General features: G+C 38.8%; 3 protein-coding genes and 1 long non-coding RNA gene across 23 annotated transcripts; 2 read left to right on the top strand and 2 right to left on the bottom strand.

The window, feature by feature from the left end:
• Window positions 1-3896: 3896 nt before the first annotated feature.
• FRRS1 (ferric chelate reductase 1) lies at window positions 3897-25424 on the top strand. 18 transcript variants are annotated; one of them, XM_054211266.1, is made up of 20 exons: window positions 3898-4082; window positions 4883-4963; window positions 5114-5134; window positions 5315-5374; window positions 9949-9990; window positions 11677-11872; window positions 12099-12235; window positions 13476-13570; window positions 14179-14329; window positions 15177-15356; window positions 16284-16382; window positions 16942-17089; window positions 17630-17746; window positions 18540-18655; window positions 18946-19032; window positions 19988-20085; window positions 20265-20323; window positions 21039-21182; window positions 22248-22399; window positions 22505-25424. In XM_054211266.1, the coding sequence occupies exons 6-20, from the start codon at window positions 11677-11679 to the stop codon at window positions 22595-22597; spliced, it is 1872 nt and encodes a 623-aa protein (XP_054067241.1). In that variant the 5' UTR covers window positions 3898-4082; window positions 4883-4963; window positions 5114-5134; window positions 5315-5374; window positions 9949-9990; the 3' UTR covers window positions 22598-25424. The 18 variants fall into 18 exon arrangements, with proteins under 18 accessions (XP_054067231.1, XP_054067234.1, XP_054067230.1 ...); XM_054211268.1 differs by having other exon boundaries at window positions 4886-4963; XM_054211256.1 differs by lacking the exon at window positions 5315-5374 and having other exon boundaries at window positions 3897-4082; window positions 5114-5273.
• A 3288-nt stretch (window positions 25425-28712) lies between these two features.
• PALMD (palmdelphin) lies at window positions 28713-84420 on the bottom strand. The gene is made up of 9 exons (XM_054211275.1): window positions 84179-84420; window positions 56976-57021; window positions 51483-51563; window positions 45948-46078; window positions 37044-37158; window positions 36139-36172; window positions 35936-36046; window positions 34097-35191; window positions 28713-29836 (listed from the first exon to the last, which is right to left on the bottom strand). Exons 1-9 carry the CDS (start codon window positions 84220-84222, stop codon window positions 29793-29795), a joined length of 1701 nt encoding a protein of 566 aa, XP_054067250.1. The 5' UTR covers window positions 84223-84420; the 3' UTR covers window positions 28713-29792.
• A 16288-nt stretch (window positions 84421-100708) lies between these two features.
• On the top strand, window positions 100709-236231 carry LOC128913535 (uncharacterized). Its single transcript, XR_008467998.1, has 7 exons — window positions 100709-100998; window positions 102042-102203; window positions 103557-103703; window positions 144116-144308; window positions 167294-167433; window positions 177619-177709; window positions 236176-236231. It is a non-coding gene; the product is annotated as an uncharacterized LOC128913535 (long non-coding RNA).
• On the bottom strand, window positions 156502-191624 carry PLPPR4 (phospholipid phosphatase related 4). Of its 3 annotated transcripts, none has more exons than XM_054211252.1 (7): window positions 191471-191624; window positions 176504-176689; window positions 171590-171719; window positions 169668-169863; window positions 164731-164788; window positions 163272-163445; window positions 156502-161252 (listed from the first exon to the last, which is right to left on the bottom strand). In XM_054211252.1, the coding sequence occupies exons 1-7, from the start codon at window positions 191546-191548 to the stop codon at window positions 159915-159917; spliced, it is 2160 nt and encodes a 719-aa protein (XP_054067227.1). In that variant the 5' UTR covers window positions 191549-191624; the 3' UTR covers window positions 156502-159914. The 3 variants fall into 3 exon arrangements, with proteins under 3 accessions (XP_054067227.1, XP_054067229.1, XP_054067228.1); XM_054211254.1 differs by lacking the exon at window positions 191471-191624 and adding an exon at window positions 190841-190932; XM_054211253.1 differs by lacking the exon at window positions 163272-163445.
• Window positions 236232-254310: the final 18079 nt, after the last annotated feature.

Consider the following 254310-nt stretch of genomic DNA (forward strand, 5'->3'; position numbering starts at 1 on the left):
TGCCAGCAAGCTCTTTGCTCCCCATGAAATGGAATAATAGGATCTCATCACATCTCGCTGATATAATAAAATTAATAATTAAAAAAAGCACCACAGAAATGGTGAAAATATAGAAAACTCAAAGTTAATAATTTAGTACTATTATCAGATAGGACTTCAATAATGCACACTCAGAGTGTGCATCAGATCAAGCGATGGCCCACATCCCTTGAAGTGGGTAAAATGCTTTTACTGCAGTCCTTTATCCATTCATTTAATTGTGCTGTGCAATCAATTAAGTGGAGACTCTTTCAGAAAAGTGGCAGGTTGTCATTGTATCATAGCACCTGTACAGACCTGGCTCAACTTGGTATCAGGGAACCAAGCTTAATTCTTTCATTTCAGATAAGCAAGGAAGTATTTTTTTGAAAAAAATCTCTTCAAGTCAAAGTCGATACACATTTTGGTAGAAAGCTACGGTGTGCCTACTTCAGCTGTTGATGTGCCAGAGATAAAAAAAGTAGGTTTCTCTGTAGTCAAGAGTGAAAAACCTTATTTTACTTAGTGGCTAATGCCACCTGGTGGCTAGTTAGTGTAATTGACTGAAAGCCGTAAAATGCGTTTTGCGTTTACCTCTAGGTAAACAAGTATTTCCGTAGAAGTACGTTTGCAAGTGAGAATGTTTATGTCTGACATAAAAAAATTTAAAAATAGTGAAAGTAGAAAGGGCTTATTAGTAGAAAGGAATAAAGACCACAGAGAAGCATACATTAAAAAGATATTTCTGGAGGTCAGTGGGATACCTTTATCTAGTTAGGTTAACAGTCCAGTTGACCTATCTAGTAGGTTAACAGTAAGTCAGTGGATAAAACAGATAAATATGAAACAGTGCCAAAGCTCAACGGAAATTAATTAATTAATTATGGAGAAAAATATGTCATCCTACATTGTGACTTTTATCATCATTTATTTCCTTTTAGATAGTCATGATTGTTTCAATGACTCAACATTCCCATCTCTTTGGAGAAAAAAAAAAACCCAAACATGCAAATTACTTTGGTAGGAAAAATTCTTCCTATCTAAGATTATATTACTGTTATTATTTCCCTAATACATATTTAGCTAAGACGATAACCCTGAAAGCTTGAAAAATGCTGAAGCCTAGTCTTGTAAGTGTAGGAGGTGAATAAATACAAGTGTCAAAACTGTTACCTTAAAAGACCAGTCTCCTGCATGTCTTCAGCAAGATCTAAATGCACTTTTTGAAACGTATGTCAATATATCAAAATAGAAAACAGTACTAGCAAAACCTTCTTAGATCCAAGTTATCCATCATCAAAACAATCTGATAGGGGTGCAGCCTTTTTGCACATCACTTGATTTGAAGTCAAGCGATGTTTTACCATGATAATCTTGCCAGTAACATAGAGAAACCATTTGCCTAGTGCACGCATATATGAAACTTGAGCAAGGGTTGACCTTGTAAAATACCACAGTTTTGCTGTATAGTTAGCTTAATACTTAAGAGGAAAATTGATTACAAGGAACCACATAATAACATAGGTTCTTTTCAGACCTAGCTTCAATGGCTTATTGTTTTCCGTATTACTTTGGGTTTAAAAAATAGCATAGCTATCAGTATATGCCTTGGACTGCACTATATTTAATTTCCAAAATTATATATATTTTACTTAATTGTTCCCTCAGTTCTTAAGCAACAGAAATTCCCCTTTATATACTCAAAATGCAGTCTCCTTTATGAAATTGCTGTTGCTTTTAAAACTATAAGCTTTCACTTACTTCCTTGAGGTCCTGTAACAAACTACACTAAAAAAGGCATCAGCTTCTTTTCACGTTAGATTTCATTGTTCATTTGCCACTTGATGTCATCATCCTTTGACATAGTTCAATTGTAGATTACATGACTATCTCTCTTCAGGCTTGAAGTAAGATTAAAAACCAACCCCCAGCCCTCTATGTCTCTAACTGATCTTTTGGTTAAGCTAGAAACCTCTGCTTTGTAATAAATACAGAATTATTATGAACACACTAACAGAACTATAATTGCAATACACTTTACTTTTTATAGTTCATATATCCAAATGCATTTATTTCCTTGATTCAACCTGGATATTGACACTTAACAACTCAGCATGTAGTACTGTTTCATGGAAATATTTTTATTAAGGCTGTAGAACCGTGTTTTTTGTTTTTTTTTTAAGGAGACTAGTATGTTTAAAAAGAATCCTTCCAGACAGATCTATGATTGCCTGTGCAGAGGAAGTATGGGTACTTGTACTCACTAGTTAGAGAGTAACTGTTTTTTCCTGGTTCTCTCGTTTTTTTCCTGGTTTTCTTGCTTTATGGCTCTTTAGCAATAGCTAACACCTTCTGAAATTAAAAGAAGCTGTAAAATGAGAAGCAAAACAGTGTTCCCTCCCTTGCCCACTTTACCTTTCACAGATAAATGATTTTATTTTCTTAAACTCTGATTACAGTTTCCAACAGGATTCCAACACGATACAGATTCCAACAGAATGAGGAAATTACTTCCATATATTCTTATATTTATAACAATGTTCCAGAAGTATAGACTCCATTCTGTCAGTGGGCCAAGACCCTAAAATAAGATCTTAAAAAATATTTGTATATTAATTCATACTATAATCTGTGTAAGTTAGGAACCTAAATATTGTCAAAAGTATTGGTCAGTGTGATCACCAGAGTTTTCATACTGTAAATGTATTTATGTTAGTATTTGTCATACTAATAATGTATCTGCAAAGAAGGCTGTTTTTCTTCAGCGGAAATTAATTAGAAACACACAAGCACTTAGTAAAGCACGTACGTACTTGGGCTTACAATTTTATTAAACTCTTTCATATTTTGGTGACTTTATGAATGGCTGTTGCAAACTGTATGTTTTGGGTTTTTTTCCCCAGCTAGGGGGAAATATCCATATTTAATTTTAAGCTATTGATTATGTGTTATGTTTCTTCAGTTGCGGTACACTTAGTGAGATCTCAGCTTCCCAAAGACTTCCATGAGCAAGATGATACAAGTGTAACAGTAAAAGCATTCGTCTGATTAGGCAAAGTGGTTCATCATTGTTTTTCACATTAAATATATCTTACAATATGCTATTACAGAGTACCTCTAAGGTTAATGCTGCTTTTATAGAAACCGTGAAAACAGTAAAACACAAACAGAGCATTTGCAAGCCTGCTATATTTAGTAGATAGTACTTCTTATGAAATGATGACTAAATTAATAGTACTGAGATCACTAGAACTGTTGAGACCTACTAATAAGCAACTGAATTACCAGAGCCCTCCAGTCAAGCTGCTTGTTAACAAAAACACAGTATTTCTACTCTGTGTAAAATTCCCATTGGATTTTTATTAAATGATTGTCTTTTTGTGCTGCTTTGATTTGTGAGCAATTGAGGACTTGGAATAAAATGCAGAAAAACAGCGCTTGGAGAAGCCTGTGTAAGTAACTGCAGTTTCTACCAGCAAACTCCCAGTTACAGCCGGTACTTATTTGCTTTCTTGATAAGAAAAACCCGATTTTGCAAGCCCCTATATATGAACACCTTTAGGCATACGAGTAGCCCCGCAGATGACCTCTGCAAGCTTTTACAAGGACAATCTCTCCGTAAAACCCACGGGGCAAGACCCAAGCGCGCAACCAGGACGCTCGTCAACACCTCCAGCCTTTGGAGGCGGCAGAGAAATTACGTGCCCTTAACGCGTTCCGCAGGACCCCGGTTCTTCTGGGGGTTCACGCCGGGCAGCGACTTATCCCAGAGCACAGCGCGCCTCTCCGCGCACGCTGGCCCGTCCCGGCACTGGGCCAGCCCGGCTCCCGGCAGCGGCCCCTGGCCCTACGGCTCCGCTCGCCGCCGGCCCCGCCTTCCCCCTGCGCCTCCTCGGCGGGAGAGCGCGTCGGGGCCGCCCCCCGCAGCCGGAAAAGCGACCGGTGCCGCGGGGAGAGCATCGAGCAGGGGGAGGGGGCGGACTGGCCCCCGCCTGCCGCTTTCCCGCCGCCGCCCTTTGCTGCAGGAGTGGTGCCGGGGAGGAGAGGCGAGCCCGGGACTGCCGGTGAGCGGCGGCGCGGCGGGCAAGGCTGCCCCGGAGAGGCTGCTGTGGCTCCACAGCGCTTTGGCTAAACTGACGGCAGTGAGTGCTCGAAGTGTGGATGCTGCGAGCTTTTTGAGAACTATATGTGCTTAATAGAATACGGCAGCTGTGAAGCAGACTAAAACTTGATGAAGTACCTTGTAGCTGCTGCTTTTCATGCAAGTATTTCTGAATTGCTGTAGGGAAAACTCTTAAGCCTGCTTGCCTTAATGAGTAAAGGTAAACTGGCTTATTTTGTCTGGAAGCCACACCAGCCATGTTCCTCTTGCCTCTTGATTGCTTCTTAATGTTACCCGAATATTACTTTATTCTTTCTTCATTAAAATGCATAGGCGATGGCTGTGTGGTTACTGTTATAATAAATGTGCTGATCTGTAGCTGTATTTGTTTGTTAACAAACTATGTTGGTTTTAGGTCAGCCTGCAACTTTGGGTTCTTCATATAGATAAAAGTTTGCAAGGTTGGGGCCTTAAAGATTATCTACAGAGCAGCTGCACAACAGAAAGTTAAATAATCAAAGTAAACAACAGGGCAAAATCCTTGCCTCTTGTTCGTTCTTGGTGGGATATATGGAAAAAAAGGCAAACTTATCATATTCCTTTATAAGATTGCTTATCCCTGTCCCTTTGTTAGGGAGTAAATGCTTTAAAATCATACTGCAAGTTTGTACCAACTTGTGCTTTGAAGAAGAAGGTATCAAAAAGTTGTGGTTTGTTTGATTTTTGGGTTGCTGCCTCCCCCTGCTCCCCCAACTGCACCAGAAGATAATTAAAATAATTACTGAATATGAAGCTCTGAGGCCTGTGGAAGTGGATGTCTGATACAGCAAGGGAAGCTGCAAGGTCAGTGCTTCATCACAACTTCACGCGCTTCAGCTGAAGTGTAGGGTCTTATGGGCTTAGCTTGGGAAGCAGCATGAAATGTGTGCCTTGAAGTAAAGAATGATCTTATAAATGTTTCTTTTTTTGTGTGTGTACTGTTTCTTCTTTCAGACGAACTTCCTCTGATCCCGGGTACGATAAAGGTTAATACTGTTAGATGCAAGGCAAACAGAAGAGGTTACAATGTAGTATAAGTTGCCTTGCTGTAAGGAGAAAGGCAATGATGATTTTACTCAGACTTGATTGCTGTAACACAAGGACTGGCTGTAAGGTAAGTACCTATGCTTAAACTGTTATAAAAATTCATTTCAGATGCAAAAGCCTTGAAGTTCTCTTTGGATATTTCCTGAGTAGAAAGACCAAGAAGTTGAGGTGTGTATGTTTTGTCATATTGTGTGTGTGTTTGTATTTAAAAGTAATGAATTATTGTGAATGTGAACACTGCTTGTTTTCTGCCCTTGCTCAGTCCAGCTATTGTGATATGACCACATTTAAATGAGCAGGATAAGTTAACCCCAGCTCTTCCACTAAACTCAGAGGGAAGGTGACTCTTGGACAGCAGGGCTGTCTACTTTTGCTTTGTAAAAAATATATTTCTGAAGAGACATGGCATAAACACTTTCTGTCAATACAGCTTCTGCTAAAAAGCTTTTGACAGCTTTTTCCTTCTTTGCTTGCCCTCATGTCTGGTGGTTCTCAGGAGAAAAGTTCTGGCTATGATAGTTTTTGTACCTTTGAATTGGCAATATGTTTGCATTGCCCCTCCTTTCATCTCCTCTTCCTTTCTGAAACTAGTTTTAGATCTTATACTCTGCAGCTAATGAAGTTCTGTTAAACAGCTGAAAAGATAGTTTCTGTGAAGAGAGCCCAAGTTTGTGTGTGAAAATTGTGCTCTTGCGGAAAGCTACCAGGGCTTTCTTTGCTCATACCTGCAGGGACTGAGGAGTTTTTTCAACACAGAAGGGAGTAACTTATTGGTCTCCATTTATCTGAATCCAGTTACTGTAGGATCCTGAGATGTAATCAGGAGAATAAATTCCCATGTATACTAAATATTATGAAAAGATTCATACTAAAATTTGGTACAGTTGGTTCAGGCTTTTAAAGGTTCTGTTCCCAAAATTACAGCACTCATTTTTTTCCAACCATTTCTTATTCTTTCCTCGGCCCTCCTTAGGAGGAGGAGGAGATGACTCCTGAATGAATGGGATGATAAATTCCAAATGTTCAGACAAGCGTAGTTGTATTGCATTGGTACTTTACAAAAGCTGGTAGCTATTATTATAAGCAAACCGTATCTGCCTTGCCAGACAGAATCTCTTGAGGTTAAGCCACAGATAATTACTCTGGCCTTTAACCATTAATGTTTGAGTTATCACAGAGGTGTTCTTGTCTTGTCATGGTCCATCACAGTATGAAGAATGGTAGCTATTTCATCTCCATAATAACTGAAATGGTTGTTTCTAGTTCACTTTTCCAGGAATATCTGTTGTAGGTTGTCAGGTTTTTTGGCTGCCTCATTTAAAATAACTGCTCTGTATCCCACTCCTGTTGGAATAACTGGCCATGCATGGAGTACCTTTAGGATTCCTGTTCTGATTTTTTTTTTTTTTTTCTGCATGACTTTCCTCTGAATCCCTGGTGGGCTGTATGCAATGTGAGTTCCCCCAAAAGGGTACTCTAACAAAAAAGCTCTATTTCTGTTTTGAGTTCTGACCTACCCAACAAACATATAAGACAACTTGTTAGTATGGCTCAAGAAATGCTTGACTGATTACTTTAGAAGTCATCTGTCAGTATTGAGTAATCTCTATATGAAATTGAATTTCACAGTTATAATCAAGTTCCGTATGAAATAAATATTAATGGACGTTCCGATTACTCAGCTTCCTTGGAAAAGCTTAACTTCTTTCTAAAGCATTTTGCCCAAGTTTGGCAAGGGTGATGAGAAGATGACTGTCACTCTGTAATTTTTGGCTTTCTGTTAATTAGAGGGCTGTATTGTAAATGGCTTCAAGTACACAATTCTCTCCCTCCCTCCGTTTGCCCTAAAAGTTACACGATATTTGAAACACTGTTAGAATTGCAGGTAATGATGAAGTTTCTTTGAATAAACTTGTTGTGAAGCTTTCTTTCCTGCCAGGGGATGTGAGTTATGTATTATACTGAGGGAGGGAGGGAATAAGAAATTTGCAGTCATGCTTCAAACTAATGTGTTGAAGTATTTTTTCCATTTTATATAAAGGTATAAAACGTAGTGGTTTGAACAACTGTCTTACACTGTAATGATGTAGTATGTGGTACTACTTTTGATTTAAGGTCCAGTACTAATTTTGATTCAATCTATTTGTAGAGAAAGGACTCCTGGATCTTATTCTATCTTTGGTCGTGTATAACATACTGAAAAGCCCATGCATAGTACAAGGTTAAGTAAAATAAGCAATTGATGTTATGTGATCGTGCTCAGACTAAGGAGCTGGTACGCTCTGCATCACATCCTTGTAACATTGACTGGGGCATTTACTGATGCATGCTACTGCATGGTGTGCACCTGGCACGCAGGCAGGGTAGAGGAAGGAGATTGTACATAATGCATTTATCTTGGAAAACAAGTCACTGGATAGTGCAGAAATCCATAAACTTCCTGTTGGTCTTCTAGACTGTTCAAATGACAGTAAGTTAAAAACACTGGAGGATCACCAGTTGAAAAATGCTGCAAGAATTAGCTTTTTTTTTTTCATACAATTCGAAAGCAAAATCTATCGAGGAGGACAAATCTACAGTTTATAGTAAGTTATAGTGGCAACTGAGAGGAGTATTTTCAAATGCCTGAGGTAACAGCAGACTGTTCCACAGCTTACACACCTCAAAACTTAAGTTAGCATAGCTTCTTATTTTGAATCTAGCTTCAGTGGCAATGCCTGGTGATTTAAGTTTCTGACGCAGTTTATGTTGATCTTATCTAGGAAAAGATGATCTTGCAGAGATCTGCTGATTCATCTTTACTGGAACACAAATTAATGGTGTTTTTTTAATTCAGCCATGTTTTGGGGAGTAGAATAATACAGTGACAGGTCCTGTAAGATGTGATAGCTTTGATCAATCTCTTGGATCCTTCTTGGTACAGGTAGAGAACTGTTCTTATTTTTACTTTATTCTTTAAAAGGCATTTATTCTTTTGTAGCGAGGTGAAGAATAATTCACATATCACACTTCAGCTTTCCTGAACCTAACCTCTCTGTAACAAATCCTTTCCATGGCATTAATCCTAATGTTTTTTGTTCAGGATTTTACTTTTGTATGTAGTTATGAGATTTAATTGTCTTCCTCTGCTTTTTCCTGCAAAGAGGAATGTCAGAAAAAAGTTGCATATTTTACAGTTTATTGTACATTCACTTATTACAAACATTGATTCCTGTACCTCTGTGTGTGATTTAGTTAAACTTTTAGAGCTAGCTCTAATTCTAAATAACTACTCTGCATTGTGGTATATATGACATGCTAAAATCTCTAAAAATGCAGTCATTCCTGACAACATCACTTAGAGGGGAAATAACACTATTGTGGTTGTAGAACTCTAATCAGAGAAAAGAGGAAAGCATGTAATCTTTCAGAAGAAGAGGTATCTGTTTTATATCGGAGTGACTTTTATGTTGGAGTCAGTGTGCTGGTGGCTAACTGTTGTTCTTTGGTTAGGTTTTTTGTTTAGCAAAACAGATGATCTGTTGTGCAGATATTTGGTTGAGTGTGGATATAATTGCTTATTGATCTTCAGCCTGAGTATAAAGATACTTTTTCTTTTCCCTTCTAAGAATTGTTTATGCTGGATGTAGGTATCTTCTTTAGGTGTTTTTTAATATTGTTAATTTTCTGAAATGCTAATGATACATGCTCTCAGCTTTCCAGACTAACTCACTTTTTCCTTCTCTTGGCAAGACTGTCACATTCACGAGGGCATGACATATTGTTTCATGCTCTTGCAACAGGTACTTTTTTAGAGCTAAAGAGGCATCTTAACCTGCCTATATGAGGAAGTTCTGGGCACTTCTTGAATTTCCCCTCTTCCTTCCTGTACGTTCAGATTTTGTGTCCCTGTCTTTCTTGCCCATTATGGTTGGTATAAGACAACTTGTGAACAGGCCTTGGCTGAAGGCTGAGGGTGGGAGCGCATGTTGCAAAAGGGGGTAGGGAGGCACAGCCGAACTGGAGATGGCAAATGAGTGATTGTAAACATCTATTTTTGGCTATTCCAAACTACATTTTAAAATATGAAGTTCTGCTGGTTATACTAAGGGTTTTACTATGTTATTTGATTTAAAGTCCAGAGTTCTTTAATCTGAAATTGAGGAATAATTTCTTAAAGCTTGACTTGTCTAGAATGTTGGCCTATTGTACTGTTTTGCCTACAGTAACACTTTAGGAGATATTTTCCTAAAAATACAAAACGAATCTTTAACCACAGAATGATTAGTGTTATAAGAGTGCTTCCTATCTTCCTTCTGCCTCTTTTACTGTGTAAGTAGAGAATGCAGAGTGTGACAACGTATTTCCAGATTAAACAAGGAGAAGGACTTCTTAAGGTAACTGAATAAGTGTAGTTTGAGGAAGGCTAAATTTTAATATGGAAATTGTTATTCTTTATAGGACCTAGCCCTCATTGTTGAATGTGCATAGAGAAGACCACTCCTTTACAGTTAACCCTCTTTAAAAAATAAAAAAGCTTTCAAAAAAATAGCTTTTCAGTACAAAACTTCTTTCAGTTCATTCAGTTTCATTCTTTTAATCTCTGCTGCTGCTTCTTTCTCTTCTGTAAGCTTTTGAAATGTTTTTTGAGCTTTTTGAGTCTGCCAAAGAATGTTTTTGTTTTGTTTTAAATCCCTACCACATCCTCTGCTACTTAAACTAGACTACTAACCTACTCTTTTTCTTGTCTCTGCGGTATGCAGCCTTATCTCTTCTGGCAGCAACTTGTTTTGAAGACTTCATTGGTACGTATAAAAGCTGCTTTAACGTCACCGTTATACTGAACCTTAGTTTTTAGCTTTCTGTAGGCTTCCTTAACTTATTAATAAAATCACGTTTAGATTTGGGACAGTTTGAAGAAGTATTGGAACTAGAAGGAAAGGCTTACTTTAACTAGAGGTTAAAGTTGTTATCATAATGTTATCTTGAATATTGGTGAGGAGGAGTTGAGTGTTGTTTTTTTTTTCCTAGTTCCTGAAATATAACTGTTTAACCCCCTCTCCCCTCTGATTTTCTTCTGTGTCCCGGTGTAATGTTGCTGAGGAGCTCTTATGTTGAAGTACAAATCTAGCATTGTCCTGGATATTGTGGATTTTTAGCACTGAATGTATGAGAACTTTGGAAAAGTTAATATTGATGTCTCTTGGGGTGTGTAAGACTAACAACAGGCCTTGTCTTCATTTCACTGCTTTTTACGTATTGGAGTTCAGCCTGAAATGGCTCTGTGCCTTCCTTATCTTCATGTCTATGCGTGCAGTCAGGGAACTTCATAACCTGATACTTCTTATCACTTCGTGCAAAATGGGCATGGCTCTTCCAGAAGGCAGACCTACTTGCCTCACATATGTTCCACTAGAGCTGATAACCCTCTTCTTGTGTCTATGGATTGAAAGGAAGTGTCTCTCTCTTCTCCCTGCCTGTTGGACATGCGAACGCTTTTCTTGTTGGCTAAGGCTTTCTGTGAACAAGAATACAACTGTAAACCCTGCATGCTGCTGAGTAACAAAACAATTACCACAGCTTTTCTGAAAGCAGTATAGTGACAGAGCAAAACATCGTATGATGAATGCTGGGATTAGGGCTTCATATAACTGTTTCAGGCTCTTCTCTACTACCTTACATGTTTTTCATGTATACTGTTCCCTTAACAAGAGTGTGACAAGCAGTGATGTTGTTTGACTAATTGTCTGGCAGTCCAATATCCAAAAGGAAGCATTCAAAGGAAAATTCTTGTGCTTGTCTGCAACAAACATACATATTCCTTTGTCTAGATCTTAATACCAAATTCCCACTCTTTTGCATGTATAAAATCTATTTCTGACATTTGGCAACTTTAGTTTCCCTGCAGAAAGAAGAACTTGTTAACCTGGGAATTATTTGTCATATGTGAAGAAATAGACACGAGTTGTGGAAACAAAAGGCAGTCTGTAATGGTGCACAGCTTGGAGCTATGATTAATAGAAAAGTGAGCTCAGTAGTAACTATGTAGTTCCTCAGTACTGTGGACTTTTATAAATCAATGAAAACATGTTCTAAGATCCATCTGTCCTGTGCAGATGTTGAAGGGACTTGCCTTTTTTTTTTTTTTTGAGAGAGAAAATAGGAGAGGTGTAAGCAAAAGAAATTTAAAAAGTGATGTCAGAATGCACTGAGAGAAAAAATCCATCCAGTGGAATGAAGGATTGTCTACTATCTATACTCTTGATAGCCTGAAATATGATATCTGTGAACATTCTTGCAGAGTCTGGCAGTTATCAGAGGCACACATTACTCTTAACTTCTGCAGCTCAGAATCGTGTCTTCTCATGCATGCTTTTGTTTTAAATATGTCTTTAAATTTTGGTATTCAACTTACTCTTCTAAATATGAGCGATGATCTGTAATATAAATGTTTATTGTGTTTAATTGCCTGTAACTCTTACTTTATATAGATGGAGCTGCCTGGCCTTGCTTTTGCTCTTTGGATGTTTATTTGCTTGTATGCACCTGTGGATGGCTATCCCAGTGGAAAAGTAAGAGAAGCCTGCACCACCATGATACCCTGTCATGGTAGCTCTCCACAACCGTCACCTGAGCACACCATTACAGTGAACGGGACTGAATTTAAACCAGGGGACAACATAGAAGGTATTGTGTCAGTTATAGCTGAAGAGTTTAACTTGTTTCTTTGTGTTGTAGCATCTCTGCTCAGTTAGCTCTACTAGATCTATCTGAGCAGTTGAACCTTGTTCAGGTGATCCCTTAAGCGGTCATTCGGTACCTGTAAAATGAGCTTCTGGTCGTCGCTGTTAAAATATTTTGTTCTTCCTCTGGAGAATATTTCAACTTACATTTATTTCCCTTCTTGCTTCAGTTCATCTGTTTGGACCAGATTTTGAAGGATTTTTCATACAAGCCCGGGATGCAGAACACCTGGATAGCCCTGCAGTTGGTTCTTTCGTGTTAGTTGACCGGAGACTTTCTCAGCTTCTGACATGTGGCCGTACCAAGGTATAGTCTAGTGTCTTATAATGGGACATCAGGTGCTGAGGTGTTTGTACTAGACTGGATCTGTAATAGGAGAGAGCTAAGCTATGTAATCTTCTTTCAGCTCAGGAAGTCTCTCAGAAAATTGGTCTAACTTGCAGTATAGAGGCATGGCTCACTGCAACTCTTTCAGATGATTCTTACAAGCTGTTTAAACTATTCTGGTGGTAGAATGCTATTGACTGCTGCAGAAAGATGCAGCATTCGTAACATGATTTTTACTTGTGCACAAAGAATGTGTATTCCTGGTTATTGTACTTAATATTAAAAAGAGGAGGGCATCCTCTATTTGTTTTGAAGCATTTTCCATGCTTGTTAAGGACAGAGAAAAGGTCTTACAGCAAGGAAAGTTTAGATCACTTATTGTGGAAAACAAACACTACAATAGGCTATTATCTTTGGTGTTGCTTTGGTGGTTATTGTTAATGGAGCCTTCTTAGTAGCCTTAGGTTAGATCACAATCTTCAATATCCGTTTTTGATAAATTGATTCTGCCTTGTGTGAGAGAGATGTGAATTCTGACTAGTGCTTCAGCAACCTGCTTGAACTTTATGAACATGTACAGTGTCATCTGAGCTGGTGTGGACAAAGTTCTCAGTCTGCCTAGATGGTTTTTTTTTTTTGGTTTGGTGATTGGTTTTTTTCCCCCCTCTCTACTTCTACCACCTGCCCTCCAGTGGCAGGTGCATTCATCAGTGCTGTGAAGCCATGGGGATGCCTGGGCTGTGCCCTTTGTGCTCTGAGGACTTAGTTCAGTGCTGTGTCTGATCTGTTTATCTTGTGCAAATAATGCTCTGACCCCAAGACTGCTTTTGCATTTTGTCCTCTGAAATACTAGTTCTGTTCTCTCTGTACAGTCATTGCACTATCTCTTCATGCTCTTACTATCAAAAAATGGAAGATTATCACACCATTTCTGCATTAACACTGCAGGAACCTCTGTCTCATCACTGCTGTCTTCTGTATTGAAAGACCTCTAGTTGTTCCTTTTAGCTTTAAAGTTTGTTTGTATGTCTAAGTTTCAGTGGTAGACTTCCTCTGAGTTGATCATGACTGATTGGGAAAAAGCCAGTTGGACTAGGTCTGTGCAGTGTAACAGTGTGGTGTCTGTTTAGGATTTAGCTGTAGCCTGTGACAACTCTGTTAGCTGAAATCTCTGTGATGCATATCCACTGTGTAACTCACGATATGTGTGTGTTTTCAGAATTCAGCTGTCAGTCACACAAGTAAAGCAAAAAAGAAATATGTGAAAGTTTATTGGATTGCTCCTGGAGATGCACCAAAACGTGTGCAGTTTCTGTAAGTAAATCCAGCATTAGTTCTAGTTTATTAAAATGCAAATAAGGTAAACCGGTACCATTGTCTGTGTCAAATATTGGCTGGCAAACGAAAAGTATCCTTGGATTAATAGCCTGAAAAGTCAACACCTCTCACTCGCTGCGGAAGCTACATTAATGCAGACACTTGTTCTTTAGGGAAAGCTTGGAGATGATTAGTTTGAATTTTTTTTTTTTTTTTTTTTGCGGGGAGAGTAGAAGGGGATTTGGAGACTACTTTCTTTAGTATTTTTGGTTAACTGCTCACTTCTCATGCCTGTAATATACAGTATTAAGAATCTCTTTCTTTGCTTGTACCTAACAAAGTGGTATGTATACAATCCTGTTACACTGTTAGCTTTTTGGGAAAGAATGGATAAAATCTATGCAACTCGTCTCTGAGGTTGTAATCCACTGTGATTTCAGGCATTTTCCTACTTCAATCCCTGAAGTCGTAGAGCTCTGGATAAAGATGGGTGTTTTACAAATAAGTTGAACAAACCATAGAAGCTTTTCATTGTTCTCTTTTGAAAGTACCAGTCAGCTGTTGATGTATACAGTAATGACTCTGTGTGTGTGATGTTTTTTAAGAGCCACAGTTGTGAAGAAATACAAGACTTTCTGGGTGAAGATTCCTGGTCCCATTGTTTCTCAGCCTAATGCTTTGTCCCCAACAACACCCTTGCATGCAACATCGGAGGCTATATCAGCTTCACACCCAATTTCCTACTTATCAAAACCAGTAAGTAATTATAAACTTAAATAATGTTATCTTTAATGCTTGTGGTTAATGGAATTTAATGAAATCACATTGATGCATCCTATTGACAGAAAGGGAGAGATGATGGATGAGTAACTCTAGGTACTGGAGACCAAGAACATAGACAGCTACCCTGTTGTGTTAGTTGAGTTGCCTGAATTTGTGTGGGTTAATTGTTGTCACCCCACATGTGGGTCAAAAAGTTGATGGAATATTTAGAACTTAATGGTCAGAAAATATTATGCATACCTGGGACGAGAAAGGGGAAAAGGCTTGCTCTGTTCTTGACTAATAACTTCCTACTTACTAACTGCAGGCTCAGAAACTTCCTTCTGTGAGTTCATCTATGTTACTGACTTCCATTACTGATTCTTGAATGGACTGAGCAAGCATCACTATTCGGTCCAGAATAAGTGTGACTTCTAATCCATGTATTTTCTCATTGCATATCAGCGGAATTGCTACTTTAAAAAGGAAACAAAAAGCTGGTCTTCCCTTCTTTTCTCCCTCATCCTACAGCTGATATTACCTCTCTATAATAGAATAACTTTGAAAAGAAAGTAAAAACTTCAGAGAAACTTCCTGTGGTTAAAATTTTAATGTCTCTAAAGTGAAAATTCAACTTGAGTAAAAGTACAGCTTGGAACTCAGCACCATTTTACCTACTAGTCCTCGGGTAATTGTAGGGATGGGTTAAGAGATCAGTATGTAGACATAGATGGTGTTTCTTTGTTGTTCCTTATATGCTTTCTTGTATATGGGGTAGAAAGGGAGGAAGAAGAGGGAAACTGTCATTGTTTATGACTTGTTTGTTTGCTTAATTGTTTAGTTTAATGCATCAGGTTGTGGAAGTATGAAGTTCTGCATTAGGAACCCTTCCAGCTGTGATCCTGAAAGTGCTTCCTGTTTTTTTCTATCCTTCCAACAAGAGAAGAGCTCAGTATTTATTGAAATGAGTGGTCCAAGTGAAGGGTATCTAGCATTTGCATTGTCCCATGACCAGTGGATGGTGAGTGTGCTATTCTAGTTCTTTAGTTGCTCTTGTGATTTTAGTGAAGTTTGAATGGTACTCTAGCAAAACATGCATATGGAAAACTGAGATGCTGCTAGGTGTCACACAAAGTAACTTCTCTCCCATAGTGCTGAAGCACAGGTTGCCTTTTATAGGTGGATATTCAGTTTTAGCTCAGGAGTGACTATTTGCAGTAGAACTTCCCTGTGGATATCTGTCTTAGCAGAATCCAACCTGTATGATTGTACAGTAGTTGACTGGAATTCTTGATTAGATTAATCTTTCTTTGTTACCTAGCTAAAACCCCTCACCTGTCAGAGGCTGAGCTGCTATACTTTCTGAAAGCCATTTGCATTTCATCATTGTACAGGAGTGACTCTGTTCAATCTTAAAAAGTGTTTAGAGATCTTTTTTCTAATTGGTGTTAAAATGAAGGGATGATGCTGTTGACAAACGCATAATACATAAACTAACAATTGCACAAAGGAGATGCTGTTTATATTCATGTCCCTAATGCGAGAACACTTAGTTTTTACCAATATTTCGTCTTTACAGCTATTAGGAAAACCTTAGCTGTAGACTATGTTTTTAACTAAAGAGGGTTTTTAAATAACACCAGCATCCATCTCTGTCTTGTCTGGTTTATTTAGAAAATTTTAAACAATCAAATAAACTTCTGATAATATGGTTGTTACCCTGGGAAGGGGAGAGTGTAAATCATAATGTGCCTTACTATGTGTCATCTGTTTGACTTAACGTGGTTCCTCTGTAATAGTGAAGTGTTTGAAAGCTGGGAAATAATAGCTTGACAGCTAGAGAAATCTTTCTTGGGTCTTGTTTCATATATTAAATCAAAGAGCTTTTGGAGACTTCCAGTAGTGGTTTTTATTGGGCTATAAATCCTTTTTCTTTTAAATTCTCCAGGGTGGTGATGATGCATATCTGTGTGTTAATGAGAACCACCATGTTCATGTGAGCACTGCCCATCTGAAGGGGCGAAGTCCTCCTGTTTTGGATTCAGAGGTACATTTGAAAACAACTAAGACACTTCCACAAGTGTAGGTTTTAAGTAATGAATGGTATGCTGCTGCTGCTTTGTGCTTTTATTTTGTACAGCAGCTGTAGCTAATAAGGTGGATCCATAATTCTTCAAGGTGAGATTGGCTGGGCTCTTACTTCCTAATAAATGTTACCTTTAGAAGTCTAAATTTAACTTTTAAAAATAAGTCACCGGGTCGGAGCTTTACTCTATCGAGGAATTTTGTGCCTGTTATTACTCTGTCCCTTTGCTAGGGCGGCAGTTGCAATTGATATATCTTGGGTTAAAGTTTGGAAGGAAAGGGGAGATTGTTGTTATAAGCTGGAAAAATTGGTGGTAATACATTCTAACCCTTACGTTGCTGTATTGATTTACTGATAGTTGGTATGCAAGAGACTTTTATTCCCCACACCCCTCCACCTCTGATTGTTGCTGTTCTTTCTTTGTGCACCAGTGACACTCTTGCCTTTTGCGGGGTTACTTTTAAGCCAATTACTCTGCCAGTCTGGAAAGGCTGGGTATTAAATGTCTCCTGTTTCACAGAATGCCCTTGAAGATGTGTCATGGAGGCTTGTGGATGGTGTTCTTCAGTGTTCTTTTAGAAGGAGTATTCGTCTTCCTACTTATAAAGGGAGATTTAATCTGGATTCCAGTTACTATATCTTCCTGGCAGATGGGGAAGCTAGTGAAGGTAAAGGACTTGCATGTGGCTGCTTTTCTTTGAACAGCTCTAATGCGTTAGTAATCCTTATGTAAGATACAGCTTAGATGAGAATTGGTATCTGACCTAAGGTTTCCAAGTTTGAGGCACATAGTCCAGTCATTCTTACTGCCTTTCTGGATCATGGGTTTGATTTTGGAATTTATAGTAAACTTATAAGCGTGTTGTATGCCCACTTTATGCTGGGAACTGTTAGGGTCTTGAGAGCTGGCTACATCTTTTTGAAATGGAGGCTAGCATTAAAGGGAATTATTCTTCGCATCTTATGTGCGCAGGGGTGAGTTGGTTCTTGTACATTAACTATGCAAGACAGCTTAGATGACATCTTAGGTTCTTGCGTGTCATCACACACTTGTGTGTCTGAACACATATTGTGTGTCAGAGACTTAGTTTATATGATTGTGCTCAGTGGTCACAACAGGGCTTGCATTCATAAAGAAGGAGTGGGCACACTTACAAGTGCAGTGGCTTTCATCAGCCATAAATTAACCACTTTATGTCACTGCTTAGGTGGACGAATATACAAACATCATCGCCAGCCTCTGATCACCAATGGAATATACAATGTCACAGGCCTTCCTCAGGATATTGGAGGTTCCCGGTCCCCACGCCTTATCAAGGCTCATGGTAAGTTGCAACTTCTGCTTTTGTCTTCCAGTTCTAGACTTGCTGAGACTGGAGAGCTAAGTTTTCCTCATTATTGCAGAGTAGGTATTTTCTCTTATCTTTCTGGCACTCATGTTATAGATGCTGTTGGCTAGCAAGATTTGAGACTGTGAAAACAGAATAAAGTTATTAATTTTTCATTTCAAGAATAGTGTTACAAGATTCTTTTTACCCAGGAGAATGAACATGCATTTGTCTTTTCTCTTAAATTTATAATTAGAACTTTTTTCTGTTTACCTCTTTCTCTCTGGTTTAATTTATTTTAGTTACATTATTGGTTTAATTCTATTTGAAATGGGAAACCCCTTAACTGACAGTCGGGGAGCCATTGAAGTTAATGAGAGTTTCTTTCTCTCATGGTACTGGGTTTTAAAGTAGGCCCATGAGAGAACTGTCAGTCATTCATTGTCAAACATGTTGTAAGAAATGTTACCTTTCATCCTCTGACATCTAAGTTCGTGATGGAACAGCATCTCTCACCAGTCTGTACTGACTGTACTGGCGTATTAAATGCATAGTAGCCAGAACTGCTCTGTCGTGCTGTGTGTGCATAGTATGATTATCTTTTATGTGGATGTTTCTGCCCTCTAGCAAGATAAGTGCTCTAAAGCTGTAGTCTGAATGAGGCGATTAAAAACTTATCACTGGTAAATTCTGACCACATGCGTATGGACTAAACTATTACAGTCCTTGAAGGTGTATTTGTATGGAGCTAAATTACTTATGTTTACCTTGTATTTTTTTCAATTTTCAGGAGCGCTAATGTTCGTCGCTTGGATCACCACAGTTAGTATTGGTGTTATTGTTGCACGATTCTTCAAACCTGTCTGGTCTCATTCATTCCTGTTTGGAAAGGAGATGTGGTTTCAGGTGGGCAAAATCTCCCCATATCTCCAGCCATATTTTCTAGCTTTATTGTAAGCAGAATTATAAACCTACTACATCCAAGAAATAGGAGATAAAACTTGGTGTGCTTTTTTTATCTTTCTTTAATCTTATAATATGGAACAATTACAAATCAGAAGTTCACCTACTTTACTAGTAAAAGCAAAGTCTAAAGAGGACACTAAGAACATCTTTAACTGTAGATCTGTTAAATGTATTTTAATGGTGTATTAAGAAAGCTGTAGAGTTTCTAAAAGCAAACTTAAATTTTCTAGGTGCATCGTATGCTTATGTTGACCACACTCGTGCTTACAAGTATTTCTTTTGTGCTGCCTTTTATATACCGAGGAGGTTGGAGCAAGGTAAGTGTGTGCTTTTGTTTTGTTTGTTAACTCAAATGTAAAGTTGGACCAAATGAATGAGAAGTCCACTGATGACTAATGTGTTACGGCTATTGACAAGGAAATTGCTGTGAAAGCTGTCCTTAAGTAGGCTGACTTCAAATCTTAGCAAGCTTTAACTGCAATTGAAAAACTTCAGTACTTTCCTTTCTTCCTCTTTCTCCCAAATAAAGTCCTTGCTCATGGTTTCTTTATGTACTAAATCAGTCTTCTCCCCATTTCTTTAAAGAACTTGAATTTGGTAAGGAAGTGAGGATGGGACAACTGTCTTGTTAAAGTGGTAAACCTGCCAGGAATAAGCGTTGTTATGAACTTGGACTTGAGTGACTGTATCCAGTGATTAAGCTTAGTCTGTAACAAACATTAGATAGATAGAGATTGTATACCTGTTGCTGTCACCTGTATAATACTTGGTGCAAGGTGATATCAGAAATCGGAAGATCTAGGCAGTATTTGAATTAAAGGTGTGAGAAGGTATGGTCACAGGTATGAGCTAGGGAAATCAAACAAAATGTTTCAGGGTTAAGATTAGAACAGATAGGGCGAGAGGGGAGACCAGTACTGGGCGGAGTTAAAACATAGGCCTCCCCTGAAGGCAGAGGGTTGAGGATGAAGAGCTTGGAGCGTAGCTTCTACAGTCATATTGCTCTCTGCTCTTCCTAAGGTAGAATTTCTCAATACAGCAAAAAGGTGGGACAAACCTTGGGCAGACTTACTGGTGTCTCATGCTGCCGAGGAGAACAATCTCCATCCAGCTGCAGGGCAGCTTACTGTGGCCTGTCACCTCTGCCAATCAAAACAGTGCTGCTCCACTGTAACTTACTAATACAAGCATAAAGAAAACTATCAGCTCTTTGGTATTTTTTTCTGCATCTTTATATAGATATGATATTAAAGAAAAATGTCCTGTGTTTAGCAAGCAGGTTTTCATCCCTATCTCGGCTGTACCGTGATGGCTCTGACAATCTTTCAACCACTTATGGCAGGTTTCAGACCATCTCGTCATGCACCAAGGTACTCACAACTAACTCATTAAGTTACAGTCACAGTAATTAAATATGCTTGTTTCTTTAAAAAAATCTGTTACATTGAAAAGATATCTTTAAAGTAGGTAACAGTGTTCTTTTAATTTTATTTTCTTTTATTTTTCCCCAAATTACGTAACCAATAAAACGCTTTTCCTTGTTTTGCAGGAGGCAATTGTTTAACTGGTTTCACTGGAGTACTGGTACGACAGCTAGAATACTAGCTGGTGAGTAGGAGCAACAGTTGTAAGTCCCTATTAAGTGATTCAAAGGAACTTTGTTCATTGTCTGGACTATTGCTCATCGGAAACATCTATGGACATCCAGTCCAGGCATCTCTGAAGATTCTTTTTCTTGCCGGCCATCTTCTTTGTAAGTTTTAGGCGTCTGTCAGGTACAGCTTTAGGCAGAAAAAGTGACTATGTAAAACCGAAGAGGTTACAGACAAATCTGAAAGATCTCTGTAATGAGGACCTGTTCTTATCTTGGGTAATTTCTTTTTGTCTTGGAAGACCAGGATGGTGTTCTGACAGTAACATAGTTCAATGTTATTTAGTGGAGGAGGGGAAACTCACTTATGGAACCAGAAGCTGGGCTTAATTCTATTAATAATGCAAGTTTCTACAGGCAGCTTATGCACAAATGTTGCGGTGATTGTGGTCTTGTTGGTAGAGTCGCAAATGCCAGTGATGAGGTGACTGGGATGTGATAGGGCACTGAGGAGAATGAAAACTATCTTGGCCTTCTCCGTTCCTTCCTGCCTTCCCCCTCACACTGCGAAAAAATTAAAGCTTTTAGCTCCATGGACTCCTTTAACCTCATTCCCCAAGCAGTTATAGGCAGTTCATGGGAAATCTATTGCCAAAGGTGCTGAGAACATTTTTTTTAAATTACCCTGATACAGCACTCTTAGAGTATTTTTATCTTGTTTTTACTGACTAGTGGTGACTATGTTCTTGGGAATGGATCTACCAGCACTTGACCTCCCAGACCCATGGGACACCTACACAATGATTGGTTTTGTAGCTTGGCATGTCGGTACTGATCTTCTGCTGGAAATACACAGCTACTGTCTCGTACGTAAAGGTACAAACCCAACAAAACTGTTATTACCTTGCTTGCTGAGGATTGTGCAAAAAATACGTGACAGTGTTGACTGAATTTCAGGAGGTGTTCTTTGGCTTCTAACTTGGAAGCTGAAAGGGAATAACTTTTGAGTCATGGTGTCATATCTTCTGTAAAAACAAATATGGGAGTAAACCAGTTTTCAAGACTAAAGTGTTCTAGAAAAATTGGTTTTGTGCCATTAAATAGTAGCCTTTTATTTTTAAAACCATAGTTCATAGGGGCAGACTGAAATGCGTAAGTATTTTCCAAGAATCTATCACTGTTTGCCATGATTTTTATCCTGGATGGGTAGGTAAAGTTCAGGTTAATTCATGCAGATTTAGTCTGCATTTTGTTGTGACAAATTGCTGGTATGAATGGCTTTTATTGCATGAGCAAAATGATCAGAAACTTGAGCACAAACACTTGCAGTTTTGAATGAACAGGGGAATGAAAGTGAAATCCCGGCTCCCAATATGTCTAGTGTGGAAACTGGTAGTAACTTCATTGGAAATTGTGAGCTTCACTGGCTGGTGTCACTGAGAGGAGGTGACTGTGCACATATAAATCACCAGTATCTATGGCAGAGATACTGCAGAATTGAAGAAGCATGATCAGTTAAGAGGCTGTGTAAGGTGGCACATGAAGAAGTAGTGATTATAAAAGATGTAAACTTAAATTTAACTGAAGTAATTAATTCCTAGAAATAGAGAAATGAACCTGAAATGTTTGGACAATGAATGTTCTTGTTTTGTCTAATGGAAAATACTTCTTAATGAAATCTAGTTTTCTTAAGATGAAAAGGAAAAGGTTTTAGATCAAACAAACGTTCAGTTCAAAACTAAGTGTTTTGATGATTCACTCTAGCAAAAGGGACAAAATGTTTTGCCGCTTCAGTGTCCAGAAGTTACTTTTTGTAGGTCAGCTCCAGAATAATTTTCACTTGTGCTGTGAGCATGATAGTACAGGTCATGAAACCTCAAATGAGACTTCCAAGTGCTTTTCAAATTGGATGCTGTGTAAGACTTAGTTAATTACTCACAGGTTCAAGACTTCTGCGGTGTCAAAGTGGGGAAAAAACCCTTCCTCTTAAGAGAAGACTTAATTGTGGTTTTTTTCCCTTCCCACTAACAGTTGAAGTGATAGAGGATGATAGAGTACAGATACTGCAGTCGCTCACATCTGCAGAAGCAGAGGTAAGTCACAATTTTGTAACTAACTACTGTGAGATGGGATGGTTCTTTATTTAAACCAATAAAAAGACCGACACTGTTATGGCTTTTCTTTCCCTTCTCTTGCAGGGTCGGCTGTTTAAACAGATTGTGTTAACCATCTATGTCTGTGGAAATGCGGTATTCCTCATTGCCTTCCTGGCAGCAATCAACCAAATATGAAATAAGTCATTGAAAATTTTATGATGAAATATTGTGCAGTTGAAAAACCTGCAAGGAATGCTTTCTATTACAGATTTCCCTCCAACATCTCCCTGAAGATGTAATTGAAGAATAATAGCACACATGCATCATACTCGGTGTTAGGGAGAACTTGAATTCACATCTATAGAAGGATGCTGCAGTCTTACAAAAGCTGTCTTCTGATGGGACTTTTAATGGGAGTCTTTGCCTGAGTAAGAAATGAAGTCTCTATTTTTTTTAAGTGTGGTAATTAACTTGATTGAAGCTTATAGGTCAAGAAGACTGAGAAGATGTGCTGAAAATGCTGTTTTGGTAGTCATTTCCCTAAACCTTTTGTGAATGTTACTGGGAAAACTGGAAAGATTGATCAGGAATCTTACCATGTCTGTTCACTCTACTGTGTTCTAATGGCATGTGATGTGACAACTTCCTGCTCATGACAGTTTTGTGCATTAAAAAACCACCACCACACCATAGTGAAAAACTGTCACAAATGCAGATTGATGCATGAGCTAAATGCTGTTGTCTATCTTTGCAGTTAAATGCAAAAAATACTCTCTCTGCTCTAAGAGCAGTACACTTACACAAGCATATAGGTCTGGGAACTTCAGTCCTTTAGTAAAACCACCATTTGCCTCACTCAAAATACTGTTCTGTCCAGTCACCCTCAGTGCTTCTAAACCATAAAGAGAAAACCTGTTTGCAATATAAGTGCATTAAAACTAGTTGTACTTACCCAAAACTCAAGCACGAAGAACCTATCTGTGTGTATGGTTTTCTGTGTTTTGCTGTCTTTGATTGCTTGTGGCTTCCAAATTTTTTTTTTTTCTGTGAATAAGATGGATTTATGCCACTTGATGCTTAAATGGAAGTGAAAATATTTGATCAGGAATGTTTCAGTTTTATTTGTGCTATTGAGCAAAATGTAGATTAGGAGTTGGTCTGACTTCAGGAAAAGCAACTTCCGTTAATGCTAAGCGAGAGTCTTTTGAGTCAGCATATCTAGGAGACAGAACTGTCTTCATAAGAATATGGGAGGGCTTTTTTTTTTTAGTCAACAAAATATTTATCTAAATATATGAACTAGGTACAGGGAATGGAAAGAGACTATATTGTTTAACTTCTTTGGTTTGTGGCTTGCCTGAATATGGAAATGGCATCTTGGAAATGAACCCTTGATATGCCATACAGTACAGTGCTTTGCATTTGTTTTTTGCTGCTCTGAACAGTTTGCTTCCACACTTCTTCATTTTTAATACTGGAAAGTATCGATTTTTAGTTAACGCTTCAAGATATGCCTTCAGCCTAGGGCTACTAAGCTAGCTGTGAATAAAGGTGTTGGGAGTACTGGATAGAATAGTAAATAGTGAGGCCTGGCTTTGTATAGACTGTTAGAGCAACATCTCTGTAATACCTGATGGCCAGCTCTAACATACATAACACATAACACGTGGCTCAGGTAGTCGTTCTCTCCATTTACTAAAGCTGTCTGTTTCTGTCTCTTCCTCTATCTCCCCAAATCCACAGTGCAGCCTGTTGCAGGGACAAGTCATATTCAGAAAGCTACAAGTAGTCGGTGATCTTCATTTTGGCTGCTCAAGTAACTGATTTAGCAATAGCAGCATTTATAGAGCTGGGATTAATCCCTTTGTCAGCGGCAGCAGCAGAGTACAAGTGAGTGTAAGTTGAATCGCCCCCCCTTCCTCCTGGAAGTTGGAAAAGTGATGTGCAGATTGGGAGTGGGGGGCTATGAAGAAATACGGCAAAATCCAGACTGAAGGGCAAGAAGTGTATGTCTAACTGTGTGGATTTGTGGGTTTTTTAGAGAACTCTGATCTTGAAAGCCTGGGAATCAGAGGCCCATCTAGTGCTAAAGTTTTGGGGGACTCTTTCGTATACCATGAGTTTATAGAAGAAAATCTCTCAACCTAGGCACAATTGATGTCTTTTTAAATTAAAGCCAATGCCAAATTCTTTCTGTAATACAATAGCTGTAATGTGTGTTGTTTCATTTTCATGTGACAATGAACACAGGCTTTTTAAAACTTGAATGTAAATATCTTAATAAAAGTTTTTGTCTCTTTTAGTGAGGTGAAAATGCTGTCAAATAGAAACTAGAAAATAATAGTCTTTTTTGCTGCTTTGCCTAGCAGCAAAATGGATTGTCTGCTTTCTTTGTAGATGTTGTTTTATAAATTAAAGCTATCTGAATGCTTCCTGGAGAACCTCCTATTGAAATTGAATGTTAAAATAGTTTCTCTCTGTACTGCAGAGCCTCTCTTCATCAAGAAGATAAAAGATGCTTGTTCCACATCTAATACAGCTTTAAAGTTGGCAAAATTGTCAGTTGCTCTTTGGATAACTTGTTCCTTCCCAGTGCTAGCAATATTGCATAGTTTATGTGAGGCCTTATGTGCAGTATTGTAACTTATTTGATGGAAAGACTTGTTAATTTTGTGCAGTGTTTGTTCACATGTTCCTGAATGACTAGTAAGAGGAAGCAATGTGTCATAGTATCGTAGTGTCTTCTGAAGTTTCTGGTATGCTCCTTTGAAAACAAAGAAGAAAAAGTCTATGGAAGTGTTTGATATCAGCAGGAAAATAGGTGGCAGGTTGGTTCTAGAGAAAATGGTGGCTGATGTGTGTATATATCTCTTTTTATTTTTTTCTTGAATGATAAAATATTGTTGTTGCTTTGTTCATAAAGGAATCCCACTGAAGTAAAGAAAACTTCTTTACAGGAAGAGATCAAGAAGGTTTCAGTGTTCTCTTTTATGCTCAGATTAAACTTGTGATGACAAATCAACATTCACATATTTCTTTTTGGGTTCTTCTAGACAGGCAAACACTCCCAGTCAAGTAGAAACTTGTGATCAGTCTCACAACAAGTAGTTTACTGTTTTGATTAAGTTGTTAGGTGCAGCCTCCAAATACCAGTCATCTGCTCTTGACGCAACTACAAATCATGTTTCTCGTATATGTCTTGAACGAAAACTAACTGATGCAAATAGCTCAAATGCGATGTAATTTACTGCTACTTTGCTTTACTTTATTATTTTTTTTTTCCTTTTGCTAGCTGACATGCAGGCTGCAGAATGACCTAAGAAAAGGTGTGCTTGCTTTTTCTTCCTTACACTGAATGCTACGCTGTTTTCTGTTTTGTCAAAAATCACAAGATGGGGAGACTTCAGTGTAATAATGTGCATATTTTTCCTTTGCTCAGGTTTGGGAAGGCTAGAGAGAGATTGTCTGCCTTTTGTTTTCCGTCATGGTTTGTAACACTACGTGGCGCTCTTGTTCAAATAACGGATTGTTATTTTGCTTGCTTTCTTTAATCTGTCAGTGAGAGGTTGAAATGTGTAAAGGATGTCCAAAACCGGAAGTGTTTCTAGATGAACTAATCAGAAAAATTCTCAAGCTTTATGAAGAAACTCGCTCTTAAATTCAGGCCAGTTCACACAGATAAGACATTATGAAATGGGTGTTTATTTGATGTCTATGCTTAAGCTTTTGTTTGAACAGTTATGGCCTACTTTCTTTTGTCCTGTGTGTAAACTGTGCTCTACATGGATAAGTCCCTTTCCAAACAACTCAAGATGAATGGCAATCATCGAGGAAAAACTGCAGTCTTCTGCATTTCAATGCAGAAGTTAACATCTCAGTGATTTTAGACCTTCAGTGCAGGCGAAAGATCCCAAGTGAATAGAAGAATGGTTAAGAGGGATGATCTGCTAGTAATTCTGAATTCTTTGCTCACATCAGTCTGATCCCATCTTCTCTAAAAGGTGTGTGTGTGTGTGTGTGTGTGAGAAGGGGGGAGCTGTTGCATTCACCTACCTGAGGGAGTGGCACAGCAGAATTGGCACAGGACAAGTGCTTCAGAACACGCTTGGGTACCATCTGGTTTAGCTCATATGTGAGCTAATTCAACCACTGTATAGCTTCTGCTGCTCTTCCTCGCACTGTGCAAAAGTGACTTTACATATTGCAAACCACAAAAGCTGAACATGTGCATCACACTGAACCAGGTATCTGTGGTAGTCATCGTGGACAAATGATACTGCACTGAGAAGGACTGCAGCTTTGGCTTTGTTTCAGAAAGACTTTTGTCTTGCTGGACCCTAGAATTCATTTGGCTTTAATGCTGAATTGGAATTTTGCACGGCATCTCTACTGACATGTGAGGAAGATGATTTGCCTTCTTGTAATTCTGTTCTTGTTGATATGGAATGTGGGCAAGCTCCAGGACTGCAGCACTCAGATGATGAAGATCCCTGCTTCCCAGAAGCACATAACTCTTGAATGCTCTATTTTGTGTCTCTGTGCCTCCAAACTAATGATCTGATATCCATGCTGCTACATAGCTAGTGTATTAGTGTGGGACAGTTCAGATTTATCTGGCACAAAGTGAATAGAGATCTACCGAGCTCAGTATTGTCTCCAGAAGCAGTAGTAATGAGTGCTTAGACCAAGAGATGTGTAACAAGACTGTAGTGATAACTTTTCTCTTCCCAGCCAAGATCTCCTTGCTACTTGCCAGAATCTGTGCAAGGATGTACTAAACTAGAAACTGCAGCTGGACCGTGAACTTTTGCAGTGATTGGATTTTTATCTATGAAGTGTGCAATGAATTATTAAAAAAAAAAGTAATCTATTAATGCTTTTGTAGTTCTTTTGCCCTCCCATTTACTTGGTCATTGTGAGAAAATGCTCCTTGTTTTTTGTTTTAAGCCTGCTTCTTGATATCATTGTTCAATGATCTGTATTTTGGTTTTACCTTCCTGCCTTTATCACAGTTCTCTAGGCCTCTCACGTCTGTGCCTTACTCTTTTTCCATGTATGACTGCTGCTGTATGTAGCCATTTCGCACTTCTGGTAATCTTCATTACCATTCTCTGTTTGTCTCTTGGGGTGACCAAACTCTACTTGAGTTATTAATACGAAGTACTATGCCACAGCTATGTTTTGATTTATTTTCCATGCCTTCCCCGAGTCCTAAAGCTCTCTTGATTTTCCTGGCTTCTGAGCATGGATTTGGTATTTTCACAGGACTGTCTAAAATAATGCCAAGGTGTTCTGCTTCCTAGCCAAGAGGTTTGTAACACCAATTTAACGGCTGCTACTTGTGCTGCGTATGGTTACGGTTATTTTTGGTTTTTTTTACATGACTTTTAATGTATTGGTAGTGAATTTGACCTGTAGATTTACTATGCATTCAGTATTGTGAAGTCTTCCTTCAGTCTCCTTTCTTTTAAACTACTTTGAATAACATTATGTTGGCAGCAGCATGTGTTCCCCCCTTTCCAGATCATTTAATTTTAATAGCACAGATTAAAGGAAGGCAGGGGATGAGTGTCCATAGCAGCCTGCTGCTGTTAGAGAAACTGCTCAGGACTACCTCATGCCACTCTCCTACTCTCTCACTCTTTGGTGTATCCTGTTAAGAACCTTTGAGAATGTTTAAAAAAAAAAAAAAAAAAAAAAAAGGGGGGGGGGTGGTGTGTGTGGCGGGGAAAGGAGTTAAAGGTAATTCCCTCTGCTGCTCTCATAACCAAATAAATAACAGAAGAAACATAAGGGGGGAAAAAACCATTATAAACTATATATTAAAAAAAAAACACAGGATAGACACAGAAAATGTAATATAGTTAAATTTATTTGTTCTTATTTACTATTCCACTCTCCAGGTAACCATCTCTGACAAGTCCAAAAATTTGAGATTATTACCCACTTCAGACTGGAAGCCACCAAGAGTTTAGAGGCTACAAGTCAGCTGATTACTACCATCGTGCCTCAGTATGAGGTAGTAGCTTCAGTTTCCTGCCTTGAAACGAGTAAGACCAGCAAAAAAAATCATGGTTGTATTTTGCTGGAGTATAATTTGAGTCAGCTATACTAGAAAAACACAACCTGAGCTTTATCTGTTTAGTGATTCAAACTAAAGGCTAAGACCTAGCAAAATAAAGCTATCAGACTGATTTGTATAAAAGGATGTAGTGCTACTGCAAGTAGGCACTTTTTCCCTGCAAGAAGTATGTACTGGAAAAATCTGATTCACATGTGATTTTTCTATGTGTAATTGTACTCATGGCTGTTTTAAGGGCCCTTAGCTCCTCCCTCGTGTGGAAAGAAAGAACCTGTTCCTTGGTGGGAGCCTTGGACCTTGCTGGAGAGCTGCGCCCAGCGGTGGCTGCACCTATAACAGACCTTCTGTTGCAGCTGCAGGACAAGCCATTGGCAACTCAGTATTTCTGAATGGAGGCTTGCACTAATTTTAGCTTACCTGGCCAACTGAAACCAGTATGCTAAGCAGCATTTTTAAAATTTATTTATTTATTTCATGGACAGGCACTGCCTGTCTGGCAACCAGTTTCCTGGAAAAGCGGGGCTTTCTGTAGCAAACTAGGAGGCGAAACCACGCTCGGGAGGTGATAGCGTTATGCACAGGATCGGTCTGTGAGGTTATGGGTGGGCAGCATGTATGTGGCACGGGGGAGGGAGCAGGGTCTGAGGATGGCTATACTGTCATACATAAAACAGAAGGGTGGGTGGACTGTGGAGCTCTAGAAGGTGGCTAAATATTTAAAAGCTGACTTTACTATTTTTGGTTTGTTTTGCTGTCACTTAAAAAGGAATGCTTTAAATTTTGGCCAAGGTGATATGCTTGGAAACCAGCTTTTATATTTTAATTTCTTCCTGCTCTTATCTCTCATGTTTAGTTTTTTATTAACCAATGCTTTTACCAGAAAAATGCTGGGATGGCATTTTCAATCAAAATCAGGTAGATGGGCACACTTTGAAGTGAAACAATGTTCTGTGAAGTCCCATGGAGATGAGTGTTTATCTGCTCTGTGTACATAGCAACAACGTATTCCTGATTGTGGGAACAGGAACACACATATCTTCATGCTTGCATATATACTGCATTTATGGTCTTAGGTAACTTTCCACTACTTTCAGCAAAATCCAGGATGTGATTTGTGTGTACGTGGCAGTTGGTCAAATTTATAAGTCTGTTCAAGTCCATTGGATTATGCAGAGGGCAAAATAACCCAGATGCATAAAACAGAGGAGCAAAACAAGCATTGTGATCCAAAAAAAGTGTGTTGAAGAAACTCTTCTCAGCTTTATTCTGCTTTGAGTAGTAAATTTTACTTCCATGTCATTACAGCTGTTAAATCACCTTTTTCCCCAGCTTTGCCATTCTCATCCTCAGAGCTGAAAAAAGAAAACAAACAAAGCCATTGCATTTTAAGACTAGCTTTCTATTTCTGATGCTAAATCTCCTTATTTAGAAAAATGTAGAATATACATACCTCCAGTGGTTAATCCAGCAGAATAAGCATTGGTTTAGTGTTATAGAAAGAAATCAGTAGAAAGCATTAGTTCTGGTAATTTCGCAATAAAAAGCGAGTTTATTAAGAAATTACTCCATTATCACTATATGAAAATTTGCTCAGCTCTCTTCTAACTGTTTTGTTTCTGTTACCTTCACTAAAGCGTTGCAGACAGATGGTATTGTCCTTGACTAGATGCTGACAGATTAGAAGGATGCATGAATAATTAAACAAACTCTTTGTTTAAACTAAACTCCTCAGTGGGAGCTGTAACTGGAAGCCTTTTTCTTTTGTGTTGATGTTCACAGAAAACTTTCCTGTCTTCCTGGTGCAGTGAGTCAGCGTGGGAGTTAGTCATATTCCTGATATAAGTCTGACGGAGTAACTTAGTATCTGTAAAAACATCAGTATGGCTATTGTCTGTAACTGGGTATAATGCGGGTTAGTTTGAAAGTGACAGCGCAGGGCAGATGATTAAATGTTAAGGTTATTTTTAGAACAGCAGTATAATGCTGCTGTTAGATATGTAAGAGCCTTCCCCCCCACCACATCGTTGATCTGAGAATGCAGTGGGAATAATCTCCAGCTCTCTGACCTGTTAGTTTGAAGAGTCGCCCAAAATAGCGTGTCTCGTTCCTTCATCCTGCGTATGTCTCTCTACTGAGAGACGGGGGGTCAAAGCAGCTGTTTACTTGATTTATGCATGTCAGCAAATGTCCAACTTGAGTTATGTTTTGAATGCTGAAGTTGTTGCAAATCAGGAGCATCTGAGTGTAACTTTATATGATAGGGCCACTGACATTAAGCTTAGCTCTTGAAAAGACCAAGGAATTCTGAAGGATTTGAGTCCTGGTTGTGGTTTGAGAGAACAATCAGTCTGATGTTTCACTTACAGCCAATAGTCCATTTTTGTGTCGCTCTATGCGTTACAGAAACAGATGGTATGCATGAATCTTTCTCTATGAAAAAGCTTTGTTGTATGTTAACTTTCTTCAATGCAAATGGAGCTAAGTCTCTGCTGTGTGGTTTGTTTGGTTTTTTTTTTTTGCCACAACTTCCAGTGGTAAGGAAAAAAAATTAGCTTATTGAGACTAGCTACCTGCCAAAAACCTTGGACCTTCATGTGCCGTGAGAGCCTGTTCCACACTGTCAGTAGGTTTTACTGCCTATTCAGCTTCAGTTTTTCCTTTCCTTTCCTTTTTCATTCCACTATGTCTAGCCTTTGTTCCCCCCTCAGGACTTTTAATTTCCCTAATGAGTTTTAAATCTTCAGAACATTTGCACACTAATTCATTGGACTGAAATTTAAAGAAGAAAATAAGCTCTAATAATGCAAAACACTGGTGTCCTAATTATAGCATTGTCATCCTTCTCTCTGTATGGTTTTTCTGAGGGCACACACTTTGAGATATTAGTCTCCCACCAAGCTCATAGGGAAAAGAAAATTGCTCCCATAGGGCAAGAGGTATGTCCTACATTTTTGTCACTTTGGGGGCATGCTGAAAACTAATTTAATCTGGTATTTCTCTATATAGATTGGTACATGGACAATTCCTCTGCCTCCTAGTTGGCCATCAAACTTTTTCAGTAACTGGCCACCATCGCTAACTTTTTCAGTAACTTGCTCTGAAGATTCATTTCTTTCCCAAAGTAACTTTGTTACATTAGGGACCATCTCCTTGGTCTGTCCTGTGCTTCCTTGTTTTCCGTTCTCTTTCAGAGAGCCCTCAGTGCCTGTTTAATGTTCAAATGCTGCAACTGCCTCTCAAAGCTTTCATTTCAGAGAGGATTATTTTTTCTGTTGTATGGCTTGTTGTTTTAGTAATGAGTGATGAGGTACCAAAAATAATTTTGACTCCCCTGTCTTCACTGGTGATGTTTAGGGTGAACCTGCTAAGCTGGGCATCAGTGGCTGCTTTTAAAACAGTTTATTTCCCTAAGAAGCAGCTGTGTGTAATACATTGTTCTATATTTAAGAGGCTTTCCTGGTTTTGTTTCTTTTTTAGAAGTCGCAGTAGGATTACAGGACTGCTTGGGAAAAATTGAGTCACTTCCTGCCTTTTTCCACTGATCAAAATGTCCCAGGGAGTGCCAATAAATAGGTAGAAGGGTAAAGAGGAATATGGCTTAGTTCCAAATTTTCCTGGGCACTGAAGAGGCTCACTTGGAGGCAGTGCTGACTGTTGGGGTGTATTTCTGAGGTGGTTGCCAAACTGCTTTTAATTTAATTGGGATCATTTTTTTCCTAATTGGCTAGAAATAGGAAAATTTTCCCCTTGGTAGAATACTTCTAAGTAAACGGGTAAGACCAAACACAGGTTAACAGAACAGATTCTCAAATGTGTTTGCTAGATTTACACTTATTCCCCTTCTCTGAAAGTCTGTGTTTGTTTTCCACTAACCTCAAAAGAGAGAATTGTTCTGAGAGTGTCTGAGTGACAGGGAAAAATGAAGAAGTTTCAGATGCTTCTTTCAAGAGACAAAACTAAGCAAAGATTGTTACAGATCAAGATGCTTGGCTAACATCTCATGGCCTGTACGAGGCCACCCAAATGGTACTGCTAGCTTGTAGTGATGACTTAGAAATTTCTTTCCCGGGATCTGTTCAGGAGCACCCACGCAGCGGGCTGTTGGATGAATGAATTGTTTCAGTCGCAACCAGCTGGTGGGTGGGTGAGTGTCACTTCTTCATTATATGCCTGTAAGTACGTGATGGGGGAATTAAGGGACTACCACCAAAATATAATGGGCTGGAGCAGTTGCTGGAGTGTTTTATCTTGCCTGTACCAGCTACTTCTGCTCCCAGTTGCTGGCAGCAGCCTTTGGTCCCAGAGGACACAGGAAAGTGCGCAGACAGCAGGATTGGTGCTGGAGAGAAGCAAAGGTCCTCCCAAGTGATAGAAAAGCGCAGTGGCCTCTGATCAGAAAGGCTGTTCAGCACTTCTGGAATATTTCAGACCGTTGTGTGAATGACTGCATGGGGTTGATACTCCTATAAACTAAGAGCATTACTTACTGAACAGCTCTTTCCAAGCAGTGCATGCTGAAGCAAAAATACTCGAAACTCCTTATGTGATCCAATGACCACCCTTTCTCCTGGCTTTACCTGTATTGTAAAGAAATGCTGGGCTGCCAATGCACTTTAGGGAGGGCCCAAACTTACACTTTTGTTGCCAAACTGCATAATTATTCAGAATATAGTCTGGAAGAGGAACAGGGAGAGAACGTGGAATCAGGACCCCTGATCTTCCTATAATTTGACCACAGTGTTCTTTCCTTGAGGTGGAATGTGACTCCTGTCTGAAATCTGCTGCTCTGTAAATATACTTAAATGCTGTTTAATAGTATACATTAAAGTACAGCATAATCGTAAGGAAGAGCTTTCCGTGTTTCTGGAAGATTTTGCTATTGTTCAATCTTCTATTATAAAAAATTATAGTAAGAAATAGATACCTTGAGTATTAATACACTATAAAAAGTATTTCAAAATAACACTATGGACTATATAGGTTAACCATATGTAGTAATGAAGAACTGCTTCATTGTCTTTCAAAGGCTACAAAAATATCTATCTTGGGTTAACAAAAAAAAGGTAGAACTTGCGTAAACATTGTCAAGGCAAGGTTGGCAATGCTGATTCCAGAAAAATGCAAAGCAAGCTGGTTATTAAACAGTTTTTCTGATTTAAGGAGCAATTTGGTTTATCTAGGAAGTAGTGAGAATGTAGATAGGCACGAAAACCTTCCAGTGAGGAGACAGTGTTAAGAAGCAATGCCGTTAGTTACCTAGTAGAAATGAAAACTAATTCTGCTAATCGAGGTAGCGTTAATGGAACTTTTAATTGTCACTTGAAAGAGAAGCACTTTTGATCTCTGAAGGTTACAGAAATGGCTTTTCTGAGATATTTTATTTTCCAAATTTTGATATGGTAACTAGTGCATTGCTAAAGATGAAATAATTCAACAGTACGAAAATGCAGATTGGCGTTTGTTAACAAACAAGAGCAAAGAAATGATTAGTAATTGCATATTAGTCCATGAAAAAATCCAAACGCTAAAGTGAAACAGTTGCTAGCAGATAAGAGTAGTATCAGTTTGCTACATGAGTGAACAGCAGTGACATGATTGTCCTTTTCTGTTACCTGTTAGTGAGGGATCTTCGGTACCATCTCCAGATATCTGGCTCTGAAGTTGTGCACGGTGTGTCGGTGAGCTTAAGCGTTCTTCTTGTTCTCGTAGGGAGATGGAATTTTTGTGGGGTACCTTGTTCAGGCTTGGGCCCAGACTGCTCACGGGGTTCATTTGTGGGACTTCTGTGATTTTCCTGCTTGGTGGCTGATAAACCTGACTGTAGTGGCCTATGGGATGATATGCTGGTTTCTCAGACTTGCTGTCATCTTCATCATCATCATCATCAATGACAACTAATTCTGCACGAATAACCCCATCGTATCGTGACAACTTTTGTTCTGCTTCTTCATCGTCAATGCGCTGATAACCCATGAAAATCATAGTTACTGGTTCAGAATCATCTACGTAACATGGTACAGCTTGGACAACGCTGTATTGAACATCTTCCTCCTCTTGAGGTGCAGGGGATGTTTCATTAAGATGGCAGGGACTTAAAAACCTTGTCTCATTATGTCTTTCTCTTGTATTCTGGTAAGGTTTTAATTCTTCACGTGCAGCTTTTCTTTCTTCGTTATGTACCATCCTGTTCTCAGGATTAGTGTGCACTGTCTTCTCTGAATGGGAAAGAACTGGAGAAGTAGACTTTGGCTGTATTACCTTTGGAAGATCAAGCCCATTCTCTTTACGTTGATGTCTAAAGGGCTCTGTTTTGGGGGAGAAATCTGTCTGATGATTGCTAAATCCATTCATCTCTCTTCTGTGAGTGTCTTCCAGTTTTGATGGAGGGACTAATTTGTCTTTCTGAGGAGTAACTGGCCTGCAAAATTTATTTGCAAACACAGGCTCATGATACTCTGTGGGAGATTGGGAATTTTTTTCAGTTGCCTGCCGTAGCAGGTCCTCCACCTCAACAGGAGCAAGTTCATCCATCCCATTTTGCGTTGTGCTGCCATTTGAGGACACTGCATAGACTGACTTCCTGCCATCATCATAGACTTTAATTCCTGTCTCTTTAAACTCCTTTGAGGGAAGAGGTATTGTTGATAACACTGTGTTTTCTCCTGTCTTCATGTCTTTTTCAACTTTAATTTCCATGGCAAACAATGCTGTTGAAAGAAACAAGTGCTTAAACTGATAATGCAGCAGCTGCAAGAAATATTATGGAAGAGTTCTGACAGTGATAGAGAATGACTGTCAGAATGAATTATGAAATACGTGAAATTATCACATACATAACCAACATATTGGATTCTCATTTTGAATGCACCCTTCCATCCTGTCAAAACTTGACATAGAAAAAAATATTTGTGTTGGTATCTAATTCTATGAGGAAAAATAAGCTGTTGAGGAGCCAGTTTTCATTATGTGATTGACTGAGCCAGATTTAACCTCGGCCCCTGGTGTTTTGCTGGGCAGTAGCAGTTGAAAGAGCTCAATGTGCTGCAAGACTAAAGAGTCTTGGGCACTCAGAAGCATTAGGAGGTTTTGTAGTAGTTGGGAAATAACCAGAATACTGCTGGCTGTCCAGTAGGTGTAAGTGCGGATAACAACTGTGAAATGTATGATATGAAGGGAGGAAATACTTAAACTTAAACCAGGTAGAGGAACAAAGTGCTGAAAAGAAGCATCAGTGTTGAAAATGCTTGATCCTTGTTCTCAATGGCACTCACCTTACACCAGTGTCCCACCTCTCAGCTTTGATCACCTAACTGATAACATAACACAGCTTAAATAAGAACAACATTGTTCCATATCTGTAATGTTTATCCTTCCCTTAAAGTGTATTAAATTCAATTTATAGGAAGTCTTTGCACATATGGACCCCCTTTGGAGTTACTAATAAGCAGTACCTTTTCTCTTTTCTTCATCATCGGTGGCAGCGTGTGCTGTGCTCTTCAGTGCAGAAGGCCTGAAATACTTGGGAAGGTCAGGTATGCTGGTGTATATGTAGTCTGCTGCCTCTGAGTAAAGAAGATCCACAAAACATTTAGTATGTTTTCACTGACTTCTACAGGAATCTTTTTAATTTTTTTTTCTTTTTGACTAAACATACCTTTTTCAACTTCTGCTTTTTCAGTCTTCACAGACTAGGAAAGAGAACCATTAACAATAAATGTGATTAGTCAGTTTTAAGATGTTAACTAGACAGAGGTTTGCTTTACTTGATAGTTTTAACTTTTTGTGTGTGCAGCTTCATACTGAGAAGGGCCTAAAAGCAGAACCCGCTCAGTTGGAACATGGGAAGGGAGAAAGTGAAACTTTCCTGGTCTTTTTTTTTGCCAATATAATTCCAGGTCACACAGGGAAGGACAGGACATTACAAAGTCTTAGTCAGTGGCACAGCCTCACACTGTGGCCAAGCTGGTTGGCTTCAAAGATTTACAAAGGCCCTACTTTGGCTTTCCAGTTGTACTTATCTCCCTTCTTATTTTTAGAGGGAGAGTGTGTGTGTCTCGAAGAACAACTGGAGAACTGAAGTTCAGTTTCATTACTATATTGTTGAGATGATTTAAGGTGATTTTCGAGTATCAAAATGACCTTTAATATTAAGTCATGTTTCACTACAACCTCTCTTAGGGACTTAGGGGAAAGCGTGATGCAGTTTAGCTGGGCACGTCATCTGAAGGAGCATGAATATGTCAGGCTCTGTACCCGCTCTGTACCTGTTACGTCTGTCTCTGGCTGAGATGCAAAGTTGCTGGTTGGTGCCAATAGCAGTTGTATTTTTTTGAGATGTGCTGTAGATGAGTAATGATAGGAATTGCTCCCCCACCCCCATAAACAAGCAAATGGGGATACGTGGGCACTTGAACTACTGTTGATATCTTGACCCCTTTGAACTACTGTCACTTTAGACAAAAGCTTATAACCACTCACAGGATCCAGCTAGTTCCCCTTTCCTTGGTTATCATGATGAATGAGTAATTAATTCTACTTCTGGAGTAATTTGGCACTAACCTTTATTATGTCTTCTGTTGTTTTTTCGACAGACTTAAGTTTCTTTAAAATTGCTTCTTCCTTAGCTGAGACTTCCATTTCCTCTCTTTCCAGAGCCTCAATTTCCTTCTCCAGTCTGCAATCACAATTCCCATTGATTTAATACCAGGCAGAGAACAACACTGCAGATTCAATACATTTTGGATATGGACATTAGTGGGGCTGGTTCTACTTACCCTGACAAATTTTGCTCTAATATGAGATCAGCTTATAATTTCACATGCATCAGAAAATACTGTGAAATGGTATTCTCATCTTCTAAAGGAAAAATATACCTGCAATAGGTTCCTTCTGAGCCTTCTTTGAAAACAGTGGCTGAAATTAACTTATTTTTCAGGAAGGAACAGATAAGGAATAAAGGACCCCACAGCATTTCCTCATCTCTAAGCAATTTTTCTCTCCTACGTTGTCTGAAGAAATGCAATTACTCCCTTGTAATTAAGATGTAGGAATGTAGTATACAGACACCAGGGTTATGATTTTATTTGTTTGTCTCTTAATTTTGTATGTGTACTTATATGCATGATGAAAAGAAGCAAATTCTTTCGTTGTAAGAAAGTCAGAAGAATGTTCTTGTAACTGGTAGTACTTAAAGGGCTAGAGTACATCACCTCATATGCTATATTTTAATAAATGTAACCAAACTGTATTCAGGAGGATCCCCATGGAGGAAAGTTCTTGTCAATCTATAACTAGAAGCTACAATTCCAGAAGTATGACCTCTGTCAATGGAAATCAAATTGCATTTGTATTTCTGAGGGGTAGAACAAGTATCTTTTTTTTTTTTTTATAAAATAATAACGGCATTTGACTGGTGTTATTGTAGCGTTCCTCATAGACTAGAACAGAGCTTGTGTAGCTAGAGTTAAAAATACTAGTGTGTTTTAAGGGCTCCTCTTTGAGGCTTTGTACTAAGGCTTTTACAGGCATATGCGTGTCCTCCTTAGTCACTGGTCGGCATTTTGTGTCCTTAATTCTCTGGGACAAGTGCTGAAGTCTTATTTGTGGAAAGCGTTCCTTTTCATCAGAACAGCAGTCATGTAAGATGCCCTGGGTTCAGTGCACCTAGGACAAGCAGCCGAGAAGGTTAATGTTTGCAGTAGTAACATCCTCACAGTATTACTGATAGATTTGCAAGAGAAAACTGAGTAGTTCACATAGGTGTGATACATGTTGCATCAGGTGCTGATAGCAATGACTTTCTAAGATTGGAATTGAGATTTCTAATGCTAAGAAACAATTTTTAAGGGCCTATTTATTAGGGGAGGAGCCTTGAACGGTACCCAGGTCTAGTTAGTGAGAGCTTTGTTTTACAAGACTACAAGCCTACCTCTTATGAATACCAAAAATACTAATTTTGGATATTATCTAAGACAGCAGGATATTCAGCAATTGACTTATTTCTGTCAGATTTTAGCAGTGCAAACCAGAAATATCTTGCCAATTAAGACTTGGCTGACGGGCTAACTGTTTTCTTAAAACACCTTTATCGTAATGGAAAAAGGAGATTGAAGCTTAGCAGTCAAAATTTCTTTTGGGCTATTGACTTCTGTTGTAGGTTTGTACATTATTTAAAGGGGGTCACAGCTCCTTTTCTCTCCCCTTTTTGTTATATGTTAAATCTATGTTATATGGTTTTTTGCATGTTAAAGCTGACTACAATGTTTAAGGCATATTTTTCCTAATTAGACTTTTTATTTTCTTAGCACTAAGGTGTTTGACAAAACACTTCTAGACAGAAAGGTCCAGGATGAAATATCTAATCTTTGTGTATGTGAGAGAGGGGGGAAAGCACTGCCCGGTTAAAGCACACCTCTAAGGTTAGTATCTCAGTCAAATTCTATTCTCTGGTGACTGAGGTAGTGATTTAAGCAGGTGTCCCATATCCTATTTATTTTTCCTCTTTCTAGTCAAGACTGTTCCTTTCTGCCTAAGTGTATATTTGTTGGGTTTTAGATAGAAATTTGCCTTATTAGCCTAATAGTTGGGAAGTCACTTTTCCATGAAGATCTAGAATCAAGTCCAGACTTAACTCTCAAGCGGGACTTGAACTGGTTCTCTCATGACGTAGGTGAGTGCCGTATAGCTTCACTCTCCTGGTTCATCTACCTTTTCTTTCTGGGTTCGTTTTTGGAAGGATTTCTTTTAAATTCAAGGAAAAAACAAAAGCAAATTTCAAGCCCGTCCATATTTGAGTGAAACATGTCTTCTATTGTGTTTGAATCCATGTCAGAAATGAATGACTGTAGACTTAAGGCAACTGCAACTGATATCACTAGTTGCTGAGTTCAGTCAGAATAGTTACAACTAGGTGATCTGAGCCAAAGTAATAAGTAGACTAATGATGGCCTATAACCCTGATCGAAAAAATTGTTTTATGTTTTGACTTATTCTTTAGTATGTGCTAGGATCCACAATATTACACCAAACTCAACATTAATAATAGAAACCTGTCCTCCCTTTAAAGTAAGCAGACCAGAAAAGTTGAATGCAGGCTGGCAGAGAAGCATTATTTGTCTCCTTCTGTGACACTTTGAGAAGTTTTTGAATAGCGCTGTGGCTCTCGTCCTATTTAAACTCAGATTTGTAGAGCTACAATAATAGGATACTATGTGGACTTTTATCTGTTAGTGAGAATATCCTCTTTTTTGAAACACAAAGGTATCACAGAACTCAAATTGAGATGTGAAGAAAAATGCATTCAGGATGAAAGTAAAAGCTAAAAAAAAATACATTTAAAAGCAGTTAACGCTTTGGACCTGAGCTCTGCAAGATGTCCTTAGGACCCTGCTCAAAGGTACTAATTATAGTGCTAAAATTTAAAAATTTTATAATAAGGGGATGAACATTCTTGGAGGGCTATAAAAGAAACTAATGCTATGAACATGTGCCGTATTTTTGCACTTATTACAGAACAGTATTTGTTTAATATATTGAAATGTTGTATTTTTACATGAGACTTGATTGCAATATTATCATAATGCAAAAATTAATGATTAAAAGCTCACAGAAGCATAATGATCTGAAGAACCATTAACCTTTACTATGGGTTTATTTCAGTCTGGACTCTAAACACTCTTAGACATACAGATGGAAGAAGAGGAGGAAAAATCCTGGAAAGGTATTAAAACTGAAAAAAAAAAAAAAGGTGGTGTGGAGAGAGAAAGAGAAAACACAACCCCAAATAAATCAAAGGTGATATCTGGGAGATCAAGAAAAGTATTATTTAAGTTTATATATGCTCTCACACCCATACCAACACCCACTTCATATAGTAATTAAGAGGACTGATTTCAGTGCTCAGTGGGGTTAGGGAAAAATTCTTATATCCATGTAATGGGAATTGCATCTAGACCTTAAGTATCTCTTTTGCGCACATACTTGCATGTAGACATAGATTTTTATGGTTCATTTTCAGACGATGTTGAGTGTACGCGCTGGAATTTGTTGAAAGGAAACTTAAAAGATGTAATCTGTATAGTTCAAAGAAATCAAAGTCCTTTTGACTTTGTACAGTTGAAAAGTTAGGCCAGAATCTTTCTGGTGTGTTTAAATCTTTAGAAACTTCTAAATCAATTACACTTTTATGAAGTTACATCACAGTTTGTATTTATCATGAAAGGATCTAGCAGCTACACTAGCAATTCTAAGAAACTATCTTTTGACAATGCTGCTGTGTTTTAGAAATATGACATAGCTACTGTATTAAATCAATCCTTTGGATATTTGTCCTTTTCTCCTCAAGAAGTGTTGATTATTTGAGAGAGGAAAATAAGTAGTATGGAGGTGTGGATGAAAGAGGAACCTTAGAAGCTGAGATATTAAATTGGAAGTTTCTCAGCCAAAGTAGTAGCTGAATTAAGAAATTCTACAGAGAACACCTGACTGCTGCTGGCCACCAGATAATCTGCTGGGGTTGGCACCACTGCCGCCCCAGAAGAAAAATAAACGGCTTAAGAATGAAAAGCAGATAGGAGGCTGCCACCCTGGAGAATACCGTACCGAGAGGAAAAGGCAGTTTAGCAAGTCCTCACATGTTTTGAGGTGAGTCAAATGCTTTAGCAGCTCTGGAGTCCATCTAGCCTTAGCCTGCATTCATGTATCATGTTACAAACCATTGAATAGATTTTAGTTAACTGATGTTTGTGCATTTTTAGGTATGTTGTTTAGCAACTAATTCCATCAAGAATGAGTGCTATTTGCTGAAAATTAAATGACAAAATGGGACTCCAAATTCTTCATTCAGCTTGTACCCTGACCAAAGACATGCTCGCTCGGCTCACTGCAACCTCTACGAGGTAAAGAGGGGGAATAGGACAGGTAATGTAAACGCTGGGTTTGTCTGTGACCACAGCATTCAGCCATTTGTCTGCCCAGTGGCTCAGGCTACTCGTTATTCACTGTTTTGTTAGTGATACAAAGAATGGAATTCTCCCTTTTATAAAAAAATGCTCAAATCCAAACTGATTAGCAGACATACTCTAGCTCTATTTGACACCTGAGTAAAAGACATTTCAGAACAGAGGTCCCATTTTGGAGGGTGATGGAAAGGCCCATGCCACTACTGTAAATAATCTGCCCACAATTGCAATTGTCCGTTCAGCAGAAACAAAGACTGGTCTAAGGGTATTCAATAAGTCTTTAAAGTGATTCAGATTTTTTAACTGAAGATAAAACCCATGCAGAATAATCATCCGAGTGGACAGAATCTATCTGAATCAAGTGAAATTTAATAAGCAGATGCCCAGAAGAAAGAATTTTACTGGGCTTCTCAGGAATATATCTTACTGCTGCTGTATGACATGTGTCTTCATGATTGGTTTAGTAATCTTTGATTTATAGGGCAGGTGAAATGTATGACTTCACATATATGTAGTCATGCAAGCTTTTGTTAGCTTGGGTGCTATCTATAGCATAGAAAAAGAACTTGTGCAAGTTCTGTATGGTGCATATTTTGTGCTTTTTAGTGGACATTGTTCATGCTGAACTCTGTATTATTAGGTTTCTGTGTTGCTGCTGGCTGGTTTGAAACTGGGCTGGGTATGTCTGAAGAAAACATAATGATATCTGTAAGGCAGCATGGATGTTTTTCTAGAGGCCTTTGCTAGACAGCTATTGAGGAGTGGTAGGAAGTATAACTTATAGCAAAGATGCTTGATGTGAATAGACCTGCTTAAATTCCTAGTTCAGAGGGAACTTCCCACATGACTCCAGGTATGTTCTTCTGCCTCCATTCTCCATCTGTAAAATCAAATGTCCTTGTCTGAGTCCTCTGTGTATCGTGAAAATAAAAGCTGCCAAATACTCAAAGGTGTGTAGATTGTTTGGTTATAAAAGCAAGTGTATCAGTAATGAAAATATTTCTTTTGATATCAAGGCCTTACAAACCTCTAAACTGTCTTTAAAACTTCAGCAATGGTGAATTAAGTCATCTTAATTCAAGGTGGCTCAGGAATGCAATTAGGAGCATTTCTATACAGATTTTCATTTCTAGGATGCATTACACTTGTGAAGTTGTTTATCATAAGAGTGAAGACAGCGTGTCATTTTGTGTTATACTTTTTGTCAATTAATTTTTTCACTTTATACTGATGTAATTTGTCTGATTCATTTCACTACAAATAAATCTCAAGTATTTCAGATGTACATCAAGAAGTAGGAATCACTTTAAGGAGGAAGCAATTTGGTGGAGCTTTCCAGCAGAAGGTCACGGGCAGGAATAGTTTGTTGGTAACACTGGTAGTAACAACAAATGGCTGTGGAAATGTTTAGTTTGCCATGAAAAAAACAAATTGCCGTAAAAGAGCAGCATATACAAAAATAAGAGGAGCCATTCGCAGGTTCTGTTAGGCAAGTGTAGTAAAACAAATAGCCTTATATTATTGAAAAAGAATATGTGTAATAGCAGGAGAGAGACCAGCAACTACAATCAAACATTTACTGCAGTTTTTTTCCACTGTAGTGCCTACAGTTGCAAGAAAACTTATTTAATTTCATCAGGATTTAAATTGCTTGTTTACGGTCAGAATATCAGCCATGTAGATATACAAACACGACTTGTATTTGTCATTAACTGAATCTAGAACTATGTAGGAAAAGATTTCATACCTAATACATTTCTCTTAAATGTAGGCATATAAATAGAAACTACTAAAAAAACAAAACAAAAACAACAACAAAAAAACCCCAAATCAATCCCAAAACCAACACAAGAAAGCAAACCTGTAATCCCTGCATTCCACCTACATGGGAAAGGAATTCTAAAATGCATTTTTTTTTTTTTGTACGTGCTGAATATTAACTAAGTCTCTGGCAAAAATTCCTTTGGGAAGGTAACAGCACATTCCTATAGTTACGCTGTTACAGGCTCAGGCATACATCAAGTGTACGAGCTGAGCAGCCTCCGCCTTGTTTGGTATAATGTGTGTGCTCTTAGTCATGTAGTGCAGTACTAAATGTGCAGTCTTCCCATTCACCGCGTATCTGCATCTAGTCCTTGTAATTATCAAAAAATAGAGATGGGCTGAGCTGTTACTCCAGGATCCATATTGTGATTTAAGAAAGCAATTAGGGACAAATGATGGGTTTGGCACATTCATTTCTCCTTCCTTAAAGCACAAAGGCATTTAGAAATATTCCTTTAAATGTCTATGGGAATCTTTTAAAAGACCTGGAATTCAGATAAACTTTAAAATTTATATCCCCTCGTCAACAAATACAAACTAGAATTAAAGCAAAGGAATATTCCTCTGTGATGCTCATTTACCTATGTAAATTAAAGGAGTTTTTCAGGTTTGAAGCTCCAGTTGGATTACTGTTTTACAATTTGTAACAGTGATAAATTCTATTCATGCTAAAAAATAAGTTTATATGGCTATAATCAGAGAAATAGAGTTTACCATGTGTGTTCAGTTTTGGTCTCTGAGGAAATCAAAATTAAGGCCATTGGGCCGACAACAAATTCAGGACAATAATTATACAAAAACAGTATCAAAAGACTGTACAACTGTAGTTACAAACCCAGGATTCTGCGAGACATGGCAATGACATTATGTATGTGAATAATCAGCCCTATTTGCTGATATCTCTAGTACTGTAGGAAGACTTTTAAGTCCTAATCCTGCATTCCAAGTCTTCCTGGGGATAGGACAGGAGAGACCCGCTGCCAGTGCTGCTGTGAGATACAATTACAATGATGCAGGTGCAGAGAGCCCTAAAGGTACGTTATGAAGTGACAGACTAGATTTAGATGCTGGAGATACAGTACGCTTCCTGCTAAAATATTTCACTGTTTTTTAATGCAGTCAGTATGTGAGGAGTTCAGTAGCTTTCCCTTTTAGTGGTATAGACGTTCAGACCTCCGCTATAATAACACTGCTTGTTCTTTACTTGGGTGTCATCAAATGAATTGGAAACAGCGTAGATGAAAGCAGTTTTAAAGATCTCCCATTGCCAAATTTCTTAGGGCATAAAGGAGATCTCAGCTAAAGCTCCAGCTCTTACTCAAAGTCAACAAGACTCTGAATATCCAGTCTATCCTCCCAGTGCCTGGAAAAGGGCTGAACTTCCAATGGGCTGGTGGGGAGCTACTTGCTCAGAGCAATTTCTCTGTTGCTCCTGAGCCAGTCCTTCCCCACACGGCTATTTCCTGGAGATCACACTGTTGTAGGGACCCCTTTTCTGTGTCTTCATAATCACAACCTGCTGGGATGTTTTTAGAGCACACTGTCTACCTTCTACTGCTGCAACAGAGAATTCCACAGAGGTGCGTGAAAAGGTGTTCTGTTGAGAAAAGTGCTTTCAAGCAAGAAGTCAGCATAATTATAGGACAAACTAGCACTAGGCTGCTGCCTGTCAGCCAAGAGAATTATTGTTTGTGTCAGAGAGATGGAGTAAGGAAGGAGGGAAGTGGGTGGGAGATAACTGGAGGAGGTAATCTTGGTGACAACTTTGCCAAAAGAGTGTGTGTAGGAGGACAGTGGAGGAAGAGGAGAGTATGGAGGAAGATGCTATTGAACTGAAATAGAGGAAGAAGCCTCAAAAAAGGTTGATGGAACTTTGCAGAATTTAATGAAACAGGAACACTTAATCTCTTCTGTGGGTGCTAATGGGTAGTACCAGTCAGTACCTGGAGCCAGGTCAGGAGCTGATTGTGTACGGAGCCCCGTGGTATTTGGGAAAGGCTAACTGCAGCTAACAAGCACAAAGAATCACATCCATCGTAAATAAAGGAGTACTATGTGAGACTGTCAGTGCAGTTTGATGTTAGCCCTATGTGGTAGGGAGGTACTAGGCAATGAGATTTGTAGGAACATATCTAATAAAAGGGAGAAAAAGGCCTTTTCTGTAACAGGCTTCTGGGAGTAAACTGCAGGCAAAACATCATGGAAGAAACGTGAAAATAAGGCAAGTGATATTAATAATGCTAGGCAGCTTGTACTGTTCTGAAGTGCTGTGTTATGGTAAAAGTCAGGTGTTAAAGGCTGTGCAGGACCTGGGGAAACTGAAAAACTTTTAAATTTATTTACCATTACTTTGAAGTTATGATTCAACAATTGCTATCGGAGCAAAACCCATATACTGTGGCTTACAACTATTGAGTATAGCGTAAAAGGGGTATCTAGAATTAGACAAATACTCTGCAAGATACTTATGGTGCAGTATGATAAACTCACAGTATGGAAGCTTGCATTGTGTAGTCTCTAATTCTAGCTGACTAGAAAATATAACAAAGACTGCTTTACTCTGTGTATCAAACTGCATGTGTTTAGCCCTTGCTGACAGCTTAATCTTTTAGAAAATAAGGTAGGACTTCTAAGAAGGGACCATTTTAACCCAGACAGAAGGGCAGGGCTGCCACCTTACCTGAAAATATCTTGTTCCAGCTCACGAGTCCGTTGTTGGTCCTCCCAGTTCTGCTTTTGCATTTCTTCTTGCTCTTTTGGAGTGAGAGAACTAAGGCCATCCAAGAGCCACTTTTCTCGCAAGGCCTTTTTCTGATGGGGAAGAATACAGACAAGTAAGTGTACTTTAAAAGTTAAGCTATTTAATAATTTACTGTATTTATTTTGATGCCATAGGCATGATCCACATTCTTGTGCTGTATCTAGCATAAGGCAACATAATGTCAGTGAGTGCCACAGAAAGAGAAATACTAAAACACATTTGTGTTTTGAGATTGACTTTAAACCAAGCTCATTAAGAACAATGTCCCATTTTATTAGTCCAGTCAATAAACACAGAGAGGATGTCAGTTGTTACCTGTAACAGATTAGTATTTGTAAGTGGATCCAGTGGTGTGTTCGTCCTCAATAAAACAAAACAGTTGTATCAAAGTGCACATATTACAGACGCGTGCAAAAGGCCCCGGTCAGAAGCGCTATAGTTTTATTTCAATAGCCCTGATTTCTGGGCTCATGGCATTGCATAAATTCTGGGAGGGAGCATAAAAGGGGAAAAGTTCCTGTAAATAAACTTGTATGGGGGAAGAGATTTCTAGGGAGTTAGTGGAGTTTACAAGGAACTTGGGTGATTTTGGTAGTGAACTTGCATTTCATCTGTGGGGATGTGTGGAGTAAGCGTGGGACTGGAAAGGTGGAGCCTGGCTTGCTGCTGTCTGGTCAGTGTTTCAGCAGACCTGCTACGTATTTACAACTACTGGTGTAGGGGCAATCCACGACTTACGTATTTAGGTCCTGACCTGTTTAGTGCCTGTGGAGCGTTCTCTGTACAGTAGTGGCTTATAAATGGGTGTATTGCATGTGTACAGGTGAGTGGATCTCTCAGCTGTGTTTTCAGATTTTGAAAAATATGGCTCAATGCACTAATAGCTTCCTACAGCTGCTTTACAATATGAAAAAAAATAAATTAATGGAGATAAGTTCATATTTGCAGGCTAGATGTTGTAAACCATGCCAACTTTCTTGCACTCTTTTTACTCCCTTCAGTCTAGCTCAGGAATGTAAATCCAGTTGCTGCCTTGGAGAAGAAGTGGGAGTCAGGGCTCCTTACAAAAACAGCTTAACAGGGAAAAAAAAGCAAGCATATAAGGTTTTTTTTAATTAACCATGATTTTTCTGTTTGTAATTTAGATTCCTTGAGCTGTCTGATTTCCATGTTAGTTCCCCCCTCCTCCACCCATATAGTTTCAGTAATTGTAGGGCATAGATGAGACTAAATTGGATTTTGACTGCTGCTGCTCTGAGGCAGAGCTGTGCCCGGCACTGGTGAGAAGGCTGCATTAAGCTCAGTGCTGCTTGCAGCAGCTCCGTCCTGTGCGTTGAGTCACTTAAACTGTTGCTTCCTACAGTTTTCTGTTTACTGTATACTTTACTTGAGGTTATTACTGAGGGCAAACTGATGAAGGAGGATGCAAGTAGGGACCTGATTGCAGTTAAATGCAATTTTCAACTTGCTTGATGTGTGAAATACATGATGTGATAGAAACTGTGGCTAAAACCGGCTTGCTGGGAATTCTGTGGCACTCCACAGTACTGTACTTTTTTTACTTCACCGGAACATAGGAGCAATGTTTACAGTTGCCTTAGCCTTGCGGGACAGTAATCTCTCTCTCAGCACTGGATCCTAGGAAATCTGAAGGAAAGAAGGGCTGCTCAAGACTGATGTTCTGAGCCTTGACTCTGGCTGTAGGGTCATTTGGCAGCACCTCCTGGCAGTTGTGCCCTAGGCTCAAATGAAATGAATGCAGATTTTAATAGAATGGTTTTACCTGATCTGGTAGATGCCACGTAGGTTGGTGTTGGCACAATTCTTACTGACCACAAAATACTGTTTTCTCAAGTGGGAGGGGACACAGTTATCAATTCCCTTTCAATCAAGCTGTTAAGATTTTAATGATAAATAGGGCTTCTAGAAAAGTGAATTTTTAATCCTGGCTGGAACTGAATTAGTCTAGCATTGCTGTCTCCAAAAATAAATCTGTAATTCCTTGTGAGAATTACAGTGAGGCTGGCACTGTAGACCTCAGAAACCGATAACACCCATTGAAATCAACAAAAGCTTCATGTATGTATAGGGTTAGGCCCAAGAAAACAAAGTCCCTAAATACAGGCGTAACACAATAGCATTATTTTTGCCTTTTCCTAGAATAGTTTGCTGCTGCTCCCAACTAAATGCCATGTAATCGTTTTAATTTAATTGGCCACTTTTGAAAGAATGACACGTTGCGTAGTTTTGAAACAGCTTTTGAACAACAGAGAGTTTCAAGGCTGCTCCACTGAGGCATCAGAACAAGCCAGCGCAGGAGCTGCTGCTTTGGGGCTGTCGGGTTCTTTCTGCTGTCTAAGCATTTCCTTCCACTGCAAAGCGCCTCTAGCTCAGTACTAGGTTGTGTATGTGTTATAGCACTTGTATGAAAGCATGTTCATTTTGCATTAGGCTCGGTATGTTAAGGGAAAGGGATACATTGCAATGTGATAGGACCTTGGGAACAGCCAGAGTGCCGGAAAGCAATCGCTTTCTTTTGTAGTTCACGGTCACATCAGCAGTACTGTGACAATATCCTGCAAATTCTGTAAATAATGGCCTACGCATGCTCCATGTATAACTCCACTGTAATCCTTAATGTGGCTAGACTAACATGGCAAGATCCATCCTGAAAGGCACAGATGTTTTGCGTTTGTGGGTCTTGCTCTCCCAGTGGTATGGCAGTTCACCTTATGTTGGGGGGGCGTAAATAATTTTCACAGTTTTCACAGAAGATGTAGTTAAACACCGTTAACGCCTGGAAAAAGCAGGTGTGTGACCAGCACTACAAGGTAGCACTAATGGAGTTCAGGCATGTCAGAAGCCAAAAATTTAATAAGCTAAATCAGAAAAGCGCTTGAAAAGTACATGCAAATCAGTGCTGACTACGCTTTTTGAGCAACTGTGGTCATTTCCCTTGTTGCCTCAGCGAGAAGGATTCCAAGTAGGAGGAAGACTTAGTTGTTAGACGAAATTTCCCTTGTACCCTCACTAGCGGCCCCCATCACCCCTTGCAGTTCTGTGAAGCCCTGACAACACAGATGTCTGTATTTGCTTGTGTGTCCTCTACTTCACGTGATAGAGGTGCACGTGTAGGGAGTAAATATTCCTTCTCCAGTATGGTTGTACCGGATAACTAAGACCTCTTATGACACCTCATATGTCTCTTCCTAGTAAGAAGTTAGCTTGGGGACAGCAAAGAAAGTCATTGGGAAGCTGGAGCAAAGATTCCTATTTACAAAAAGGAAGTTTAAAACAAAACAAACAACCAAAAACAACCAAAAAACCCCCACAAAACAAAGCAACAACCTTTTAATAAACCTGTTGCTAAGGGTTATAAATAGGAATGAAGGACAAAATGAGGAACAGGATAGCGATATCCAGCTACCAGGAACAGCTATATGACAGTGAGATTTACTAACCTGCAATAGTTTCCTAAGGGACAGGTGCGAGTAATGTTGAATAGGTCATGGAGCTCTAGATTTCACCATGCACAACCAGTGGGAGTATAAATGAGTGAAATCAAACTGACTCGCTAGGGAAATGAGCTGTCAATAAAATTTACCAGAGTGCCTAAACATTTCAGAAGTCTAAATCTGGTTTAAAGCGATTCTGCGCTCGATTCTTGTGGTGTTTGATTCCATTGAAATACCTGAATTAGTCTGAAGCATAAACATTTGTGAAAGGACAAGGCTCCTAGGGCATCAAGCAGAGGATGTTCATATAGTAATGTTGCATCTGATATTAGGTGTCTTAGTACTCAGTTGGAAAAAGTAGTCTCTGTTTTGCATGCTCTAAATAGCTAATGATATGTATGTACTTATACACCATACACATCTATAAAATGGATGCTTGATCCCTTTTTCCCAAGTGAATATTTCCTCTACAGGTCCTTGATTTGCCTCACATGCAATATGGCCAATTTTAATTTAATACCTTTTCTGTATGATACCTGTATGATTTTTCATAGAACAGGCAAACAAATGACATCCTTTGTCCTCTTCAAAAGGAAGAGCATTTCAGTAATATTTTTCAAGGAGTGTTTTAGCTTCTGTAAAATTCTGTAAAACACCTTCAGAATAAGTCCAAGGTAGCTTTTTGTTTTCTTAACTTTTTAACTCCATTGTACCTATTAATGTTAGCTGAAGGCATGTACTAAATCTGTAGGGAAACTGCCCTAGGACTCTGCACCCAGCAGTAGTGAGGATTAGCTGGTTGTCTAGACCAGATCAGTTTATCCTTCTTAAAAGAAGGGCAAAAGAGTCATTCTGAATTTATAGGCATGGAAACTTGAAACAAAGTGCAGGACTCCATGTAACTGTGTACTAAGAGGACGACAGTCACATGTTTGCTGCTCATTAGTTACAGGACTTGGAAAAGATATTCCCCTCTCTTTTAGGCAAGACATTACACAATTGGTCAAGCCTGTCCTTATGGTCACTGCCTTCCAATAAATCCTCAGCACAGATGACTCTTGCGTTGGCTTGCATGGCCTGGTGAACTAGTTTATCACAACTTCTCATTTTTTTGGCTTGACACAAAAGAAGAGGGTAGATGAAACCCAGAATCAGGTGTCTATTTTGAAGAAGAGTCTGTTTTAAATATGCTTCTCAAGGAGACACACCATGTTCCTGGTATTGCATTAAACATATCTTTCTGAAACTGTTTACCCACTCACAAAATTAAAAGGGTATGTAAAATACCAAGTCTTGCATATTTCTAGAGGCACAGATTCTGCCTCATCTCCCTACATGACACGTACTGTCAAATTGCAATAGACATGTAAAGAATGGTGATGTTGGGTAGAAATCGCTACAATTTCAAGTGTCTGCAGAGCTGGATACTTTGGTTTCTTAGTAATTTGGATTTTGTAATCCTGAGTTTAGCAAACCACATTTCAGGACAATATTTGCAGCACTTCTGTGTTTGAGTTTTGTTTGTTTTTTAGTATACAAAAAACCAGCATTATTTTACCAAAGAGTCATTAAACAAGCTGACAAAGGCTATAGCCAAATAAAAATCGGCTGCTTTTTTTTCCAGTAAAAAGTGCAATTAGACCTCATGATTGTGCTGCACCCTGTACCAAGTGAGGTTGCTGTAGTGGAATTAAGGAGTGCACACACCCAGTCTGAAATGTGAGGCTTAATTTTCAGCTGTGAGTTATTCCTGGTTATGATCTCATTTTATGCCATGGAAGAGATCAAATAACATTAGCTCCTGAGTGTAATTTTTTTCAAAGGGTGATGCTTATTAAAGTTAAATGGAGTCCTGGCAAGACTCCAAAAAGCAGTGAAAATTTGACAGTAAAAGCATGACTTAAATGCATGAAGATTTGCATTCCAAAATCCCAAACCTTTATTCATGCTGAATGACTTGAGGCTATCTTTAGTTACATAAATCCAGCACTTTACTTACCTTTAAATGTTGGTGTTTCATTTTTTCCTCTTCCACTTTTAGACGTTTCTGCGTAATTTCTTCTTGCAGTTTTCTTTTGTCCTACAAATTAAGAGAACAATAAAACACTTTTTAGAGAAATTACTTGTTGCTAAAAAAAAAAGATGTTTACGTGGCGTTCGGTAGGGTGAAATCAATCTATGCAAATAAAGCCTTATTTTAAAGCTTATATGGTGCTCAGGCAACGCACAATTCTTAGCAGCAACAGCTCCTGTGTCCTATGCAGGTATGGTTGCCATTACTCTTTCTCTGAAGTGCGTTTAAACATGTTAATGACCACAAAGCACGGATGATCCAAATTAAAAGTAATTTACTGTTGGAAAGGGTGGGAGAAGAAAACAGGAAGAAATAACATTTGAGCACAATTGTACATGCAAAATGAGGTGAGAAATGGGCCCTGACCAAAATTCCTAAGCAGCCCACACATCGTTTAGGAGAGGAAAGAGTCTGCATGGCCTGCACTGTGCAGCTGTAATACATCACTCAACGAAACGGGCTGTTCGGTGAATCCGGTAGTGAGCTTATGTATCTTGTAGCTAATAGCTGAAATAAACAGGAATAAACAAAGACTTAGAAATTTATTTAATTAGTTAAATAGTGATAAAGATGAAAACAGAGAAATGACGTAACCTTCATATATGTTGTTGTTACCTCTCAATTAAAAAAAAAATAATTTTTTTTGTCTGTGTAAAGGCTGTTTTCATTGTTGCTGGACTTTAGAAGGAAAAACCTCAAGTAGTACTGACCTATCATAGTGCCACCTTCATCCTTTTTGCTACAGATTATAGAAAAAAGGAAATGGGTGAACAGTCCCTGAATGCTGGCAACACTCAAGTCTCTTGTGTATTTGGACAGCTGCTGTCATGTGGAGTATCCTTGTGGCTGCTCTATATGAGGCCAAACACTGATGTAGTACTTTGTGTCCTCAGCAGCCAGTGGGAAAGAAATCATGCCAAAGGGAACTAACTTTTACAAGCTGTATTAACAGACTATTCTCTTGGTCAGCCTTAATGCTATAAAATCCTGTTATTGGATACGGCAACTTTTGCACTTTTTTCTTGGTATGTTTTAGGAAACTAAATTAAATCACCTGTTGTCCTGTGTAGAAATGTTTGCTGACTGGCAGCCAACCCCTCTTTTCTTTCAATTAGAACAGATTACTGATAGGGTTGTTTTTTGTTTTTGTTTTTTTTTTTAACAGAGTCTGTTTTCAGACAAGGATGGTTTAGGAAGGAGTTACGTTCTTCACAAACACAGGAAGACTTGCCCTTTCAGCCCACTTGAGGAACCAGCTGTGCTTAAGGAGGGCATAAGGCTGGGAGTTGTTCACTGTTTCCCCAGGATCTGGGATTTGGAAACAGGAAGAGCCGTAGTGTTCTTGGCTGAATCATTTCACTGTTACTGGAAATTAGAAATTAGCAGTGGGGCCACAGGCTATAGGGACACTTTGTTGAAGGATGGGAAGTAGAAGAAACCACCTAGTCTTGTGGAGATGGAGGGCAGGACTACAGGCAGGCCAAGCGCAAGTGATGGTGTGCTGGGGTTTAGTAGGTGAACGAGTGTCAGTGATTTCTGTCTTGCAGTAGCCATCTATAACCACCATCTGTACTTTACAGTTTTTCCTTGATGGTGTTAGTCTGCCTTTTTAATACACCAAAGAGAACAGGTAGGGATCTTGCCTCAAGATATGTGCTACCTTCAACTCTGTAGTGCTTTTGATTTGAAATGCTCTTTAATTCAGTTAACAAGGCTACTGATTTAGGATCACTATAACAGGTAACTTTTCTGCAGTGTCCCTTTTAAGAGATTTTATCCAAGAGGTGCTACGCTGGATTTTACTCAGCCAGTGCTGATTTTGAAGACACAGCATCTGGTCTCTGACCTTTGCACCTTTCCCTAATTAGGAAATATTCCTGATCTCATTGTATAAATGGCCTTTGAATAACCCATCATAAGGTGAGCAAAGTGTGACAAGAGCTTGTGTTTACAGACTGTTACAATTCTTAAGGAAACTGCTTTTTCTCTTTAATACAGTTCTGGATAAGTTCTTAGAGAATGAACTTTTACTTGGTTTATACTATTAAAAATATTCTAAGTCAACTTAAATATTTTTTTATACCGCTGGAGATGTGTACTAGGAGTTTGGGCAGTCTGAAATGAGAACTGGTACACAAAAATAGTGTGCAGAAAGAAATCAGAGCGTAAAAGCACAAATGACTGCATTTTAAATTAACTGTGTAATAAGGAACCTGTTCAGTAATGCAGCTTTTGCCTGGTTGTTCTGCTAGAGGTCTATGTTTCTTTTGCATCCCGTATTTTTTCTCTTAAAGTTTTCTACTCATATCCTTTGGTGTTGCAGCATGCTTTAATTTCACTGGTGGTAATAAACATCCATTATACAATTATACAGCCTAAACAGGTTGAAATAGATTGTCTTTTATATAGTTAGTCAAAGAAAGCTGAAGGTCTAATGCCAGAAGCTAAATTCAAGGAAAGTGTATGAGGAACCTTTTTGAACCTTGTGTTGTCAGAATACTTTTTAAAACCTGTTAGGACTCTTCCTGCAGTGTATTCTGCTATGCTTTGCCTGCAAACAGTGTCTTGCTCTACAAAGCTTTGACTATACATGTAATGGAATACATGTTTATTCCTAGATAGCTGAGATCCATGCTTCTACTAAACTTCGTACTCTGCCCCTGTAGATAATCAGGTTGCTGGCAGAAGTCCTCTAATCCTCTCTTACTATGCTCTTGTTAAGGTAGGCAAGACTTGCTTTTTATGAAACAGCACCTTCATCCCTTCCTCTCTGTTGTGCATCAATGCAAGATGAGACTTGAGCCTTTGTCCTAATTTTCAGTCCTGTTGAAACATAGGAATCTTTCCTGACTTTTGAGCATTTAAAATAAATGTGTTCTAAACTGGATCTATCTGAAAGGAAGGGAAATGCATCTGTGGAGCAATATCTTGCTAGGTATCTTGTGTACCAAGTCCATTAGTTTAAGCCAGTGTTCCACAGTGGTCTGCTTGGTCCCATGGCAGATGGCATGTACTGTCAAGGCCAAAGCAGCAGCTAATGTTTTAGCTGATGCATTTTTGTTTTCATATAATTTTCCAGAGGTAAGGCTTGGCTGTTGACGGGTCTTATCTGGAGGTATGGACACTTGAGTCTGACAGCATAAAACTGCAGAAATGTCATAATTCCAATCTTTAATCATAATTCAAATCTTGTATCACTTTTGTTTTCCCATAGAATGGAGGATTTGATGAGAAAGGATTAAGCCTAAGGTTCCTCTTTGACTGTTTTATCTCAATGTTTTCCACAACAAACACTAAAGCTTTTGTATGTTAAGATACAACAGTCTAACAAAATTGGATGCGTTTTATTTTTTACTTGTTGTATTCTATATACAGCAGCAGCAGGTGGAAGCTACATTACAGATGAAGACAGTTCCTTTTCAGAGCTGTGGGAGCATCGAAACCTTAAAATAATAATAATAATAACAGTAGGGGTTTCCTTTTTACTTTGCTACATAGAGAAGATCTGAAAAAGGATTTGAAAACCCCTAGTGGCTGTGTAAGGGCTAGATGCTGTAAAGGAGCCACGTATTTAACAACAGAAACCAATCAAATTTTAGTGCAAGTGTAGTTGTTTGCTGCTTTGAATGCCCCTTGCCATCCTCTGTTAGATCCTTTGCAACATAGATTTTGTAGGTAGCACTTGAAATTTCCAAGTGTGTTGCTTGAGACAAACCTTCCTAAAGCCACTGAGTAACTCGCAATTGTAATCGTAAACGTATTGTTTTCTTAGACAACTTGTATTTCAGATTTTTAAACCTGATAATAACATCATCTTATTTAGGCTCCTTCATTTCTGCAGTGCATTATAACAAATAAACTGAGTGTTTCAATTAAATGCTCTCAATTGATGAAAGTGATGAAAGTAGAGAGCAAATAGTTCCTTTACACAGCAAATGTAGTAAATGAAGTCATGGCCAGAACCCAGGTATGATTTCCCATTTCCTGTAATGCAAGACGCTGCAAGCTGTCACAGTTTCTTAATAAAAATAAGTCTCCAGTATTTGCCTGGGGCAAAGACGCAGGCAGGGGACGCTAACCCTGGTGCGTTCATAGGAGTCCTCATCAGGCAAGCCCCATTCCTCCTGCCAGGTACCAGGAAGCATAAACCATCACAAGGCCTGGGCTTCCCTGGAGCACCGAAACATTTCTTATCGTTTGAGCCCACATGCTAGAGACAAAGTCCAGGTTATGCGACTGGTTGAAACGCCATTACAGTTAAACAAACAATTGTGCTCTAAACCCTCTAAAACATTCCAAATTACCTTATTGTGGGCTTGATCAGGTCTCAAGTAAATATGATTAATGGGTCTGTTGGATTTTATCAAGTGTCATAATTAAAACCCAACCAAATTAAAAACCAACCCATTCAACTCCCATATATTTCCAGTTACGCCTTCTCACATTTATTTTGGTTCCAATAAGGTATTTTTTAACTCTGCTCACCATTTATTTAGTCAGTAGTGTTTGTTTCACAACTAATCTATCACGCTAAGTGTGACAAACACCTTTGTTCCCATTATTTGCTTTTAAAGATTGTCTGTGACAGTGGGTGATCCTTTTGCAGTTTTCCTTTCATCCCAAAGAGCCAAATTTTGTTTCAGTTTAATTCTGTTGTTACTGAATAGGTTTCAGTGGAGATCAAATCAGAGGAGAGTTTGGATTCATCCTTTTTTGTTACATCAGGTTATATTCCTTTAAAAATAACTCGGTAGTTCCTTTAAAACACAATAAATCTTTTGAATCAGATTTCCCTTTAGAAGAGAAACTGAAAATGTTTTCTAACATCTTCAGCATAAACTTCATGGAGTCTTTTTTTTTTTTTTTTTTTCTTTTCCTCTGAAAACCGACAGGTAGGAATTTGCTTAATCCAACCTTGTTCTCTTTCACTTTTCAGACAGCAGTACTTATGATAGATCATCAATAATTCAGAAACTGTATTTAATTCCACAATGCAAACTCCAAAATCTTTTATATCTCAGTTTTGTTGTGAAATGGGAAAATTGATTTGTTCTGGAATTCTCTAGCTGTCTTTTGACCTGCTGTCCTTCAGGCAAACATTCAGCTGTGATGATAGTAATATGTATTTTAGACTGTCCAGTAGTGACTTGCACACATACTTTCATTGCTTTGAATTTAATTTGAAAGTGAAATACCACCCATAATAAAGTCAGTACAGGCAACTTTGCTGTCTTAAAACAATAGCTTATAAACCAGAATTAAAAAGTAACAATTTCAAGCAGACGTAAGTCTCTCTATTTTTTTTGTCCTGGGATAAATAATTCTTCAGAAAATACAGAGTAGTTCATTAACACAATACTGCTTCTAAGCCTTTTTTAGACATATTTTTTTTTTCATAGCGAATTATAAAGCACTTACTGTTATGGCCTGGAATCTTTCTTTCAGCAATTCGGCTTCCTCCATTCTAGAAATCAAACACAGACAAGTAGTGAAGGAAAACAGAATGAAACCATAAGCAAAAAGCCTCCTGGTGGGGCTACAAAAAAAAAAAAAAAAAGCTGAGGTGATTTGATCCAATTCCAGAGCAGAGAGAAGGCAGAGTTTTTGACTTGTCAGGAGAGTCCCCGAACAGATGAGCAGATCACCCCAGCCAGACACATGTAATGAGGGTGTGTAGAGGAGGCAGACGTGGAGGGTGCTGGCATGAGCTGACTGACAAGTTGGAACAGAGGAGCACAAGCCCTTTTCCTTCAGAAGCTGCCAACTCTTTGTTTTAATGTGCTCAGTTAGCGTGCCATTGCTTCTTTAACTGTTAAATGCCCAAACCAAAATCTTCCAGGACCATGGTAGAAGTAAACTTTTAGTGTGTTACTATTTCTCTTTCTTCCCTTTGTGTATGCTTCCGTTGATAATCTGATATGTTGAACTTATTCAATATTCCTGTTTCTTTTGAAATTTATTTCACCTGTGTATTTTGACCTGTTGTAATGTTAGCGCTGTAGATGGCATGTTTTTGGTTTTTTTTTTTTTTTTGAAGATGTCCGTTTAAATTTAGTTTCCTAGATGAAATCTTTAGAGAAGCAGTATTCATAGCTGGAAGAATGTTTTAGAACTGCTAACCTAAAGTAAAATAAACTTTAACGATCAGGTCTGTCATTGAATGCAAGTGTTAATCTGTGCAATTACTGGTCAGCACCTAGGACTCAGGGGAAGCTTTGTCTAAGTAAGGATTTCAGGATCATCATTTCAGTGTTACCAAGATGCGTCTAAAATGTCAGTGGCTCTCACGCTGGATTTCCATTCAGCTGACTTGAAGGGTTTTTTGCTGCGGACTTCTGCTGAAAACAGCATTATGCTCCTTAAGGGATGGCGTACATTTTGACCTTTCCAATTACACGAGCGGGAGTCAGCCTTCCAAAATCAATCTAGGAAACTTGCAAAACAAGTGGAACTGCCTCTTGTAAAATCCACTTATGGAAAAAATTCTAAGCAAGATAAAGCTGAATTCAAACCGTATAAAGATGTAATGTGAATCTAGAATCCCTTTGTTATGCTCAGTACCGTGTAACTTAAGTCTTTGTAAGGACACCAACGTGAGAGTCAGTCAGCATGTTTAGGTTTTTTCCTGTTAATTCATTTAGATGACTAAACTCGGCACGATTTGGTGAGGGGCTTTTACTTCACATGTCAGTACAGTGACCTGAATCTTGGTGGCAAATCAGGCTCATTACTCGCAAACTCTAAGATGTTACAGAATTGAACACCTGATGGTGAAGTTACATCCTCGTAATCCAATATGAATCAATATTTAATTTCAATTTCCACCTTTCTAGTCTATCATCACTCACCCCTGTACCCAAGCAGACTATCCCCTTTCACACTGGGATTAAGGATGCATTAATATTTTGTTTACACTGTGATCCACCCTGAAGTTTTGTTCAAACTTGCAAAGACCCCATGTTTTATTCTCCAGTGAAGATTATTATTTTTTAAAAAAATATTAATATATGCCTCATTTGGTCAACACCTGAAATTAAAAAAAATTACCACATAAAAGCAAATGTGAAGTTCAAAGGGAAGTGTACTGAGGTATATCAAGAGACAGATTACATGGGAATTTAAATGTATTCAGTTTACGGATTTGAGAATAAATTCAATCACCCCACTGAACTAAACATATTCTTGCTGCAGAAGCCAATAGAGAGACAGTCTTTCTGTTTAATCTTGCCTAAATTAGTATAGCCTGCCTTATTTTGAAAAACAAGCCAAACTTATTTCATCTTTGTCTTCTGTGAAGTTCATCTTAAAATTTAAGTGTGTATGCGGACTTCAAAATGTTTAAGAATATTTAAAGCAGTAAATGATTACATCAGAAATAAGGAAGTCTGTTTTGGGTCAGAATCTGTACTCTGCTATAAATAAGACTCCATTCTCAACGGGTGCAGAAATGAGATCAATATTTCAAATTAGAATCAATGGGATTGCATTGCTTTAAATTTTTGTGATCTAAAATATTTTCCTACATTTATGCTCCAAAATTATTTAAATGCTTTTAAAAACCTTACTTGTGGAAGATATAAATTTACAGACCAGAAAAAGTATGTCTTTCCCTAGTCTAAACTCCCAGATTTTGAAGTAACCTGAAGATAGTTTCTAAAATGTTTCTTACCTTTTGATGTGACCATTATTAAGAAAGTATTTAAAGTCCACTTTAAACATTTTAAATTGTTTAAATCATATATATCCTCTTGCTAGGCAGGATTTGTTGTTCAGTCAATAGGTTGTTTTCCAGTTATCTTAATCCTATTCTAAATGGGATTTATGTGCAAGAGAAGAAATGGACCAGCTGTCATTTTGTCTGCCCCTTAAGCCTGCTTCACCAACCGGAGTGTCCACCGTGTTATAGGTTAGAACAGTGAATCTGAACAGCTGTGTCTTCAGTCCACAGGATTCTGGGAACAAGGTTTTTCAGAACTTGCCTGCCAAAAATATATCCAGAGGAAAACTATCTACCTATCCTGCAAGTTTAAGCAAAAAAAAAAAAAAAAAAAAAAAGAGAGAGAGAGATGTGTTAGCCTGTGTTTCTGTAACTGGCAACTGTGTATTTTTCTTCTGGTAGCACAGATTTTCTGAGTTATGCAGAAAATGTTTGTTGTACCACATGATGAGTCATACAGGTTGGGTTTTTTTTTTTTTTGCTTCACTTCTTCCTTTGTTCATTTCCATTTTGCTTTGGGTACCTAATGTAGGAGTAATAATGAGAATTTAAAGCACAAGGTGAAACAGTTGCGTTATGAAGTCTTAAAGAAAAATGGGTGGGAATTTAGACAAATGCAATATCCTGAACCAAAATCTAGAGGAGGGACCACAGAAGCACCTTCACAACTGGAAATGCAAGTTCCCTTGTCCATTTCTTAAGCAACGTTTGAGTACTGGCGTAGAGAAATCCTGTTGCTTCAGAACTTCAGCGACTGTCCCTGGCCACACTCTACAAACAACACTGTCCTCAGTTCTCCTCTTACACGTTGCACTGGAATTTCTTTTGAAACAAATCATTAACCTAAGGTAATACACATACAGTGAGTTATAGATTATTGTAGTAGCAAACAATTGCTTCTAAGAAGAAACATCTCATTAAAGGTAAGGAGCAAGAAGCTTTCACTTTCTGAAAAAGTGAGTTTGATGTGAATGGAGTTGATCAGATTGTTATCAGTTGAAAAGATAGCCTGTGCTTTCTGGAAAGAGCAGTTACTGAGTTCCTGAATCACCATTTGTGCATCTTAACTAGTCTGATTTTTTTTTTTTTTTTTTGCTTCATGATGAGCTGCTTTCTGTAGCTGTGAAATGGGAAAAGGGCGTTTTGGACTTGGTATCAAAATGGATTTTATAGTTTTACAGTGAGTGAACATACTGCCACTATGCATCTGTCTGCATGTAGCCTTGAATCTCTGACAGCAGAGGAACGGAGAGGAGATAAATTTTATTGAAGGTCCCTCATTGAAAACGTCTACTGCAGTGTCCTGTCAATTGACCCAAAGATCTGGTGTCTGGGATGCCTCAGCTGGTTGAGAAATAGTCTCTTCTCCAGCTAGAATAAAGATTTTTGCATTTTAAAGGTGAAAAATAAGCCAACAAGAAATAGAAATTTGAAGATCTAAAAACTTCTATTTATTCCAGATGAAATACATACAGTAGACAACTAAAGCCTTTGGGCAGTTGGTCCCAAATTATTTTTTAGAGAGAATTTCTCTTTAGCTGTATGTTATTTCCCAAAAGAAACAAGGTTTGTTTCTCGCTCAAAGGTTGGTTTTGAAGGCTGTTTCCACCATTAGTCTGCAAAGTACTTCCAGCTGTTTCAGTCAACAGTGCATTAATGGTGCATAATAAGCAGCAAACAGCTTTTGTCTAGGATACATCCAGCTACGCCCCCCTTTCTGGGGGTCATCATGGTACTATTTTTTTTTTTTTGGCTAAGAAGTTTAAGACAGTTACAATTGTCAGTGATGGAAAACTTAGCCCTCAGTAAATAAAAGCCTTGAAGTCCAGAGAAAGAATGCTAGCCACGAGCAGCACCCGTCACATTAAGTTTGTTTTACTTTAACCTGACTTCTTTCATAATATAAATAACATGTTTTTATGTATCCATCAAGACATAAATTCCAAGCTAAACTGGAAGGTGTTTAGTGAAAAATGTGTGTCTTAATAACGAGGAAAAAAGCTTTAAAGTGAGGATAATCTGGAGAGATGAAGTTAAAAACTATTCCCAGAATATAATTTTATATACATTAATGTGTGTAAATAAGTATATATATATTATATTTAAAAAATAATTATTAGTAATTAGTATATATATTACATATCTTTATGGATTCTTGTAGATGTTTAAATATTGCATCTAGGGGTATGTGTAACTACCAGACTAGTTGTGTGTAGTATGTCTATGGAAGACTTTCTCATTGCTTGTTTTCCTTCTGTGGCTCATGCATCTATAGCTTTTTAACCTCTCAGTTTCTGTTGGTCACTAAACATTTAATCTAATGACCTGTTTAGGACATCAGGTCCTAAAGAAGCTCTTGTCTCTTGATCATCTTTGTAGCCCTCCACTGGACTCTCTCCCGTAGTTTCTTGCCTTTTTTGAGCTGGAGCGCCCAGAACTGGACACAGTACTCCAGATGGTGGTCTCACCAGGGCAGAGTAGAGGGGGAGGATGACCTCCCTTGGCTGCTGGCCACACTCTTTTTAATGGACCCCAGGATGCTATTGGCCTTCTTGGCCACAAGGGCACCTTGCTGGCTCATGGCCAACTTGCCCACCAGGACTCCCAGGTCCCTCTCTGCAGAGCTGCTTCCCAGCAGGTCAACCCCTAACCTGTACTGGTGCATGGGGTTATTCCTCCCTAGGTGCAGGACCCTGCACTTGCCCTTGTGGAACTTCATTAGGTTACTCTCTGCCCAGCTCTGCAGCCTGTCCAGGTCTTGCTGAATGGCTGCACAGCCTCCTGGTGTGTCAGCCACTGCCTCCCGGTTTTGTGTCACCAGCAAACTTGCCGAGGGTACACTCTGTCCCCTCATCCAGGTCAGTGATGGATACGTTGAACAAGACCAGACTCAGCACTGACCCCTGGGAAACGCCACTAGCTACAGGCCTCCAACTAGACTCTGTGTCGCTGATCACAACCCTCTGAGCTCTGCTGTTCAGCCAGTTCTCAATCCACCTCACTGGCCACTCATCTAACCCACACTTCCTAAGCTTACTTGTGAGGATGTTATGGGAGACAGTGTCAAAAGCCTTGCTAAAGTTGAGGTAGACAATGTCTACTGCTTTCTTTAATACTTTAGTCAGTATTATCCAGTATGCTTAAAGATGTGTCATAAATTGGGGGGAGGTAGGAGAGAAAAAAAGCCTCATGTCCCTCCATCAAATTATACAGTATTAGAAATTATTAAAAAGTACATACATTTTTAGGATCTTAGAGGAAGTTCATAACAAAACCTCTGCCAGCTCTCAGGAGGGAATAACATTTTACCTTGAAGGCCAGTTTTGGAGAGTTAATTCTCTACTAGGCAGGTCTTTCAAGATAATTAATTTCTTGGGTCCTCTCACTGAAGGAAAACAGTATATGAGTATATTAGTTTTACGAAGCTAAATTCTACCTTCTTAACTTGTTTGAATAGACACACGCCCTGAATCTCTGGGAGGAAAAGCCTGGAACTATTGTGTTTCTGTTGGTACAACTCCCTTCCTGTTGCTATTCATAACTATGAATATATTAAGTCTTTAAACTAAAGAAACAGTTGTTGGTCATTGTCGTCAATTGGTTTTAAAACATTGATTATTTTAATCATATTTTACAATAAATCTGCTTGTCTGATATCTTTCAATATTATAGAGAAGTCTTATAGTACAGCGCAGGCTCCGCCGTCTCTTGCATGGTAGGCGTGTATGTTTTGTGCACAGCGGAGCATAGCTATAAATGCTGTTGTGCTAAATACAGATCACCTTGTCTCTATTTTCTAATATTGCACAGTGACCTTTATCAATGTCTATTGATTGTTTTTTAATCAGTTAAACCTGGTTTTTGTAGCCTCTTTCATGTTCCCATACACTTGTCAATTATTGGCCTTGTGTATTTTGGAAATGTTTTATGAAAGTCTGCACATGAGAAGTTTTCCAAAGCAGCTTTAACAAACCCTGTCTCTCATTTAAAAGTCACGCTTCAATGAATAGTTTTAGTGTAATTACTGTGGTGATATTAAATGTGAGATTCTTAACAGAATATGTTCAGGTGCCTAGATAAGTGATAGGATTTTGTTTTGTTTGGTTTTTTTGATTTATTTTTTTTTTAAAATGTAAACTGAAATAAGTAAAACCACAAAGAGTCTGTAACAATCAGGATGAGAGCCTTAAACACGTTGTGGAATGCATTGCTTGCAACCCAGCATTTTCCAACTGCTGCAGACACACACTTCTAAGAATAGTGCAGAGTTTTAAATTCTCCCCAGCCAACTGCGTGGGGAATTTTTAGCAGTGCTCTGACAACCAGCTTTAGTTGTTGTGTAGTTTGATTATGTTTCATTAAGCGAAACCAAATACCCCATAACCAGGGCCAAATACCCCGGGGAAAGTAACAAAACCCACATGGGGACTGTGCTGTCCATAGTAAGGTAAACTGCATGACATATGCTTCTGACTCTTGTTTTTTGATGCTCTCTCAGAACACAGAGAGAACAATAGTGGTGTTTGGCCTCAGTCTGTTTGTAGAGCAATGTTAGGGCCTTGCAGACATATTCTTGTGAAGTTTTAGTGCCAGGTGGGGTTTCTGTGAGTACAAGTGCTGCTGGTGGAAGCCTTGAAAGTATAGATGATTTGGTCTAGAGGACAGAGCAGAGGTAGGAATTCCTTAGGAGAATTAGAATCTTTCTTCTAGAGCTGGGGGCAGGGGTGCAGAAGAGGCAGGGCCAAGACTGGAGTGATGAAGCCATTTGGCAAGTTCCTCTAATCACCAACCTCTTGTTTACAGGCTGAAGAATGGAAACTGTGTAGGTTACATCAGTTGTTTCCTATCTCCTGAGGCGTGGGCAGAGCCCTCTCCCTGCTCACCTGGGAAGCTGCTTAACTTGCCTGTGCCTATAGCACTGGCTACCCTGAGCGCTGGAGCTCAGGTGTTCTGCAAGATGGGATGAGCCTTATCTGATAGCTCTCAGCAGAGCAAAGAGGAATTACTGCTTTCTCCACCCACGCTTCCAGCCACATTTTCCAGCCACTTTCCTTCCTCTGACTACTCTGTGAACCAGCTGAATTTGCTAACCTGTCAGGAAAGTAATTTAAAAAAAAAACAACCAAGCCCAAAGGAAACCTAAACCCCCAAATCCATGAGTGTTCGCTAAGCCAGCAAGCTGAATGGGCTCAATGGGAGAGGACAGAAGCAGAGTAGTATTAGGGAGTAAGAAGAAGTGGGATTCTGGCTGGGAGATGTGCAGTGAGAGACGATGGAGGAAATGTGACTCTAGATGTTGCTAGATGAACTCAAGCCACCTTGCAGGCCTCAGGCTTACCTTACCAGAGTGGTCCAGGGACCGTCAGAGACCTTACACTGATGTGTATAATAAGCACGTATGCTTAGCTGTTTGTCTGAAACTTGAAACTGTTGTGAAAACATGATGACTTCAGACTCTGGCAATCCTTCCTGTGCTTCCAGATACTTGGTATCCTGCGCTGTGGGTGAGCAAAAAATATCCCACATACTATTTGTTTTGCGTAAGCCTTTCCAAGTATTAATGGAAAAAAAATACACGTGGTAAGATTATGTAAAACTTTATTGTTAGCAGAGCTGATAAGAATATTTATGGCCGATAACACTTGTTGCAAATACAGGCCTATTTTCCTCAGTGAAGACCTATTTTTTTGCTGAGGAGTTTGTTATTTGGAAGCAGTGTCTGAGAAAAACTCTCAACTTGTCAGTCATTCAAACTGTTAACTTCAGCTGTCCCCTGTTCGTTTGCAGTGCCGGGTAGGTCATCTGAATAACATGGGGACTCTGACCGAACGGCTGACGCCTGCTGCATGGAGCGCCGAGCGATGTGGCGCAAGCAGCTGAAGCTGAATAGTCATCCGGATGCCTGCGAGAGTATGTCACCAACTTATGTTTTCCAGCAGATTCAAATATTTCACTTCTGCTTCTCATAGCACCGTATACTTACTTAACCCCTTACCTTAGAGCGGTGATTATTAACTAGGAGAAAAAAAACTTGGTCTAATACGGTTTCCTTTATTTTTCTTGTAAGATTTGTTTTGTCAAGGTTTCAGACCTGTTTCATAGCTACATTTTCTTACTAAAAAGTTAATATTATCTTCCTTCTTTTTGCCTGAATCTGAAGTGGATCCTCTGAGCGTTATTATACTGTTCGCTTGGAATTCACTTAGGGTGAAATTACATGAGAAGCTTGAACTGATGTAATGGCTGTGTGGTGCTGAGAAGAGGCATCCTGCTTCTCTCCCTCTCTCTCCTGGACACTCATTCCCACAGCTTACGTAGCTGGCTGGTCACTGAATCTGCTAGCTAAGCTGGCAGGGAACTAACCCAGCAAAAAGGTGGCTGCTGCTGAGCTAGTGAGTCAAATCATTGCCTGGAGATGTCTGATGAGCGCCAAAGCGTGGTAAAGGAGAGGGCAGAGGGTAGAACTGTGGTTACTGGAAAATGCAAAGGAGGGGGGAAGAGGAGGGAGGAGTAGGAAGAAAAGGGAGTGGTGGTAAACTGTTAGATAAACTGGGCTGTTATATGTAAATTTATCTTTAGAGACTATTTGACGCAATGTGGGGAAACCTTTCATTTATCTATTTATTTGTTTTTCTTCCCCCGAATGCTGAATAGGCCTTTCAAACACTGTTGGCAGGTCAAAGGTTAATATTTTATTAACATCCATGAATAATGCAAAGAATGATCTGGATGCAAGTTGTATGAAAGAATATTTTGGAGAACATAAAAGCTCTTTTCTTGTCATATATTTTCAGCTGTGAACAAGTTCTTTACCTAGTGACATCAGGAAAGCTAAGCTAATCTGCAGCTCGTGGTGTTGCTTAATTTGAGGTAATTTCAGACAAGTGTCTTTGCAAATTTCTCTTCATTCTAGGAAGCAGGATCTTTGGTTGGGTGGAAGATCCATTTTAGTCTTTGTATAGATTTCTCACTGTCCAAATGCACCTGGAGAGTGATGCACAGGCTGGAGTTGGATACTATTTTAATTATCTATTTTAGCAAAACATTTTAACATTTGAAAATATCACTGTTGTATTTAGTCTGTAGGTGAAATGACTTTTTGAAAAGGGTTTTGATGCGTAGTGTTAATCTGGAAAAGGGGTTTGTCAGGTAATTTCTTATTTCACAAAATATTATAATAGCTTCCTGTGAAGGGGATCTAGTTATATTGTTAGGCTTCTAGCTAATGGAGTTAGGAGACTTCAAGAAGCTAGTTCTTGGGGTTTCGATTAGAAACTTCATCCACATTTCTTGCTTGTAATCATGACTGGATTGGACACAATTAATTTCGGTGTTTGAAGGAAAAATGACTGCTGTCATCCATTAATTTAGTTGCTCTCTTGTCTTACTTATTTTGGCTAATGCAGCTCAGGATTCCAATAAAAATTTGTCATTATCTCATGGCTGCTCAGTGCTTGTATGACAAGTTTTATATTGTCAGTTTCCAAGTGGACTGTCAGCAATGGGAGAAGAACCAAGGAATGAGTAGCACACACAGTAATCTGTCCTTTCATGAAGGAACACCACATGTCAATGTCAACATCTTTTCACATAGTCTATGCTTCAAATATCAGTAAAACGTTAATGACTAACTTATTTATACAAGTTTTAGGTTTTTTCTGCTGAGATTCAAGAATGTTCTTTATGTGAATACCCTTTCTCCAATTGTATGAATTATATGTTCATGTAGGTTCACATTAATACTTGATTCTTTTAGGGGACAGACACTTACTTAAGTATTGTTTGGAATTTACACCATAAATCTCAGTAACTGTTTTACTGATTTATTGTTGAGTTATTTCATGTCACAGCTGAGAAAGTAAGATAGATCAAACAACTTCAATAACATCAGTTTGGACCTCCAGCTAGCAGAGGAACACGCTTTTGGGGACCTAATGATCTATCTGAAGGAAATGTTGTCTTAAACACAGCTGAGGGACCTTAGGTCTCTTTAATCCTAAGAATTGTCCTATAGCAAGGTCGTATTATTCTGAACTCATTATTTTTTACCAGTATGGAATTTATTTCATGGTTGACAGCTTCGTTTGATATGTGTTGCTCATATCTAGAGAACTTCATGCCTTTTAATCATATAGGCATATTTATTATATCATCTCCTAGTCCCTCATTAATTTCATAATTCTGTAAATATCTCAGTTGAAAATACTGACGGGCTGTGATTTCAGATTCCTAATTTAAATACTGGTTGTAGCATAGTAGATTAAATAAAATAATTGCATTTTTTAAGAATATCCTGCCACCACCACAAATTGAACAACTTCAGCAATTAAGAGATGTCTTCAGGGTTCCCTATTCTTAACAGAGGGAGAAAATGGCTTTTGTAGTCATCATTTGGCTTCAGAGAACTTCAGAAACAAGTTCCCCTTTTTGGGAGAGCTGATCACTGGGTTTCTGAAGCTAGGTTAAAACAATTTTTTAAGATATGTGCATGAATTCTCAAGAAGTGCAGTATAGATCAGAAAAGGAGCAATTTCAACACTTTATGACCAGAACTCTTAGCTATGTTCAGCTTAGTTTGTCTATGTTCCGATGGTGACACTGGGACCTGTCCTGAAAAGTAGGTGTCAGAGATTTTCAGAGCGGCGTGAATGTCCTGTGCGTGCGCTAACTGGCTTGTCCAGAGCTGAGCTAACAGTTGTGTGCTACCATATGAAAATTACAATTAGAATTGATGGTGCAGGTACTGAAATGGGTTTCTTTAGTTGGTCCTGCTAGGGGGTTAAAAACAACTCTTCTTCTAAGCCCTCATTCCTTTGACTGCAGCCTTTTGTCTTAATTGCTGTATCACTATGACCACTTCAGCAACACCTGAGCTGACGGCTGGTACTTTCTCCAAACGGATAGCGTCTGCTTTCCAAAAAGACTTGCATGAGCCATAGCCTCTTCCACCTTCTCCTCCCACTTCTGCTAGACATTATCCTAATCCTCAGTCTTTCTCCTATCCTATATTAATCCTATAAACCCTAAGCAAATCTGTCTACCTCTGTCAGTGTTTGGTGAGGAAGGTCCTGTTCTCCAGGGTGACAGCTCTCAGTGCACAGTCTGCACTGACAGGCTGCCGTCAAAACTGACCATAGTTTGAATCCTCCGGTTTAATTGTCCGTAACCCAAGCAGTTATGAAACCATCAGAGCAGCTTTAAGTGCTCACAGAACATTCTGAAAATATTCCTTACACACCGGTCCCTTAGGTTGTATTGTGTATAATGCTTGTGGTGTAGGACTGTCTTTGAGTGAGTGAAATTAAATGCCAGTTTTGAAAACAATATGAATAATACAAGAATAGATATATAGGACAGACTTTGAAAGATCATGAGCATGACTGAAGCAATTATGATTTCATTGTGATTACAGAGAGCTTTCAATGAGAAATGTGAATCAACAAAACATCTTGACTCTGGATTCTTCTTGTTCCTCTTCTAGAAAATTACTTTAAACTGTCTAATTAACCTTTCCTTGGAAGTACTGATTCACTTGTCATTTTCTAATTGCTGTAGGTAAAAGCTATCTGTAGTACAGTTTGTCAAAAACATTTGGTGTGAAAGGCCAATATACTAGAGATTGTCACAAATCCTCCTGTGCTAAGTCAATGCTTTCAGATCCACTTTCTGTTCTGTTTTTCCCCTGCCAAAGACTTCTGTCTGCATGATGTGAATGAATCCTACAATTATTAGATTCTACAGTCTATTATCCTAGATTAACCTCTTAGTTGTATTTTTTTTATCTAGTTTTGCCTTTAATTTACTTACTTGACCTTTTAAGTGATTAGTCAACAAGCTTTGGTCTGATTTACAAGAACGCTCCTAGCTGGTGAGACAATGACTAATCTCTCTTACAGTTACCTCTAGTATCTAGACACCCTCATTTTCAGACGTGAAAGTGGGATAAGAATTATTTTAATTCTTTGGTTTGTACATCTTTGATCATTCAGTTATTTTGTCATGTAATCATTCTAAATAATTGGATCCTCCTGAGTAATGAAAAGGTTTACAACAATTCATGAACAAGGTGCCATCTCATTCCATGTAGATGTGGGATGATTAGTAAACAGTTTGAAATCTGTCATGCATTCTCATTTATCTGTAGGCTAAATTAGTAGTCTGCCTGGGTTAATCCCAGCACTTTAGGAGTTTACAGAGGGTCTCTGATGGCATCTGCCTCCAATCTGCTTAATTACAAAACAGGCTTTTGGTTTTTTTTCCTTTCAAACTCTGGCTTGCAAGGCTCATATCAGTAAAAAAGCTTTATTATTCTCCTTTGGATTTCTGCATATAGTGAGAATTCTTCATTAGCAGCATTTCATATTTTTTCTCTGACAGTAATGCCTACATGTGGCAAACAGACCTTTGCAGCAGCCCTTTGCACTTCAGAAATGACAAACCGTTCCATATGTGTTTTGAAGTTCTAAGAAAGTGAATCTTATTCTTTTCTTAAGGCTCACATGTATGAGAGACATAATGTAAATGACAGTACTAGTTTACAATTGTTATAATTCAAACCCAGTACTGCTTAGAGCTAAAACAACAGTACCGTATTCACAGCAGTTGAGATTTGACGTACCATTATACAGGAGGAAGACCACGCTTGTGAAATCAAACTGTAAGTGGCCTTTTGTACTCTTCAGTGTTTTGATCTGTGGCACTTTTTCAAAAAACGGAAACCGATTGAAAGCAACTGAATCTAAACCCATCTGATTGAACTGGTAATGGCTTACTGTTGGGTATCTTGATCAGACAATTCTTGCTTGAGGATTAATATATTGGATAGGAAAATAATTTAATCATTGAAAATTCTTCTTTCTTCCATTAAACAAGATTTTAAAAAGGCTAGCAACTTAGAACTTATCTTCATTGCCATATAAAAACGCTTTGCAAGAGAAACTTGTGATACAGAAGTAGAGAATAAATTGACGTTTTGAAGAGCTGAATGAACAGCAAAATTATTTTTGTGTGTTTTTTCTCCCCCCTCAACACCACGAGGGATCAGAATTAGTGTTCATAGGCCTGCATTAATTGAAAAACGGGTAATGCTACACAGTCAAGAAACAGTTTATACATCTACCACATTACATTAAAGTTTGACAGAGTTTCTAGTGACTTCTAACATACTACATTACTTTCCAACTGAACTGCTGTGATATTTGAAGACAGTAATAGCTGTTTTCACAAAACCTTAGAGCCTTGGCTGTGGTTTCTCTCCTTTGCAGATATCATTTTCTCTTGAATGGAGCAGAATAATTTTTTCTTAGCCATCCTTTAGTACAGTAAGTAGAAGTGTAGTCTTCAACAAAACTTATTGATTTAATCTGTAGCATATACTGCAGTTTAAAATACCTGAGAGAAATGTGCATAGCTATTAAAAGAGGTAGATACTATGACCCAGGTAATTTTTGGGTTGTCAGTCTAACATGATCAGTTCCAGGCAAAATGTTAGGTACACTGCTACAAGATATAACAATGCATTAAAGGAAAGTGATATAGTGAGTACTAATACATGGGAAATAAATTTTGTCTCTCTAATTTGATGTTACTTCTGGGAAAGGTAATGGAGAAGATATATATTTTCATTGATACCTTCATTAGGAACCAAATTTATGTAAAGCCAACTCAAGAACACAGAGATTGTGAGAGGTAAAAAGTGAAGATGACTGCTGACTGGCAGGGGGTGATCTGAACACTAGCAGAATATGTGCTCGTAACCAACGTTCACTTCAATACTGTCAAAAGCAGGGTCATATGTTTAGAAAGGATGAAATGCCTCAGATTAAGGCACTGCCCTGAAACCTCATGATTCTGAGTCATGCTGGATAATCAGATGAATATTAACTCTGATAGCAAACCTGTAGCTAAAATAGCTAATGTTCTAAAGAGATTTAAAGTTCCTCCGTATTTGGGAATGAGTGCAACTCCTGTGGGGAATAGATTGACCAATTTTGCTGGCAGTGTTTCAAGAGGGATGCTATAATCTGACTGGAATGTTATGGGAAGAATGCAAGAAGGATTTAATAGAAACTACATTCTGCAAAAGGAGCTCAATTTATTAAATAGAAAGTTAAGTGACTCTTCAGGAAGAGAGCCCTGAAGACTATAAGAAACAGAAAATTGACAATAAAGCCTCTAACATTAGCAAAAGGATAACAAAATTCAGTGACTAGATGTAGAAATTTGAAATTTCTGCATGCTAGAAGAGATTATTAACAGGTATAGTAAGCAATTAATGCATCAGGGTGTGAGTGCAGTCTCCATTGCTGCAGACTTAAAAAAAACAGATTCCTTTGGTCTTATAATCAATGGTCAATAATGGTGGGGGAGTGGCAAAAGCAAAGTGATGAAAACTATGGCAAAGCCTCAGAAATTTCTTAGCATGCTCAGGACAATTAAAAACATTCCTTATTAATATTTTTTTTTAGTTTTCTTCTGACTTCACATTACTGGAAGAAACTTTTAAGAAATCTCACACATCAGAATTTGCTATTTGTCACAGGTAGCTGGTGGTTTTGGCAGTTAGCTGTCAGTATTATAATAGCATCTACAGTCCTACTGTACTGGTTACAGAACATATTTACAGAATATGTTTGTTGTGACAGTTGCTGAATCCACTTGCTCGCAACCTTCCTTTTGGAACTTTGTACGTTTTAAGCTGTCTCTTATAATCCAGAACCAGTGATTTTCAAATGGGGATTGGATTTGCTGGTTGTTTGGTGGTCTGAGTAATGAAATGTAAGTATAATGTAAGCAATAATGGAATATTGCCAAAATTGTGCTGCCAAAATTGTGCTACCAAAACGCAGGCCAGGCTAGCCCAGAAGAGAACTGAAACAGCTGTGTGGTTCCTGTTGAAAACCCTGGAAGTCATAAGCAAGTGCTCACCATGAAGTATGAGCTGCCTATATTTCAAAGAGTGTTTCGGTTCTATTTTATTTCTATTACAATAGGCTGCTGTGCCTTACTAATCTCCATAACTTTATCTTTTAACGGATTAATTTGGGTGGAGCAGACCCAGAAGCAGGGTAATATACTATAGTCATCATTAGCAAATATGATTTGCCCTTGAACAGTCTCCTCTGCTAATCATTTTATGCTATCGCCATCCTTTTTGAGGAGTAGCTGTATTTGCTAAAAGCAACCTGCCCCTGTCGATTTGCCAAGAGAAGGTCCTGTCATGTGATTTAGTGCCTCTCAAAAAATGTCTCTGTGTGGCTTGGCTGACTTCTCAATTCTTTGCGTGCTGAGACTGCTTGAATATAGCAGGCTGACTATCTTCACAGAGGGCTATAGTTCAGATCTCATCTTGGTGCCCGTTCTAAATCAGCAAGCAAACTGATATTATGCATTAGCAGATGACAGCGCTTGGTTTGGTGATGAAGAGTGGCATTTTTCACCCTGGGAGACTGGAGGCTGAGCCAGGGGCTGCCATTGAATTTCTCCTTAGTCACAGCTTGTGCAGGAGTCCCTGGCTGTTTTGATACTCTGCAGAAAATGCAACCAGTAAGCAGGGCTTCTGGTAAATCCTGTGTGTCCTTGCATTCAGGGTTTCCTCAGGGGTCAGCCTGATGGCATGAAGATGAGCTACCTGGGAGGAATAGTACTACTCCCACTTGGCAGAAGCACCATTTCTGTTACAGTGCAAGTGGTATCACTGCCTTAGTTTAATCTTTGTGACAGCGATGTTTGCTGCAGCAGGCACAAATGCATTACTGGTGTGGCAGGCTCAGCACACTGGGGCGGGTTTTCAAGAGGGCTCAGTCGGCTCTTGTGACGCTTACAGACAGTTTTCTGAAGACCCAGGACACTGACTTCCAAACAGAGAAGAGCTGTAGAAACTCTGCCTCTGTCAGAAGTGCGGGAGGTCTGTTTCTGTGTGCAGCAAACATCTATTTGTGCAAGAAGTGACCACAAGTTCTCATGTTTTCAGAGGGGCTGTTTATTGGCTTTTGAAAGGAAAAATGTGATTTGTCAACAACTGAGCTTCTAGTTGGTATAGAATTCCTTCTGCCTTGATAAGTGATAGTTGTTGGTGATAGATTATTGTGTGGTGTATTAACAGCACAAGCCACAATATTGGGCAGAAGAGGTAATAATGCCCCTCTCTAACTGCCTGCACATAGCAAAGTGTGTATCTATGAATGTAAAAACCACAAATCCAGATATTACTCTTATGCAGGTATTTCTATAAATAACCCCTCCTTCACTCAGAGAACTGACCACTAAAAGAACACAATCTGTGCAGTCTTTTACAACCAATGAAGCATATTGTGCTCCGGTCACACTAGATGTTTTAGAAACACTGTGGCAGGTGATAGTGCCAGTGGTGAGCTTATGAACTAAGAAAATAGAAGGGGCCTTCATAAAAGGCTTGGCTTTGAACTGTGATGCTTTGTACGTGCTACCTTTTCTGATAATATTAGAGACCTTATCTGTACTGGGCAAAGTGCGCTGTTAGAAAACACGTATTTTAACGTACTTTAAATAACATAACATGATTCAATACTTAGTGTGACCAAAGATCATCTAAAGCTAGCTGGACTTACTTAGACTTCTACTCTCTTAACTTTAGCTTTAACTAGATAACTCATTTTTTTTAACTCAGCTGTCTATATTTTTTCTAGACAATAGCCTGTTTTAAGGTATTTATAGTGTTGTTTTTTCTAACAATACCTTCCGATTTGGGAAAGATACAGAACATTTCACTGCCTGAAAGGTTACAAAATTTAATGGGAAAGGTAGGGCATAGTGAGTCATGGTCCGGAACACTCACAATATGCAAATAAACTGATGTTTCTGTTGAGCAGTCATAGGGGATTGGCAGAAAAACACATCTGATAGTGGGAGACTTCTCTGGGCTGTAGTACTGACAATGAGAGAGATGAGGGGAAAATTAACCATAGAAAAGGTATTTAAGACCAGGGGAAAAAAATAATTAGAGAAACATACAGGAAACCCACTACTTTCTTCTGATTACTTTGATTTCATTTTACTTTTGGTGCTTTTTCATGTTAGTGATGAACTTATAGACGTGGTTTAGCACCTCTGGAAACATTCAAATAGATTATGCTTGAACTTCTGGAGGAGATCTTATTATAAAGGTAACCTCAAGAACACATAAAACAGGGAAGAGATCACAAGGATCAGAGATCATCATGAACACTAGGAAAATGTTAACTGATACATGAGAAAGTAAGTTGCTGAAGAGGCAGTATTCATGATCTGTAGTTTGGTCTTTTGTCTGTCCATCAGCAGGTATATAATAACAAAGCTTGAAAGCTCTTTGGTCAGCAGTTCAGTTCCCACAGTAGGAATGAGGCAGGGCTTGCTCAGCTGATACCTCATTCTGACAAATAAATTGAATTACAGGATGGACGTAGAGCAGGAGTCAGTGTGGGATCAGTAAGAACAGTATTAGAGTAAACCTCTACCTACCACTGTTTGCAGAAGTAAGAGCATGGAAAAGTTAACAAACAGCACATCTAGTATTACTTGTTCAGCTGGCATAAAGGAAGCACTTTCAAAAAAGGAAGCGCAGAAACTGGCCTCGCTCCAGGGATGAACTTGCTGGGGCTTGTAGATGTCAGCTGTCTGTACTGGGTAGGAAGGTTCTATACATGTTTCGCCAGATCCTGGCAGGGTCTGCACTGCCTATGAAGAGGGCTGGGTTGTGTTCTGGCAGGTAAATACGGGATGACACAGTAGCTTAAATGTGGAAACAACACAATGACACAGTCATCAGACCACATGAAACTCTGTGAGAGCAGAAAGACACTGCCTGAGCTGGGATTTTAATGTAAGAGAGATTTCGCCCTCTTCTGAGGTCCTGAAGTGATAATGGTTCTTTCTGAGGATACCAGTGATTCCCTCTACAAGTTTTGTACTGGATAAAACTCATGTTGACAAGGAAGTGTCCACAGGTTCTTGTATACCATGGCTCTGAGAGCCATGAGAACTAGCATACACTTCACAGTTACTGATTGTGATCCTTCCAGCCTGCAGCACAGGGTAATTAATGCTAACAACTCAGTGTGGCTAGGACTTAATTATATGGAACCTGAACCTCAATTTATAGAGCCTGATCCTCTATGTCTGTTCACCAGTTCGGATCTAGCTGAAGCGCCCCAAATCTGATATGTTACTTCAGGTTTCTGTCACCAATGCACAGAATCAGGCCTGCTATTCGTGTCAGCTCTGGGCACTGTCGACCAACATCAGGTTCCAAAGAGCTTTAGTCCCCTGAGTAACAGCACAAAGTTTGCTCCTGGAGGTGAGGTTGGGGGGGAAGTAGCTTTAAGTATTTGTGGAGATCAAATTTGTTAAAGAAGGTTCTGGCTGTGCAATGTAATTTCTTTATGGCATTTGTGGGATATTGGAAGCTTGGCCTGAAGGAGAGGCTGGCTAAACAGCTTAGCATCTCATCTGCACTGAGGGAGACAGCCAAAAGAACATTACTCTTGTATGCTTAAAATTGACTGGAAAGCTAGAAGTAATTTTCAGTGGCATGCATAAGGTAGGATTTGGCTCACTCACAGACTCCTGGGGGTAGTTTTATAAAATAGCATTTCTTGTGGGTATCTTTCTAAAGACACACGTACAATCTTTATCCCTCTAGCATCAACTTTGTAAGGAGGATTGAGTATTATTGTCTGTTATTTTGATAGATGTTGTAGAGTTATGCTAGGAATAATAAACAACCTGGATTTATCCTCTACCTGGGAGCCCTTGAAAAGCTCTGTGTAGATGGGAAATATCACTTCTTGCTGTAGTTCAATTCTCACCTCTAAGAAGATCATTTCTATGTACTCTGTGAACCTCTTGGAAGGAACGTGTTTATTTTGAAACAAAAATTCTTCAACTTCAACCAAAAGTCCCACTTAGGAGACAGACTCCGTCCATCTTTATGCTCAGTCTTGCATGGATCACACTGCATGTCCCAAACCAGCAGCCATGCATTATTAGTTTAAGCATTCCTAAAATCTAATTCTTAAGTAAACTAATATGTTTGTAGAAAGATATAGTTTAGTTTTTCTTTCACTATGTAAAAGAACATCTTGAAATATAAGGATTGATTAGAAGAATTTCTCATCTAATTGTAAGGAATTTCTCCTATGGAATTTGCTGACTCTTTTTGGACTCCACTGAGCAATCCAAGCGCATGGTGATCTCTACTATGCAGGCGCAGTGGAAAAGCGCACCTAGAAATGAATTATTTGTAGTTCAAAACATATAATTACAAGCTCTGTCTGGGAAGATTCAAGGTCAAGCTTGTTGCCTCAAGACAGAGAATCTTTATGGGAAATGGCAGCTAAGGATTAAGTCTATAGAGGAATATATTTGCCCTCTGCACAAATACAAGACAAACTGCATTAATGTGCTTTAGTACATTGAATTACTGTGCAGTGCAATTAGGAGTATCTGCCAAGAAGTTTTTTGAAGAAGATAAATCTTTGATTACTAGCAGCATCATGTGGACAAATGACAGTCAAAATACACATTATCCTGGATATTGTGCAGTCAAGTGGGAGCTCTGCGCTTGCTGCATTAGAATTAACCTGGTGTTTCCTGAGTCCTTTAGGTTTCATTTTTGGCTAGTCAGCCATTACCAAAATAAACAGGGCCAAATTCATTCCTTGGGTATCTTTGAAGTCAGAAGAGTTATAGTTGTGCTAAGTCCCAAGCTTCTTAGTGTAAAGGCTGTGCCCAATCTTGCAGGAGAATCCCCTTTTGAGAGCTTTTCTCTAATGGAATGCAGTGATTAGCGTGGCTTTTCATTATTCATCATGAGTCACCTTGCTGCCTGTTCAAAAGCTGCATTTGCAAAGAAGTGGTTTTGCCTTTTCTCAGTTTTCAGTGAAACATGAAAAAGATCTCATGAAAACAAGATTCCTGCTTAGGCCCATCAGTATGCTGTGGGTTAATGAGGAGATGGGTCAACTAGGGTAAAGGTCATTTCAGTGACAATGTTTTGTTTCCATTACTGCATTTAAAGGTCTCTCAATGCCCAAAGGACTTCACAGAGTTCCTTTTGCTGTTACAGTGCTGTCTCTTTGCCTTACCCTCTCTGCTGTGTGTAAAACGTCACGATAGGCCTGGTGTCTTTGCAGTCTTTGATCTAGGTTACAGCCAGGGTCGTTACCAGGGAAAAATGTCTGTTCTCTTTTCCCCACACTCTTAATGTAGGGACTAATTTTATCTATCTCTTAAGCTGATACAAAAACTAGTAGAAGTTGTTTGCACAAATGTTTGCATGATACCATGAGTATAACCCATGTTCAGATTTTTTCCACTGGCTGCTTCATATTCTTTGTGATGGCTCTTTCCTTGAAGAATTAAATTGTTTTTTCTGCAGTTGATAATCTCCATGGTAGATTTTCTCCAATACTCTGACTTTAGCATCACGTTATAATGATTTCAACAGGACTGATTCACATCACTTGCAACCTAGAGCAAATTGCAAATACTTGGCATTCCAGTCTGTGTAGCAGACTTCGAGTACTTGCTTTTGGTAGGCCATCACAATGAAACTCTAACTGATGGACAAACCCAGGCTTGGAGACAAGCGTTTCTTAGTTTTCCCGCTTAATTCTCTTTCACATAACAACTGCTGTATTTTCCAGCTTAGTGTTTCCTCAGCTAGCATTGCCAACATTAGCTGTTTCCAGACTAATGGAAACTTTCTTCTGAATGAAGCAAGTTGCACTGCCATCTATTTGAAGATGGAAAACATTTGTAATCTTTACATACAAAGAAATAAGATCTTATCATAAATATAGAAGCAAAGCACAGTTGCGCCCAGATCTCAAATACGTTTGTGAATGTGAAGGAAGATGAGTGCTCTAAACATCTAATAATGAAATGCAAAAAGTTACTCTTTTATTTTGCTTCTTGAGCTCTTTATTCGCATAGGAAATGGCCTTTTGAAAACGGAAATGTGGCAAGCAGGAAAAGAAGGTATTTAAGGAAGAAGCACAACTGTAGCCTGAATTGTTGGCTTGGCCTTATCACATTCTAGATAGAGGAATGGAAGATGAATGGATTCACACCCAAATTCCACTGCAGTCATCAGCTGAAACTTTAGAACTGGGCTCAGGGGCCACGTGTCCACCTCCATGTGCAGCTGTTAAAGTGCAAGGCTCTCTGAGCCTGTGTCCTGACGTACTTTAAGTTGTTTGATCCTGTTCTATAAATGGGAGTGGTGAGGTATTATGGGTGCAACCACAGTGACAGAGATGTCTGTAACCTACCTAAGAGAGGTCTTGTGTAATTTTTGTGACAGGGATTCATGATTCTACAAATCTGGCCTTTTTTGTTCTCTAGTGAGCATTTTTAGGCCTCCCAAAAGAGCATAACTGCTGTCTTCATTCTTTTTCTGCAATCTGCAGCCAGAGTGTTGCATGGTATTTTGTTTGGGATATAAAATGCTGATCTCCTGAGTAATTTCTCAGATTTATTTAGTGTATGGAATAACTTTACAGCTAAGACAGTTTTGCACATTCAGAAATGCCTCAATTAGAAAATAGAACTGCAGAAATGAAGCTACAAGTAATTGGACTTGTAAAAATATTCCAACTTTCTATAACAAGCTTTAAACAGACTAGATTTCATAGTTAAATATTAAGATATTGTGATCTCTCTGTCCTAAAACCAGATTATGAAATGGATTATCAACTGAATGAACTGATTGTCGTTCTGTTTATGTATATATACCACAGAGGGAGCCATGCTTTTCTGTAACATTCATGTGGCAATTGCCAAAAAAGAGCAAGTAAAGAAACCAGCAAAAAGTACTGGTTTATATAACTTTTTTTTGTGTATTGATATAGACTATGTAATTGCTAGAAATGGTTGCTTTGCAGGAATAGGGTGTGACAAGTCATCCATCACTTGATATCTGGTCCCCCAGCAGGCATTTTGAGAAGTTAAGGAACTCTGCAGTAGCTTCTACGTATTTGTTTTCATAAGAACATTCCCTGGCAGGCCTGTCAAGCGCTTGCTGCGTCAATGATCTCTCCAAAGTCTTTCTTATATTTGATAATTGCCTGAATATTGCTATGGTATGCTCATTTAAGGGATTTTATTACAGGCCAAAGGTAAGTACAGTGTTATAAAGTGAACCATGAAAAAATTCACCTCTTCTCCCATGATTTAATTTGTCCAGGGGTCTATGATGACTTTTTAATTCAATGCATGACTTGTCCAAAGTAGAAAATGATATATGAATTTGAGAATTAAGCTATCAGTATAGCACCACTGAGTTTTAGTTCATTTATACCACAATGAATCCATAATCAAGTATTTTTGAACCTGTTTGCTCTGCTCGATGCTCTTTCAATGTTAGACTATTATTATTACCACCTATTAACCATGAGACCTTCCTATGCTGGGAATATTCCTTATCAGATCTGGGTAATCTTCCTGTTGAAATCTCGGTCAACAGACGGAGTGGGAATCTCCCTAGCTAATGGCTAATAGATAAGTGCTGCTCATCAGAGGTTTCCCTTACATATTAACCGCTTGCCATCTAGCCTTTGGGAAACTTGATTCTTCTAATCTCTTTAGTAAAGGTACTTCAAGGTGTGCAGGAATTAAATAGAGTAAGAGAACTGTGTTGGCTCTAGCATAAGAAAAGGGAACCTTTCCAAAATGATAAGAAGTGAAGGTTTGTTGCTATAGGTAGAAAAAAACCCCTATAACTACACCTTCATAGTGTTTTCTAGGAATCACGTTGTCCACTGTCATGTATGGAAATATACAGTAGTGGAGAATCTGACACTATATTTCCATAGCGGATTGTGAATTCCCCCTGGAATTCCAAAACTTGAAGTGCCTTTGAACAAAGGGAAGCAGCTCTCTTGAGTCTTAAGTTATAAGCACGTTCTGTGAGTAGCAGTTTACTCTGATTCAAATGCCTCTGTACAATTGTTACAGAAAATACCACCTGGAAACAGCTGGATAGGTGTTGAGTTATGATTACTACCACTGAGTTGTTCTATGTAGCACTGCTGGAAATTGTGCGCACTTGATAGACCATAGTCAAACAGGCTGTTATTGCTGTCACTCTGACTCAGTCCAGACTTCCCCTCAACACCCAGCCTTCCTACCCTCCCCTGAACCCTTCCACCTTCAGACTTTCATGACATGACCTATTATGCCTTTTATTTGCTGCTTCTAAGTACTTAAATTAGTGAAATAATACAGGCTCTCGTTGCTCTGTGTGCAGATAAACTTTGCTATCAGTTGCATAGCTGGTTGTGACTGATTTATACAAGTCCCAGCCTGAAGGTGATATGGATAGTGCCAGGCAATCACGGCGCTGCTGTTTGCTATCTGCCTTTTGCTCTATATAGCCGTGTTCTGTGCACTTCTGACACAGTCCCACTAGGAATCTTTTAAAAAACATTTTTCTGATGCAAATTGGAAGAGGGATGGCGCTAGAGCACTGCTGAAAAATTGGAAAACATTTATGTTCATCTAAGTCCTGGATTTCTGAGAGGAATTTACCATGAAACTTCAGGCAAAGGGAACACACAGATACTGGGACGATTTTATACATCCTTTCTTCAGCAAAAAGGCTATAGAAATCAATGGCCGTTTTTTGGACTGAAGCTCCCAGAATTTGATTTCAGCTTTCTCTATGCCTGAGGTTGGATTTATTTTCATTTTTAAAATGAGTAATATTTTTAAAACGAAAGTCAGTGAAAATCTTCACTATGTATTAACCTGCGTCTGCCTATTACCTGTCACAGGAAGTTAGCAGAGCAGTTCTTTGTTGAGATGGACGTCCTGAGATCAAACTAATTATGCAACAATATTGTTTCGAAGTTTGTGGGAGAGCGTCATTCCACCAACTCCATGTACAAGTTTCACTATAAATATAGGATAGACTTTAGATTCTCTCTGCAGTCAGCGGAGATGAGCATCTCCAGAGAACACTTTGGCCATTCCTAAATATACTAAAATAGATGAGTTGCTTTCTGGAAGTGGGTGACTCCCTCTGCTGACTACAGAGCCTCTTTCTGCCGTGCTAGTTTTCCTGTTGACAAAGCAATGTTCTTGATTCTTTGTATGAAAAAACCCAATGCAGGTTAGAACAAATCTAACATGTGGGCAAATGAAAGTCCACAGACTTGGAAAATATATTGAATCCACATTTTAACATGAACAGAAGCATTTATGTTGCATTTTAATGTTAATGTACATTCTGTATCCCCCCTAATATGAGCATTCAGGAGTGTTAAGTCTGTTGGACTGTTGACTGTCGTCAAATCTAGAAAAACTGAAATACCATCCTGGCAAGGGAACCAAGCTTTATCTACGTCTATTATCCCTTTTGCCAACGCTGCACAGCCCAGTACTGACACTTCTAACAAAGACCTACCAGCCTCACAGTAGGCAGATAAGGAATAATCTGCTCTTCCCTCATGGGCCTTACCTGATCTGTAGCAATTAAAGATTGGCTTGAATTTGGAAACATTAAATAATTTTTCTACAAAGCTGATATCCTAATTGTACTTGAAAATTCTGGAAATAACTACTTAATCCCTTTCTTAATATTGAGTCATAGGTTTCAACAGCCTTCTGAGGCAACAGGTTCCCCAGTTTGATTACATAGTGAGCGTAAAAGTACTATTTTAATTTTCTACCTGTTACTTTTATGAAATGCCTTATTATTTTTGAAGAGAGATGCACACAGATTAGGAGTTCTTAATTTTCGTTACTTTGTCTGCTCTTTTCTGCATTGTTTCTAAAATAATATTCTGTTTTTCAGGGAGCAAGGTCTTTTTTTTTTTTTTTCCTTCCCCAAGTCTGTTCTAATTCTCCAAAATCCTTTCCTTAGATGCAGAGATCAGACCGCAAACCAGTACAAATATTCTAGACAAATTTGTGCTAATGATTTATATAAACACATTCTAACGTTCTATTAGTAACAGTTTCAGCCTTTATATATCTTCTTTGCATTTTTGGCTACAGCTGTGTACACAGTTACATCTTCACTTACCTAAAATAATGCTATGTCCATTTCTTGACCAAATATTGCCATGTAAACATACCTACAGCTAATTCAGAGTTCAGCAAAGTGTCCTAGTAATTCACAACACATTTATCAGTTTTGATTTTCCTTTCTCATCTTTGCATCCATTCACGTAGTGTGCTTGGATCCCTTTGTGTAATAATCGCAGTTTTTATTGTGATGTGCATGGTGTGTTGATTAAGATTCTACATTCCTAGGTAGAAATGATAACCCATGGTAATCTGCATGGAAAACTTTAATTTGTAACTAAGCATATATTTTGGGAAAAAAGGGTATATTATGTCATGTGTGTTATTTAAATGAAATAATGAACACTAGCAGCTATGGTTAAATGAGTGAGAAAGAATAGAGCATAGGAGAAATTTCATAATTTCTAAACCAGTTCCTAATTCATCTGCTTATTTCTCTAAAACAGACAAATGTCTCTACCAAAACAAATCCAAAACTATGGATGTCCAGGGTTGTAATTTACCACAAAGCAAGCAACAATGACTGTGGTTATTTTTCTTCTCTGAGAATTCAATCTGAAATGGATATTCTGAGCATCACTATTAAAGCAGGATGTGAGAGGAAGGTAAACAGCCAGGGGAGACTTCTCCTTCATGCAAAAAGAAAGCCCCTTGCATTTAAAAGAAGCTCCATCTATGCAGGCAAATTCTATAGACAAGGTGAGGGCTAGGGAGGGGAGGGGCGAAATGCAACAGCGAAAATTGGAAGAAGAGAGATTGGAATACAAGTGCAATCTGAGGATATAATTTAGAGAAGCAAGAGAGAGAAGATTGAAATTACCTGTTTTCAGCAACTTAAAGAGAAGATTAAGGTGCCAGAATGTTTGAAAGGTGAAATAACCAATTTTGAGAGTGAGAAAAGCTGAACAGGAGTTATAATTTATGGAGGTTAGGGACTGAGAAGTTAGGTCAAACATGAGCTTCATGAGAATGTGATTTCTGGTAATGGAATCATCACATAAGGCGCAGAGTACTCACTGTGGGGGATGCTTAAGGCAATCCCTTGCTGGATGCAGCTCTGATGTCCAAAGAAGATGCACAGAGCAAGGCAAAAGTTGTCTTTGTTTATTCTTGTTTCTCAGTGATGGCTCTCCTCACAATGCTTTTTGCTGCCTTTCCTGACATACGGAATGTTTAAACTATAACTGTCTAATTAGACTCTCTTATTAAAATAAATAGTTCTAGTTCTGACAGTGAAAAGTCGTCGTTTAACTTAAAGCCAAACCACACAATCTGTGTATCTGTGTAAGCTGTCATTATTGCTATGCATGGCTGCTTTGCTGACAGCCAAATCGGCACAGTGACCACAGTATTTCTTCTGTATTCAAAACCACTTTCTAATACAGTTTAATGTCACAGAAGTGGGTTTAGATAGTTGGATTAATTTTAACTGTATTTCAGTATCCCCTTCTGCTTTCTATTTCAGCTGTCTTTCCATCCTCTCTGTTCCTCTTTCTCCCTTGTCCCAAAGGAACAGCTATAGTCACAGTCACACAGATATTCTAAGATTTGCGTAGTTCTAACTTTGAAATAGATACTCATCTATTGTGAATGGGCACAAATGCATTGAAGGTATCCTGTATTAATACAAATAGTTCTATGTCATGTCATCCTGCATTTGAAAGCACAAGAACTCATAATCTAGATACACACCATAATTGTAGTTTCATAAACTAGGAAATATTTTTAGTAAGGAAGAAAAGCAGAATAAAGAGCAAAATATGGAATGTGCAGAATACTATGGAAAAACAGATTTTAAAGTCACATTTCTTAAGAGCTGTATGCAGCCTAAATAGATTTTAAGAAATTGGGATCTTACCTTTTTTGTCTTTGATATTCAGAAACCAAAGCGTCTGACTGCATTTTGATGTCACATTTATCGCTACCACTTTGCAAATGACGACAGGGTAGAGGACTGAAAGAAGTACGGTCTGAGATGATAAATCCTTTTGGTGTTGTGTTATTGTGCTTTATTCATGCATATATCCATCCAGGTGAAGTTTGGCCTTCTTTTGTGGAGTTAAGAAAAACAGATGGAAAAAGATATTTTAGAAATGTCCATTATGGGTCTAAGAAATACTTGTTAAAAGACTTTTCCTCTGACAAATCAGTTATCGTCTAAGGGACCTACTTTTGTTGTTTTCTGGTTATAATCTAGTAAATATTTAACTTGTTAAACAAGAGACTTGGGGCTGCGTGATTTATAAGTGGGTGTAGCCCTTACTTTGGCATTTATTGTGGCCCTTTGTTCTGGACATAGCCTAACTAAATTAGCAGGTGAGGTAAAGATTGTGTTGATTTACCGTAATTTCTGGACAGATAAAAATGCTAGGCAGGTGCTAAAGGTTGCTTTTAACAAAAATTATAAACTTTCATATCATGAACTGTTTTAAATGAAGTGTGTGTGTTGGCAGTCTTCAGCAAAAATCACAGCAAATGTGTTCTAAAATTGAACTTCTGTGACCAGGAATACTAAATTTTCTTAGACACCCAATGAGAGTACTATATTGGATATGGAATTAATACATGTTTTGTTTCACGCAAAATTGCTTTGAAAGCAATAATTTCATGGCACCTATTCGATTCTCCTATGTCAAGTTTCATGACACCGTGATTTATTGATCTGGTGGTGTGTGAAGAATGAAAGGAAACATGGCTCCTTATTTGACAGGATGCCATACTTGCTCTCTAAGCCATGCCTCAGACTGTGCAGGATTCAGGATACATGATGCAGAGGATGTCTGCATCAAATCTGCAAAGGATTTGGCCAAAAGAATATTCAGTCTCCAATATTAAAGTCGTATATTAGACAAATTGAAAAATCCGTAAGAGCCGCTTCTCTAAACAGATATGTCAGAAACAAAGAGTTAAGGAAGTGGGGAGATTGGGAACAGGTCAGAAATGTTAGGAGCCATTGCTACTTGCAGCGGAAGTTTCAGGGGTTGGGGAATCTGGACGTAAATCTCTGAACTATCACAGAAAGACACGGCCTTTTTAGTTCTTTCTATTTTGGTGATGTGGGATCTCTTTGACATGTGGAAATATTCAAAGGCCAGCTGGGATATTGTTCTGTGTTTTGTAATATAACTAAAGGTAGTTTGGCACGGGCATTGGTTAGCACAGAAACACCAGCTGTGTGGCAATCTGGGTCCAAGTCTGTGATACTTGCGCTGGCTGACACAAGCTTTGTTCTGCAAGCAGTGTAGCCCATTTCCCAGAGGTGACTCCTGTTGCATAAGATAACTAGCTATAAATAAGGTCTGCTCTTTGCTGATGGGGAGATCAGCTGACTTAGGAGACTCACTAGTCCCCACATTTTGGCCTCCTACCAGCAGAGCTGAAGGCTGGTGAACTGTGTCATGGTGTGACACCAGCTGAAGGCTGGTGAACTGTGTCACTCTTAGCCTTCCTTCTTAACTCATGGTCCCATCTTTTGGATAGGTAAATGTAAGTGAACTGGAAAATATAATTTTGTAGGTGTCCTTTCTATGGTTGGCCTGGTAAAACTCCTGAAAATCCTGTGCTTTTTTGAGTATATATTGCCCCAGTTATTTGTCTTCAGGAAAACATAAGAAAAATATGTTAAATACTAGTGAGGAAATAATTTTAAAGGAGATGGAAAAAAAAAAATCTTTACGCTGACTTGAATATCAACTCCTTTTTACAAGTTTTCCATCTTTAGATTGCTTAAGAACCCAAATGTTGTAATTTTTAAAATATTTCCTTTAAAAAGAATTGTTTACATTTAATTCTTCCCAGAAACTGGACTAAAAACTCCAGAAATTTTTACATTAAAGATTTTCCAGAAACGTGTGTACTGTATCTGGCTGTACTGTGGATTAGGTCTTGATGAAATAGCTTTGAAGAGTTGCATTTTAAGTATCTCACTCACAAGGTGTGGTGCGATAAAGTCTCCCTCTTACGGGGTCTGTCTGGCGCTGCAGGAACTTGCACAGGTTCTCCGCAGCGTGTAGCCAGGGCTTGCGGGATGGCTCTGCAGTGCTGCAGGGCTGTGGCCACTGTGCCCTTCTCCTCAGCTCACTGCGGAGTGGAAGCCGGCAGGCAAAGGTGGCGAGCTCTGTTTCAGTGGCAGACAAGAAAGAAAAACAGGAGCAATCCTAAATCCCGAATCCTGCTCGTTTTCTTGACACCTCAGAAGGGCAACTACCAGCAGGAACACAGCACTGATTCTCAAGGTTGATTATTAACTGGTTAATGCTGCAGGACACGGTTATTTTTAGAGCAACGTAAGAGTCCTAATTCATTAAAAACTATGCTACTTACTTGGACTGAAACAATATAGCTTATTTCTGAATATTTCTCTTTTGTATTGTTTTTTATCATCTCTGAAAACATACACATGGAATTATTTTTTGTTATAGGCCTATCAGCCTTTTAAAAAGGGGGCCAGAAGCATAATTATGATATTATAAAAACATAATTTATATGCACCCCCTATATACGTTTAATAAAGACTTACTGTGTGCCATGTTCAGGCATTACTCACAAAGGTTTAATTCTGGTCTACTGTGAATGTTTTGATCAAATTCAGGTAAACCAATACCTGAATAGTAACACTAAAAGTAAGATGGGAATGTAACGAACATACACGAATATTAGGAAAAGTCTGGACAAAACAGAGAGGTACCTGCCAGACTGTGACTTGTAAGGAAATCTCCCTTCCTTCATAACATAAAAATTTTCTTGTTTATTCATGAAAGCATTGTCTGGGTCTATGTGATGCAAAAGACAGGAACATGCAGTTAGTGCTCTACTGCTTCTATTTTTGCACATTAAAAAATATGCATGGATGTACATTAAGGGCCACAGACCATGTTGGCTTTACTTCATACTGAGACTTTTGCCTTCATATAGTATAGTAGTGTCTGTAGCTTGAAATTATCTTAATATTATTTGTTGTACTACAGGAACTTTGCTTGTCTGAAGGGATAATTTTGTTCCCAGAACTGCTACACAATGTTATAGATGTGATGAAATTTTCTTGATTACTTCCTTTTGAGTCTTGCTGCTATTGAATTTTAACCCTAAACAGCTGTAAAGCAAAAGAATGCCTTTCCCTCCTCTGTTAAGATGTCATCTTTTTTGCTGTTGCTCACTTTACCCACAACAGAGAAGCAGTAGCATGGTGGGTTGGCAACTAAACAGCTCAGGGCAGGAGGTGGATTTATGTTTCATTATTTTTTGTTCAGCTGGTCAGATATGAGAGGTAGTAGCAAAGTAGTATCCTTAAAATTGGGATATTTTGTAGAGATGTTGAAATGCAAATTTACAACTTAACTTGAAGTCTTTACAGATTTGCAAATATCACCCATGATCGTTAAGAACTGATCCACTGCAATGGGTAAAAATTGTGTTGCATTTGGCATCAGATCACCTTTCAGATTAGTAGTGTTGAAATTAATTTAAATTATATGTTTCATAATATATTGTTCAATTTCGTATTATATGAAAGTGACCCGCCCTTGCCGTGTCATTTCCTACGTGTCATTTTCCTACACGAAGTACTGCCAAACTTTCATCTGAAACACTGAAGCGCCGCCCTGATTTAATTTGATTCCTGACATTAGAAATCTGGGATAACTTAGTTGTCTTCTTCTTAAATGTGTTGTAAGTGTTTCCAAACAAGTATATACAATTGTTAATGTCTTCCAGCTTCCCATAGAGTGCTGAAAATAGATTGCTTTGAAGTTTTGTGACTATATTTAATTTCTGTCTGAATAAAAATAATTTTATTTCTATTTAGGCATGTCAAAATACCTTTGGTTAATTTTGTGTGAGAAAGCCCAGATACAGAAAAGCTGAGCGTGTCAAAGATCTTAAGCCCATAAAAAATCCTGATCTTTTCTCTGTCATTTGAATGTCACTGGAGAAAGATCCAAGATGCTGGAGGAGACACTCCTCTTGTGCTCAGCTCTGTGGCTCATGCTGCATAACTGCTCTCATTCGCTTAAAATGTAAAAGCAAATTTTACTCTTAGAGGGAGTAAAATTACTTTAAGTTGCCTCATTCCATTATCTCTAATTTAAAAAATTGCCTGTCCATCTGTGTGTCTTTCACATAGCATCACCTCACTTTGGAAGATGCATCCCGATTCTACTTTTCAGGCGTGTGTCTCTGAGCATAGCACAGAAAGTATTTTATTCCTCTGTATATTGTGCTGTTAGGGTCTCATACAAAAGAACTTATGGTATGTCTAGATTAGTGGTTTAGTTCAGATCAGGAATGTGCTTTTGAAGCCAATCTACTTGTCCCTGCTAAACGTGCTTTGATTCATATCATGGAGTAGTCTTGGGGTGCTTTATTGGATCTCTTTCAGATGAAGCTGAAAAGGACAATGTGTTCCAAGAGCACATTCAATGCAGCTGCATTCAGCTGCTAACAGGACCTGATCAGTTCTTGTCTGAGGTAAACCCCCATGAAATATACATAGCGAGGGTATCAGGTTGTCATCATGAACTGTTTCATTCCGCAGCTCTGTTTCTAGTGGACCCCAGTCCTTGCTGATATGTACATGGCCTCTGTCTTGTTGGTGTGATTCCTTTTAGCAGAGGTAGTGTCTGTCTCTTTGGCCTCAGAAGTTGTTGTGTAAATGTCTCTTAACAATTATGTTCCTGTGAGACCACCCATCCAATTGCACTTCCTCTATTTTAGGAGAGAAGGAGGAAGGAAATCACTTCTTTCCCAGGGCCAGTGAGGTTTTACTGAATATATGGCAGATTGCTCAGTGCTGGGGTTCTGCTTTGGCTAAACTAGAAAAGCTGGAATCAACTGCTTTTGGGTTCAAATATCCCCAGAGTCAGAGTATTCCCTGCGTACTTTCTGGAGCTTAACTTCAGGCTTGCCCCTTCTACAAAAGTAGGGGACTGGAGAGAGACACAAAGGGACGTTTGCCAGCTAGCAATAGGGAAGTGACAAAATGGAGCATTCTCTACTTACGCCATATAAATAGTCTTCTGGAACACATTTTCTTTCTTGCCTTCCCAAAAAGAAGTGATAGAGGCTGAATGTCAGATGTCACGTTTCTTCATGTGGTATCTTTTTTGAGAAAGCTTGACTCTAGTGAGACTAAAAGGAAAATAAATTTCAGTAATGATGAACTAATGCAGTCCTAATGGAATGCTTCTAGACTGACTGGGATTTAATGGCATGGCAGTGTAGCAAATTTCTGGATTTTAATGAGATAAGCAAAATAACTGCCCTTTACATGATACTATTAATGGGCTGAACTTGATTAAATTAGAACAGAAGCAGTTTGCAGACTGAGGCAGGTATACTGTGGAAACACTGACTTCAACATCAGTGATAGCAAAGATTTTTAGGTATAAATCACAGCCACCAGAACCTAAAAAAATTAAATTTGGAAAGCTGCATGCATTAGCAGATTGGATTGTTGATACTTCTTCAAGATTTTTTTTAAATTTTTTTTTCTGCTCTGTAATAGCTCAGAGCTCTCTATAGGTTGCAATGAACTCTGTAACAGAAAGTGCATAAATGTCAAATCTGAATAGTTTGAGATCAAATATCCTCAGTGAGATGGAAATATTTCACGCCTGTAGGACAGTTCGTAGCAGTTTTGAGGTGATCTTGGTTTTCTGATTTTTTACCATGATTTGGCACTTGTAATTCTATGCTATGGTTGAAGCTGGCATTCATTGATATATCTGAGGTTGGTGTGTCTCTGGCACCTATGAAAAGGAAATGATCTTCTTTAAGATTTTTGGCAATTATTCTGTGGAATTTACGTAATCTATGGTAAAAGTGTCCTCCAGTTAGAAGTTCAGTCCAAGCAAATGGTTTGAGCTGAACTCACAAAATACTTGATGTACTTTTCAGATATGAAACATGCTACTTATTTTTGTTCCTCACTGGGACTCAGCGGCAGGAAATAAACTTCAAAGAGATGTTAGTGTAGCAGTGTGTTATTAACTCCTCTTTGCAGCTGGATGAAGCCTTGAAGAATTTAGGATAAAACTGAGCTGTCTTAGTGAAACAGCATTTTTAAAATTGTATTATGTACCAAGGTAATAGCTGCTTCAAAATTTTGCTTCATTAATGGGGAAGCATTAAAAGCTCAAAACCACTGTGAAGGATGTGTTAATCAAAAATATTAATGAAATGTGCTGACCTCCAGGTATATGTTCTTGTGCACAAAAATGAGGTCTCTGTAATTGAGACCCATTAAGTACTGTGGCTATATTGGCTGAGTTAGCAGCCTCAGGTGCTGGCTGGCATTCAGTATTGCCAATTTTTTGCTCTGTTAGCTGTATAAATGGGAGGAAAAAAGAGAGCCTTAACAGCAGTCCAGTCTTTACTAATAGGAAGGTGCTTAAGATGCAAATGAAAAGCTCTCCTATCCCCTCTTTCAATATATAGCAAGTGTATTCAGTCTGTCTTCACTTTCATCGTGTTAAGAAACTTATTATTTGAGACAGAGCTGTGCAGATTTCTGTGCTGCTCAGTGGTTGTGCTACAATACAAAGATCAGAGATCTCATTCCCATGTAAGGACACCTCTTTCTTCCTGTAGTAGAAACTCATTAATTTTAATACACACCAGTGAAGCAGCTGAGTGGGCTTTGAGGTCTCCTTCATAGCAGCATGTTGTGTTGCTTCTGCACCACTGAATCCATTATTCTTTTATTAAGAAAGCAAGGAGGAATACAGTATGTACAGTCCTAACGCTATCCTGCTCAGCTATCACAGGGCATCAGCACTCTCCAGAAACATAGAGAGCCTGCTTGAAAAATGAAATGAAGCATTCTTTGTTTTGTTTAATCCGTGAGTGAGGAATATGTGGCACATATCTCTACATGATTTGCTTCTTCACTCCTTCCTTCTTACACTAAAGTAACATAGGTCAAGGCTAGGAAAATTGGCTGCATAAGAAATAAATGCCAGTAATGCTTATATAGGGACAATAAAGAACTTGTCTGCGTTTTCTCTGAAAACAATTGTAGGTAAGGTATTTCCTCAAGCCTCCAATATTTAACTGTGCTGATGTGAGTATTTTTACGGAGATACACATTTGCTTTCTGTATTGCTTCTTTAGGATTGAGACTTCTTTCAAGCCTTGGGAGCTCAGTTCCATTTCTGTAGTCCCTAAATGGGTCTGAAAGTCTCAGCCCAGTTCTGCCGTGATGCATGAGGGAGGCATTCATCTAGTATTGAGGTCAGTGAATCTTTTTAGGGGAGGCATGCAGTGGTGCTCAAGACCTGAGTGTACTGATTCAGGTCCAATTCAGATTTGAATTCAGAATGGAGGTTTGATTCAGCTTGTCACATCCTTCAGCCTCTGTCCCACCTCTGTTCTGTCAATACAAAAAAAACCTAGCAAATACAGAATCTGTAAATTTCAGCACACTGTCATTTGAAGTTAGTACTCAGGCAGATTATGTGGTCATTTCTGCATATCCAATATTAGCCATGTTTTTACTTTGTTCATTAAAGAAGTCCCTATTTAATTTCAGTTGTGATTCTGCAGAATTTCTCAGGACTCAGTTGTGGGGATTAAATCCAAGCAGCCATTCTTAAAGTTTCTAAGACTAAGTCTCCCTTCTTCTTTTCTCTTTTTAGGTTTGTCTCTCCTTACTGTCCCTATGTAAATATGCCCTTTTTTTCTGTTTTGCCCCAAGACTTGTTAGTTCTAAGTTATAGACCCAGAAGTCTCCTTTGTATGCAGTAATTCCCATAATCTGAAAAATTTGCAACCCGAGCTCCAGAAAAGCCTTATCCAGCCTACCTCTCCTGGGCAATGGTTCAGGAAAAAGAATGAAGGAAAGCATATTGGAATGTCTCCCAGTAGCCGCATGCTGTTGTCTCCCTATGGTGATTGATTAGTGTTCTGTCAAGAACTACAGGCATTGATTGATGTGCTGTGTGATAGAGAGTATCTGCTGTGTTTGCTTGTTTGCAGTTCACGTACAACAGAAACGTTCTATGTAGTGTCCTTCTGATCTGTACTGGGAACTGGGGTGTGGCTGGATAGCAGAGGCAGGCAACCTTGCTTTCTTTTCCTTGTTACCTACATAACAGGTTGGGTGAATCCTTTGGCAGGAAGACAAAGCACAGCTGAGCATGTTTTTCTAAGTAGACTTTTGTCTGGCATTCACAGAGAGTAGAGGGTTCCTGTGAAGAGCAGAGAGTAGACAAAAAGCCAGGTGTTGGAAATGCTAAAAGAATAGAGGCTCTCCCAAGGACCCAGAGTGGTGTGCTGCAATCTAAAGATGAAGCAAAGTTTATTTTTATGTATCGTTCTCCCCCATGTCTGCATTGGTGTCCGTGCTTTCATGATTCCCTGAGAGTTTTGTCAGCCATCAAAAATACAACTTTTAGACAGATCAACGTTTCTGAATCTTTACATAGTACTCTGGTTGCCAGTGGAATGGGAAGGAGGTGAAGGTTGTGATCTCTTGTAAGCAGTGTGGCCTTGTATCAGTGTAAGCTGATTGGAAAGATTCTCTCACCTTATATCATTGCCCTGTCAGGCAGAAAGTAATATTTGGCTCAGAGTAAGTAAACAACTTGTTTATATTTAAGTTAATCACTGGAGGAGATGGTAACACCCATTTACTGTAGGAGGAAAGGTGTTTTCCATCACAAGATGTCTGCATTCCCTTGTTAGGAGGATGTAGTGAGGACCCTGGTGGCTAGCATGCTAAAAGTAACTGGCTTACTATCAAGAAATCTCTGGTGGATGGTTGAGGACAGTTGGAATCAGAATAGTAGGTCTGAGTATGAAAAGACACATAAATCAACATCTTCCCTCTATCCTGACTGCTCGGTTAGGTGACGGAAGCTGGATGCCTGGCCAAGAGGCTGGGTAAATATTCTGGGAGTTTGGTGGCTGGTGAGAGGGGCTTTCTCCTTGGACAAAGGTGAATCCTTACTGTGAAATATCTTCAGAAAAAGCATTGAAGCTTCCTACCCAGAGGAAGCTCCTACTCAGGCCTGGAGATAATTGAGATTTAGAAAATGTCAGGTTTTATGAAAAGAGCCAGATGATGGCAGCATAGAATGCAACAGAAGACTGAGAAAATTCCTGAGTTAAGTAGCAAGAGACCTGCCCTTGAAAACTGAGTCAGAGTTCAACCTTTCCATCTCATCCCCCACTTCAGCCGTGGCCTTTTGAAATATAGGTTTATGGTTCTGTGAAGAAGAAAAGAAAAAAATGATTTTGTCCTGTGTACATGTGTTGATCTTTCATAAACTATGCAATAAATCAGCTCAGAAATCTCTCTGTGTGGCATCAGAGATAAACAATTCTGCTTCATCCTTTTAGACCCAGAAATCTTGTATTTTTTCCTCAGCACTATAAATTCTTCTAGCAAGTCCTACTCTCTACAAATAATACTTTCTTCATTCTTGTAATCAAAACTTAATCTGTAACTGCTGCAGCCTCCAAGACAGAATTCAGAATATTGCTCTGGATATAATGGAAAATACAAGCCATGCGCATGTTAGTTTTTCAAGAGAAAAGCTTAACAACTGATGTCTGAATCAAAGATGATTGACTTGGGCATCTAAGAAACTAATGTCTTTTTTTGTTGTGTGATAGAGAAGTGCTGTCTCTGTGGCAAAAAAACTGCAGGGGCTGTTTTCTCTAGATCTACTGGTTTTATTGGTCATGAAAGCAGGGAGTTGGGTTTTAATACAACCCTTCAGAATTACTTCTGCTGAGGTAGCCATACAGTCCTGGGGGAAGCAAGCATGCTGCAGACCACTTTCAGGACACGTACCATTATGAGATAGGAAGAGAAGACCGTGAAGCGACACAAGGTCATAGCACATTCACAGCTGCTGTGGATATGCCTTACCTCTATGCTGGTACCATTTGGAAGTGGGATTACGAAGCTGCTCCACTGGTTTTATTTTAATGTTTATTGACAATGTTCCCTTCACAAGCTTATAGAAATAGTTTCCTGGATAAGCAAAACATAAATGGCTGTAATGCACTTGAACATCAAATGTTCTTCTGCCAACAAAGACTATGGAATTAATGCTTGTTACATCTGCAAACTCGTCAGTCTCCTTGGAGTTTAATTTGAAATTTCAAGGACATGGGTACTTTACACTACTGAACACTTACAGAAAGAAGATATGCTGCAAAGAGGAACTGGGACTGTACCAGCTTCTGAGTTTCTGGGTGGGATGAGGGTGCAATACATTTCAAGTTCAACTGTTTTCTGGGATGGCAGACTCATATTGCTGCTGTGACAGGCTCTGGCTCTACAAATCTCAGTTATTGTGCAGTTGGCGCTAGTTTGTAGAGCAGAATCAAATCTTTTGCCTGCACTTCCTACCGCCTAAAAAGCAGCTGGTCTCCCATAGACAGCAGGAAATGTCAAGCTCTGTTTCACTGGGCTACTTTGAAAAAACTAAGGACGATAACTTTTATCCTTGTATTTGTGTAACCATCATCCCTGGGACTGCACTCACCGTGAGTTTCTACCCCAGCACTTGCAAAAGATGAGATTCTGGCTTATTCTGCTTCTATTAGTTGTGACAGTAAATAAGGGCATTGGAGCTAGAAAAAAGGGGAAATTTCCTTGTGAAACCTATCCAGGGCAGCTCACTGTTATGGCAAGACAGCAGGCCTCAGAAGAAAGTTGACCCTTCATTCCTGAGAGATCTTACAAAATTAGTGCAAATATGCAAATTAAAACCATTTAGTAGCACCAGGAGGGGATGTCTGGAATTCCCATGGACAGAGAAGCGAAACCCTCATCTAGCATATGTGCAATAAAACAGGAAGGGGGAAATACCTTAATGCGTGGGGAAGGGGGGGAAGTAAGATGATACCTGCTGCTACTTACTGTTCAATGCAAACTAAAATACTTGCCAATAGGCAAGTAAACAAGTAAAATTGTTTAATATCCATACAACACTTTGAAGATCGAAAGTGCAGTAAGTGCTATTATAATTACATTTACTACAGAAGCTTAGATTGCTCTTCTAAATAGACATATTGGAGTTTTATCTGTAAAATATTGTATTAAAAAAAGGCCTGTGTGAAATTTTTCTGAAAGGGAATGAATGATATGGTACATTTATCAACACAGCAATAAAATTGTTCACAGTTAGGCCCTCCACTTTGTATAGGCTTGGAGGAAAGGAATTTCTGAGTCAGCATGTGGTGCCATTTAGCATATTTAAAAGGTAGTTTAATAATAGTCTTTTCACATCCTTTTAGTGCATATGACTCTTACTTTAAAAATGAAAAAAAAAAAGAAAATTGCTCCTGGGGGTTGAGTGTGCTGCATTCATGCTATTCTGCACCTCTGATTGTTAAGTACTACAATCAGGAGCGTGAACAAAACATGACCTTGAAAATGGGCATCATAATTGTGGAGTGATACTGCTAGTGCACATTTTCTAGGAATGCAAATTAGGTGCATGTCAGGGGTAAGCAGATAGAACCTCAGCACAAGGCTGTGCTGCTCCCCCTCAGAGATCTGCGTTTCTATTCATGAAATCTTTGGTGTCTTTTCTAACCCATAATTTTCAAGACAGCCACGTATTGGTGTGTCTGCTGTACAGTCTCTGCTGTTATTCCTTTGGAGTGAACAGGAATATCCTGACACTGTATCTTGTCACAGTCAATTTTAAGGGTTTGAACAGCTCCAAGAAAACACTTTGCTCCTAATTAGCAGCTAGTTTAATACACAGAAGTTTTGCAGCTGTCACATGGCTATGCTGAAAATGTTGTGCTCTTGGTTACAAAAGGCTGCAACACCGGAAAGAGGGCAAGACCTGCTGGTCATTTGCTACAGAATCAGTAAAATTGACTTTACATCTTTATCTTTTCTGGGACAGGAAGGACCACTGTGGCTAGGTTATGAGGATAAATGTGATACTAAGACTGCTGTGACTTTGTGTGAGCAGGCCTGCATTGCTGTGGGTGGACAGCAATTCTTAGAAAGAGAAAATCAAAAGGTAGGAGCTGGCAACTGAACTCTCTGGGTTCTTTGAAAATCCCACAAATTGTCTCAAAAATCTCCTTAAATAAAAAATACATTTCCAGTTTCATTTTAAGTGCAGTGAATGATTTTGTAGTAAATTCTTCTGGGGGCTTTATAAATATGCACCATAAATTAAATTATGTTGTATGTCTACTTAATATTAATTTGATTTGTTGAGCAGCATTTAGAATTGCCTTCTTATGGCACATAAACGTAACATGAATATATTTACAGGAGATAAGACATATTCTAGGCTGAAACAAAGTGTCAGTCTGGAAGTGATAGAATGGTAACCAAAGGTGGTAACATTTTCAAGTAATAGACCTCACTAAAGCAATTTTATGTTGTTTCATTTGAAAATTAAATACTGTTTTCTTTGCTGACTCTGATGTGTGTTGCACTCTATCATGTGTTCTTTCTCCTGAAGTTTATTTTTCACAAGATGGATAGAAAGAAAATGTTCTTGTATTTGAAACAACTAGTTTTTCTTGATTATTCTAACTTGCATAGTGATATGCTTGACAGTATCAGAAACCGTCCAGAGCCTCCCACACTACCTCCAAAGAACAAACCTCTAATAACAAACTACCTCCTAATAACAAAGTGTAACTTTTTTTGGCCATATTACCTTTGGGATTTTGAGATTAAGATGATGTGTATACATTTGCTGTACATCTATATGCACAGTAAGCCTGCAAAACTAATATAAGTTATCCAGTTGGCCTTGTGTTCTATTTTCAATGTCTATATTTGAAGATCGCTTTAACAGAGTTGCATTTATCCAAGGGAAGAAACTAGTCTTAATAAATTACTGCTTCACATACAGGGTGAAATTGTGCAGATTGCAACTGATTTGTAACTATAATTTGTCTGCCTGTATTCCTCTCATAATTTTGGTTTGCTATGACTTTATTCTTCGGAACTAGTTACAAATTGTTTCATAGCATTACTGTGTGCTATTATGTATTTGCCCAGTTTTACCCCAAAGGTATTTGCATTTGAGTTCTGAGTGAAATTCTTCCTGTACAGTAGGTGATTTGCAAGGTGCTTTGTGATATTTGGTGATAAAAGGCGCTATGTAGATTATCTTTACTACCATATGGCCTCTTTGGTTCCCAGTTCAAATCCATTGGGAGAAATCTTTTGGCAACTTCAACAGAAACTCATCTGGTCCACACACAGCCTGTGACAGAGTATTCTTTTGGTTTGATTAGTCCTTCTATGGAAGTTCAAATATATTAGGCATAAGAAGAAGAAACAAAGCTTCTCAAAAATGGAAACAACTCTACAATGTGTTTGAGATATGCCAAAAGCTGTATTCAGTAGAGACAAACATAACAGATTTTAAATTGGCTTGGTCAGAGTGAAAATCACTTGTAAGGGCACCGCTTTCAAACCATCTGGACTATCAGGTCGGTAGATTGCTGCAGAACTGCTCCAGACCCTGCATATTCAAACACAACATGCTAGATTTTACCAAGTTCTCCTTTTCCCCTCTTGCTGACCACCAGTATGCTGATAGGAAAGTAAATGATGACTGTTGGTGCAGCTATGTTCTGTGTTGTTTTCAGATGAGGGAAACAAGGAGTCTTACCCATGGGATATGCTGATTGTCACGCCTGCAATGCAGGCAGAGTTTCCTTCTACTGCTTACAGAAAAGCATGCCAAATTTGTGTCAGTGATTCTTTCCATTGCAGCCTCTTGCAATCTGAAAACGTTTTCAAAATAAAAATGACAATGCCAGTGAGAATGAACTTTGACAGCAGTATAATGAAATGTGTGGGAGCTAGCACTCAATCTGCAGACTTTGAAAGAAAATCTAATTCCATCTCTAGTCCTGCAAAATGTTGTATTGGACCAAGGACTTTCAGTACGAGTAGCAACAGTCTACAATCTAATTTGTGCATGGTGAGAATAATCCCTTCTGGTGCATCATGCAATATTAATACTCCAGGGTTTTCTCCATCTGTTGTCACGTATGCTTAAAGTGTAACCTCTTTGAGGCAGGAAGTCACTTTATTGTTTCATGTATTTACTGTGCCTACTGCAATCAGACACTGTTAGGGGGATATAATCACTACTGTAGTACAAATAACTTTTTTTTTTTCTCTCTTGGAGAAGTCACAGGAAAGAAGGAATAATAATATCACTCCTAGGTGTATAAACTACTTCCTAAAAATAGATGTATTTTTTTATAATTGAATGTAGGTATATTCAGGTATAAAAATTATCTAATCACTTTACTTTAATGAAGCTCCATGTTTTCACGTAATATAATTTGTGGAAAGCTACTGAAAAATGTACCAAACAGCAGCAGGAGAAGAGACTTTCTGTACTGGTAGGAAGATAAAAAAAATAATCACATTACCTATGGTGAAGCTAGGAAAAGGAAACTGGGCTCCCTGATGGCTCTCGGCTCTGAGGGCACATGCCATCAGCGTGATTTCTAAAGCACGATCTCTCAAAACTGTCACCTCTGCCCAGGCAGAAGCGTACGCTTCTTTGTCCCCAAGCACTAAGACGCTGGACTGCATTTCTACAGCCACGTTAGGAAGAACATTCCTATTTGTAATCCTGCTGCAGTAAAGAATCAGCTTGGGTCTATTTTCAGGTGAAATTTTTTTAAGTCAGACGTGTTAATGACTGGAAGGAATGAGGAAAGGGGTGATGGACTTTCCATTGCTTCAAGTAAAAAATGGGTAGTTGTTGAAGAAATTCTATGGGCTTCTAAATATAAAATTAGAGGATTTAGTGACCCTTTGTGGACCTTATGTGCTAACCATATTAAAAATTTATCAAAGATTAAGAAGTAGGTACACAAAAGGAAGATTCTGTCTCTATATAGCAACTTCTAGAAGAAAATCTGATCTGAGGCTGCCTTTTTTTTGTTGTTTTTTTTTTTTTTCCCTCTTGGTGCCAGGAGTATCCTCAGCAATTAATTCCAAACTGCTGTTTTTTAGCTTATTACTAGGTCATAGAGGAGAAATAGATTAGACTCACGTTTGCATGCTTACTTACTCTCTATGGTCCTGCTAGCAACCTGCACTTTGTGAAGGCAGTGGAGAGCATTTCCCAGCAGCGTGTGCTGAGGAGGCAGAGGAGGGAGGCGGCCATCTTGTCTGCGGCTCTGTTGAAGTGGGGCTTTGTTTGGCTGATCTGAGGGGGAGAATTATGTCTTTGCATCTTTTGGGTGATGCACATGTCTTTCAAATGTCTTTCATAAAACATTCCCTACTGGAAGAGCTTTGTTTAAACTGCTTTTGCAAGGAGAGTCTGCTCGAAGAAGTTAGAAAGGGAGCTGGGAAATGGCATTTTCCTCCAGGAAAACGTTCAAGTGGTTTTTTTTTTCTTTAAAGAATTTTTTTCATCCTGAATTAAGATAAAAAGCCAACAGTTCACAGTGTCTCTTGAGGTAAAAGCGATGTTTTAGGAGAACCAGGTTGGAAATTTCAGTTCACCTTTAGCTGCTAACAGGCAATACAGCTGCCTCTTGGGAACAGCCGTATGTCTCAAAATCTTTTCAGTTCTTTCACGCAAGCTCTTTTTGGCTGATGGTATATTTCTTTCATTGTAATTTTGACCAGCTGAAGTAGTTAGCCAGGCATGGATGTGATTATGGACGTGAATGGAAGATTGCAATGACTCATTTCACTAGGGAGAATTCCATTTCAACTCGTTCGGACCTTAAGGGATCACACAAATTTCAGACAACTGCTAAAAAAGTAGTCCCTTTAGCAAGTGGGGAAAAATGGCACTTTTCATCAAGGGAAAACAACAAACTCTTGTCATTCTCAGAGCGGTGTGAATTTCACTTCATTGGATCCCCAAAAAATGTCCCGAATTTGCTCTTCATTGTGTTTCTCCACACTAGGTGTGTGTGGTGAGGCGCTGGCGGGGGCGGCAGGGGCGGGCTGTGTGAGGGGAGGCCGGGGCGGGACACAGCCGGTCCCAGCCGGTCCCAGCCGCCCCACAGCAGGGCACAGCCGAGCCCCTCAGACAAGCTGGCAGCGCCTCTGTGAAAGCGTGTTTCAGAAAGGGCAAAACGGCACTAAGGTGGCGAGGAGTGAGGGAAAAAGTGTGAGAAGCAGCCCTGCAAACCCCATTTTCGGAGAAGGACAGGGAGGAGGCGGCTCTCCCAGCGCCAAAGCAGAGATCCATCATGGAAATGGGATGAGAGCTCCCTAACACAGGCCAGCAGGTTCCCTTACATCTCTCCAGTGAAGTGATGCAAATGTCTTTCTGGAGTTTGCTGGTTACAAGCCATGGCAAAAAAATATCTGAGGTAGGGGAAAGCACATGTCTTTCTGAGGGACATAATAATGTATATTTTTGCCTTAATCTTTTCATGTGTGTTTGTATTTTAGATCTTCTGAAACAAGAAAGAAGAGTAGTTGATTAGGATACAGAAAATATACAAGTATTAATACTCAGTTCTCTAACTGGGTCATTCACTTTTTGGTCAAAACATTTAAAGCACTTGACTGGAGCCTGAAGAGATGGAAAACCTGACCATCCCCACTAGGCATTGCCACAAAATCTCTGCAGGGATTTTTTCCAGAAGGTGAATTACACTGCCAGTCAGACTGCAGAGAGCAAGAGTCTGGCCACAGACCACAGTCTGCAATGAAAAAGCAAATCAGTGCCCTGTGCTAGAAGCAAGGTAGGTTCCTTAGTTACAGCTCTGGTCACTGGGCCACGTATAGATAGCTCTCTCAGCATCCTCCTATTCTGTTTTCTTTTCCAGAGGCAGTGTGAGATTTAATTAGCTACAGTTTGTTTTTTTTATAGTGAAAACAAATATTTGCAGTATACTTTGTGCAGTACAACATGTTATGTCTGATGCAACCTGACAGAATGTGAGCTCAAGTGGAAGTGTTTTTTTAAAATTTGCACAACTGCAATTTGTCTTATTTTTCTGGACAACTGGTACTCTCTTGCACACACACACAGAGCATATTGATGGTCTCTGCTGTACTTAACACTGCTGGGAAGTGCAGAAATTTTTTTTGGATTTGTGACATGTACTTTTCTGCTTTCCTTTAAGCAGCTTAAAATCTTGTCTGGGAGGTCAGGTAACTTACGCTGGCTGCATCCTGGGCAAAAAGAGCAAGTCCTGTAATGGTCTCACAGTGGGATGACTGGGACTGCCAAGCAGCATGTCTTTCTGGAGAACATGCTCAGACACTTAATGGTTATGTGGAAGCCATTTGCTGGTTATGTAGAAGTAATCTCTTCTATAGATTCCTCACACTTCTTAAAATATCACTGAAATACCTTCCTACTTTAGGCTCACTTCTTTCTTCCCCCATTATGGGTTGAGGGAAAGAGTTTGTGAGGCTATAGAAACTATCCTGCGTGACCTTAGTGAAATGGAACAGATACAAGTTTTGTAAGGAATTTGCTGCATGCTGCTCTAGATGAGGGAGGACCATCATCAGTCCATAGCAAAAACTGGTGAGAGCCAAGACACATGTACCAACCAATCCTGTCTGTTAAGGGAATTATCTGTGTTTTCTAATGCCAGAGGTTTTCTTTTATTCAGATAACTTTAAGAGGCAGAGATGATACCTTATATTAGATGGACCAGTTGGTTGGAAAAAAAAAAGGTTTTGGACACAGAAAAGCCATTAAGGACCAAGTATCTTGAAAACCTGGTGTTTTGTGTTTTTTTTTTTTGTTTTTTTTTTGTTTTTTTTTTGCCAGCTGTATCTTTTGGTTTGATAAAAGAAGTCAGCTCTCCTGGTCAGCAACCCCGAGATGTGAAGCAGCATGCCTGGGAGCAATGTTCGAAGCCTTTGCCACCTCCCTTGGTTGGCTCCAACTCTGTTTGGGCTTTGGGGCAAAAACTTTGGAGCATCACAGCAGGTAAAAGGAGAGCTGTTGCACAAAGAGGTCTTGAAAGCCCCAGAGCTTGCTAGGTGGGAATTTCTTCCATTCTGCAGAGCTTAATACTGAGGGGTCCTTTCTGTGGTGTAGAGGTGGGGCAGACCTGTGCTGTCTCTTCAGGAAGATCGCTCCATCTCACGGGCTGTTTGTGTGTAGGCAGGGTTTGGTTACCTGCCTCTTCCCTGGGCATGTCAAGAAAACTACTTATGGGCTGGATGGCCCAACCAAACAACTTTAAGCACGGTAGTGTTTTATAATCCAAAGTACCACAAAAAATAAGATACTTTCTAACCCTGCAAAGCTTCCTGCTTATTTATTTACTTATTTCCTGTGTGCAGTTAAAATATTAAAATCAGTGTTGTTATTCACCTGAGTATATCCTGTTTGACACAAACAGGGATTGCAGAATCAGGTCCTCATCTGAATTACTTAGAATATAAATTTGTATAAATCAGGGACTAAATCAATTACAGTCACTGGAGATGAACGAGAATCCTTCCTGTGTTTCAATGTAAACAGAGTGAGAGCTCTCTTTTTTAATTAGACTTTATAGCACCTACTTGTACCCTTGGCAATTTAACTGAACTTAACCAAACTGAGATCTCATCAGGTTTTAATTGTGTGGTTAGAGCATTATTACAATAAGCCATCAAATGGCCCTGAAAACACAATCCTGTGTACCTCAGTACCTGGAGTTCATAAAGACATATAATCCCTAAATGCCTGAGCTCAAATTAGTTTGGGTTGGGTGGATAAGTAGAGAAAAGATTGTCCTGTAGTAATACCACAGTCATAAGAAATTGTTCTCTAAACATTCTGGCTTTAGTCTGCAGCTGGCAGTTCATCGTCATCTGCAACCTACCCTTTCTTACCAGGTTTTTGATCAGTCAGGGGCATTGTGTAATTCTGTGTCACACAGCCTGGGGCATTTTCACATGCCTCTGCAAGACAGACCAGTCTGAGTGCAACTTGGAAATTCACAATTTAGGCAAATTGTTATGTAACTGCAATAAGATGTCTAATCTTCCTTTGCCCAAAGCTGTTACACATGGCTGGACTCTTGATGAGTGCAAAGCAGTTAAGGTGAAGGCAGTGGAAATTATGTTGCTCTATACCAGCTGAGAATCCAGGCCACAATATATATATGGAAATCGTAAAGACTCTGCTCTGGTTACTGATATTTTCTGGTATTTTTGTGTTTTGTTCTTACATACGCCTCTACAGTTACTTCTGATTTCTGTTGTTCGGGTGAGAACAGGATCGAGGTTTTGTATCAGGTTGCATATATATATGTATGTATGTATGTTAAAACGTAACTCTTGCTCTCTGCAGCAGGAAGGCAAGGAAAGGAGTAAGAATCCATTTGTTTTCTGGATGGATGATGAAGGCAGATGCATCTGAAGAAAGCGAGGTGGACAGGGCTCAGCCTGCCACTGAGATTTATCAAGAGGCCTGTGGTGGTTCCTGGAGCTTGGGAAGGTGAGCGTACTCCGGCGTCACACCCTGGTTGTGCCATTATTGTTGTGACAGTGAGCCCTTGCAAACACTGTTGCCTCAAAGGCACTGGTGTGTTCAGAGACTGCAGTACTGGTGTTTTCACTGTCAAACCTTCAGTGAACTGAGTGGGGCTATCTGATTTTTACTACCTCCACTACTGCTGTAGTGTAGACGAGAGCAGGATGTGCTGCCTGCAGCTGTTAGAGCCACAGCACCCAGAGTTCAGGGCAAGGGAAAGCTGAAATGCCGGTGGGTGATCTGGCTGCCTGAGGGAGTTCATGGGTGTACAGAAGTGTTTTGAGCTTAAATGAGATAAAGGAATTGAGGTTTCAATATAGACGTGTCAAAAATAATTTAAACATGGCTGAATGTGCTGAAGAGGTTAAAATTAGCATTTATCTGTGCTGGTAGTACTTTATTTTGTAACTCCTAGAGTAAATCATTCAGTGAGAGCAGAACTGTAGCAGTTAAGTGGATGACAAGTGTTAACAGTTTTAAGGCCTTTGATTCTGCTTTTGTCCTTCCTACCTGTCGGATCTAAAGTACCTTTCCAGCTACCAAGCTGTAACCCGCATCAGGTCTGTGCTATCATCTTTATTGATTCTTCTAGAAATAAAAAAGGAGTTTATGTAATCTGTACCTAAACAAACTTTCTCTCATGCTATAGATGATGCTATATCTTGATCTCTTACTAAAACAGCATTGAATAATGAACATTGTATGTTTATGTATATTTTTTTAATATTCATTCTCATTTAATTGTGACTTAAATATCTATCTAGAATAGAAAGGATATTAATCGTAACACGAGAATTCTGCAGGTGCTTTGTTAATTTTTCGATAAATCAACACAAAACCTTTTATTAAATAATAATAATATTTTATTTCCCATAGTATTTCATTAAATCCTAAAAATATGTTAAGTTATACACACTTTTTTTCACAAATAGCTATATAAGAAATGCAGTGTAATTTGGAGTTACATTGTACAAATGTGCCTTCGTGAAACCAACAGACCCGTGGCCTGTGCTCCCACCAGGGGGCAGGACGAGACAAAAATTAAGGAGCACTGAGGGGAAAAAACCAACAGCCCTGCTTTTAATTCCCCCCATCTAGCCCCTTCAGTTTCTGCCAAAGCACAATCTCTGCAGCTGTATGACTAGCTGAGCGAAAGCAAGTCTTCTGGTTTTTGGGGTTTTTGTTTGTTTATTTGTTTGTTGGTTGTTTTTTTTGGGGGGGGAGTTATGTAAACAGTGCTTGGCTTCTGCTTCACTGAATATATATGTATTGCTGCTTCTGAGATACTCTATGTCCTCACAAACAGAAGTCTATTTACAGAAGCCTTTTTAAACTATATAAAGCTATATAATAAATCTGTATGTTTCCCATCTTGTAAAAAACAGTGGTGTTTTAAATCCCCTCTGCAGCTTTTTAGCTGTTATTTTTCTTCAGCACAGTTTGAAGATAATCCTAGACACTACAATTCAAGACTGTAGCACTGTATTGTCCTTTGTAAAAACAACGTTGCAGGAGCCTGAGGCTTATGCCATGCCCAATTACATGAGAACTCAGACGTCTTAAGGGTTTCTTGTGTCTAGGAATAATGCAGAAAGCAGCCTACTTTCTAAGATATTGCAGTGACCCACTTGCGCAATGATGGAAGGGGACCACTGACTGAACCATGTTTACTCCAACCATAAGTCAAATAGCTGTGAGAAGCAAAAACTATTGCAAAAACTAGGTTTATTCATAAAAGCGGATGTGCTCGTAAGGAATGGTGTTCATAATTAATTATAGCCTAATCCCAGATGATTTGAGTACTCATCTCTGAGCAAGAAGATCGTGAAAGACTTTTTAGTAATTACACCACAGAATTTAGTATCTGTGAAAGGAGATGAATCATCTGAGAATAGAAAAGCATCAACTAGTTCCCAGGCCACTCCAAATCTACAGCTGAGGTATGAAGCCTCTAGCTGTTACCTGTGGGTTGCTCACAGCCATGATTTTACATGTATACTACCAAAGGTACAAATCACCAGGCACCAGGTGGTGAGAATAACTGGGTTTTCATTTATCATAGCTTTGTATAGAAAAACTCTGGCAGTGAAAAGGCAACTTGAAATTGACAGTACACTTAGCTTTGCTGAAGGATGTCTTATGCCTAAGGAATGTGTTTCAGCAGTTACCAGCAAAGCAAGGTTCCTCTTGCTTAAGAGAAAGAAGTTCTCTTTATGACCTGTAATTAAAGTCTCTACTAACTTGAGTATCTCTGAAGCTTTTGTTTTTCACTTAAACTTTATGCTTCAGTATTGCATTTGGCTTGGGAGGTAAGTTATTCAGGTGTCAACTATGTCAGACAGGTGGGTAGAATAAATACAAAGGTAGTGGAAGGTCTGAATGCTCAGAGCTCTCTGTAAATAACTGCGTGGAGGAGTGGAGGACTTGCATATACTGTTTGTTACCCATCACTTCTGAACTGAAGCTGTGAATCTCAGCGTGGTCCTGTGCACTGTCAAAGCTTAAACCATCACTTTTGGGTGGTGGTGGAAGTGACCACAGTGCAGGAGTCCAGTAGCAACTCTGTTGCAATGACATGATTGTGATCATCTGCCAGTTCTCTTCCAAAGCAGCCAGAGCAGAGACTTCAAGTATGTTTCTCCTACATCCTTAGGATTTCTTTCTCATTTCAAAAATCAGAATTATAGGGAAAAAATTTAAAAGCCCAGAGTCTGGAATGCTTCAGAATCTATATGTGTAAGAAATTATACTTTTGGCTTTTACACAGACATGTCATAGACTCACAGACTCATGCAGGTTGGATGGGACCCAGGGTCGAGTCCAAACCACTTCTCAGAGGAGGGTCTGCACTGAGTTCGAAGTAGGTTTCTTAGGGTTTTGAAAACCTCCAAGTGTGGAGACTTCTTAGGCTACCTGGGCAACCTGTTTCACTGCTTCTGTGTCCTGTCACTGTCAAAAACTATTTTCCTAATGTCAAGTCAGAACCTCCCGTTTTAGTTCATGCCTGTTATCTCTCATCCTTCTGCCAGGCATCTCTGTAAAAAGCTTTATCTTCTCAAGAACCTTGTTGCAGGTATTGAAAGGCTCTATTGCTGCAAACCTTCTATATAAGTGCTGTGGAGGTGAATGTTTGTGCTCCTGTATTATCACCATGACTACGACGCTTACATAACTGTGACACCATCTTTAGTTATTTTCTATACATTATGTGGAATCCAAAATACTCTTCAAGGTTATGGATCAGATTATGATAACTTCTCCTTAAATAGATGCAAATAGATATGATATTTTAATATAAATATATAATGTATCTATGTGTATAACGTATAGGCATGCATCACTAAGTAATATATACAATGTCTATGTATTTTAAGCAAGATATAAACATAATTTATGTATCTAAAAATTATATATAATTATATATATAATTTTATTTCTAACATCTGTCAAGTGCTTTAAGCAATTTTTATACTACTATGCTAAAACTTCTTCAGAAATCTTGCGTATTTAAGTGCAGAAAAGTAGTAACTTGTATCAAACAGCTCTGGCCTGGTAGGACTAGAATTGAAAATTTTCTGGTCCTGTAAATAGAGTGAAAATTAAATATTTTACTATTGTTACTGTCCTCATTCATTCCAACATCATGACTCAGCCTCGCCAAAAGAGAATAGAAACGTTTATTAAGGTTCTTTTTATTTCCCTTCATTTTTGCTTATAGTTCCACTTGTTTCTTTTTTTAAGCTTTCCTTAGTGGCTACTGGAGTTAAAAACAATTTTCTGCTGCAGCAGCAACTTAAGGGGGCCAAAATGAAGGAGCGGTGGACGAATCTCTGCATACCTTATTTCAAAGGGAATAAGTTGGCAAGGAACAGATGAAGTTCTGTGTAAGGCAAACTGAAAAAAGTACTAAGGGGAAAAATTTCCTCAGGCATGTTAGTATGCACTAACTTCCAGAGGTATAAATATCCACACAGAGTGGAAGCCAGAAACAATGCTTTTACTAATTTTTTTTCCTCAGTAGAACAATTCAGAAAGTGTCTTTGTGTGTGGGAGTTTCACAGTTGGCTGAAACACAAAGTCAGAAAGTTTTCAGCTAAAAACATTTGGCAGAAAACTGAAAATTTTTAAAGCAGCTGCAGAAACAGTTCTGGTTTGCCAGTGGCTTATGTCTCATTTTCCTCCCTTGGGTTGTCCGAGGCTAAACTGCGTGTTGCTCTTGCAGTGGTGGCATGGGGTTCACAGTGGTGCTGCTCAGGAAGCTCAGTGAGCGGTGGAAGCTGCCAGTATGTCTAATTGGTCTGTATTTCCACATCAGATGAGAAGTTAAAACAGGTAGTATATGAACTGATAAGTACTTACATACAGGGCAAATATAGTTCTGTTGTGTGACAGTGAAATATATTAATGTGCCTAAAGCATGCTTAAATAATAAAAGTAAGTCCAAACTCTGAATTATAAAGCTAAAATCAGACACAGGTTAGCGAAATAAATCTATGGGGTTACCCTGGATATAATGGAGGTCAGAACCTGCCTCAGATTCAGTGGTGAATAAAAATCAGTGTGCATGCTATGCACAGGGGTGATTGCAAAAACATGATCTAACCACACCTATGTTGCCCGGATACAGTTGATTAATGTGTGATGGATGCAATTTACATTTTTTCTAAAGCAAATTATAATATGGAATTTCAAATCAGTTAAGGTACTTTGCAGCAAATGGCAACTTGCAGGAAAAAATAAAATAGTGAACTGAAGAGCAGAGAATGTCAGAATAAAAATATAAAATTTCTCCTTGATTTAATTGTGGTTATGACAGTGAATTCAAAGTTTCTTCAAAGCCCTTCATATATGTACTTCTTTTTCATTTGAGAATCTCAGGAGAAACATTAATTAATTAACCTTCTTAATAATTCTATGAAAGGAGATTCATAATTATTATGAAATACTCATTTTAGAGTGGTAAGACAAAGCATGGAGAAAGTTAAGTAACATAGATAATACAATAATAATATACAACTTTGGTAGTATCTGAAGTAGTTACAGTGTGAATTCTGGCAGGGAGAGTTGGGATATGAGAACAATCTAACAAAAATAGCCACCTTCAGAATATTTTAGATTGAGAAAAAGAAATAATTTTCTGATCTTGATACTATTGTTCTTTTAAATATTGGGCCTAAAAACTGTCAAACATTAGTTGAACAGCAATACGGATTTCAGTAGCTATAGGGACAGATGTGAATACAAATATGTCTTATGATGAATTAACTTCTGTTTGATTTTTTCTACACTTCTTTGGATCAAAAAATTCCAAGAAAGTCTTGGCTTCTCAGGTATTTTTCTAACATTTATGGTACATATAGAAGCCTTAAAAGATGAATACAGCTAATAGCTTATGTACTAGTAGGCAATCTTTTCTTAAAGAAGTCTTTGCTTTAGAGCAGTGGCTCAAGGAAGTCTAAGTTTTTATTTTTAATGCTAATGTTGATACTACTATGAATTGTATGAATTCTTCCTGGCGTCAGAGTAATGTTTTGGATCAGAAAAAAAGAGATTAAAATACAGACAAAAATGTAAAAGATGAGGTATAATCTGGTGTTTTAATGAAGAAAAACCTCATGGTCAGCACTCAAATCTTACATGAGGATAAGCAAGATTCTACAGGGAGGGGAAAAGGAGCTCCTAAAAATTCCAGTAATGCAGCTAAGAATAATTATTTAAATTTATTGTTATGTTCAGTGACAACTATTGTTATACTGAAAAAAAAAAAGAGGTGATTTCAGTTATTTCTCCTTAGGTGCTTGTGTTTGATTTCGATCTGATGCTTTGATTCGCTTCCTTTGTCCCCTGTGCTACAGGCAGGTTGTACAAGCCCAGCCAAAGGAGAGAAAAGGCACTCTGTTTCTCCCCAGATTTGTAGACTGATCTTGGAGTAAGGAGACTCATAATTTTGGACTAGTCACCTGCAGCTTCGGTGAATAGTGGAATTAATACCAGCTATACAGTTTGCAGGGAGGTCCTAAAGCCATGCTATTCCTGTGTCCGGGAGGCAAAAGAGGGAGTACTGTACAGCTCCAATATACACGGACTCTTATTAATTGGGAGATCATGAGGGAACTGGGTTTGGTAGATTTCCAGATTATCTTTACTATACCCACACATTGAGCATTATCTTTCCATTGCTGAAAGAGAAGTTAGCTGATTTTCACTGTGCAATAAATTGACATCCAGGCCAGAAAAGCTGCAGATTTGCGCTTGGCTAGGTTGCAGTGCATTCCACTCTGTTCAGTTCCTTCCTTTGTGGTCTGATGAGGCTGTTCCAGAGCCCTTCAGTTTTGATTTCACACGTATCTACTTTTCTTCTCAGCCTCATCAAGGTGTGAATTTGAACACTTTTCATTAAATACCTTATACAGATGATTAGCTGCAGCTCTGATGATTAAGGCAGAATTCTTCCTTGGGTGAGCAAAGCGCAGTGTAGATGCAATGTACTCTTTCCTTGGGGCAAACGGGAATGCAGGGTGTGAAGATAATCTATAGATAGATATACACATATTGTGGAGTGGGAATCTCCTTCATTTTTCCCCCCCCCTATATCTTTCATTTCTTTTATAACTTTAGTTCTGTGTGTAAAGTATTTTATAAAATAAATTTATTTAATGTTGGTTTAACTGAGAAAATGGAGAGGAAAAAATAAAAGACATAAATCTAACAGAAAGGCTATAGATATCTTCTTGGCTTGCAGATATCTTCTTCAGCGCTGTTTCCATGGAAATTATTTATAGTGCCTGGAGGGAGTGAAGCGCAGGTCACAGATCTGCAGAGCTACAGTAGGCTCTCAGCCCAGTTAGGCAGAATCTGACAACAACAAATGAGAATGTCTTTGAATGGAGCTCTTCTGCTTTCAGAGGAAAACGTAATCTCTTATAAAAATGTGGTTTTGAAAGAAAAATATTAATCTCTATGGCAGTTTGGGGTGAAATTGGAATGAAGAGCTGTCGGTTTTCATAATGAAAACAGCTTCAAACTCTCTTCCCTCCATTCCTTCTCCCCATACTGCTTGAAGTCGTTAAGGATCTCATCACATTTATTAAAGCAGAATTCTAAGTACCCTTTTGCATAATCACCGTGTACTCCAGTTTGGCTAATTATTTTACCTCTTGAATGTCTACCTAGGGTATGCTGAAACAGAGCACAAAAGATAAATCTGGCAAATGCTGTGGATATTGCCAATGATCATGAAGCATATTCTGCATTTTATTTACATCAAAAGATATTTTATATAAAATATCGAAACATATGGAATGCTTTCATATATTATATTAATGTATGTATTTTTATATATTACATATATGTATATTTTTTCTTCTCCAAAAGTTACAAAAGTACATTATATAACAATTTGTGTGACAGCCTTTTGTGGAAATGAGTGCTTCCTACAAAGAATTTGTAAAGAGGGGCGAACAGATATATGGCTGCAGTTTGAATTAGAGTATCAATCTTTCATTTTGTCCCAAATTACTTGGCAGCATTAATGCAATATTAAGGAGTTTCTTACCCCTTTCTGTCAAGAAAATCCCTTAGGGGCATTTGATTCGTACAGTGTGTATCCCAGACCACACTGAAGACAAAGATATACATCCCCTCTTGTTGCTCTGGAACAGAACAGGGTGGTGACTGGGGTATTGAGGCCTGTGTTGATTTGCAGTCAGAACCGTGTAAAATGGGATGCAGCTGGTTGTGGCATGTTGGTCCTTAGTTCTCAAATAAACTGCAGAAAGATGAATTTTAAGTAAGGAAACTGTATGATCAAGGCAGAGGTCCTTCCAAAAGCATTTGTGTTTCAGCTGTTCATAGTTGGCTTTGTTTAGGCAAGGTCTAGTGACTGTATTTGCTGTCTGTGATTACCACAGCATGAATCTATTATTGGTCTATTAGCAAAAGAAGTGAAAATGTTTTAATTTTTTCTCTTTAAGAATTTTGAAAGCAAAAGAAGTTTGTTATTCTCATCATTAATTTTTTTTCTTCTTTGAGAGAGAGTCATTTTCTTAATCTCTTTCTTCCTGGTACTAGTTCCCTATACTCTGCAAAGTTTAGGATATGCCGTGGAGTTACCTGTGGCATGTGCAGGCTCTCGGTGAACCCGATACTGTGGAAATAGCTACAATATAAGAGTGTGTGACCAGCCATTGTTCTTTCCAGTTTGTGGGAGAAATGCACGGTATTTGATATAATGGTAAGTCACTGCAGAATGACTTCATCTGTATTCCAGGAAAAGAATAAACTCAGGAGGAAGATAATGAAATGGACTGTCCTAATAACTATTTTTGTTAGGATGGTAAATATTTACACTAAGAATGTTAATATTTCTCATTTGATTTTGCTCTCCATCTTTGAATTCTTGTAGATACTGTTATACAGTGTATTTCCAGTAGTTACTTCAAAATTTAAATGACAGTGAATATTGGTAATCACTCTGAAGTGTTTAACCAGCAGCTCTACACATATAAATCCAATTAAAATTGGTTTATGGCCACAAACCCTGACTTTAGGTCTTGCTTATAACTATTTTTCAGATTTAGTTTAGTGTCTGAAAGGTTCTGCCTACTGTAAAGTGATATACTTTCCTGTAACTTCTTAGCCAAATGAACTGTGAATATTTGGAGATATTGAAGAGGTATTGAAGGCATGCCATGTCTGCTGGTTGTATCAAGCAAGTACATTCTATGATGTCCTAACTGCGGTGACAATATTCATCATTGCAGATGAACTTTCTTTTGTTTTGGGTCTTTTCTTTTTTCATGGAAAGGTAAGTTTTTACCATTCTAAAATTGTCTAGAAATGAAGGGAAAAAAATTATGTATCTTACTGATCCTTTTCTTTTTCTTCATTTGACTGACATAGTATAACATGAGCTCATGTAGTCTTTGTGTCTCTCCTTATCCTACCTTCTCACAGGGGAAAAAAGTATGGACTTTCCAATTGCATACCAGTGTTGTGACAAGGTTTCTCTACTTTTCCCCCTCCCCCCCTACTTTCCAGTATCTATTAATTTTTTTTCATTTTGGAAGATACTCTTCAAATTAGCACAGTGTTTCCAACAGTTCAATTAGGTAGGCCTCTTTACCACTCAGGTGTAAAAATCTTAGAGGTGTCTGCTGGCTGGAGGTTACATATTAACCACAACCTAGAAATTCAGCACTCACTTCATTAATCCATTTGAAACCATCTGTCATAAAAAGACGCAATATGCCACATCACTTTTTTTTTTCCCCTTTGGCATCTGCCAATTAATTTTTAATTTCTGAGAAATGTGTTGTTAAATTCAGTAATTTTGTGGCGGTGCTTTTGTCAGTTTGGATATCTTGGCTGATATTTATTAAGATTTCTTCCATTAAAAGAGGCTCCATTTGAAATCTTTTCTATATGGCAGTAAACAATTCTTCCCTTGGTGTCATCTTTTCTTGTTGGGACGGACTGTTCGGAACAGCAGTGTGCACAAAGCTGTTCTCCCTAGGAGATGCTCTTGGGAAAAGAAAATGAGCAAAACAAAACCAGCCCATATGGTCCCTTCTTGCGCAAAATGTGTTCAGATTCCCACAGCGGTATGGAGTGGGTATGGAATGAAATATCTTAAATATGCTGGGATCTGCCCATGCATGTTGTGCTCCATTCCTATGGGCATGGACTGAATGCAGAGAGTTGTGAGCCTTTCCCTAAAGACACGGTGAATGGAAGGTGGAGTACTTAAGTGTTTTCTACAGTATTAAAGAGAGTAAATCTATATGCATTTCTAGGACATCATATTGTTACAGACTGAATGCCAGGCTGTCTCACTAACTGTGATAAGAGATTCAGCAGATGATAATTTCATATGTTATTACCAATGGTGGTGTTATGAAGACATATACCAGTTAGCTCTCAAAGACTCAGTTTTACACTGACGGGAATAATTGTAAGAAAAAACAGTGATGCACCATTATGGCTGGCTGAACAGGGTATTTCAATACTCCTTGGCATTTAGTGGCATACTTAGATCCATGCTGATCCTTTTGCATAGCTACTGAAAAGAAACCTTTTTTTTCTTCTCAACAAGCAAGACGGACTACTTCAGTTTTTGAGATGTGTTCATTTATTACTTTTTCTCATTGTGCTTTGAAGCTATTTTTTGGTCAGAGAAGGCTTACGTCAATGACAGTCTTCTGAAAAATAAATTTTTAGCAGAGCATTAATCAGCAATATTGTTTTTGCTGCAGGTCTTTCATACAAGCTGTCCAGCACTGTAGAAAACTCTTTTTTGCTTTCGCAGATGGAAACAGAGAGATACTGTTTCTGACTGTATTTTGCCCTCAAATTCCTATCCATATAATTGCAGTGGTAATTTGCTAATTGCTTGCTTATTTTTTTGATCTACAAAAATCTGGAATATAAGCAGTCAGAATCCAGAATATGTATCCCAAGAGAAGCTCTAAACTATGATTTCATAAGAATGAAGCAATATTTTAACCCTATCGGATCCTTCTATTCTGATGGTACCCCTATTTTTCAATTATATAACATCTAGATTTGTGTTTCATTATAATAAGACTGTAGTAAAGCTGGGTGGTTTCAGCTCCATTGTCATGATAATGATTTGACATAATACAGCTTCTTATTTATCTTATGAATTGCTAAGAGGTGTTTTTTTAATTGATAATTTGTTAGCAAAGTGGTGTTTTAGTTTAGTAGCCATTGTCTGCTTTGTGTAGAGGCTGAAAGGAATCGCCTGCTAGAAAATAGTACGCTGTTTAGCTTTACAGTTATGTGTGAAGAGAAGGGCAAGTCTCCCCTGATGAAAACCTTGCAATGAGTTGCTATTTGGTAAGGTGCTAATTGAAGCTTAGCAATGAAAAAAGATCAGATTGGCCTTGGTTAGTGTGAACTCTCACAAAGACCTATACCCGCTTCTGAATATTTTACTAGTCTAAACGCTTCCTTGGCTTTTTTTTTTCCCATTGTACCAGATTAATGTCATTATTTTATTTCACCAAAGTGAAATAAGTAACAAAATAAGTAGGGCAAATGGTTTCTTTTCAGCCGATGAATAGCCACGTGCTTATCAGTCAAGCAGAAGAGTACTACCCATTAATGTGAATAACGCTTCTAGACTCAGTTTTGCACAGTACTGTCTATTTTTGTTTTATTGAGGCAACCAGGCAGAGTGAGTCTTCTGAAATACATTTCACAGAGATGACTTTATAAATGAATTTAACACAGTTGTCCCAAATTTGTTAAGAACTCTGAGATGGACATCCCCAATAAAATATTCAGGAGATATTTAGTTGTTCTGTGCAGTTCTCTACTAGCCATTACTGTGTGGTAGCTCTACAGAGATATAAAATATACAATACCTGAGATTTTCTTATGGCACTTCAGCTTTACTACTCTTTCTCTAGAGCTTACTTCACAGCAGCTTGTGCAGAACCATTATGAATAAACATCTACTCCTGTGTTTGCATAGCCAATCCATACAAGCATGAATGAGAAGAAATGATAATTCTTCTGCAGTTTACTGCGCTTGCGAGGGATGCTTGTTTCTGTAGTCATTATTTTATCTTTTTGTCTCTCTAGGATTTTAAAGTATCAGTGCAGTAGCTTGTACACGTGGTCAAGATGATATACAATGCACATTGAAGAATTCTAGGCAAATAAATGACCAGCTGTCTGGCAGGAAGGTGTATTTGAGAGCAAAAACACTTGGTGTAAGCTCAAGTGACCATAAGTAATGTAGTTATATGGATTTGTCAGTTGCCTGTTGTCCTGTTGGTACTTAAAGCATGTATTTTCTATTACAATTCCAGGATAATTATACAGCTCTCTGACACGAATGGACTTGACTAGGCCCAAAACAGACTGTGTTTGCAGTTGAAGTCAAATGCAGTCAATGCTCTTGGATTCTGTTAATTAAGGCTGACACTGAAGGCATGGAAGAGAAATGTGTAGATAAATTGTGTAACTGCCTTCAGCTCAGATCGGTAATAGTAATTACATATGGAAGTGCACGAAGCAGAATGATTAATTTTTCTTGTTATGACTGAAGCCTCACTCTGGACTTCTGCAAAGGACTGTTTTATTGAGCTATATGCAAATGGATATCTGGTCAACTGGGCTGGGAAGGCAAAAATAACCAGATCTGATGCTAAATGAAACCATTCCTTTGGGTGAAGTTGACTATACAACCTGGCGTGTCTTAGTTGTGTGCTAATCTAGTGATCTAGCTAAGATCAGGAGTATTTTTGGCATTTTGAATTAGAATAGAATAGAATATTTCAGGTGGAAAGGACCTACAACAATCATCTAGTCCAACTGCCTGACCACTTCAGGGCTGAGCAAAAGTTAAAGCATGGTATTAAGGGCATTGTCCAAATGTCTCTGACAGGCATGGGACATCAATCACCTCTCTAGGAAGCCTGTTCCAGTGCCTGACCACCCTCTTGGTAAAGAAATGCTTCCTAACATCAAGCCTGAACCTCCCCCGGCACTGCTTTGAACCATTCCCATGTGTCCTATCACTGGATACCAGGGAGAAGAGATCTACACCTCCCTCCCCACATCTCCTCCTCAGGAAGCTGTAGAGTGCAATGAGGTTGCCCCTCAGCCTCCTTTTCTCCAAGCCAGACAAACCCAAAGTCCCTAGCTGCTCCTCGTAGGACATTCCTTCCAGCCCTTTCACCAGCTTCGTTGCTCTCCTCTGGATGCATTTGAATACCTTAACATCCTTCTTAAAATGTGGGGCCCTGAACTGCACACAGTACTCAAGGTGAGGCTGTACCAATGCTAAATACAGTGGGATAATCAACTCTTTTGACCAGATGAATTATATATGGAAAAGAAAACTTTAGTATGATCTTTACATCTGCAAGGGAAAGACCTTGTCACCATAGCATCATGTTGCAAAGATTAGGATTGTAGAGATATCTAGTCTAACCTCAAAGCATGGTTAGCCATCAGCTCAGACCAGGTTGCTCAGGGCTTTGCTCAGTCTTGAAAACCTCCAAGGAGGGAGATGGCACAGACTCCCTGGGGGACCTGCTCCACTACCTGACTGCTTCACAGTGGGAAAGTCCCTCCTTAAAACCAGCCTGAGCCTCTCTCGTTCCAGCTTACCCACACTGCCTCTCACTCTCCCGCCATGCACCAGTGTGAAGGGCCTGACTCTTGTCTCTCCATAATCTCCTTGCAGGCACTGGCAGGTTGCCAGTAAACTGTAAGATATGTTTGAAGCACTGTTTATTTATTCGACTTGTATTTCTGTGTTCCTCTTGAATATTGCATAATAGTATATGAAACAGCATTTAGATCCAACAAGATGTATTGAAGCATCCCTGAGTATTTTTGCTTTTTAAGTCTCAAGCTTTCATAAATTCAGATTTTATGGGAGGAATAAGTATACAGTGTTTTTCTTCCAAAACTGACTTTTAAAGCTCCTGGTGGTGAGGTGAAAAAATGAAAAAAACCAAACAACACCACCCCCCCCAAAAAAAACAACCCCAAAAACAAAAAAACAAACCCAAAAGAAAAAAGGTAAGTTTTCATTTTTCTTGGATTTCTAATTCCCTTCACACTAACATTCAGTCTGGCTGTGAAGTGTGCATGAGAGAGTGTTGGTGAAACTCCTAACAGCGGTATTGATGTGTTCACAATCAATGAAGTCTTAATGCTTCCCGTTAACATTAGGTACACCTGAATATAAGGCTGACTTTTTTTAAATTAGGATCTCAAGCATGGCCAAGTAATGACTATTGTGTATTTTTTTACATTTTAGCTCTCTAGATCTGTTTGTTCTGCAGTAAAAAATGTACAATGAAATAGGAAATAACACTTATTCCAGGGCTGAAATTTTTGTATCTTTTATGTTAAAGAATAGTATTGGAATCAGAATCGGACAACTTAATTTCTATCACACACCATCGATTTACTTCCTAAATCTATTATTAATGAATTGCAACTGTTTAAACCAGCACTGTGTGTGGTAACATGAATTTTGGAATTCATTTAGTAAGGGTAATCAATATCTGTTGGAAGGCAGTTCTAATAAAGCCTCTTAGAACAAGATGAAAGACAAAGGAAGATAATTCTAGGAGTTCTTGTCCAGCTAGTATCAGTGGGGACCTTGTTTAAATGAAAAGGGAATTTGGTTCAAAGATTAAACACAGAGGTGTATCATTTTTCTGAATGTGTTTGTATTTACAGGTTGGCTGTAAGATAGCCACAAGAGCCACAATGAAATTGCATGGAAGCTTTAGGAAATGGAGTGCTGTATGTATGGCATAGGAATACTGTATTTTTATGTGAGCAGCAAGAATGCTCTCTTGCCGTTCTATTCAAGTTGCTTGCTTTAACAAAACAATTTTATGGTTATCTAGTCCACTGGAGATAGACAGACCTACTGCAGCACTGTACCAGTGCTGTTTGTAACCATGACAAAGGGAAAAATTGACTCTCAGGACTGTAGCAAATAATACTAACATACTGGCGTGAGGGAGTACAACACCATGCGTACTACCTGGGCTCTGCCCCATTTGAGATGCATTGGTAGGAAATGAGTGTCTCAGAGTCAGATTTAATTTAAATGCTCCTACATTTACATTTCAGATAATTGATTCTTGGGTTTGTGGGGTTTTTTGACTCCCTCTTCTGGTTGATCGCTCTTTCGTTTTTAACTGTTGTGTTCTCCTAAGTTCCTGTGGTGTCTTATAAAACTGGCAATGAGAGCACATTACTGTCAGGAGCACAAATTGCTTCTCAACAAGTGTTGAATATGTTCCTTTAGCTAAGTAATAACAACATCGATGCATGTAACAATATTAAGAAACACTGAATGTTAGCTCTTTTTTTTTTCTTTATTTGCTAGTAACAGATTAGTTTTTCAGCACAGCACTGGTACTTTGAACATCTTCTTGTTAAGAGGCCAAATGGCAGCTATATTCACTTCAATAAAGTGCTGTGAGGGGTTATTTAGTTCGTGGCTTCTGCTTTCTGCATGCTTTTCTGAGATTTTTCCTTTGTTTTCCTCAAAGCCCATTTCACTTTTCTTTACTTTTTGTGGTTCCTAGTTAAAGCTGATGTTCTACTTTAACATTGCTTTGTCAGACTGTTAGGTTAGGCAGTGCCATAGAGTCTTTGTTTTGAAATCCAGTAGCTAAATTTACTTAATGAATACAGCCTCCACAAAAATTAATGGAATAAAACCAGAGCTCTGACTTGACTCACATCTTAGCACTGAAAATAATTTGTCTGTTTACTTGTTCTAGCTCACAACTTGAGATTCTTCAGCATTTGACCTGGAGAGCTCTGAGCTACAGGACAAATAATTTGTGTGAGAAGTTCAGTAGAGATGGTCATGGAAACTTTACACAGAGAATGTTTGTTTTGAGGGTACTTTTACATTCCTGACAAAAAATGGCATAGTATGTTACTTAAAATCCCTCCTAAGTTAAAGACCCCTGTGTTGTCTGTCGAACAATGACTGGCACTATCTGTCAGTATGCGGTTGCCCAGGAATTTTTATTCTTTGCTTCTTTCTGACCCTCTGCAGTGGCCTTGCAAGCAAAATTCTACCTGCTATATTTATTTATTGACACTCCCCTTTAGTTTTAGCACTATTTCCATTCTTCCTCTTACTGGTCATCTTTACATTTCAATGTTTTTGGGGTTCCTTAAACAGTATCTTAGACAGTAAAACCAGCTGTTTTCCTGTTAGTCTTACAATGTGCATGGAGTACTTTTTTCTGTCATCTTAAAAAGAGAGATTCTCTTATAACTACTTTCACTAACCATTAAAACATTTTCTAATGTTTTATCACAATTTGTATTAACATAGGTTTTAAAGTTCATCAATCAGCTGAATTCTTTTGACGTATTGCAAAAATATTACTTAGAATGAAAAATGAAACACAATTGCATGAATTTGATATACAGCAATACATTAACTACACAAAGTCTGTAGCAGTGGGAAAGTAAAATGGTGACATATATAAGCTCCACTCCAGTATATTTTCATGTGGATCTGAGATGTTAAGCTTACTCTGCAACAGAATCTGGCTGATTTGCTGACAGCCCTCCCCTTGAAGGAAGTATTTATATCAAGTCTGAGTACCCAAAGTGATGTGTGCATTGTGACCATGTTTACTCATGAATGCTTAAGTGCATGAAGTACCTTAGTCTTTAAACATCTTTGAGTTCAATGGAAAAACCCCAAAGACTCATCATATCAAAAAGATGAACAAGTTGTTTTCACACAAGAGTTGTGGATCACATTTTCAAGGGCAGGAGTCTCACTGTCCTCACCTGCTAGTTCCAATGTTCGTGCATGTCACTGTGCACAAATAGCACATGTTGGCCCATCTTTGGTTATTTGCTTTGTATATGTAAGTTCAGTCATTGTATATACACATCAAAACGTTGGAGCAATGCAAATAGGGAAGACTTGTAACAAACAGCTCCCAACCTCTTAATCATTTCAGAGGAAATGAAAATTAGGGGTAGAAGATGCTCATTTCTTAGCATCTGGGCTTCGACCTGGATGCTGATCATTTAGATGTTCTTGAATGGACGTTTTTCTTCCAGTCTTCAGCTGGCTGCAATTATATTTCTATCATCTTTCATTTTAATCTGTGCTTTTTTTTTTTTTTAATCTTACTAAATATGAAAGCAGAAGCAAGGAAAAACATCTGCTGTAGAAAAGAATGCAGTTTAGAGAGCTTCTGAATACTGTAAGCTTATCATTTGTACAAAACTATGTGGGTGGCGCAGGCGCACTGTCAAGTGCAGAGAGCATGGTGGGAGATCCCAGTATTGAAATCTTTTTTTAATAGTAGCGAAAAGATGAAAAAAATATACATTTGGAGGGAAAAGACTTGATTTGGAGGGTGAGAATGGCATGTTGGACACAAATTAAATTACTGTATGGATTTAGACAGATATGATGTGATTAAAAATCCATGTGCTTAATCCACCAAGTCTTTATGGAGCTCGTTACCATCATGTGGGAAAATTCTAGCTGAGAACTTCGGGCTGATTTACGTGAATAAGTATTAACTTATGGATCTCAGGGAATTGGCCTTGTGTTTCTAAAATCTAAATATTTCATGCTATTTTATGAACTAGGAAGTTTTTGAAAACTCAGCTGTGCTTCTTCACTAGTAAAACTGTGTGGTTTTTTATTCTATTGTTGTTTTTGAGCTCTTTTGTTAGTGCTTCTACCTGGCTTTAATGTTGCTATGTCTACCAGCTGGGTTTCTGGCTAACTCTCAGGAAATATTAACAGAAAGTGTTTGAGAAATGGATGATTGGGCTGTACAAAATAAATATTGTGGGCTCTGACAGAATGTAAAAGATTGTACTTATTACTAGAACACTCTTCTGATTTCCAATATAAATGCCATCTAATATGCGTGTTCCAAGGACCTGCCTGCCAAATACGTTGGACTTGGAAAAGAAATTTTCCTGCCAATTGCTGTATGCTTAGCCTGCCTGTCATTATCCCGCTCAGCTTTTTTTCAATGATTGTGCATTTTACACAAGTGCAAAAGAGCAGCACTTTAAAAGGCTTTTTGTGTATAAGATACTTTACAGGCAACTCACCTGCTGGAAGTGAAACAATTCTGCATTTGTGACAATTTTCTCCTCTGCATGTAACGTTTATTCCACAAAAGGCATGATTGTGGAGATAGAGTTACTTGATGATGCATTAGCTAAAGTGAATAAAAACATGATTTTGTATATGGTTTAAACGAAGCTGAGCAATTTTTAATAAAAGGAATTTCTTTACAGCAGGGCAGGAAATTGTTTTCCCATCCTATAAATATTCACTATTTAAATACCTTCTTTATTGTAATGAAATTTGGACCGTTGAAAGTATTAATGAACTTATATTATTGAAAAAATGCAGTCAGGAGAATTATAACATTTAATTCAAATGATTTTGAAACATTTAATTTATTTTTTATCCTTATTTTATATTAAAAATTTATGTGTGCTGATATAAAAGGAAATTATATCGAAAAGTATTATTTTCTGTGTTTTGAAATACCGGCATAAACTATTTGGATATCCAAAGAGATTTTTTCATCTCTCTTAAACAATAAATCTGTTTAAGCGTTTCTTTTCTATGAAATGTTTTAGCTCTGACAATGCCATGTTTTTAATTGAAAATATTTAGTCAAATAGTTCTTATCTACTTCCAGTATAGACTTTACCCATTTCTGATCCAACCAATACTAGATTTGTTTACTTCAGTTTAATTAAAAAGACAATATAGGGCATTTGTCATATTTTAAATGACGTTGGTAAACCAAGCAGACCCACTGTTGTATTGATCTTTGTAGCAGTGTAGTCATCAAAATATTGTAATGAAGAGTTCTATAAGAGCCTTCACGTTGGCACTGTGCCAAATTATCTTGGACAGACTATGTCTATCCTGATAGTAGCCCTACGCTGAATACAAAAATGCTAGTACTTGACATATACAAAATAATTGAGGGCTCAGAATGTAATCCTATCTGTAACAGAGAGCAGTGGTCCCCCTGGACTTCATGATTTTGCTCATGTGAGTAAATGTCCTCACGAATAACTAAATAGGCACTTAAAATTTTAATGGCAGATGTGTCTGCAGATCAGCAACTTCCATTGTGCCTTATCAGACACACCATCAAACAGTCAGAATTACTCAGCAGCAAGGGGATGACACCATACTTAGCACTGGTCACCTAGTGTAACTGCTTGCTGAGCTGTGGGATCTCCACAGACTCCTGGTATCGTACACAGAGAGAGTTCAAATCTCCCAGGCAGCACGTTTGAGGCAGGACCTCACAATTCCCTTCTGTACAAACCTGCATTTTTCCTTTGACTGTAGAAAGTTTAGGATGATCTGGTAGAGCTAGGAGCTCAAAGGTGAGGGAATAAACATACCTATATGGATTACCAGGCATCCTGCTGCAGAAGACCCTGACAGACTGAGACCCTTGGGGGCTTTGTCAGTAGGTCATAGGAGAGCAGGGTCATGTGGTAGTCCTGTGCACAAGTGATACAATCTGATTGCACTTAGCAGGCAACTTGTGCAGTACAATAGCAGTTTCTCTGGGCATTCAGTGTGGTTATATTGTAGATGAGCTACTGGCGTATCTCTTACCTGAGACATAGTGTGGATCCCGGAGGCCTTTGACGTGTACTATGAGACAACCCATTTTCTCATGATATTGTCTGCAGCTTAACCATGGCTTCATGTTCTTCTAGGTAACTACTGGCATTGCTAGTTTAGTTTTCAGAGCCTTGCTAGTGGAAATAAATGAGCCAGAGTTATAGTTGTATTCTTTGTGTGTATTGCGTAGCTATATACTATGGCCTGCAACCCACCTACATACAGGCAGCCACCCACAAACTAGCTCTAAGGTCTCTGTTGTTCTGCTACAGCAGATACTTCTGCTAGTTCAATTCATAAAGTCCATCATAAAAGTCATAATTTTTCCCTCACTTTTTTAAAAATTATGTTATTTCTAAGAAAAGTGAAGCTTCAGGCTCTTGCTTAAGCATTCACATAAGAAGCATCACCTAAGCATTTTGTAGGGGATTGGTTGTGTGAAGTAGAACAAGAAAGCGTCAAACATACCAAATGTGTTCTGCTTCAGAAATCTATTATGTTTCTGAGGGCATCAGTGCTTGGTTTGTGTGGCAATGCTGGGTTCTGGCTGTCTTCTCTAGACTCACTTCTTGTGCCTCCCGTAGGCATTACACCTTGCTAATGCCATGCTGGTTGTGACAAGAGGATGACTTCAAGGAGTGTTTTAGTGTCTTTGTGGAAGAACAGAAGTTATTGTAGGTCATCACTTTGTCAGGCTCCATGGGCTATAGGTTCAGTAGGGTCTCTTAAAAATATACTACACTGAGATGGACCTTAAATCAAAGGTTCTTAGACAGATTGATGTCAAATTTTCTGCCAAAGAATGATATTTAATGAAAGTTTTGCTGTTTCACACCATAACATGGTTGGTGTTTTGTAGGTGTGACAAATCCTGATCTTCAAATGGATTAAATTTGTCTCATGGACACCATGGGTCAGAATTTGTTCCCCTTGGCTTAGAATTAAAATATTAGCAAAAGGATTTAATGTAAATCCTTACTTAAGGGTGTTAAAGATTAAAGTGAGTTCTGATTAACATAAATCTTTCAGTTTCTGCTCCCTGGCCCCTCACAGCTGCCCATAGGTACCATCTTTCAAGAAACAGCACAGAGAGATTTTATTAGTTCATCAGAGCTTGTTGGGACAGCCCACTGTGAAAATCAAATCCATCATGACTTTAGGCTATATGGTTCCCTGAGTAGGGAATCATAATCATTGTGCATTTGCCAAGTGCCTGGGAAAGTCCTGTAATGACTAAATCTTGTAAAATAATTCTAATCTCATCCTCTTTGTCTGATCCTTCCCAATTCAGATAATGCTTTCTAGTTTTTCTTAAGTATGAAGTTCGTTGTTTTTGAAGTTAATGCAAATTCATGCAATGTCATCCAATGCTTTCATAAAATTCAATAGAAGGTGCAAGCATCCAGTGCTTTTGAAAATGAAGTTGTGCTTCATTGGAATTGGTAGCTAAAATGTAATTGCCTTTAGTTGAACCATGAGTCTAATGTGGATATTTAGATGTGCATTATAATAGAGCCTGGACACCAGCTCTCTGTGTGCCATTTGTGTTTTAAAACTTTGGCCCCATAACCCTCTTTCAAAAACCCAGGTCTGAAAATGTGGAGTTTTTCTCAACTGGGAGGACAACTTACTAATTAAATATCTGAAAGTGGGCTTCCATGCTAGTATTCTTCAGATTTCAGAGCTTTGGTACAAAGTTGTATCAGTATTAAAACAATATTAATATATCGATGTGTTAAAGAATATTCTTTTCATACCACACAGTCGGGAGCAGCATAGTCATGGAGATCTTATGGCAAGGTACTGCACTGAAATACAAATGCTATTGTTACAATCCCATTTAATTTTAAAATTTGGTTTATTTATAAAAGTTATAAAATTTTAAAATGCTGGTTTAAAATGAGCATTTATTCCTAACTCTTAAGACACCAAGGGTACAGGCACACATGCATGCTTACATATACACACACAAAAAGTAGTTGCTAGCACTTTTAAAAGTCTCAAAGTTTATTTTTAATTATAGACTAAAATATAGTAATGTTTCTTCTTTTATTCTGATCAAAATCAGCATCTTCATATTGTACTGATTGTTCAGTTTGGTGCTTATATGTGCTAATACGTATATATTATGTGTAACACATACATACTTTGAGGGGAAAAAAGTAAGACTTCAGGACATGCAGCTGGCCTAAATCATGTTCCTAATGCTGCGTTTTTTGATCTTTCTGCTGTATCTAAATTTCCCTCTCCACTTTTCACTTATATTACTTCTAACATTCTTTACACATATTGTTAGTGAAGCTGTGATAAAAGGTAGCAGTGGTAAGCAACATCATTGATAGATTGTTGGCATTTTGGGGTAGTTTTTTTTTCTAGGGAACCGAGATTAAAAACTCTTGGCTGTAAAAATATCCCAAATACTCTCCTCTTCAACTCTTGCTCCCCCAAAATGGGTTTACGTTTCCTGTTAGTGTTAATGCTGCTGCTTTTTCTAAAAAGAAGTCTTATCAAAATCATAATCAGCGTTTGTATCCCCTTCATGGAGGGAATTTTGGAGTAGCTCCATACACTGTCTTGAGGGACCGTTATACATCCCAAACACAATTAAAATTTAGGGTCAGGTACTTCAGTCTGTGACAACTTAGACTAAAGATGACATTACTCCTTAGCTACAACACTTTTCTTGTATTATCAGGGTGATCCTGTGCCAGGAGGCTTACTGTTGCCTCTTCTATGGAGAAATGATCAAGGTCAAACCCACTATATTTTAGTACTAATATTGAACTATTTGGCTGTTAAATTACATTTAACTTCCACAGTGACTTTGACAGAAATAATCAAGGCTCTTAAGACATGCTAACGTAATATAATGTTACTTTAGCTCTGATCACTCCTGTGGTTATGAAGAAGAAAAGGGAAACACATTGGAGGCTCACAAAAGCTGAAGGGAAAAGGTTTTTTCATTGGAGTTCTGGCTTTTCAAATGAATTTGAGAACAGGTGTGTACTGTGTTGAGTTCTGTTTTAACGAGCTGTTAACATTAAGTTTTTTTAATTATGTTACCTTCTCCATAAGACTTTTTAACAACACCAAAAGGTTTTTAAAAATAATAATTTTAGGCTGTGTCATTATGGATGGGTGGATGGATGAATATCTGTCATTGCATATGACAGGCACCTACTCTTACAGAGCTGTCAGGCTTGTGCTTTTACTGTTATTGTTTCCAAGGAAGACTGCTGTTATTAGGAGAGTTCGTACAGCAGAAGGCAGAAGAGAAGGCATTTAAGATCTCTTTTTCAGCAAAGCTGAGGTTTCATACAATAGGGTACTAAGTAACTGCATGCATAAAGTACTGGACACAATTTTTAATGTTAATTTTTGGAGAGCAACATTGAAGTATTGAAAGCCTTGATGTTCCTGTTGACATTGCATATGGTTTTCTGTTTTGTTGTACTTTTTGTAGTTATCTGTGAAAATTTTATTCAAAATTTGAGGTAGTTACTCTTGACAGCTGCTGTATGACAGTGAGAGAGACTGTACAAAGTGCAGGGAAAAGGGGAATCACCTATCTTGTTGTTTAGAGACTGCATGCTATTTTCCTGCCTTATTTCCTCATTCTGGCAATACAGGGAACATTGTTAATATAGATTTATTCAAACATAAAGTAATCCTTAAGTAGAAATTTATATCTGGATTGTGATGTTGTAAATCACCTTATAGCTGAATGTTGGATATCAACAGCTACATCCTGGGCTGTTGACACCTGGGCTGTTGACACCTTTTCTGTCAATGGTGTAAATTCTCAGTTTTAGGTGACATACCATATTTTTATGACCATGTATAGCACTCACACTCTGACGAAGGATAGTGGACAACAGATTGCAGCAGTTTAGAATATTCAAATCACACCTGCATTTCCCTTTTTTAAGGCAAAAAAATCAATAGAGACAGGTATCTAAATGAGGTGGACTGGTGGTGTGCTGGTAGAATACTGTTCTGGTCCTGATTTTCCAGCCATGCTGCTTTAGCTGGAGCTACTCAGGGTTTTACCACTGATGAAAGAAAATTGTATCTATGAATTGTTTTCTGGTTTATGCTTGACTACATCTGTTTATCATTTCACAGCAGCCTGTTTATGCTTGTACATGGGCCCTAGCCTGTCCTTCATGGATGAGATCCATGGAGATACATTATGGAATCTGTGTGAACCTCTGTAAATGCTTAAAAAGCTTTATAAATTAAATGTCATATCTAAATGAGCCATCTGGCCTGCCAAAGAAATAACTCACCTTAGTGAGTGTTTTATTTAGAAGCATTGACTAAAAATATTAACTATGTGTTATTCTAAAAGTAAAGGAAGAACATGAAAAGTTGCCCTGAGAAAACCAGAAAAAAAGGGTTTGAAGTAAAAAAAACAGAGACACACTATTAATATATATTAATCTTGTTGTCTTTGTTTTGTTTTGTTTTTTTGGACTGTGAATGGAAGTAGGTGACCATCATGAGTTAAGATTTATTTTCTTTTTACAAGAGGGAAGTATTTAGAATAGATTACTCTAAAGTTTTGTGTGATTTTAGTGTGAAATTTACTGCTGAAAAGCAAGAAGAAATGTAGTATGCTGAAGAGAAACAGGCAGAATTCTTCATTCTCACATTATGGTGTGGAAATACTCTGCTAGAAGGTGGGAACTTTAAATCATGGCTGCATCCCTGTATTGAATGGCAACCCATCTGAAAACTGTACTTCTGGAAATTATGGTACTGAATCTTGTGATCAACATTGCCAGTGGGAGCAAGGGGTTAGGAGGAAGCTGGCATTTGTGGAGATGGAGTAGATGGAGAGAGAAGTGAAAAAACAGAAGAGAAATCTTTTCATCAGTTATACGGAAGTGCTGGCTTTGTTTTGTTTTTCTGCTACATAGAAATAAGTGATAAAGCCACAGGGAAAGCAAATGTGATTTCAATCCATCCGTTATGAAAACACATAAAAATGTTTTTATCATTAGATAACTACAGTTAGAAACCATTTTAATCATAACTAAGACTAGTTAAAAGATAACAAATGTTGAGTTTTGTAGTTATAACTATAAAAATTAATCCCATGACAGATGTAATTTTAAGATATAAACCTACGATGAAGATATTAAATATTTCATTAAATTCTTGCTATGAATCATTAATTCAATTCTGAAACATCTCCTAAAAATGAAAGGGAAGAAAGAGTACATAAGTAATATTCTTACGGGACACATTACCCCACATTAAATCAATACTCTGCACTGATAATAGCTAATGGTGATTACGTCAGCTGGACCAAGGTAGAAAGTTACTAGACTTCTGTAACAACATTAAATCTGCATATCTTTGCATGCTCTCCTTGTAAGACTTTCTTTTTTTCATCTCTAATACAAATTGCCTACAGGGTTGCTGTAGATATTTTTGGAAAATATTGCTTTTAGCAGTCTTAGTATTGAGTCTGAGCAAAAGACTGAAGGATTTTGTGTTTACTATCTTACACTGATTTACAAATTTTTTTTTTCTGTTTCTTTTAAGTTTATTTCATTAAGGATATTACAAAGTTTAAAGCTGAATCTGTAGGTCATCATGTATTGTGGATGAGATTTGCAGTGAGCATACTCCCTGTCCTCCTAATGGTGAATTCACATGCATTTCCCTACAGTTGCAGGCTGTGGTTATTCTCTATTACTCCAGTGTAATTTTATTGACACATTGGACACGAAGAGTGAAGTTATCAGTTGGTTTATTTTATAAGGATGTTTAGCACTGGTAACACATGCTATAAATATGTGATTGGGATAGCTTCTGTTTGAGATTTCCAGGCACATAAATGTTTTCTTAATAGAACTGACTGGATTCCTGAGAATTCTGTCTAATTTTGCAGGGAAATAGTAGACAAGTTTTAGAAAAATAAACTTGCTCTGTTTCTTTATTATGAATGAGTTTTAAATTTTGATGATCATAGGAATACACAGTTTATGTTTGCTTTTAATCTAGGTTATATTTTGCTGAAGGTCTGTCTTTTAAACAGTAACTGGTTGAAATAATTTTCTTGTAAATCCTTAATTTGTCAGGCACTCACCTGCTTTTAATATTGTGTTGCTGCTCCAAATGAGACGTGAAATACAGCTTTTTAATGGTTTGTGTTTCCCAAGTTGCCTTTTAGAGGCTTTTTGCAGAAAGATCTATAAACAAGGTCTCATCTGAAACTAGAAACTAGGGAAGTTAGCATTAATATTTTGGTGCAATCCTAAAGCAGTCTGCATTTTTAACCATTAGGAACCATGCAGAAATATAATGTCAGTTTTGATAATTTTTATTCCGTTTCTTTCTTTTGGGTGCTTTGCAATTGCACTTTGGAGTGAAAGTTATCACCAGAGTAACACCGTTCATCAGGGGTATCACGAAATGTCTGTGTGAGTTTGTTCATTTGTAACTGACATGGATGAAAAGAATGAAAATGAAAATTATGGCTTTGTGCCATATTTGTCTATGGAGAGGTGTGCTGAGATATTTAAGGACAGCTGTTTCCTGAAGCCCTAATGTATTCATAGTGGCAGCTGCAGTTTTCTTAGAACAGAATAGCAAGAATATAAGAACAGCAGTGCTGTATGTTTTGAAGATGAAAGTTTTTATCATCTTCCCATCCATGAGCAAACTGTAGATAGTAATAAATTGCATAAAAATGTCAGGAAATTGCATGGTAGATGTTCTTGCAAGGGCTCAAAACGGATACTAGTAAAATATGGCTCTGGTTTAGGATATCACAGTTCTTTAACATGGCCTGCATTAAATCCAGTTTGTGTCAGGCCCCGTGTATTACCACAAAAACATTGTTTGAGAACCCTCTGAACCATAGACAGTTGAGCAATTGAGATTTTTCTTATGTTGTTGTATTGATATTTCTGCTTGGTCTTCCATATCCTGAGATATTTTTCTCTATCAAGCCATTCTAGCACTACTTCTTGTAACACTTCTGGTTTTCACTTTGAAGCTTCAGTCAGTCATGATTACAAGATATACAAGTACAAAGGATTATTAATCTCAAATAACTTTATAAATGTCAAGAAAACAGAATACGGTACATTAGACACGTGTTGTGTGTATCAGCCATAGCTGACAGTAAAGATAGAATTCCATATGCTTAGCTCGTTTTACTCAATTACAGATTTGAAGAATGCTGAGTAGTGGTGGTGAGTAAAAGGGGGAGGTGAGTCCTGGATTTGCAGAAACATTGATTCTTGTATGTCTCTCGTAATAGCCAGCTGGTGATCACAAACACTGGATGTGTGCTATACCAGGCTTACATTTCAGCTAAAACACCTTTAAAAATGTGTTGGTACAATTGTAGGAGGGTACATTTTAGTTGCTGTTTTTGTATTGTGCTATTCTTTGTAACTCAGACGTACTTGGTGATATAATTATTTCAGCCACCAGGTGGATGTGCAGCCATCTGTCCGTTCTGCCATCAGCCAGACTGCTGCTACAGTGCTGCCTAGAAAGAGATATTTTTCAATGAGCAACCAATGCCTTTCCTCTTTCAAACTGTCCAATCTGTTCCAGAAATCAGTTCTTTTTCCTCAGACCATTTTTGTGAACATGGAGTAGATGTTTCCCATCATCAAGCGAGCTTATTGGGAAGGGCAAAGCTACTCCATTGCAGACTGTATTTTTGCTTTGATCTCAAGCAGAAATCTGCGTTTGTCAGGTTCAGTAAGCTTTCTTTTTCCACTACACTGCACTGCAGTATTTAAAAAAAATACTAGGTATCATGGGACTTTCTCTTTCTTTCTGATAAGCCCCCTTCTCAGTAGTCTTTTCCAGGAGTGGAATCTAGGCAGCTGCTGCCGTTTGGCTACATTGACGTATTCAGCAGCTGCGCTTGCATTTAGGGTAATAAAAGTCTGAAAACCACTTGAACGTCACTTAGTCTGAGTTCAGGTTTGATCAGCTTTAGCACTTTTTTTTGATGTTTTGTAGAATATCTGTTAACTGCATTTCAGTTGTATATTAATGTTTGTTATGACACAGCTTATGCAGCCCTCTATCCTTATCCTAGTCTCTTGTATAGCCCCTGCATAGCATTGGTTAAAGCTCTGAATTTACATTTCATAAAGGAAAGTGTGTTTTGATTTTATTTTAATTTAGAACAAAGTGATTTTTAAAAATGTTTTCTAGATAATGGAAATTCATTATATTTCAGTTTTAGCATTTGATTTCAGGATCTTGACAAGATATTTCAAATTATACCCTGCAACTATTTTTAGTAATGGAGATATATATGTATATATGAATAACAATCTGAAATAGCAAACTTATAAATTCAAGTCTAAACAACAATTGTGAATGTTGGTTTTTTATACAAAATTTTTATATATAGATTTTTAATCAAATTTTATTATCAGGCCTTTTTTTTTTTCTAAAAAGAAGTTTTGACAGGAGAAATTAACTCATTTAATAATGAAGTTACAAATGAGCTGTTAATGGAATTATTCAAATCAGAGGATTGCTGTTTTGAAACCTGATCCCATTCCAAGTGAACTTTTAAAGGCAAATGTACCTTACTATGTTGCTATCCTGTGCTCTATAGCATGATAGTAAATCACCTACTTAAATAATATGGTGCTTCAGAATAACGCTCAAGATTAATTCTGCTTTATGTCTTAAAAATACAATATAAAAGTGTCACTGCTATGTTCATTTACATGTCAAAAAATGTCAAAAATAGAGGTGTGCATTTTGCTTTTTTAATATTGCCTTGACATGGAGATGAACTTTCCCTGTGACAATGGCGGACCTTGGTGACTGCCATCAAGGCCACTATTTCTTTGGCTTCAACCTGTAACTTACAGGACAGAAGTCACTTAGAAGAGAAGTAGTGTGGTGGACTTATGTTGTCCAGCTGTCAGGTCTAGGGACCAAATTTGGGAGCAAGTTGGGGTAAGAAGTCTCTGTAACAAAGAGCTTTGCTGTAACCAGCTTGAACGAATAAGGTTTAGATTTACTAGCCTTTAGGCTTGCCTCAGCCTTCAGACATTGCAAATCCAGAGAAGTGACACTTAAAGCTTTTTCTGTCTCCATCTGCCTGAGCTGTATCTTATGGAGTAAAAAACTGTACCACTGAGTAAAAAAACTGGGACCAAAGAGTGGTGGTGAATGGAGTTAAATCCAATGGGCAGCCACTCACAAGTGGTGTTCCCCAGGGCTCAGTATTGGGGCCAGTTCCGTTTAATATCTTTATCAATGATCTGGACGAGGGCATCGAGTGCACCCTCAGTAAGTTTGCAGACAACACCAAGTTGGGTGAGAGTGTTGATCTGCTTGAGGGTAGGAAGGCTCTACAGAAGGATCTGGACAGGCTGGGTTGATGGGCTGAGGCCAATTGTATGAGATTTAACAAGGCCAAGTGCCAGGTCCTGCGCTTGGGTCACAACAACCCTATGCAGCACTACAGGCTTGCGGAAGTGTGGCTGGAAAGCTGCCTGGCAGAAAAGGACCTGGGGGCGTTGGTAGACAGCTGTCTGAATATGAGCCGGCAGTGGCCAGGTGGCCAAGAAGGAAAACAGCATCATGGCTTGTATTAGAAATAGCGTGTCTAGCAGGACTAGAGAAGTGATTGTCCCCCTGTACTCGTCACTGGTGAGGTTGCATCTTGAATACTTTGTTCAGTTTTGGGCCCCTCACTACAAGAAAGACATTGAGGTGCTGGAGCGCATCCAAAGAAGAGCAACGAAGCTGGTGAAGGGTCTAGAGAAGAAGTCTTATGAGGGGCGGCTGAGGGAACTGGGATTGTTTAGCCTGGAGAAAAGGAGGCTGAGGTGAGACCTTATCACTCTCTACAACTACCTGAAAGGAGGTTGTAGAGAGGTGGGAGTCGTCGGTCTCTTCTCCCAAGTAACAAGGGATAGGATGAGAGGAAATGGCCTCAAGTTGCTCAGCAGTAGATTTAGGCTGATATTAGGAAATATTTCTTCACCGAAAAGGTTATCAAGCATTGGAACAGGCTGCCCAGGGAAGTGGTTGAGTCACCATCCCTGGAGGTATTTAAAAGACTGGTAGACGTGGTGCTTAGAATCATGGTTTAGTGGTGGACTCAGCAGTGTTAGGTTTACGCTTGGACCCCATGGTCTTAAAGGTCTTTTCCAAACTAAATGATTCTATGATTCTATAACTATGTGAAAATCATGGAGGCTGTGCAAGCTAGGTGTTAAATGTGATCTCTAATAATTTACATGGTCTTGTGCTATTGCTTGCTTTTCTTGCAGGTTGTCTCCTGTTTCTCATGAACTTTAGTTAAGCCATTCAGAAAAGCTAACATATGGCTCTTTCTACAACTCTTGTGGGCTATGAATTGTCTTTGTATTATAGGCAGTTACAATTTTATCATTTGGTACTAAAAGCTGCAGTCTGTTCTTCTATAACTTTGTATTTTGCATACTAATGATATTTTATGCCACAAAATAGTAATATCTTCTTCTGTACCTTTTTATTATCTGCATGTGTTACAAAATATTATCATGTTTTCAAGTGTTGTTAGTAGACATTCTTGTATATAGTCATTGTACGTCACAGAAGCATATGGGTTTGTTGGTAAGGTAAAATGTTGCTTGGAGAAAACAGGTTGTTTCTAGTTTGCCAGTAGAGTGCACAGAACAGAAAATAAAGCAAGTGGCAGCAGTTGAGGTGAATTTTTTGTCGGGGAGGGAGGTGAAATTTGTTTGAACTTGGGTTAAATATTAGGTGTGCAGAGCTGCTTCTCAGTCAAACAAACTACCCCAGGTTGTTCTTTTGGCTTTAGGTAAATAATCATTTCCACAGTACAGACTCAAAAATAACTGCCGACAATTTCAGGTACAAATAAAATAGAAAAGTGCCAATGAGATTAAAAGATTACTGAACCCAAGAACAATTTACATTTGAATTTTTGTTTTGAATTGTACAAAACAGCAAAGTTTATTCAACATCATGTTCTCTAACCACCTTCATATAGGCTATATACTAATGACTGAATATAATGATATAAAGAAGAATGACTAGATATAATGATATAAAGAAGAATCTACTCTAGTGCAGTAAAGACAGTGAACCGATGGAAATTTTATTGAAACTGATACTGTGGATGTTTGGCAATGGTGCAAGACACACAGACCCCAAGACAACACTCTGTTAACTTATTGCATTGGTGGACATACTTTATCTGGGCTTTCTTTACAATATACTGTATAATGTAATTTTTAAAGTATGGACACTTTCTTGCACCCTTCAGAAATGTTTGCTCTTCATCCCACAATGCAGAAGATCAGCTTGTTTTTCTCAGGGAGACTGAAGTGCTCTTAAAGACTTTGCAGACCAGCTTAACATTTCATATACCACGTGCAATGGGAAAGGACATGCAGCAAATTACTAGGCTGCTGCTCTGAGCTTAGGTACCCAGCAAGCACTTGTCTCCGGTGTGTGTGAACATGCAAGCAGAAGCATGTGGTGCTGCTGCTGCATCCATAGCATGGAAAAGGAGACGAGCAGCTGCTGACAGTATTTTGCTACTCCGTTGATGTTTAGGAGTTATCCCTATTACCTGGATCCTACTGTTACCATTGATGAGCTAGACTTAGTGCACAACTGTTCATTGTTGGCTGTGCTGGCTGTGCTGACTATGGTCTAATGTGCATAGTTCTATTGAGAATGATGTTTCCAAGTGCATACCCTTCTAAATGGCAAAACATAAAGCCAAAAAAAACCCCAACCAAACAAAAAAATTAAAGCTTTCATGAAATGAGTTGTCTCCATGCCAGTTCTCTTCTTTGGGATCAAGTTAATCAAAGCACTAGTCCCAAACTTGCAATTTATTTATTTAGAGCGGCCTTTCTACATTCACACAAGCCCCTGAAAAAATGGTTCCTAATTCAAGCACGAGTGAAGTTTGCAGTTAATATTTACCGTCTGAAATACAAATAAGAGGATATATGTTATAATGGTGAATGGGTATTTCTCTTTTTATAAATACTTCTTTTATGCACTTTATTTTTGACAGGCCATTATACTAACACCTGCAGGCTCCTTAGAATCACTGTTACAAACATTTAGAAGTAATGAATACTTACTGTTTAATACATCTGGTAAAGAAGATTATGATGAGAACGTAAATTAGAAGAAGAAATGGAACAAACATTAATTGGCCATGAACTGTGAAATGAAAGAAAGGAATTGGTGCAACAAGGAGATGAGGTGAAGTTAGTGACAAAAATGACTTAACAGACAGTGAAAGGGAATAATTTGGTCCTTATTTGATAGGGATGAAAGAAAAATGGAGGATGGAAGGATGAAGATAGAGTAATAGGCTTCAGTTCATTTCAATATAAAGTTGCACAGTAGTTTACTTGTGAAACTGTCTGGTTTTCATTTCATGATTGTTTAACTTTTTATAGCCAGCGCATCTGCTTTTGTCCATTGCCATCTTTCTTTTGAATCTTGCTCTAAATTATTATTCTATGTGGACTTTGTTCAATACAATGCCATCAACTTCATTGTACTGATGTACCCCTTGCATTGTGGGTGCTTCATCTCATGAAAATTTTTCAGATCTTCGCATGTTTAAACTGCACTGGGCTGAAATTCTTTGTGTAAGGTACAATCCAGTACCCTCTGAAACCGTTGGATTAATCCCACACTGCAGACAATGAAGAAAAAAAAAAGAAAAGAAAAGATGTAAGTATGGTGTATGGAAAGATATATGGAAAAGATGTAGGAGAGGAAATGAATGCCCTTAACACCCAGTGATGACAGAAGCCTGACTACAGAAAATGATAATGACCCACAGTTTACATTTAGACAGGGAAACAAATCTATATTGTACAAATGGCTATTTTACAGGTATTCATAGTCTGTCTATATCAAAGGAAATAAAGGTATAAAATTTCATCAGCCTGTTTTCCCTTCAATACTTCCAGCTTATTACAGATGACTGCGGGGTATTTCCTCTGAATGGTAACTTCCATCTGTATATCAGGTCACCAAAACATACAAGTTACATGGAATACACAGGGTCTTGATTACTTTTATTAATTTCAAGATTTTGCCCAGAAAAATGTGTATTTATTTAAGAGTGTAAAACCTACAGTCCCTCAAAATCTTTTAAGAATACTGTAAGCCTACTTCCTCATTAGCTTATTGTTTGTAATTGCAATATGAGCTTTTATTTTTACTTGATGTTACAGAACACTGGCTTTTCAGTACATAATACTATTGACTGATTTCAAAGTTTGAGGACCTCGCCTAGATCCAGCCTTATTTTCCTTTTAAGAACAGGTCATAGAAGTAGGGCACATCAGACTGGGCTCCCAGCGGGAAGAGGGAAAATGTGTCATGACTTTTTTTGGGAATGCAGGCAGTGCCACCTGGCTCATTGAGTTCATTTCTGTAGAATCAGGCACAGTAGCAGGTGACCTGCCTCAAAATTGCAAATTCAGCCTTAATTAATTTTCAAGAGCAGACAAGGATCTGCATTTGAAAGTAGTCATCTGATGTTTAGCTTCCTGACATCACTGCAACCAGCTGTGCTATATAAGAAATCTCAGAGGAGATATAACTTGTTGGTATTCAATGTTTGACTTTCTCTGAGAGAGAGACGTATCTGAATCATCCCAAACTTGTCATTTCAGTCTCTTACAAGTGGGACCACAGCAACTGAGACAAAGCTCTTCACATTTCTTTCCTTCCCTCAGCTCTATCCATATAGTCTTAAAATTTTGAACAGGCTCGAGTGCCTATACTGTAAAGACAAAGAGGCGGACTCTTTATCAGGGAGTGTAGTGATAGGACGAGGGGTAATGGTTTTAAACTGAAAGAGGATAGATTTAGATTAGATATTAGGAAGAAATTTTCTACTGTGAGGGTGATGAGACTCTGGAGCAGGTTGCCTAGAGAAACTGTGGATGCCCCATCCCTGGAAGTGTTCAAGGCCAGGCTGGACGGGGCTTTGAGCAATCTGGTCTAGTGGGAGGTGTCCTTGCCCATGGCAAGGGGGGTGGAACTAGATGATTTTTAAGTTCCCTTCCAACCATTCTATGATTCTATGATTTATAGTGATTATTGGTAGCAATACTACAATATATATAATGGTTAGGAAATAAGTTATATTAACATGGCTACTGAGCATTTTGATGTGTATATGACTCAGAAGTGACCAATTTGGAGTTGGGATTTTTGTTCTGTTGTTAATTTAACTTAATGGGTTGAACTGATATCATGCAGGTTTTGATTCCTGGCATTCAGAGAGATGTGTTGGGGACATGCAGGAGTGAAACGTGGAAGAAGGGAGTTATAAATCATCTATTGTTTCTCTTCCCAAGCAGAGGAGTTGGCATGGAAACCAAAGTAAATGGTTATGTCTGTAAATCTAAAATAGGGTTTCGCAAAAATAATTGCATTTAAATTGATTAAAAAAATATCTACTCTGCTGAAAGTCAATACAAAGATTTTAAGAGGTAAGGAAGGAAAATATTTTACTTTGGAGTCCTTATGCCTACATTTTATTTGAGCTAGAATAATTACACAGAAGATGCAAGTGCTGTTGATAACACATGAAAATCCACCCTTGGGTTTGCAAATTTGTGCATGAACACTGGGGCACCAACTTGAAAAGGTTTAGCCCACAATGACAACTCTGAACAAATGATTAATAATAATAATAATAATAATATTGAGCTATTGAATATAGAAATCTGACCCAAGAACAAAATATGTGTGTAAAATGAATAGCCATTAAAAATCACTGATTAACATCTATATTGTGAACCTTTCTGTCGGATTCCAGAAAACGAAAATCAATAACATTTTAGAGGAAATAATGCTCAGAGAGCTGTCAGCATCGTTACTTGTTGGGTGACTAAATGAAAGTGATTGAAGAATCATTGGGAATGAATCTAGCATAACAGCCATTCTCATTTGTAGAGCTCCACTGAGTGCATTGAAGTTACTTCTGATTATTGTGGGATAAATTAATTCTTAATTTGGCCATTGACGACTGATTGGATTCTTAAAAGATCAAGTATTTCATACTGTTTGCAAGACGGAAGACTTGTATTTTCTCGGCTTAGACAAAGCAGTTACATCTGACGAGGCACACATTTGAACCAGGATTTCTATTGTATCCTTCACCTATTCTGACCTTCTCTAGTTTTACTTTTTACTTGCACGGATTGGTGACAGTTTTTACTACCAAAAAGCCCCAACACTGCAGTGTGGTGTCATGAATGCATAAGCTACTACCCATGCTAAGGATTTTTGCCAATGTTCTTCATGGCAAATGTACCCTGGTTTAATCCATGAATTTAGAGAGGTTAGCATTGCTCCTGATTACAGTAAGGAAGGAAAAAAGCATGCTATGTAGGGGGGAGGAGGAAGTTATAAATGCAAGTAGAGTTATAAATGCAAGAGGGGGGACAGTTCTTTGATGGCCTTATACTGTATTTATTGGTACCAGATAGACTGCTCCTTGAATATCTTCATTTTGAACAATAAGTGATTTCCAGAATAAAGGTGAGGATTTTTTTTAATAAGTCTATCAGTATGTCCACTCTGTAACTGGAAAGTCTAACAATAGCATGGATGTGCATATCTGAGCTTGCATTAACCTATCTCTGGCCCCCATACCTGTGTGCAGACTTCATCATGTGTTGAACAAATCTGTTGAAATCAATGCCCTTGAGCAAATATTTGCACTGAAATGTACATTTCTGCTTTTCCCAACATCTTCTAAATGGAGACATGGAGAAGAATGGGAGGAAGAACACCAGAGGACTCTAATCCCTGAATAATAATCCTCAGTGATGACTATAGAAAGAAGCTGTGAGATGGGGTTTTCATTTTTATAGCAGTCATCAAGCCTTATCTCTGCTTGGCTGCCCCCTCTGCCAATGGTGTAGATGCTTTAATGCAAGCCAGTCTTTAGAATGCAATGGAATTTGTAATACTTGGTGGTAGATGTTTCACTATGAATAATTCATAACAGTGTCCAGGTTCTGATGGGGACTCTCAGACTTTTGTGACTGAGTGACAAGCGTAGCTTGAGAACTGAAAGCCACTATGAGAAGTGTGGGTTTGCAATAATGCAAATGCAGACACTGAATAATTGTGTATAATTACATAATTAATTCGGGTTCTTATTCAAACAATTCATGATGAGAAGAATATCACTGAGCTAACTGTTTTCTTGAGTTCACACAGCTTTATCCAAAATTCCTTTCAAAAGCTGTTTCCTTTGACTTCACTGGACTTGAATCAGACCTTCTTTGATACTGATTTACCTGCTTATATTTTGAGATTCGAGGATTTCCACATGATATCTCAGTACTCCTCGTGGTTGCATTCTCACAGCTGGAATGGTTGGTGTTGGTTTAGCAGAGCCAAATTATCATGAATCATGAGTCAAACCCAGAGACTTAAGAGTGGGATCATGTTTTTAAAAGACCAAACTCCTACTCTCCTACTTGACCAATGTAAAGTGACACGGGCAAGAGGAATGAACATTTTATACTTTTGGATTTTAATGTTAGGTGTTTCTTTCTTGTGTATTGGCTTTAGTAATTGCTAAATTCCATCTGATAGAAATGACAAATAGTTTTGTTTTCCAGCTGACAGTTTCTTCATTGTTTCTAATTTAAAAACCTGAGTACTTTATGCATGAAAGACAATTAAGATTCCTTTCGTTAAAATGTAGTGACGTTTTTAAAAGCTTCAAGAAAGTTGAAAATAGAAATAGTGCAGCTGACTTCAATAAGCGTAACGCAAGAGAAGTAGAATAAAAACGTAATAGCATAATAATTATTACTTCTTAGTAGATATCTATGCTACAGTAGACTCATGGACTCATTTTACAAATATAAGGCAGACTCTGCTCATACTTGCTCAGAATCTAAGGACTTAACTGCAAAGGGATCTTTACACCAAAGATTCCGTGCCTGTGCAGAGCTCCTGCCTATGTACAGAGTTCCTCTGGTGGAAATCCATCTGCAGGGTCAGAGTTTCATGGCTCAAAAGCAAATCCAAGCGCAAATGTAAGGCTCGACACAGACAAATCGAATGCAGGTAGCTCTGGAGAGTTCATCAATGCTAATGAGCAATGCCAAAATACTGGCCTTGTGATGCATCTATATATTATAGTTACATGAGTGGGAAATAAGTTTCTATCTGTACGATGCTTCAGATGCCCCTGCTGCTTGTCTTGCTGTATTTCTTGCTCATTCTTTCGTAATTATTGTGTCTCACTGCATAATGTTGAATGTATTTTATGTAATTTTTCTATACCATAAATGCCAGAACTAGACACTTATTTCATGGATATTAGCCTCTGCAGGCAACCTAGACTTGAAGACCTCTCAAACCTATGTTCCTACAGGGTTTTTTCTTGTGTGGTTGTTCCACCCCCCCTCCCCTCCTTTGTGCCAGTCTGGGGTTTTAAGCTGCCATATTTCTAGCAGGTATCGCAGGATGAGTGAGTAGTGAAAAGAAGATGATGAGGCTAAGGTCAGAATTTTCTGCCCAGTTCACTTGTTTTTTACCTCCTTGTATTTTAATAATGGTTTTAAGTGAAAGGAGATATTAATTTTAGAATTTTAATCAAAAAAAGAAAATTTATTTGCAGAAAAGTTGCAGAAAATTTATTTGCACTGAGTTTCTGATACTTTAAACTTTTTTCATGTGCCACTACCTTTCTGCACTTTCCACTACCAGTTAAAGCTGTTGTCCTTTTCTCTGTATAGTGGGTTATAGTAACTTCTGCAGTAGAATTTGGAACTCTGAATTAGGTAAACTCCCTAAGGCTTTTCAGTATTAGCTGATGATCTGCTGTGGTTAGTTCTGCATCTCCTGATTTATTTTTTTTATTGGGACAGTGAAAACCACCATTAAGTTTGAGTAATGGCTTGAAAAAGCATGGCCCTAATAAGTTCCTAAATGGTTAGGAGAGAAGACAACTCAGAGTGTGGAGTTCAGTGGCTTCGCCACTGTGTGGCCAGTACTGCAGGATTTTTTAAAAAATTTTGTACGAAGTACAGCCTACATTATACCCATGTGAGAGGTAAGCCCCTGAACTGCAGAAGAGAAACCAAGTGACCAGAGGTCTGAGAAGACCCTGTTAACATAGCAAGCCTCATCGCTCTTTCTTCTTGTTTATTATGTATATTATGTATATAGTGGTATAATGATCCTTTTTTAGCTCACTACTGTGCTGCAATCAAATAATTATGCTACACCAGTGCTTTGAAGATGCAATGTGTTATAGACATTGTTATGTGGAATTTAGTCTGCTTTCATATGACGCAGTGTGCTTCTATCAGGCAGTGTGCCCACTGTGAGTTCTGACTGGCTTAATATGTGTGAAGCTGTCAGTGTCACAGACAGCACAGATTTTCTTTGGTGTTTTTGTTTCTAGGGGTTATCTAGAACAAGTCTAGGGATGCAGAGGAGTTCTACACCGTGATCCTCAAGGGTAAACAGATATTTAGGTAGTTACTTTGGTAAGTATTAAGCTTTCACTGTTTTGGAGGAGGATGTAGACATTAAGATTTCTTCATTTGGGGGACCAGTAGTGCAAATAGGGGAGCCTTTCTGCCATCACTGAGCAGAAACGGATATTGTGGCAGAGATCTCTGATACCAATACCACAGTGAAGTCGTGGGTGAAGTGAGGAGATAAGGTTGAGATTGGTGCTAAAATTAGCAAATGTGGGATGGAGATGTGAAGTCTGGAGTCGTACTGCTCTGTAAATAATTTAATCCTGAAGTAATGTCTTCTGTCTGAAAATAGTTAGTCGGCTATTTTATAGCAGCAGAGTAGCCTATTCAGAAATATAGAAGTTTGTTTTTTTCCTTTGAGGTAGGTGACTAGATATTCCTTATGTATGTGTCTATCTGTATGCTGAAATTAAAGTATCAAGACACTTAATGAAATGTATCCTGATTAATTTTCCATCTTTTGACTTTCTCAGAAGGAGTTTAGAAACATAAAATGGAAGAGTTGCTAATATAAGTGAAAGAATACATGAAATTTTAGTTACGTAAAACTGACTCGAGTTATTAGCTCTTACACTAAGGGGATATCAGTGTAGTGCAGGCCAGGCTTGGGGACCTCTTGTAGCCAGTTGGCGCTAAGTAGATATTGAGAGTCTTGTTTACCCCCCTGTATGAGGACATTCAGACAGCTGAAAAAGCAATGGCAGGAGCTGTATTTTTGTTTTGTTTTATAACTGGAGATACTAATAGCGTAAAGCTTTTGCTATTGAAGGATTGTAATAGCAATAATTGCAATAACCTTATATGGAAGTCTAGGACTGTCTCCTAAATAGGAGATTGGCTTTGGAACTGGGAATTTGGAATACAGAGGTAAACCAGCCTTTGAGCTGCTTATGAAGAAATGGATAGGATATCTATTTCAGCTTGTATTTCAGCTATTTCAGTTGTAGATGTCAATATTCTTACTCACTTTAAAATAAACCTTACTGCAAATTTATGTGAAGTAAGTCCTGTTTTGAGTTTGAAACTGTATTAAAGAAGTAATTGGGTACCTGCTTCTCTCTTCATAGAATCATAGAATAGTTTGGGTTGGAAGGGACCTTTAAAGGTCATTTAGTCCAACTCCCCTGCAATGAGCAGGGACAGCTTCAACTACATCAGGTTGCTCAGAGCCCCATCCAACCTGACCTTGAATGTTTCCAGGGATGGGGCATCTACCACCTCTCTGAGTAACCTGTTCCAGTGTTTCACCACCCTCATTGTAAAAAATTTCTTTCTTACCTTTCTTCCTTATCTTCCTAGTCTATATCTACCCTTTTTTAGTTTAAAACCCTTACCCCTTTTCCTATCTCGACAGGAAGTCCAGATAGACGACATCTGTAGCTCTTCCCTTGTCCACTGGTGTAGTGACTCCATCATAGAAGGCCATCAGGTTGGTCAGGCAGGACTTGCCCTTGGTGAAGCCATGCTGATTGTCTCGAATCACCTCCCTGTTGTCCATGTGCCTTGACATAGCTTCTAGGAGGATCTGTTCCATGAACTTCCCAGGCACAGTGATGAGGCTGACAGGTCAGCAGTTCCCAGGGTCTTCCTTTCTACCCTCTTTAAAAATGGGTCACCTCTCACTGAAAAGGGAGGTGATTTAACTGTTCCACAAGTCCCCCAGACTACTTTGGCAAAATCATGCTTGTGACCTTAGTAGTAATATAGCTGAAGCATTCCTCTGCCTTTGCCTGCATAAAGCCCTCTGCATGTCAATGTGATTGTGCCAATGTAAACAAGAGCAGAGTCTACCTCAGTCTTGATTTAATAGGAAATGCTGAATTGCTTAACAGGAATTTTTTTCCTGTCTCTCCTTCCCTACTACCCTGCTAGTAAATTAAGAAATTTGCATGAACGAATGTAGAGTAGCCTCATCAGCTGTAGTGAAATAAAGTACTCTGAGATTTCCTATATTGCTGGAAGAAAGAATTGTTAAGTTAGACTCGGTAAGAAACTCTTTGCACAGTAAAACAAAATACCACTATGAAAATTAGTAATGAATCAGAAGGCAGAACTAACCAGTTATAGGTAGTATTATGGCATCCAAGAACAGGTCTCTGTCACGAGTAAAATTACAGAATCTTGTGTGATCAAGAATTCCCATGGATAGCAAGAATGTTACTTGCATGTACAAATATTTGGTCTATTGGGCTACTAGTGGAGTGGTTCCTGTACAATGATTGCATCTGGGCTTTTGGTTTTGTCCTAAGACAATGATGGGGATTTTAACAAAAGCCACTTCTTTTGCGTGAGACCTGTATGTTTGGTCTAGTGCTGTAAGAATAGAGTTTTGGGGGTCCTGAAAACATGAACATTCAGCTGTACCTTTCTGTTACTGATGGAACAAAGCGAGGTGATTTTTATTCAATGGGATTTTCCCCATTTTTCACCTTCTGCCTCTCCAAACAAGCAGAGTTATGGCCTATGGCCCCAGGACCAGAAAGTATTAGCCACGTAATTAATAACAGCAGATGTCAATGACACAAAAATAAGGTTGGTAAATAATGTTCTCAAGGACAATACCTTTTAGTTCTGAGAGTAAATTGAGCCAGTTTGTCTTTTTGTCCTTGTTGCTTTCTTTATATTGACATGTAAACACAGACCAATTTACAACTGAATTTCCTTTGCAGTGTCTGCCTCACCCTGAGCACTGGAACTTGGACTTCACTCTCATTCTCCCTTGGCACGAAGTAACTTCCTTTTCTGTGTTCTTGCTGAACCAGTTATCCAACCAATTGGCCCCTTTCCTCCATCAGCCAGCTGTGTATTCTCCTTCGTCATGTTAGCTGTGCCTGCCACCTGTCGTCGTGTTTCTTCCACAAGGTAAGTCCGAGCTAAGTTGTGCCTTGCAGGTTTCCTATGCAGTCAACTATATTGTCTCCTTCTCTGCTCTTTTCCAGTATTGCCTCAACTGAAGTCTGTTTCTCTTTTCTAGTCTGTAGCCTTAAAGGACAATGGAGCAAAAATGAACCAGAGTCCTTTTAAAAATGCCCATGCAAAAGCTCCTGTTGCTAAATTCACAGTACCCAGCACAGTGAAGCTTAGGAACCTGTACTCTATTGACAGGTTATGTGTTATTTCATCTCAAACTGATTTCTTCACAAACATGGAACAGAAGCCAATAAAATGTGAAAGGAGGAAATTCTGGAACACAGATTTATTTTCTTCAGTGTAGTTTGATCCTGTTCCCATTTATTTCGGTGGCTTTAGATCAGGCCTTACTGCTAATTTCTGTTCCGTTCAGTTTCCCTGGTAACGTTTTATTTTTAGCATCATTATTCTTCAGAGATCTGGCATGGAGGGTTCATTTTGAATATGAACTATTGTAATTTTATTTTTAAATGTTTCATTTCATGGGCAAAAATGGAAAAAAAAAAGCTCCTAAGCTGTTCCACAAAATACCTATAAATATCTGAAAAATGTGGCCATATCACATGGTTAAAACCTTTATTACTGCCTCCCCCACCCCATGGCTTCAGTGGAAGTTTTTTGGAAGACAGGTTGTTATGCATTCATGTATTTTTAAATTTCTTAAAAATCATTATCCTTTTATACGCTAGAGGTGTGTTATTCTGATTTTTCAGATCTGCTATCATAGCAGGCCCCAAACTGTCAGCAGCACAGTGATTCTAAAAATAATTGGTCTGGCGGAAAATGAGAAATACTTCTCTCATTCATCTTCTGCACTAGTCACCTTCTCTCCCTGCAAACTGGCAGGACAGAAATAAAGAAGCTGTGGAGATTGTATCTGTTTCCATTTCTGGGTTCTATTTAACAACATACACTTGTATAGTAGTCCAAGTGCTTTGCCTAAAAATTTCTCTAGCCTCTATAAGGAATGAGATTAGCTGAAATTCTCAGTTTGGACACTCTAGCAATTATTACATAATGGGATCATAGTTGGAGGCTGCAAATTTTTTTTTGCCTTTTTCTACAATATTACCTGCTTGTCCATTTGAAATCAACACAATGACTCTGACTAAAGAACAAGCGTAGCAGTTGGTAAAAAATTTTCAGTTTTGTATATTTATCAATTAATTAACTATGATTCATTTTAACACTTTCTGTCAACTGAGAGAGTGGCCAGCCACACTGACAAAAAGCAATGCTTGAGAACGTACGTTGAATTTAGTGGGAATGAAAATAACTCTACTAAACATTAATAGGGTGAAAAAGTAAAAAAACATAAAAACAAATAACTCCCCCCCAATCCTACATCAATATGATGCTTAGAGTTCAGTGATACTACCTTACAGACAAACTAAAAAAAGTCAATTAACATTTTAAAGCTTTCAGTATTTTTCAAGGTAGTTTGGATTTGGAGTGCTGTATACCCATTAACAGATCAAGGACTTTCTGATTATGTCTTTTACTCAAGTTGTGTAGGAAAGATGATCTGTCAGAATTTATCAGCAGATGAATAATTATTTATCCTCTTATGTAGGCTCCTATTTATAGTATTTGTCAAGCAAGTTCTCTCCTAGGGAGGGATTATAATGTGAGGACTACATGGTGTGATGAAAGCCATCCCATACCTCAGGCTTTGTAATTTCCTTTTATCTGAAATAATTGCCATAATAACACATAAGGTCTAAAAAGCTCTTAGGGTTTTAACTGAAAGTCCTGTGCTATTCAGAAGATGCCTTGGTTACAAGCAGATGCTTCTATTTTCCAGCAATCCTGAAATCAAGGCTCTTCTATAAATGAAAAAGAACCCCTCATTTTCTCTGTTGCTAGGGAAATGGTAAGAGAGAAATAATCCTTCCTTTTCCTTGAAGAAATGACCAATTGATGTCATAAAATGTGTCATTCTCAGTATTTTTTAGCTCCATAGCTTCATCTGTCCAAACAATCTCAACTAAGTCTGAGATAAGATAGTCTGACAAGACTTAGATGCTAATTGGGCCATAAGATCTCATCACTATCTCTTGAGAGGTTAAGTGAAATGATGAGAGAGTGGCTAGTTATGGCCATTGGCCCATCCCAGCTGCCATACCCAAGAGAAGTGCTAATGGGAGTTGATGGCTTGCTTTCTGCCAAATTTAGTTGTTCTCTTCACACAGTCGAATTTTTTTCACCTCTTAGAGTGAGCAGGAATGAAAGGCTTTCTAAAAGAAGGAATTACTGGAGCTTACATAGTACAAAGGCTCATACAAATTGCTTGTCAGTCAATTGGATTTGATGGTCAGGAAAGACAGATTGGTGAGAGGGAGGGTTAGGACATTTGCTAGGCTCCTGCTAGAACATTTCTCACTTCAAGGTTTTGTATTTTAACGCTAAGAGGTGGCCTGAAATGATGCTGCTTTCATTTGTTAGTGTGGGTTAATGATTAGCCCCTGCTCGCATTGATGGCTTTGTTAGTGGTAACTTTTTGATATACTTTGGAAGACACTCTCCTGTTTTGAAAGCTACATGTGATGGTACTACACATTATTTGCACTTCCCTTCTGTAGAATCTTTTTGTCCTTTCTTAGTAGGGAAAGAAGGAATGGAGAGCATTAAAAATAGGTATCTTGAAGCAGTATCAGCCTGCCAGAAGTGTGTGTCAGTCAGCTTTTGTTTCTGTAGACAGAGGGGCATATTCACTGCCAGTGATTCATACTGCCAGTACAGTAGGGCCCAATGCTGTCTCAATGGGCTGTGATACAGCAGTTTATGTTGAGTTAGGCAGTACCTTCCCTGGGGTCCTGACTGCTAGCACATAAATACTTGGCAGAGATTAGCCTCGAGGGTCACTTTTTGATATTTATATCGTGACCATCTATATAGGTTACAATCACTATCTTTCTCACTGTGTAATAACAAACACAGGGAGAGATTGTGCTTCCCAGTACATGTGCAATCTAAGGAAAACTAAAACTAATGATAGGGAAGGAAGAAATGGGTAAACAGAACCTATTGTATGGAGTTGTAGTTTTTGTGAGAAAAGAAGGGTGGGTACTATGACATGGCATCCGTGCTATGGTGAAGAGTGCTAGACAGTATAAAATTGTAAAAATACCTGGATTTCCACTTTTCTAAGAGCATTAAAGGAGAATGGAATAAACCGGAGACAGCAAAGGTTTCCAGACGTTATTGTCCTTCCCTCTTGTCCTTGTTCTTTTGCTTGTCAGCAATTTCCATGCTGGTTAATCACTGACCCCTGCTACAACTACCCCAGGTTTGTCGTTTCACAGGCTCTTGTTGCTAACAATTTTCAAAGCCCAAAGCCTCACACAGACTACTTATGCCTGAACAAGGAGAGCCAGGGCTGCACTGAGCCTGTGTGAATCCACATTTTCTACATAGTCATATATACATACATAGTCCATCTGATATCTTACTGTCAATTATCAAATAATTCTGGTCATTTCAAGGGAATGTTTCTTTTTATTTTTTATTTTTTTAGAAATTAGTTTAATCCACCCGCCAATCGTATATGTGTCCATGTGTGTGCTATATTTTGACATTATGTCATGTCAGGATTGTTTACCTGGGCAGATCTGTAAGTGGTAGCAGCAGCTAGAAGATTCCCCGTTAAATTTCAACATATGAGATTATTTAATCCTGGGTTGAATTGACAGTATATGTTTCCCACAGATTTATGTGATTCTAGTCAATTTATTGGAATTCAGATCCCGAAAACACTAAGTGATTATGTTAGCTAACACAGATTTGCAGAAATTTTTAACATCCACTATGATAGTTAAAGGATCTTTTTCATCATGACTGGGTCTCGCTGTCCCAAGAGCCACTACATCCTTTTTTTTTTTTTTAAGGTGATGTAGATGGCAGTTTGAAAAGAAACACCGTACAATATACAAACCTTCTGTCCTTTTATCTCCCATTCTTAATTAGCACTCATTACTCTGGTATATACCATGCTCTCTCAAGGAGTAAAAACAAGGCCAACCCAAATTTAAAAGTTTTCTTTCTTAAGACTCCTTTCAGGCAGTTAAGAGCAGAAGACTTATAGATCTGAACTTTGTGTTCTGTGCAGACACAATATAGCCAACAGGATAGTATGTTCCCAGAAACCAACACTCCTGAGCCAAAAGGCAGTCCTTTTCTCAGAAAGATGAAGTGTCACCAGAATCAAGTGGATGCTCAGCAAAACATCTAAACGTGTATTTCTTCCATATTTGGAAAGTGTATATGTCTTCTTAAAAAGATATAGTTTAAAAATACTTTCAGCACTTCTATGCTTAACATGATAGATCTGTGATATTCATATTCAGAGGCTTCTTTTTGCATAGGTGGCTCTATGATATTGGTACCACAGAAGTGTAAACATTGCAAATATCTCAATTTCTGGATTAATAGCGTCTTAATTCCATTGAATTTCCTGTTCTGGAAAGATGAAAGATCTTTTCGTTAATGCAGGAAACAATTACTGCAGTTTACATAAGGTCAATTCATGCTTTTTAATACAAAGCAGCGTCACTGTGTAAGCTGCTGGCACTGAGTACCATTATGCAGTGAAATCCATGTAGGAGTGCATTTAAATGGAACACCTTACTTTCATCCCACAGAAGAGAGCAAAACTGAATAAGAATTTAAACACATCATTTTTTTTTCCCATTTAAGTTGATATCATCAGAATTCTACCAGGAACTGGCAGCACTAAGTAAAGATTAACACAGTTGCAGGAGATTATATCATCTAGCAAATGTCATCTTTGTGCCCTAAATACAATACACATAACAGACATTACATCTCTCCCTGTAAGTTATTATACTACTAATTTGTTTCATGTAGTCAAATGTTTTTAAGGGAGTGAGAATCAGGTGGGCTCAGAATTCAATGTATCAACTATATATCAATGCTAAACTCTCTCTGGATAATCTAATGCTGCATGGTGCCATAATTTTAAAGTGGAAATACATTTGCAACTCCCTATAGAATTATGAATAATGAGATTCTGACTACACAGAAATAACATTTCAGCCTTGAACTGTTGTCATTATAATTTTTTCTAAAAGTAAACATTGAAGTCCAGTTTCTGCAGTGATTTAGACAATGTCTTATTTTCATTTGTTCATTGATTCCACATAAAGAAATCGCACTTTAGGTGAAACAGGCTGGTAAGTCTTTACAAGACTGGTACAAGACTGTCTATGATAGAAGATGAGATGTGCAGTGCTGTGGTGTATGCTTCTGGCAATTGGATTCCTTATGTACGAGAAACTACCATCAACTGGAATAGGAGAGATGGTCTTGCATTAGAAATATGGAATTTGAACTTAATTCTATGGAAAATAGGTAAAAAACTGTACAAGTAAAGCACCCCGTAACTGCTATAGTGGTATTACCTGGATAAGAAATGAAAGATCAGGCATTATAGCTTTTTTTCATTTTTCTGAAGATGCAATGCACTCTGGACATTAGATTAAAGCTTCTGAATGATATTTAATCCTTAATTTTCATCTCCAGTTTTCCAGTAGTTATTTAGTCCTATTAGAAAGTACATCAAGTCTGCGCAGCTATGTTGTGTTATATAGAATAATTGATTATCATATATCTGTTTCAGATTTTAAATTTTATTGAACAAAGCAAGTTAGATGCAGTTCATGGTATACTGCTGATCCATCGTTTAGTGTGTAGCAACAATGTGGTATACCTAGCAGCTACATTTGGTTTTATGGCAGCAGATCTCTTGCCATGTCTCTCTGCGGGCAGGTCTGTCTTTTTCTTTATAACAACAGACCGTTTATACAGTCTAAGACTGCTTAGTGGCATGCAACTGCTACTGCCCAACTCACCATCCTTGCTGTAAGCTTGACCTAGCAATACGCTCCTCTCATGAGTTCTGAAATGTTTTAATTGTGTTAGTTCCATGTCCAATGTTGAATTAGCTGCTCTTCTTTCTCGTTGTCATTTACCAAATTTTTAATCTTAAATCTCATAAAGTATCCATGTATGTTTTGTATCACTTCACAGATTAAAATCTGCTCTCATCAATTCCTTTGGTTCCTTCCCTACCCTCTCCCAATGACAAGAGGTTGGGGGCCTTTGTAAACTAGGCACATTTTGTATCTTAACTATGGAGGAAATGAATTGTTTTACAGTGACCCAGTCTTCAATTATTTGATGAATAATTGAAGAGGGATAAAGAACAGACTGATTGTACTAATTATCTGCCTACTCTGCTTGATAAATATCATGTACAAATTTACAAATGATGATTTTCTGCTTTGTTAAGTGCTGCTTAATCTTCCATTTTGGAAAGCACCTTAAACTTTCGCCTGACTCATTGTTAGAACTTTCTCCTGACTCATTTTCTTTTCTTGGGTAATTTATAGGATTTTTTTTTTTTTTTTTGCTACCTTATATCTGAATTCTTCTACTTGCATAGAATCATAGAATAGTTTGGGTTGGAAAGGAGTTTGAGTTAAAGGTCATTTAGTCCAACCCCCCTGCAATGAGCAGGGACAGCTTCAACTAGATCAGGTTGCTCAGAGCCCCATCCAACCTGACCTTGAATGTTTCCAGGGATGGGGCATCTACTACCTCTCTGATCAACCTGTTCCAGTGTTTCACCACCCTCATTGTAAAAGACTTCTTTCTTACCTTTCTTCCTTATCTTCCTAGACTAAATCTACCCTCTTTTAGTTTAGAACCCTTACCCCTTGTCCTATTGCAACAGGCCCTGCTAAAATGTTTGTTCCCAATCTTTCTTATTAGTCTCCTTTAAGTACTGAAAGGCCACAATAAGATCTCCCCAGAGCCTTCCCTTCTCCAAGCTGAACAACCCCAGCTCTCTCAGCCTGTCCTCAAAGGAGAGGTGTTCCATCCCTCTGATCATTTTTGTGGCCCTCCTCTGGACCTGCTCCAACAGGTCCATGTCTTTTGGGTGCTGAGGGCTCCAGAGCTGGATGCAGTACTCCAGGTGGGGTCTCACCAGGATGTAGCAGAGGGGCAGAATCACTTCCCTTGACTTGGTGGCCATGCTTCTTTTTGATGCAGCCCAGGATTCCGTTGTCCTTCTGGGCTGTGGGTGCACATTGCTAGCTCATGTACAGCTTTTCATCCACCAGTACCCCCAAGTCCTTCTTGGCATGGCTGCTCTCGATACCTTCATCCCCCAGCCTGTACTGATAATGGGGATTGCCCCAACCCAGGTGCAGGACCCTGCACTTGGCCTTGTTGAACCTTATGACGTTCACATGGGCCCACTTCTGAGCTTGTCCAGGTGCCTCTGGGTGGCATCCTGTCCCTCAAGCTTGTCAACCACACCACTCAGCTTGGTGTTGTCTGCCGGTTTGATGAGAGTGCACTTGGTACCACTGTCTGTGTCACTGATGAAGATATTAAACAGTACTGGTCCTGATACGGACCCCTGAGGGACATCACTTGTCACTGATCTCCACCTGGACATTGAGCCTTTGACCACTACCCTCTGGATGTCACCATCCAACCAATTCCTCATCCACTGAACAGTCTACCCATTAAATCCATACCTCTCCAATTTAGAGAGAAGGATGTTGTGGGGGACCATGTCAAAGGCCTTACAGAAGTCCAGATAGACAACATTCGTAGCTCTTCCCTTGTCCACTCGTGTAGTTGCTCCATTACAGAAGGCCTGTCGTGGTTTTGGCCAAATTGGCCAATGGCTGGCAACAGATGCTCCTCCCAGCCTCTCGTGCACTGAGAGGAGGGGGAGAGATAAGGAGAGATTTACAAGTTTAGAAGAAATTAAACTACTCTAATGAAATATTAATAATAAGATAAAAAGGAAAATAATGAAATAAATACAGTATATGCAAAACCTTATTAAGCTCCCAGGATGATGTCACCGGCAGGCACTGGGGAAGTCCCAGGCTGGACTCAGCAACGGGTGGGAACCCGGTTCCAGTGCTGGAGTCAGGAATACACTGACCGGGATAAAAGGCAGATGAACAGACAGGGTCCTCCTCAGATGTCAGCCATTGAAGGAAGAGAACTGACCCTTTGATCCCTCAGCTTTTATACTGAGCATGGGGCAGATGGGATGGAATACCCCTGTTGGTCAGTTTTTGGTGACCTGTCCTGTCTGCAGGTGGGACCCCTCTACGCCCCTCCGCTTCTGACCCTCCAACGAGGCAAATAACGAAATTAGCTGACCTTGGTTGTTATAGCAATAAGTATAATCAAGAGCATCTCTGCATACCATTCCTTGGCACAAAATGTCTTATCACTCTGAACGAACTGTTTTAGACACAAGATGCTGTTAATTTCAGAGAGTTAGAAGAGGCCTAGCTAAGAAGTAAAAATTACTGAACAGAAGGTTGGTTCTGTTTTCCCTCAAACCAGGACAAGGCCATTAGGTTGGTCAGGCAGGACTTGCCCTTGCATCATAAAAAAGGTTAGTGAAAGGACTCTGTCACAAATCTCATTAAAAATGAAAGCATTTTAAGAAACCTCTTCTAATGGTTTGCCTTGGTTTAGCAGATTAGACAAGTCTGCAATCTGTCAGGCTTACAGAGCTCACAGCACTTTTGTTTTATAATACCAAGCAGAATGTGATATATAAAGTCTTAGCTGTCCTGATAATTTAAACCACATGCTTCTCTTCCATTTTTCTGCTCATTATTAAAAGGTGGAAACCTCTCTCTCGTAGTAAACCAAAGCATTAATTTGGCATCAGACCCATGGTAATTCTCAGGCAAACTGAAACGTAGAAGTGGGCAAAGCCTACAACTGTTCACCTACTAGGCTAGTGTGCTCTCAGTGTTCGGAGATAGAGGTTGCTGGAATCACTTCTGTGAAAACTCTCCTCTGTGATAAGACTGAAGATAATTGTCTCAGACTATAGAGAAAGATAAGAAGTATTAGAGGAGACCGCAACTGATACCATGCAGAGGTTTAGCTAATATTTCTTTTGGGCCTGGGAACAGATTTTCAGCCCCTGATGATGCTCTGCTAAAAAAAGTGCACACCTGGCAGTCTGCTAAGTGTCCACACCTATTCTGGTCTAAAGCTCCAGGGTGACTGGCCCTCACTGTGTAGCTCAGGCAATCAACATCACATGAATATGTATATGAAAGAACACAAAAGCAATGCATACTGAAGACTTTGATAAACATAGGCTGTACTAATTGAAAAAGCGTTATAGCTAGTTTGGGGGAAAATTCAAATATGGCTATTGTTTGCAGAGCATTGATTATGTTGTCATATAGTTTACAGGTAAAAATGAGCAAAGCTATTGCTCCCAGCTGTGTGATGTTATTCTCTTAGCAGAGCTAGTTTTCTGGCCCCAGTACAGTGTAGGAACAGTCATTGTAATCAACAAGTTCAGTTTGAAGCAGGAACAGAAATAGGAAAAGAATCAAATTCTGTTGATCACATTGCACTCAGATATGTTCCAGTCTCCTGTGAATGATTTGGTGAGGGAGAAGATCTTTCCCTGTATGCATCATTTAGGAGCTGCAGAGACTTGACAGATCCAAAAATCCCCATGACTCTCATTTCTCTCTGAGCATCACTGGAAAAATAATATAGCTGGAAAAAGCTGAGTGACAGTTGGCGTTTGAAGGTAGGGAGATTTTTCTGGGGGGAAAAAAAAATAAAAAGAAAGAAAGAAAAAAATAATTGTATTTTTCTTTTCTTTTTTTTTTTTTTTTCCCTCAAACATAAGGGGTGCTTTCTAGATCTGAGCCGACTTGCTTGAGTTCTAGGTGACGTCTCATCTCAGCTCTTCTTTTTAGCAGGGCCATGCTGATAAAGCCATAGAATGTGCAAGTTTCCTATTATCCTTTACGGCAAACCACTGGAGGAACAGATTTCTGCTATGGGAGGTATAACCAAATTATGTCTTTGTGCATATTTGGAATGCCTGGAGAGATTACTGCAGGCAAAGCAGAAAACTTTTAGAGACAATATTTGCAGCCGTGTCACAATTTGTTCCTCAATTTAAATTATCTGTTTAGCTTTCTCTTTCTAAAGCCTGGCTTGAACACATTAACTTTGTGTTGTGTGTGTGTGTGTGTATGCACATGTATGCAGCTGGAGTTCCCTTACTTTGATTTTGAATGTGTAGTATAGAGACACTTGTTAGTTTTGTGCTTGTCCAATGCTTGATACATTCTGTGCTATAAGGTTTGTTAAGAGATTTTATTCATGATTTTATGAACCAGGGTTGGAATGCCTTTAAAATGTTCCTGCCAAATTAGCTCTGCACTGATCGTCATATATCGTCTTCATAAATCTATACCGAACAGAATTATGGTACAATCTTGTCTTACGTGGCTTCTTATATCAAGACCTCTGAAACTCTTTTAAAATCCAACACAAAACAGATTTAAGTTTCAATTTGATCACTCATACCTTTGAAAACTCCTATGCATCAGCTCTCTCAATTTAGTGACAGTGTTGCTGTAGCCAGAATGGTCTCAGAGAATAAGACAAAGTTTGTCAGTACAGGTAATTTCTTATCTTACATCCAGTTTTATAACATAACCTCAACATCAAATATACCCTTCAGAGAGGGACTTCATTTTTAGCCTAACTTTAGATTATTAAAATGCGCCTTTTAAAATGTTTGAAGTAATTGTCTAGGCACCTTTGTAGTCCATGGAAGGGGCCACTCCCAGAGGAGAACTCATCAGATTTGTATTAGATGACAGCTTTCGGCAGAGTCATACGCTAGCGGGATCTGTTTTACTCTCTTACTTTCCTTCCCACGGTCTCTGAGCCATACCTGGGCCATCAGTGCCTGTAGCTTTCCCAGGCTACCAACACGTGTCCTAGAGAATGGAACACCATAACCTTGGTCCCCAGCCCTGGTGCTTCACACAGCCTCATTCAGGGCAGTTATCTGCTGCGGCAGATAACCTGCTGCCACACCAGCATCTGCTGCTGCCCAAATGAGAAGCCTCTCCTGAAACTGGCTACTTATGCAGTGGGGTCAGGACATTGTCCAGCCCCAGCCACAAGCAGAGACCTCCTTCAGTCACCACAGAGGGACCAGTATCACAACTCTACATATGCTTCCCTTTCTCTGAGAGACAACGTACTGTTTTCAGATTCTCTTTTGCCCAAGGGCCCCCATCTTAAATTGTCATGAAAGTCCTGGGACAGGGTTTGCCAAATGACAGATTTGCACCACAGCTTGGGGTGACACCAGCATGCCTTTGCTGGGACCACTGCACACGTATGAAGTTGTTGTACCGCTCAGCAGTGCATGTCAGTGCCATCAGCTGCCCAGTCCCTCCACCACTCCAGCCGAGGCAGGTCACCTGCTAGAAAGACATGCAACTACAAAGTGACAGCTGGCACAAAGGCCCGGTCACACATGGAAAAGCTTCTCAGAGTCAGTTTGCTTTGCTGCTGTGTGTTGCGGGGGCCCTGCTAGTCCTTATTATGCCATTGGCAATGTCCATGCATGCCTCAGCTACAGCAGTGTCGTCCATCCCAGGCACTTAGGGCCCTGCTGTTACCCTGTTTCAGGGTGTTTCAAGACAGGCTTGGGGACAGTGTTTGCTCTTAGATACCTTGTGCGGCTTCTAGATAAGACAGCGTTTTTACAGCTTGCTGCTACGCGTAACATTTTTCGCTGTTGCCAGCAAAGGGTGTACATCACCTGATGACTCCTGCATCCTAACTTCTTCCCCTGGGGAGAGCCCTTCCTCTCAGGTTTGCTCCTGACATCTGCCCTGTTCTCATTCGCAAATCCAAGGTAAGCCTCACCGTGTCCGGCACCTCTACCCAAAACTAGCAAGGTGGTTTAGAGGCATTAGGGGCTTAGCAATGCAGCTGGTCCTGCAGAATGATCTAGCAGACGTGTCCTCACATGGCCTAAAGTTCCCAGTTCACTTACTTTCTTTTTTTTATTAAATGATTTTTGGATAGAGACAAGCTTGTTTGGACACTGTTCCTCACAACTTCTTACAACAATGCAAAGTTTTGAAGTTTCCCACTGATGACCAGATCTACATGTCATGAGATACCTAATACTGAAAAATAACTTGGGGTGAATGAGACTTTGATTCACTACAGAGATGACTGAACATTAATGAGGAATTTTATCTTTATTTTCATGATGTTAGCACAATAAACTCACACAGTAGCATTGATCTGTACTTATTTAACAAAATACATTTATAGCAATTTACAAATTATTTTCCATTTGAAAACATTGCATAACATTTTATTAAACACAATACTTTATATAGAGAATTCTCATTTAAAAACATATTTTATTTTGAGTATTTTCTTTTCTCAGTAAAGCACAGCCTAACAAAGAAATTCGTGCCTGTTAGCAAGTAAGAAAATCAGAACACTAAGAAGATGTCACCTGTCAATTTATTTGATTAATTTTAAATTAAGGTATCAGTGGAATGTAAACAAAGAGTAATTTTACAAAAGGCTCCTTATCAAATATACATGCAGAGGTCTGAGTTCCAATGTATATATTATTACATTTCTGCTCTCTAACGTAATATAATTTGATAAGCCATTATTAAAAACAGTAGCCTTTGGCACTTTTAGTAAAAAAGAATATATCAATATTTATGTAAAGAACACAATTTCAATGATTACACAAGAGCTTCAAAATCTTTTGTTAAGAAATAGGAAACCTTAGGAAAAATATCACACTGCACTTGAAATAGTGCAGCAAGTTTTAGAGTAATAAAAGCAACACATATGCCGATATATATCTGACTAAAACCAAGGAATAAAGAACAAACACTCCCACCAGGAATCCTGCTGTTTCCAAAACAGCTAAATTGCCAGAGGGAACATTTTCTAATCTTTGCTTTATTGCCATTATTTCCCATTTCAATTTTCCATTATTTCCAGGTTCATCTACTTATGTTCTTTTCCCCTGCACTTACAAACTAACAAATGATTGCATCTTATTTCCCTGCATTGATAGGCCAACAGTGATTGTGTCTTACCCATTCCTTTAAAGCTAATCCTACCTGCTTTATCATGTACCTAGACTAAACTAAATCCAAAGGGTTTTGTTCATGACAATCCAAGTGTTTGTAATTCCTAGGAACCTTGTACAAAATTTGATACTAAATACTAATTTGATACTAAAGGACTAAAGATTCATCCTTTTAAAAAGAAAAAAAAAACAAATCCTGACTTGTAAATACTAGTCTGTGAATATATTTCTAAAAAATTACTTTTTTTTTCCCCTGGCATCTATGATTATTTTTCCCAGCTAATGTGCCTTAAAGTGTGGCTTCAACATACTGTGCTTTTAATATACACAATATGCTGCAGCCCTACTGGTTAGCTTCTTACGTGTAACCTGCAAAATACTTCCTCCCAATCATCAAATGTATGATGGGGTCTTCTTCTATGACTAGCAGGAATAGTGTGGTCATTTCCTTAAAGACCAACACTTTTCCACAGCACTGGGTGATGGGCAGGTGAGGGAAGCATTGCTTGACCAAGTTGGCTGACAGCACTCAGCAAAGCCTGGAGCACCTGTACAACTGGGAAAGTATATAAAGCTTTCCATTGACTCTCAATCCCTTCTTCTATACCGATTAGCAAACACAATCCTCATACTTCTGAAAATTACTTAGGATTGGGATTGGGATTTTGTTTTGGTTTTGAGATTTTTGTGGACTTTATCTTTTTGGTCTCTGTGTGTGTTGTGCTATTTATTTTCTTGAGATGGGATGATTCTTCCTTCTGCCTCCTACTTGGCTGGGGTAGGGTGGGCTTTTCCTCAGAGTTCTCTGGGGTAGCGTCTGTAGACAGGTTCTGACTATTTAGCATTTATCTCGTTCTCTGATACCCTAAATCAGAAGAGAACTTAGAGCAAAACACTTCTTTCAAGAAGCCAGAGAGCAGACCTGATCTGCTACTACTTATTCCCTAGCAAGGGAACTGGGAGGTGTCTGATAGTAGTTCTCTTTCAGGTGGACATAATCTAGGAGAGAATGAGGAGCTGCACTGGGCAAGCACTGTCCCTGACTTCTTTCATGGTTTAAGTTATTTAAGTCAGAGCCAAATGTAATGAGGCATTTCTTCTAGCATGCCCAGGACATGCTATGCTTATTCCTTGCAGAGCTTATCCTTTCAACAATTATTGGCAATGGAGATTTTTAGCAGGCAAGTTCTTTCATTATATTTGAAGCTCAATTTACTAAAATAATCCATTTTCTCTCAGGTGCAGAAACCCTCCATATTCTTAAGTGGCAGTGGTGGGAAAAATATAATGCTTAAGAAGGCTCTGGAGGGTGTCTCGAGGGAGGTGAACAGTAGTAGCGTCACAATGCAACACCCGTTCAGTGATTCTGCAATACCAAGGCATTCCATTTTGAAAGCAAAGCATAAATCCCCTAAATGATGGTGACTGGGGTGAAACTTGTGACTGTTCTTGTGGCATGCTTAGCAAGTGAGGTGAATCTAAGTGTGAGCTATGACATTAATTACTGTCTCCTTGGAAGCTGGTCAGGAAAGTGGCTGTTTATTTTTATTTACTCATGGCTCACCTTTCAGTTGTTCATTTCAATGGCCAGTCCGGCCCAAACCACGACACATTTGCACATCTAGCAGTTATTGGTGTCCTGCATTATATGGTTAAAAACTAATAGAAAAATGGAAAGGTTGCTGAAGGACATAATAAGAGGTTTAAAAATGTAAAATCTGAGTTACTTGTAGTACTTTAAAAGACCCCTTAAAAAACATAATTTAAAACAATCTACAAGTTAGCCCACTAAGAAGCAGCCTCTTCATTAGTAGCACCTGTTCTTAAACAAAAGTTGAGCAGTAGCAGCAAAACTATTCAAAATAGATAGTTATTCCATTCTAATGGAATGTCACCCACACAATTTTTGTTGCAGTAGACATCTTAAAGAACTACACAAAACCTTTGCAATCTTTGAATGTGACAGATCCACTATAACAAAGCTGTAAATATTTCCTACGCTAAATGAATGCAGCCAGCATCATCATAGTATTAGCAATATTACTTTTAAAGTAACTGCACATCAATTATGTCATGTGTTTGCAGAGTCTTAATAAGTATGCAATTTTTCAAAACATCTAAAGTTATCATCAGCACCATCCTGTATTAAAGATTTGGTGCAAATTCTGCAAAGGTGAATATATACCACTGATACAGCCTTTGCTGTGAAAAATTCAGTTGATTTTGGACACAAATATAAATAAAATAAAAGGTTGGCACATTCAGGAAATTAAGTGTCTGTGTTCAAGACTGTTGTTTTGATTGACATCATCACCCTCAGATAAACGTTTTGAGTCTGAAGAAACAAGTTGCATGAAAATGTTTCACATTAGTCAGGTTCTGGCATTGTGCTTTTCCCTCCACCACATGCTTTTCACAGGCTCATGCACATTGCACATCAGTAGTGTTCAACAACAGTTGGGCTGCTGGTCAATAATTTGGCACATCAAAGGTAAATATCAGCTCAAACCAAAGACAGCAGAACCTGTGTCAAGATGTGTTTACTTTGTGGTGGTACGGACCAGCTGATATGTCTCCTCTCATTCCTTGTACGCTCGCGTGGGGGATGTGCCTTTATAGAAGATGTTTCTGGTGTTCTCTGGACTGCTCCCTCTCTCAGGGATTAAAATGATGTTACCTTTTCTTCGAAGTGTTGAGTCCCGGCTAGAAGAAATGGACAGAGTCTCAGAGCCAATCTCACTTCCCTCCACTGGCGTGACTCTTATCGTAGTGATTCCATGATGGTGATGCTCAGTGTTATCTATGTTGCTCCTTTTCCTGTCACCCGACCCATAACTGTCTTTTAATGAGTCACAGCTCTCAGAGTCTCTGTTAAGATCATTTAGCTCATATGTCTGACGAAGGGTGACTTTTTCAGGACCTTTCCATTTCCATGACCCACTTCCTTCACCTTCTGATGGCATCTGAATTACAGGTCTGTTATTTTCTGGATGGGCTTCAACTCTGACAATGCTACTTGGCTCATGGTCTGTCAAGGTTTTGTATCTGATGGCTCCTGTACAGGTGACTGTGCTTCCTTCTGAACCCTTTGGACTGCCCTGAAGCACTCCTTGCTGCTTAGACATGGCTATTACTTGCATGATTCTTGGCTGGCTATTACTTCTGCATGCAACACTCTTCTCAGCAGCTTTCAGCCATTTAGCTCTAGCTGAACTACTTTTGGGTGATGTGTTCACGTTCTCCTGAGTCTCTTCAGGAATATGCACTAGCTGGGATGAGCCAGGACGTGACTGAATAGAGACCCTTGGCCCACCAGTAAGACCTGAGTTGTTACAACCTGGTACACTGCCAGGTTGAATTTTCAGGTATTGGCTAGTTGGGCCATGATGATCACCATTTACACCCACTCTGGAGGGTTCTGAGCTTGACCTCATTTCAATAGCCCTTGGTGGTGACTGGCCAGATTCAGTCTCTATTACTTGCAGTGACAACTTTCGACTTTCATTCTTGTTCTTCCACTGGGAAAGCAGCTGTTTGGAACGGGCGGAATCCATTGATGCGTGTATTGTTGCATTTCGTCTTGCTGGATCTTCCAAGGATGGCGTGTTGACTCTTGGCAAAGTGTTGCTGAAAGTAACCATATTTTCCTTTCCCATTGGGCTTCGTGGTGTTATTATTTCTACATCAGCATTTGCCCTCTTGATATTCGTCAGAGACCCGGAATCTCTGTGGTTTCTGTTCAGGATACTTTCTGTACGGTGAGAGACAATGCCATCACTGCTGCTACCATTTTTACCTGGCAGGATTCTGTTGGCATCTTGACTGAGGTCTGTCAAAGACCTTAGAGGTTCTCTGTGAAAATTTGGGTGAAACACATTCTCGTCACTTGGTAAGAAGTTTCCCACAGCATACAGGCCCTGATATTTGAACAGAAGCATCAACAATCAGTTATGTAAAAAAGATACATTTTAAAGTATTTTAATTATATTCTTCTGCCTTTAAATAAATATTGAGCAATAGAATTAGTCCATCTTAACTGACAAGGTATGCTCACTTTCCTTTCTTCACCAGTATATCCTTATTCAAAATTCTGTCCTCAGTCTGGTACATCTAGATGCGTATGAAGTAGCCTCAGTAGGATAACTAGGGCACATAGTTCATGGCAATAAATAGTTGAGGAGATTTAGTCTCCCGTTTTCTTCATTTTATAAAGCAACAGATACAGCTGAAGAAAGAAAGTTTTGTTATGAAAATAACAAAATAAATGTTTGCAGTCTTCTAGGCAAAGCTATTTTACAGCTACACTACTGTCTTCTCTGATTTACTGAATCTTGTTACAGCTTGAATTGTTCTCTGCCCTGTGATTCTGCCCTTTCTACTGCATAATAACTGTGTAATACAATATCTACATGATAGAACAATTTATCACCTTTAAATCAATTGCTTTCCAAGCTGTGCAGAACCATAACAAGATTCAGTTATACAACATTTTCTTATTCAGCAGACTCACTGTAAAATGCTGTCATTTTAAAAAGACTCCACTGAGAGAGAATATTCCATGAAAGGGTCAAATGCCTGACTCAATCACTTAGGTTACTTGTTCTTTACACTCCTTTCAGAGTTATTTGTAGTTTCACATTATTTCCTCTGCCCTCCCTCTTACTGGTGTGTAGTTTTCAGGGCAGATTTACTGACTACTGGGCATCCAGGACAATGTACTCTCTGATATATGCTGTCATGCAACAGTATATGGAGAAGACTTAACACAGAACATACTTGTTGTGGATTTCAAACATAGGAACAACAGCTCCATTTATGAGAGTCTACAACAGCTTTATCATTTGAAATAATATTCTGAACAGAGTGCCTTTCTGTTCACAGTGCAATCATACAAACTGACTTTAGTAGCTTATGGGGTTTCTATTATTTACCCTGGTTGCTGTTTCTTCTGCCACTGTGAAAGCCATTTTTCCCCCAGTCACCTTTGTAGACCATTTGCATGTACCTTAGATTATCTTATCACAGATAAAAGGGGGATAGGATATGAACTTATTTTAGTATTATACTGAAATTCATCATTGACTTCTTGGGGGTCAAAAACATCCCACAGGCTGTTAAGACTCTTTTGTTCACCTGCCCACACTGGAGCAAAAACGTTGTCAGTAGAAGTTCCTGATTGCTCGCAGGCATCTGGGTTGACACTGTGCTGCACAGCTAGGGCAGCAACAGTCATGCTGGAGACATACTGAGAGCAGTAAGCAAAAGCAAATGCTTGATGAGTTTCCTACTGACAGTTACAAACAGGCCTATCCTACATACTCCCTCGCAGGACCCTTTCAAGGTGCTCCATCTGTCTCAACCCAGTACAGAGGAAAAGCATAGGAATAACCTGGCTTGGGCATCCTATTTCCCCTGCATAATTTCCCCAAGAGCTCCAAAGAATCACAAGGGTGTAATATTGCCTTTGACTTCTTGCAAGTTCAGCAATTTACTCATCTGAGTTGCTGCATATTAATTCAACCATTTTTTTGAGATCATAAAGCTAACATTGGTAATAAAAACTCAGGCTGGCAACAAATACCAATTAATCCAATATTTTTCTTGTGTTATGCTTGTAAGTGTAGAGTGGAAAAGATGAGTATCTTTAAGTATTTAATGAAGCACGTAATGTTAGACCTGTTTCTGTATACAATGCCAGATGATTATATACCACTTTGTGCCTGTTATGGCACTTTAGATTGAAATACATATTTGCTTTTTCCTGTTTATTTTTAAAGTGATTACCCCTAACATCATCATTTTCAACACATTTTGGCTATATTTTTAATTATGGTATGTGACCATGATGAAAGGTTTTAATAAAAAATACCAGTACTCTTATTAAAGTCTTATCAGTTGTATTTACTAAAACTTAACTATATGAATATCATATTTACCAAATAGAGAGCAATTCCTCCTCCTATGAGAAAGCCACAGTAAACATCAACTGGATGATTCTTATACTGGGTGATACGTGTCAGACCACATATAATTCCACAGATGATAAAAGCAAAGACTAAGAGTGGTTTCAGAAGTTTTGAGGAGTCTGTTAATGTAGAATTGAAGTACATCTTGAAAAAAGAAAGAAATGAAAAAGCAGTTGAAGAAACTTAAATTTACCTAAGAGGATATTAATTTCTGGCATGCAATGTTTCTTTCACACATAGATCACTATTACACAGTGATACTGCAAATAATCAGGTTAACTTTAATTTACACCCCTGTTAAAATTTGCTCACTTACTCTAGGAAGATCTGAAATCACAAGGAATGGATTTCCAAAAACATAGGCAGTGTTGCTTGTTGACATCAATTAGGATAAGGATTTTACACCTAAATACTGTTCACAGTCAGAGCCGAAATGTTCTGTAAATGTGACTAAGGAGCCATGGCTTCTGAAACACAGAAGCCAGATGTCATGCCAGATGAAAGCAATAACCTGTTCTAATAAAAGCTACCACCAGATGCTTTAGAGATCTATTTCTCAGCTGGGGGCCACGATGTCAGGGAGGTCACAAAAATTAAGTGGAGGTGGTTCATCAGTATTATTCCAAATTTTGGCCTTTCCCTCAGCAGAATAAATAATGGCAAGCTCCCAGTACATGCACAATTCCATTATCTAGTTTGATTAACTGGTTGTTATTGATGTTTTCCTCTGATTTTTACAGCATGAGTGATGGAATTGCTTTTTTTTTTTTTTTAAACTTCAAGTAATTAGTCACTCATGCAAACATTGTAGCCCATACTGAAGAAATGTCATTGGTCAGATGTGGAAAATCATCTGTGATCGCTGCAGCATGTCCTACAATCCCCTGCTAGTTACTGATGGTTTTTATTCACTTGCTTTGCAGTAGCACCTTGGAGGCCTCTGGGAGTGATTTTGCCAGTTCATCCATGTTGCAATTCTATGGAGGTCAAATGAAACTACATCACATAAATGTATAAATGTTTGTTCCTTAATGCCTTAAGTTTAAAAGCAGCAAGTCAAGCAAAGACAGCAATAAAGAAAAAGCACAACACAAAAAGGTTAATTTGGATGGTAAGTTAAAATATCACCCTGTAAGACACATAAGCATTGCAGTTTATATGTGAATAATATGAGGCATCAAATATAATTTAACATTACACTTTTTGTTGCTTCTTAACAAAGGATGTGAAGCAGCTGAATCTTTTCTGTACTTTTAATAGAGCTGGTTTTATTGGAGCTGTTAGTAGTTTTATTTTGCTTTCAGACTGGGAGGATAAAAACTTACATCCATCCAGGACATCCAGGCAACATATCACTTTACAATATACAGCAAATGACTTTCTGACTTTTGTCTTGTATAAATGAATATGAAGAGAGTTGGTTACTCACCGAAATGTACACTGCTGCAAAGGCTGCCAGGGTGGCATGTTGAGAAGGGAATGACTTTCTGCCAAGGAAGGAGACTCAAATTATGCTTCTCAGTTCAAATACACTATGCTAGTGTTCACTTGAAAAAAACACTGGGTGGTACAGTCATTTTCAGCTTATACTTCCTAAGCAATATCTGATGCATCAGTAACACTAAATTTATAATTTTATTTTCTATAATCTGGAGAAAGGACCAATGTTAATGAGATGCCTTTGCTTTGAAGTAAATATTTAGCATGAAATTTCTTTTGTGTACTAAGAGAGCAGTGGGAATGAGATAAAGACTGAATGCTGATTGAGAGAAATACCTATATGTTTATTTCTATAAATAAATGTCCATAACAACTTTCAGTAAGTATCTAATTATACCACTTATAGTGTTATTTAGTGCATTAACCTTGATCTTACGATTATTCTCACTGACTTCAGTTGGACTCTTTACGAAGTAAGGATACATACACTTTGATAATCAGGCCCTAACTTCAGCAACTGAATTGATCATCTTTCTGCTCATGCTTTATTGCTCTAAAAATGGGGGGATGACAGCGTGACTTTCTTCTCAGAGAGAGGCAAACTACATCTTTATTTGCTATATCTTCACATTTATTTTTAAATTTCATCACTTTATAACATGATAGGAGTGCATGGAGCACAAGAACACGGAGAGGGCATTTTAAGAGTTACCGGGCCCCTTCCTGAAGCCCAGAACAACAGGGTAAAGGAAAATATGTCCAAACTGTGTGAGACAACAGGCAGTATCAGGTCTGTTCTTGAAATTGCTAAGGGCCTTCTACTCCCATTGAAAACCTGAAGACTTGAATGATGTGGATTGGTCTTAAGTCAGAAAGACTTAAGATACAAATACTTAAGATACAAATACAGAAATACAGATACAAAAATTAAAAGCAACAGCTTAGCTTCTACTTCCCTGACCAAGAAAAGGAGGGTTTGTGTAAGTAGCAGCTACTCAGAACCATCGCAAGGCCCTCTAACATTTTAACGTTATTCTTTTTATTGACCCATTTCAGTCCTCTAAGAACAACAAAAGAAAAATGATGGGAACATGAAGAAGACATTTTTACACAACAGAGGCAAAAGCTTAGTTCAGTGGATTCTGTAACACCTGTTCCATGGCAGACATCTAGTTCATAGCTTGTAACAACCCTATAAAACTTCTATGACCTCTGAGGTCTAGAAGTGAGTAAGATGCAGTGAAGATACATAGCAGTTTATATCAGTACTTTTATCTCCTTAAAATGGCGTGGACATGTAATGTAATGTGCTGGCTGTCTTGGTGAAGGAGGGTATGTCTATCTTGCAGCCATTTCACCTGAGAAAGCTCATCTTGGGATAAATACTTGAACAATCATTTAGCTTCACAGATGGGTCTTGCCACCCTAACTGGGCTCCATGTTTTCCTAGCAGCACCTGGTTTAGTTAGTTTAAAATAGCAAAGACTAAAACATAGTCCTTTAGCTTCAGACAAAGACATTTTTCTACAAAGCAGCAGAGTCTACTTTCTAAACTTCTTTGCTATGCATTTTGCCTTGTCCATTCTAAATAATTCATTGGCAATTAAATGTGAGCATGTAGTTCTCACTACACGCCACACTGCTGACCTGAATTTGAGCCCGTGGCTCCAGCAGGTTCATGACTCTGGCCAAGATGAAATCAGCGTGATTCCTTGTTCCTTTCTAAAGACAGACCTAAATTATTCTTCTTTTTATTTTCTTTTTTTTTTTTTTTTCCCCTGAACAAACCTTTCACAATTAGTATCCCTGGGGAATAAGGTCAGGGTTGCGGACAGGAGGATAAAGACATGAAAAAAATGTAAATGTTTATAATGGCTAATCAGCTCCTTTACCGTGTGCAAGTTTTAGTGGAAGCATAAATCTACTTACAGTCTCTGTGGAGCTAATATGTAGATTTGAGTCTATGAACTTTAGAACCACTCAGAACTTAACCTTAATTTGATGGCATTTTTGTAGTATATAAGGTGTGTCACTATGCTACAGTCAATTTTTTCTTTATTTTCTATTCATATGCTTTCAGGACAAGCACAGCATGTTACAGACTAAATGCGCTCTATGTACTCTCTAATGGTGGTGCTGCTTTTGTTCCTCTATTTGTTATCTTTTAATCTAAAATGAGAATAATTCAAGCTAAAAATCTGTAGCCTTTTTGTATGTCTCTGTATTGAAAAGGTGAACAAAGATCTCAAACAAAACATGGCCTGAACTCAGATGATGACAGTGTATCACTCTAAATGCTCATGCATGAGGAAGTGTAGAGGGGGAAAAATGATGAGAAAGAGTGATACCGAGACAGAGTCATACTGAGTCAGAACATCAGAAATGATAGAGAACTAACTGGAGATCTGAATAGAAATGACTGAAAAGGCTCTTTGAAGATAAATAGAGGAAGAGATGGACAAAGGAAACTACTGGATATTTGGCTATTTTGCAGGAAATGATTTCATATAATCAGCTGGATAATTATGTGTTCTTCTCTATCCTTTTCATAGGGGAGTCTACAGGCAAATTTCTGGAGCCAAAGTTTCTGGAAAGCACAAATAAAAAATGACGGCAATCTCAGAAGAACAAGTCCCTTACAAGCTGGAATTATTGAAGTCAAATTAACCTCCTGGGCTGGAGAAGTTATACTGTAAGTCCTACAGTAGATGACTGAAGGATGTATTGAACCCGGAGCAAGTGCTCATCACTTTGGTAAAGTTGAGACAGGTGTAAGGAAGCAACAATTTAATAAAGGAAAAATGCAATAAAATTGAATTAAGGAGAAACTGAGGGTGGTGCCAGAATATTATAGATCACCAAATGTATCCTCTATGATGGGAATAAATTTGAGATATCAATATATGGTCATCTTCCTAAAGAAACAGAAACACTCAAAAAGTGACTGCTTCGTCTTAATATGTTGTAACTAGTTTTGCTGTTTTTTGGAAGTGACGATATTTAAATTTAGGAGTGATCAGCTTTTTTTGACTGTCTACAGGCAGTCAATTCAGAGCAGTAGGCATCACATTTGAGATAATAATGAAATGAATGAGATGTAATAATGAAAATGTTTCTGCCTGCTCGTGTGTAAAGCTACACTGATTTCCCTGGGACACCATGTAGGTGCGTCACACTGCTTGCAAGCATCAGGCTTCAATAGCAATATCCCAGTAACAGCAAATGGTTTTGGGAAAAGAGACAGTGAGGTGAAGGCTTACATAGTAATTCTGGTTATGCCTTTCACCAAAATTATTGTCACCAAATTATTTGGGCCAAATAGAGCTACAATCCTTCATTCCAGCTCCGGATCATGCCCACCTATATAAATTGAAAAGATATGGCAAATCAATCAATGTTAATTATGATTCTTATCCCACTAGACATATTTAAGACCAAATATATCAAATAATTGCAGGTCTTTAAACATCAGTGAAATTGGTTTGTCCCAGTGAAGAGAGACAGATTCTGAGATATGCTGGAAGATACTTACAAAGGGATTGATTTCATGATTCCCAACTGTGTCAACTATTGAAACAAATGGAAAAGCAAAGAAACTGGGGCAGAGGTGCCTTAATATATAGACAGAACATTTCAGTAATATCCATGTGACAAAAATGTAATGCCACGAAGCATAAAGTTAAAACAGAAGCTAGCATCTGGGGCTGCATACAGAACAAGAAAGGAGTGCAAAGCTTTAATGAAGTATATGTGACAGAAGTAACACAGCTTCATGTCTACTAATCAGGTACACAGAAAAATTATGCAGCTGAGTCAGAGACAGAAACTGTTGGCATTTCAAGCATTCTGTAATTTTCCTGTAACTTTTCTGGAGAGTAGGAGATTTAAAAAAGCAACAAAATTTTGAAGGACTGCAAAATATTCAAACATTCAATGACTAACAGGCAATAAAGGTTAACCTAGTGTGGAAAAGATATGGAAGACTACTATTGTATTCAGTGAAGAGCTTCGTGATTTCTCAGTAGTGTAGTGCTTATATTTAGGACGCTTCATACTAATGAAGTCCTTGAACTAATGAGTAGCAGATGTATTGGAACAGTACAACTTACTGACTTACACCTTCCAATTCCTTGTTTAAATCTATGACCTGTCATCAGTAACGGAATTATCACTATTTTATCACTTCAAGCTTGTTTAAAATAAGATACATAGTCTGGTTTATATCTTGACTGACATGCATGTCCAAAACTTGCTACTATAAACAATATTAATTTCTGTCCTGGGTATCTATGTAGAAAGGCTAAAGACTAAATGATCATGGAGGATAAAACACCAGTTAGAAATACCATAAAAGAAAAGGCATGTGTTTGGAAACACACAGATTTGCTCCGTTGTGGTCTTTCCTCTAAAAAGGGATTTTTTCAATGCTGTCAATATAAAAAACTTAATCAACTAGAGAAACAGCAAACAAATAAACTCCTCCAACAAATCCCAAAACCAAACCTCACAAACTAAGACCAAAATGCCAGAACAGTAATGTATGTTATACTGGGTCTCAGATAAAGTACTTGGGTGACTTGTTCCGCTGCCTGTTATGGGGAACTTACCCAGATCCCACTGGGAAAAGCAGCAGAAGCTATACATATTAGTAACTGTATAGGAAATTGCCTCCTTTGATGGAGGGAAAATAACTAGCTACTAACTGTGCTTCCGAATCGGACAGTCTTCCAAAGTCCACTGTTGGCCTAGTATCTTTATACAGAAAACTGAATATCACTAAAAAGACACTTAATGTTGTCACCTTTACTACAAAAAAACTGTCAAAACTCATTCAGACTTTTACTAGGAAAAAATCTTGAAACTGGGACAGAAAAGAAAAAATAAAATGAATACTTAAAAATGTACACAATGAAGGATAGAACCAACCTTCCAGCATTGATAATATTGAGATCAGCTCCTGAGCAAATATCTTCCACAACATATGAATTCTCTGAGCAGGATACATTCAAGGATGTATAGTTAGGCTTGCAAACAGTCAGGAAATATGGTGCCTGATATCCTGTTGATAGCTGTATAATATCAGTAACAAGGGCAGTAGAACAAAGACCAAACACATGAACACCTAGGAAAGACATCAGCAGAGCTTGTTAACTTTATTATATGCAGAAATTAGATTAATTCATCATGACAAAATACATTTGACAGAATTCTGATGGCTTATGTCATTGGACTTGACAGTATTTAACTGAAGAACAAGATATATTTATTTTATGAAAACTTATTGCAAAGTTTAATTCTTTAATGTAGAAAAATAACATTATTTATGCTTGTTTTCTTCCTGTTGATACTTAACATTTCATTTTGATGGCCCAATGTCCTCCAACATCTTTTCATAAAAGTGAACTATGCTGGAGCTGCTTCAACTGGAAAGCAGTTTTCTGAACTGACTAAAGGGCAGCCAACTATTTAAGGAGAGCATATGTGCTCATCGAGTCCTTAGACCTGCCTGCTGGGATACAGGCTTTTAATAACATGGACAGCTGCCCATTAAATAATTGCTCTGAGGACCTGTTCTCTTTTTACCACCAGAGACTCATCAGCTGGCAATAAGTTTGGTTACCTTCACACCTCTGATATTTCTTGAGTACTGAGTCCTTTCCACAAGTCAAAATATTTAAGTCTTTTTGGTAATTGATCAATGTTTCTGTCTGGTTAATAATGCCAAATTCACAAGGCACTTGAAATAAATTCACTTGTTTTACTGAGCATTTTCCACTGCTTGACCCCTAAAGATTTACCTCTAATTCCCTATTTGTATTCATATAAATAAATTTATTTTTCATCTTAAAATTGAAAGAATGCTGAAGTCATAAAAATATGAAAGAGACTGCAAATTCAGAGTATGAATCAAGAGTGAAATTCATGCATCTTTGAGCTTATCTTTTTTGGTGATGGAATGGGATGCCGTACAGGAGGAGAGAGGAGAGCATGAGGTATCTTTACAGTCCTCCCTGCTGATATTATAATCTACCATCCCTTCTGCTCACTTCCTCACTGCTGCTCTTGAGAGGATGCTTTACTGGTCATAGACTATAACCTCTCCTGTCATTACCTGCCTGCTTGCCAGACTACAGAAACCTACTGCCTAGTCCTCCTACCAGGTTTTCAGTCTGCTGTCCTGCAAGTTGTCTTTGCCTAGGCTGGCCTCTCTAGTGAGAGATTTCTGGAACAGAGAAAACCTTTCCTTTAGCCACTCACTGGTAGAATAAATTAACTGTAAGAAGGGGAACAAAGTCCAGTTGCCTTTTCGAGTTCAGTTTTCATAAATGACAATTAAAACAAATTAAACCAATTCAACATGTTCCTCTCTATCATTAGGTTGCCAGATTCTATCCCTTTTTCAAGAGGTAGATAAACATATCCCAGAAAAAGGATGTCAAATGTACTGACAGTTTCTGACAAGTTTTTACTGTCATGCTGAATACTGTGTCAGGTGGGTTGAATCCTTATCATGCACTGAAGACAGGCAGGGGAAACTATACACTGAAACCATTAAAAGGAAGCCAGCTCAAGGTGGGCAGAGAAGGAAAAACAAATTATTCTTCTAGAAACACTGACAATGGTACAGGAGAGGAAAAGGAAAATGGAGAGTGTAGATGCTGCATTACTGAGTACAGGGCTACTCTGTCGCTCCATTTGACAGTTTCTTCTCACATTTTCTGGCAGAAGATCTATGCTAGTGACAGCCCTGCACTGTTCTGAAAGGCTGTTTCAGAGAAGGAAATCTACATGGTAAAAACAGAATGTATATGGAAAGCTCTTCTTTGTGACTAACATTTGAAACCCACCAACAAATCTGACAGCTCTTCTAAGAAAAGAATTGAAGTTGCATCCTCCTGCATTAATATTGGCCTCTGTTCCAATCCCATTTCTTCTTTTGGACAGGCAACAGTAGAGAATTCCTTCTCCTATCATTATCTGCAATGACAAAGGAGCTGTTAAATTAAATGTAGCAGTTACTCAGAAGATATTGATTGAATTCAAAGGGCTGAAATATAACTATACCACGACCATTGTCATCCACTGCCATCCATCCTTTAAAAGATTTGTATCAATATGTAAACATTCAGTAATGCAACTTAGCCTGATGAGGGCAGGCAAGAAGGTGGCACTGAAATTAAAATGCAAGTGGCATACAGTATGCAGTGCTCTGTGGAATCGGGGTCTTGATCCACAGATGAAATTTGATGTTTCTACAATAAGAAAGTAATAATTAGAAAATCTTGCCTCTAAAATAACCCAGAGCCACTGCAATATCTTAGTGCTCCTGAGGTGTTTTTAGCACTCAGTCTTGGCCTCAAGCCTAGCAATCCCTAACAGCTTCTAATTACGCTGCAGCCTGCTCTCCTGTGTTTGTTTAATTTGGCTTGGGATTTAACCAGATCCGCAGCAGTAGAAAAAGTTCTGTCCTTATGGTCCCTCTGAATGTACCAAGCAAAACAGATTATGACTGAAGCCCCAGATAAGAGTTTATAATAAAAATAAAGAGAAGAATATAAATGAAAAATGATGCTACTTGCTGGAAAATCTAGATCCATTTATATATTTACAGTCTCAGGTTTGATTGTTTTCTTTGTTAAATAGTGCAACAACTTGGAAATCTGTACAGGGCTTGTACAGAGTTCAGAATAAGAGTTGGGTTGAAATATTGAAATTAATGAGGCACTTCTCACCACTAAGAGGAGATTCACCTCGTCTATCCACAGATGCATTGAAAACTAATATATGCAATGCACAAAGCTTACAATGCAATGAGATGCTGAAGCATCTGAGTTATGCTGAATCTGCTGTAATTAACCATTGAAGTTTGTGCATGCTAAGACCCGTCACCATAGGAGAAGGGAGATACAATGAACAAACTTAGTCTAACTCTTATTTAGACAAGAATTTAACAAATTGAAATGCCCCTTCTTTTCCAGAAAAAATGAAGTAGTGAAGGTTATCTCATTACATGGAAAAGTCAGTGGTGTTATTTAACAAATTTTAATTAGATGAGAACTATGGTCACTGTTATCTGTCTCCATTTGATCAATTTACAGCTGAAACCTCCTGGAGAAATCAGTAGTATTTCAAACTTAAAAAACAGACAACTCTTAATAGTTTTAGCCAAGCTCTAGGGAACGTCTGGCACAGGGAAAAACACCAGAGAGATGGATTAACTTGTGTGATAGAGGAGAAAATTGGGAAACAGCAAGGCCTATGTCAAGGAAAATTCAGAGGCTGGTATTTCCAAGGAAACAAACTCTCACAGTAGAGGAGGCAGTAGGACTGAAACTGCCAGCAGTAAATTTCTCTCCTTGCGAATTGATTTCCCAAATCAATGTGATCTAATTTCCTGGTGATCTCTGTTAGAAAGCACATTGTTACCTTTAAGTAGGTTTTTAGTCAGTGGCTGATAAGGGTTTGAACCTACACTGATATGATTAAATAACTGGTCCTAACATTTTTGAATTAATAGCTAGAGAGAAAATATGTCAGAGGATAAGATTCAGAGTTCTTTGAAGCAAATGGAAATCATACTGCAATTCAGGTATATCTATATTCCAGACATAAAGTACCCATGTTGGTAATTTCATACAAGTCCAGTTGTTCCACACTGAAGTCTCACATGGTTTATGAATACATACAGAAAATTTCACATATGCCACAAGCTGTAAGACATATGTTAATCAGATGGGTAGTAACTTTCTGTAGCACTTCAGGGCTACAGAACAGACCTGGTTAAAAGCAGTTGCTGCTCACTAATAATGAGCAAAAAAACCCAAAGAAAAAACCAACAAACATAAAGCCCCAAATCCACACAGATCCTTCTGTAATAATGGCTCGGTAAAATAAATTACAAAAGGTAGGGGGATTGAGACTGGAATTTGCTTGTGTTTCCTCCCCTCTCCGCCTTTTTTTTTAATTTGTTCTTATTTACACTCTTTGGTAATATTTAAAATGTGACTTAATCACAGCTGCATTTTATTGAGTTTTGATGACCTTCTGTCTCATACTGCAGTAAGTACCTGAACTGCAGACAGGGGCTAGCATATGCTATGTTACTGGAGATCCTCAATTACTCACATAGCTCATGCTTTCTTTTCTGTATTTTACAGATTTTGATAAAGCATGTAATTCATTGAAATGTTAATGAAAACTAAGTTATAAAATGCTAAACTCTACAAGATGACAATAGCACAATTGTGATCTTTTTGCATTAAGCTTCATTGGCCTATTTTTCCACAGGAAAAAGGAAGAATTGGACAAAAAACCCTCTAGTTTTTTACCTCAGTGGTGGTAAATACCTCAGTACCTCAGAAGTGGTACTGAATAATAACGAGCCGATGCTCTACACCATCTTCAATGCGTTTTATTACAGGAAGTTGTGTATTTCGCGCTATCAGAGCCCATTCTCCATCTAATGCAAGCATCACATTCATGCTCACACTAATACAAATGAACTACACCTTCCTAAGGCTTGCAGCTTTTAAGCAGATGTACTTTGAAGCTTCAGGATTTACTTTCTTTACTGATCTTATGTTTGGTAGGCATGCTCAAGGGTGGGTTGAGTTCCTTACATGGCATGGTTTTGGTTAGTTGTCCGTACTGCTGGTAGGAAAATGATTCAAACTAGAATAACATTTTCTATTGCAAAATTTCATGCAATGCTGAAATAATTCACCTGTAATCAAAGCCCTTAATAAACACTCCTTAATGAAATGGGCATCTTTCAGTTGGAAGTGTTTGATATTACCTAGGCTTGATGTGAACTCTGAAGTAAAAATCAGCTTTTACCCCTTTACTGTGGCCCAAGTGAGCCTACATAGTTCCTTCTACGGTCATTTCAGCAAAGTCCAGTTTGTTGCTATCAGAAACACTGTCTAAACTTAGGAAACCCAGCCAAACTGCAATACCAACAACTTTTGGTTTTATCACAGCATTTGGTGTTTGCTGCAAGTGTCTGCACCAGCAACATTGAGAGTCTTAGCTCCCAGTTCCTAAATGAGTACAATTTTCAGGCTGATGGTTGTGCAAAATCCTTCAAAAATGGTTTCTAAAGCAATGAAAACGAGTAAGAATAGTTCAGTTTAAAAAAAAAGAGAAATAAACAAAAACCATCCTGGAGAGCAAAGAGAGAACAGCACTTGATGATTTTTATATTGGCATCACATTTTATACATTTTGTAATTGCAAACTGGCTATAAAAGGAATGAACTCAATGAATTTAAGGGAATTCAGAGGAGCTGGCAGCAGAGACATGTTTGCAGCTGGCCTTAGAGAAGTACCTAACCCAGATGCGCAGTCATTGCTGTCAAGGGAGCGAAGAGACCCTTTCAGAAGGTTCATTCAGCTTTTTAGGTGCATGGAATCACCCACTCAAGGTGAATTTCTCTCACCATTTGCCAAACAGGAGTGGTGCGAGAATAAGGCTCCTATCTGAGCTGCCTATTCCCTCTAGTCTATGTGTGTGTGTGTGTGTATATATATGTGTGTGTGTATATATATGTGTATATATATATATGTAAAGGTGAAGTCTTTAGATTTCATTGGAATTTGACACAGCAATTACAGCAGGGACAACACTCACCTGTATCAAACAATTTGAATTTTTTTTATGTAAAATTGTGCCCTGATTTCAGCTGGGAAAGAGCCAATTTTCTTTCTAGTGATTGCTGTGAAAGAAATGTCAATAATACCTATTGGGTTTAGTTGTTTCTAAGTGATGTTTACACTACTCAAGGACTTTTTTTTTTCAGCTTACCATAGAAGCATAGACAGAACAATGGAATGGCCAATGAACTATTCCATACCATAAACGTCATCCTCAGTACATAAATGGGGTTAGCTGGGGGGTGGGAATCCGCAATCACTGCTCTGGACAGTGTCAATTCACTGGGCAGTCAGAATGAACCATGTCATTATTATTATTGTTGTTATTTTTCCTTTTCTGTTATTGTTTTTATTAAACTATCTTTAACTTAACCCATGAGGGTTTTTTTTTTCCCTTTCCCTTTCTTTTTTTCCCCTCTTCTCCCCACCCTTCTGGGGGGGGAAGGGGGAGACAGTGAGCAAGCAGCTGCATGGTTGTAGTTGCCAGCTGGGGTTAAACCATCACAAATAGTGACCAAACTGCTCATATTCTGACAGGATATCTCTGTTCTGCTGCAATCATCTCCTCCCTTTGGGTGAATGGTTAAACCAGCCTCCTTTTTCCTGCTCTTAATGACTAACTCACAATTTAGAGGAGTCCCAGTGCTATTTGGGAAAGTAATTGATTTCACTGACACAACTGATATACCCTCTCACTGAGTAAAGCTAGTTCTAACAAAAGTGGCATGTTCAGGACTGCAAATGAAGGCTTCCATTTCCAACAAAATCTTGAAATTTTGGTGTAGGTCAGAGTAGGGAGATGTCCTATCTGTAAAAGTTCAAATATTTGTGCAGCATAACAGAATGATTCAAGCTATTCTCACCCAACTGTAGATGCTGTTTCTTAACATTAATGCCCACAATCAGGATAGTGCAAGTAGATGAAGTGCTACAGGGAATGTTGTAAGGAGTGTGTCTTTCTGTTATAGAAGAATAAAAGCTGAATTTAAAATCCTAAAGTAATTAGACTGGATGACACTCTGCAGCCTAAATGAAACCAAACGAGCAACTTTCTTTATGCCAACTCTGTTCAAAATCTTTAATAGGTGACAGTGGCACCTCAAACTTACCGTAATTGATGGTCCAGCAAAAACTAGACTAAGCAACATCAAGAAGGGAACAGACTCTTGTGTAGGTTCAATGTATGGCATACTCAGACTCTTGTCATAGCAATTAAATCCAGAGTGAACTGGCTTGAAGACATCAGTAAGTTCAAGAAAATAGAGACTAACAACAGAAGATGCCAATATGGGCAACTAGAAGAGAAGAAAGCAACAAATTACTGTTTGGAAATGGAATAGCAATGCTTTTGCAACGACAACATAGTCTGTTAATAAATCTCTGTGATGTTTGCTATTTACATTTCACTGCTCCTTGTCATATCCATTTTACCATCTTTAAATAATTAATTCTCTAGAGATACGATACTATTCAGTTGATATCAAATAACCCTGCTGTCTACCAAGCTAGTCAAAACACCCAATCCAATCTTCAGCCCACATAATTTAGCCTTTTCATCTATGAATGATTAATAGATAAACTTTGATTTTTTTTTTTTTTTTAAAGGAAGAACCAGGACTGCAGTCTCCCATGTGGAGCCTCAGCGTTCTGCTGTTCATCATCACCTTTTTTGGTCCTTTAGCAACTCTGTCATGTACATGACAGTGTTTATATCAAAGCCAGTTTGCATTAACAGTTAATGAAAACCAGTATCCACTGCTTCCCTAGAATCTAAATATGTGATAATACAGTTCTGCCTTTGCACATTCATTATGTAATTCTATGAAAAAAGCAATTAACTTTGGCAAGTCTCAGTCTGTTTAGAACTATGATGACTGTGGTTCACAATTCTTTTATCCTCTAGCTATTTAGCGATTTTAGCCTTTGCAATTACTTCCAGTAATTTAGTAAGAGTGAAGTTGGCCCCTCTGGGGATAAATTCACCCCAGCTTGCCACCAGCTCCTGAAAACACGGATTCAACCAGTACGCCTCTGTGGGAGGAAGTTGTTCCAGAGATGGAAAAGCAAAAAGGCATTTTGAAGCTGTTGGTTTATAAGTGAACAGAGAGAGCAGCCCTCCCCGCAGGGTGGGCACTGGGGCATTCAGAGGTGACCAGCAGCATGTGATTATTCTCTGTATCCTTCTAGTAAATGCTCAGAACATTTTTTGTTTGTTATTTCCCAGAGTCCTCACTGAACAAGGCAACATCAGAACAACTGCCTGCTCCTTCCCTGAGATGCAACGACTCCTTCCCTGTGTCTCTACTGCAATGAAGGTACCTCAGGATGATATGACATGAACTGCCTATCTTCTTCCTTTTCTTTTTTGTTTGTAAGATGGCGCTCACATTAACTTTTCCTCACTCCTAGCTGCAGCTGAAAAGTAAAATCTTGCAACTACTAAATAAGATTCACTTAGATAAAATCCTAAAAATCTGATAAGTCTGTATCACATCTCTTGAGAAAAAACCCGCCTCTTTTACATCAAGCACCTAACATTATGAGGAAAAGGGATTCTCCTAACCTAATTTTGGGCATACTTAGATTATATTACTCTTGCAATGTTCAGTACACATTTACAAAAATAATTGATTGATTAACATCAATGTCATTCATCCCATTCTACAATGGAATAAAAAAGCAGAGGTAAAACTGGATAAACATGTATATTGAAAAAATGATGACTAAAACCTGCTATATATGGCAGAGGGACAACGGTTTCTTGCATTAACTGGCCATTTTCAGATTTTTAAACACTGGGCTTTTAAAATGCAGACTTTTTGTGCATAAAATGTAATTCTGGGTGGTTAAAGAAGGAGGGTTCTAGCTAAATTTCACTGAAACATTTTTTAATACAGCTTAGGTTTTGTTTGAAAAGAACAGCTTGTCTTTGATGTGCTGAAGGACAGATTTGAAAAGGGTGAGTTGTATCTTCAAAGTGTTCTAAGCAAAATCTGCAGAAGGTGGAGAATGGAGGAATTCTGCCTGTCTGGTTGTCTGAGTTTAAAAGTTGCTTGCATTGTAATGTCGCACAGTATAAAGACTGTGATTGTGTAGAAAGGGAGGGAATCTGTATTGGCATCCCTGAGTGCTATGAGCATTACAAAAATAACACCAGGCATCTAGTAAGTTTGCTTCAGCAAGTAGTGTGTGTGTATATATATATAAAACCCAAACATACATGTATATCTGCACTCACATGCTATATTACACATACATATTACGTATAGCATATAACATATACAATATGTAATACATATTATGTGAATACATAATATATAATACAACTATTATATAATATGACATATAATATGTATGGAATAATGATATACAATGTAATTGAATTGAGTCCTGCTTCCTGCCCATCACAGGAAGAAGCCCAATTCTTTAGCTGGATGCATTATATAATACTACTTCTCACTTCCTACTGGATGCAGTCCCTGATTGACCATAATGCAAGCATGCATGATTAGTCAACGTGGGCTAGACTGTTTCTAGTCATTATAGAGATGTGCAGGGGTGAAAAAGGACTTCCCTAAAGTCTTCATACTTTGGGAATAATTGAGATTGTTGTAGTACTGGGTGCCCTTCGTTCCACACCTGCCTGCACAGAGACTGTGGAGTTGTTTGGGATAAGGGGCCTCCTGACCAGAAGGCTGGCACAGTGCATGCTGCCCTGGTGTGCGGGGAGCTTGCGCTGAGTCTGTGTTGCTCTTGCTTGGTCACCAAAATTCTGGACAGCATTTGAACTCACACATGTTGCAACTCCACTTCTGCACAGCATTTAACTCTTGAAACATTTGCAATGTCTTTTATTATTAACTACTTGAAAGTCATACCTAATGACTTAGCCAGGATCTAGGTCCCATAGGGCAAAGCATCTTATAACAGGACACAAACCTATAACAATGAACTAAATGGACAAAATAGGCAAAGTCCCCATTGCCCTTCTTTTCAGAAATTATGCCCTTTTATCTAGATGTCCCCAAAGGTTCATTTCCTAGAATAGGAACACAGAGCAGGCAGACTCATGGAACACCGGGCACTCAGAGTTTCATCTTCATTGTGTATTTCTCCATTTCTCAAATGTCAAGAAAAGGAAAGCCTCTCCTTGAACAATAGGCTCTGCATTACCCACAGGTCCACCTCTACTTTGATTATGGTATTCTTAGGCAGGCAACTGTTTCAAATGGCGATACTGAACTATCAAAAATAGGTGATATATGAAGCTATATTTTATTGTGAGACACTAAAATAAAAGATGTGGTTAACTTTTTTTTTAAACTACTGTATGTAAGCTATAATTTTATTGTTAATTACAAAATCAAGGAATCGTAAGAATTGCATTTCACTGTCTTATGACTTCACTACAGGACTCCTATATTATTTCTGGCTGTAATTATCCATTCTGCTAAAAGAAAAGAAATAATTCTAAACCCTGTGAATCTCCAACGTGACTGCTTATAATACTAATGAATAGGTTTGTAGTCAATTTGCTATATACAGTATGTCAGATCCCACAGGACATTTTTCTTCCTATCTTTTTAAAAATACAAATATAAAATGCGTCTTCTAAAAGTCTAATGTTTCTAAAAAAAAAGCAAACGTTTCTAAAATCTTCTAAACAGTATAACTGGCTATTTAATATATGAATATTTATGGAGTGTTCTGCTTAAGGCAGCAGTAGTTCTGTAATTGTAGACTTCAGCTCCCAACACCTTGAAAATGTCAAATATAATTAGATGGTAGAATGTGTATTGTTTTAATTACAAAATAGAATAGGAATTTTCCTGTTCCTAATTAGAATAATAAAAACCCCAACCTCAGTTCACATATCTCGACTAATAAGTCTTTATACTCTTACCTCCTTGGTTGGCTAATGGAAAGAGATCCCTCTTCAGCTTGTAATTTAGACCTCTAAATGTAGAGTTTTACCCAAGTGATCAACCTCTGTTTGTCTCAGGGTCTTAAAGTCAGGACCATAATCAGCATAGCTGCCGAAAAGGTTTGATTTGGGGTTAATTTATTTTTTTTTTAAAAGATTTTTTTCTTTTTCATCCTTTTGTTTTCTTAAACTGTAAGTTAAGAGCCTTTATTAAGCCATAGGACTTTGCTATTAATAATAATTAATGTTATTCATATTTAAAAAGATTTTGCTGTATTGAGCTAGGAAGCATGAGAAAAGATGATCTCCATTCCCAAGAGCTCAACAAGGATGTAAATACCTAGATATCTTGTAAGAAAAATAAAAGGTGAAAACCTCCTGTTTGTTAGTGCAGGCCAAACCAAAAGAGCATTCAATAGCACAATAACTTCTCTAAACTGATGGGATATGTAACAAATCTTCCTCCTGGACAAGAGCCACAACACGTATTGTCATATATTGCACAGAAATGAAAGAAGAGATGGCTGTGAGAGGAGTTCAGAGGCAGGAGACAGCTGTTCAGGTTGCGCACTTCTGTGGGACATCATGCGATTGCTCCTGAGGCTGTTTTGGGGTGCTCCTGGTTTACTTGTGAGGATTAAGATTATCCAGGACCCACAGTGACAGCCCCATTTGTTGCTGGTCATATGATATAACCTATGCATGGAAGCCATGCTGGTCCTGCCCAAACCCCACAAGTTGGCTGTCTCTTAGCCACCAGGCCCAAACTTGCTGGGGCACCCCAAAGTTGATGGAAACACTTCTGTTAAATTACCCTATAATTAATTTTCCATGGCTTCAAATGCATGAAATGAGGAACCTGTAGAGCTGTAGCCCGCTAAATACAGTGTTGTCATTGCTACTAACAAGCCACAAGATTTTTTACAGAGTTTGCAAGGACTCAGGACTGGGGCTTGTCAAACATGCTTTGTCTGTACTTGTCTTGAGCTGCCTGGAACTTTGTTTTTATTTGGTTTAATTGTAACAGCAGTTTTTCTAATGACCTGAGAAATTAGGCTATGCCTAGTTTGTTTTACTTTCACATATCTTTGTGTGGTACAACACTGCATGATTTTTATATATATATATCTAGTAGTAACAACTAGTTATTCTGTATAAAAAGAGCGCATCCCAAATCCTTTGTCAGGACCAGTATGATGTTGATGGCAATTCTTCCTCACTGTAGGAACCACTTGGGTTCATTTTTGTGTTCGCTAATACGCTTTTACACCCTCCTCTTTTTCTTTTGGTCTGTCTTTTCACATTATATTCCAATTTACTATATGTGGCATAGTTTACGTATATTGGATACTTGTTCTTTGTACTCTTTTTTACCCCTAAAATCAGTTTTGCGAGCTGCAGTTCTGCATTTCTTTATCTGACCATTGGGCGAGTTGTTTATAGCCTTGAGGTCTCCAGTACCAGCATACGCCCCATCTCTTACCCTGTATTGTGCCATCTGTAATGCATGCAGGAATACAGGTCTGGTATGACAGCAGAGGTCTTGGAAATGGGGCAGTGGAAGGCCACGCCTTAGGAGGAAAGTCTTATTGGAGTGGATTGAACCATAAATAGCACAAGGTTGTCCTTTGGACAGATCAGCATCTGGGGCGCTGACTTTTGTCTCCGGCCTTCCACCAGGCACAAACCCTGTTGCTTTGAAAGAAACACTAAACTTCTTGCTCTTGAGTTAAAATGTAGTACCTTTAACTTTACTATTCCACAGGGTCTCTGCAGACCTCTAAATTTCAAATTCAGGGTGCTCCCTCTCCTTGGAGAATTTGCAAACAATCAAAGCTTCACTAAAATGACATTCTCTCTGCAAGTGTTACAGGCAAGTCAGTAGCAATCGGATATTATTGATGGTTTCCTAAATGACACTATGGAGACAGTGAGGCTCAAACCAAAAAGAAAAGCAACAAATAAGCACACACTTATTTCTGCCCCGCCCCCCCCCCCCCATTTCTCTCTTACCTTGAAAGAATATGCAACTGGATACATACATAATTCAAAACTCTCTAGTAGGGAAGTAGTAACTTCTCTAAATTCCCTTTCTCTAAAACTGTACACTGGTATATATCTAAGTCTTGTGACAGCACTTAACTAAGCAGAGAGTCCATATTTACCTTCAGGAGAATAACATCTTAAAATCCATGGGCTTTATGAGCGTGTCACATATGCAACGGCATGAACAGGTTGTCCAGAGAAGTTGTGGATGCCCCATCCCTGGAAGTGTTCAAGGCCAGGCTGGATGGGGCATTTAGCAGCCCGATCCTGTGGGAGGTGTCCCTGCCCATGGCCAGGGGCATTGGAACTAGATGATCTTTAAAGTCCCTTCCAACCTAAACCATCCTATGATTCTATGAACCCGTTTTGTAGGTTGCAGTTATGTGACCTCTCCTTGCTTTGCTAAAATGCGCTACAGGCATTTCTCCTTATTGTGAACTCATATCCAGATCCTGTGGTACTGTTCTATTAGGCTGTTTGGGCAGTTACCAGCAGACACTCTTTAAATATGGTTTACAAAAGTGATTAGCCTGGGTTATATTTCAGTCAGGCTAAGTGGGGGGAAAAATGAAATGCGTCTCTTGTAATTACAGTTAAATATATTGAAGTCACGGCTCAGTGTGCTGGCCAGAATGACTTGAGTGATTTTTCTTGAGACTGGATCTAAATACAAAGGCTGTGGAATTGATTAGTTTTACCTGCGTGTATAAAAGATAGGCAGAAAACAGAGAAGCAGTATGTATGTAGCTCTCCAAGGAAGTCAAGACATGATTAGCCAGATGCAGAATAAAGATAATATGACTAGCCCACCTGTGAAAAGGGATTAAGGGATGCCTGATATGCTATTTGGACCTTTTATATTTCGTAAATAATTTTTACACTTGGATGGCCAATAAATTCTTAGATCCTTAGGTCGTTCTGCAGCCCTTCCACAGCAAGCAAGAAGTTCCTGAACACAGGAGCTGCATCCTGGTGTTTCTCTTATTTTCTGGGAATTGGGGAATCTTTGTAAGCAATCAAGTAAATAAACAGGATTGCCTCAGAAAGATAGCTAATGGATGCCACTGGTTTGTTGTCATGGAAAAAATACCAGCTAAGTGCTTGGGAGAAGGATGGTCTATTTAATAACTATGTTGTGTTAGCACTGCAAGGCTGTAGCATTGTGGAAGATTCTATTAAAATGTATCCTAAATGTCAGTCTTTGTGCCAGAGAATTCATGGTCTAAATGACAAGGCAACAACAGATGGATGAGACAAAAAAAAGGGCTGCGGTGGGTTGGAGGAGACAAGGTATTCCTATTCTTAGCCCACTACTAACAGCAATTGCAGCTTTCAACCGCCCTGGCTGTTGTCCTGTTGTACTTTGCTGTGAGATTCACAAAAGACAGGAGGAGAGAACGGATGGAGGACAGGTCTCTTTTATCCAGACAGGAATGAATACTGAGGTCATGACTATGATTGAATACCTTCCAGAAATAGGTAAGGAAGAAAAAATGGTATCAGCCCAAATTCTGCCATTTTCTCTTGTTTTTGAGAACTGATGGGCTCCTCACCATGGCTTCTGCTCAGGTACAGGAGTGCAGTACCTTCACCATCAGTCAGACTGCTGTGCAGGGCTGGGATTAAGACCAAGCACAAGCTCAAATGCATTGCAAACAGGACTGTCATGAGGACTTTTGAAGAGATGGTACTAAGCACAGGATGTCTTAAGAGCAGGCAACTTGCTTGACCTGATAGATTTTTTTATGTTCTAAACTCAAATCTGAAATGCCTCAGGCTTACAAGAGAGGGTGTTCAGGCTTTTCAGAAGTTTAAAATTTGCATCTGTATAAAGCTCTCTGAACTCAAGTTTTTGACGCATCTTGTCCGTGTTTTGGATCTGGATTTCATCTGGCCCAAAGCTGTAAGGGACCGGTCTTTTCTCTAAAGGAGTTTTACCTCACCATTGTCTAAGTTTTGTGGAAACTAATTGGAGTGACATGATACGATGGTCTTTCTCCTCCTAGATTTAACACTATTGGATTTAATTTCAACTCACAGTTTAATTTAAAATCTCAGGTATCATTGAGATTATTATTATTAAATTATCCTTATTTCCAGCATTGATTTCAATTGAATTGTTCAGTGACTGCCAATTAGAGTCTAGCTTTAGAAATACAACAGATATCTTTGTGCAACTCCTCAAACCTCTTGATCTTTTGCCAAATCTTCATAGAAAACCTCTCAGTATGTGTAAGACCAAAAATAGAGGTGATACATCAGTGATAAAATTCCTAGTTATTTCAGAAATCTTAAAGTCATGCTGAATGCATGATAATCCTAAAAAGTGCTTCTTTCTCTTTTTTTATAAATGTACATGAAGCAGCCATTACACAGAGAGAAAGTGACAAAAATTGTTTAACAAAAATATTCTCATACAGGAATAATCCAAAAACACCTTTAAAATATTTCAATTTAATTAAGTATATGTGCTTAAATAGAAAGCAAATCCTTAGGCAGAAATTTTACAACACAAAAACCACCATGAATGCATTTCCATCCACTGTGACTTCAGACGTAATTGATGATTCATTATATTAATTATGATTAATTATTATTATTGATGAAATTAATGATTAGTAACAACCAATGAATAACTACAAACAATGAGATTCAGGATATTACATATACTGTTGATTATGAAACTTCTTTTATGCTCCTGCTGCAAGGTTATGGTAAATCAAGAACAGCAACACTTCAAAAAAAGGCGGTTGTTTTCGGGTCAGAGTGTTACCAAACTTCAGCTAGAAGTTTCCTTGAAAACCCCATCTCTAGGGGACAAAGCTGCCAATCCCTACACAGTACTACAATTCATTCTACTCTCTAAAACACACTGGTTGACATACATAAAAAAAAATGAAATTCTGTGGGTGCCAGCCCTTCTCCAGTGGCTTACTCCCACGCTGTTTTGCCACATCTGAACTCCCCATAAATTGAACTTTTAAGTGACAACATCATCAGTCAAGATTCAGCGTTTGAAACAGCTCAGCTCCTGTGTACATGAGGTTCCACAACAGGCTGTTCTTTATTAATTTTGGCTGCAGAGTAACAGATCTTTAACAATTATAGAAGAAAATCCCAGAGAGGGGTGTAATTTCTTTCTACTTTTGGAAGAGGTAATCATTTGGAAAAAGGAGTGTCCTTTAATTTCTAACATTTTCAGGCCTCCTTTTACTACTGGGATATTAGGACAGTGTAGGACTGAAAAGGGGGCAGGGCTTTCTTTCACTATTAACTGCTCAAACTCTGTACTTGCCAAACAAGTAGCCAAGCACAGAGGGAGATCTAACATGTGGCATTTGCATTTTTCTTTCCCAGGACAGCCCTGTCACAGGCCTGACACTCATCAGAGCTCAAAGCTGGTAGTATGCAGGCTGTATGGCTCATCTATAAGCACAGAAGTGACGTAGAGGTCGTAACATTGATGACTTGGCCAATGAATTACATAGCTGCTTTGAATGCATAGCAGCCTCCTCAGGCCTCAGATAGCCTCTTAATATTTTGGGGATGCTGATCTCTAATGCACTGTTATAAACAAATCTGACATCCATCCTCTGTGAGTCAGCCACATGACAAGGTCAGCTCAATAAGCAGACTGTTAAGTGTATTTCTCCTTCTTCCTCTCTCCTCACACATGGTTGACTCTTTTGAGAGAAAAAGCAATATATTTGGAAAGCATTATGCTACTTCCACAGTATGGGGAGAATTTCATCTTCTACAGTTGGGGTTTTTTGTTGGTTCACCCCCCCAAGGCTAATTTAAGCATAACAGAAAACCTATCTAGAGATAAATGTGACTACGCTTTGCCTCTAAGACACAGCAGTGTAGTTAACTCTTACACTAGGCCAAAACATCCTGTTCTTAGGAAGAAAGATTTAGCCCTATAGTCTATTCTCCCTCTACTCTTATTCTAATCACTGCACTCCTTTGGCTTTTTATGTCTTTTGCAGTCACACCTGTACATGACTGGTAGGTGACAAAGTGCATAATTTAAATGTGGTGGGTCATGCATGGTGGAATAGCTGAAAAAAAATTCCAGATGTGACTGAGAAGTGGCACTGAGCTACCAAGTGATGGGTACAAACATTTCATGTTTCAAACCTAGCTCTGTCCATGTATGTTAGAAACAAAAGGAAATAAAGCATCTGGTGCTGAGACAGTGAACATTCTCTACATGCAGTTATTTCAATGGAAGCTGACGACCTCCTGCGTTCTGCAGTCTGGAGTCCTACAATGATAACAGATCTCTGTGCTTTCTGCTGGTGAGAATTCCAGCTCCTTTGGGGAACAAGAAAAGTAAGCGGTCTTCCAGTACTGAAAGAAGTGTTTCCAAACAATTCTGGCATGATTGCCTCCTGACTGTGCTCCAGAAAAAGAAGGTGCCTGTATCTGTATGCATGCATCATACACAAGAGTCTAGAAGACAATGTAGGGAAAAAAATTAACTGTGCAAGGGACATTGACTAAAATTGGAGATGTTTCAGACAATGTAAGTTAAGCATCCATCAGAGGAAGACTGTGCCACAGGAACACAATGTAGCTGGAGAATAAGTACATCAAGTCATTCAGATTGACACCACCTTCCCACATACGGGGCACAGGATGAAGAAATAGTGCCACTGAAGTTCAAGGCAAAATTCATAGCGACTTCTGCAAAACCAGAATTTAAACCAGGAGTTTTTGAAGCGGGATAGCATGGAGAAAGACAGTCTTTTTCCTTCATCAAGAAGAAATGTATCTGTCTGTCCTGCCTCTAAAGTGTGACCATTCTGCCAGGAACAGAAACTACATAACCCTGGAAGTTTTCCAGATTCATATTAAAATGCAAGACAGCTGTATTTCTTCTGTAAGTGAATACACTTATGATGTGCTCTGACATACGCTGAAAAGAAAGTCAGTTAACAAAAAGCAAAACTTATTCCGGGAATACTAATTTTCAGTGTCTCCCAGAGGCATGTAGACTTTTTACCATGAAAACCAATTCCCCCTAGACCAGAGGGACTATGAATTTTCATGGCAAGTTTTGTCTTTCTCAGCTATGCAAATGAAGCTCAGATAACCCATACAGTCTACAGAACCCTAAAATGCCACAAGCATAATTAGGACTGAAACAGGCCAAACTGCCTGGCAGTGCCAATTACCATGTGCTTCAGCTGAGCGTGGTGTACAAGGCAATCTAAAACTATTCAGCTCTCAGGAGCCCCTGATCAGAGGCTCTCCTAAGCAGAAGTATTACCAGTGCTTTAAAATAACCTCTAAAACATTCTTATGATACATACGATAAATGATCAAGTTATTTCCTGTTATGAATCATGAAACTTGAAAACAGGTAATTAAAAATGTGTTAAGATTTATTTCGTAATACACATTTGTTTGCCTCTGATGTTTTTAGATAATGAGCCATCCACATTTTTTAGAAGTTCCATCTCTTCATTTTACTGCCTTTTCATTTCTGTCTTCCAAAGCTGTAGCCTGACTCCCCTTTTGCTTTTCCTGTGCAAATGAAGAATAGCTGTAGCAATAACAACAGTCTTAAAAGGGGCATATTGGTCTTACGTTTTAACTCTGTTGTTGGTAAAATTTGCTAATTGGAATTATTCTTAAATTAGACTGAAACCAACATCAGGCCCAGAGTATTTCTTTTGAAGTTAACCATCAGTTGGCCCACATACATTCTATGTAATCATATTTTATCCAATCCTGAAAGTTGCTGCCAGCAAACACATTCATTTACAGGAGTTAAGTCTCATTCATAACACGTTCTTAAGGAAATTAATAGCAGAAATCCCTAAGTGTCAGAACTGTATTTGTTTGCTGCTATTTCTAAAGGTAAGGTCCTTCTGAAGTAGAGAACATGTCTTTACTCGTTCTGCATGCCTGAATTATGTAAGTTGTTACAGATATTTTTTTCATTCTTTAACTGTATATTTTGTTTCTGTAACATAAATGCATCCCTTTCCTATCTCTTTGGAATTTTGACTTTCTCCTTGACCCAACATTCTTTTTTCCATCTCTTTCCTTGTGTGTAGTGTTTGAGAGAAAAAGCAGCACTTTTTTGTAATGTATTTTCAAAACAGTCTGCTTTTCCTTTGGCCTACACCTCCTAAATCTTGATGTAAAATGGATGACAGAAAACCCCAATTTTCTTCTTTGAAGGTGCAAACCTAATGTGCTATCTTTTTTTTATTGCAATTCAGGGTAGGGAGGGACTATGCATGGGACAGGGAAAATTAAAGTGAGTGGCAGAAGAAAAAAACCCATAAAAGAATAGACAGCATTCAGAGGAAAGAGGCTGAAAGCCTGTTTCCCATCATCCATTCAACCACCATTCATGAAATTAAAAGCTTTAAAAATCAGAGACCCTTAATTAAATTGGATAAGTTTTGTTTTTAAGCAGTTGGCTGTTGGATCGCATTAGGAACTTACCTCTAGCTTACAAAGGAAATCCACACTGGGTGACTCCTCTGTCCCTTACATGTGCAAACTTCTCATTGCAATTAAATTATCTTTGATTAAATCCCTCTTTATGAGGAACAACTCAAATCTTTGGCTCTCCTTGAGCCAACCACAGCGGAAGAATCTAAGCCATCATTTCCTTTTTCTGATGCTGTTGAAGTGCTGGCACCTGCCTGTGCTACAGAGCTCTAGAAAGGCATTCTCATTAGTCTGATCAGAATTGGCGCATGTGTGGGTAAATGCAGGGTGGGTGTACACAAGTAGCACAAGGTAAGTGTTTCTTTCTAAATATGATATGAATTGTCACCCTTTCACTCAAGTGATTTGAGTACTCAACTAAAATGTGGGAAATGGTTTCAGATCCTCCTGCTGTGAATGGGAGAGGGCTAATAACTCACCAAAGAGTTTCCTAATCAATGTTTAGGCTCAGGTGTATTGTAGTCAGTTTTTTCTCTTGATGTTGGTTTTACTTGTATGGAATACCTATGTGTTCATTGGTTCAACAGGGGCCGTAAGTCTGCAGTTCAATAATTAGCACTCGCTCCTGGGGGAGAAGGGCTTGTGCAGGCTCTAGACTCTGCTCCTGTGACTAACATAGAAATCCTAAAAGTTCATTAGGAGACCATTCTAACTCCCTCTCAGAGCAGCTGGGTGTTGAAGACATCTCTACCTCCTTTTAGATCTAGCTTGTAAATGACTTGCTGAAGGTGTTAGGAGTCCACACCAGAGTGGAGAACTCGCCTGCTTCTTGTGGGACCTGCACACAGAGCTCAGTTGAAGTTCTTCATTGCTCGCAAAATCTTTTGCCTTATTCCTTTAACAGCTACAGGGAGCTTCTGAAGGAACTATAAGTATGCAATTAATATTATATAAGGCAACTCTTTTGAGCAGCATGCACACATTTTGTGCTGCTGCTCTGTATTTCATCCCATCTTGCTGCAGGCCAAAGCACAGCCCACCAAACAGCACAGCTCTGTAGCGTCTTGCAGGATCTCTACATCGTGTCTTGCAAGAGAGTTATGCCCAAGCTGAGGTCCAGCAATCTCCCATCCTTTTTGGATTCCCAGAGATAGCACAGAGTGAGGAAGCCCCTATCTGTCTTTAGGGGCTTCTCCAAGCTTGACCTCTCCCTCCTATACAAGGCTAACATAAGATATATGACATGGCAAGTGCCTTCCATCAAAGGACTTTTCTTGAGCAGGCCTGATTACATTCATAGGCTGCATCTGATGGTTCCATATAACCAGCCTCTGCAAAACTTTCCAGTTGGTGCAGCTTACTTTGGGTTAGCTCCTGACCATGTCCAGGTGCTTAGGGAGCACAAGGGACAGAGACACTCTGCTATTACCTAAAATCCTTTCTCAACCTGACCCCTTCTGCCTCCCAGAGAACCTCCAAAGTCCTTCAGGTGCACCTGAAAGAAAATAATTTTTGCTTTATATTTTACCCAGTGCTTATATTTTAATATTTTATACATTAAGTATTGTATATAATTTTATGCCTTTATTTAGCATACAAATTACAGTTAACTTACACCATATTTTACCATTAAGTTCACGGAATCACAGAATTTCAGAGTTGGAAGGGACCTCTAGAGATCATCTAGTCCAACTCCCTGCTAACGCAGGATTGCCCAGAGCACATTACTCAGGGCTGCATCCAGGCGGGTCTTGCAAGTCTCCAGGGAAGGGGACTCCACAACCTCCCTGGGCAGCCTGTTCCAGTGCTCTGTCACCCTCACCGTAAAGAAGTTCTTTCTCATATTTGATCTTCATGTTATTTTCACTGTCTCTCTCAGAAGTAAGTTACGTGGTGCCTCAAAGTGCCTCAGTCACTCCCCTGTCAGTGGGGTCACCTGAAAAACTGCTCAATCCATAAAACATTTTTACTTACTTACTGCTGTGCCATTAAACAAATTCACATCACACAAATCTCCTTAAGCCTAAACTGTTTCTACTCGTGATCTTATACAAGTACATACGTGACTGTGCTTTCTGGGGGGCTGAATGCCTCCAAGCGACACACCAAGCAGCGAGTGCCTCTGCAACTCCACCTGCTACCAGCGGAGCAGCCATAGCAGGTTTTGCTCTTTAAGATGTGCCGAGAACCTCGTTCCATTTTCAAAACAGACACTTTTAGCTCTGTTAGAGGAAGCACGTAATCCAGGAGTCAGTAAAAACATACCACTGATTATCATTTTGAGAACATTTCTATTTTCCTAAGCATTCCCTTATGAACGTGATTTTTATTCTACCAAAGCACCGCAAGCAGCATTTGCCTAGAAGCCAGCCCTTCTTGAAACATGTCTTCCTCCCGAGAGGTTCCTGTGCACATAGCATGATTTAGTTGAGCAACGCTTTCATTTTCTGAATAATTCGTAGAAATAATTCCCACTTGAAAAGACTGCAAGGAAGAGGTTAATTTATGCCTGCTTCTTATGGGGGGCTTCGATGCTGATTTCGCCAAGGCAAAGCGGCACGTAGGGATTTTGCATCAGGCAGTGGGGAACCAGTGCCGAGGCGAGCTCCCTCCCCGCGGAGGGGCTCCGAGGCGCCCCGCTCCCCGCGCCCGCCGCCGCTCCCGAGGGCGGGGGGGGAACACCGCCACTCACCTCCACGAAGTAGAAGCAGGGCAGGAGGGTGACGCTGTCCTTGGTCACTTTGCCCTTCTGCCGCTCCTTGGCGGACATGCTGGCGGGGGGCTGCGGGGCGGCGGCCCCGCGCTCCCCCGGCCGCTGGCAGCCGCCCGCCGCGGGTCTCCTCCGGCCGCCGCCGCCGCCCGCTTGCGCGTGCCCTGCGTCGTGCGCGGGGCTGACGTCAGGAGGCTGCTCGGCGGCGGGGGTGCGGGCGGCGGGGGTCCCGGCAGCCTTAACTCCTTCGCGCCGGGGCTCTGCCGAGCGTCGGAGCAACCGGGGATGAAGGGGAAGCTCCGGGGATGAAACTTTGGCTGCAGCAGGCGATTTGTAAATGCACACTGAGACGCCTGAGGGGGATCCCTGCGGGCATGAGGGTGCACAGGGCGGTCCATGGGGAGTTTGGTGCTTTTATCTTGTTTCTGGGAAGTCTTTCTCTGAAACGGAGTAGTAGAACGGCCTTGAGAATGCCATTCCTATGTGGCCAATGTTTTCTTGCATGTATACTCTTCTTGAGCTCAAGTTGCTTATGACAGATCACCCCAGCCCCAGTCAGGGGCAGTGGTGTGGCTGGGACTGGGCAAAACTGAGCTCTTTAACCCCATGTGCAATACTGAGAAATGTGATTTCTCTGATCTGTGAAGGATCTGGTGCAGTTCCTGCTCCAATCTTAAAGAGAACAGAATTAACCTGAACAATCGTTCCCATGGTGAAGTGTGTTATTTTGAGATCCTACTTATGGATCAAAGTTTGCAGCCTTTTCTCAGGCAAGCTCCTGTCGATGTCAATGAGAAGTACCCTGGTTAAGGCCTGCAGGAGTTCTCTGTATGAGGTAGCATTTTCATTCTTTTGTAGCACGCTAATAATGTCTGCAAAGGTTGTCTTATGCTTGTAAACTTATTCTTGCATTGTGGTGTTTAGCTTTAAGGAGAGAAGTGTGACTCAAGCAGTCATACTTTATTTCCTGTCCCTCCTTTTTTTGGGGGAACATGGGAAATAACCTGTTGTTCTTGATGAGATGGTGGCTGGTATTTTGGCAGCTGCAGCTGGTGTGCTATGGCAATGGGGGTGAGGATTCTTACTAGCCCCCTTTCTTTTCCAGCTGTTCTCCTTTCATTTACACACAGAGGATGTGCCAGTCCATGCTCTGCACTGAACAGACAAGCAAAGAAGTTTCTTAAGAGGGTAAAAGCAAAAATGTACTCCATGCTTGCAGGCAGGTGTGGAAGGCAAATCTGTAGTCGGCCAGAGCTGCAAGAGGTGGCAAGTGTTGCCATACCAGCACGTAGTCTTGTCCTAATCCTGTTAGGAAAGATTTCCAGGGTTTCTGCTGCAGGGGACTCATTGGTACTCCTGTGAGGGGCAGGTTGGGGGGCTACAGGCAGCAGAGGTGGCCAGGAGGGTTTCTGGGAGTAGAGGAGATGTGAGCAGAGGAGGTTTGTGCCCAACTATTAGCAATGAATTTCAGGAAACTATTCTGGGCAGTGTGGCGTATCTGGTGGTGGTTCCTACCCATCAGTGGTCTAGCCTTTAAGTAAAAAAGAGTCCTTTTTTGTTAGCCTTGCTGCTAGGTTATTCCAAGTGAAATAGCAACAGTTGAGGAGCCATAGCAAGACTTTGCTACTGCCAAATATGTAACTATTATTGGGGAGAGTGGTTAATGAGCAATGGCCACTTAGAGTTGCATTTAGTGTATCAGCCTCGCTTGTTCTGAAATCATGAGTCTGTCTTGAAAATCATTAGCAGACACCATTAAAAATTACTCAAGAGTCTTTTGTTTGCCTCCGTTTCACACGATTGCTTCATTCTGGAAGAACAGGGAGGTTAGGATGCTTCTCTGGTAAAATGAACTGAGAAACTCCCACCGTGATATAACTTCAGAAACTGGCAAAAACCCTACTATTAGTTGTATTTTATTATTGTACTGCCTAAAGGCCAATTAAGAGTGCAGCGGTGATAGTTAGGTACAGTAAAACACAGGGTAGTAACCAGTCCCTATTCTACGACTTCTCACTATCAATAAGTGTCTGGTGGGAAGGATGCAATGCAACTTGTGTGACTGCTGTAAGGCCAGGAAGAGTTGTGTTAATTCTCTGTTTGTTTTTCTCACTATTTTGTGAATAGACTGGTAGAGGGAGTTAGGAAAGAGGTTATATGTGATTTAGCTGAAATGAAGCAATTACTTTTTTGGCAGTGACAGACCTTGACAAGAACTTCTGCCCTTTATCTATTCAAATAGAGGGGGAAAGGGATTGGCAATGCCTGGGTCCCAGAGTGTGGCAAGTCTGCCTCACACTAGTCTAGCAGTGATACCGATGGGCAAATATGGACATGGCTAGGGTGCATTTCCCACCCTTCTCTCTGGGCTTTCACTTGCTCCCCGTTGAGACAGCTATAGCAACTGCTTTCTCAGGAGTAAGTGACCAAGATACAGCTAAGGTGCCACTTCATCATTTCACCCTTGCTGTGCTGCCAGCAATGCATTCCCAGCTTCTGCCTTACCTGCCCGAGCCTCAGAGTGTAGCACCTGACAGACTCTGTGCGGAGGCTCTGTATCTCTCTTCATCTGGCAGTATCCAGAGAGGGCTGCAGTCATTTGCACCTTATGTCCTGAACTAACACAATGGAGTAAGAATATTTCTTCTCTGCTTTTCAAGACTGACATTTGGGTTCCTGTGTATCCTCTTTCAAGCACAGGAATATTGATGGAAAAAGAGAAAAATGCCTTGCTGGGTATAATAATATGGCTTTTGGACTGAGGGATTCGTCTATATATTAACACCTGGAAACACGCAAGTTCCCCAATGCTATTGCATTCAGCTCTTTTGACAGTTAGTTATTAGAAATTATGGGATTGATTCCTGTTTACATAAAAGCTCTTTGGAGTGCTCTAGAACTATAAACAGCCTTCGAACGGGTATAACATACATTTATATCCTTATTAAATTCCCTTAACTTTAATAGAGTGGTGTGAAATGGCTTTTGTGTAAATGAGTGTCTCATCTATATGGTCTCCGAAAGGAAAATGTGTTGGTGATAAAGAATTCAGAAAATGCCTCCTGTCCATTTCAGTCAAGAAAGTCTTACGAGAAAGCGTGGTGATGCATAACTTACGAATGCCTGTTATCTATATGCAGGATAGTCATATGTACAGGATCTGCACTAACGCCAACAGCTTCTTTTACCCACCTTCAAGCAATCTCTGTAATAGGAAAGTGTCATGGAAACATGTTGGCATAAAGCATAAAACTGTTTGTTTATGCTTTGCTTCAGTAAAACCAATCGAGTTCATGGAAAAATTTAAAGAAGTTGGGGAACTAAAAGATAAAATTTATAGATCTGAAGCATAGGCCTCTTCTGACTCATCTGGAATAAGATTTTAAGAAGAGATGTATTTTTCCTTCAACAAAAAGAAAACTTGGCCAACAGTGAGTGCCCCAGGTGATTCCAAGATGATTTTTAAGAGCTCAGCTTGACACAAAACCTTGCCCCCCCAAAAGAAGTATTATCAGTGGAGCTTCTTTAGGTGAAGAAAGCACCTTTCTTTCCACTTCTCAGGCAGACAGCAGCTGAGCTGCTACAGTTATTAAAAACATGATCTGAAATTATTTTCCAGCATAGTCTAGTGTGTTGGCAAAGCTGCACTGTATAAAACATGACTGCAGGTCATCATCTCTTTATCCAGGTGCTCTCTTCCCTCTGCAGCAAAGTCTGCAGGCTTTGCTGAGTGCTGGACACAGGCAATGGCTGTGGTTTCACAGCTTCCATGGGAACAGAAAGCATACCGCATAAGCAGGGACCTGTGCTATATCACTGAAACCCCTTGCAAAAGCAGGATCAAATAATTTGGGAAAGAATTAGAATTGGCTGAGGGCCGGTGGGTGTGTGGCTGTGCAGATCTACTGGTCAGACAGTGGCACTGGGGGGTTTGTAGCAAGCAGAAGTTTTGCCAGAGGCTGCAGCAGCAGCTGCAGTTGCAGTTACCGTTGCTTAGTAGCCTAAGAAAACCTGCTTTTCCCTGGTCACCACATAATTTCCCTGCACAAAGGCAATTTTTGTGACTCTATGCATGGATCAGGTTTAACTCTTTCATATAGATGGATTTTTTGGTTTTGTTTTGCCCAATGAGCGTGGAATAGGTGATGTGAACTCAGCATATTAAAACAGTAATCCTCTTCTTGGAGAAAGGGTGGCATATGGGAACTGGGCTCTGCTGTGTGGAACTGACAGATGATTTTTGTTCTGCTTTGCTTGCCGTATCAGAATTCAGAAATGCAGCAGTGTGTGTATATATATATTTATTTTTTTCCCCCAGTCCCTCAGGAAAATGTCTGGTTGGGGGAATTTGCTGTATGTATTGAATCCACATGTTATTCCATAAGTAAATCTGCCCTGAGCAAGTGAGAGGATATTGTTTGTTTTACAGTCATCCCTTTAAAAGATTGTTGTGGTTATAAGAAAATTAATTTTTTACAAATATATCATGCATGGGCTTTCTAATCTTTGCTGCAACTACTTTAATATAGTCTGTTACTTGGAGAGAAGAAAATGGTGGCTCCCAGGACAAAGTCCATGTCAGACAACAAGGCAATATCTTTTCTAGCATCTTAACAAGGTACCCTACATATAAACCTGGTAAATGTGATGAAAGGAAAAAATGAAAGGATATAGCAAAATTGAATAGCTGAATGATATCAAGGGCATCCCCTTAATTACTAACATTTGCATTACCTTTTTGCAAGTGAAAGATTATTTTTTCCTTACTTTCTCATGTTAGGGCAAAATTTTCCTCTTTAACCCATCTGTAGCTCCCCAGTGAGCAGCACACAGCACTCTTGGATAGATGGCATGTGACAGCACTGGGAGATTCATAGTGGAACAAGTTCAAAACATACAAAAGGGATCCATGGTGCAGATGGGAGAGCTAAATTCTCCTTTGATGTTGTAATTGCATCAAGCAATTGTTTCTCCACTATGCCTAATAATCTCCTGTTGCTGTAAAGCTCTGTCTTCTAATGTCTTGTCTTTGGCTACTAGATATAGGTCACAGCTTTAAAGTCGCAGATGATTCTGAATGATTCCTGGCTTTCCTGCTGCCTTGTACACTGCAGTGCTTGGTCTAGAAAATTAATTTTGCACATTTTGCATGAGTCATGCTAGGATCATTCTTCTGAATCCGTGGCTTTAAATACTACCTGTGAACATGTCTACATAGCATTTTGCAGGCATATATGCCTGTGCTTTCTGGCCTTAGGCGAATTTTGGGTTGCAAGCTATGTGGCTGTGGAAGCATAATGCTGGATGTGGTTTGTATGAACTGCTTCCCCTTAAGTCAAATTTAGCACCGGGCTGAGTGGTTATGTGGCTTTTAGTGAAGCTGCCTTGTGGCTGGTTGATGTGGAATATGGGAAAAGGAATTTATGTATGTTATGTATTATGCCAAATATGCTTTTCTTTTGATGCTAATAACGATGTATTCTTGGTTACCTGCATATATCTGGATTTAAGATCTTAGATACAGGCATGAAGGCATGAAAACATCAGAATGTGAAAATGCCAGACTGTTTCTGGGATGTCAATGGCTCTTTAAAGCAACTTTGTGTAGGTATCAATAAGGCACAAATCTGAACTTTTATGCGGTGACCTGTCACAGAGATTTTGCTTGAATCTGGGCAAGTGACTTATCACTAGCTAATCAAACATCAGCCATTTGGTGCATGGGCTGAGGCAGAGGTCGAATGAGAAACTGCAATCATGCAATTAACAGTGGTACCCATTTGTTTAAATAGAAGTGCAAAATCCTAGCAGGAATCCTGTTTGCCCTGCAGTTTGTGTGAAATACAATGTCAGAAAAGGGCTGATATACATGACTGACATTTTGAGGAGTACTGCTACAATAGCCTGTTGGTATTATCCATCCCTTTCTAACCACTGCACATATTTGCCTCTCAACTTAGTTTTCCCATTTCCAAGACTCTGATGTCATGTTTTTCTGACTTAAATAACCTCCTTCTCAAAAATGTTTTTCTTAAAGTAATACGCATAAACACAATATCATTCATTACAGTTTAATGAAAAAATGTATGCTTCAAATTCTGTGAACAAGAGAAACTGCGTGCATGGCTTCGAGGAGGAAATTTTGCAAGTGAATGGTAAAAACACAAGATGGTGACCTATAGGTTCTGACAGGAAAAGTGTCTAAAATACTAAAATATGTATTTTTCAGAGTGTTCTTAGGTGTTCCAAATTCACAAGAGACAAAAATACTTTATTTTTGCAATATTGAAGTCCAACTTTCTTACAAGAACATCAATTATTTTGGAAGTCTGTAGTCATAGTGCTGTTAGTTGTCGAGGGCACAAGTTAGATGGCCTTGGCTGAAGAAAACTCCTGTCCCCCACCATTAAATACTCCTTTTCACAGTTATTAAAACTGAGGCATAAGAACCTACCTTATGTGTATGTATGCGCACAAATATGTTTTTATGTACTTATGAGGTCTTAAGGCTTAGATGCAACGTGGCAATTGAATAAAAGCATGTCAGCTAAAAATGACTGCAATTCCACGATAGCACTCAATATATATCAGCATTAACTACTTATACTGTATAGCACCAGAGGACTCTGTCACTGAACTAACAGAAAAGCGAAAACCATGAAGTGCATCTTTTATTATTTGTATAACATTTTTCTTGAAAAATTTCTACATCATCAAGCAGCAGAAAAACTCATTATCAATAAATGTTATACAAAAATAGCACAGCTCAAGAATCAATCTATCATCTTATTAGACTAAAAGTGGAAAAACTGATCTGTGAATAAGTTGAGTAGAAATAGTTTGATTTTGAAAACTAGTTGAATATTCATGGAGAGTTCTTTATAAAATTAACACTTGGGCAAAAATATAAGGGGATATACAATCATTTTGTGTCTTGGTTATGTAAGGTGAGACTGAAGAGCTGACAGGTGGCTTTCAGCCCTTTTGTGATCATGCTTAGAAAGCTGTTAAAATCAACCACTACTAAATTAAATGTGGAAAAGTTTGTTAACAGTGGGAAAGCAGATGCAAGCAGTCAATAGATGTTCACCATAGAAAGGGGACAGTAACCGACTAATTATTCCTTGGTGTGGATAAAGATATAACTGTACAATTTGCGTTACCACAACTGAAAATAACTGAGGATTTAGCACTTGATGTTAAAAAATAATGTCTATCAATAGTGACTGCATAGCAGAGATGTGCCAAATAGACATGCTTCTTAGACGTACCCTGTTGCTCTGGGTAGTTTCTAGCACAAAACATAAAATGACAGTGGCAGAAATGGATATTTAGCTCTCCAAATAGTTAAAGCTATAATGCTCAATCTTCTTCCAATGACATGAGAAGTTGCAAATTGCAGTCCTTCTTCTGTCATATGAGGGAATCTACTGTACATATCTTTTACCATCTGTCTGCAGACGTTCAGTAGCTGCAGTGCTTCCCAGGAGTATGGATTTACCACACACATGGAGATCAGTAATACTGCCCGTGCACAGAAGGTGTAGTCATAGGGACCATAGTTGTGCATACGGTTTATTGGATGCACTCCAGTTTCTATATATTCCCAATGAATAACGGCCTATACAGTCACTTAAATATTATCTTTATTCTAAACCGAATAATTTGTGTCTATGTGACAAACGCATTGTTTGTAGAAACTTCTGGACCTCTGTCTGACAGAAGTATATTGCTGAAGTTCAGAGCGCAAACCCTGAACAGAGGTGTTACACCCATGCACCTGTTCCAAACACTGTAAGCCCGTGTTTTCTGCCACTTCAGTTTTTCTAATACTTCTGCCTTTGAAACTGAGAGGAATGTGTTTTTCAAGATCTAGTTATGAATGCCCATATTATCGTTGATTGCTGATATTTTGGTTTCTTAAACAATTGAGCTTTTATTTTCCTTTTATCTATTATTCAAATTACCTATTATTCTATTATTTCAAATATTTTAGGGAAAAGCAACAAATGAGGCCTTACATAAAAAGGAAGCTGCATATAGTTAGCAAAATATTACTGGGCAGTTAGGAATGAGTTTCTGTGAGTGTTCAAATAAAAGTTTAGTACTTTGCTTATGGAGAGGACATACACAAAGTGGAGTGGTTGATAGGCATTCAAAATTATGCAAATTCAAATGCAGTGGTTCTGAACCAGTTCTCAACAACATCTGTGTGACGTTGTTGTAGTCAAACAGGTTCTAGAGGAAGTTATTTGGCTCTATGAATTGGGCTTTGAGATTTCCTTAAAGTGAGTCAAAATGTCCTTTTGTTGATCTGAACATTCCCGGGGTGGGCAGGCCGACGTCAAGCTTTGCTCTCTATTCCTACGTATACATTTGCCCTTGTAGAATTCTGCTTCTGCAGAGAAACACATGAGCTCATAACACACATACAGTTTGTTTATTCTTACCTAAAATGTGCCTTCAGTGGAAATACTGTAATAGTTTACAATAAAATGTGCCTTCAGTGGAAATACTGTAATAGTTTACAATAATACAAGGTTGGAATTCTCTGCAATATAGCGATGACTCTCAGCCTACTGAAATCAACTGGTAGTGAAAGACTTTAGTGACAAGTATACTGGCCTTGCTTTCAGTCTATGTAAGTAGAGAAGTCTGGTATTCATGTTCAGTATTGGGGTTATTTTGATTATTCATCTAAATTACTGATTTAGCTTATCACAGTAAATGAGTACCTCATAATTGTAAGATATTTATCCTTAAAGTATCCCTATTTTGTAACTGAAAAAAATGAAATATGAAAGACTAAGACCTTAAGAAGACCTTAGCTTTGCTGGAATAGCTGTTTGATTAGATGTACCTGGCATAGTTATACTAGTAAGAACTCAAAATGGATTCAGTGATATTGACAGAAAAATTCTCTTTATGGGTTTTCACTTGGAGAATAGGAATACATTATCCTAGTTATGAGACTTACTTTGCTGCAGTATAAAATACAACTATCTTGAAGGCTCCTGAAGTAAAAAAGTCACACTTTCCTCAACATAGTTACACAATCAAATTCTGTAAGCTTTGCCATGGCAATTTGCTTGAAGGGAAGCTGAGAGCTGAACTAGTATCTTTTGCATCTTGCCAGTGCCTTAAACCACTCACCAAGCTTCCGTGTCTTCCTGTGCCAAAAACTAAGGGCAAAGAATAATAAAACACAGACTGAATGAATTAGCTTGATAACTGAAAGAAAAATTATCCTAAGTAATGGTGACAGTAATAATGAGAAGATACCCGTCATGTAAGGGGGTGATTTGTCTCAGTGCAATTCTTCATTTTCCCTGACTGAAATAACCTTAAGTACATCCAAGCCATTGTGACTTTTCACCGCGTTTTAAGGATTGTAACTGTTAGGTGTAACTTGAAGAAAAAATGGAGGTGCTTGTTTCTAACTTGAGTGATGTGGGTCTGTTCCTGTTTCAGCTGAGACAGGGTTAATTTTCTTTCTAGTAGTTGCTGTGTTTTCAGATTTGGTATGAAAGGAATGTCAACAATGCATATTGTTTTAGTTGTTGCTAAGTGATGTTTATACTAGTCAAAGACTTTTTTCAGCTTCCCATAGAAGATGGAAAGGAGCATAGAGAGAACAATAGAATGGCCAATGGAATATTCCATACTGAAGATGTCATGCTCAGTATATAAATGGGGGTTGGCCGGGGAGGGGGAATATGCGATTTCTGCTCAGATCGGGCTGGGCAACCAATTCACCAAGTGGTGAGAGTGACTTGTATCTTCTTTTACCATTATTTTTATTATTTATTATTTTCCTTTTCCATTACTGTTCTATTAAACTGTGTTTATCTCAACCCACAAGTTTTTTTTTCCCTTTCCCCTCCTTTTGTCTCTCTTCCTACCCTTCTTGAGGGGGAGGCGGGGTGAGCAAGAGACTGTGTGGTCCTAGTTGCTGCCTGGGGTTAAACCACGACAAGGCCATATTCTGCTTCCAGGCATGCCTGTACATTATGTGCTTGAGAGTTAAATGGGTGGCATTTTCTCTGATTGTACTCATTCAATAATTAAAAAGAAAATAATATTCAGTTACTGATAATTAATTCCTTTAAGTAAACGGACTGCTTTAATAAATAGATATTTCTACACATGCTTGGGAGCATATGCATATTAGGATATATGATTTCCAAGTTGTCAACTCTGCATCTAAATTCAGTCTGTCTTCTGGTACATACCGCAGAAATCTGCAGATTTTTCAGATGGCATTTGGGAGTAGGCAGTTATTGCTGATGAATCTAGATTCAGTCCCCAGATAACTGTCCTGCAACAGCTTGTTATGTTTGCAGAATGTGTGGAAAATATAAGGTGATTTTGCAATAGGGCAAGCAGAAGTGGAGGCTCTGTGTCTTCTTGAGCTGTGTGCAGCTCACTGCATAGGGTGGCCAAAGTTCCCGAACTGTGTAGCTGCTCCAGTAAACACCAATGGTAGGATAAAAAAAAATGAGGAAGAGCAGGGAATTAGACATATCTGATGACTTAAGGAGTGCTTTTAGCATCATATTCTTCATTTAGCACCTAGCTTTCCCTGGGTGGTTGTTCTTGAATTTGACACAGTCTAGAAAGAAAGTGGCTACATATAAAATCTGGGGAAATTAGGGCTCAAAGTGTTACCTAAGATAAACTGAAGTAGCTCAAGTGTACCTCAACTTTTTTGCCTACAACAATGCCCTGTGGAAGCATTTAGGAACACCAAATAGTTGAAGTGCTCTAGTAACCATAGCTTCTGCAGGCCCCTGACTTGTTGACTGGCTGGTGGAGAGTTCTGCTGGCCTTCTATCTCTGCAGTGTGTCCCTCAGCTTACTGACTGTCTTCAGAGGGAGTTCTGACATCTTTATGGCTTCTGTATGATCAGAGAACTGTAAGAAAGTCCCAAATGAGGGTTTACTCATATAACTTGATAGGAATTGGTCTTTATGTTTGATTTTGTAGATGTACATACTGAATATAGTGCCTGCATTGATTACATGGGGTCAGCATCATTCCATTGAGTTGTGAACTTTGCCTAAGTGGAAGGGTTGAGGACAGATTCTGTTGATGTTGTGATCTATTCTTTCTGGAATGATAATAAACAATTTACTTTGTATGGAAAGCCAATACTATATAATTGCAGACATAGATACAGATATAGACTGCCAGAAATGTGCTATATTATGTATTTGCATGGGAAAAAAACAGACCAAATTCATCGCCTTTCACATTCCATAGTTGAGCTATAAGAGAATTAAACTTACCCAATGCATAATCAAATGCATTATAAGGCATCTACTGGCTCACTTGCCTCCTTGCAGTGTGGTACATGCATAGTTTTAAATAATTCTGTGCAAGTATGTAATACAAACCCACATTCATTTGTTTATTGTTTGTGCAGCTCAAATGCTGCTCATTGGCTTCTGCCTGTAACCTGACTAGATACATCGATTTAGTTGCAACATTTTTGTTTTGTTTTACTGAAACAAGGATCTCTGTCTACAAAGATGAAAACAGGATTCCTACTCTGAAGTAAGAAATATAGATATTTTTTTCCAGGCAAACTCAAGTCTCTCAATAGTTTTAAATAATTCCACTTTCATAACATTAATCATTATGTAAAAAATTCCTTTCATGCTTTAATAGTTCAGTAACATAAACTGTGATGTTTTCCACATTTTTCCAAGATCCTGATCGGTGTGTATTATAGCCCTTTTAATAAATTCTTCAATGAATTAGTCATTCAGATTGGATTGAAACTTAAACTTCATTTGTTTTGTAGATGAAGTTTCGCAGCTTGAGTATTTTGATGCCCCAGGAACTCTGAATAAATCAACTTTTCCAAGTTCTCTGTGGTCTAATGATTACAGAAAAGCTTAATGCTAAATTAAATCATATTGACTTACTGTTTCTTCACCTGGTAGAATAGCTCAAAATGTCTCTACGACCTCAAAACCTCAGAAAAAATCCTCTGTGACTTGGACATATGAAGATGGCTCAACAGAGTCTCTCCAGTCAACCTTTGTATAATTGTATCCAAACAGGAACAGACAAGAAAGCAGAAAGCCTTAATTCTCTTCCTACCAAGCTCTGTATCTAGAATGGAAATTAAATTGAACATAGATGTACACAATCAAGTGACAAACAAGAGCAGTGTCTACATATAGGAATGTTCTGCAGTGTGTCACTAAAACCAACCACAGGGAAAGTGCTGGAAGTCATCCTTCAGGTACCTGAAGGAAACAGATGTATGACAGAGATATTGCTTTTCTGAATGCTTTCAGTTACAAGGATCTTGTCCTACAGTATTTTCTAAAAGAAACTCAGTTCCTCCAAGTAAATGATGTCCTCATAAAACCATAAGAATTCTTTATTTTCAGGAAATTAATCCGTTACTTCATTTCTTGTCGTTAGTGGGAATAAAATGGAGGCAACTTCTTTGGTGAATTTGAATGAATGAATGCCTTATCTACTCTGACAGGCCTGCTGAAGGCTTCATCCTGCACCATGTGAGCTTCTCCCTTGTGCCTGAATTCTCACTCTGTTTAGTAGGGCTTGAATGCAATAAGCAATTTTGGAACTTGGACTTGGTGTCTGCTGATACCAAGATTTTTTATCATAGAGAAGTACAGGATTCACCCATTTCAGCATACATGTGGCATTGGTAGTGTAAGGAGGACAGATACTTAGGAAAGATCTGAATCGGTTTGAGAAGGGAGATGCTGTGTAGCCCAGCAAAATTCAGGTGCCATTCGCAGAGAGTTCCAACCTGAGGAGAGGCTTTATGAATTATGTGGTGAGATTTACAAAAGGGGAAAAGGTCCTTTTGAACAATATGGAAGAAAAGAAGAAAATGTCTTCCATGGACAGACATTACTTTAAATATTACTTTAAAAAGCCCACAGCATTTTACGTATTAGGATCTCAAATTAATATGCAGCTTAATTAGATACCAGAAATTGTTTAAAAGCTCTTTTCCTACTGTGGACAAATGGATGTCACCCTGCCAAATTTTCAGCAGTATTGAATTGCACTGAAATAGCATTATTTATATCTTTAATCTATCTCAATTTAAAAAGCAAACTGTTGGATTTTGAAAGAAGTAAAAGCCTTACAAATATTTTCTTAATGACAAATTGATCCACATATAAAATAGGGTAGTTTTCTTCATCTTTCCCAAGAGTTCATTTATGTTGATTGAGGGATTTATTTGTTTGGGATTTAAAAGACTTTGATAACAGAACATCAATATAAGCATTTACTTAGTAGAATGTAATTTTCATGTGGTTTTCATTTCAATTATTTGCCTTCCTGCCCTGGCAGAATGCTTTCTGGATACACATTCTAATGATAAATAGGAAAATATGACCAATGACAAATTTGACATGTCTAAAAAGAGGGAAAATATGTGAAGGAGGTGATATTTTCGTTACTGCTTAATACTTGATTTTACTGTTTTTTGAATGGGCTCATCTATCTCTCTAATGGCAATAATTTATTTCTACTATTTTTCTGCATCTAATACAGCACTCTGGCAACAGAAAAGTTTGCCATTTTGATGTAAAATTCTACACTTAATTGATAATAATTCAGTAAGAGTGTGGGAATGTTTCCTTTCATTCGCAGTTGAATTAAGTTCAGATAGTCTGACCTGGTTAGAAGATCCTAATGATTATGAATTTCGCTATAGTAGAAGTAGGGAAAGTAATCAGCAAAACTTTATTATTTACATGCATGCCTCTTGATGAATATGCAGATGAACCATGTCACCATCTTGGATAGCAGATGGAAATTGTTTATGACTCTTAGATGTGATCAGCTAGTTTATTTATGGTGCAAAAGCAAAATTAAAAGCTATGACTGCACCTGTCATCTTAATTAAACAGGTTAAAATGCTACATTTTTAATCAATGTGATGTCAAGATTATAACCACTGTTAAGAGGATAGAAAGTATTAACACCTTCTCAGGAGTTAAAGTGTATCCATTAATCTGTTAATGGATTGGTGACTGACCTAATGAATATTGATTTGTCTTGGCATATAGATGTAAGGTTTGGAGATTTGAGGAAGGATGTGATGCTCCAGAAGCAGGTATCACTGTCCATAATATGGGCTACATGTTTCTATATGTTCTTGCTATGCGTATTGTCCTTTTATTTTATGCTCTCCAGATGCTTGTGCATCTCTTGTTCACGTTTCTTTCATATCATGTCCCCATTTTCCTTGCTGTTTCACCATCCCAGTTCTAGCACTCCGTTTTCTACACACCTTTTCTTTCTTTTCTTCTATCTTCCTGTCTTGTTCACTCCCTCCTACATAGTTTCTTACTTTTCTTGCCTCCTCCTCCATCCTCCCTTCCGTATCCTTCTCTCTCACCCAGCTTTTTCAATCTTTCATTTTAATCTTCTCACCCTCTTTTGCTTACCTTTGCCATGTCTATTTCCAGACTCCCTGCCCCTTTCTCCACAGTGCTCCACTTCTGTGCTTTTCCCTGTCATGCTGTCTCCTGGGTATTGCCAGCCAACCAGCCTTCCTTTGGGCAATAGTTAATTGAGACAGTAAGCAGAAACCACGTGACCAAGCCCCGAGGTGAAGAGCAATATGACACCCTTCTCCTTACTTGTGTCTGTGCCCTGTGCTTACCGTACCCCTCTAAACATTACCCGTACCAAGGCCATCGCTGCCACGGTGACACCGTCCCATTTTTGCAGGCAGAAGTGACTCTGAGGAGCTGTCCAAGGTATGGCTGGCGGTCCCATCTGTTCTATCCTGTCCTGTCCCGTCCTGTCCCATCCTTCTGTCTCTTTCCCCTTCAGTATTTTAGCACTGAGCTTTTCAGGAAAGTGCTTGCAGACATAGCCAGGAAGCCTCTCTTTCTTTCACGCTCGTAGCTCCGCTGCAGTCTATGGGGAGGTATCTGTTAATCTGTGGCTGGCTAATAAAATCCAGGATAACGATCTCAAGGTGCTGGATGTTGCAGTGCAGGCAGCTCAGACACCACTTTAACTGACGAAGATAATGAACACAGTGGAAAGCAGTACCTCTTGTTGCAAAGTTTGGCAGAAAGAACATGCGGTTTCTACATGGAGATGGAATTACAGACAAATCACCAGTGCCCTGCTTCCCTAATCACTTGCCTGGCTAGAGTTCTCAGATACACAGATATGTTGGGTTTTTTCTACATCCCAGTTCATACCATCTAATTTAATTCAAATGTTTGGGAAAACACATTTAAAATGTGCTTCTGTGCATTGCTATCAATATTGTGAACTGACACCTGAGGATGCTTTTCCAGTCTGTTGACCTAACCTTTCATTTAGAATATATGTAATGGATATCTGGTGTATCAAAGGTGTGGTGAGAGACATTGACAGGAACAAGGGATCAACCTTTACCTCTCCTTGCTCCAAACAATACTTTGTTTCCATGGTCATTCTCAGCTAAGTAATCATATTTCTTGCATAGAATATTTTCATCATCTTTTTTAGGAAGTAACATCTCTACACAGAGGATTAGAGAAAGTTTGTCTATTTTTTAGTTTGCCTAATGTGTATGTCTAAGAATTCTTTGCGTGTAGTTAATTTGTTTCTCCAGTGACTCAGTTTTCCTACTTGTTCATGTGACTCTTTCCAAGAGTGATTGAAGAGGGACTATTCCTGAAACCCATAAAAATGGGATTATAAAATAGTCCTCCAAAAAGCGGGAGGGTGGCATTGGCACAGTGCATAAAACTTTTGTTGCTTCTTTCATTAACTGTGTTCCATGTTTTTTTGGATCTCTCATAAGCTGTCTATGCTGAAGTTTGTGCTTTTGTAAAATGGGGACATTGTCCTTTTCAGTCTCAGGAGATGATACAAGGGTTATGTAAACCATAATTAAATTCAGTACTGTGAGATCATTATAAGAAAGTCTCATGTTGTTACTGTAATACTAATCTTTAAAGATACTCAATTGGGTACAATTTCTAACAACGTTGATGGGAGTTAGAATTTTTCAGGAACTTCTAAAGATGTTGGAGAGCTAGAATGAATACTTGTGATCTTTGCCTCTCTATACATTTAGGTTATAGACAGTCCTCTTCCCAGAGGAGCTATGGGGATCCTCCACTGTCCCTAGAATTTTTAGAATCCAGTGTGATAACAAGAGGTTCACCCCCTACTCCTGTCTAACTTCTTCCTATTGTGCTGTCACAAAATGGCAATACAGCAGTTGTTATCTATTTCTACATCTCCAGAAGAATATCCATATAATATATAAAGTTCCTCTAGGAGACAACTAACCTGAGGTTGTGCCTTCAAATGGGTATTTGCCATGGCTAGTATCTTTTTTAATGCAATGATACTTTTTTTAATGACACAAGGGATGACTTTTCATGTAGAAATTTCACAGAAAGCAAGAAATATAGGTTATTATTAATACTGTTCTATGAATTTGATGTCACAGGTTTTCCTTTTAAATATAACCCATAAGATTATTATATAAATGTAATAATTTATCATCTTTTACTATACTTGAATTGAGTACTTTTTTCCTCAATCTTTTCTGGGTCTTCAAGGAGTGTTTTAAAATGTAAAATGGGAAAGAAATGAGGGTTGGCAAAGCATGGCTGAGAGTTTTTTCAAATGCTGTAGCTATTTTTCCAATTTGTTCCCATTGTTGGAATGTGGTGAAACAGTAATTTTAGCAGTGTAATGATCAAATGTCATGGAAACCAGTTCTGAGTAAGATCAACTTTTGTATTTTGGAAAACTGCATTGAAATGGGAGAAATGGAAGCTGACTCTTTTTCAGTTTTGTAACAAAAATTATAATAATTTTTGATTTATAAAAAGTATGTCTAAACCCATAACTGGCAGGTGCAGGAGGGCAAAAAAAGAAACACATGTATTTGAAGAAAATTTTGCCAGGTTAAGTGTAATATTCTTCTGTGATTTTTTACTTCAGGAGTTCTGTGGACTCTAGGGATAGGAGGGAGGAGAATCCCACATGGCTCTGTACATGCAAGTTGTGTAGATTTTCAGGTCATCCCTGCTACCAGAAGATCTATAGTGAATAGGTTACTTCATAAAAAAAGGAAAAGAGAGAGTATTTTTCTGAGTTATTTGTTGCTAGTTAATCTACCCCTAGAAAGAAGATTTGCAATAAGATGCAGAGCAGAGAGGTGCAGATTATCTTGGACATAATGTGGCATGCATTAATTTTGCATTAAATGCAAAAATGAAAAGGAAGTATTCATAGCTGTTCCTCACCCCTGCCCTCTCCCACCTCCTTCAAATAACCTACTCAACTTCCTGAGAGTGAAATGCTAATGTAAGTGCCAATTTTATCTGGAATGGATTTTACAGTAATCAGCATAGCAGGACAACATCATTCCCTTCGATAGTTTCCCTGTAAAAACTGTTGTAAACCAGCAGCAATCATTTGTCCTCACTTCCAGCCTTGAGTGCTTAACCATGGATGGGAGAATCATGCTGAGTCCTTTCCTCCAATGAATTCTCACCTGCAATTAAAATGCTGCAGATTGGATTAGTTACTCACTTATACCTGGTAACATCAATGCCTTCAAATTATATTGAGCTGACCCCTGTGCTGTGCTGTTTGCCTTCTGCTGGTTTGTGAGAGAGTTATTGATGAGAGTTAGGCCCAAGCAGCTTGCTCCATAGAAGTGCCCAGCAGGGTCTATGTGGAAACACTGGTTATTGCTCAGCTGTGCCCTCTGCTGAGTCTGGCGTGTCTTGGCTCCCAACTTGGTCCTCCTCAACTGGGTTACAACTTCCATGGCTTGGTGGCTCCAGAAAAATGGAGGAAAAATGAAGCTTGTGTACTGTATGTTACGGCCTTCCTCCCTTGACCAGTTGCATTAAGTTGTCTTTGTTGAGATGGCAGAGGTTTTGCTGAGGTGCCTGAGCGAAACATTCACATCTTCAGTCAATGACCCTGTCCCCAGAATTTTCAGGTGATTATGCTATATTTAGGGCCTGGGGACACTAATGGTATTTAGCAACACAGCCACAATCCCTTCAAAAATGTGTTGCTTAGTAAATGTTCATGCTGATCAAAAACAACAACAAAAAAGGGTGTTTGGCTCCTTCATGTTTTGTTAGGAGTTAAAAAGACGCAAAGGAAATAGTTTTATGACTATGGTCACCAGAAGTCACACAATATTTCAATAGAGGTCATTGACCATGTAAAAGCCAACTATTTTAACATACTTTTCAGATTAGTATTGCACTTAAGTGGGAAAAATCTGGTCCCAGTTGAAGTTAATGGCTTCAGTCAAACTGTAAATTACAGTATTTCAAGAGGACCTGCACTCCTTTGTCTCTCTAAGGAAACAGCTTACTGAAATGAATCTATGTTCATTTTTTGTAAGCTGAAAAAAGGATACAAGGGAGGAAAAATTTTAAATCATACATCCATAAAGCTCACATGTATTTGTCGTACATATGGGGCAGTTTTGTCTAGAGTTGCCTGATATTTTTTAAGATAACTTTTAAACGTTCTTTCTGAAATTTTGATTCCTTTTTCAAAACATTGAACTTAATTATAATAATATTGATATTTCTTACCCCACTGATGTGGCTTACATCATTTCAGTACTATATAATGTCAGATCATTACTATAAAACATATCTTTGTGAGCAGAAAGAGAAAGAAAAACTTGAGTGGTATAGCCAGGAGAAAATGATTTTGTCTCTCTGCACAAATGAAGGGAACTGTCATCATACATCAGACATTATGCACTACACATGCATAATGTATGTATTTTTTCCTCTCATTTTCTCTCAGTCAAGTCTGATTATGAGGGGAAACTAAAAAAATTATGGACAACTGGAAATTGCTAGAATATGTTGTTATAGAATGCTTTGAATATTATTAAATGAATTAGTTATGCCATCGGGGGAGAACAGCTGCGTTCTGAACCAGGAAATAGCCTGATTCTGCCTTCATTTTTATTTTAAGCCAGTGAAACTAGCATGTGACTGAAGTCAATGGATCTAATGAATCTTTCAAAATATCTTCCTGGTCGGAACTACTCAGAACATAACCTTGTGTGCAAAAACCTTTAGAACCAAATATTGCTTCCCGGTGTTTCAGAGTAGCTCCTTTAGTTTTCAGTAGGATTTGGAAACATAGTTTAGTGCTTTGTTTTTGTCTCTCCAAACTATGTATTACATAAAGAAAAGGTTATCAATTCATCAAATTTGTAGAGCTGCACTGAGTGAAGGAGCTGACGTAGGATAGTTGTAATACAGAAAGTCCATTTGGAACACTTTGCAGGAACAAAATATGCATTCCCTCAAAATGCGTACTTTAGACATTTATTTACTGTATATTTTAGGTCAAGTTGTCTCATATTAATTTTAAAATTTGAATACCAAGGGCCCTGTAAGTCTGTATTTCGCTGGATGTCCTGTGTGCTTGCCCCAAACTTGAGATCTGGGAAAACTGGGACAGTCAATCTGAAGATGCAGCACCAAAGGGAATTATGTTCTTTGAAATATATGTAGTTGTCTTCACCTTCCTCTCTCAGGGTTTTCCCCCTCCTACTTGGAAAAGCAAGGCTATCTTGGCACCTATAACACAAAGAAATTGTCATTATGGAATGTTCTATGGTCAATTAATATTTTTTTTATGCTATTAGCACAGCAGTGCAGTGCTCTGTGTTTAATGAAAATAGTTGTATAAGGGGACTCATGGTAAAGCTGTATTAAACGTCTTTCTCAGTAGAAAAGAGGGGTAGTTTTGCATCCTCCCCAGTGAGGTGGGCAGTGTATAGGCTGCATTGTTCTTGGATGCCTCATGGGCACCGTGATCTGTCCGTTCTGTCATTCTTTGTACGACAATACTCTCCCTTAGTGCTGTATTCTTCCACATCACATGCAGGACACATCTGGGCCAGATATCTGGGCACAGATCAGTTCTGCCCAAGTTTAGGCACTCAGCGTCCAGGTTTTCCATATAGTCAATGGAAAGAGTGAGTGTGTTTTGTGAGAGAGAGGCATCTCCAGAGGGTGATTCGGGTTTTAGGAGGACCAGATATGCTCCCTGAGGTTCTGCTGACTTTTGGTGCAGTTGGAAGCTGCTCCTAGCTGAGGTACTTCAGTTAAATAGCTAAATTTGGACGAATCCAGGCCTTAGTATGTATGTTATCCTGCAGGCTATGCCAGGGAAAATCGTCTCTTAGAGTGTCAAGATTAATTTGAAAAGAATACATCTTACAATTATAGAATTAAACTCAGACCCACTGAGAGTTGCAATCTTTAGAATGTATCTTCAATTAATGTCATGCAAAATTAAGTTTGTGGTGGAAACACACATGTATGAAATTTCATAGGAAATCGGAAATCACAGCCTCATATTTCACAGAGTGGAGTCCTCCTTGTTACAGCAGCTCGTGTTTGTACAAGGGTCTATCTGTGCTCCAACTGCAAAACCACACCAGGCAGGACTGATTTCATGGCTCAGCTGGTACTTCTTGCTCCCCATAGTAACTGGTAAATTTGGCTTAATGCAGAGACATTCTTCTTCCTTTCTCCAAAATGGAGAATTTTGTTCCCCGTATACGTTGCTGGGATAAGAGATGTGATAAACCTGTAGAGGTTAAACTTCCTGTCCTTTCTCAGTAAGAGCTAGTTATTTAACTGCACCCTAACATTAAACTCCCAGGTACTAAATCCTGCATTTTGTGATGCAGGGTTTCAGTGCAGAGCTACATTTGCTCTGAAATATTTAATAAACTGTTACATTTCTTTGTCAGTAATAGGATAATGGACTCCTTGAAAATGACTAACTTGGTCCTGATAGTTTTCTATTACTTAAAAATTAGAAGAAAACTCCCATTATCACAGAAACAAAGCAAACCAAAGAGGAAAATCTGCATGATATGTCACTGGATGTTTTTAGCACCTCTCGTCCTTAGCTCTAAAGTGACCTCTAAAATGCACATTTTCTATTTTAAATTGCTGGTGGTGTAATTAAAATGGATATTTTTACTGAGATTACATACTCTTTCTTTTTACAGTGTTAAGGTACTTTAGCATATGACAGTCTTAAGTCCTGAATGTACTACGTTGTAAAAAGCTGTTATGACTATGTTCACTCAAAATCTCATCTGTTTATGCATAACTCACTCTGTACCCTTTTCGTGGCCTACTCCAGATCTACCTCTTTTCTTAATAAAAACCAGTCAGAGAAGGATAGGGACGTACATTTTAAGAATAGTGCGTTCGAAATCTTTTTATTTCAAACCTGGTTTAATTAAAATAGATTTCTTGAAATAAATGGAACTTCCAGGCAAAAGAGTGAGGAATCCCTGTTTATACTAGGTTAGAAATATGCAAGACTTGCAGCATTCCCTTAACTTCACTCCCACCCCAATGCTGCTTTTTCCGCTGTCTGGATTTTCTTCTTTCTGATCTTTCAAATTCAGCAGGGAAATAAATACACAATTGTCTCCTACCTGTAGTCCAAAAGAAAAGGATGATAACAATACCAGGCATTGCATGGATACAGAAGATGGGTGGCCGTCATGAGAAGGCCTGCTATTTCTGGTCTGTTCTGAATTGCAATTTGCCTGGAATTACGGTTGTGAGATCAGGGCATCTTCTATCTACGTGTTCGTGCTTTACAGCACCAGCAGTACAGTGGCCCATCATATTACATGGGGCATTAGGACAATTCTTTTTCCCTTTGAATGTTTTTACTTAGTGAACAAATGAATTTGCCATGGGTCACTGAATATCATGAGGAATAAAATCTCAGTATTTTGGACAACATCTCTACCAGAGAAAACCGTCATCTCCAGGGTACTAGTCATAAATGGAGAGTTTCTGAGTGTGATTTCAGCCTTGCTAAGGATTTCTGTTGAGGGAGGGTTGTTTTTTACAATAAATACTGAAGAACAAACATGTTGTTGATAATGTAATCCCATATGCAAAATTCTCTAAATTTGGATAAAGCTGAAAGCGTTGATTTATCAAGTGGACAGTCTTGAAGAGAACTGGCATAAAGATCTTAAGAATTGAAAAGCAAAAATCATGTGAAATTCAGTAGGAATATCATTGCTGTCCTGTAGTAAATACTACAAAACAGTACAAAACGTGCTGGTATACATTAAATTCAAGGAGATTTTCTCATGGGGAATCAACATATCATCGGAATCCTTGGGGTCTTTAGCGTTATAGCTACAGACGCCTTTCAGTTCAGATCATGTCTGATGCCTGCGTCTGTAATTGTTGTAACTCAGTTTTGCGTCCTGTGTGTGAAGGTTGCCCACATACATGTATACTGCTCTGGGTACACCCCTTTGTAACTTTGCTTGCTTCCATTTGTGTGAATCCATATGCGTATTTGTGCACTCACAATTAGCCTGCTTGTTGGAGACATGTGAATAAAAATATTAGTGTATGGGGGGAAGGATGTACAATTGTACATTTGTCCTCTACTGTAAAAAGAAGGACCACAAAAATAATCAATGGATGTACCACTAACTGATTAAATATACAGAGCTAAGCACAAAGAAACCTTGCTCTTTTTTCTTTGAATATCTAAATATGACTGCAATAAAAATAAGTAATAATTGTTGCATTACCCTCTAGACAACATATATTGCACAGGACTATATAAAGGGTGGGGTATGGATGCTGAGTATTCTTGTGAAGAGGATTTAATTTAGAATAAGAGCTGATCTACTTGCAGTGGCACACTTCAGGAGCAACTGTACTGCAGTGAAAGGAGTAATCCCAGCACACACTCAAAATCAGGCCAGTCATTGCTTCTGTATTTCATGTTAGGCACAATTAAATAGCTGTTTCAAATGTTTGCACTTTGTGATGGTATTATCAACAACTGGAAAGGTAGTACTGCTCTTCTGTACCAAGGTGCAGTTTTGTCTGTATTTGAGGCCTTCAGTGTTTTTTCTATAGCCTAGAGAACACTCAGTAAAGGAGAAGATGAGAGCAGAGACTGACATCCAGGCGTGTTTTTAAAGAACATCTTTAATGAGAGAGAGAACAAGTATTTCACTCTGTTCACTCGAGCAGAACAAGTTACAGTATGTCACTAATACGAAATGCATGGGCATATGAACCCAGGCATGCTTCCTGCTCTGGTGTTTGCTTTTTTCTGTTTGGTGGATGTTTCACAGAAACTAAAAGGACATTAGCCATTTTATTTCAGTCCCTGCAGCTCCTCAGTGCAGGAACATCACAGATTTCTTTCTGCTGGGAATTCTGCTGGGTTCTGTTCAAACCAGACAATGGTTTGAACAGAAAACATGAAGCCTATTTCTTCTCCTTTTTAAGTCAATAAATATCTTAACCCTAATTTCAAGACAGAGGTTTATATTTGCTGCAATTGGACAAACTGTGCAATTTCCCTCTTGCGTGAGGGCTGCCTGCAGCATCGCTGGGCATGGGCAGCAGCGAGCAGCTGCCTGAAAGCAGGGCTGGAGCCCTCTGCCGAGCACTGAGCTCTTGCAAATGTAACGGAGACATTGGTCTCCTCTCTGCGTTTATCTGCACACTTTTTTGGTCATTTCAGGCTCTGCTCCTTTTCTCTTGATTTCTTTTCATGGTGCAAGAATGTGTCATTAGTATTTTTACCCAGGTTCTCATCTGTTGGTCTGTGGGATCCACGTGCAGGGTGAATGGGCAGGAGGCAAAGGCAGTGGGGACTGGCAGGGCCTGCAGCTTAGGCAGGGGGACGAGGGTGAGGAAAGGGGGCCCAGACAGCGCTGCTGCAAAGCGTGGTGGGCCCAGGCTGAGGCCATGGGGGATGAGCACAGGTGGTAGTGGCACTGGCTGGGACACAGCAAGAGAGACACCGAGGGCCATGTCAGCTTCTAGCCCTGGTGTCTGAACAGACGAACAGGAATTCTGTTACAGGAGATACAAATATGTTGTCTTTTGAGCGTAATTGATCTGTAAAAATCAATCAGCAGTGATTTGCATTGCTTCTTCCTTAGCTACGAGGGACTGTCAGTCATGTGTGCATAATCCTGTTTCAGTTGGCACTGGCAATCCCTGTCGGGATTTTCCACAGCATCCACACAGTGCATTTTGAAATTCAGAAGTGAATATGTATCAAACCCGCTCAGTCAAAAATAACCCCAAACATTTGAGCTTTTTTTTTTTCTTTTTCAGTGAGTCCATGTTATCTAGAAGCAGTCACATGCTATTAGAGCTTTTCCGTTTTATCCTGTTAATTCTCTTTCTCTTTGCAGCAGCTGTAAGCAGACGGCCACCGTGAGCAGCCTTTGTAGGTGCTCGGAGCCCCCCTGTGGGCAAGTGCGGGCTGCCAGCGCTGTGCCGTGCCCTGGCTCTTCCTTTAATTGCCTTTAAAAAATAGTTTTGGCGCAGTATTTTTCTTCAACAGAAGCATTTAATTTCAATAAAAGCCTGTAGGGTAGCTTGCTTACATAGATACCTAATGCATATGGAAACTTCCTAAAGACTCTTGTTACTTTGCACCTGATTCTATTAATGTTGATTTAACAGGCATAGAGAGTAACTAACATTGCTAAGAGGATAGTAATACTTTTTAATATTTTTAATTACCTAAAATTATCTATCCTCTGGAAGAAATGAACCAAAGAGATTGAAATATGCAGTGAAGTGGTCTTTAATGCATTGAGAAACTGAATGTATTATAAGAACTCACATAGATTAAATGCTGATTAGTATTTAGGAAGACTAATTATAGTTAAAGACTTCTCTATTGAGCATAGGCAGATATGCAACCTTGTTGTGTCTTCAGAAATCTTTAGAGTGTAGGATACAAAACAGACTTTACCTTTTTTGAAATCTGGTACACGTGTATTTGCATGGCTTACAAAATGCTTTTTTGTATGCAATGAGTCATGGACTGGTATGGAAATAAGGAGACAAAGTATCACACAGCTGTAGCAGAACTTGATGCAACTCCCCTGGAAAAATGGAATCTGATTTCTAGGGGCGTTCATCTAACAGGATGAATCTGTGCAAAGCTTGCAGGATGTAAACAGCAATGCTTTTGCTGATGTCAAGGGCTTAATGAGTGGGGAACAAAGCGTACTGGAAGGCAATATATGGGATTTAAAAATAAAACATTCTATATTTGCACATTTTTTCCAATAGTTTTTTCTTCTAATATACAATTCCAAACTCACAAATGATTTGTTGATGTTGAGAGAAGATGTTTTCTGTAGTAGAGCTGTTCAGTTCAATTTATGAGGGATACGATGCTTTTCCGTATTGAACTTTACATACATTTGCTGGAGCATGCTTTGCATGCACTGCAGCACCAAGAATGTTTAAGCTTTTGGGGCATAAAATGATCAGACTGGTGAGAAGTTCATCCTTCTATCAAACAGTGCATTACTGGAGTTTAATGTTTTCTGGACCAGTAGTGGTTGTTCAGAAAAGGTATAAAGCTAGATGGATCTTTGATCTTTTCCTGTATAGTGCTTCTAATGTTCCTAAATTGTTACGGACAGCTAAAATAGAAAGAAATGTTGCAAATATTGGTCCACACAAAACTTGCTTCCTTTACACAAAAGGTTCCACAGAAGGCCCTTGGCTAAATCTCCAAAGCAGTAGGATTTGGCGCAGAACATTATTTTTTATAAAAATGGTAAATATTAAATAGGTGTTCAGTAATATTGATCAGAAAAAAATGATAAAGCATATTTCATTCTGCAGCCACCAAAAATCCCCTTGCACAAACCCTTTTTCTCTGAAAATAGAAGAGAAACAGCAATTACATTAAGTGCACCAGTGACCAGCGCTTTTCTGCTGGGGTCCCTGATTTGTATTGCTATATCACTAGACAGCCATAATGCCCTTCTACCTAATGTAGTCCCTCACTCCCACCCAGCATGGGACGAGATAAGATAGTTTAAAGAAGAAAAACTTAAACTGGTTAGTGAAATATTCTTTTCTAACTGAAATAATGGTCAATAAAGTGACCAATAATAGGCCAAATGGGCATATTCCTTCTGGTCAGGAGAGAGAACAATTATTTTCGTAGAAATTAGTTGTATATCCAACACCAGATGTACCATTAAAGTGAACAGAATCTAACACTTACCAGATTATGACAGCAGGTAAGGTGAGGATTTTATTTGTGTCTTGGATGAATATTAAAACAACTACTTTCCTAACACTTATTATTAAAATTCTCACTGGAAATCGAACTAGGAGGTCTTAGAAGGAGTGACTTCCACTAAATAGATGTATCACATATCACTTCAATTTTTCTCTAAGCTGCATACACATACAGTATCTTTCCTGTCACACAAAATGCCTATCTGACCACTATTGACTCATCTTCCTACCCAACTCAAACACGCTGTACTGATTTTGTACCAGATTCATCCAATATAATCATGCTTGGGATGTTCTTCCTATAGGGTGGGGCCAAACTAGGAAAAGACGTGCAACTTGGTTTGAGACAGGTCTCTGAGCAGCCTATTAGCTGTGGCACAGCATGCCAAGTTTGGGCTGTGCTCTTGGTGGAAAATCAGCCTGTGGCCTTTGGTAGTTTGTACGCTTACAGCTGGGACCTCTGAGAAATAGAGGTACCTTTGTCACAGACTAAGTACAGACAGACACAAAAGATACCTGGAAACATTAAGAGATGCAGGTATAGATAACAGTAATGGAGCAAGTACAAAAGACAGATACTAACTTCTTTTTCAAATTTAGTTATGCAGATACAGCAAAAAGATCTTGAGATTTTGTGTGAAGTCTTTCTTGAGCTGCATCCTTTATGTGTCGTTCCCTGCAGTAATGCCTACTTGAAAAGTATGGCTTTAAATTTTACAGAATTTGTTTTCTACTCTCTCCTGCCCAACCCCTCCCCCAAGATTTTTCTACAATACCATGGTATTACATATTTGGAAGAAAACAACCTTGTCATTGGTGATGTATTTGTACACCATTCATAAAAATCAAGCACAAATGGGTCTACTTACAGGAATTATAACCTTCAGCTTTCTACTATTTTTCTACTACCTATGTACTCTAAGGTTTCTTTTGTGTACGTTAGAAATACCAAGAAAAACTTATTATTCTTGGAAATCATCAAGTATATATTTATGTACCTTTGGATAATCTGAAGGAAGTAATCATACAAAGAAAAATAGAGAGACATCTTGGTAGAGATTGACTGATGGCAAGGTAGTGGTGTGATGAGTAACCAGCCCGTGTAAGGTCACCATGAGACATGCTCAACCTGGTGGACAAGTGGTGTCACCAGTACTTAATTCCTGCATAGATTTTCATTTCCTTTCCTCTATCTTTTTTAGTCCTTTGGGTTGTTCAAAATGAGATGTTAAGTGTCAGTGGATGTCCTGGCACTTCATTTACATCACCAGGAAATTTTTGTGGAGTATGAAGCAGGTAGGAATGGGCATAATGGCCTATAGTTTGTAATGATGGCACTTACACGTGGTCATATAGGTGCTTCTGAATTCATGAATTTTAGAAGAAGTGCTCCTGACATTTAGTACCTACCAGTCATATTGTCCAGTAAGAGTGAGACATGGGCAAATTTTCAGTAGAAAGGAGGTTAACAGTGCTGATAATTTCATATCACACTTGGAAGTGAAGGCAGGCTTTGTGCCAGGGTTCTGCAGTCAAAGAGTAAAAATTAATCAATTCTGTTACATCCTCTTCTCCACTTTACTTTACAGTTTTTCTTATACCTACACTGTTCATAAAAATTCATCTCAGATTTACTGGATTTTAACGATGCACTTATGTATTAATTTTTATGTGCCTAACCATTTATCTAGTGATTCTGTAGTGTTGATATTTTAAACCTGGCATCATTTACAGGATAGATGTCTGTTGATTTTTAAATTATATGACAGAAAATGTAGTGATTCTGTGTTATACATTTTGAAATGCTTTGTAAAGGCATTCAAAAAGAGACAGTAGCACGACTTAGATTGTTTCAAATCTCAAAAATATCCCAGGCTTTGTACAAGGGAAGCAGAGAGCCTACACATGCTCATGCTGCTCTAGATTTATCCTGGAAGTGGCAGTCCTCCTGCTGAACTTGGAGCAGGAGGGTAGTGAGGCTGGTGATGGATGAGCATTCCTGCAGTAGTTCTTTTGTAGCCTTGACTGGAGAGCAGTTCTACTTCCTTTAGTGCAAAACTGTAGATGGTAGAAAAGTCCATTATGTCCCTGTCTTTATCCCCAGACTTACAGCAAACTTTCACAATTTTGACCAATGTATTTTTAAGAGTTTGAGGATGAAAGCTGAGACCCAGAACATGACTCAGTGCTTTTGAGGAGATAGCGGGAAGCTTTGAAGCTTCACAGTGGAGAAGAGCAAAAGAGTCCGATGTACTTGCTTTAGCCCATGTTGACAACACTAAGTCAGAGCTCTACGAAGACTGAGAGCTTCATTGCTTAAAAGTCATATGTGGAAGTCTAAGAAGATAAGAATGTCTACCCTCTGTGAATTGACAGAAGCAGATATACAGAGCAATGAAGTATTGCAAGAGTCAGTTCTTCTTCCTGTTATCTTGCAAACATAATTTAAAATTCACTATATATATATATATAAATAACAAGCAAGTATTCAGGACATCTTAAGCTAGCACTTCACTAACTAGTAAGTCTGGATGACAACAGTGTTAACGGCTTCAAAGGCTATTTTTTAAAAGGTATAAATGATATCTCAAGAAATTGTATCACCAAATATTTGAAATATGCACAAAAGTATACAAAATGATATCCCTAAAGTAAAGGCACAAAACTTTTCAGAAAATAGCAAGATGTTGAGATCTATTTTTCTGCATATTAAGGCCAAAATCCAATTCACTTCAACAGGAAAAGGAAGGATCATTAGTCTATTCTTTCTCTTTTTTTTTTTTTTTTCCTTTTGAGCTTGGAAAGAACTGGAAATAGCAAAAATAAATCCTTATCAAGAACCATTAAGTTCTCTTCCAGAATCTTTCAAATATCACAATTCAATTTATCCTTCAAATGTCAGTGTGAGATTTCAGTGTCAGGTAGTCACCGCCTGTTCTATTATTACTGCTGCTGCCTACCTTGAAAAAAGTCTATTCACTATACATTCCTTTAAGAGATATGCAGCAAGATGTTAATCTGTCTTTCTATCTATCCCTTGTACTGTTTTTACTGCAATAGCATCTGGGCCTTGGGAACAGACACTATATTAATATTAGTTAAAAGCGTAGAAAAAATTTGTGACTGTCTAAGACTACAGGATGCATTTGCACCCTTTTTTACTATGTGGTGTTTACCATTTATGCATTTCTTTCAGGGAAGTCAGCCAGAAGCATAGTAGAAATATAAATCATAGCTGTAGCTAAACTGAAGATTGATCATGGCTATATTCATAGTTAAAAATTTTTTGAAAGGTCAGTTTTCAATACAGTGTGTGCTAAATTATGAACTGTGTGCTTAATTGTGCAGAAGTCATTTTAGGTTGCATTCTGCTTTGCCCCCATAGCTGTTCTTCTAGAGTATGCTAAAGCTTTCAGTGGCTCATTCAAATGAATATAGGTCACTGCACATATTCAAGTACTGCCATTGTCCCAGTAGTCTTTGTTAGCTAACCTAAATACTTTAAAAATATTTCATCTAAATATTTTTCCTTGTAAGTGTGGACAGTATGATAATCTAAGTTTACACCTTTGTTTTTCCCTTATTTGTTGTTACTGATTTTAAATTACAAGCTGCTTACAGCAGTGACTATCTTTCCATATCTGCCTGGACAGCAGCTAATACATTTGGAGTATTATTGAAACTTTAATGAATAATTCTGATTATGCAACTTTTTTACAGACTTCATCAGAGCCACATGGCACTGCAACATTCATAATCACAAAGAAACTCACATTGTACATAAGACATTTGCAAGATGCTTTCAAACAGGTCTAAACCAGTTGAAACATGTCTGACCTAAATGCTTGAAAGTCTGTTGACTGTGAAGGAAAAGCAAACAGTTCTTCAAAAAGAAGAAGAGGGGTGTTTTAATAATATTAAGGTGTTCTAGTAGCAATGCTTTAACTTTCTTTTAATCTGTCTTACATTATTTGACAGAAGTGGTGGGCAAAATAATAGAATCATAGAATCATAGGGTTGGAAGGGACCTCTGGAGATCATCTAGTCCAACCCCCTGCCAGAGCAGGGTCACCCAGAGCAGGTTGCACAGGAACTTGTCCAGGTGGGTTTTGAATGTCTCCAGAGAAGGAGACTCCACCTCTCTGGGCAGCCTGTTCCAGTGCTCTGCCACCCTCAAAGTAAAGAAGTTCCTTCTCATGTTTAGGTGGAACTTCCTATGCTCAAGTTTGTGCCCACTACCTCCTGTCCTGTCCCAGGGCACCACTGAAAAGAGCCTGGCCCCATCCTCCTGACACCCATCCTTTAAGTATTTATAAGTGTTGATGAGATCCCCCCTCAGTTGTCTTTTTTCCAGACTGAAGAGACCCAAATCCCTCAGCCTTTCTTCATAAGAGAGAAATTCCAGTCCCCTCATCATCTTGGTAGCTCTCTGCTGCACCCTCTCCAGCAGTTCCCTGTCCTTCTTGAACTGGGGAGCCCAGAACTGGACACAGTGCTCCAGATGCGGCCTCACCAAGGCAGAGTAGAGGGGAAGGATGACCTCCCTTGACCTGCTGGCCACACTCTTCTTGATGCACCCCAGGATGCCATTGGCCTTTTTGGCCACAAGGGCACATTGCTGGCTCATGGTCATCCTGTTGTCCACCAGGACTCCCACGTCTCTTTCAGCTGAGCTGCTCTCCAGCAGGTCAGCCCCCAACCTGTACTGGTACATGGGGTTATTCCTCCCCAGGTGCAGCACCCTAGACTTGCCCTTATTGAATTTCATAAGGTTCCTCTTTGCCCAACTCTCTAGCCTGTCCAGGTCTCTCTGTATGGCAGCACAGCCTTCTGGTATGTCGGCCACCCCCCCCAGCTTTGTGTCATCGGCAAACTTGCTGAGGGTGCACTCTATACCCTCATCCAGGTCATTGATGAATATATTGAAGAGGACTGGACCCAGTACTGACTCCTGGGGAACACCACTCGTCACTGACCTCCAACTAGACTCTGTGCCCCTAATCACTACCCTCTGAGGTCTGTCTTTCAACCAGTTATCTATCCGCCTTACTGTCCATTCATCAAGCCCACTTTTCCTAAGCTTCCCTATGAGGATGCTGTGGGAGACTGTGTCGAACGCCTTGCTTAAGTCAAGGTAGACTACATCTACCGCCCTCCCCTCAGCTCTCCATCCAGTCATGCCATCACAGAAGGCTATCAGATTAGTCAGACATGATTTCCCCTTGGTGAATCCATGTTGAGTACTTCTGATAGCTTTCTTTCCCTCCACATGCCTTGAGATGACGCCCAGAATGAGCTGTTCCATCATCTTTCCAGGGATGGAGGTGAGACTGACCGGCCTGTAGTTCCCCAGCTCCTCCTTCTTGTCTTTTTTGAAGACTAGAGTGACGTTGGCTTTCCTCCAGTCCTCAGGCACCTTGCCTGTTCTCCAGGACCTTTCAAAGATGATGGAGAGCGGCCCAGCAATGACTTCCGCCAGCCCCCTCAGCACTCTCGGGTGCATCCCATCGGGGCCCATGGACTTGTGAATATCTAATTGATTTAATTGATCCCTCACTTGATCTTCCTCAAACCAAGGGAAGTCTTCTTTCCCCGTTAATTCCCCTAATGCCTGGGACTCCTGAGGGCTGGGCCGAGCAGTAAAGAACGAAGCAAAGAAGGCGTTCAGTAACTCCACCTTCTCTGCATCCTCCGTCACCATGGTTCCTGTTTCATTCAACAGTGGGCCCACAACTTCTCTGGTCTTCCTTTTGCTTCCAGTATACCTGTAGAAGCCCTTCCTGTTGAGCTTGACATGCCTAGCCAGGTTTAATTCCAAGGCAGCCTTGGCTTTCCTTGTTTCATCCCTGCATGCTCTGGCAGCATTCTTGTAATCCTCCCAAGGGGTCAGTCCCTTTTTCCACTTATTATAGACTTCCTTCTTCCACTTGAGCTTTTTCAGAAGCTCCCTGCTCAACCATACAGGTCTCCTGCATCCCTTGGCTGATTTCTTTCTCTTAGGGATGCACCGATCCTGAGCTTGGAGGAAGTGGTCTTTGAATATCAACCAGCTTTCTTGAGCCCCTTTGCCTTCCAGAGCCCTAGCCCACGGGATCTCTCCAAGCAGTTAACTTATAACTTATTTTTATAGCAAGAGTGCCTTACTCTTCATATATAGAGTGTAAGTATATTCCTGTAGGAAAAGATTGTTTCATGTCATAAATTGTACAGCAATAAAAAAATATGCAGCAATGTTCTCATAAAGAAGAAGTAACACACTGTTGGTGAAATAAAATGTTAATTGGTAGTTGTTAAGAAGAGACTTTTCTCAGCATGTCTTTTATGGAAAAAGAAGGACATTCAGTCTAAGTAGCAGGTTAGCATTTCTTTTTTCCAGAGCACCTAAACTTTATTTTTCAATCACTTTTATGAATTACGCATATATTCTAGTATGTCCTTTTAGACTGCACTGTCACTTTATAAAGTCATGGAAGTAGCTATGGATGAGGTTGTAACTTCCAGACAGCTTTCCAACTGTCAAGTCTTCTTTTCTCTAAGAGTGTGGAGTTGATGGTTTTTTTTACCAGTATCAAATTAAGCCCTCTGGCTCTTTGTCTGCAACAGAGTTACGGAATGAAGGTTTATTGATCACTTTGTCCCTATCCATGCTCCATAAGATAAAGAAATCAGGCAATCAGTAACAGGGGCGTAAATGTTCTTATTCCTTCTTGTTCCATTACAAAGGCATGTTTCAATCTCAAACTCAAAGCACAGGTACCCTGAGTTTGAACAGAGGGCCATCTAGCCTGTCTCCTGTGTCTGACGGTGACCATTAAAGGATACTTAAGGAAAAAGTAGAAGAAACAGAGAGTATGTCTTAATGTTCCTTCCCCTGAAAAGACATCCTGAATTTAGTGATTCATAATCTGAAAGTTCATCTGGATCATCACGTTTGAAAACTGATCATTTCTTCAGCGAATGCATCTAAATGCTTTTGGGAGCCCTTTCACAGCTTTACCTTCCACAAGAATATAAAAATTCCAAAAACTTTTCTGAAACAATACATTTCTTTTCTCAGTGTTTGATTTCTTAACACTATAATAGCAAGATGAAGAAAGGCCAGGCTGTGCTTTTCAAGCTAAAAGCTATGTTGGAGCTAAGCTTTCATTGAAGAGCAGGTAACCCTGTATTTTGCAGTAAGTGCCTCGAGGTAAGAACACTTACACGGACTTTTTCTGCAAGTAATCTCAGAACAAAGATCCAGCCAGACAGTTGTGGTGATCACACACTTTTGACACTACTCAGTAGGACTGCTTTTGCACACTGATTTTGACCCATCTAGATTCTTTTTCATCCACAGTAGCCCTTATTTCTTTATGGTCTGTCACATCTTTACTGTGAAATGACATCTAACTACATTTAGGTTTATATGCCTTTCCTAGGCAGCAAGTTCTATTTGATGCCGGTATCCATGTCACAACTGCTATTTCAACATGCTTTCCTTCTAGAATTTCTTGTCCTTTATGCACGTACACTTCAGGCGTTGTTTACTATCTCTTTTGGTTTTTTTTTTTGACTACTATTTTTTTCAAAGCCAGATTTCTGCAGCTACGTCACTGACTCACGTGATGTTTTCTTTAATGTTTTTGTTTCTCCTCACTGTCCCTTCCTTAAAAAAGTTCCTTCCTTCAGAAAAAAGTCCTCCATTGAGTGGCCAAGCAACCTAAAACCTTCCTTGTAAGATTGGTCATTGAGTCATCTCCTAGTTTATTTAATCTTGTATTTCATGCTTGTTCCTTCTGTTGGGGCTGGAAAAGTTCCATTAAAGCCAGATAAGCCAGTATTTCCCAGCTGGCAGAGACATTTTTGTTCCTGTACTTGATGGAATTTTGCAGTGACATTTTTCAGCATGAAGTAGGATTAGTGGATTCTTCTGTTCTCCCATGATGGCTTTTTGTAGTTCAGGACAACATGTATTCTTGCTGCTGACACACCGCATATCTTTCTTTCCTCCACATCAGCTCTGATGACTTGCTCATTGATTCTTAAATAAAAATCCCCAATCATCCTTACGTATCTGTTTTTTGTGTTTTAAGTATGCTTCTTCCCTTATCCCTCATCTGTTATTTCTTTATCCATTATTTTTGTCCTTTTCTGATCTTAGTTATGATCTTCTGTATGATGCAATTAATTGTCCTCATGACCCTGCTTATTTTCATTGCCTCTTTCTCTCTTCTGATGGAGATAGCTGCTCTTCTTTCCCCCTTGGTGTGTCTGCCAGTTTCTTCTCTTCATTTCTCCACATTGATCTTTCAGTTGGCTGCTGTATTTTCTCTTACGTTGTCTTCGTGGCATGAATGGCTACTTTTTTTTTTTTACTTTTCTTTTTCTCCCTGCATCTCTGTGTTTCAGATCCTCATTTTCTTCAGGGATCTACGATTCTTGAATCTTCCATGCTGTCCTTTCTGTTCTCCTCTGTCATGTCCTTAAATCCCCTTTAAAATCTTGATTCTATGTACCCATGGCAACAGTCGCTTCAGATTCTGAGACCAAAGCAAGCACAGAATTAATTCTGCAGTGCTTTTCTTGTTTACCATATCATATAAAAATGGGAGAGCTGAATTCTGAATTTTCTTATGTATGCGATGACTCATAGCTCTCCACTAGAACTGGTGTTTGAGCCCTTTTTCTTAGAGCTGAGTGAACAACTCCTAAGGAACAACTCATTTAGTGAAAGTAACCCTATTTTCTTTTTTTCTGGTTATCATGAAACAGAATCTTTTGGATTTTTACAAAGAGTAAATACTGAATAGTTGGTTAGGATGTGCTGAGTTTTGGAATTTTCCTCCCAAGACCTTTAGAGAAGAAAACCAGCAGCGGGCAACACCTAGCTGGGATGGTGAGGGAGGAAACAGGATAAACCAACTTTGCTAGCAGCCATCTGTTACTCCCACAGATACTGCCGCCTTGTGCATGAGTGATTAAAAACATGTGAAACAATGCAGTAGGTTCAGTCTGAGGGGATGGCTTTGCAAACCCGTGACAAACACTACTAGGAAGCTGCAACCATCCCTCAGTCATAAGAACAGCTACTGAGAAGCTCATCACGACGAATGATTGAATGCTACGTAGATTCAGAGGATCAACTATCATGTTAGGGAAACTACACAGGTGTTACATATGTAACATACACGTTATCAGCTACAAAATTAGGAGTGAAATGCAGAAGTGGCTGTGATACATAGAAGGGTGCTTAATACTTAAGCAGGGATGTAGATGTATACAGGGTTGATTGATCTTGTGATATAAGGTGCTGGTGTGGTTTCTTATGTCAGTAATACTAGAAAGAAGCTGCTTATCTGATTATATGGATTGTGGTGAGGACTAGTTCTTTTAGCAGAAGACTCTCCTACAAATAAGATGCATCTTGGCCATCTGTTGCCAGATGGAAGTGTTCTACTTCTGAATCACTGGCTGCAATGACATATTTAGAAAATGAATCTTTCATGGATAAATCCACAGCACAAACTGTTTGTGATGAACCTCACATACACATGCTGAGGTTATATTTTCTGTTTTCTTGGCCTTAAGTTCTAGCATGGCTGTATACTCCTGTGAACATATTGTTATTTAGTTGATAGCAAATCCTGCAGTTCACACCCACCCTTTGCGAGGTATCCCAGTTGCCTGAATAAGAAGTACATAATTTATCACTAAAAAATGCAAACACAACACAGAGGTCCTATTTCACTTTTACTTTGAAATCTGTGAATTTATTTGAGGATTCTGTAGGATTCAGCATATGTACTTAGGTGACCAGCGCAGCGCGGGCACTGTTTTGATATGCAGGCGGGCCCAGAACACAACCAGTCGACTCCTACACTTTCACTTACAGGCCTGTACTTAAATTTGCCCTGTGAAAAAAAACACACTTTTTTTCTTTAAGACATTTACTGTGGTTTTTTTAGTGAATGGAGATTAAGAAGAAGAAAAAAATGGGAACTTTACAATTATGCAGTAAAATTTTAAGTCATTACTGTTTTAATGAAGTATAAAGATGATTATCATGCTTAAGTTCTTTGAAGTTTAATTGTGACTTTTTACACATATTATTATGCACAAAATAGGTCTTATGGAGAAGCTGAGAACTGTCAGTGAATTTTATCTAAGCAGAAATAATGTCCGGTTTTAGCCTTTAGCTGAAATGAACTGAGTTTATTTGGCCAAAAGGAAATAGAATAAGTAAGTGGAATCGAAGAAACAGCATATAGAGATTTAGAGATGACAGCCTCCATCAAATTTGTCTAAATGAGAAATAATTGATGTACTGCAAGATTGTTGCAGTACATAGAGACACTTGCACTGGTTCCATGGTGCACCTCTGATTTTGAAAAAGAACCAAACCTGCTCCCATCTGTAGTTGCATCACATCTTTTTGGTAATACAGAATTTGCTTAGATAGTCACGTGAGGAAAGTACTTCACGTATTTTAAGATACAGTTTAAAGAAAAGCAGCAGCTAAAGGCTGGGAAGAAAATCATTACTGTGTGTTCAGCCCAGCTTCTCAAAAATCACCATCAGGAAGTCTGCAGATCAGCAGTTCAAGACAACTTGAGATGCAGCTATTATTAAATACAAATTAATTTTGATATGCATGTGACTGTAGTGACTGCTGCTTCTTCTTTGTATATTCTTTTGGTGAAGATCAATGCGGTTGATTTTTTCTGGCAAAAATATTTAGAAATAGCAAATTTCACAGGCTGGCATGTGAGCTGACTTTTAATTGATATAAGGTGGAATTGACCCTTGTAACAGAAACAATAATGCATGTATTTACATCTATTCAAAACTGATCAGCATAACTCAAAATCTGGATATTTGTCAATAATGATAATTAAAAAATCAGGAAAAAAATGCCAATACTGAATAAATTTGAGGAAATCACTATACGACCTCACTCTGTTTTATACTAATGAGTTAATGTCTCTCTGTTAATGAGACACACAGAAAGTACATTAATCAGCTGGGTAAGTTTTATCAGCAGCCGTTTCACATCTGATTCCAGATGAGGCTATATGAACAATAGGTCAATGTCCATCTCTTACAGTGGGTTGACTCCACATCCATTGAGATTGACCAGTCACAGAGTAGAAATAAGCAAATGTCCCTGCAGATCCTATATGGCAAACTGGAAAGTGAATAGAAAAAGTGTGGCTGGCGATAAAGTACTTTGGGGACCTGAAATACTCAACTGAGCATTGAGTGAGGCAATGCATTGTGGGACACAAGATACTTATTATATGTAGGTACAATCAACAAGCTTGACTCGCCCACTGCCTCCATAACACTACCAGCCTTGACTGCGAGGGACTCTTGGCAGCAGTAATTCTAGTGTCATCAGCGGGCAACTAAAAAAAAAAAAAAAAGTTTAAATTCACATAGTTATATTTTATTTGTGAATTATTTGTCCAGAACTTTCAGGACTCAGGGCTTCTTTACACTGGGTTTAAAACAGACCCAATATTGCTACCCCACTGCATGGCCCGTGTCATTCATAGCTCACTGGCCACTGGTAATACAGAGAGAGCTGCAGCTGATTTTGCCTTGCCTGGTAAATCCAGGCTGCAGAGCAAGCTGCAGACTAAGACTAGCTGTTTAAAGCATTCCACATATTTGAATATTTTTATTCTAAAACAGAGAGAAAAATGAAGACAGTAAAATATTCCAAGATCTATATGGGGAATTATTCTAGACAGTTACACTATACTAACTATTTTAGTGAGTATCTCCGCAGAGGTTCCCACAATTAGTGGCCTGACTGTGGAAAGGTGTCTTTGGAGGTAGCTTCTGAGTGGCAAGGGCCTCCTGTTATTACTGTAGATGTCATTATCACATCTGTGTGGATGAGATTTCATGTCAGCACCAGGATTTTGCTTCTTCACTCCAGTGGGGTCTTTTTTTAAGTACAAAGCTATAGGATTAAGATTTGCCTTGATTTCACAAATGAAGTAATTTTATGAAATTCTTTTATTGGTTAATCCCATATTAATTTGCCTGCTTGCAAAACAATTGCATTCTTCCCTCATCTTCTTAACATAAAAATGACCTTGTTATTTCTGATAATGCAGCTTGTTGGGCAAAACTTAATCCTGTCACTACAAGCATAATCCAGTGAATCCTCTTCTTGCTGATAACACTTTATACTATTTGAACTCCTGTGGGAGCTTTTGATTTGGTGTTTGACAGGCTTCCAGGTCCTCCTAATGTTAATCTTCAGATAACGAGTAATCTAAGAAAGAGAGGGATGTAGTTGCTCTGGTTCCTAGCTTTCATCTTTTATGGTAATATGATTGTCTCTCAGTACTGTTTCTGTTTTGCAGTTCTTTAAAAACTCATTTTATTTAATTTCAAGACAGCAGAGCACAATTTAGCTCTCAATGTCATCACAAATGTATACCCATCAGAAAGCCAGCGAAGAATGAAGAAACAGGAGACTTTTGTGCAACATATGTGGAAATCACTGGGGAAAATACTGTAATGGTGTATATTGCACTGCCTCCAATCTGCTGATAACATTCTTCTCTACATTTCATTTAGTCTTGACCTAGATGTGCTGTCCGTTGGCAATCAATGACGGCCTGGCAGATGCTACAGGGACCAGGTTGGGTAGGGATTAAAACACTTGTGAGGTGGAAGGTCATTTGGAGGAAGTGGCCTGGGCTTCAGAGGGAAAGAGCATCTGAGTTCATTACTAAGGTTCACCAGTTAGTGGAATTCATGACTTTTCAGGTAGCAAAAGCAGCCAAGAGTGCTTTTTCCTGCTCTCATCAGGGTGATTTGCAATTGTTCTTCTTTCATGTGGCTCTCAGCTGATAGCAACCTATTCTTGCACAGTTTAGATTTCACTGGCGTCACACTTTGCTTTTGAATGTACATGAAAATGTTGACTTTGATCTGTATGATCTGTGTCCAAGTTATCTTAAATAGTAATTTCTTCCCTAGCATCTTTGCCATCAATATGAGCTATGTTACTTCTGTTCCTTTTTCCTGTTATGTACATGAGAGAGACGTTTTCTCTCCTACTGGGGAGAATTTCTTTTCTTTTCTTACTCTGGCAGATCTGGAGCCTGAAAGGATCATCATTCCTATTTTTTCATTTTACATCATTTTTGTAGGAGAAAAGCAATTTGGAAAAAAATGTCACATACTTCGCTGAGAACAAACTCCCTAGCATTTTACTATTGAAAAAGGTATAGACATTAGTGTACAAAATTGTCTGTTTTATCACCCCTATCTGAAGAGGATAGGATATTCTAGGAGTTCTTTGGTATTCTGTAGTTTGGTTTGATATTCAGGTTACATTAGGTACCATGTTAATCTCTATTCTGTCAGTTATTCAAGCTCATTTGCTGTTCATAGAGTTGCAGTTAGCTTCCCATTGCTTTGTCTGTCCTCTCTCCTCACACCCCAGGATCAGCACGAATATTAGCATCAGGGAAAAGAGACTTAATTACTGCAGCACCAAAGCTTAAAATCTAAGAGAAATCCTCTTGGAGGAAGAGGAAGAATAGCGTGAAAATGTGGAAAAACCTAATGAACTCTGTTCTTCAAAAGATTGTTCTGAATATACATTCCAGTATTTCCACCATGAATGTGGTTCAGTTTATTACAATGTTTTTCTCTGATGATTTTTGTCAGCCTTATAGAAGCTAAAAAATCAGCTAAAGCTGATTTTTGTCAGCTTTAGATCATGTAAGAATTCTTCCTGATAGAAGAACAGAGACTTCATTATCTGTGAAAGCCTGAGTAGAATTTGAAAAAGCAGCTGTCTCTGTGCGTATGCATGGAACAGAGAGGTAGCTGGAACATAGGTAAAAATAAAAAGGGAAATCTTCACCAACAGTATTTTCCATGAGTAGAGTATAAAAAAACAGTTTTAAAAGTGTTTTTTTTTGTCCCAATGAAATTCAGCAGTGAAAAGTGCTATGAAATTTAAGGTGTAAGTATGAAACTCCTCAAGTTTGCGCTGTAACTATAATTCTTGTGTAGCTGGTTATCAGGGCTGCGCCTTTGTGCTCATCGAGGCAAGTCTGCTGGGTGGTGCAGGTAATCTCAGTCTGGCCATCTGCAGAGGCCAATTTGAAATAATGGACTAACTTGAGACAAAGTGGTTGACTGAATTCTTAGCCACCTTCACAGCTAAGTGTTTGACTAATTGCTACAGGAACTATCTAGGTGGGAATTTTGGACTGTCCTGAAGGCTTCCCCAGGCAGCTCCTGTGATGCCCAGACCAATTTGTGTGTTTCAATGTGTTGATTATCAACCTGGATGGAGAATCGGACCTTCCAGGGACTCCCCAGCTTGTTCATCTTGAAAAATTGATCAACCTGTATATAGATATCCTTTAGCCCACAAACTCTAAGCTCTCATGCTTTACGTTCATGGAGCACATTTGCCCTCCTTATGAATAGATACTGATGATAAATAGATAGATACAAATTATACAAGTGATAGACATAAATGTCAGTATCTCAAAGGAAAGTATCTTTATTGTTTTTCCTTATCTTTTTCTTCATTAAAATGTCATCTTCTCCATTCTCCATTATCTATATGAAGACTACATATATTTGGCACATAAAAATGAAGAAGATTTGCTTTCTTCATAGCACAGTAACCTTATTTTCCTGTTTTCTTGACAAATTCAGCATTCCCCAGACACATCCTCTGTTTACCTTCTGGCAAGCCACTACATTTTTACCACACCGGGGAGTATAAGTGCTACAGATACTTCTAGTGAGCTTTATTTGCATTTTAGTAGATTTTTTTTTAGTTTGGAGCATATATTTACATCTTCTGAATTATTGATAAGTACTTTTTCCTTAGTGTAGGTGAACTTCACCCATAAATGGAAAGAGACAAATGAAATAGAACATGCCATTTGTATTTCAGCAGAATCCTAAGTTACAGGGAAACCTGTGATGGAACAGACATCTTGTAATGATACAGTAGTGTCTTAGATCTCCTTGGCACTTGTATAACATCTATGGAAGATGGGCAGCACCAGGCTCTCAAATTGCCTTCACACTAGCTTTCACCAAAAAAGGGACGTGCCAGAAGACAGTCGTACAATGGCAACTGTGGGTAATACAAATAGTAAAATAGCAAGACGATTAGGGACTCCCTTTCAGAACTAAGGATATTTGATTTCATTTTTTGATTTCTGCAGAAATGTGGTATTAAGTAAATCACTTGCAGGCATGTTCAAGCTGTGAGCCCAAGTGCTTCCTCTTCTGTTTATGAGTAATGTTGGAAGTGCTTAAACTCTAGCCATCTTACTTTTTTACATTAAAAGTTGGTCAGAGTTTCCCAGAGCTCATTGCTAATGTCACATCCAAAGAGGAGGTCTCCCTGTGAAGCTGAAGTACCTGGGCCAGTAGTCATGCATAGAAATCGCCTACAGAATTGATTTTCCAGGCAAAATGCAGGACAGTGACTGCTTTTTGTAAAAACATTCTTCTGTTTTGGCCATGGTCTTGCTGTCAAACTCCCATCCCCTTTACACAGTAGCTAAAAGTTTCCAAAAAACACCCTAGAAACATGAATGCAATTCTCTCATGTTGAGGAGACGTGCTGAGGCTTCTTATAAATTGAATGGATTTTGATCCAAATGGGATCAGAAACACTGGGAGCATGTTTGTGACAACTGTATAAATTGAGGCTGTTCAGACTACGACTCTCAAGTGTAAAACTCACCTGTGGCTCATAACCAGCCGTCATGAGCTGGTTGCGGGGGGGTGTAGGGGGGATGTAGCAACTCAGTCAAATGCTGTTGTCCAGAGCTCTTCCTGGAGGTGTGTGCTTGCAGTCTTTCTTCCAAAAACACGGAGCACAGATGTGAACATGACTCCCTAGTCTAGCAGTGAGGCAGATTGGTGATGACATGGCTTGTCTGGAGAGCGATCCTGTAGGCTGCTGTTAGGCATACCCCCAGAACAGCAGCTGGATGGAGGCAGACTGGCATATAGTGGGGTGCTGCCAGAGAAACTGTTTCATAGGCTGCCTAGTAACAGTTACATGAAAAGACTTCATATTACGAAAACAGAAATAGTTCTTTACCAAGAGCTATTTATAGGGATATGCTTGTACCATTTCAGCCATGCCCTCACAGATGGATTCTTGATGCTTCATTCAGGCTCACTCATCTTTCTCCCAAGTCATAGCAGCAACCTCTGGAAAGGCAATTTCACATAGGTATGTGTTTATCCTGTGTAAAGGGTGTTCCAGGCTCCAAGCTGCGTCCATCTCCATGTTATGGAAAGGAAAATTCTGGGACACACCTCAGGCTCTACAGTTCATCCCCATTTTGGGGCACTGAGAGCTTTAGGCTTTGGCAGACACCCATCTGCGGTACTTACGCAACATTAACAAGAACTTGTCTTGGATGCTATGCCAGAGAAGAGGAATCTTAGGCCCTTTTTGATCTTGAGGTAACAGCTGAAAAGCAGCCATGTATAAGTCCTTAATGCTCAGAGCTTGTTCTCTTTTCTTCAATGTACTGTTAGCACTCAGTAAATAATAAATAACTGCTATGTTGGTGTCTCTTTAATGAGCTTAGCCTATAGTCCCAATGTGCAGTAGCTGTGCATGCACATCTCCATATGCAATATTAATGGTTATATTATGTAACTGTGTAACAGAGTGTCAAGGAGTCTCTGGGACTCTTTTGCCTCAGTGAGGATTTGAACGGAACATGAACAGCACAGTTTGGCCCTGGATGTGCACAAGTAAATTCATCATCAGCAGAGACACCATTTTCTATTTGCTTGATAAATAAGTTCAGCCTTTAACAATCCGAGAGAGATTTCAAGAACATATGCCATACGGTTTGCCTACAAAGCATTTTCTTGTTCATTGCTTTGGGTAAACACAAGCTGAATCCAGATGACCACCGCTGTGTTTGATAGCACCAAAGACTGGGCTAAAAATGCCCAGAGTGACAGGATCCCAGCTGAAAAGCTCGTAGCTCCCAGGGAGCCCCCAGCTGGTGCACGCACAAGTCTCACTGAACAGAGCAACAGCTCTGTTTCTACTTTTCTACTGACTGACTCAGAAGCAGAGGGAGGCAGTGTCAGACTCCCTCAGCCACTTTCACGAGTGAATGAGAGCATTGAAGATGCTCAGTGCATTGCTGGGAGCCAGGCTGCACACACACATAGCAGAGTTTGCTTTTCTGATATTGCTTGGAAGCATCTGCTTTCTCTTCTCTTTAGTGTGCTGCCTCCTGGACTGTTCACCCTCAAGCCCTGTATGAAATATGCACACACACAGGCAGGGCATGGCAGGGAGAAAGAGTCAGCTGCAGCTTACTAAAGGATCAGAGGAAGAAAGGGAATCAAAGATAGATTTGGGAGGCCACTGAAGTGAGAGAGGGGATGCAAGGTGTTGGAAGATGTGCTGTATAAGAGAAGCTGAGTGAGGAAAAGGATAAAGAGAAACTGGAGGGGGAACACGGGGAGACCTGAAGGAGAGAACATAAAAAAGGAGTGAATGGTGAAACAGAAATGAAGAACAGTAAGGGGCAGAGTTGAGAAAAACAGAAGAGAGCTGAAGGACTATTTCAGTATCTTTTAGGAAGAGCCTAGGCACAAGCTTTTAAAGCTAGAGTTTTAAAAATTAAATAATCAAAGCAATAGTGTTGTTTTGTTGGGATTTTTTTTTTTTTAAGGAAGAAGAAGGTAATCTAGAGGGGATGCCCAGCATTTAGAAGTTTTCTAATTCTTGAAGATGCTAATTCCTCTGGATATTTTAGTCAATTTACTATTCCAGTCATGGGCTGATTCCTAGGATCGTTACATCCACAGTGTGTTGCTTTCTGCTCTTCTTTTCCTATGGCAGAGATTAGTAGTACTTTTTTTTTTTCTTCCAGGCAGTTATTGCTTTTTTGGTTTGTTTTACTTTTAACAACAGATCTTAATTTTCTTGCAAGGGACTAGGAAAGTTTTTGTACCTGTGGTGTTGAGAAAAATGTTCTGTGGATCCTTCAGAACCAGAAGTCTATTATATTGTGATTGCAAGACACGACTTCACAGCTTGGTCGCTCCTTCTAGTCCTCTATTCCCAGGTTTCTGTAGAAGCTTGGTAGATTAAAATTTTAGTTTTGAAAACTTTTAAGCCTTCACCTAATGCCCCTTCAGCAAAGCGCTCTAGTATAAACTTTAAGAACGTGCTTAAGTTTCTTTGAAGTCAATAGAATTAGAAAAGCTCTGCTGAAAAGAGATAAAGGATTTGTTTTGTTGAAGTATGCAGGGATATAATTAAAACAATTTTAAGTTCAAATCTTTCTATAGATACTGTTATTTGGAACAAAAATGGCTGGAATCAATTTAACAAAGTAGTAAAATCTAAATGAACTTGAAGCTTTTACATACTGGAATAAAGGAGCGCACCTGAACAGTCCTCTTTCCTGTTGTAATTCTCACCATTCCTTATTTTGGTACAAATCTATGTTTTAAGCAGGCCTTTTATAGATTGCACATTATTTCAAATAATGCTGGTTACTTAAAGATGGACACAATATACTTCATTTCCTTCACAGGTGAACATGATTTCAAACAGCAGACATCAGTCTCAGAGAAGCCACATGATGTTGCCATGCTTCTTATTAGTTGAGGTAAGAAAATACTGTAGACACATTGCTAAGTTCTCATGTGTAGTTTTTAAGAAAATGCTGTCAGCAGCAACACATTTACATTTTATAAACATATTTATGTTTATCTCAACATGGACTGCTATCTGCTAGTTGGCAATCACTTATGGCAGCTGTGAATAAAATTTCTGTCCCCGTAATGTATTTTTTCCCCCAGTGTTTCATGAGAGGGAATGGAGGGGGGGTCCCTATGCCTGAAATTTCGTTTTAAGTGGATGTGATGTTCAGAAGTGCCAGAATCCAGGAGAGTGAAGTACCTCTGAGCTGGACCCATATAGGTATCGGAGGTTAAATCTTGATAATAATACTCCATCAATCTAGAATTCTTTTTGTTTGTTAATCTTAAACCACCATACATTTGAGAGTAAATATCATTATTTTAATTTCAAAGATAAGGAGCAGTGGAACAGAAAGTTACTTTAGTCATTCAAGGTCATTCAGTCTGTCAGGAACAGGAGGCATTTTGGAATGATGCATATTGAGTAGTTTAAGCACCATCTAAACCAGTTTGCCTTTTTTTTTCTGTTATTTTTGAGACTGTGCTCACTGAGGCACTATAAACAACTCCTTTTCTTTATTCTGATGCTTATAGATCACGCTCATAGCAGAACTTACCCCAGTTATATCCACCCTGCAGTGGAGCTGCAGCTGCAGCGTGGCATGGATCTATTTGGCTCTATTTGATCTGACTTTTAGATGTCTCACTTCAGCCCCACCATGAACTCAGCAGAACCTGCCAGCTGCAGGAATTTTGGAGTGCCTGGCTGCTGTGGCTATATCCCCGCTGTTAACTAATTAAGCTAAAGCTAGTTTAGCCAGGTTTGATCCAGAGGGCTACAGATAAGGATGCTGTGCAGCCATAGCTGTGTGTGTGGCCAGAGGCATGCTCATTGCACTCAAGAGTGTGAGGATGGCAGGGAGAGCCCCTTAGTCCCTGTAGCAAATCTTGTGCTAGCATTTGGGTGTTGGTGCACTACATTGCAGTCATGCAAGGTCTGTGGGGTGGAAATGTCTCATTTCTGGTTAGGCGCCAGCTCACTTCTAGAAGGTGGACTAAACTATATTGTAACAAATATATTACTATCTAACAATATATATTTTGTGGAACCCAATAAAATATCGGTGTGAAGGAGAATGTAACTTCTTCATAGGGCAGGTTTTACACTGGTAATTCAGTTTAGGGTATTTGTGCCCATTTATATCGGCAGAGGTTTTGTTCCCATTTCTCTTAGGGCATTTCTACATCCAAAACATATAAAATTTAGGCACCATTTTGCTTATCTTTTAACGCATGCTAATTATAATGAAAAATCCTGATGGTTCTTCCAGGGTTGCCAGTTGATTTGGTATGAGGGAGCCTGAGGGATACGATTAAGCTATATTTTGAGCACAATCTTTCCTGACTTACTTGTGCACACTGGTATCATTGGATTCTGTGGACTGCAGATCAAAGTAGAACATCTTCAGATAAACATTGCTCAGGCTGAGGGAGAGTGGGGGATTTGCATTCAATTTTCTGCTCAACCGCAGACTTGTGCTGTATTGAACAAGCCACCTGGGCCTTACTGCAGAGGCAACTGGGCATTGTTAGGCCTGGATTTTAGGCAATCTGTTTGGTAGCAGTTGTTATGGAGGTTTCAGTGGTGCTTAATATTGGACTTCAGAAGTAAAAGTCGAAGAGCACTGAGATTCCCCTGTGTATCTAGTTTCTGGACTCTCTGTGTCTTGGTACCCATCTCCTTACCTCACACTGGTATTAGGAAACCAATGGTTACTGTAGGATCCTTCTATGATACATTGAGATACATCTGATAAATGGAGAGTGGGGGATGTCGTAAATTGAGGGACAATACAGCAACATGCCAAGGAAAAGTTTTTTATGGTGTAAACAGTATGACTTAAGTGACCTTTCCTGAAGAAATTTTCATCCTCCATGGAGTCTTTCTTCTTTGCCTTTTAAATTACACTGTTTTTTTTATCAGCACATTGTGGAAGTTGCTTTCATGTGGATAGAAAATTGCTTCATTGTCTGGCATTATTTCTGTCACATCATTTCAGCTAGTTTTGTAACTTGGCAATTTATATTCACCGTTTTCAAGTAATGTTTGTGATCCACTGTGACACAAATCACTGCAGATCCACTGGCTTTTCTTGCTTGTGCTATGTCACACAGAGACAGCATCAAGATGCATGACCTCTGTATCATCAAATGTAATAGCATTAGGGGATCCAAACCTCTGATTCTGTCGTGATACTATTATATAAGTTTATGTCGTGGAAGTCATTAGGGAGACAGTACAGAACAGCTAGAGCTGTAGATGGGGATCAGGAGACATGATTTATATTCCTGAATGTTGGGGGGAATACCTTAGCCTTATTCAACCTCTGCTCATTATTTTTAAAATCTGACTAACAGTTCTACACCCACATTTGATAAGATACACAGATAGAAGACAACAGATGTGTTGTAGCAATACTGTATTCTATAATCACTTGTTATTTTAATTGTTCTCCAGGATCAAAAGGTGATCCAGATGTTGTAACAGCTGTAATTCTTTTTTTTAAAGCAACTGGATAAGAGAAGTATGCAATATTTGAGCACTTGGGTTTAGGTATTTGGGTGATGAAAAGGTCTGTGAGCTTTCTTGGCCTTCCTTTAAAAGCCTCATTGTATGTTCCTCACTTCTCTAGCAGAAGAAATTAGTCCACTTAGACTGCAGCTGGAGAGCAAAAGAAGGCATCAGGTAAGGGTTCAAGTATCTGCAGGCATACAGCCACGAAACCAAGTCCTCTCTACTGATAAAAGGGAATAGAATCCATGAGGTCCCAGCGGCACTAGTGGTGACTGTCATTTGGTGGTCATTGCCTATAGAGACTTGACGTGTCTGCAACGTTTATAGGACTGGGCTATCTGCCAGAGAAACTGTTTATTTGCAGAGGCACACTAGTAACTAAGTGTCTTTATGATGCTTTGCCAGCCTATATTTCAAGAGTTTGTTTTGCATGGGACACAGAAAAAATCCGCTTTCCTGGAAACCTGTCAGCCTTTATTGACTTGAGCATTAGAGCATTTGAGCAGACATAAATGGGATACAGGGTATAACACAGGACTCCACGCAAGTCCTGGGTTGCTTCTGAGAGAAGTGTGTCTGAGGTGCTGTTGCTCTTCATCCCACTGATGTCCTGGCAGCACTTTCTCCTGAGCTCTACAGCAGCTGGGAAGCAGGGGCTTAGCCCTCAGCCAGCGCTTGGCCCGGCACTCCTGGCTGGGAGGTAAGCAGGGGCAGCACAGATAAAGCTGTATGAAGGTCAGTAAGTACCTTAGCTCTGGAAGGAGATGTGAGGGTGCTCGTTGGAAGTTAAAGCAGGGAATAGTTGCGTACATGTTAGTCAGGTTCTATTTCACTCTCTTCAGAAAAATATGACTTTTTCATGAGTAGCCTGCAGGTTAGGAGCAAAAGAAAAGATGGAAATCAGAATGATTTACATTAGTGGAATGCTAAGAGTAGTTTCTCTCTAGCAACAAGGCAGAATAAGGTTTTCTGCACTTCTTAGAGCTTGCTCCCAAGCACAGGCTCAATTCTGATGTGCAATGATGTTACATCAGGAGGTAATTTGGTAGATCTAGTCTCTGTGCTCTTGGCCTTTCTAGCATTATGTCGTGGAATTTTTTTTCCTAACTTATTTCTGACCTTGGAGAGAAATTATCTAAACAGGTAAGATGTACAGAAACTTTCAGTAGGAAGAAAACCAAAGTCTCTGTGGACTTCATTCTTCTGGTGATAGTAAGCTCTATACCTTTTAAAAAGCCAGCTTTTCTCTACAGAACAGTCTTTCAAGCTACTACTCTCAACCTTTTCAAAAAGACTCTGTCCTCTTCAATTCACAAATGATAGAAAAGATGCACCTGGGTGTTCTGTCATCTGTTCCAGATACTTTAATTAGTTTAATTCAAAGAGATGAACCCCTTTTTATCTGTTGAACCTAGTGGATGGAACTAGGAGTTTGTATCTGACTGTCCAAGCTGGAGGAAAAAAATGTAAATTCTGTAAGACTTTGAAAGCTCAAAACCAGAATCTGCATGGCAGAACTTGAGCTGTGCAAACATTTGCTATACGCTGTTGCTGTCAAGAGCTTCTGCTGGTTCAAGGCATCATTTATGCAGTCTCTTTTGTACTTAGTCTTCTGTATCAGACATCGAATTCTTATGGTATGTTGCTGCACTTGTTTATTTATTGTTTTCCTGCTAGAGCCTTTTCCATTAAAGAAGTTAATGTAAGCATCAGATTTTGAGATTAATCTCCTCAAAGATGTGCAATCAGAAGTTAGTTTCTCCAGCAGTACCACGCAGCTATTATGAGAGACCATAGATTTAGATTCCAAAGGCCAATTATTGTCCAAGAGTATTGTTCAATTTTCCTTTGGCCTCAGTTTTCCATACTTTGTCTGTTCTTACGCAAAATCTCATTATTTCTGCCTTCTCTGAGATATTTTAACTCATTTGTTCTTTAGTGAAGTATCTGAAAACAGCTGTGCAGGTAGCAGCTGTGAGGTAATGTTAGCTATCTCTCTTTAATGGAGATACTTCAGACATGGCAGTAAGCTGTCAAAAATGCCTGCTGGACTCAATCTTAACTACCTTGAATCTAACTGTACTAATCTTGTAACTACTTAGTATATCACCAGGTGCAAACTTTGCTTATCTTGCACACTTTTGCAATTTGAGGGTTAGGCATTCTCCTACTAAAAGCATTAAGTGATAATATTTAAACAATCTATTTTATCTGTTTTTTTTTCTGGTTTTCTTCTTTTTCCCACTTGTGCATATAAATATACTCACCGGAATCTCTAGAGAAGGTATAATTCTTTCACCTGGTATTAACTTTTAGAAATTATTAAACTTACCTTTTTTGAATGTAGGAATTAGAATATTACTAACTCTGGCAGTGGGCAGATCCTTTACTGTAAGTACCTGTGAGAATGTTGCCTTCTATGTACTTCATATACTTCAGAGCTACATTCATCAACTATCTATCTAAATTTTGTGAAAAATTTACCTTGATGTGCAAGGGACTTCTGACTTCTTAGCACAGAGTTATGAACTGTACTTAACTATGCTGATTGATAGGTTTTGTCCGTTTTTCACTTTTTGTTGGGCATACGTTTTGTAGCAATACAGCAATGGCTTTTGTGCTTCTCAGGAGATCCTGGATGACATTTATCTCTGCCTTGGTTAAGCATTCTGCAGAGATCTTTATGCAATTTATTCTCCATTGAATTGTGAGCTTTCTCATAGCTGAGAATCAAGATGACTCAGACAATTTACAGCTGATACAACAGTAGGAGGTCAATCTTAGTTTCTCCTTTACCCTTTGGGTTCTAAGGATTTATTTGCTGCCTAAGAAGGACATTATTTATAATCTCTCTCGTGTAATTTTCTTAGCCTACCATTTTCTTCTCTTTTTTTCTGGTTCCAGTATTTAAGTAGTTTGTCAACAGTCTTAAATCTGACCAGTAGGGCATTTAGCATAGGATGCAGAAACTAGTTGCACGTGAATGACTGAACTGTAGTTGTATGAATTTGTGGTGATGCTGGAAAGCCAACAAGGAAGTAAGTAAAAAGCATTTCACATCTCCCATCAAAATAGCCAGCCTTGAAAATCAAAAATTATCAAACAATCTTTATTTTAATTTATAGCTCTCAAAATATATTTTTTCTTTAAATCTAGAATTTTTTTTATTTTTTATTTTTGCAATGGACCTTAAAGATATTGCACTGAAGTGAAACACTAGATATGTATACTGGAGTCTGCTCTGAGATGAAGAGAGTTGGAGTGTGGTTTCCGCTTCTACTAAGTATATTTGTTGATGTTCATTTATTTGTGTATTTATTCCCATTCCAAGACTTGTAATTCCCTTTAGGTATGGAGTAAGATGCCTGATAACTTTTTTCTTCAATGTGAAATGAAGCAGATCATGAACAGGGAAGTGCAATATGAAAATGTCATGCCGATTTTTTTTTAACTGTTATGTATTGTTGATCTCTTCTCCATAATTTAGCTCTTACGGTTCTGCATAGCCACTTTAATGTGAAATGCAGGTCCTGAAAGGAATTACAGAAAGTATAAAGATTATGATAGCAGTTCTACCATAATAATAGTAACAACAAAACCAACAATAATTTAAAAATATATTCAGCTGTTTTTTTAATTATGTTGTAAGAAAATGAAAACTGTTTTAAAGCAATGCAGTGCCTTAAATACCATAGATAAATGAAAAATACGAGGACAGCATCAAATACACAGTCTTTGATGGAACTGAAGTTATACAGAGATTTAATAGGAAAGCTAAAATAAATAAATAAATAGTATCTGAAAACTACTCCATAGCTTTCAGTGACTTTGGCTGTCCTTGGCTTGCTGTTCCTTCAATTACAAGTAGCCCTTTGACTCATTTTGACTTCAGGACAATATATTTTTGACTGTCCTGCATATTTCTTGGAGCATCTGAACTGGGGAGATGATTGTTTTTTTCTAATCATACATCCCATTAACTACGCCTGGCTTATGACTTCAGATACAAATACAATCCTAACAGGTGGCACAAAGAAGTTGCTTTAGGAAAATACATGACCTTTGAAGTACGAAGTGAATTGCTTAGGCAGTCTGTCATTAAATTTGTCCAGGATGTTATAGAAGTCATCTTACAGAGCAATTGTCATGACTGACTGTCCTCTAACCCCATTCCAAAAACAGAAAAAAAAAATCATTGATCCTTTAAAAATCTTACTGAATTTCATATACTGATCATTTTACAAAGAGCATGGAGGCAAATGCATCTCTAGAAACTGCGTGTGAGTCTCCCGTTCCAATAGATTCTTCCCTTCCTTGGTGAAAATAGGAAAGTTTACCGGCTCAGAATCTGAGCCTTGTGGATGATACATATATTGATTAGCCTACATTTACTGCGCTGTTCATTTAAATAGCTTTTGGATAGAAATTGCCTTACATTAAAGTAATTTTTTCACAGTTCTTTCCAGTTTCTAATTTCTGTAATTCATTTTAGTAACGCTTTACAATGAAAAATCTATGTGCCGCAATACATACCTGTTCCATTGTTGTTAGACAGGAATAGTCCACTGTTGGAAATGGTCCCCAGGGGGGCTCTGGCTATCTGTGTAGTATTTTACTTTCAAGAACAGTGACACGTTTTATTTGACAATACTCTGAAAAATTAAACTTCCAACCATATCTAACAGGATGATAAACATTCAGAGAGAAGAGGATTTCAACACTAATCATTCACTGAGAGCAATGCAACTGAGAGAGAAAGAACTGATGCTGATGAAAAGCACTAATTGTGCTAATGAAATTTTTAATGTCTTCTACTGATGAAGTGAGCATTGGAAAGCTGCTGCTTCTTTGAAATGGATAAAGCATAGTAATTCAATAAATGTTCTTTATTTGTAGTGTAATCTTCCCAAGCAATTTCTGAGCTTAGCTCTCATAAACCAGTAACACCCTAGTAAGCAATTTCACTGTAGCAGATAATTGTTTAAGGACGTGCATAATAGAGAACCAGATGCATGAAAATGTCCTGCATGTAAGGGTTGTGTCAGTCACCCCAGGCAATGCAGAAATGAGCCATCTCCTCCTCTTTAATCATCTTCACCTGCTGGTACTGAATTTGATTGTAGTAGCCAACAACATGAAGCAGGTACTGTTTCTCCTGCTTTTCATAGTGACTGTTTTACTTAAAAGAAATAGATCAAAGCACAAGAAGGCAGGAAGAGGAGATGCCAAGGACAGGGGGATCCAAGGGAGCTATAATCTGAGGGAAACTAATCCATGAATGATTTTTTTCTGGAATGGTCTTGAAGTCTGAAGAGGTTTCCAGAATTTTTGCTCTTCTCTCTGATGCCATCACTTTTCCAGCCCTGACCATGAGAAATGCAGGGAGAAAAAAATTCTCCAGTGAATCCATTGTGGTTTATCTCTCCTGATGGCTATCCTAGAAGAAGGGATATTCATATTGGATATGAACAAGGAATTGAACTTTCCTTTCTCTGTGGGCTATTTTTAGTATGCGTAGGGATATTTTTAGAAAGTGGAAGTATTTTCTAAGAACTTGTATAGCGTAAATATCCCAATTGGTTTATAAGCTTTATTTCTTTAAAACACCCACACTGGTGATATTTTTCTTGAAATGCTTGGTGATATTTTTCTTGAAAACTGAAATGAAAAGATTATGTAGAAGTAAGAAGTATCTATTCATTACATAAAACTAGTAAGATACAGCTACTGGTGCAGGATTAAATTGCTGTGTATAAACAGCAATGAAAATTTCTCCTTTCAAGATTTTTTTTCTATCTTTGGGAAAGATTATATGCCAAAAAGTGCTCTGCATCCCTGTTTTCATTACTGTTATTTCTGGAGTTGCTAGTTGCAATGTTACTGTAAAACAGTTGAGATATTAAACAGAGAGTGAGAGTGCATGATTAAAACCTGTGTGGATGATATGCATTTTTTAGAGTTGTACATAATACACCGTACATGGTTTTCCTAAACTTATTCCTGACTTTGTCTGTGTAACTAATGCCAAGGTCAGCTGGGACAAATCTGATATTGTTCCCTTTTCTGTGGGATGACTTTTCTTTTTATTTGCTAACTGGAATTTTAAATGTTCCTAATGGAATTAAACACTGGACATTAGGATGCCTAATAAGCTAAATAACTTGCTTAAATCCAATTTGGATACTGTCCTAGTTACTGTAGAAGCAGTAATCGGCATGCTGGATATTGGCATTGCTCTATGAAGAAAAGGTTAATGCCATAAAAATTATGTGTCCTAAGATGGTTGTGTCTTTTTAGCAACTGCCCACTCCATTTCCCAAAAGTTAATTTTTGTGCCAACTTAGTGAGAATCTGATTCTGCAGCCCTTATGTTCTGTACTCAGATCTCCTATGGATTTTAATTTCTCTAAATTAACAGAATTCTTATGGGGGATAAAGACCAAACACTAATAATATTTTAATGTCTCTGTATTTCTGAGGTAGTTGTACTTCATACTTACAGCTTTACTACACAGCAGTCAGTTCAAAGTAAATGAGCCTTATATGCTTCTAAAAGTGATAGTTTCTGGCAATGTGAAGAGTGTAAAAACTGCATGATGCTTTAAGGCTGTAAGAGTAAAGTCACTAGGCAGACATAACAGAAGAGAGATACTGATCTTAGTTCTGGCAGGTATCAATTAATCCTCTCCTGAAATGAATCCTGAAGATATTTTATATTCCTTGATTCTGTGCCAGTGATGTGGCCTTCTTACCCCTCTACCACCTGCCAGGCGTACAATGAGCCAGGCTGGCTGTGCAGCATCAAGCTCTCTTCATATTGTCCTGCTGCCACGCCAGTGCACTAGCTGCCTGCCTGAGCTGTTGAGCTGCTACCTTTTAATCCTTTCGCTCTGGCAGGAGCCTACAGAACCCCCCACTTACTGCATTTTCCCACAAGAAACCTGTAATTTCAACTTCTGATGTTCTAGCCAACTTTGTAAACGTACCCATGTACAAATCTCTTTCTGCCCCCACTTTTCCTTCTTTAATCATTTTTTCCCCACATGATCACTTGCTACTTCTTTCTTTTAGTACAGTCAGTTGTCTGGAGTTAAGCTGGTTAGCTGGATGAATAAGGCATCAAATGACTAAGGATTTCCAAAAGCAGAGATCAAAGTAAAGAGCGGTGTATTAACCAAACAAGCATATATTTTGTTACATAATAAATTGACAGTGTCCCCTATTATATCAGTGATATTCATATTCTAATCTAATAAATTTCTTACCCTTTAGCCTAACAATTTGTTAAACACAGAATCTTTTTAAATGAGAAGCAATCTCAAGTAAGTTAATTTAGCAAAGAGCTTGAAAGCTTTGGTTATTAATAATTCATGGTACCAACGATAGCAAGTTACCACAAAGGCTATCCAAAAGCTGGTTTATTTATTATTTTATTGTTACTCTGGCTCTTTACCTTTCCAGCTGCTCCTTGCAGTTCAGAATTCACTTCTCAAAGCAGCAAAGGCTGTTGCTGTGTCTCTCAGAAGTGACTTTTCAACTGTTTAAGTTATTTCCTTCCTTGCTGCCCTCCTGAGTCTCCTGCTAATGCTTGACAATATACTTTTTGCCTGGAAAGTAATTATGATGAGAAATGATCACCAAGTCAAAGGGGTAGCCTCTCAGATTATTTTTTTAAGGACCAATCCTCTAACAGGTTTTATATAGCACTTTATTGGAGCCTATATGAATGTATGTATGTATGTATGTACAGGACTGTCCCTTTAGAAAGGGGAAAATGAAGGGATATCTTTGTTGCTACCAGTGTAGGTAAGCGGATGGCAGTTTTGCTTTGTACCAATTCACCAATTTAAAGGAAATATGATTTTATTTTTAGATTTAAATTACAATAATCAAGAGAATTCAACGATTGCATTAGAATGGATTGTAACCGTTAAGACTGCAAATCTATGGGTCAGAGTAAATCAGAAGTCATTCAGAGAATCACAGAAAAATTTAGGTTTGAGGGGACTCCTGGCAGTCCTGTAACCCACCCGTGTGTTCAGAGCAGGGCTGACTTCAATTTTAGGTCAGGTTCCTCAGAGCCTTGTCAGTGAAGTTTTGAATATCTCCATTGATGGACATACCTTGATAGGAGGAAATTATCTGAATAGTGATGGATGGAAATGGATGCTTCCTGGGTCGATTGTTTTATTCAGAGAAACGCACTTACTAACTTCAGTGTGAGCAGGCCTAATGCCTTAAAAAAGGTTGTCTTTTTAGTCCCACTCTGAGCTTAACCTTGTAACCAGAAGGGGTGGTGTAGAGGTGGTGTTCTGCAGAAGGTGCGGGGTTCTCAAAGTGAAGAGGAATTTATCCTGCAGTGGGCATGAACAACGTGGCTTTGTGAAACAAACCAGTGGAGGAAATTCCTGTCAGATGTGTCCTCACTGGTCTGGTGATGGTGTCATTCACAGCAGTATCACAGGGCTGTACGAATGCTTTGTGTCTTTGTAGTTGACTACTTTTTGTCACTAGGCCTTACGTTTTCCTCTTTCTTGAGTTTTCTGTCTTTGCCGTATGCTCATGAACAAGCTACAGAAGAAAGAATATTTTTAGAGAAAGGATGTGTGTGAAAACATGAATGTAACATGGTGTTACATTCAGTCTTGGTGTTGACTGGAAATGTGTGATACCTGTGTTTCTTGTAGCTCTATGGATCGTCAGTGCTGGGGGGTACACCAGGGTACAGAAGAACTGGGTTCTGGGTGATGAGTATTGTGAATTGGACTTAAATTTTCAAAGTAATCTAAGAAAATCATCAGCTTTATTTCTAGCTTTCTTGAACAATTACCTGGTAGCAATGAAGAGTGTCTGCAATTCTGTTCCGTAAATTCTCTGGGCTTTTTTTTTCCTTCCTTTTTCTCCATTGAACCACTGGCTAAAGGTATCCTGAACTTGCTCTTTCTGTGGTTTTCATCTTAGTTTTATGAAGTAATGGATAATATCCAACTTGGGAATGGGATTTCAGGTGTAATGCTAATGAGAAATGTCTGGTGTAATTTGTAAGAACATAAGTAGTTCTACCGCACAACTGTGTGTGAGCTTATCCAGCAGAAACCCTTACAGAGGATGTATTGGACTCCTGCCAGGATGAGCTGCATACATTAAACGATAACCAAAGCTGGCAGTATGCAGTGATTATGGTGCATAATTTATGATATTAGCCTATTTGTCTTTCCCTTTTGAGAGAAAGTAAGTGGGTTAATTTAATCTTATGTACAGACTTGTGTTTGAAAGTATCTTTGGAGGCTTACCTGGTCATGATATAATTGCTAAGGGCCAAGCTTGGTTATGGAAAGAGGTAACTCTGCACGTTTTACTATGCAACTGCCCCCGAATTGAGGAATTCCTCAGCCTTGGAAGGAAGACCTCACAATTCCATGCTGAGTCCCATGCCCATGTGACAGTCTAGTTTCTTTTACACACTTTTGGATGGTTTTACCTCTCCCCTTCTCGTAGAGACCAGGCTATAAAACATCAACCCTGCAAGCAGACAGGGTGAGATTTTTCACACAAGTTTTCCTGCAAATGAACAAGGTCTCCTTCAGTTAAAGCAGAAGTTTATCTCCATGTCTCTGGTAACTTCAGCTGTTGCTCACAGATCTTTGAGCAATGTGTTTACAGTATGTGTAAAAGCACCGGGGACTGCTAGAGCCCAGTTCCTATAGGCAGCTAAGCTGTGGGTGAGGGCATCAGTAAACACAGAAGGGTGGCTGGATGGACTGGCCATTTCCTTCCTTCATACTTGTCTATTTTCAGATTGATAAAAATTTTATACTTAAAACGTAGAATCTTGAGGAGTGGGCAAACATTTACTTTAAGCACATCCCCTTAAAGGCTGTACAGAATATTTAGCAAATAAATTGTATTAATTAGTCTCATTATTTATAATAAAAAAGATACAAAAGAGAAGGTAAATTATGACACAGCAAACTGCCATATTCAAATGAGTGAAATTAATTCAGTAATATGTAAGGAGGGGTTTAGGATTGGTCTGTAAAACCTTCAGGCATTGCACAAATGTCTGAAATAATTTCGGATTATGTACAAAATCGGCTGTACAGATACATACAGTGTACTGCACAGGGCAGGTCTGTGTGATCTTTTATTTTTTTTCCCCACTTGACTAGTGCCCCATGAATAGGCTAGTTAGTGCTCTGCTTATGTCAGCTACTGTTCAGGAATCTGATGCATCAATATTCCAAGGTATCGCTGATTACCTTGGAAAGGGGTTTTCTTTCATTGAAAGAAATGAAAAGAATGATGATATTCTGGGTGAATGAGATGAGAAGGTTTATTCCATGATCCTGAGGTTACTTACATGATTTTTATCGGACCAATTATGGCAAAGATTGCCAGGTTTACAGTCAGTTTGTATAACATTGCAGTTACCAAAAATGTGTCCACCAATGAAGATAACTTTGTAGCTGTAACAATTTTCTAAGTGGTAGGCTTTTTCCTAAGTTTATCTAAGGTCAGGATAAATAATCATTATTTGAGCTTTCAAATATCAGTGTTTAATTTTATTTCACATTGACAAAACCGCATTCTGTATTTTTTTATTTTGACAGTATAGCGGTAGATATGCTAAAACAGGCTTTAGTTCTCAAGATGTACAGGCCTTAAGTACATGGTGTCCCTCTGGCATCCCTAATTTCTCTTCTAACCTATGAAGAACTTACATGAAATAATACTTCTCCTTAATTTGAAGATAGCAAGCAGTTTTAAGAAGATTAATTATCTTACTGATGTAAACACTGACTAGGCAACTAATGTGCTGTGACTACTACTCATTATATCAAACTCAATCATTTCATTGTTGCCTTGTCCTCCTCCTCATTTGTTTCATCTCCATCTGCTCACTCTCTCATATACTTGTATTGCACTGTATGAGGTGTCCAAGCTTACTAGGGCAAAATGTTGTCTTCTATGGGAATAGGGTCTAGCTCTAGATCATACTGCAATACCAATACAATATTAATGCTTATGCTGCTGCTAATTTGACTATTCCTGCGTGACTCTTGAAAAGTATAATTCCTATTTCGGAGCTAGTTTAGCTATGTGCAAGTGAAAGTTAAGAGTAAAATTGATCACATCTCACTAGAGCCCTTTAAAAGAAGGGTGCTAGTCTAAGCTAGTCAACAAAGACTGTTTCATTATTGTGGCAAGTGGTATCATCAGGGCATGGTATTTCTTAGATGGAATGAATGACATTTTCAGAGGATGATTCATCCTGCCCTAATGTAGTAGAGCTTAGTCACCTACTGGAGTTGTCTCTCTCTGTGAACTACATACTAGGACCATATGAAAAGCTTAGATTTGGTGTCTAACTTGTTAGAATCATACTGGAAGTGTTTTGGGCAAGACCCTATTTCTGATTCTGTGCTGTGCACCAACTGCTAGAAAACTATTTTTCTCTTGTATTATGATGGTTCTACAAGCATAAATTTTAGCAGTAAATGCCCTGGGCTCTAGGACTTAAATCACTGATGAATTAAGCATATAATTAAATAATTTAATTAAACAATTAAAATGTCCTTTTAGTTATCTCTTAACAATACCTGTTATTAAATACAGAGGAAGAGACCATTGTATGTTGGCAGAGTAAAGCTTGCATCAAATAACAAAATATTATACAATGTTCTTCTAAAGTTTGTATGCAAGTAAATCTCTCTCCTGCTGTTTGCCAAATTAGGGGACTTTTCCTAATTTTCTTCCTGGATAAAGCCAGGAGGTCTCTAAAGGTTTTAGTTCATTCTGTCTCTTCCCTGCTGCTGTGCCATCAACACAGATGCAATATGCCCTTCAGAAGGGGCTGGTTTAGTGTAGTAACGTGGAGATGTAACAGGAAAACAGCCATGGGGTTGCCAGCTGCTGTCACTCTGATAAAGCATGAAAGAGCTAAACAGAAAAGTAAAAACAGTGGAATGATTTCATATCAATCCTTATTTTTCTTCACATCGAGAAGCCTTTGTTGGGTTGGCTTTGTTTCTTTACTGCCTTTTGCCATGGAAATGTTTTGTAACTAGAAAATACTATAAAAAGTGGTGATGTAAACACATGAAAGGTTAGTGAATTTGGTTTGGAATTGGAAATAGCTCCCTGTAACAAAGGTCATGATTTCAAAGTATTTCAAAACAGCGCAGCTAAGGTTTCTCTCTGTCTGCCATGCTCTACATTGTGTCTCTTGAGCTGATAGTTCACTTAAAATTAGGTAGCAAATGAAAAGAAAAAGATAAATCTATGGGGACCATCAGGGGAACTCCTGCTCTGAGATCAGTGGCAGTATTCCCAAGAAAGTTAGTTTCAAAACCAGTCTGTCTGTTATCTGAGTTTCAACTGACAATTTAGCCTTCTGAAACAAAAATTGTTCGTTCTGGGCTTTTCTCTGCCATTCTGCTGTCATTGCGTATCACCGATATAAATCAGCAGGGAATACTGTGATTGCAGAATATATTTAGCTGGCTGCCTTAGGCACTAGGGATTGTCTTCTTGTGCTTCTGTTTGTTTGATCTAATACATGTTTGCATATTCAATTGTGCAGCCAATAAACCTCACGTTCACTATAATAAAGAGTATAGCTCTGGTTTTACTTGATCAGCTAACTGCATAATCATGAAGGCGAGCCACTGGGGTGCAGGCCATCCTTATAAAGTATGTCTGCAACAATGGGAATTTGTTTATGAGTATTAAAATAAAGCAATATTTGGTATTATTGTCTTTTTGCTTTAGTAATAATCTGAGTATCTTGTGGAGCTTGGACCTGCCTTACCTGTGTGTTCCTAAGCATTTCCATCCTTCATTATTATACCAAAAAGCAGGCTACACAGTGCAACAGTCAACTTCTATGAAGAGAACATCAAGTGCATGAGTGCAAGCATCAAGTGCATGGGTGTTTTTCAACTGGTGCAAGTCAGACAGAAGCTAATGCAGATTTTAACTTGACTTTATCAGCTGCAAGAAACCAAGCCTTTCAGGCAGGAAAAAAAATTCTTCAAAATGGGAGAAAAGGAAGAAGGGACTGAGAAAGGATGACAGTGCCAGAGCAGGCCTTACTTGTATAAAAATAAATACACAGTTCATCATTATTTTCAAAAACAGTTATAAGTTTACAGAGCTTTCAAAGAAAAAAAATCATTGAAATTTTTATATACTTTATGCTTTAACGTTTTTGGGCATCTGGTCATCTACTCTGTAGTTGAGCCTCTCGTTATTCAATAAGATGACCAGACTACTTTCCTCACCTAATGATCTTTAGTCGAAAAACTGGGGGTTGGAGAAAGAGTATAATTAATTCCATTAATTCCTCAGTGAAGCATCAAGTTGCCAATCAATCAATTTCCCTATGTAGCACCATTTTTTTTTAAATTAAAACCAGAGCCTGACATTTTTGTGGTTTAGTTTTTTTCATCAGTGACCTGATTTGACTCCGATCACTCTGAGCTGACTCTGAGTTGACTACAAATGAAGCTGACTTTAAAATGCCTCTTTGACTTAAATCCTGTATTCTCTGGTTTGTAACACTATTAAATGGCAAGTCCACCTGTAGTATTTGAAGCATGGGCACTAGATTGAGCCAAATAATAGAAGTGAATACAGTACCTAGTAGAATTATTCTGGCCTATTGCACGCCATGTTTTTAAATGATTGGAAGCCCCACATTAGAGCCTAAATAGTGTCACTGTTGTAGAGTAAGAGAAAAGCATAAGGACAGACTCTCTTCGTTGTAATGCCCCTTAATAATCCCTTTAATAGCTTTATGCTTAATTTAATGTCAGCCAATATATACTTGCTAGCATTTGTGTATCAACAGAAAAGACTGAGAACTCAGGATACAGATGTATTCCTGTAGCACTAGAAGTGTTATTAATTCTGCTTAGCTTTGACGAGTGAAGGCGAAGGGCATTTCTTACTGTTGTTTACTTCTACCTCATGGTGGGGTGTAGAGAAGGGAGAGTCAGATTCTTCTCTCCAGGTTCCCAGTGACAGGAGGAGAGTCAGCAGGCCCAGGATGGAACACAGAAAATTCTGGCTTAAAATAAGGAAAAAATGTTTTATGTCAGTGATTGAGCACTGTTACAGCTTGTCTAGAGTGGTTGTGGAATCTCCATCCTTTGCGATACTTGACTGGACTGAGCAACCTGATCTAATGGGACCTGTGTTGAGCAGGTGGTTGGACCATGTGACCTATGGAGATTCTTTCCAAAATCTATGATCCAAAATCCTTCAGAGATTTTGATAGTGCATTTAAATTTTTTTTGTAAAAACAGGACTTTTTCTGTCCTCTAATTCTTACATGCCATAGCTCCACTGGTATATCTATAAATAGAAGTTGGCTTGTAATAGCAAAATGCAGGAGTATTTTATTAGCTGGTTATGATTTTCCCCCAATGCCAATTTTTGAAAGAAATATACCACCAGTGTTTTTCTGGGGCATCCACTCAAGCAGAGCTGAAGAGCCGAGTCTGCTGCTCATTGCAGTCCTGCTTTGACTTTGGTCCACCAAAGCCAATACTTTGGTCTCCCCTAACAATGGGGGTATTTGTATGCAATATCCGGGATGAAATTATGACCTTTGAGTGTATAGAAATGGATATTGGACTGCACTAAAGAATGGGGAAAATAAACTCTGTGCTAGGCAGAATTCACCACAAGATGTCTCATGTCTCAGTATGCATTTTTCACAAAGGTAGGTAGCTACTCAGCTAAGTCTGGTGAGCAATGCGAATGACAGGATTTAGATTCTTCTGGGGAGTATGTTAAGAACACATAAAAATAGACTGGATGTGGAATCCAGGCATGAAGAGTGTGTTCTTTAAGGGCTGATTAAAAATAAATGCACGGAGACTAACATCACTGAATATGAACAAAATTCTCCCGAAAGGGAAGGAAAACGAACAGTTGAAGCCAAAGTACAACACTATGAGAATGATTACACATTATAAACAGGGTGATCAAATCTCATTTGTTATTTCTAACAGCCTTTACTAAGTAAGCCAAGTGGAATCTTTAAGGCTAAGGCATCCCTTTCAAGACTGTTTCCTTGCCATATAACATTTTGGAGCAGGGGTAGGAGTACCTTTAAGTAACTTTTTATCTTTATATCTGTCGGCTTTGGGAATCCAGACTAGAGCCTGCACACGGGTGAATCTGTACAAGCATTTGTCACAGTTGTCTATTATTAGGTGTATGTGCTATATAGGTATTTTTAAGTGGAACTCTTTTGCATTCATATATGTATGATTTCTCCCAGCATCGGAGCAGACTCTCCTCTTACTCCAGGATGTTACTTGGCTGAGGATAGCTTCCTGTCCAGCTACCCATTTTCTTTATGGTTGTCAAACGAAAGCTTTAAATGTCAATTGCTTTAATGGTTATCCATATACAAAAGAGCATGTATTTCCATTTTGAG

This window comes from Rissa tridactyla, chromosome 8 (assembly GCF_028500815.1).
Source record: "Rissa tridactyla isolate bRisTri1 chromosome 8, bRisTri1.patW.cur.20221130, whole genome shotgun sequence".
In the NCBI taxonomy this organism is placed as follows: Eukaryota; Metazoa; Chordata; class Aves; order Charadriiformes; family Laridae; genus Rissa; species Rissa tridactyla.

What these genes read in the sequence shown, in the direction of transcription:
- PALMD (XM_054211275.1), bottom strand. Translation starts at nt 84,222, where the DNA reads ATGCAGTCAGACGCTTTGGTTTCTGAATATCAAAGACAAAAAAG. An exon ending in TGAAACACCAACATTTAAAG is followed by an intron (nt 46,079 to 51,482) that starts GTAAGTAAAGTG and finishes CTTCCCCATCAG; the next exon opens with AAAAAGGCCTTGCGAGAAAA. An exon ending in CAACAGAAGACATAATAAAG is followed by an intron (nt 36,173 to 37,043) that starts GTTAGTGCCAAA and finishes TCTCTTTCCTAG; the next exon opens with TCTGTGAAGACTGAAAAAGC.
- FRRS1 (XM_054211256.1), top strand. Translation starts at nt 5,160, where the DNA reads ATGCAAGGCAAACAGAAGAGGTTACAATGTAGTATAAGTTGCCTTGCT. An exon ending in TTGTTTTGAAGACTTCATTG is followed by an intron (nt 9,991 to 11,676) that starts GTACGTATAAAA and finishes TACTTTATATAG; the next exon opens with ATGGAGCTGCCTGGCCTTGC. An exon ending in CTCCTGTTTTGGATTCAGAG is followed by an intron (nt 16,383 to 16,941) that starts GTACATTTGAAA and finishes CCTGTTTCACAG; the next exon opens with AATGCCCTTGAAGATGTGTC.
- PLPPR4 (XM_054211252.1), bottom strand. Translation starts at nt 191,548, where the DNA reads ATGTCCGCCAAGGAGCGGCAGAAGGGCAAAGTGACCAAGGACAGCGTC. An exon ending in AAGAGCTGTCAGATTTGTTG is followed by an intron (nt 169,864 to 171,589) that starts GTGGGTTTCAAA and finishes TGTCTTTCCTAG; the next exon opens with GTGTTCATGTGTTTGGTCTT. An exon ending in GAGGAATTGCTCTCTATTTG is followed by an intron (nt 161,253 to 163,271) that starts GTAAATATGATA and finishes TTCAAATATCAG; the next exon opens with GGCCTGTATGCTGTGGGAAA.